Raw genomic sequence first — 286,546 nt, 5'->3', positions numbered from 1 at the left:
TGTCGAACCCCTTATGTACTTTCTGCATTCTGTTATTGCCTTGAAGCTGCCTAGGAAACATGTGGCTTCAGTTTAAATAGTGGGGCATAACTTAAAAGTGCTGTGTTAGGGGCTGTCAACCAATCATATATTGTAACCAGAGGTGGAGCATAATTAATATCAGCCTTTGAGTGATTATTTGGAAACGGCTGTGGGATGGGATGGGACAGAGAAAAGGCCTCTGCTTACAATATATCTTAGTGCTGAACCACAGCTCTTTCTTGATGGAAGCCCAGGTACACACATCTATGGTTGAGACAGTACATTAGTTACTTGTTGATAAGCTTGCCAGTGACGAGTCAGGAGAGGACCTGGTGGGGGCCACTTCTCTGGCAGTGTGACAATTAAGTTATGTGAGGGAACAGTGCATGCAAGGGCAATGGCATTGGCTGGATTTTATTGAATGGTATTGAAATGGATAACAAAAAATGAAGGCAGCCAGTAAGGTGTGAACGTGGCTGTGCTAGGCTGACGATTCTCCAAAATATGGCTGTTCTTCCTCTCCATAGCCTGTGAATGCTACCTTATCTGTAAAAATGGGTCTTTTCAGATATAATTAAGGGCATTGAGAAGATCTGGTGAGCTCTCTCTCTGTCACCATAGATACATAGAAAGAGGCAGAGAGAGAGGTGGGGTGGAGGAGAGGACGAGAGGGGGTAGTGACAGGCCTGGCAGAAATGAAGATGTTCTAAAGAGACACCTGTGTCTCTCAACCTGACCACCAGACTGTTGAAACAACAGACCCCGAAGAAATTGGAATTCCTCCGGGAATCTATGCTTCTAACCTCTTGTCAGTCCATCTGGGGTTTCGTTTCAGGCCTAGAGGAGAAACAGTGAAGACACAGGTAGAGATTGAAAGTGCTACCAGTCTCTGCTCTCAGACTGTCCCCAGAAGGAGCAGAGCCCTGCTGATATAATGACTTCAGACTTTTAGTCCACAGAACCGCAAGAAAATAAATACCTACTGTGTTTTTTCTTGGGGGTGGTGTGGGGCACAGGGGCTAATGTATTTCTTTTTAAAATTTTTTAGTTTTTTCCTTTTATTGAAAATGGATTGGGGGGGGCTGGGCAATGGTGTGTAGTTGGTAAAAATCTTTTCCCAGTCTGTCCACTGCTGCTTTGTCCAAATGACGGTGTCCTTTGCCTTACAGAAGCTTTTCAGTTTCATGAGGGCTCATTTACTAATTGTTGATCTCAGTACCTGTGCGAATGGTGTATCTGGTTTTATGTTGAGGTCTCTGATCCATTTGGAGTTGAGTTTTGTGCAGGGTGATGAGTATGGATCTATTTGGAGTTTTCTACATGCTGATATCTAGTTAGGGGCCAGCACTGTTTTATTGAAGATGCTGTCTTTTTTCTATTGTTTATTTCTGGCTTCTTTATAAAAATGAGGCATCCACAGATGTGTAGATTTATGTCTGGGTCTTCAGTTGGATTCCATTGATCAACCATTGATTGTCTTTGTGCCAATACTATATCATTTTTATTACTATAGCACTATGCTCTAACTTGAAGTTGGGATGGTGATACTTCCAGCAGTTCTTATTATTACTCAGGATTGTTTTAGCTATCCTGTTGTGTGTGTGTGTGTGTGTGTGTGTGTGTGTGTTTTCATAGGAAGTTGAAAATTGTCCTTTCAAGATCTGTGAAGAATTGTGTTGGAAGGTTGATGGGGATTGCATTAAATCTGTAGAGTGTTTTTGGTAGGATGACCATTTTTGCTATGTCAGTCCTACCTGTCTGTGAGCATGGGAGATCTCTCCATCTTCTGATGTCTTCTTTAGTTTCTTGCTTCAAATCTGTCTTAGTTACGGTTTCTACTGCTGTGAAGAGACACCATGACCACGGCAACTCTTATAAAGGAAAACAGTTAATTGTGGTGGCTGGCTTACAGTTCAGAGGTTCAGTCCATTATTGTCATGGCGGGAAGCAAGGCAGCATGCAGGCAGACATGGTGCTAGAAAAGGAATTGCTACATGCTGATATGCAGGCAACAGGAAGTAGACTGTCTCACTGAGTGTGGCTTGAGCATATATGAGACCTCAAAGCCTGCCTTCACAGTGACACACTTCCTCCAACAAGTCTATACCTACTCCAACAAAGTCACATCTTCTAATAGTGCCACTCCCTTTGGGGTCCATTCTTTCAAACCACCACAAATACCTTAAAGTTTTTTGTTTTTTTGAGACAGGGTTTCTCTGTGTCACTCTAGCTGTTCTGGAAATCACTCTGTAGACCAGGCTAGCTTCAAACTCACAGAGATCTGCCTGCCTCTGTTTCCTGAGTGCTGGGATTAAAGACATATGCCACCTTCACCCAGCTTCAATGCCTTAAAGTTTTTATCATATAAATCTTTTACATGCTTGGTTAGAGTTACTCCAAGATATTTTTACATTATTTGTGGCTATTGTGAAAGGTGTTGTTTCCCTGATTTCTTTCTCAGTCCATTTGTCATTTATATATAGGAGGGCTACTGAATTTTTTTTTAAAGTTAATTTTGTATCCAGCTACTTTGCTGAAAGTGTTTATCAACTGTAGGAGTTTCCCGGTGGAATTTTTTGGGTTACTTATGTATACTACCAAATCATATGCAAATAAAGATACTTTGATTTCTTGCCTTTCAAGAGATCCTCTTGATCTCCTTCAGTGTCTTACTGCTCTAGCTAAGACACCAAGTACTATATTGAATAGGTATGGAGAGAATGGACAGCCTTGTCTTGTGCCTGATTTTAGTGGAATTGCTTTGAATTTCTCTCTTAAGTTGAGGTTAGCTGTGGGCTTGCTGTGAACTGCCTTTATTATGTTTAGGTATGACCCTTTCTATCTCTAATCTCCTCAGGATTTTTATCATGAAGGGGTGTTGGATTTTGTCAAATGTCTTTTCTGCATCTAATGAGATGAGCATGTGGTTTTTGTCATTCAGTTTGTTTATAAGATGGATTACATTTATCAATTTACATATGTTGAACCATCCCTCCATCAGTGGGATGAAGCCTACTTGATCATCGTGGAGGATCTCTGATGTGTTCTTGGATTCAGTTTGCAAGTATTTTATTGAGAATTTTTGCCTCTATGTTCATAAGGGAAATTGGTCTGTAATTCTCTTTCTTTGTTGGTCCTTTATATGGCTTGGGTATTAGTACAATTTGAGTATCAGAAAACAAATTGGGCAATGTTCCTTCTGTTTCTACTTTGTGGAATAATTTGAGAAGTATTGGCATTAACTCTTCTTTGAATGTCTGGTAGAATTCTGCCATAAAACCATCTGGCTCTGAGCTTTTGTTTTTTTTTTTTTAATTTTTGGTTGGTAGAATTTTAATTACTTCTTCAATTTCACTAGGGATTATAAAGTCTGTTTAAATTGCTTATCTAATCTTGATTTAACTTTGGTAAGTGGTACCTACTGAGAAAAATCATCCATTTCTTTTAGATTTTCTGATTTGGTGGAGTACAGGTTTTTAAAGTATGTCCTTATGATTGTCTCCATTTCCTCAGTGTCTGTTACTATGTTTTCCCCTTTCATGTCTAATTTGTTAATTTGCATATTCTCTCTCTGCCCTTAGTGAATTTGGATAAGGGTTTGTCAATCCATGGATTTTCTCAAAGAACCAACTTTTTATTTCATTGATTCACTGTATTATTTCTTTGTTTCTATTTTATTGATTTCAGCTCTGAGTTTGATTATTTCTTGCCATTTACTCCTTTCGGGTGTGATTTTTTTCTTTTTGTTCTAGAACTTTCAGGTGTGCTGTTGTTACTAGTATGAGAGCTCTCCAATGGTTTTTTTTTTTGGTTTTTTTTTTTTTTTTTTTTTTTTTTTTTTTTTTTTTTGGTTTTTCGAGACAGGGTTTCTCTGTGTAGCTTTGCGCCTTTCCTGGAACTCACTTGGTAGTCCAGGCTGGCTCCAATTGTTTTTTTAATCTAGGTGCTTAGTGCTGTGAACTTGACTCTTAGAATGGCCTTCATTGTGTCACAGAAGTTTGGGTATGTTGTGTGTTCATTTCCATTCAATTCTAGAAAGTCCTTCATTTCTTCCTAAATTTTGGTCTTGATCCTTTTTTCGTTCTAGAGAGTTGTTCAGTTTCCATGAATCTGTAAGCTTTCTGTTGTTTCTGTTGTTGTTCAAATCCAGCTTTAATCTGTGGTGGTCAGATAGCATACAGGGTGTTGTTTTAATTTTCTTATAATTCTTGAGACTTGCTTTGTGTCCAAGTATGTGGTCAGTTCTGGAGAAAGTTCCATAGGTGCTAAGAAGAAGGGATATTTTTCTGTGCTTAGATGAAATGTTCTGTAACTATCTATTAGATCCATTTTTTGTTTAGTTTTTGCCTGCATGGCCCGTCAATTGGCAAGAGCGGGGTACTGAAGTCTCCCGCTATCAGTGTGTGAGGGTCAATATGTGATTTAAGCTACAGTGTTACTTTTATGAACTTGGGTGCCCTTGTGTTTGATGCATAAATGTTAGGAATTTGCAATATCCTCCTGGTGGAGTTTTCCTTTGAGTATGTAGTCTGCTTTCCTATCTCTTCTGATTAGCTTTGGTTTGACGTCTATTGTCAGATATTACAACAAAATGCCCAGTGTCTTAAGCCTCAAGTTCATAGTTGAGTGTTGCAACAGACATGGAAGCGAAGGCAACACATTTATAGTTTCTTTGATTTATGTGACTTATTTATATCAAAGTATAATTAATATGTCAAAAACTTACATTTTTAAATGTCTGTAATTAAGGATATTTAGCATGGTCATATTGTATAGACATCTCTACTATCAAATTCTGGAATATATTTATTACTCCAAAAGAACCCATACACCTGTCAGTAGTCATTCCCATTTTCTCATACCCTGCTCACAAACTTTGATTAATCTGCTGTATATCTCTGTGGCTTCACATGTTCTGACTTTTTCTATCTATGGAATTATATAGTGTATGGTATTTCCATCTAGTTAAACTTTAATCTAGCATAATGTTTTCAAGACTCATCCATGTTGTAATATGAATCAGTTTTATTCATTAAAATAAATTTATTTAAGCACATTGGTGTGAAAGTATCAGATCCCCTGGAACTGGAGTTACAGACAGTTGTGAGCTGCCATGTGGGTGCTGGGAATTGAACTCAAGTCCTTCGGATGAACAGCCAGAGCTTTTAACCCCTGAGCCATCTCTCTAGCCCTCTCATTACTCTTTTTGAGACAGAATTTTTCTACATAGCCTTGGCTATCCTGGAACTAACTATGTAGACCAGATTAACCTTCAATTCACAGAAATCTGCCTGCTTCAGCCTTCAGAGTGCTGGGATTAAAGGTGTGTGCCACCAATCTCAGCAAATCAGTATTTCATTACTTTGAATAGTCCAGTAATATTCCATTTATGGACAAACCATAATATCTTGTTTATACACCAGAGATTGGCGTTTGAGTATAATTTCTTTTTTTAAATAATTGTGGGGTTGAGGATTTAGCTCAGTGGTAGAGTGCTTGCCTAGCAAGCACAAGGCCCTAGATTGGGTCCTCAGCTCTGAAAAAAAAAAAGACAAAACAATAATTAGTTGTTAGAGCTGGGGAGATGGCTTCGGTAGTACCCTGTTTGCCACACAAACACGAGTGTCTGAATTTGATTCCTGGAATGCATTTGAAAAAGCTAGGCATGCTGGTGCACTTAGAATCCCAGAGATAGACAAATCTTTGGGGCCGGCCAGCCAGCTAGCCTAGGCTAACTGGCGAGCCCCAGATCAGTGAGAGACCCTATCTTAAAAAAAAAAAGGTGGACAGCACTAGAGCAGTGACTCTAAGATTGATGTACGCTTCCATATGCATACGCACACTTGTGCACACTACCCTGCACACGCACGTGTCCTTGTACAAATGCACTCTCCACCACATACACACAAAAATAAATGAAATCTTTTGAAAATAGAAGCATAAAAACATGAAGAAGATACATGTTAATGGAGTCCCAGGGATGTTTTATTAGGAACACAACCTGTGTAACATTTAAGTCAATTTGAATAGGACTGGAGATATAGTTCAATGGCAGAGTACAACAGAAAATTAACAAAGACACATGTCCATATAAAAATTAAAGTCTAGAATCAGCAAATGAGATAGAACACACAGCATTTGTCCCTTGGGGTCTGGTTTACCTCACTTAATATGATTTTTTTTCCAGAGCTACCCATTTTTTCTGCAAATTTCATGATTTCACTCTTCTACATAGATGCATAAAATTCTCTTGTATGTACGCACCACATTTTCTTTATCCATTAATCTACTGATGGATATCTAGGCCGGGTCTATTCCTTGCTATTGTGAATAGATCAGCAATAAATAAGTCTCTCTGTTGTAGGATTTGGAGTCCTTTGGGTAAATGACAGGAGTTAGTTACATAACTGGGTCATATGGTTCTACTTTCAGCTTTTTGAGGATCTTCCATGTTGACTTCCGTAATGACTACCCCAGTTCACACTCGTAGTAGCAATGAGTAGGGGTTCCTCTTTCCCCACATCGTCAGCTATTATCATTTGTTTTTGTTTTTTTTTTTTTTTTGACAAGGGCCCTTCTGAATGGGAAGAGATGAAATCTAAAAGAAGTTTTAGTTTGTATTTCCCTAATGACTAAAGATATCGAACGCTTAAAAAAATATACTTGTTTCAGCCGGGCGGTGGTGGCACACGCCTTTAATCCCAGCACTCGGGAGGCAGAGGCAGGCGGATCTCTGTGAGTTCGAGGCCAGCCTGGGCTACCAAGTGAGTTCCAGGAAAGGCCAAAGCTACACAGAGAAATCCTGTCTCGAAAAACAAACAAACAAATAAACAAAAAAAATATACTTGTTTCTTTTTAAAGAATTATCCGTTTGGGCTAGAGGAACGGCTCAGTGATTAGGGGCACTTGTTGTTCTTGTAGAGTACCTGAGCTTGACACCTAGCACCCATGTGGTGGCTCACACCCATCTGTAACTCCAGTTCTAAGAGATCTGATGTCTCTTCAGGCCTCTGTGGGCACCGGGCATGCATATGGCACACACACACATACACGCAGGCAAAATACTAATTGTTGCCTCGAGAAGCCTTTTTAGTATTCAGTTTTTGCAGTTCTTTATATAGTCTAGATATCTCTGAAATAGAGTTGGAACATTTTTTCTCTCATTTAGTAAGTTGTCTATTTGCTCTGCCTTTTGATTTAATGTAGTCCTACTTGTCACTGCTGGAAGTTTCTTTCTGTGCTGTTGGAGTTCTTTCCCAAAAGTTCTTACCTATGTCTACAGCTTGAAACGTTTTCCTCTAGTAGTTTCAGTGTTACAGTGACAGATATGGATCCAATTTCATTCTTCTGTATGTGGATATTTAATTTTTCCAGCACCCTCTGTCTCGTAGGCTGATTTTTTTTTTTCAAACCCAGTGCATTTTTTGAAACCTTTGTATAAAATCAGATGACCTTAGCTGTGTGGGTTTATCTCTGGGTCCTCTTTTCTGTTTCATTGGTCTGCACGTTCGTTTTCATGTCCACTGTATTGTCTTTGTCAGTATGGCTCCGTAGTATGATTTAAGGTTAAGTGTTGTGATACCTCCAGCAATGTTCTTTCTGCTGAGAGTCGCCATGACTGTCTGTGGTCTTCTGTGTTTCCATATGAATTTTAGCATTATTCTGTGAAGAAGATTACTGGAATTTCAATGGTGACTTATTGAATCTATAGATTATTTTTGGTAACATAGCCATTTTCATAATATTAATTAATTAATACTAAGAGAATAGGAAGTGTTTCCATAGTCTAGTTCTTTCTTTGGTTTCTTTAAATTTTCCACATAGAGAGGTCTTTACCTTCTTGTTTTAGATTATTCCCAAGTATTTTTGAAGCTGTTGCAAATGGGATATTTTTCCTAATTTCTTTCTCAGCAAGCTCATTATCAGTATACAGGAAACTCCTGGTTTTTGCATGCAGATTTTGTAACCTGCACTTTTACTGAAATTGTTTATGAAACCAAAAAGTTTTCTGATGGAATCTATAAATATAAAATTTTATCATCCATAAGTAGGGATAATTTACTTCTTCTTTTATTATTTGTATCCCCTGTCCCCATCTTACTATTGGAGTTAAGACTACAAGAATTCTATTATATAAGTCCAGGGAAGTTAGCACCCATGTATAGTTCCAGATTTTAGAGACATTTAGTTCCTAGACATTTAGCTCCACTCCCTGTAATATTTGTTATAGATTTGTTATGTATTGTAGCAATGCAATATTATGAAAAATATTTTATATGAGAGATCTCGGAACACTGAGTCCTAAACAGGATGTCTCCATCAAATCCCTTTTCTCAGGGCTCATGGAATTATGCAGAAGTGGAGATGTAAAGATTATAAAAACCACAGGGGATGGATGATACCAAGGAAGCAGTGTCTTCCAGACACAGCATGACTGAATCTCACGTCAGCTCACAGAGACTGTGACAGCATTCACAGTGCAGAGATCTAAACCAGATGTGTTCCCTCTGCTGAGATGAGGAAGTGGACGTGAGCTCCCATCTCTACCCAAGAAGCTATCTCCAATTGATAACCACTAGCAAAGGAAAAATTAATTTCTCCAAGAAGTCTCAATGGTCATACAAACTACAGAACAGCAGGCCCCATGCCCAACAGTAGATGGCCAACACAAAACAAACTCAAAGGTATTTTTGGAGATTTTTTTTTTTTGTGGTTTGGATTTTGAGTTTTTGTAGGTTTTCTGTGTGTGTCTGCACTTCTATGTGTTTCTTGGGCTCTTTCTTAGCTTCTTTTTTCTTGTATAATATTAACGGGACCAGCCTTAACATTATACATCCCAGGGGCTCAGGAGAGAGAGCTACTAACGGCGAGGACTATTTTCAGGAAATAGAATCTCAGCACACTGAGCTCTATAGTCCACTTGCTTTAATTCCTCTGGCATAACATCCTATATATACAGCTTCAGTTCTGTTCTGGTGCCTAGCTCCTTTCTTGCCTGATTTCTCTCTGTTTATCTACTGTTCCCTCTTAAGTTCTATCTTAATTCTCTCGTCTTAATTCTGCCTCATCTAGGTCCTTTTCACCTTGTTCTTACCCAGCTAGGACTTTCCCATCTGACTCTCCCTCATCTTCCATCTTGTTCTTCTAGTACTCTCTTCTAGCCCCTCAATCTAGTTCTTCCCCATCTCAGTTTGTTCTTCTCAAGTTCTTACCCATCTAGTTCTTCCATTCTCTTTTCTCTTCTCTGTCCTCCGTTCTCCACATTCTACCTAAGTCTCCCCAGAATCCAGTTATATCAAGTCCTTGGTCCAGCAAGGTCACCAGGCTTGAATTCTACAGGGTCATAAAGGCAGGTGAGAATTTTTCCCTCCCGGCAGTGAGCACCAGGCTTTCTTTAACAATCCAAAATGGGAGTGGTAAATGAGAAAGTCAATTGAGTGCTAATGACCGGTTAGCATATCACTGTTAGTCCTTGAAAGTGGCTAAGGGAGATATCTGATTCCAGAGAAAGCCTTTCCTGAGGCTGTTCTCCAAATACCTGGAATGTGTGTGTCCAGAGAGTGATCAGTCCACAGTTAGCCCTTCTTAGGGAAAAGTCATTTGGGAAAACTATGAAGGCACACATGATTTTCATAACAGAAGACAGCTGATATATAATAAGCCAAATAACACCGAAAACTCCTTGGAATTTGGCTTTCTCTGGAGGAATTCCCTGATCCCTCCAGGTAGTGACTTTACCATAACCAGCTGAGTTCTTATGATATATTCCTGCGGCCTGCAGCACTTTTTTTCTCTTCTTGATTATTTGTTTGTTCATTTTTTAAATCCTTATTTGTCTTTTTCTCTGCCTGTTCATTTTCTTAAGAGGGAAAGAAAGGGTGAAGTTGGAAAGGTTGCGAGGTGGGGAGGATCTTGGAGGAGATGAGGGAGGAGAAACAGTGATCAGAATACATTGTATGAAAAAACTTTGTTTTCATTTAAAAAATAAGAGGAGAAGAAAATATCTCTTAAATTCTGAAACTTTGAACTTTTTCTCTTAAAGACTGAAACTTTTGCAGGATTCCACAGCCAGAGTTAATAATACTCTCTGGGGTCACTTAAGACTTAAGACTGCTACCCTACTGTGTACTCAGCCTGTTTGTTTAACGTGCTCTTCAGAGAACAATGTAACAAACAACCTTACCTGCTTTGGACTTTCCAAGTATTCAGCTTTCACAACCCAAGTTAATGCACAACTGTAATCTTCTTATTAATCCCCCCTGTCCCTGACCCAGAGTAGGGTATGGCTGTTTGTATGTGTATTATGATAATCCTTTGCTGAAAAGAAAAAAAAAATTGAGCTCGAAAACAACCTTATAAAATGACTATCTACCTACATGATGAAAGTAGCATTCAGATATTGCTTGATAGTATTTATTTGCTTGTTATTTGGGTCATTTAGGGTCACTGGGAGTCAGTGACTTAATCCCCTGTTAAACTCTGTTAAAGATTTCTGTAAAGTATCCCTTATCCCTTCCCCATGTGATGCTTTTGGTGCCGATCGATAAAAGAAGGAGCAAAGTCCTTTTGGGATAGAGACACATGGAAAGACAGACAAAGGGACAGACAGATTCACAGGACAGCTTTCCAGCAGGCATAGGTACAGACTCACACAACAGACAGGCGGGAATGACAGAGGACATAGGGAGAGCCAAGTAGAGAATTTAAATCTGGGCTTATTCTTGGTTACATAACACCAGAGGGAAGCGCTTTGATTTATTTTCTTAGTTTGACACCAACGCAACCGGAGATTGAGTTCATTATTGATGCTCTCAAACCGACCAACCGCAGTGGATAGCTTTATTACATTGATACACATGTCTTCTGCTGCTAATTTCTTCGGGGCTTTTATCCTGAAGGGATGTTGGATTTGCAAGTGTCTTTTCTGCATATACCAGCATGGCCATGTACTCTGTGTCTTCAACTCTATTTATATTGCGCGTTTACATTTATTGATTTGTGTGTGTTTAAACAACCGGGCATTCCTGGGTGACACCAATGTGGTTGTGAAGTATGATATTTTTAATCTGTTCTTGGATTGATTTTTGTAGAGGATTTTTGTGTTGTGTTTTATACAGTTTTGGTATTAGGGTAAACCTGGTTTCAGAGAATATGTTTGGTAGCATACCTTGCCTCTATGTTTTAGGGAACAGTTTGTGAGGGATTAGTGCTAAGTTTTATTTAAACATTTAATAGAATGCAGCAGTAGATCTGTCAAGTCCTAGATTTTTCTTTATGGAGAAACTTTTTTTTTTTTTTTAGAAGAAATAAGGAATTTTTTTTAATTATTTTTATTTTGCAATACAATTCAGTTCTACATATCAGCCACGGATTCCCTTGTTCTCCCCCCTCCTGCCCCCCTCACCTTCCCCCCAGCCCAGCCCCCATTCCCACCTCCTCCAGGGCAAAGCCTCCCCCGAAGAGATCAACCTGGTAGACTCAGTCCAGGTAGGTCCAGTCCCCTCCTCCCAGGCCGAGCCAAGCGATCCTGCATAGGCCCCAGGTTTCAAACAGCCAACTCATGCAATGAGCACAGGACCCGGTCCCACTGCCTGGATGCCTCCCAAACAGATCAGGCCAATCAACTGTCTCACCCATTCAGAGGGCCTGATCCAGTTGGTGAACCCTCAGCCATTGGTTCATAGTTCATGTGTTTCCATTCGTTTGGCTATTTGTCCCTGTGCTTTATCCAACCTTGGTCTCAACAATTCTCGTTCATATAAACCCTCCTCATTCTTGCTAATTGGACTCCCAGAGCTCCACCCGGGGCCTAGCCATGGATCTCTGCATCCAGATCCTTCAGTAGTTGGATGAGGTTTCTAGCACGACAATTAGGGTGTTTGGTCATCCCATCACCAGAGTAGGTCAGTTCGGGCTGTATCTGGACCATTGCCAACAGTCTGTTGTGGGGGTATCTTTGTGGATTTCTGTGGGCCTCTCCAGCACTTTGCTTCTTCCTATTCTCATGTGGTCTTCATTTACCATGGAAAACTTTTAATTACTGCTTTAATAGCATTGCTTGTTAGGGGTCTGTTTCAGTGGTTTGTATCTTCTGGATTTAATTTTGGTGGATTTTGTGAGTTTAGACATTTACCCATTTTCCTAGATTTTCTATGTCTTGGAACATAAATTTTCATAGTATTCCATAATTCTCCCCCCTCCTGTCCCCCTCACCTTCCCCCCAGCCAGCCCCCATTCCCACCTCCTCCAGGGCAAAGCCTCCCCCAAAGACTGAGATCAACTTGGTAGACTCAGTCCAGGCAGGTCCAGACACCTCCTCCCAGGCCGAGCCAAGCGACCTTGCATAGGCCCCAGGTTTCAAACAGCCAACTCATGCAATAAGCACAGGACCCGGTCCCACTGCCTGGATGCCTCCCAAACAGTTCAAGCCAATCAACTGTCTCACCCATTCAGAGGGCCTGATCCAGTTGGTGACCCCTCAGCCATTGGTTCATAGTTCATGTGTTTCCATTCGTTTGGCTATTTGTCCCTATGCTTTATCCAACCTTGGTCTCAATAATTCTCGCTCATATAAACCCTCCTCTTTCTCGCTAATTGGACTCCCAGAGCTCCACCTGGGGGCTAGCCATGGATCTCTGCATCCAGATCCCTCAGTCATTGGATGGGGTTTCTAGCACGACAATTAGGGTGTTTGGCCATCCCCTCACCAGAGTAGGTCAGTTCGGGCTGTCTCTTGACCATTGCCAGCAGTAGGAAGTAGTCTTGAACGCGTTGACATAGGAGATCACTTCCTAAATATAACACCAGTAGCACAGACACTGAGAGAAACAATCAATCAATGGGACCTCTTGAAACTGAGAAGCTTTTGTAGAGCAAAGGATACAGTCAACAAGGCAAAGCGACAGCCTACAGAATGGGAACAGGTCTTCACCAACCCCACATCTGACAGAGGACTGATATCCAGAATATATAAGGAACTCAAGAAATTAGACATCAAAATGCCCAACAGTCCAATTAAGAAATGGGCTATAGAACTAAACAGAGAATTCTCAACAGAGGAAACTCAAATGGCTGAAAGACATTTAAGGAATTGCTCAACATCCCTAATCATCAGGGAAATGCAAATCAAAACAACTCTGAGATACCACCTTACGCCTGTCAGAATGGCTAAGATCAAAAACACTGAAGACATCTTATGCTGGAGAGGATGTGGGGCTAGGGGAACTCTCCTCCACTGCTGGTGGGAATGCAACCTTGTACAACCACTTTGGAAATCAATATGGCGCTTTCTTAGAAAATTGGGAATCCATCTCCCCCAAGATCCAGCTATACTACTCTTGGGCATATACCCAAGGAATGCTCAATCATACCACAAGGGCACTTGTTCAGCTATGTTCATATCAGCATTGTTTGTAATAGCCAGAACATGGAAACAACCTAGATGCCCTTCAACTGAAGAATGGATAAACAAAATGTGGTACATATACACAATGGAATACTACTCAGCAGAGAAAAACAATGACATCATGGGGTTTGCAAGCAAATGGATGGGTCTAGAAAAAATCATCCTGAGTGAGGTAACCCAGACTCAGAAAGGCAAACATGGTATATACTCACTCATAGGAAGATACTAGATGTGGATGACTGGACTGCTACTCACATCACCAGGGAGGCTACCTGGAAAACAGGACCCCAAGAAAGACACGGGGATCACCCAATGACTGAGAAATGGAAGAGATCTACATGAACAGCCTGGACATGAGTGGGGGTAATGAAGGGCGAGGGTTGAGGGAAAGAGAGCTTGGGGGAGTGGGAGATCCCAGCTGGATCAAGAACAGAGAGGGAGAACAAGGAATAGGAGACCATGGTAAATGAAGACCACATGAGAATAGGAAGAAGCAAAGTGCTAGAGAGGCCCACAGAAATCCACAAAGATATCCCCATGACTTTTCTTTTCTTAAGACAGGGTCTTGGGTCTGGAGAGATGGCTCAGCAGTTAAGAGCTCTTTCTGCTTTTCTAGAGGACCCAGGTTCTGGTCCCAGCACCCACATGTTGGCTCACAACCACCTGTAACTCTACTTCCAGGGGATCTGACACTCTCTTCTGGCCTTGCAGGCACCAGGCACACATGTAGTATACAGATATATATGCAGGCAAAACACCCATACACATAAAAATAAAATTAAAAAATAAAAATAATATTTAGTGTCTCACTGTAGAGCCCTGGCTGGCCTGAAACTTGCTATGTAAACTAGGCAGTCCTTGAGCTCAGAGATCCGCTTGACTCTGCTTCCTGAGTGCTGTGATTAAAAGTCATTCTGACTGAGTATTCACTGCTATAAAATTTTCCTCTTAGAAGGTGGATGTGGTGGCATACGCCTTTAATCCCTGCACTTGAGAGGCAGAGGAAGGTGAATTTCTGTGAATTCCAGGACCCCAGGACTACATAGAGAGACCCTGTCTCAAAACAAAAAACAAAACCTGCCTTGTCTATATCCTTGAGATCCTTGCAGATTGTGTACCATTTTTATTTGATTCTAGAAGTTTAAAATTTCCCTCTTTGGTTTCTCATTATTCATTCAGAAATACACTGTGAAGTCTCCAAATGTTGATGTGGGAAGCATTTATCTAACTATTCCTTTATCAATAAAACCCAGGAGTATTGGGGTAAAAACCTGATTGATTAGAAAAAGTAGCAGAGAAGCGACCTGTGACCTTCTCCTCTCTCTCTCTCTCTTTCCTCCAAAAAGGCCGAGAATCTTTCTAAGTCCTTCCCTACTACTTCCTGTGTCTCTCTATATGTCCTCAGTCCTCCAAAACCTCTATGTCTAATTTTGGTCAGCTAGTAGCTAGCTAGCTTCACCCTCTGATTCAAAGTAAACTTTATTGTCAGTTTCTGGAGTGTCAGAGAATGATCAAAATATCCCACAACAGATGTGGTTTTTAAGGTTCCTCTTGTGGTGGATTTATAGTTTTATTCCATTGTAGTCTGATGAGATGCAAAATCTTACTTCGAGATATTTTGTGTTCCCTAAGTTTTACATTGTGGCCTATAGCACGATGGACTTTAAGGCTCTTTATATTTTGAGAAGAATATGTATTCCTTATCTTTTGAATGGAATATTCTGTAGATACCTGTTAATTCCAGTTGATCTATGATATAATTTAGGTAGAAAGTTTCTTTGGTAATTTTTCGTTTGGAAGTCCTATGTAGATTATGTGCACAGGGTACTAAAGTGTCTAATCACTATTTTATCAAGCTTTTTGTGACTGTTTATTCTTCTTTGTGTTTGTTTTATGAAATTAGGAACTTCAATGATTTGATGCATAAATATTTACAGTTGTTATATCTTCATAGAAAATTCTTTATTTCTCTGATGAATGAACAAGCTCACCACAACATTTTCCTCTTGTAGAACAATTTAAATAACAAGGAATACATATTTTAGATTTGGCAGGTCATAAGAGTAAGAAGGCAATTATCTTTTAATGAATAAGAAGTGAGTAAATAAAAAATAAATATTTTTACTTGATGTTTGGTATTGACAGATCAGTAGTATAAACCTCCTATATGAAGGATAGCAGAGTGTGATATTTTTTAAAAAAATGCTCAACATGTCAGTGATATTTAGGTTAAAGATATTTAGAATATTGTTTCCTTTTTGCTTAAAGGAATATGATACAATCATCAACAAGCTGTTATCATGACTCATTTTAAACTGGGGTAGAGTGACTTTTTGGTCTATGGCACAGCACATGCACACACACAGAATATTTATCAAACAAGCCTGGTGATAGTGCACTTTTATAGCCTCCAGTGCACACTGCTGAGCTAGCAGTCCCTCACAGTTATTTAGAAAAATATCTACCCTTGTCTTATGGATGTCAAAATGTTACATTTTTAAAAAGGCACACATTCATACTGTGACATTCATTATCAGGAAAACATTCTTCCAAATAAACTACAAAAAGATAGAATAAAACTAAAAAATTATGTGATTCAGGCCAGTGAGAAGGCTAAGAAGGTAAAGTGTTTGGGAGGCAAGCATGGAAGCTGGAGGCAGAGAAGAGACCCTACAAAGTTGTCCCCTGACCTCCACATGTGCTCTGTGGCATGCGTGCCCTTCCCCAAAAATAAGAAATAAAAAACACTTGAAAATATGTGGGTTGTTGGTTTCACAAAGGTCTTTGAAAATACAGAGAAACCCTAGGTAAAAGGAAAAACTACTTCCTATCACAAGTTTAATTACCGCAGCTTTTGTGTAGCAACACTCACTTAGAGGATGCGATGCTGAATACTTCAGTATCCTTAGGAAGGGAAGATCTTCCAGTTCATGTTTTACCCACATATGTCTGCTTTATTTAGGAGTGTTGTTGATGTCCAATCGCCCTTAAGTCGATTTCTTGAACAATGAAGGAGTCTATTTGCATCTTTGAGAGGAATATCATTATCAACGTCCGTATCTAAATACGTCCCTCAGCTTTTCGGAGAAAGTGAAGTATCCACATTGATTCTGTAACAGAGCAGCTACTCTTGCCTGAACTGTAGGAACCATGGCTGACTGAACAGGAAAAGGCTGTGGAGGTGACGAAGCAGTTGAAGCATCTCAGGTTGCAACTTGGCATTTGCTGTCTTTAAACATTGCTCTAGTGTTGCGGTGAATATATTACAGGTGGTACTGAGTAAGCTTCACTCTTGTGTTTCACACTGGGAGATGAACGATTCTCACCATGGAGAACAAATTCCTGGACAATATGAACCCATTGTATTAGAAGAACACAGTTGAGGCAAAATTTAAACATATTGGTTTTTAGAGATCCATTGATTCCCCTACCCCTTTCAAACATGCTTTGGAGAGCCCCAGAGAACCCGCCACTTCTTTCTGTTGCATTTACCATCTTGATGCAGAAATACTTCCTCACTGGCATGATTCAATGATTCAGTCTGCTCTTGTGCTCATTCACTCTGTTACTTGGACTCAGATTTCACAAACATCCATTTTCATACTTTTTTTTTTTTGCAAACAAGCTTAATTTTATGAATCATATCAGGAAAGGATCCCATTTTCTAAAATAAACCAGGGAGGCTGTCAACATATGAGGTAATTGATCTGCTTGTACAGAACCCCCTCCATGCTTCAGAATCCAGCGGCATTCATCTTCCTTCCTCAAGTAATAGCCATGTTGATGGAGAGGATGTAGGGGCTGAGCAGCCCCTTGCCACCCAAAGACACCCTCTACTCATACGTGCCACCAAACAGGGTGGCCTTTAGAGGCCTGATTGGCGGTCAGCATATGGAGCACCATTATATCATTGTGATGAGTTGTTCCCTTCATTAAAATGTAATGTCTCTATATATTCTAGTTTTTCTTTGAAGCATCCCTTATCAAATATGGGAATCATTGTATCAGCTTATTTACACCTTCTCTTGCTAGGCTGGTTTCCATCCTACCCTCTCAGTTTGGGGATGTGTTTGACAGTGACGTATATTTCTTGGGGAAAAAACCCAGAGAGTTGGATCTTGTTTTTAAAGCCAATTAATCTGTCTTTCACCCAAGATTACACTGTTTCCTATAGTTTCCCGGGGTTGGTTGGAGTATTGATCTTTCTTTTTCCTCCTCTGCTTTTATTAGTTGATGATTCACTGTGTTAGACATGATTAATTCCTTCCTGACTCTCTTCTGTTTCCCTCATGAAAAGTTTTTTTTTTTTTTTTCCTGTGTTCTCGGGAATGAAAGTTTCTTGTTCCACTGTGTACAGTATCACCTTAATTGGTACTTGTCTTGAAACGGTACTATTTCTCCTAATTTTTTTTTTATACAGGCTCTCACTGTGTATCCTTGTCTGACCTGGAGCTTGCTCTGCAGACCAGACTGGACTCAAACTCGTAGAGATCTGTTTCTGCCTCCAAAGTGCTGGGGAAAAGGCATGGCCCTACTATGCCTAGCAGGAATGTTCTTATTTCTCAATTAATTTTGAGAGATAACTTTTCCGGATATAGAAATCTTGTTGAAAGTTTGTTGAAATGTCTCAATCATGCTTCCTTAGCTCTCTCTCTCTCTCTCTCTCTCTCTCTCTCTCTCTCTCTCTCTCTCTCTCTCTCTCTCTTCGAGACGGTTTCTCTGTGTAGTTTTGGTGCCTGTCCTGGATCTCGCTCTGTAGTCCAGGCTGGCCTCGAACTCACAGAGATCTGCCTGGCTCTGCCTCCCGAGTGCTGGGATTAAAGGCATGCGCTACCGCCGCCCGGCACTTCCCTAGCTCTTAGGGCTGCTGGTAAAGACCTGATGCCATTCTGAGTCATTGTTTGGATTTTTTTTATCTGTTTGTTTTTGATATTTGATGCTGTATTATGGAGTGGTTCTCTGGTCATGTCTCCTGGGTTCTAAAATGCCTCTGTGTTTGGATGTCCATTTTTTTTTTTTTCTAGGATTGGGGATTTTCTGCTATAATTTCACCAAATAAATTGTCTATGTCTTCAGACTTGGTTCCACATCCTTCTTCTATGCCAGGGATTCACAGGTTTGGTCTCTTGAGTGTATCTCAGAGTTTTTGGTTATGTTCATTCATTCTATATTCTGAATGTGTTACTGTCTCATCCTTGTCCGCCATCCTTGACATTCGTTCTTCTGCTTGGTCTTGATTGTTGATCATGCTTTCCACTTTGAGTGTGTGTGTGTGTGTGTGTGCATATGTGTGTGTGTGCATGTGTGTGAACGTGTGTGAGTGTGTATGTGTGTGTGTGGTATGTGAGTATGTGTGTGAGTATGTGCAAGTGTGTGTGAGTGTGCCTGTGTGTGTATGGTGTGTGTGTGGTATGTGTGTATGATGTATGAGTGTGTGTGTATGTGTGTGTGTGGCATGTGTGTACATATGTGTGTGTATGTGCATATGTGTGTGTATGTGCATATGTGTGTGTATGTGCATGTGTGTGTGTAAATGTGTGTGAGAGTGTGTGTGTATGTGTGTGCATGTGTGTGTATATGCATGTGTATGTGGTATGTGAGTGTGTGTGGTGTGTGTGGTATGTGTGTGTGAGTATGTGCAAGTGTGTGAGTGTGCATGTGTGTGTGCATGTGTGTGTGCATGTGTGTGTGGTGTGTGTGTATGATGTATGAGTGTGTGTGTGTGTGTGCATGTGTGTGTGTGGTATGTGTGCGGTGTGTGAGTGTGTGTGTGGTATGTGAGTGTGTGTGTGTGTTTTAAATTTCTAGAATTTCCGTTTGATTCTTTTTCCGAGTCTTCATTTCCCTCCTGAACTTCTCCTCTGTTTCGGAGCCTCTCTAACTTGCTGATTGTTTTTCTGCTTTGATGACTTTCTTGTCTAGTCCTGAATTGATTTTCTTACCTCACTCACCTTCTTGCTTGAATCATCTACATGGTCACCGATCTTTTTTGACAAGTAGAACTCTCATTTCTTTTTCCAGCACTTCAGCTGTCTCACCCTTGGTCTCATTATCCAGTAGTTGCGGATGTGTGGAGGTGTCATAGTGGCTTGTATCGTAGTTTTGGCATCTCGTTGTTGTGTTTTGCTGTTGAAATCTATTGAAATCGATGTGTCTTTTTCTGTTTGTTTGTTTTAGCTAGCACGCATCCTTCAGGTCAATTATTTTCACTTGGTGCTGTGTTTCCTGCTGCCATTTAGATGGGAGCTGCTGCAGTTTCTTCTAATGATTTTCTGGCAGTCTTGTGTTCCGATGAGACACTTTTACACTTACTTGTGTCCCCAGTAAAGTTTCAGAGAGTGGTACTTCAGTATTGGTTGGGGGAAATGTAGTTTATATAGTTTTAGAGGTAAGAGTATCAATTTTTGAGTAGTGTAATGAGGAGGAATGGTAAAGGGGTGTAAGGGGGTCAAGTACAAATGAGAGCTGAAGGCGTATGGGTTAGCGGCATGAGGAATAATAGAGAGACTTTTTTCCCCCAAGACAGGGTTTCTCTGTGTAGCTTTGCGCCTTTCCTGGAACTCACTTGGTAGCCCAGGCTGGCCTCGAACTCACAGAGATCCTCCTGGCTCTGCCTCCTGAACGCTGGGATTAAAGGCATGCACCACCACCACCTGGCCAAGAGACTTTTTTTTTTTTTTTTTTTTTTTTTTTTGAGACAAGGACTCACCATGTAACCTTGACTGTGGCCTGGAACTCACTTTGAGTTCTAGGATGACCTTCAACTAAGACATCTACTTGCCTCTGCCTCCTGAGCACTGGGATTAAAGGCGTTTACTACGACCCCTGGCCAAAAAGATTTTTGTAGATAGAAAAGTGTAGAAAAGGAGAAAATTGGCCCGGTGGTGGTAGTGCACACCTTTAATCCCATCATTCGGGAGGCAGAGCCAGGCGGATCTCTGTGAGTTCTGAGTTCTAGGCCAGCCTGGGCTACAGAGTGAGTTCCAGGAAAGGCGCAAAGCTACACAGAGAAACCCTGTCTCAAAAAGCAAAAAGAAAAGAAAAAAAAAGAGAAAACAAAAAAAAAAAGAAAAGAAGAAAATTGTTGTAAGTGAACAAAAAGAATAGACAGTCAAAACAATATTTTTCAGCTAGCTGGATACAAGTTAAAACATAGTATTTTAACAAAGTACAAAATTACAAGTAAGAATCAAAAGCATTAAACAACAAAAGTTTTAAAAATTAAACAATGACTTGAAATAGATGGTATGATGCTCCCCCCATGAGTGTTTTTTCCTCAGTTGAGGTAACATGGTTTCTCCCTGTCCTTAGATGTCATCTGTATCAGTCTCAACAGATGGGACTGCTGGTCTCAGAAATGCAAGTCAAGCCAGTGTGCTCTTCCAGATGACAAAGATTTCTATTATTGACATACACTTTCCGCTAGAACCTACCTCACTTGTCCCTGTCCTGGCGGGGGATCGGGATTCATTTTCTCTCCTTTTGTCTCAGCGTCAGGCTTCCTGGCTATCCTCTTGTTTCTCACTCCCATGCTTATCCTGCTGTTGTCCGTACTCCATGCACACCCAGTCCAGCCTCTGCTTGCTTTTCAACAACCTGAGTTTTCTCCCTTTGGCTCTGGTAACAGTTTGAGGTGGTTACAGCCAATGCTGGTTGATGGGTCAAGGAGTAGGTAGGAGCCCTTTCCAGCTACTCAGGATACTCAGTACATAGTTGGTATCCCTAGTTGTCCTACTGTGCAAAGCATTCCAGAACTTCTTGTTCCTGTCTGTGACTTAGTACTCTTTGAACAGTTCGTTCCCATCCTTGCTTCCTTCCTTCTTTCTCTCCTCAGCCTCTGATGACCTCTTTTCACTGTCAACTTACATTGTATTTGTCTCTCTGTTACCAAGAAAACGCCTAAACAAACCCTGTAGCTTTATTGGCTCCAGGTGATTTAAAGTTCACTAATTTTGGAGATCACATAGCTGAGCAGCGTATTATTAATTTCCCACTAGCTTTACTGTAGGTAACCCCTCTACTCTGTGTGTTATAACACACACAATTGCCTGGGTTACCTTCAGGGACCTGATGACTATTTTTGCAGAAAGCAGTGACTCTTCCCTTGGGCCCAACTGATGTCTGATAGGATGACTGGAATGGCTAGGAGGCATCTGTGTTTTGATTTTGTGACTGTCCCCTTCAGGGCCTAAATCTTTGAGCTAAAGACTCTTGGCAGTCATATGAGTATGACCGAGACACCGGAAGGGAGAGACGAAAGGAAAATAGGTCTCACCTAAGTTCCAGGACTATCTGTCTGTTTTCCATCCTTCGCTCATCTCCCTCCTCTACATCCTCTTCTCTGTCTGTATCTCTTCTGTTCCTTGGAGCTGAGACACTGATTTGTGAGCAGAGGCTCCTTCCTTCCTTGGCCGCTGTGGAAAGCTTTCATCCACCTACCATCTCTTGAGTCATCAATCTTCTCAAGTGGCAGCAGAATCCGAGCCTTTCTCAATTATATTTTGACAACTGGCTCCTTTTGCTCAACTTAACGATCTTCAGTTCCACTCATGCTGTCACAGTGGCAGACTTTTCAATGACTGGATGATTTTCTGTGATAGCATATTTTCTTTACCCATCTATCAGATGATGAAAACTTAAATCATTTCCACTTTTAGGACTTCTGTGCATAGTGCTACACTAAACAGGAGTGCAGAGGACTTCGATGTGTTTTTATTTTATTTTATTTTACAATATAATTTAGTTCTACATATCAGCCACAGATTCCCTTGTTCTTCCCCCTCCCGCCTTGATGTGTTTTTGACATATTGATTTTACTTTCTTTGGGTATCTACCCAGCAGTTAGGGTACTGTATCATATAGTAGTTGGATTTTTAACTTTTTAAGAAGCTGCCCATTCTGTTTTCTGGAATGGATTTTTTACTAATGTAAAGTAAACAGAGTGCAAGAATCCTCTTTTGTCCATATTTTACCTGTGTTTGCTGTTTCTGGTGCTTTTGATAGTAGCTGCTCTTTCTAAACGGTACCTCCCTGTGGTTTTTGCTTTCATTTCCTTGGAAATTCATGATATTGAGCATTTTAAGTATATTTATGGGCAGTTGTGTATCCAAGGACATAACAGCTTGAAATCAAACTGCACAGGATAACATTTCTATTTTCGTCTTGTGTTACCCAGAACTTAATTTGAATCATCTCTTTTCAATATGTTGAATAAGTTCCATTTTGAATCTGGTGGAAACTTTAGAATGCCCATTGATTTCTACAGATGGTTAAGTGGGGGCATGAAGAAGCTCTCCATTGCCAATCACTGTATTCCTATATCCTGTATGGCTGAAGGTAGTCCTTGTTCTGAAACTGCCACTCATTCATTGTCCCTATATTCACGTGGTCCCAGTCTTGGAGTTCAACTCATTTCTTTTTTCCCCTGCATGATTTCTAACTTTATTTGTGCATGATAAAACATGAATTCAAACTGGGTTATATAAAATAGATATTTCATCATCTCAAGAAGTGGTCCTCATGTTTTGGGTGTTTAGGAACTCTTTCCTTGTTCTTTTTGAGACAGAATCTCACTATGTAGCCAGGTCAGTTTTTAACTCACTACCTAACCTAGGCTAGGCTTGAACTTGTGATCCTCCTGCCTCAGTTTCCTGAGGCACTGAGATCACAAGCACCTACCATTATACCAGGCTCATCTTTATTTCCTTAAAAATTATTGAAAATTTATACCCCCAAACTCCTTTGTGTATATGGGTAATATGTATCTACAATAATTATATTAAAAATTAAAATTAATTTTTGTTTATTAGTTCAATTAACTTTGGCAGTAGCAATCCCATTATATGTTAAAATAAATGACACATTTTGTGAAGTGTTGCTGTACTTAAGAAGACAAACTAAAAATCAGCCAGGAAACTGGCATTGTTTTTCAGCTAGATTCTCATTTCCATTCTCCTGCATTTAACCTTTTGTAATATGTGGATTTGGTTTAATTAAGAAGAAAATTTGGCTTCACAGGGATACAAACTCAAATGAGCAAGGTGTGTTTTAATAGCCCTTTCCAGTCATTGTGGATTTCGTTCTTTCAAATGACACAAAAACACTCAACAAGTGGTAGTTCCTTAAATGCAATTATAGCACGTATTCTAACACTACACAAATGATCTTTTTATTCCTTGCATCTTAGTTTCTTTTCCTGTTGGTGACAAAATATTCTGGCCAAAGCTGGCTTTCCTCTGCTTAATAAATTAGTTTATCTTTAGATTCTACGCCACTCAAATTCTCAGGACATGGGTAGGAGGGGCTCAGATTCTTTGCTGAAGAGTCATACAAATGATCCACAGCCCAGTTCCTGATAGAGTCTTTGTTCTCTTTTGAATCTTTATGAGCTGGGTCTCCTCTGATTGTATTTCTCTTAACATTCTTGTCCTCTAAGTCCCCACCAGAATGGTCTAGTAAGCTCTGTTCCCAGCATGCTAGGGCTTTTCTAGCCCAAAGTTACAGACTCTTCTACATTCCAGCTGCAGAACCATCCTGAAGGCCTAAGAACCACATGGTCAGATTTGTCACAATAGAGCTGTCACTTCTCAGTGTCATTTAAAAAGAAGATTTATTTATCTCCTAGTATATGTGCCTGTGCATGTGAGTGTGTGCATGCTCACACTCACTTATGTGTGCACCTGGGGGAGGTGTGGTCAGAAGAAAGTCCCTGCTTCCTCAGTGCTGGAATTACATGTGTGTGTGACACCATGCCTGTTTGTTTTGTCTTTTACTTGGGTTCTGAACATTGGACCTTTGAGACAGAGTTTCTCTGTGTAGCCCTGGCTATCCTAGAAAGTGCTTCATAAACTAGTCTGGCCTCGAACTCAGAGATCCACCTGCCTCTTCCTCCCAAGTGCTGGAATTAAAGTCACACGCCACCATGCCCAGCAGCAAGATTAAATATTCTTAAGCCAAGCATGGTGGCTCATTCCTGTAAGCCCAGCATCAGGGAGGTGGTAGCAGCAGGATCATTTTAAGTTCGAGGCCAGCCTGTGTTGTGGAGTAAGACCCTGTCTTAAAAAAGCAAAGAAAAACAAAGTGAATTTTTTGCTGCTTCATTAAGGGCATTTAGTGAACTCTCCACAATTACACTGTAGTGAAGAACACAATGACTACTAGTGCATTTAGTGAACTCTCCACAATTACACTGTAGTGAAGAACACAATGACTACTAGTGCATTTTGGTACCACTTTCTCAATATGTGCTTGGTCACAAGCAGTTTTACTCATTACCACTTTGTACTGTCAACAGAAATGAATCCCTCCACATGATATCATACTAATACTGGGAAATTAATTTCTTCTCCCATGGGTCTCCTGGAAGCATCTCTCAGATCCCCAGTGGTCCATGGCTTATGCTTTAATGCTTTTAGGGCAGGGCATCTTTGTCTCTACAGGCAAAATTCTTCAGGGCCTGAGTCCTCAGGGGGGGCTCAGAGAGCGGAAGTAGGTGGCTGCAGACATCACAGTTTGTCAAGGAAGCTAGCCATGGACAAAAAAGCTTTGAATTGTTTAATTACAAGCTATCTGTGTATCATCAGACTGTTAACTTATTTATACCATTTGGTTCATATGCTTTATGAGTTACAGCGATGAGCACGCCAATGGAAATTTAAACATTTTATAGTTGCTGTGAGATTATTGGGATAAAAGGCCATCCTTCAGCCTGAAAAACAAAACTGTTTAGGTTCTAGAGAGCTCTAGATTAGTCAAGGACAAACGTCACTTACGAGAATAGAAGCCAGGCAGAAATCAATTCTAATGTCTCACACTGAGAGAGTACATTTTCACATCCCAAATTTAATTATCGTTATGCTGGAAGCTAACAGGAAAGTGCCATCAATCTGAACACTCTTTCCACGAGTTACTGTTGAAATTGGGTGGCACTCATCGACAAGCAACTTCACAGAACACAAGAGACTCTCTAGTTTTTAAGCACACATTTCAGGTTAGGCCACTTACAATCTAAGCAACGTGATGAAGAAGCTGCTTAGGGTGGAGAGTTACACTAAAAAAGTTTCCAGACTGGCCATGGGAATGTACAAGAGGAGACTTCCACCGTGCCTTTCTGGAAACAAAAGGACCTGCTTTATTCACTAGTAGACAGTGAGGGAAGAAAAAAAAAAAGAAAACAACAACAACAACAACAAAAAACCCCACCAGAAATTGTAGATACGGCTCTTTCAAGAGAATCAAGCTATGCCTCAATATGCAGAATGAATGGACTATCTGATCAAATCTCTGTCAGACAAAGATGTAAAACCTCATTTTCAGGAGTGACCTAATGCATCTTTCCAAGTGTCTCCCCAAAATCTGAACATTGAGGACCAAATTTTATTGTAGGAAAAAGTAAAAATCACAAGTGTGTATCCTACTGTGATGTCAGAACGAACCAAAAGCTTAGTGGTAATTAAGAATCACAGTCGTACACACAAAAGAATGGAAATGTAGCATGGAGTTGTGTGTACATCCACAAGGCTCATCACTGTATACTTATCTCCATCTCCTAGACTAATTTCCCCCCTTTCTCCTGTATTTTTACCCTTTGCATTCCTCCCAGGCATTATATTCCTTTCCTCTTACTTATTCAACAAAGGGTTTCTGGGCATTGCTCATGGGTCAGCCTTCTGCTAAGCACTAAGGACCCAACCACAAACAAGGCACATGGCTCCAGTTGACACTTGCCCTAACCTAGCTCAGGAGACAGCAATTAAACAAATATTTGCAAACCAACAGTTACAGTCATGATAAGTCTTAAAATGAGGGGGTGGGGAATGGAAGTAGCTACCTGATTTGCTCTAGTCTTTGGGATGGGGAACCTAAATGTTGACAGGTTTTCAAGGCAGACAGCCCAGGTTCTCAGGCTAATGAGTTGTGGAAGCCCAAGGGACCAGGGGGCATAGAAGGCCACACAAGGGTGGTTAGCTATTCAGCTTCATCTGGAACTGAGGGCCTTCTGGCACCTAGGACTTTTTTCTTTTAAATATAATATATTTATCAATTCTTTGAGAGTTTCATACAATGTATTTTGATCTTATTCAACCCCCACTACTCCCCAACTCCTCACAGATTCTCCTCTTCCTCCCTAGATGGAACCTGGGATGTCTAGATATTAATAGTTGGGAGGTCCTGGCTAAGCTATGTAAGTTAACCTGGTAGCCCCATCCCAGGAAATTTCCTATTCAATGAGAAGATCTATATTCCTATGGACTTGAACCTGTAGTGATACGGAATTTCTCCTCCTTGCCATCTAAAGGGGCTAGTTGCAAAATCTATGCATTTGGCTCTAGCAGGTGAGGCACAAGGACAGGTCTCTGTCACAACAGCACTGGAAATTTCTGATGGCCCAAAACCTTGTAAGTTGGGTTTTTTTTTTTTTTTTTTTCAATTACAGCAGAAGCTATGGTTAAGTGACTCTTCTATTCACATCTCTAGCTGGAAAGTAGCGATGATGCAGGTCTGGTTTCCTTGGCAACAGACTCTGAGAGAAAGATTCTGTGGCAGATGATTTATTAGGACTTGCTTTTAGGAGCGAGGAAAGCAGAATTAGAGGAGAGGAGTAGAATGGTGATGTAGCCTCGTCCTGGAGACGAAAACTCAGCTGAACCTGCAGCCATGGAGACGCAGGCGAGCTGGGTCCATTAGTCACTGCATCCAGGCTACCCAAGAGGAAAGAGGCATAACCTTTTAGCTGTGGACATTTTCATGAAGCTGAGACAATTAGTACCTTTGCCCTTGGTATCCTTGGAGGATTGATTCTAGGCTGCTCCGAGGATACAAAACTCTGTGATGCTCAAGTCCCTTATAAATTTACATACAAATCTATACAGCCCTCCTGCATATTTTCTTTTATTTTTTTATTTGCAGCAATGTCCCATGTAGCCTGAACTGGACTCGAACTTGCTATATTGTTGAGGGTCGTGTTGAATTCCTGGTCTTTCACCTACCAGGTGTTGATGGAATCAGGGATGTGTGCCACCATGCCTGGATCTCCTGTGTATTTAATCTCCAGATTGCTTATAATACTTAATATAATGTAAATTCTATGCAAATAGTTTGTATATTGTGTTTGTTTAGGCAAGGAAGATAGTATTTACATATTCAGTATGGACCTATGTTTTTCCCTCAAATACTTTTAATTCATAATTGATTGAACCCATGGATGTATAATATGGATATGAAGGGCCAGCTGTATTTAGTCCTGGTGAGGGGAGGAGGTGGTTCTGGATAGCACACAGTCTAGCACACTAGGCCATCAGGTTTCAACTCAATGTTTTCCATTATACCATGTGTTAGCACTCATCAAGTATTGCCTGTAGACATCTGCAAGCTTTTAATTTAGCATGTAATTGAAAATTTTTTTCCTGGCTCCAGAAAGATGCTGATCAATAATATAAATTCCCAGAGCTGTTAATAATGAATGAGTCTGTGGATGCAGATGGTGTGTAATCACTGGGTAGTACTTGCATCGAAAGGACGTTGATTATCTCAGGTGGAAGTTGATTTTCAAAATGTAAACTGTGATGTGTCCACGAGCATAGAATCAAGCATTCCTAGAAGGCTAGTGTTGGCCAAGACAACACAAGAAAAGACTTCTTTGCTAGTTGAGTAAGAACGTCACAAATTTCCAAGATTTTTTAACGCGATGTTCCTAAGAGTTGAGTTATATTCAATAACATAGTTTAAGCAATAGCCTCACATCTAAATTTCATTATATAAAATTAGTCTTTTTAGGACTGAGTCATTGCAAACAAAAGATGAATAACTGCTTTTTGGCTTGTAAATTTTGAGTGGTGAAATTACAGGGTGGCAGCCTTCAAACCAGGCTGCACACTAGACGGGCCTGAGGAACATAAGGACATTCTTAAGTTAGAATCTTGATGAGGGGCCTAGAGTTTGTATTTTAGCCAAACTCCCAAAATAGTCTGTGCAGCTAGCCAAGCCTGGGCTTAGTGTCCTCCTTCACTGGCAGAGAGAACAGCTTCAGTTCTGGGCCCGCATTTTGTTGTAGTTGGCTTTAAAATTTTTATTGTGGGAAAATATATAACATCCCACAAAAGCGAACACATTAACCAATGTAAGTGCATGGCTCTGTGGCATTAAGCAGTTTGAACTGGTGCCACCATCCCTCTTTGGGACTTTTTCGTCTTCCTCAATGGGCTTCCCTCTTTATTAAACAACTCCACAGACCCTCCTTCCTCTCATATCCACCATTCTGTTTTCTGTCTAAGTTGGCTCTTCTAGGTTCCTTGTGTAGGTGGAGTCACCCAATATGTGTTCTTCTGTGATTGGCTCACACAGCTTAGTCTAATGTCCTCAAGGTTCAGCCGTGCCGTGGCACACGTCAGAATTCTCTTCCTCCTTGGAGGCTGTTCTATTGCATGCCTGTGGCAGGTTGTAAATGGACGGTGGACTCATTTTTTCCTTTCATGAGAATGGACATATACACCTCAGTCCCTGCTTCCAGAAGCAGAGCTGATTGCTCATAGAGTATCAATTTTTGATGTTTTGAGAAAACAAGTATTTTTTCACAGCAGCCGCATCATTCTACCTGCTGGCGATGCAGAGGGCTTTGACTTCTCCATATCCTCACCAGTGCCTCCTCTCTCCCTCCCTCTTCTTCTCCCTTCTTCTCATATCTGTTTTGACATAAACTCACCATATGGCTCAGGCGGGACTCAAACTTGTGAACCTATTGTCTCAGCTTCCTGGGTGCTGACCTGGCATTTTCTTTTCATACTCATCCTAATATGCGTGAAATGGTAAACCAGAATGTTCTGGTTGGCATTTTCCAAATGACCAGAGACACTGAGCACCTTTGCGTATGCTTTTGACCACTTGTTTATCCGTGTGAGTTTATATGTTTAAGCCATTTGCCCATTACCTTCGTTACTGTTACTATGAGAAGACACCATGACCAAGGTAACTTACAGAAGAAAGAGTTTATTTGGGCCTTAGTTTTAGAGGGGTGGAGTCCATGACAACAGAGCAAAGGCATGGTAGCAGGAACAGCTGAGAGCTCACATCTTGATCCACAAGCATGAGGCAGAGAGGGAGACACTGGGAATAGCATGGGCTTTTGAAATTTCAAAACCTATCTCCAGTGACATACCTCCTCCAACAAGGACACACCTCCTAATCCTTCCCAAACAGTTCCACCCACCAGGGACCAAGTATTCAAATATTTGAGCCTATAGGGGGACATTTTCATTCAAAGCACCACACCATTTAAGAAATTCTGTTGTTTGTTTCCTTTTTGGAGTCATAAGAATTCTCTATGTCCTGGATAGCAATCTCTTTTCAGAGGTATAATTTCCATTTTTTTCTCCATGCCATTAGTTGCCTTTCCACTCTATTAGTAATGTCCTATGAGATGCAAATGTTTTAAGTTCATCTCAATATTCTTCTATTGTTGCTTATATTTTTCAAGTCATACCCAAGAAGTGACTTCAGAATTTGATGTCATAAAACTTGGGGATTTATGTCTAAGATTACTATTGTTTTAGCTCTTACATTTAGGTCTGTGATTTACTTTGAAATATCTATCTATCTATCTATCTATCTATCTATCTATCTATCTATCTATTTATCTATCTATCTACATTTTTTTTGAGACAAGGTCTCTCTATGTAGTCTTCAGAGTCCTGGAACTTGCCATGTAGACCAGGCTGGCCTTGAACTCACAGAGATCCATCTGATTCTGATTCCTAAGTGCTGGGATTAAAGGTATGCACCACTATGCCTCAGTCTCTCTTTTTTTCTCCCTCTCTCTGCCTCCCTCCCTCCATCCCTCCTTCCCTCTTCTCTTTCTTTTTTCCCTTCCTTTCTCTTCCTCCTTCCTTTCTCCCTCTTCTCTCTTCCCGATCCTTCTGTTTCTTTCTCTATCCCTGGCCCCAATCTCTATTCATTCATTTACTTATTTGTCTATCTATTTATTTATTTTTAGATACAGAGCCTCCTTATATATCCTTGAATGACATCAAACTTTGGTTCTCCTGACTCAGCCTCACAAGTAAGTGGGATTTCAGGCACCCATCATTGTACCTGGCACTTTAAATCTTTCTGTCTTTAAAGATATTTAGCACCATGCATATCAACATAGTCTGGAGATTCACAGAGCAGGCAGAAACTGTAAGCGTTATAAAAGTTCAGCCAGCAGCTGTGCCCAGGAGAAGGATGTCTAAGCAGATAGACAGCAAGGCAGTGCATTCCAGGCAGAAGCATCAGAACCTATACATTTTCCAAATAGTAATAATACAATCTAATGAAAGAATTGCAATTGTGAGGATTTCAAGTGTATGTCCAGTTGAAAGTGCAAAAATCGGGGGGAGGGGGCACTGAATGGATCATCTGGTGTCTTTTAAATCACACCATATAGAGAGGTGACTATTAAATTTGCATTTCTGAACAATTGGTTTCAAACATGACCAAGCATTGTCTCAGTGGAAGTCAGGAGTTCTTCTTCCTTCAGGGAACTCATCTAGTGGGTTGCTTGTGTTGTAGTTTATGGCGCTGAGGTCAGCCAACCAATTGGCATTGGAATGGAGCACGTCACATTCAGGTCTCCCCTTCTCGCCACTCAGCTTTCCCCCACTTCCACCCTTTTCTTCATCCTCTTTTTCTCCACTTGCTTCCACATCTGTTGGAACTATTTTCAGAATTCATTGTTCGAGCCAAGTCATTTTGACATAACAGACTCACGTGACTGGTTGAATTAATCGCGGGTTAGAATCTGTCATTATGGTACCAGGTTGAAGCTATCATAACGGAAATGTGTCTTTTTGAAGTAATTCTCCTCCCCTCTCAGCTTAACATCTCATTTACATTTTAAATGAGGGCTCCCTGAAGCTGTCTTTTTGACATTGTTCACAATTCTGGTTTAATTCACAATCTTCTTTGCTGAGCTGAATGGAATTGGACTGTTTCCTCTGTTTTTGAAGAGATATAGAATGGTGAGATAGGATTCAGAATTGGAGTAAGCTTTGGCAGGATGGGCCTGTTTTACAGTAAATGAGGCGATTATAATCATCGTGTGGACTCACATGCTGTTCAGATCATGACTGGCCCATAGGTTCTCAGAGGAGCCACATGTGATACAACCTAGACATTGAACTATCTCAGAGCACAGTCCTTTGGTAACATCTTAGAAATATAATATGATATGTTGTTGGTTGTTTTTTTTTTTTTCTCTTTTCTCTTTGGGAAACCCACCACCCAGATCCCAAATAAGTCACGTGGAGGCTTATTATTACTTATAAATGCCCAGCCTTAGCTTGGCTTGTTTCTAGCCAGCTTTTTTTTTAAACTTAAATTATTCCATCTATCTTTAACTCTGGGCTTCTTACTTTTCTTCTGTGTATCTTACTTTTACTCTTACTCTGGTTGGCTGTGTGGCTGTGTGGCTGGCCCCTTCTTTTCTTGCTCCTTGATCTCTCTTGCTTCCTGATCCCTCTTTTGTAGCTAGAGTTTTCCTGCCTGGCCCATGGTCAGGGCAAATCTCTCTCACCCGCCAGTCCCACAGCCACTCAGACCCAACTAAGTAAACACAGAGACTTATATTGGTTACAAACTGTATGGCCGTGGCAGGCTTCTTGCTAACTGTTCTTACAGCTTAAATTAATCCATTTCTATTAATCTATACCTTGCCACATGGCTCGTGGCTTACCGGCATCTTCACATGCGGCTTATCATGGTGGCGGCTGGCAGTGTCTCTGACTCAGCCTTCCACTTCCCAGCTTTATTCTCCTCCTTGTCCCACCTAAACTTCCTGCCTAGCCAATGGCCAATCAGTGTTTTATTTATTGACTAATTAGCAACACATTTGCCATACAGAACATCCCACAGCACTTCCCTTTTTTTTTTTCAAAAAGGAAGGTTTTAACCTTAACAAAGTAAAATTACATATAATTTGGGAATTTGGGCGTAGCTTCTCTTACTACTTCCTGCTGGAGGGGTCGCTGTATCTTATGGGGATACAAAGAAAATTTTAGAATTATGGAATAGTCCATGAGGGTGTATCATCTGAGCCAGTTGCCTTCAAACCACTCTGGATGTTGGGTCATCTGGGCCATGGTGTCATCGGAGACCTTTCAGGGGGTCTTGGCTGGTCAAACCTGATGTATCTTAATCTGGAACAAATCCATAGCCTCTGGCTTTCTGTGGAAACAAAAGAGACTCTTTCCCAAAGCAACATATCCTTATATCCAAATTTTGAAGTCAAGGTATCTTTAAAATATACATTTTGGCATAACTCAACAGCTTTTGTAATCAAATGTTTTTCTTCAGTTACAAATATCAAAGAGAACATAATCCAGATTCTCTGTGTGGTAGCCATCTTTACGTGGCTTATTTTTTTTTATATTAGTTTGAGCCTATTGCTTTAAACTGCAGCCTTCTAAGCCTGAAACAGTGCTGGCGCTATGGCTGCTGGCTCCACCCACTTCAGCTTCCCAACATGGCGGTGGTACATTTTCTGCCAGCTCTGGGAGCCATCAACTCTCAGAAATAGTGGGTCTATGCTTCTATCAAAGCAGCGTGTAGCCCAGAAACCTCTTTTTTTGTTTTGTGCTAGCAAAGGCTAAATCCACCACACAGCTTAATGTGCCACTTGCAGAGGCCTCCTTTTGTTTCTTCTCTCTGGCCACCTGCCCTGCCTATCCTTTCTCCTGTCTTGCTATTGGCCATTCAGCTCTTTATTAGACCATCAGATATTTTAGTCAGGCAAAGTATCACAGCTTCACAGAGCTAAACAAATGCAACATAAAAGGTTGCAAACATCTTTGCATTATTAAGCAAATGTTCCACAGCATAAACAAATGTAACATATCTTAAAGTAATATTCTACAACAATGATGTGCTCGGTAGTATTTGTATTTTCAATCATTTGTGTGAGTATGTATGGGTGTACATGTGGGTTCATGTGTGGAGGTCAGAGGACAACATTGGGTGGGTGTTCTTGCCTTCCATATTGTTTAGAGACAGAGTCTCCTTGGGTGAGCAAGGCTACCTGGCCTGCAAGCTTCCATGGGTTCTCCTGTATCTGCCTCTCTTCTTACTGTAGGGACACCAGGGTTATAGATGCATGCTACACTATCCAGCCTTGTGTGGGTTCTGGGGATTTGAACTCAGGTCCTCATGCTTGAGCTGCAGGCTCTTTGCCCACTGAGCCATCTCCCCAGCCTTGTTCAACTTCAAATGTCTAGCAAGTCTTTATTAAATATAGAACTGGGGGCTGGAGAGATGGCTCAGTGGTTAAGAGCACTGGCTACTCTTCCAGAGGAGCCAGGTTCAATTCCCAGCACCCACATGGCAGCTCACAACTGTCTGTAACTCTATTTCCAGAGGATCTGACACCCTCTTCTGGCCTCCTTGGACATGGCTCAAATGTAGTGCACAGACATGCATGTAGGCAAAACACCCATCCCATACACATAAAATAAAAATAATTTTAAAAAATTAAATAAATATAGAACTGATGTGAAGGAGTTTTTCTTACCAATATCCTTTATATATCAACCATTGGTGTATACAGCATGACTTAAGAGATCCAGCAAGGCCCATCTGTCACTCAGCTTTTGCTGTTCCAGGTTGGCACAGGATCTGAAATCCTCATGACAACTATCCCAGAACGTCCTTCTCTAGAAAGGACAAGGACATTTAATTAGTGCTTCTTCCAGGTACCCACTGTTGTTTATCTGCCCGATAAATGGTTTACTCTGGAAGCTACTGTCATCTTGCCATCCACGCTTCCTTACACATAACACATCGTGGCTGGCTCTGTGGGCGGAGATTGACAAGCCTTGAAGCAGGATTTAGCGGATCTCTGCACAGGTACTCTATGCAGATAAGGACTGGAGGTACTCATAGTATCGGTTCCCGTATGGAGCTCAGCCATCTCCAGACTCTCCATCAGCTCTCAATATGGTAGATCCGTGAATGACAAAATGCTTTGATGTACCGCCACCTCGGCTTCCGTGGAGTCCGGCTCTCCCAGATAGTGTCTGTCTCCACAGAAATTCTAACTAGACTCAAGTTAGAATTACAAGGGTGTCAGCCGGTATAAAGAAGCTCTCTGGGAGAGGGACACTTAGTCCTAGGCTGGAACCTTAGTGTTAGGCCATGAGAGGCACACTCTACTATTTCTGACGACCTCTTCTGGAACACAGGGTGTGGCTAGAAATTATGGTAATAGCTCGACAGTTGTCTTCTCTCAGGATGAAAGTAGAAGGAAATACAATGGCTGTCACAGTGAGCAGGGCTTGTGGTCACCCCGGGGGCACTTGACATGGTGTCATCCTACTGCCCTGGGCTGCCTGGCTGGAGCTCCTGTGTAGATAGCGCCGTTTGAAATGGTCCTACCACTGCCGATGTGTGTGCATGTTGTGTTTCCTGTTACCTAGGCTGCCGAAACTTCCTTCCCTGATTGGGTAGGTCCTAGAGAGTCCGAATCCTTTCTAGCACCTACCAGCTGCCACTCAGCAGGGCAAGAGGGCAAACGCTGTTGCTCTGACTTTGGGTCCCTGCAACAAAAAGTACTGGTCAGATTTAAAGTGAGTTCATGATGAAGGCCACGCTCAGCCTATAAGGCTTGTTATCAAGGTGGAAGGGGGTAACTTTGACTAGAGAGCTCTCAGGTAGACATGGGGTCAGTACAAGGCTTGGCAGAATAGTAGAGGAGCTATTTTTCATTTATTATTATTATTATTATTATTATTATTATTATTATTATTATTATTACTATAAGTGTGTGTGTGTGTGTGTGTGTGTGTAGAGCCCATGCCGTACTGAATGTCTGGAGGTCAATGGAGAACTTTCCAGAGTTGGTTTTCTCCTTCCACTGTGAGATTCTGGGATCAAACTTAGGCTGTCTGTTTTAGTGCCCCTAACCACTGAGCTATCTCATCAGTCTGAAATCTGCTTTTATTATACTGTAGAGTAGAAAAAAAAAGATTTTTTTTACTAGGGCGCAAATAAATGCAGAAGTGGTCAGTCAGCCGTTGAAAAGTCTAGCTACCATCTTAAAAGCATAATTTTCCCAAGTCCTTTTGTAGACCTCATCTAACCCGATTGTCCGCTGGAAAGCCACAAATCCATAAAGTGTGTGCCCCAGCAGCTGGGACTGCCTAGCACTCAATTTGTTCCTCACTGGGACTCATTAATACCATCCCCAAAGGGAACTTGACTCTTTAAAATCGGGAACTGAAGAAAAATAGTTTTCTTACCAATTTTTGAAATTTATCAGAAGGGTAATATTCAAGGGAAGGGAGACCGAATCTGTCACTAGCTTTCTGTGGTTAGTCTCTGCTAGCCCCTACTCTTTATTGCTGACAATGGCTAATGTCAGCTTTGGGAGACCCCAGAGGAGCAGAGTCATAAGGATAAATCTCTCTGTGTCTATGTATGTATATATGTATGTATGTATGTATGCATGTATCCTTGTGTATATATGTATGTATGTGTAACACAAATCTTAAAAGGTCTTACTAATAAAAAAAAAAAAACAAAACAAAACAACCAGAGCCAGATATTGGAGTGAAAGCTGAAAGATCAGAGAAGCAGAGCAAGCCAGCCACAAGTTCTTACCTCTACGAAATTCTTAGCCTCAAGAGAGAGACTTCCTGTTTACTCATGTCTTACATACCTTTCTGTGCCCTGCCATCTTACTTTCTTCCTAGTGCTGATATTAAAGGCGTGTGCCACCATGCTTGACCTCTATGTTTAATATAGTGGCTGGCTTTGTCCTCTGATCCCCAGTCAAGCTTTATTTGTTAGAGCACAAATAAAATATCACCATATGTATGTGTGTGTGTATGTGTATGTATGTATCATATCTATATCTGTCTATATCTAATTATGTGAGGTAAGTCCTTAGCAGAGCCTGGCACATATCATAGTATATTAGCTACTTTCAGGACTACTACTATTGGTCTTCTAGTTAATAAATCTTTTTCCTTCTCGGCAGTTGGAAACATTCAGGAAATGCTGGGCCAAAGGAAGAGACCTCAGATTGTCATGTGTCAAGTAGATGCACAGGGCTCCCAGGTGCCCCTGATGCTGTTCGGTGGTAGGGCAAAGTGTCAGGTGGCTGTGTGTTCACATGAGAGACCTCTGCAGCTCCCTTGCTGCTTCTTCAGCACCAGAATCCCTTGCAGTGAGCCCTGCCACAGTGAGTCCACAGTTCACAGTGCAGCCTCTGCCATGGCTGCCACTGGAACGCACTGATCTTAGAATCAGTGTCTTTGTTTGCCGTTTCTGTTGAGATGGCAAAGCGTGACTCATCACCAGCATCCTGAGCCTTCCACATGGTGGACTGAAGTTCTCTTATATTTTCTATTTTCAATGTATCCTCAACTGGATGGTTACAAGATTTAAAAATATATTTTATTAGAAAATTTGCATACAATATATTTTGATCATATTCTTTCCCCTCTCCCAACTCCTCCCAGATCCTCACCTCTCTACCCACCTTCATGTTCTCTCTCTCCCTCTCTCTCTCCCTCTCTCTCTCTCTCTCTCTCTCTCTCTCTCTCTCTCTCTCTCTCTGTCTCTCTCAGAAAAAAAACTTAAAAACAAACACAAACGTCAAAACAAACAATCAGTAAGAAAAAAAAGAAGTAACAAAACAAAAAGCATTCACACAAAAACGCGGAGCTGTTTTGTGTTGGCCGTCTCCTCCCTGGCTCCGGGCCTACCCTGGAGTGTGGTTGGTATACCCAGTGACATTCCATTGGGGGAAAAAAAAACTGATGTTTTTCTCGACAGGTACCAGTTGCAAACAGCTTCTTGGTTAGAGGTGGGGCTTTGTGTCCACTCGCCCGTCTCTGTGCTGGGATTTTGTCTGGGTTGAGCCTGCACAGGACTTATGCACCTCCCACAGTCTCTGTGAGTTCAGAGTGCATCAGTCCTGTTGGGTCTGGAAGATCCAAACGGTTTCCCTGGAGTCAGGCATAACCTCTGGTCTTACAATCTTTCTGCCTGCTTTTCTGAATAGATTCAGGACTTTTGTTTGTTTGTTTGTACATAACACCTCATGCATTCTGGTCAAGTGCTCTACTGTTGAACTACATCTCCCAGTGGTCTATATAACTTTTATTCTCAAAGAACCAGAAACATGAGACTTTAGATTTGGATGAGAAGATTTGTGTGTGTGTGTGTGTGTGTGTGTGTGTGTGTGTGTGTGTGTGCGTGCGTGAGAGAGAGAGAGAGAGAGAGAGAGAGAGAGAGAGAGAGAGAGAGAGAGAGACATCATGAGGGGCCACACTCCCTATCAATACCCAAACACATGACTCTTCCTGGAAATAGAAAAGTGCTGGGGGCATTTTATGGGATGCTATCTCTTCCATCCTTGTGTGAATTAGACCTCTCTGCGTTATCCTTGGGAATACCCTGGCTACATTTATAGCTTGCTTACAACTGAGGTGGGAAAGATGATAGGGAATGGAATCTAACAGTTCTGTTGAATTTGAACAGGAAGGAAGTGATGCATTGTGACAGATGACAGCATGCTGGAGACTGAGGGAAGCATGCTGGAGACTGGGGGAAGCCCGTGGGGACATTGCTCACAAAATCGGATTCATCAGATAAAATGCAAAAGAGTGAAACAGAGAAATTATGCTTAAGTTTTAGGACTACGGGAACATCTCTGTGCACTAGCAGTAGATCAAAACCTGAGGGAGAGGCTGGAGAGACGGCTCAGAGGGTATGTCACTTGCGACGTAAGCATGAAGGCTTGAGTTTGTATCCCTGGAGCCTACATTTGAGCCAGACACGGTAGTGTACGCCTGCAATCCCAGCGCATCTCTGGGAGATGGGAGGGAGAGAAAGGAGAATCCTGGGAAGTTTGTGGGAAAGCTAGCTTGGCGTATGCTGCTGCAAACAACAAAAGACGTCGTCTCAAACAAGGCAGATGTTGAGGACCGACACCTGAGTTGTCCTTTGACCTCCATATGTGTACCTCAGTGCACGCATACACACACACACACACACACACACACACTCTTGGGATAGAATTGTTCTCACTGAAAGCTTGTAATTGTAAACTGGCTTCTCTGAGTGCCATGCTGAGCAGTTCTTCACATTCAACTCCCCATTGAGACATTTAGAGCTCTCTTCAAGAATTATGCAGTGAGAGAGTAATTCCCCCCCCCCCCCCAACAATGGGACTTCATTCATTAATAGGATTCATTCATTCATTATTCATTAATAAGATAGTGGCAACATTGATATAGATGCCCAGGAATGATGAGGTAGCACCGTGGACTAAACCAGGTGTTTGTTCTGTATCTGAAATCTGAAGTTCCGAAGCCCACTGTTGTTATGCCCTTTTCTGTTTCTTCTGTCGTGTTTTAGGCATATAGCCGTCTGAAGCTTTGGGTCTTAGTTTCTGTATCTGGTCCCAAAGAGGAAAACAACATCCCACAGGGGAAGTGGAGTGCGTTCTTGTAACAGCTTCTCCCTGGGGTCCTGAACATGGGAACCCCTAGGTACCCCCTTGCCCTACTGACTTTTATTTTTTAAAGAAAGCTGTTTTAAAATGGTTTGCATTTCAAAATTGTAATGGGTAGCTGTTCCAGCTTGGACCTTGAAGCACCGCCCCAATGAGGCAGCCAATAACTGTCACACCTACCTAGCACCTGCCCGTGGGGCGTGGCTGGGAGAGGAGCCCTTAAGACCTGAGATCTGGACATTCCAGTCCTCTTGGTTTCTTGTGATTCTGGATGCTGGATGGCAGACCCAGTCAGAGTTCTCCAGAGAACCCCGCTGAACTGCCCCTCACCTCTCCCAGATCCTGTAACCAACCCCTTTACTGGCTGTAAGTTACCCCAAAACAAACTTCCTTTTAACTATGTGGAGTTGCCCTGTTAAATCCCCACATTACAAGATGGCTTAAATTTGATTTCCATCTCTTTTGATGTTATCTAACAAGTTCCTATTGGATCCCAGAGGCCTCGTGACTGATGGTGAAGAGTCTGGGCTGGGAGCCTCTAGGTTCTTGGCCTCTTAAAGGATTGAAATAAGGTTCTCACAAATTTATGCAAGTAGCAAGGTAACTTTATCCAAAGGAAAGTGTTAGTACAGGTCAGAAATACATTGTCAAGAATGAAAGCAGGCCACAGGAAGACGCTTAAGGGTCCAGATAACTGTCTGGGGCTTGCTTTTATGCAGCTTAAGAGAAGGAGGGATTTGGTTACCAAGGGGTATAGTATTAGTGGTTCCCTGTTTTGATTGGCAGATTAAGTTATCTAATGATTTCTGTACTGCTCATGTTCCTTTCCATAATGCAACTCATTTTAATCCTATGCATAGGCATAAGATGGTAAATAGGGGATTCCCTCTAAAAGTTCATGTTGAAGATACAGTTTGCCTAACTGCACGTGCACACAAAACTAGTGTAGGCTAGACGAGATCATTGTCCGAAGTTTTATGATGTACTAAAATGTATTAGGAATACGTTTGAGTGGAAAGTGTCCAAGTTTGATGATCATTAATGGGAGGAGAAACTTATTCCATTGTTCAGAGAGGGATGCAGCTAGATGCAGGTAGGGATTCTAGGTTACTAACAGGCTGCTAAGTGCATTGTTCAGAGAGGGATGTGTGTGTGTGTGTGTGTGTGTGTGTGTGTGTGTGTGTGTGCATAATATGTGCAGGTTAAGGTCTTGTAGTGGTATTTGCTCTGCCTAGAACCTTGGGCTGTAGGGCCCAAGGTGGTACTTCCTGCCATTGTATGTGATCTCTTAAAAAAAGAGGGAGAAGGGTCCTCTCAATATAGTTACTGACTTTCAATATGCAGAGAGGGTTGTGTTACATATTGAAACTGCTGAATTTATTTCTGATAATAGAGAATTATTTTCACTATTTATACAATTACAGGAAATCATCAGAAATAGGGAACATCCTATATATATAAAACACACATCAGATCCCATACAGGTCTGCCAGGTCCTCTAGCACAAGGTAATGATGAGATTGACCATTTATTAATAGGTAATATGCTAGAAGCCTCAGAATTTCATAAGAAATATCATGTAAATAGCAAAGGTTTGAAAAAGGACTTTTTCATCACTTGGCAACAAGGCAAGGAAATTGTAAAAAAAAAAAATCCTACTTGCTCCTTCTATAACTAAACTCAATTACCTGCAGGAAGTAATTCTAAAGGTATACAAAGAAATGAAATTTGACAGATGGATGTGTTTCATTTTGCAGAATTTGGAAGATTAAAATATGTACACCATACCATTGACGCCTACTCAGGATTTCAATGGGCAACTGCTATGAGTTCTGGAAAGGCTGACTCTGTGATTACACACCTATTAGAACTTATGGCCATCATGGGAATACATGTACAAATTAAGACTGACAATGCTTCAGCATATGTCTCAAATGAAATGAGACAGTTTTTTTGCTTATTACAGTATAAAGCATGTTACAGGTATACCACACAATCCCACAGGCCAAGCAGTCACAGAAAGATCCAATCAAACTTTAAAGGATTTGCTAAATAAACAGAAACGGGTAACAATGACTCTTAGAAATAGATTACATAATGCTTTATTAACCTTGAATTTTTCTCAATGCTGATGAGAAAGGAACAAGAGACATTGGACAAGAGAAAAAAACTCCTGAGCTAAACCAACCAGTTTACTTCAAAGATGTGTTGACCTCAGAATGGAAACCAGAAACATCTTACATTGGGGAAAGGGTTTTGCTTTTGTTTGTACAGGAGAGGAAAAGGTATGGATACCAACAAAATTAATAAAAATTCACTTTGAACAGGAGAAACCTCTTGATGAGGAGAAGTAATAGCTCATCCACCAAATGTGACATTTCTACAAGTTGTAAGAAAAACTCAACAAACAAAGGTCGGGGAAGGGTTCTGTTTTTTGTCTTTACAGGATAATAGAAATACCCATCTTCAGGAAATCACCTGGATGTCTACAGCAGAAGAACCTATTGGACCAATATACTCTACAAGGTAATATCTCACTGCCTAACATCAATATCTCTTTAACTCTAGAATAGTTGTGGTCCTGATTCAATTATAAATGAAGCTGGCTTCGGAGTTGGAATGTGGCTCTCTCCTTCTCTAAACCCAAGCATATTGCTAAAAGAAAAATTAAGAGATTCTATCTCATTATTGGAAGAGCCAATTGGTGTGAGACAGAAGAAAATCAATAATCTAGGGACCATTTTTGTCAAGATTCTAATTTTTTCCATGCTTGTCCTTGCTGTCTGGGACTCTCTTCTTGATCCAGCATAAATCCAAACTTTCCATTTTGATATTAATAATGTTCAAGTTTTCCACAGTGAGAAATAAGTCTTTCCAATAGCAATCTCTGGAGTCTCTAGATGGAAGATGGGGCCCCACAACAATGACTCCACTTGATCCAGAAAGATACATTGTACCTAAGAACGTTACTCAACGATCAGCTTTGGACTGAAAATTCTTCAGGACAGTTCTTAGATGGTCCATCATACTACAACTCTAGCCAAAATCTCAGACAGTCTTATCCACTACTCTGAGACTGGCTGCAGACTCTACAGCTAGCCCTATTGAGACCTAACTATCTAAGCTTTCTTATAGGACCTCACAGAGATACCATTGCCCCTTAAACAGCAGGAAGCAATTCTAAGAAAACAACACCCCCTCTCCCAAAGGTTTTGTTTTTCTCAGGGCTATGGATGGATGGATATAGGGTTGGGAGTAAAACAATAAAATTTAGACTCAGTATTCTCCTTTAGAAAGGAAAAAGGGGAATGGATAGGTATAGTATATTAAGGTAGACTATTTTACCTACTAGTAAGCTGATTTAGCAAACTATCAGTCTTGGATAATTTACACTGATATGGATTCTTGTATATTGATACAAATGTAAACTATTCTTATATTCTTATTTAAGATAATTTATATATTGATACAAATATAAAACCGTATTTGTTGTATTATACACATATTCCTATTCCTGTGTGAAATATTTGATACAAATGTAATATTATATTTATCATACTGTATGTATGTTCTACCTCTGTTTAGGATATTTTGCATAGTGATACATATTAAGGATATTGTTGTTATATTGTATGTTGCATTATACATTTATACCTCTGTTTAAGATATTTTATGTATTGTCATAATTTTGAGGTCATTGTCCTTATACAGTACATCTGCTTATACACTGTTTACCTTGTTATTGTGAAGCCTTAGTCCTTAGGTTATCTAGGTAGATAAGACTTACAGAATTATAGTCACCCATGCTTGTTATTTCTATAGTTATGTTAGTTAGATTCTCCAGATTTACAGAAACATATGTCAGATGGATAAGTAATCTTCAAATACTTCATAGTCCTAGAGAATATAGCATTTAAATGTTTTGATAACTTAGAATTCTGTTGGCATGAGACATGATTACTTCTGGTAGCACTGATGTAATCTGGAGAGAATGTTGGGCTTCTAAGACATTTCCATGTGGAAGTTTGTCTTCTTGGCACAAAATAGCCTGCTAGGAAAAGAACTGCCCTTGCCTCAACTGCTGACAGTATGAACACTGTCCTTTCCAGACAAGCAGGACACAAGGAAAAGCGACTACCGAACCTTGCCAAGACAAGGAAAGATGTTCTTTTAAAATTCTTGCTTCTAAAAATGTTCTGTTAGATATTCTAGGCCTGTAGCCAAATTGGATGCCCCAATGATGTTGAGAAACTTTAGGTGACTGTCTAGGCTTCCAGCTGTCTCTGTCTATTCTCTCAAGATTTTCAGAAATTGCTTGCTTGCATTTTTCATTTTCTCAGATATTATTATGTTCCTTCTCAGGTCTTTGGTGGAGTTGAAGACTAGATATTTTTTTTTTTGTTTGGTTTTTTTTTTTCGAGACAGGGTTTCTCTGTGTAGCTTTGTGCCTTTCCTGGGACTCACTTGGTAGTCCAGGCTGGCCTCGAACTCACAGAGATCCGCCTGGCTCTGCCTCCCGAGTGCTGGGATTAAAGGCGTGCGCCACCACCGCCCGGCTAGATATTTATAATTATAGTTTTTCTTAGTCATGATAAAAGGTAAATTAGATATGAAAATTTAGACTCACAAAATAGAATAGATGATAGAATATTTTCTTTAATTTTGCCAAATACAAATAAACTAGATATTATAACTGTAATTCTTGCTTGATAACTGTTTTGTTATATGTAATTTTACTATGTTAAAGTTAAAACCTTCCTTTTTGGATAGACAGAAAAGGGGAAGTACTGTGGGATGTCTTTCTGTATGCTGCCAATATGTGTGGTTCCCATTGGATAATCAATAATGCTGCATTGGCCTATGGCAGGGCAGGATGGAGCCAGGTGGGAAAATCCAAAAGAGATGATGAGAGAAGAAGGGTGGAGTTGAGAAGATGCCAGCCTGCCACCCACGGAGCAACAAGGTGCCAGCAGACTGGTAATGCCGTAGCCACATGAGATTAATAGAAATGGGTTAATTTTAGGTGAAAGAGCTGTCACAGGCCTCTGAGTGATTATTTTATAAGCGGCTGCAGGACCTCAGGGCCAAGCGGGACACAGGAAAACGTCCAGCTACAAGGTCTCAGACTACCAAATGCATTATTAGAGGGTATGTAGATCCCAAACCAAGAGAAGTCCCACATTGCTAAGGTGTTTCATATGCTTGTCCTCCTCAGCCTTGATTGTGAGCAGTAGGCTCGCTGAGTGGCTCCCATGTAAGCAGGCACCTCCCTTTCTGGGGATCACTGACCTCCCCTGGCTTCAGATCTGTCCCCACAGGCACAACACTAGAGAAGTCAATTCCTAAGCCTGACTTCACTGCTGCGGTGTGTTCCTGGGCTGCCTGGTTCGGAAGAACCCAGGCATGTGGTGTTGGTAGTATGTACTTCTTAAGCAGTTTTTTTTTTTTTTTTTTTTTTTTTTGTTGTTGTTGTTGTTTTTTTGAGACAGGGTTTCTCCGTGTAGTTTTGGTGCCTGTCCTGGAACTCACTCTTTAGCTCAGGCTGGCCTCAAACTCACAGAGATCCGCCTGGCTCTGCCTCCCGAGTGCTGGGATTAAAGGCAAGTGCCACCGCTGCCTGGCTTAAGCAGTTTCTTACCTCCTTGTGAAGAGTGTAAGGACAGGAGGTTTTGGTCTTTTAATGGGAATCCTTGAATCCCCTTGTGCCTGTATGCAGATGCTGAGAAAGCTCCCAGGCTGCAGGACAAAGGGTGACAGAAGAAGAAGAAGAAGAAGAAGAAGAAGAAGAAGAAGAAGAAGAAGAAGAAGAAGAAGAAGAAGAAGAAGTTGGAAACAGGGATAACAGACCCCTGCTAGCAGCAAGAGACCTCCCTGGAACTCAGCACAAAAGATGGGCAAGACCTCTTACTTCTATCACTCCCATGCCTGGGGCAGGAGGATCTTGAGTTCAAGGCTAGCCTGAACTACATATTACCCAAGGCTGGGAATGTAGCTCAGGGGTAGATCACTTGCCTTGTATATCCAAGGCTCTAGGTTTTACATCCACCTCTCAAAAAACAAGCCAGCAGGCAAGTGAGGAAACCAAGCTTTGATGCAGTGAAAACTGAGGAAGGGTGGCCATTGGTTATAGAATTCAGTTGGTGAAATTATTATTATTATTATTGTTGTTGTTGTTGTTTTTGTTTTTTCGAGACAGGGTTTCTCCATGTACTTTTGGTGCCTGTCCTGGATCTCACTCTTTGGACCAGGCTGGCCTTGAACTCACAGAGATCCACCTGGCTCTGCCTCCCAAGTGCTGGGATTAAAGGCGTGCGCCACCACCGCCCGGCTGGTGAAATTATTGTGGAAGGTGTTCCACACTTGGTAGCTCTACATGAGACCGAGAGTCTTAAACATGTGGGGCAGATTCTGTAGCAGCCAAAGCAAGGCAAAGATAAGGGAGCCAGTTGTGAAAATAACCATTTCCAAGATTTAGGAGAGCCTCACCCGAGGAAACCAGTTCCGACAGACATGTGAGGTACACGGGCCGTGTGCTACTATTTATCCCGATGAATTCTCATTGCTGCCCCCCCCCCCACAACAGCCTCAATATTTGTAGCTGTTGGCAAGTTTCCACAAATATGAAGGGTAAGCCAAATTAGGCAAAACTACATGAAATAAACTGCCTCTTCTCCTTAGTTTCCTCCTCCTCTATGATTAGTACCCTCCTTGGCTGAGTAAATTGTTGCTATGGCAGATAATTAGAGTTAATATAGCCAACCATCAGAGTTTAAGTCAATATATGTTATGTATTTGGATTTCAAAGGCAATCCTTAATGACTTTAAAATAGATGTTCGCGTTCTAGTTAGTAATAAATGAACAATTTAAAAACGATGTCTGGAAATTACCTTTCTTAACTCAAATGAGAGGGAGTTCTAGTACAGCAGCTACTATTTTTAGGCTTGAAAATGGTCTTGAGGGAAATTTACTCTAAAGCTATATGAACTATCGAAAAAGCATCAGAGCTCTCTAGAATGCAGGCGAATCAGCATGACAATTAGCCGTAGAAAAGCAAGCCTGGCCTGTTTTTGCAATTGGAAATGAAGTAAGGGAAATGTTTTACTTTACAGAATGAAAGCTGAGATGTAAAAATCTCCTGGGCATTCCAAGATTTCCTCTTACATGAACATCCATATGTCTGATACTTCTGCATTGTGCAGCAAGAAGTAAGCAGAAAATCAGCTTCTTGGGCCCTCCGTTGCTATAGCAACCTCCAGGCCAACATAGTGCAAGTTGTGTGCTGCCTTTTAATTAAGATGTGGAGGGACAGTCCTCACAGATTCCCTTCGGCTTTGCCATTTGTTAACTGTGATTTTCAAGGGCCTTATTGGCATTGCTTCTTTCCTGGTGGTTGGGTGGCCAGCCAGCATCCGCCTCCCGTTTTCAGCAGGACCTAGTTGGCACTTGGACCACCGTAACCCCCATCTAGCTAGACCTGGATGGGAAGACAGATGCATCTTTCCAAATACAGAATACAAGTCTCTCTCTCTCTCTCTCTCTCTCTCTCTCTCTCTCTCTCTCTCTCTCTCTCTCTCTCTCTGTGTGTGTGTGTGTGTGTGTGAAAAGAGCCAGAATTCAGTCTCCTACATCCCTGACAAAGGTGTAAATTTGAGAATATCTGTTCAAAGCTATACTTACTTTCTAAACAATGGTTTATTATAGATCCATTTCCTAGTCTCTCTAAGATGAGGCATCAATCTTAAAAAGTTTGTCCAATCTAATAAGTGTGAAATAATATCATTCTATGGTTTCCAACAGTATTTCTTTAATTATGATTAAGTCATAATTAAATGGATTTGGACTTCTGATTTTCCTGCACACACACACACACACACACACACATTTCATATGTCAAATTCTATTTGGGGGTGGGGATGGGCATATCTCTAAGAACTTCATATAAATTAGGAAAATCAGCCTTTGCTCATATATGCTGTGAGTACTTCCCCTAGGTTACTGTTTACTTGTTGTATTTTTGTGTCTTACAATCTTTTATGAGAATGCTTAACGTTTTCTTTTTGTAATTACTCAGATATATCGGTGGCTTTTCTTCAGGTACAGATGCTTGCAATGGGACAGAGTATATGTGACGTCAGTCAGGTTTGGAGACAGTGGAGGACCGTGGACTCAGCTGGTGGTAATGTGGGGGCAAGGCAGGGAAGGAGCTAGAAAAGTTAGGAGGCTGTTTAAGAAAGCTGGGTGGTTGAGTCTCTTGGGAAGTAGAAGGGTCCTGGAATCAATCTTGGTGAGTTCCAATCCCAGGAGTGATCCTTACAAATGACTTGGAGGAAGAGAGGCAGTGTGATGGTTAGCATTGTCAGCTTGATATCATCTAGATCACCTAGGAGACAGGCTTGTAGGCCCGCCGACGATGAGTTGTCTAGACAAGGTTAATTGAAGTGGGAAGATCTACCTCAATTGTGAATGATACCATTCAATGGGCAGAGGTATAAAAAGGAGCAATGGAGCTGATCCCCAACAGTACTCTCTCTTTCTGTTTCCTGACTGCAGATGCAATGTGAGCAGCCCCTTGAAGCTCCTGCTGCCATGATCCCCAACCCCCACAGGGGACTGTACCCCCACATTGTGAGCCCGAAGGATCCCTTTCTCCGTCAAGTTGTTTGTGCAGGATGTTTTCATGGCAACAAGAGAAATAACTAGGGCGGACAGCTCCTTGAGCTCCTGCGATACAGCGTCTTTTTGTAAACCCAGGGCCGCAGTAATGGAAGCAATAATCCCACGCGGTGACCGTGGGGCAGAGAGCTGCAATAGACACCAGAGACCAGACAGTCACACTTACTTATTAAAAAAAAGCGGGAGATAACCCTTAGTTCCAGAGAAGAGCCAGTCTACAGAAAGGACATGGAATGTTACTAGCAAAGACTAGCTAAAACACAGTAGTTATTAATCTTTGTTGTTGTGCCATGCCAGGGGCTTTAAAATTTTTTTTATCTCATCTGAGATTTTAGGGACCCTTGTCTTTTCAGTAGACCTCCACCTATTGCTAAAATATTGTTTATGGTTTGGCCCTACTTTGTTGGGCTGACTTAAGTCTGTCCTTCCATATTTTGGATCATTCTTATTCCCTGCTAAGCTAATAATATTTGGTGTTATTAATAGGCATTGATAGCTTCATGTTATCCCTCCAAGATGACATTCACATTTTAACAAGAGTTCTCAAGGCCTTGATTCAAAGGAGTGAGTAATGGTGGCTATTTTGGGTTTCCTGGCAGAGAGAGCTAGGCCTTGGGCAGGGAGAGATTTCCCAAACACTAAATTTACACCAAGCCAGCAGCTGTCCACCCCGCTTACTCAGGGTATGATGTGGGAGTTATATTGGTGATAAGGGAGTAATTTAAATCAATTAACTAATAATTTTGTCACCAGGAACTATATTAGGCAGAGTGGGAAAGACTATGAAGATTAATAATCTTTGTTTCAAGGAATCTATAATGGAATTGAAGAAATTAAGACATGATAAATGAAAAGACAGTCTCATTTGCTGCCAACAGGATAGACCTGAGAATATTGCCTACCTGTCAGCATCTTGTGTGAGGCTCCCAGGGCTAGGTGGAAGCTGGAGGGAGATTACTCAGAACGATGCTCTTATGCATCACCAGAAAGTCCAAACAAGAGCAGATGATCAGACATGGAGCAGGCTCTGTGTCAGAACACAGTCAAGGACAACAGTGCATGGTTAGGCAGCAGATGTAGAGTCCATGTAAAGAATTGAGGGTCTGCATGAGGAATCAAGAGTCCCAGAGCCTGGAGCCATGATGGAGTGCAGGACAGGTCTGGGTGGGGATGGTGTGACCTGGTAGAGGAGCCTTTTACATGAATTCTTGTGTGGCATTGTCTTTATGAGATTTGGAGAGCTTCTTAAAGGGAACCAGCTGTGATGAATGAACATCTGTACTACCCACAACCTCATTTGTAAAGGAAGGAAGGACGTGGTGCCTCATTGCTCAAGTATTGCCAAGTTCTAGATGTCTTAAAGAAAATTGTGTGTTTGTGTGCACTTGTGTGTCCAAATGCACAGTCTGTGCATCTGTGTAAAGGACAGAGGTCAACAAGCTCTGGTGTTACTATTCCTCAGGAACTCCATCCACCTTGTTTTGATGCAGGGTCTCTTATTAATCTGTCCTTGACCAAGTTGGATAGGCTTGCTGGCCATCAAGCCCCAGGAACACTCCTGTCTCTACTTCTCCAAGCCTGGCATTATAGGCACAAAGCACCACATTCAGTTTTTTAAATATGGGTTCTGGGGTTTGAACTCAAGGTTCTTATGCTTTTGTGACAAGCCGTTTCCCAGCTGAGCCGTCTCTGCTCTCCACTTGTCTTTGCCTCAATTATGTAAGGCTGGAGAGTAAGGATGTGATACACAATATCCGCATGAGCCCTATAGGGCCTTGGCTTATGGTTTGGTTTCCCAAACCATCATCCAGCAGGGCTCTTTCATTCACTTGCTGTGAAATCTTTTGCTGGTCTTATATTGCCAGTTGAATCTGTTCAGAAAAATGGAAATTCGTTCTTTCCCTAAAGCTGAAGTAGTCTTATTTCTATAAAGCAGAAGAAAGAAGAAAACTCATTTAGCACAATTCACTGATTTTTAAATATAGTTGTTTTGATCTTTGGTTTATTTATTTGTTTATTTGTTTTTGAGACAGGGACTTACTACATAGCATTGATTCTCCTGAAACTCACTCTGTAGAGCAGGCTGGCCTCAAATTCACAGAGATCCACCTGCCTCTGCCTCTAGAGTGCTGGGATTAAAGGCCTGCACCAGCACACCCGGCCTGATCTTTGGTGTTTTGGATCTTATGCCTCTTTTTGTTCAATTTCAAGATGAGATCTCAAGGTGTTTATCCATAGACCCTTACAGCTCTGAGAGAATCAGCATCCTTGAGCTAACGGTGTCTTCTGGATCCTTAGAGATCTCAATGATCACCTGATTGACGTCAGGCTTGACGGCCTTTAAGGCTCCTGCCTGCTGTGATATGTGTTCCTTTCCTCTGGCTTAGTCAAACCCGGGAACTTTTCTTGTGTGACTGAGCTCGAGCCCAATCCTGTGGAAACTTCTTGAAGAAAGATTCACTTCCCACTTGGCTCTGATCTAAGAAGTGTACCCCTGAAGTATCTGGACCCTTGACCAGCACTTTCTCTTTGAACCCCCATTAGGCTTTCAATTCTAATGGACTCTTCTCCGGGCCACTTGTCCCAAATCATGCTCATGGCTTTGTTGGCTTTCAGTGGACTTTGTCTCTGGTGGGTTCTGGGCTGCCAACCAGGGAAAGATGGCATCTCAGATGCTCAACATAGAGTAACAAAAGCCTTTCGATCACAGAGGCCCTTGATTTATCCATTAAACTCTTGTAGCTTCTTCACCCATTCAGTGACTGTATGTTGAGAATCTCCCACTGGGATCTTGGCTAGAGGGTGGCATAATGGTGAATAGGCAGAAGCTCCCCAGCCCCTGTAGCTTCTAGACTAACGGAAGGCATGTGTAATAAAGAGATCAGCGAACAAGAAGTCGATGTGCTGTGGGTGAAAGACGTTTCCAGAAATTTCATGTGTTGGAAACTTGGTCTCTAAGTTCACGTGTATGATACTTGGAGGTGGGACCCTCGGGTGGTGATTGAGCTTAGATCAGTCATAACTGCTACTTCGCATGATGGTACTGAATGGTTTTCTGAGAAGAGACAGATATATTCCCTGTTTCTTACATGTGCCTCCCTGGAACTCGGCCAGAAAGATGGTCCTCCACTACAAAGTGCTGGAGCCTGGGAGGGCGGGCAGAGGCTCAAATCTCCACCATCCTGCCTGATCATCATCCTTGGAGTTTAGCGATTCTTTTTATGGAGTTAGAGTCTGTATCAGGCTTCCAGTGTAGTGGTCCTGCCCCAAATTTCCCCCTTCACATATTTTTTTTTTTGGTTTTTACTGTGTCTAGTAAGTTTTGGTATATTATATATTTTCACTCACTTCTAAGTATTATTTTAAAAATATTCCCCTTGTGATTTCGATTTCTCCTTGGATGAATAAGTTAAGTGTTTTTTTTTTTTCATTTCTATAAATTGATGAATTTTCCATTTCTTTGGGTTCCTGGTTTCTAACTTTATCTCAGTGTGGTAGGAGACGATACTAAGTATGATTTTTGTCTTTTAAAAAATCTGTTGAGAATCTGTGTCCTCATATATGGTCTATCTTGGGCAATACCTCATATTAGGATTCTGTTTTAGCTCTAGATGTCTGTTAGATGTAGTTAATGAATTGTGTTGTTCATCTCCTTGTCTATTTCCTCACTTATCTTCTGTCTGGCTAGTCTGTTCATTACCGAGCGTAGGCTCCTGCAGTCTCCCGCTGATACTATGTGGCTATCTCTCCCTTCCATCCTGTCACCGCCTCGACTTTATTATGGTGTGATCAACAAATGAAGATTGTATATACTTACGGTGTACAACAGGATATTCACACACACACACACACAAGCGCCTTTTCTTTATCCGTTTATCTGTTAAGCGACACCGGAGTTGTTTCCATATCTTGGTTATTGTGAATGATGAATGCTGCCGTGAACAGAGCTGTGCAGATAACTTCTGAGGTGTGGCTTTCATTTCCTTTGGATTTATACCCAGGAATGGGATTGCTAGAGCACATGCTCCTTGTGTTGCGTTTTTCCGTGGAGTCATCACGCTGTTTTCCATAAGCTATACTAATTTACCTTTTTATCAACTGCAGGCAAGGGTTCTATTCTCTCCACATCCTCATCACCACTATTTTTGCTGTCATTTTTATAACAGCCATTTTCCCAGGTGTGAGATGATATCTGTGGTTTAATACAGTTTCCCCGATGATTTATGGTGCTGAATACTATTTTTCATATACCTGCTGGCAATTTGTGTGTCTTCTTTTGATATGTCTCTTGCCCATTTTCAAATAGGGGCATTTGTTTTCTTGGTACGGAGTTGAATTCCTTGCATATTTTGGATATTAATACCTACCTTATCAGGTACATGGTTTGTAAAGATTTTCTCACATTCTATGTGTTGTCTCTATATTTCATTGATTGTATCATGTACTATGCAGGAGCTTTTAAATGAAAATGTAATTGTCTATTTTTTATTTTGTTTCATGTCATTCTAGTGTCCTACCCAAGCAAAATCACTGTGTAGACCAAGATCAGAAATCCTCCCCCAGGAGCCCTTACATGATGTTGGTAGGAATGTAAATTAGCCCAGCAACTATGGAAATCAGGATGGCGCTTTCTTAAGGAATTAAAAATAGAGTTTCCATATGGTTAAGCTATTACACTACTCTTGGGTGTATACCTGGAGAACTCAAGTCAGGATGTAAGGTAGGGCCCTGCTGTCCTACTAAGCTTTCCTTGTCAACTTGACACAGCCTGGAGTCCTCTGAGATGAAAGCCTCCACTGAGGAATCCCCGAGGTTCAATGGGCCCGTGGGTGTGACTGGGCGGGTTGTCTTGATCATTGATTGATGCAGGAGGGCCCGGCCCACTGTGAGCCACCCATCCTCAGCAGGTGGTCCAGAACAGCATAAGGAAGCAAGCTAGGCATGGACCTGGGAGTGAGTCAGCAAGTAGCATTCCTCCACTTAAGTGCCTACTTAAGTTCCGTCCGTGACTCCCCTCAGTGACGGACTGGGACTTGGAAATGGGAGCCAAATAAATCCTTTCCCTCCCCTAAGTTGCTTCTTGTCCATGTTTTACCACAGCATCAGAGCGGAAGTGAGAACACCTGCGCACACATTTATCGTGGCACTGTTCTTAGTTGAAGAACGATGGACTCAGCCTCGGTGCCCATTAACGGCTGAATAAAGAAATGCGGTGCATGTACACAATGGAGTTTTATTAGGCCACACAGGAGAATGAAATGATGTTATTTTCAGGAAAATAGGTGCAGCTGGAGATCATTGTATTAAATGAAATAAGCCCATTTAGGAAGAAAAATGCCATGCTTTCATACATGGCCTCTAAAAAAGAAAAGCTATGAAAGGAGAGAGGCTATTTGGGAAGATGGTTAGACTAAGGATAGAGAGGAGTTGGGGCAGGAGTGGCGGAATAACGGCGACATAAACTTGATAAAAGTATATTATATACGCGTATGAAAATATGATGAAATCTGCTATTTTGTATAATTAATATATGCTAATAAAAAGCTCCTATCTGAAAAGCACAAGCAATTTCGCATTTTTTTTTTCCAAATAGCTTTTCTGTTTCACATTTTACATTTGAGGCTTTAATGCATTTTCGATTGATTTTCGTACCTGGTGTAAGATCATTTCATTCTTCTGACACAGACACCCTGTTTTTTCCTCACATCACTGTTGAAGATCCTGTATGGGATGGTTGGTTTCAGTGCCAGCTTACCACACATTATGTCACTGGAGTAGGGAGCCTCACCTGAGACCCACTCCAAATGTGAGTGGTGCTTTCTTGTAGCAGCCCAGATGGAAAAGGACTTGCGGGGCTGGAGAGATGATTCAGCAGTTAAAAAATGTTGAATATTCATCCAGAGAACCCAGGTTCAGTTTCCAGCACCCACATGGCTTCTCACAATTGTTTGTAACTCCAGTTCCAGGGGATCTGGCCTCTGTGGGCCATGCATGCACTTAGTGCATAGAAATACATGTAGGCAAAACACCCATGCACAGAAAAAGAACAATCTTTTAAAAAGGGCACAGTAGAAGGAAGACTATTCACTCTGTTGACCTTCCCTCTTGCTTGTCCTGTCTTGTTTTGGCCTCTTGAGTTGATTTCTCCTGTACTGTTACTGCTGATCCCTCCACTGACATCAGAACCAGCATTTCCAGGCTTCCACTACTGACCCAGGATCAGTGACTCTCCAGGAACTTTCCAGGTTTCTGGGGCCAGACTGGAACTGCTGACATACTTAGCCTTGTGGACCCAGAAACTACCTGATTGTCAGTCTCACAGTGTGAGACAGCCACTGTGGGACCAGCAACAACTACCAGGTTCTCAGCGTCTTAGGTGTGAGTCAACTTGTGGCTATTTTAGTGGTAAGCTGGTATAGTAAACAGTATATATATATAAAATATATAGTAAACAGTATATTATATATATTATATATAATAAACTATATATATATATATATATATATAAAATTCTATCTATTCTGTTCCTCTAGAGAACTCTGATTAATAAACTACCCTTTTCTAATTGTTTATTCTTGGCACTTTGATCAAAGATTCTCTGACTATAAATGCACAGATTTATTTTTGTGTTCTCTATTCTTGTGCATGTCTGGGGTTGGTTTGTTTAGCTAACACCATGCAGTTTTAATTACTAGCTTGTGGTATATTTTGAAATTATGTAGTAAATTTCTAGGTTTTTTTTTTCTCTCTCTCCTTCCCTCATTTCTTTTTCTGTCTGTCTGTCTGTCTTTCTTTTGTGCTGGGGATTGGACCAAGGGCCTCCTGAATGCCAGACAAGTGTTCTACCCTGAGCGGCAGCCTCATCTGGCTGTTTACTTTTACTCAAGTTGCCTAGGATACTCAGGGTCTGTTTTGGTTCCAAATCAATTTTAAGATTGTTTTTTATTATTTTGGCAAAAACTATAATTGGAACTTAACACCCTAAGAGTATAGCAGTCAAATTTGAACTTATTCCAGCTTGACACCAACGTTATAAAAAAACTCTGCTTCTTTGTGTCTCAGTCCCCACATCTTTCAGTTGTTACTATGATAAAATTGTATATTTGCATACTGTATTACAAATCTTAAGCTAACACTTGTTACTATGATAAAATTGTTTACTTGCATACTGTATTACAATTCTTAAGTTAATACTTGAAAAATATACTCCTCAAATTAGAAAGAAAATAAAAACATAAATTTAAATAGAACTTAGACTAATAATTTTTTGATGTACTAATCTCAAACCACGTGGAAAACATCAGCAAAGGAACTATAAAATATTGTTGTAAACGTTCTGCTTTTATAATTGCCTGTGCATTTATTTACCCCACTGTCATTTATATTCTTTTAATTTGTATGAATTCAGGCGACCACCTGGTGTCTTTTCCTTTCATCTTGTAGGACTTCTTTTAGTGTTTCTTTCAGGGCTGGCCTACAATGGTAATAGGTTCCTTTAGCCCTAGTTTATCTGAGGATGTCTTTCTTTTCCTGCGTGTATGTATAGATGCGTGTCTAGGTGGTGTATGCATGTGTGTGCACACAAGAGCACATTGGATGTTAAAGGTCGACATTGGGTACCTTCTTCGTTCCTCTCCACTCGATTTCTTCAGTTTTAATTATGTTTTTATTTATTAATTTTGTATACATGTGTGTTTGTGTGGGGGGAGGGGCGCGTATACCGGCACACAGGTGGAGGTTGGAGGACGTCTTGCAGTGTTCAGTTCCTTCTTTCCACCATGTGATTTCCCTGGGGTTGAACTCAGGTTATCTACCGTGGCAGCAGGAACTTTTATTCATGGAACCATCTCACTGGCTCTCCACTTTATTTTTTGAGACAGACCATCTCTCTGAATTTGGAGCTAATAGATTCAACTAGACTAGGTGGCCAACAAGGCCCGGGGATCATCATGTCTCTGTTTCCTGACAGTGGCATTTCAGACATACATCTCCACCTCTGGCTTTTTATGTGGGTGCTGTGGATCCACACCCAGGCTCGCTTGTTGACGCAGCACACTTTTACCAACTGAACCATCTATCTCCTTAGCTCACACTGTTTTCGTTTATAAAGGATAGATCATCAACTATAAGATTCCTGTTCAAAGTGTTTTCGTTTCATAATTTTTTGCATTTCTGATACATCAGGTCCTTGCCTTCTGGCCTCCAAGTTAATTTTTTTTTTAAATAATTTAAAATTTTATTTATTTATTTATTAAATTACACTCATGATATTCATTAATTATACTCATGATATTAATCACATTTGTGGTATTCATAGATTACATTCTCAGTATTCATTCAATTATATATATATATAATTATATATATATATATATATAATTTTAAATGTCGAATGTCATTTATTGAAGGAGGGAGGAGGTCTTAAATACAGGCTTACAGCACAGTGGGAGAAACCCGGAGGGCAGAAGTTTGCTACTGATGTTTTACAATCTTGCATCTAAGCTGTTAACGCCCATTATTCAAGATACACAGACAAGGAACTTCCCTTAAGCATTCAGGAGGGTGGAACCTGGCAGGGAATTAGCATAGGGAGGATATCAAGGTAAGGTCCACAAGCAAGGCAACAGTTACTCAAAACAGGGGCCAGGGACCTACAGGTCCCCCTTTTATTAAAAAATGAGCTTCTGCAAAGTGCTAGAGAGGCCCACAGAAATCCACAAAGATACCCCCACAATAGACTGCTGGCAATGGTCGAGAGACAGCCCGAACTGACCTACTCTAGTGATGGGATGGCCAAACACCCTAATTGTCATGCTAGAAACCCCATCCAATGACTGAGGGAACTGGATGTAGAGATCCACGGCTAGGCCCCGGGTGGAGCTCTGGGAGTCTAATTAGCGAGAATGAGGAGGGTTTATATGAGCAAGAATTGTTGAGATCAAGGTTGGATAAAGCACAGGGACAAATAGCCAAACAAATGGAAACACATGAACTATGAACCAATGGCTGAGGGGTCACCAACTGGATCAGGTCCTCTGAATGGGTGAGAGAGTCGATTGGCTTGATCTGTTTGGGAGGCATCCAGGCAGTGGGACTGGGTCCTGTGCTCATTGCATGAGTTGGCTGTTTGAAACCTGGGGCTTATACAGGGTCCCTTGGCTCGGCCTGGGAGGAGGGGACTGGACCTGCCTGGACTGAGTCTACCAGGTTGATCTCAGTCTTCGGGGGAGGCTTTGCCCTGGAGGAGGTGGGAATAGGGGGTGGGCTGGGGGGACAGTGGGGGGGGGGCGGGAGGGGGGAGAACAAGGGAATCCGTGGTTGATATGTAGAACTGAATTGTATTGTAAAATAAAATTAAATTAAATTAAAAAAAAGAAAAGAAAACAAAACAAAAAAAATGAGCTTCTGACTTGGGTTGCGTGGGATGTCAGCAGGTCACCTTACCCATCATGGAGACGCCTGCCCAGACCACACAGGTGCTCTGTCTTAAGTTGGTGAGCACTCCCCAGGCATTACCCGTCTCTGAATACTCATTATCATACAGGCTCAATCGTGTGTGTGTGTGTGTGTGTGTGTGTGTGTGTGTGTGTGTGTGTGTGAGCTGCAGAGTTAACTGCTGCCAAAGATCTCAAAAAAAAAATTTTATTGATACTTTGGGAATTTTTACATCACACACCCCAGTCCCACTCATTTCCCAGTCCGTCTATGTCTACCCTCCATCCTTGTAGCTTCTCCCACAAAAGAAAATATAAAAAATAGAAATAAAAATGTAAAAAAAAAAATCACTTCACTCCTCCAGTTTTCCTGACTCTCCTTCACATACTTGTTCATTACAGTAGCCTTGGGAGCTGTGGTGTGTCACACAGTACACCCTTTTGCCCAAACAGCTTTATCTGCAAGTATTCATTGCAATGTGTCATTGGTTTGGTTTGAGGCCTCTGGCTTCTGGTACACCATCAATACTGGACCCTCACCGAAACTCCTCTCTGGATATCCTGTTGTTGCCCAGAGTCACGGAGATCCTTTGGCTATGGTTCCTCAGGACCAGTTCCTTCACGTGCTCCAGGAGCTCATAGATGGGGTAGATGTTGGAGTGGGCCAATTCAAAACATTGGATGAGGGCCTGGGTGGTAGCTGAGTTGGTCAGCCCTGGCCTCTGCCAGGATCCCCCGCTCTCATCAGGTGAGGGGCAGAGCAAAGCTCTATGTAGGCTGTTGGGACAAGCTTTCCCGTGAGAGGCGGGCAGAAGTTATTTTTTTATTTTAATTTTTAAAAATTTGTAAGTTTATCGTGTGTGTGTGTGTGTGTGTGTGTGTGTGTGTGTGTGTGTGCAAACCCCATGGTGTGCATTTGGAGGTCACAGTACAACTTGTGGGAGTTAGTTCTCTCCTACCATCACCCAGGTCGTCAGGTCTGGGAGCAAATGTGCTTACTTCCTGAGCCCCACACAGGCCCTCCAGAAGTTCCTCTGAGAACTATAAAATTACTGTATCTTTTTGAGCATCATTTGTATGAGATGAGTTATTTCCCGTTTGTGACTTTCAGAATTCCTTTTGTTTTTGGCTTTCAACAGGTCATTTGGAATGCTTCTCCACCAGTGTCCTTTTGAGTTCATCCCACAGAGTTAGATGCATGTCTGCGTGTGTCCCCTCCCATCTGACAAGTTTGACTGTTATTTGACTATTTTTTCAGATCTATTACCTCCCTTCTGTCTCTTTCCCTAGTGTGACTCATACGATGTGTATATGGCTACTTTAATTGTGACCCAGGTCCCTTAGGCTCTGGTCAACTTTCTTATTTCTTTCTCTTTGTAGTCTCAAGAATTCCTGGCTGATGAAATCTGTGTTTGATTCTCTCTAGTGATTTTTTTTTTTCATTACAGTGGTTTTCACTTTTAGACTTTCTTTTTGGCTTAGGGTTAGGTTTCCTATGTACTGATATTTCTACAGGTTTCCTATGTACTGATATTTCTACAGGTTTCCTATGTACTGATATTTCTACAGGTTTCCTATGTACTGATATTTCTACAGGTTTCCTATGTACTGATATTTCTACAGGTTTCCTATGTACTGATATTTCTACTTCGTGCACCCATTGTTTCCCTGACTTTCTCCCATTTCCTTTAGTTTTCTGGGTGTCTTAAATTTTTTTGTTGCTATTGCTTGCCTTGTTGTATTTGGAGACGACTACGTATCTCATGCTGGCCTGGAACTTGTTGTGTGTCCTAGGCTGGCATTGAACTCATGAGCCTCCTGCCTCTGCATGGAGTGCTTTGATTATAGCCATGTGCCAACATACCTAGCCAAATACGCTGTTCAGAAATCCTTGTCTAGTATATCTGCCTTTATGTCTCTTTCAGGGACAGTCTCTGTTCTTTAACTTTTTCTCTTTGCATGGGCCCTGCCTTCCTGTTTCTTTGTGCATTTTCAAGAGTATGTGGTGGCACATGGTGGCCCTAGAATTCAGATTCTTCTCCAGCGTCTTCTGTTTCTTACTTTTGTATTTGTTTGTTATAGGCTATGACCGTGCCAGTTCTCAGGCTAAGTTTGAACAAAGTTGTCCTCTGTCTTCTCAGAGTCTGGCCTTTCTCTGAGTACGTGCAGTGGTTTTAAAATTTTGTCTGTGTGTGTACAGCCACTTTTGAATAGTCTCATCGAAAAATGTCTGGTACTCAGCGGATAAATGACAAAATTAAAATGCGTGTGTGTGTGTGTGTGTGTGTGTGTGTGTGTGTGTGTGTGTGTATGTGGAGAGGGGGGGGGCAGGGCAGAATATGCATACTCAAGAACTCACCTCAAGCCGAGTGGTGGCAGTGGTGGCGCACGCCTTTAATCCCAGCACTCGGGAGGCAGAGGCAGTTGGATCTCTGTGAGTTCGAGGCCAGCCTGGTCTACAGAGTGAGTTCCAGGACAGGCTCCAAAGCTACACAGAGAAACTCTGTTTCAAAAAACTGAAAAACAAACAAACAACAACAAAAAGAACTCACCCCAGTTATGGGAGAAGAGCCTACCACTGTGGAAGGGGAGGGAGGAGCAACAGCAGCAAGCTGCCTCTCTCTCTTTGCAGCTCCGTGATCAGAAGCCTGGATCGGCAGTTCAGCCCCATGGGTTGATGTGGACAGGTCTTACGTAGGATAGAAGGGCTGTCTGTGCAGGGACTCACACTGTTTGATTGTTGTTCAGGCTCACTGCCTGGGAGTAGCCTGCCTTGGTCCTATCTGTGACTCATGGGACCGAGGTGGGTAGACATGTTGAACCCAAGCTGTAGGCAGTGGGCAGGGGAGCTGAGCTCAAAGAATTCTAAGGCAGGCTTTTGGGGCAGCTGAAGGGAGCTGGAGACAGCCTGGCCAGGCGGTGTTTAAAGGAGTCATGGTTGCTATGGTCTCACATTCTTTCATGGGCAGTGAGAAGATTTGGCTAGGCTGGCTTTGTGGCATTTTAAAGGTAGAATTAGACAGTGCCACCCCTTGGTGATTCTCCTGGAAACCTGAGTGAACAACCAGCTTCCCATGCTTGCCTCCATAACTTTCGCTGAATTTGGACCCCAACGTCAAGATTTTCCCCATCAGGGTAGCTGTCAAAATGGTAAGAGGGTCTCTTGTCAGGCCGCCTGCCAGGTCCCATTTATCTAGACTGCTGAACTACCTTCATAGCTCTGATCAGAAGTCCTGAGGTATTCCTGAGAGTGGAAACTTGGTCAACTTCCAGGAGAAGCAATACTCAAGAAAGGCCGTTGCCTTGATCCTGGCTGTCCCCATGCAACCATATTTAGCAATGAGATCCTGGGAGTCGGCTGGTTATCTCTGGGTGACACAGCTGTAGTGCGGCCTCCTTGATTCGGCATGTGTGCCTAGAGATGAACCACCTGTCTCTATATCTATATTTTCTTCCCGAAGAGCTGAGTGATTGCCTATAACAGCTGCGGATATTTCTGTTTTATTTTTAAAGGCCCTAAGCAACCAAGTGAAAAGTGAAGCCGATTATGTCATTGAGTCCTTTAATATGTATGAAGAAGGAAGCAGAAAACTGAATTAGCCATACCAAACACACAAGACTTACATTAACCGCTGGATTTTACTGGGGGAGATCCGTGAACAAGGAGGCACAAATGTTTGCCTTTCGGTGGGAAGAGGATTTTAATTTTCTTTATGTTAATTCAGGTAAATCATCTTTACGCGGAGGCTCTTTAAATCCTGCAGATAACGGAATTTATTGTCATAGAATGGTAAAAAACGTGTGAAAGCCATGCTTGCTACCTACAAATCTGGAAAACAATCCGGGTTGGATTCCAGCTTCTCTCACACATTTGTTCATTCTTAACGGTTTCAGGCCGCTTCCTTTCTTTCTCTGAATTCCATAGATGTCCAGTGTTAGTGGAAAAAGTTCAGTGTCTCCTCGGATTTTATTTGTAGCATCAAAGCATTAAGTTAAGCATCTAGACAGCCAGAGCCAGATTTCTGGCTCCTGTGTCAGATGCCACAGGGTCTTTGGCTAGCGCCTGCCATTGAAGACTGGTTAGGTCAGCGTGAGAAGGTAGGCTCATTTAATATTGTGTTTGAAGTAGCAGGTCTTTGGATTCCGAATACTACATTTTGGTGGTGGTGATGGTGATGGGGTGATGTGTTAGTAAGAGGAATTTCCAATATTTACATGAAAATTCATAAGACCATACCAAAAATTGTCACAAAATTTGGGATTTCTCTCTTCTCTCTCTCTCTCTCTCTCTCTCTCTCTCTCTCTCTCTCTCTCTCTCTCTCTCTTCTCATTTCACTTCTTATTTTAAGGAGAATCTAGTTTATCTCAGTTATATTTTTTATCATTCGTTGTGAAAATGACACGTAACATTGTTTTAAATTTTTGAAAATAGTGGGGCCAGGGAGGTGGCTCAGAAAACAGCACCTGTCACCAAAGCTGATGGCTTGCGTTCAATCTCTGGGATCCACATGCAAGGAGAAAACTGACTCTCAAAAGCTGTCCTCTGAACTCACCCCAACACACACAAAACACGTACATGAATAAAAAAAATAAGAAACCTTTGAAAATGTGGAGAAACTAAGAGAAATACTGCACTCAAGGGCAGTGTTTTTAAACAATATTTTTATAATTCATTGAGAATTTCATACAGCATATTTTGATATTACTCCCCCAAACTCCTGTCGGATCCACCGCCAACTCCTCCTCCCTTTCCCACCCAATTTCACATTCTCTCTCTTTCTAACCTATTGGGTCCAGTCTGTGTTGGGTGTGGGACCTGCCCTGGAGTGTGGTTGCTATACTAGAGGGCACATCATTAAAGAAAACTGACCCTCCGCCTCCTAGCAGCTATCAAAGGCCAATAGCTTCTCAGCTAGGGGTGAGACTTCATGCTTACCTCCCCAGCTCCATGCTGGGATTTTGTTTGGCTTGAGCTTACACGGGTCTTGTGAATGTTTTCCTAATCACTGTGAGTTCGTATGTGCACCTGCCTTGTCATATCCAGAAAACCTCGGTTCTCTTGGCGTCATCCACCACCTCGGACTCTTGTAATCTTTCTGTTCCCCATTTTCTTGAAGATTCCCGAGCCTTGAGGGGAAGGGTATGATATGGATGTTCTGTTTAGCAATGAACAGTCTGATATCTCTTATTACCTGCACACTGACCAGTTGTGGGTTTCTGTGTTAATTTCCGTCTACTGAAATAGAAGCTTCTTAGATGAGGAGTGAGTGGTATACTCACTGATCTATGGGTATAATACAAAGATATCAGGAGTCATTTTACTGATAGATCTATTTAGCAGATTAAAGCTTGTAGGTTCTCCCTTAGGATCTATGACATATCTTGTCACAAGTTTTTGCCTCATTAATAGGGCCACATATGGGTTCCATCTCAATGAGTGGACCTTAAATCCGAGCACAAAGTGGCTGGTTACTCGCATAACATTGGTACCACTAATGCACCAGGGGACAGATTTTGCCAGGTAGGTCATTGCTGTAGCTTGAAGAGTTCACAGGTTGGTGAGACTGATGATTACTACTGAATCTTCCAAGTCAGTCCCACTGGATTTCTTCATGCTTGTGACTCAAGTATGTGGTGTCTTCAGCAATAGGGTCTTACCATCTAGTTCTAGAGGGTTTCCAGGAACACTGGCAGTAGCCTATAATGTTTGGGGGAATATGGGACCTCATTGGCCACCAAGTCAAAAAAAGCTAACCAATTCCTGGTATTGAGAGTTTTATTGCTAGTGTGTGGTATCTAGTTGAGCATTACTCCCCCCCCATTATGAGGTAATTTCATTTAAACTCTTTTGACATATTTATATGTTTTTAGGAAGATTCTACAATAGCAGATTTCCTCACTGATTTTCCAAAAAGCCTGTAGTGTTAATTATCCCTTTTCATATTCCCTCCTCAGCCTCCCTTCCAACTTCCACCCCACTTCATCCTTCCTATTCCATTATCTCCCCCATCTCTACAACTCTATATTCTGTCTACCCTTTCTTGAAAATCCCATCCTTCTAGGACTGCCTTCACCATGTCTCACAAATTTTGCTATGCTTTTCTTTTTTCTTTTCTTTTTTTTTTTCCTGACACAGGGTTTCTCTGTGTAGTCCTGGCTGTCCTGGAATTCACTGTGTAGACAGGCTGGCCTTGAACTCACAAAGATCTGCCTGCCTCTGCCTCTTGAGTGCTGGGATTGAAGGTGTGCGCCACCATCACATGGTGGTGGTTGTATTTTATTTTCATTCGGTTCTAGGAATTTAAAAGTTTCTTTCTTGATTTATCTCGTGACCCAGTTTTTATTCAGTAGTGTGCTGTTTAGTTTCCTTAAGTTTGTGTACTTTCTGGTATTTCTGTTGCTGCTATTCAGCTTTATTTTTTCTTGGCGGTGTGTAGGATGCAGGGTGTTATTTCAATTTTCCTATATTTATTGAGACTTTCTTTGTGCCCTAATATGTGGTCAAGTTTGGAGAAAGTTCCATGGGCTGATGAGAAGAAAGTGTTCTCTTTAGCATTTGGGTGGAATGTTCTGTGGATGTCTGCTGGATTCATTTGATTTATGATGTCATTTAACTCAAAAGTGTCTCTGTTTAGATTTTGTGTGGATGACCTGTTAATTGGTGAGAATAGGATACTGAAGTCACCAACTATCACTATGTTGTAGTCAGTCTGTGATAATAGTATTTCTTTTATAAAATTGGGAAGGGAAAAATTTTAAATCTTTCTCTCAGTGTGGCCTGGAACATGCTCTGAAGCCCAGGCTGGCCTTAAATTCATGATCTTCCTGCATCTAATTCCTACCCACATCAGGGAGCTCAAAACTGTCTGTGACTCCAGCTCTGATAGATCTCATGTCTTTGTCTGGCCTCGAAGGGTACCAGCATACACAGGACATTCACACACACACACACACACACACACACACACACACACACACACACACACACAAATAAAAAAAAATAAGTCTCTTGGAGAATAAATAAAGGACTGATTCTACCAGAAAGTCTCAACTTGGCAATAATCACAATAATAACTGTGAATGGCTGCCGAAGCCAGCAGTGAGGGAGCGGAACTTTATGTTGAATCAAGTTACAATTCTGTATAATGTTTATTGATTGCAGAAGGGGAAAATCATGGCTGAAGATTTAGGAATCTTACTGTCTTGACGACAAGGGACTTTTGCAGATGTGAGATGCTTCCCCTATCCCTGCTCCGTGGTTTCAAATGTTAAGGCCGATATTGCCACCCACTGCACTAAGGAGAAAAACGAGATTTCATGCTCTTGGGCTGAGGTTTTCAGAGGAGAATGGGCAGGACCCCAGCCGGTCTGGAAATGGCTGAGAGAGCAAGGGGATGGGCTTTGACTCTTTGCTTGTTTCTGAGACAGGCTTGACTGGTTTGGAACTTTTTTGTACATCACACTGGCCCCAAATTGACAATTCTCCCGAGTGTGTGTGTGGGGGGGGGGGTTGTAGGAGTTTGCCACCAGGCTTGGTCAGGCTTCAGCATTTATTGCACTTAATGGGATGGGACTTAGATGAAGGTTCCAACTGTGGGCCAGGCCTCGTGTAGCTTGGACTTCCCACCAGCACTCAAGAAAAGAACATCCAGTTTTCTTATTAGCTTGCCCAAATGTGTGGCAGAGGAGGACGAAAAAGGAGCAGGGATTGAGAGCTCTCAGGTGTTAGCAGTCACATAACAAGACAAAACGAAACAAAGGGCTAAGAGCGGCCACCATGAGCTGTCATGTTCCATCCCACAGCGGTAACGAGAAGAACACAACATCTGTGAGAGTCCAGCAGAAAGTACATTACCTGGGTCTGATGATGAGAGTCATCAAACAAATCCGCCGTGTAGGCAAGAGCTGTTTAACTCAGCAGGCCCGAGGCTGTCTTTACAAAGGCTGCTGCCAAGGCTGGCTCTTGGGTAGCAGCTGGGAAGTTGGTTACAGGAAAGCTCTTGCCATAATAACCGACAGGAGCCCCTTAGCCTTGCTGTGCTCAGACAATGTCTCCAAGGAATGTCGCCTACGCTGAATACCTGCTTTCTTTTCAGGAGGCTGGAATTTTGGCACTCATTAGACAAAGTGCCTCGCCACCTCCAGTGAAAACCTTACCATGGGCATGGAGCCTTTAGTAAGCTTTCCTGGCAGGCAGCATTTCACAGATATTCTTACAACTCTGAGCTGGGGCAGTTAGGCATGTCCGGTGGGACTCCACAAGAGAGGGCTCTTGGGAACACTCACCTGAGACTCCCTGGGGTTTTCCCATCATGCTCTGCCCTTTCCCTGATTTTGCTTTATCTTCCCTGGCTGTGATGAGCTTAGCCACGAATATGACTGTCCATGGAACCAGAAGAATCCTCCCAGCAAACCATCAAATGTAAGGATGGCGTTGGGGACTCTGACACCCCACCGTGAAGCACATTCTCTAAACCTGATTGTCCCATAGTCTTCAAAGGTTAAGGACGTGAAAGTCAGAGAATCTAACAACTGGGGGACAATGTGTAATTTTGAACTGGATGGGTCCTTCACTTTTGAAAAGGCTTTTATGGGGCAATTGACCAACCTTGAATGTAGCCTCAGATGATGGATTTAAAGGCGTTCTTTATTTCTTGCAACTTTTTGATAGGAGATCATATATATATTCTCTTCTGGGATTAAAGACAGGGGCTCCCATATGCTAGGCAAGTGCTCTACCTCTGAGCTGTATTCTCAGACAAAAACACACTGTTTTAATTGATTGCATAATCACTACTTCATAGTAATCTGTCATAGCTTCCTTAGCCCACTGCTCTCGACCCTGCTGCACACGAGAATCCCTTGGGTAGTGTTAAATACCGTACATGTCCAGGCTCTACTTCCCATGAGGCTTGTTTTCTGTTCTTCATAGATTTTGACATGAAGCTAAAAAGGAGAGCCATTAGGCTAAGAAAACAATGGCAGTAACCAATCCCCCCCCCCCCAGTGTTAGCTTATTTAGAAATCTTCGTGTGCAAATCTTTTTCCCCTCATTTTACAACTAAGCTCTAATGTGATTTTTTTTAAAGGACCCAAATGGAATTTTACAAATTGTTTTCAAAAGCAAGTTGTCCAGTATCTATTTTCCTGTATATCCAGGCAACATTCAAGTCCTTAAAACATCTTTATTAAGAGCCACGGAACACGTGGTGACATGTAGATGAATAGAAATGGGCTGAATTCATTTATAAGAGCTACTAGCAAGAAGCTTGAGCCATAGGCCATGGCCATGAATTTTATAATTGAAAAAAAAAAAAAAGGAGGATGAGCAAAAGACATTGCTTTGCTTTAATTAGTATTTGAAAAAAATCTCATTGGAGAGTGAAGGAATTCCGTGTTGGGAAATAATCTCTGGGCTGATGGCCTTAAAAATAATTGCACCACCACACATAAGATGAGCACTTGTGGTTTGCCTTCAAGTTTTGGTCACTTTCTCTGGGAGAGAGAACTTTTTCTTGGGGAGATGTTGCTGCCATAGGAAAATTAAAGGCTTGCTCTATACCCGGACGGAGTCCCTAGGCCAGGGGTGGAAGGAAATACTGTAAGTAGTGGAGAAGGGGCTGAGAGTTCTGTAAGGTGGCTGGAGGTTTCGGGCAGGGAGGGGATTGATTTTGTTCTTAGTCATAGGACTAACCGCCCTCTTTCAAGGACTGCATCAGAGCCAACAACAGACACTAGAGTTATTTGTCTCCTTTGTCACCAGGACATTTGGAAAATCAGATATGACTAAATGAAAACCGGTTCGAACAATCGGTCTGCGTAAGAAGCGTAGTGTGAGTTGACAAAGACAGATATGAGTAAGCACATTGTACTGTCTATTATTGAGAAAATATTCCCGGCTAACTCCAGCCATGATTGCTTTGATATTCAAAGTGTTTATAGTACTCAAGAACTCTTGTCACAAAATGTTATTACAGAGACACTATAAAAAAACATATCCAAAGATGATAAGAGATGACACATAGATCTGAGAAATCTAAACCTTTGAAAACTTATTAGCCCCACCAGGGTTAGTGGAAAGTTTCCACCACACGGGGGCGCTCCCATCTCACTTCAGCTGTTACCCCACCCACGAAGAGGTTGCCCTCTGATGGTAGATGGGTCAAGTCTAAGAATACAGCTTGGGCCTGGAACTTTCTCTGTGCTAAAGGAAAGATTGACCATGGTTCTTGGAACACATTTCTTTTTAGTTTATGTGTTGTGGGTTTCTCTCACTGATTGGCTTTTTAGAAATAAGCATCAAACCTCTTCTCTATCTGGAAGGAGCCTTCTACCAAAGCCCAGCAACGGGGTGACTGTGGACCAGGCAAATCCCCCAGATAATGACCCAGAACTGTGTGTTATGCGTTAGGAATTAATTCCAAGCGCAAAGGTTCTCTCAAAACAAATGATGCTTCCCTTAGATGCTTGTGGACCAGAGATGCTGCATCTATGGATAAGAGGACAACCTCCAGTTTTGTCTTCCTTTTTTTATCTCCCTTCCTCTCAACCTGTAAAGAGATGAAAGACTGCCATGGATTTTGGAGCACTGTAAGTGTTTGATTAGTCAGGGCTGTGAAATTTATCACCAAGCAGATGGAGAGGGCTAATAAACCCATCTCTTTTCTTTCCCTCTATCCTTCCCTCCCTCCCTCCGTCCGTCCCTCCCTCCCTCCCTCCCTCCCTCTCTCCCTCTTGTTTACTTATTCTTTTCATTTTGGATGTGGTCTCATCTAAGATATATAGTGACATTTGTTTTCCCTATTGACTATTAATCTTTATATGAGTGATTCTCGTATTTTCCTCCTGTAAGCTACCATCTGCTGCTTGGTGATCATCACCCTATTACTCTGGGTACCTTAGATGTTGAGTAGAGTAGTTTTGGGAATGGTTGGAGACAGATTGTCTAGGAACAAATTTTGCTTTATTGCTGGTTGGGCAATACTAGACAAGTTACTTAACCCGTATCGCCTAGGTCTCCTTATCTAGTGATGGATGTTAATATCTATCTCCTGGAGTGGTTTTAAGGATTACATTTAGGGAATGCATTTAAGGCACCCAAATACCATAAGGCCTTTACTAAGCACTTTATCAATGATAATTACTTTATTTCATTTCCCACTTATGACTCACTTTTCCTAGTCCCTATAGTTAATTACCGTTATGATTTCACAATATCATTTTAGTGTTGTTTGTGTGTGTGACTGACAATCGCATAGTGTATTATTCCTGGTTTGGAGCTAGCTACCTTCTTACTTTGCCTTGGTGTCGTAAGACTTGTCTATGCTGACACACATACATCTACTAAAGTATGTACCTTTTAACTGTCAACACAATATATTGCTGTGCAGACATAACATTTCCTTAACTGTCTCCGCATTGATAGACAATTGAAATGCTGCTAATTTCGTCCATTGTACACTGTGCTGCACAGCAGTTTGCTATATACATCTTTTCATGTGTATGTGCTAGTTTTTTCTTGAGTAGAAATCCATGTGAATGAACGGCTGGCTTTTAGGGAATGGACAATTACCTGGACCAGTTTATACCTCAAAGTATAACAAAACCTTTCTCCAAACCTTAAAAGCAAAATGAAGCACTTGCATGACAAACTCTTGGTGCCGATCTGACGGAGACACACAGTGTGACACTGTGGGTTTAATTTGCATTTCCCTGCCTTCTAGTATAGTACAGGCTATCTTTTCCTATCTCTCAGTCACTTCCATTTTCCCTTCTGGGACTGTCTGTTCGCAATCTATGTTTGCACTTTCGTTACATCACTTATCTCGTCTTACGAATCTGCAGAGTCTGTTGCCTACACACTCTCTTCCAATGGATTTTGCTCTGCCCTTTCGGCTCTATTTCTGGAGTCTTCTGTCATACAGGCTTAAATGTTTATGATGCCGTGTTTATCAGTCTTTTTTCCTGCTTTTTGTTTGTGTTTTTCATTTCGCTTTTACCATCTAAGAAAAATCTTTTCACTTCATGGTAATTTTCTTATGAATTCTCTTCTATCCCTTCCTTCGTCCTTCCTAGCTCCCCTCCAGCCCCCAGGGCAGATATTTTCAAGACCTCAGTATGTATCTTCTTGGAAAGTACAAAGGTTTGCGCCAGCACCAGAATGCTGTAGATTAGCTTTAAAATAGATTTTTTTCCCCCTCTTGAGATCAAGTGGATCAGAACATAACGGGAAGCATGACACCAGTTAGAGAAACAGTGTAAGCCTACATATTGTGGAGGAGGACTGAGGCTGCACTAGGGGCAGGTGAAATTTAGGGGGAAAGTGAAATCTACCTGAGGGAGACGTGGGAATGGATTACAAAATTGGAGTTAGGTTGCGCATCTTCGGAACACGGTCAGGAAAGCGATGCTTTCTGTTGGTATGCAAGACAGTTAGAAACGATGTGGGGGGTGACATGTTGCCTTTTCCTGCACCACTCAAGACTTGAGAAGCATCACCCACAGTTCCTCTAGTTCAGAATGTGTTGATGGGTGGATTCTCAGGCTGGAACAAATGTGGAGGCAGAAGGGAAGTCGAACATAGGAAGCCTGGTTGTTGTGAGCGGAAAATCTGCGAAGTTTGAAAGGGCAGGGTTCTTAGCATAAATGACATCATTGGGCTTCAAAAGAAAACTGGAGAGAGAGAGGAGTGGGGCGGGGTGAGGGAGGGCAGGAAGTTGGACTGATGGGAAACAAGACCAGGAATTTTAGATGCTTGGAGACACCTTTTAGAAATTGATCAGAGTCTGAATTCTGAACTGGGTATGAAGCTCGGTTTGGCATCTGGGCACTTCAAATATGGACACAAACAAAAGCAAATGAAGAGATTTTAAATATGCAGAATGACCACAAACAGAAACAAAAACTCTGGAGAGAGCCCGGGAGACTAGTGAGCTGCTCACTGTTAATCTCTGCATCAGGCAAGAAGAGGCCTCTGTCCGTAGCAGTGGTGGGTTTCAGTGAAGTTTGTATTTTAGCTCCATCGTCAATCTCTTGGTTATGCTTCTCCTGGGTTTCAGGCAGTGGGGTGGCTAGCATGAAGCCCGAAGGATTGGCTGCCACCCCAATGAAGCTTCCTCCCCTCCCTCCTTCCCTCTCTTCTTACTGGGAATGTCTCCACATTAGCGTCACATACTAAGTGTGCAATGAGCATCCTTCATCTCTTGGCCACCAGGCCTGCGCCTTTAGCTAGCTTATTTCTGTCTTATGAAGCAGGGCTGTCCTGAAGCAAACCTGCCAGGCCTTTTAACTTCTGGATCCCTGACTTAGCAGTAGCAACACTTCTTTTTCTTCTTTCCAGACATCTCCGTGAAGGAAGAACATTGCAAACATGTCTTCCATCTTTTCCTCCCTACTCCAAACGTAGAGGACAAAGCTGTTAGGAGATGGGGACTGGCGGTGGTGGGTTGAGATAAACATCTTCATGGGCCAGAACATGGAAACAGGTAGCAGTGAGTGAGGACGGCAGTACAGGCCTTCCGGGTGGGAGGTCCAGAAATAGGCAGTGCTACGAGTGTGATTCCTACAAGGCCGTGAAAAAAACCAAAGTGTCAATTCACTTTCAAATTATGTTTCCAGTCTTTAGAGGGATAAAGAGTAAGAAGTGGTTGCACGGATCTTGGCAATAAAAGTGATTGGTTTCTAGCTTTAAAAAAAAAAATCAAGAGAGGGCTGGGGGGATGGCTCAGGTGATAAAGCACATACTGTGCGTACATGAGGGCCTGAGTTGCATCCCCAGCACCTCGGTAAAAAACTGGGCAGTGGTCTACATTTGCTATCCCAGCATGGGGAACACAGACAGGAGGACTCTGGAACTTGCCGCCCAGACAACCCAGCTGAGTTGATGAGCCCTAGGTATCCAGAGAGAGAAAGAGAGAGAGAGAGAGAGAGAGAGAGAGAGAGAGAGAGAGAGAGAGAGAGACTCTGCCTCAAAATACCAAGGTGGACAGCTCCTGAGGAATTACAGCCAAGGTTGGCTGCTGGCTTCTACATGTACACACAGGAAATTTAACAACAACAAAAAAACATTACCAGAGCATTCAGACTTTTGTATATGCTTCATTTATTCATTCAATAAATTCTAATTCTGATCTTGAGTGTTCCAAACCCCGTTCTAGGTATGTGGGCTAGACCAGTGGACAACACAGATTCTCAAGACTCGTGAACTTGCCGGAGGAGACAGCAATTAATAAAAAGAAATAGTGAAATCATGTCGTGTTTCTCAAAGGGATAGGTGTGGAGGAAGGAAGAAAATGAACGGGGGTAAAAAGTAACAAGTTGTGGAATGAGGCTCAGTAAGAGAATGTTCATCAAAACATTCTAAAGAACCCACATCTGATAAACCCTCAGGCTCAATTTAAATTACTACATGGATATTTAAAGGAAAACATTTCATTTAAGAATGAATTTCGTGTTTTCATTCACCATGCAGGCTGTGCTTAAATTGCCTGACTAATGTGGTTTTTAATGTTTTCTGGCTCTTCAGTTGAGGAGGGAAGTTCACTGGAATCATTCCTGACTTCATGAAAGTATGTATGTTGCTTACTAATGCACACTTGTGCTTCTTAGCTCTTTAGACTTGTTAGAGCTGTTTAGATAAGATAAAGCTTGTTGGGGAAATCACAAGGCAGTGTGATTTCCTAAAAAATGCCTAGCAAAGCTGAACTTCACCCAGGCTAGGACTCCAAGGAGCCATGTGGGAGCAACCAGGGGGTGGCCTTAGAACATGGGATTTAGAAACGGACAATGCAAGCAGGGGGTGCAGAGGGGAGGAAGGGAGGAAGAGAGTGAAGGAGACCACTGTGACCAGCTCCTCTGGTCTTGGGTTTTGGTAAGAGAAGAACTTCCATGACTTTTTGCCTTAGTCTGGATGCCTATATTTATATCCTATAAAAAATAACTTACGGCCGGGCGGTGGTGGCGCACGCCTTTAATCCCAGCACTTGGGAGGCAGAGGCAGGCAGATCTCTGTGAGTTCGAGGCCAGCCTGGACTACCAAGTGAGTTCCAGGAAAGGCGCAAAGCTACACAGAGAAACCCTGTTTTGAAAAGCCAAAAACAACAACAACAACAAAACAAAACAAAACAAAAAAAAAACTTACTAGCCAGGTGTGGTGATGAAAGCCTTTGAATCCAGGAGTCAGAGGTAGGCAATCTCTGTGAGTTTTAGGCTAGCCTGATCTATGTAGCAAGTTCCAGGTCAGCCAGGGCTACATAGTGAACATATGCCTCCCAAAATAACACAAAACAACTCGTAACGGTTTCTCTTGCAACTAGACTGTGAGAATTTTAAAAAGAGCGTATTCTAATCTGTGGTGGGACTAGGAGACTCTGACAAGGGGCTGGACGATTCTGTCCCCTGAAGGTGCTTACTCTCCTGCTAGAGTTTGGTCAACATAATACCTTAAGGGTGAGGGAGACAGGGGAACACACGCACTTCTGGGATATGTGTCAAGGGTTGGGCATTCTGTGGCATCTTTGAGTCACAGATGTTTTCCCATCAATTTCTATTTTGTCTGAAACTGCCATTCATTTAGATTCCAATATTTTCTTGACAAAGTTCATGTTAAAACAGGCCTGTAGGTAAGGACCCACCTACAGGCTAATTTAGAGAACAAAGTATAGAATCTACTGAGTTCAGGATCCTGAGCAGGGAGTGAATAGAGAGGGAAAAAATCCCTAAGCAAATCCTAAAGAGCATCCCAGGAGAATGGCCCTCTTCAGGGGCTATAGTGAAACCTTTATGACCCATAGGGGAATGTAGATAACTACACAAAGGGAACATATAGGCCAATTTCCCTAACATTAAACGTTTATAGACAATATTGTCTTCATCTGTTTTTCTTGCTTCTGTAACAAACTGCCATAGACTGGGTAACTTGTAAACAACAGAAATTTATTTGGCTTGCAATACTGGAGGCCGGGGAGTCCAAGATTGAAGGGCTGCATTACCCAAGAGCTTTGTGGCCACATCGTAGAATGCAGAAGGCATTGCATAGTGAGAGTAAGAAGACGCGAAAGAAAGAGTGAGGGGAGGTCAAGAGTGACAAGGAGAGAGTCCATAGTGCTGTCCCTGAGGTAACAGATGTACTTCTGTGATAACAGCACCAGTCCATTCTTGAGGATGGGGTGCTTAGGACCTAATTAGCTCTTAACGACCCCACGTCTCAATACTCTCATGGTAACAATTATACTTCAACATTTTGTTAAGCCATAGAAAACAACAAAAATATTGGTGACCATTCATGGACTTATTTTCTCTCCTTTCCTCCCTGCCTCCTTCCCTTCCTGATCTCTCTCTCTCTCTCTCTCTCTCTCTCTCTCTCTCTCTCTCTCTCTCTCTCTCTCTGTGTGTGTGTGTCTCTCTCTTTCTTCTCCCCCTCTCTCTCTTTCTCTTCCTCCCCTTCTCTTTCAATATAGGACCTCACTATGTAGCTCAGGCTAATCTCAAACACAGACATTCTGGCCTCAGTCTCCCAAGTGCTAGGATTATAGGCAGGCACAACATTACCTGGTTTTCATTTTGTTTACCTAGGTTTAAAAATAAATCTGCTAGCCCAGAGGTAGTGGCATGTACCTCTTTAATCCCAGCACTTGGGAGGCAGAGGTGGAAGTATCTCTGAGTTTGAGATTCGTCCGGTCTACAGAGTGAATTCTAGGACAGCCAGGGTTATACAGAGAAACCTGTCTCAAAAACAAAAAACAAACAAACAAAAAAACCAAAAAACCCACAAAAAATCCAATCAATAAGTAAATAAAAAAATCTACTATAGTAGTAAAGACATACTAGACCTTAGAGGCCCAGGAAGGGCTGTTGTATATGCCTTTCCAGCTTGCAACAGAAGGCACCCAAATCTTCATTAAGATGGCTTTAGCTCAGCTGCTTGCTGTGTTGCTGGAACCAAGTCTACAATCTGTTTACTGCTTGGAAGCTGATACTTGGAAGTCACAGTTGGTAAGAAGGAAAAAGGGTCTATTCAAGAATTGTCCTTGATATATATATATATATATATATATATATATATGCATGTGTGTCTAAAATTGTCCCCCAGCCAATGACGGTCTTGAAGGTGTCAGGTATGGGTAGAAGAGGCAGGATCCAGGACAGTAGACAGGGAGGTTGTGTGTTGTGCAGGGTCCCTATCACCCAGGGCCTGTGTTCTCTCTTTTCTTTTGTCAGAAAATTCTTGAGATAACATCAGCTTTCATCTCCTTGGCCAGTTTCTATAACTCTTTATATAAATGCATTGTTTTCCTGAAAGTTAAACATCATTCCACTTTTAAAGAGCAAGGTTGGCAAGTCCTTCACCCATACTTTGATGTTAACTATAGATCATCAGATGTCCCAGGCTTTGAAAAACAAACAAACAAATAAACAAATAATAAATAAATAGATAAGATAACTTTTCAGGGGGATCTTGGGACCAGCATTTCTCTAGTTTTGTAAACAAACTCTGGTGGAAGAGGAAATATTACAAGTATTTCATCTTCAAAAAACTGTGTCATTTTCACAGGATGAATTAAAAAGATGAATAAAATCACATCTTATAAAAGAGAGAAAATATTTCTTCCGTTTTAATCTCTTTTCTTACTCCTGGCTGCTGAGCATTTCAGGCTCCATGGAAGCCTTCCTTGCTTATGTGTTAATGCCAGTCTCAATATAGCTGTTTTCTGTTGCTTGTGGTGTGCTCTGACGTGTACAACTTTACATCAGAAAGCTCCCTTGCTGCTAAGTAGCCATGTGTGCTGCTTAGGGGGTTTTTGTTTTGTTGTTTTTCAGCTTGGTCCAAGTTAGAGCCATTTGGGAAAAGGGAACCTTAACTGAGAATGCCTCCATCAGACTGGCCTATAGATAAATTTGTGGGACATTTTCTTGGTGAATGACTGATATGGGAGGGTCCAGATAATTGTGGCTGGTGCCACCCCCAGATAATTGTGGATGGTGCCACCCCTGGGCAAATAGAACAAGCCAGTAAGTGACATTTTCCCATGGTCTCTGTCTGCTTCAGTTGTAGATTCCAGGTTCCTGCCTTGAGTTCCTGCCCTGACTTTATGATGGACTGTAAACTGTAAGCTGAAATATACCCATTCTTCTCCAAGTTTCTTTTTGTCATGGTGTTAAATCACAGCAGCTGAGAGCAGACTGAGACACCATGCTAACAACTGACAGGATCCATGACATCAGGGTGCCATTTTTCATATGTGACAGATCTAATCATTATAAGAGTAATTATGGACATCGGGGAAGGACAAGGAGCAAGACACATAGAGAGGACACCTCCAAGTGAGTGTTCTCTGAATAAAACACAGCTTGAAGAGTCCATCTCTCTCTCTCTGCTCATTGATGCTTGTGGTGACAGGCAATAAGAACACTGGTATTCTGGTTAACATTCCCCCCCTCCCGGCCCCGCCACAATATTAGAGTATAACAAATAACCTCTCAGTCAGTCATGGTGAATTTCTTTAGAATTTAGCACATCAGGCAAAAGGAACTTAAAACAAAACAAAGGTTAGTTTTGCAAGAAACAATTTGCAAAGTAGGGCTACTCTAAAACACAGTGGTATAAGACACAACAGCATTGCCATTATTGCCCTTCTACCGCACAGTCCATGCCCGGAAATCTTGTCTTTTCTTCTTTCTCCAGCCACCACCCTTCTCTCTTCAAGACAGTGTCTCCTTATACAGAATTCTCTATGTAGATCAGGGTGGCCTCAAAATCACTGAGACTCAGTTGCCTCTTCCTCCTGAGTGCTGGGATTACAAACATGAGCCCCCATGCCCAAATTCTTGAGTATTTCTGGGACAGTTTATGCTTCACACAAAGAAAATTTACGTATCAGAGGATCACTGGGGGATGTAGGTGTTGGAAACCTGAGAGTGATTAGGGAATGGGGATGATCAATTCTCTTTTTAGACTGAAATGTTAATGGGTTTGCCAGCCTTTGGCCTGATAGAGGACTAGGAGTCAGCGAAGCATGAGCGGACCAGCCATCAGTCAGAGGATGCCCATTGCTGAGGAATGATAGATGTCATCGTGTGCTTTCAGAAACACAATTTTTCCTTTGGAGTTTGTGGAACGGCACAGTAGCAAGTCAATAAATTGCTGAAGTACATATCCATAACTACTTTAAAATTACTTTAAAAAATTCAGAGCAAAAGGTTCTATGCATGTTTTGGTGTACATTTTCTTATTCCTCTTATTACTCCTTTGATTTGGTAAGATGAAAGGCAGATGGAAAGAAAGATGGATTGGGGACAGGCCTTTCTGGGGACCTGGAGTAGATACCTTACTTTCATCTTCTCTCCTTTGTCCTTTGGGAGGAAAACTCTTTTCCTTTGTCCTTGTGTCTTCTGAGGTGGGACTTTGCAAATTCAACTGACATGAGGCAGATGAGCAGCGGGGGAAAGGTTTACTCATGTGCTTACAGAGGTAACAAAAGAAGTAATTGACAGGTGGTTGAAAGAGGAGATTCAAATGTGTAACCCAGAGAAGGAAAGGGTGAGGGGAGAAATTGCTGCTATGCACTGAGAAGAAGTGGTACATTTCTTTATAGAAAGACAAATGGATTTTTTAAGAACAGTAAGTGGAAGATAAGAAGGTTTCTGATGATTGCTTGTAAAGGTTCTTCATGGCCATGAAGCTATCCCAGAGAGGAAATTGATGTAGCCCCCTTTCCCAGAAACTGCTGCTTTTGGTCAGATAGTCTGAGAGCCCATTTCTGCATCTGTTGAACCACTTCAACTAAAAGCAATTCTTACATCAATTCTGGGGTTCTGAGTGGGTTCCCAAATCCTTTCAAATCTATGCCCAATCTTTAGTGACAACTGCATTTCCTTATATTTTAGAATGTTTTAAAATCTCTTCATATAAGAACAATTTAATTATAATTACATAAAAGCCAACCCCAGAAGCTGTGTGAGAGAAAATTTATTGACTCAAAAAGTAGATATCTCCACATTCTCTTTATCTACCAGCTTCTCTTCCTTTTCATTGGTTCCTTTTTTATATAAGTTATCCTCTCTTGGTAGGAGGATGGACAGGGAGCTCCTTTCTCATTTGTTCTAGAAAATATGCAGAATTAGCCTCAACCTGTTTAGTTTAATGATAGGCCCACCTCTGGGCTGATCATGGCTGATAGGGATATTCCTATTAGCTAATCTGTTACTCCATTCCTGAACCAAGTTGTAGGCTCAACGCCTTTGAACCTCATGCATTTAAAGTAGGTTAAAGATGGTTCCAGAAGAATAATTTGCTTACCAGAAGGTCAAAATTGATTTTAGCATCACAAAGCAAGATTCTTCATATAATTTTAAAAAACTTTGGTATACGGTAATGCTAAGATTTATGGTAAAGTTAGCACTTCTCGGATATTGGAGCTACAACGTAATTTAGTGCCAAGCTGTGAAAGAATATAGTTGACAATATCAAAACACTCTTGAGAGAGAACAATAGACACACCCCCAGAAGATAAAGACATTAAATGGAAGGGGAATAGGTTCTGGAGAGTGAATACAGAGTGTGGGGGTGATAGTTAATACTACTGCATTGGGCACTTGAAATTTTTTATAAATCTGAAATGACCTCACTACCAAAAACAAAAAATACCAAAAGACCATGAATGATTGTTATGCTAATCAACTTGATTACAATAATCATTTCATAATATAAGCATGATCAAAACATCATATGCAATCTAAATATATATAATTTGTATTTGTTAACTATGCCCCAATAACGCTGGAAAAACAGAAGTATATTCCAGGAATATTATCCTGCAAACCCTGCAAACCCAAACGAATGAGGCTATGTTTACAGCCATATGTATCATCTCCCCTGGTAACAGTCCTTCTAATTATTACTTGGCATTAAATGGGTTAACTGATTGAAGGGAGGAACTGATCTGAGCAGAAATTGTGAAATATATTGTGATGTGGGCAGGGGTACACTTCCTATAGGCTTTATCAAAGTTGAGTCCTGGAGTGGGGTGTTGTGAGATCAATAAGGTTTTATGGGCCTCTGCATGTCAAGCTGCGTGTGTTATCCTTGCAACCTCAGGGAGCTCATTATGGAAGGTCTCAGGAGAAGTCACATAATTAACAAGACCTTTCTGAACTTAGCAAACTGGCTCTCGATGTATTTGTGTTCGTTGTCATGATCTGTCACTCGGATAAGGTGATGGTGTTCCACTTAGCTTTCTGAGTATGGAAGGTAATTGAAGAGATGAATTGATTCCTGTAACCACCCAGGACCCTTTGCCACGCTTCTCTATCATTGATTAAGTGTTTTACTGGGCACACTCCCTCCCCTGGTTCGAGAAATAACTTTAATTAATGAAAAATAAGACTAGTTCTCTGCACAAAATCGGATCTAATTTCAGCTGAGATGACTCATATTTTTATCCTTAGTATTTATTAATGACTGTTTTCATCTGGCATACAGTGATTCAGTGTGACTTAAACATAAAGAGCTAGTCTAAATAATAGCACATAAATCTATTTAATGCACATCTGACTCCAGTTGCAGTCATTATAACTTATTCATTTATTTCTGATTGTCATCATATTTCTAAGCAAGTGCTTAATGACCATGCGTGGTCCTGGGAACTGTAGATACAAAGATGATTAAGACATGGTCTTTGCTCACTGTGATAAGTCTTATAAGAAGATTTGTATATGCAGCCGGAATGTCTGCAACAAGCTTGTGGCTGTTAGATAAGATAATTTCAACCATTTGTATGTATAGATTAACAGCCTGTCTCACCTTATTTCAACCTTCCCTTTCTTCCGCATCTCCAAGTATGAGTCTTTTTCTGCACTTATAATTTATGTCAACAGCCACTCTCTGCCTCCCTTCTGTTTTGCTGCCTTCTCTCATCCATCACCAGAACTATCTCTTGACTTGTCTGTGTTGATGGTACTGAATGTCTCCATTGCTCACCTTAGGTTTGTGTATCCAAGGGCACGAACCTCTACCTGCCTTTGGGGCTCACTTCATTCTGTGGCTTGCTGGTATCTTCTTTGCCTTACTCTTTCGCGGGATGGGAACATAGGATGGGAATGAGATAAGGGAAGAAAGAGGATGTCTGCCCGTAGAATTGCTGAGGTCCATGGTAATGTTACTGTTATTCTTTTCCCTACCAGTCTTTATTTTCCATAGTCTTCTCTTTTTACCCTCTGACACAGAGTCATGTAGTTGGGTTAGGATGGTTAAAGTTGAGTCTCACTTGAACTCAGAACCAGTGCTGGCGTTTACTGAATGTTAATGAAGCCTTGACTGTGGTTCACTATAGCGGGCTTCCTTCTAGAATCTGGCCTATGAGAGGACATAGTCACATTCCCTCAATGAGACAGAATCTCTACAAATGTGTCTGTTTATCTATCAAAACCTATATGTATATCTGCTTTTTATTTATCTATGTAATCTCTCTCCTCTCCATATACATGTATGTATGTATATCTAATCTATCTATCATCTATCTATCTATCTATCTATCTATCTATCTATCTATCTATCTATCTATCTATCTATCTATCTATCTATATTATATATACTGGTACCAGTGTACGGCTCAGTCTAGGTCCAAAAGTCCCAGCACTCCAGAGGCTGCTGGCTTGAGTTGTTTTTAGGTCTGGTGGGCCCCCGAATTCTAATGTCAGAGGACATTAGACATACCCATGAAGACAGGGTGTTGCGGGTCTCTTTTCCTCTTTGTGTCTTCCTGGCTGCATCGAGGGGAGCAGCTTTCCCCCACTGCGCCTTTCCATTGGGATTTTGCTGTCTTGCTACAGCCCTGAAAACAATGAATCCTGCCAGCCATGGACTGAACTCTCTGCCATGGTGGCCAAAATGAATCTTCATTCCTTCAGGTTCCTTTTCTGTCGGTGACAGTGATGGGAAGCTAGCTAACACATACACTAAGGGACACAGTGCACTCATGCTAATTAATTTGCTCTCCCAGGTTCTACTTCCTGAAGTTTCTAAGACCTCCTAGCACATCCTTGGGAACCCAACCTTTAGTTCCTGGATGTTTGGGGAAGACACTATTCATATGTAGACTATACGGACACACATATTGAGGGTTGTGAAATGATAGAGTCCATCTTTGAGAGCAGTCACTGCAGCTCCCACCAGATTCCCAGTCGCTGTGGTGGGATCTTGGGACAGATGGGCCCTTCCACCATCTTCATCTTGGCTCAGGCCTCTCCTGTTGACACTGCCTCTATCTAGTCCCTCTAGCTGGGCATCTGCATTTTATACTGTGGGGCTCCGGCTATCCAAATGGAATGTTTCAAGAGGGAGGAACCAGAACCAGCCAGTTATTTTGAAGTTTGGAATCCGGACTGTGTCATTTTGTCTACATTTGATTGGAAATCCAATATTATTAAAGCTCAAAGCTTGTGAGCCCCGAAGGCCCTATAACAAGCAAACTCACTTAATAGGTCAATTGAAGGCACAGTAATAATAATAAAAGCAGAGGAAGGAGATTGATTCAGTATGGCCACATTGGAAAAGAACAAATAAAGAGGGCCGGTGATCCCTGTGCCCATCTTCAGAGGTCTGACATGAAGTTTAGGTGTAAGAAACAAGGACAAGTGTAGTTGAAATTTTCCTGTGTCCTGCCTGGTCCGCAGCCACTCAGACCCAAGCAAACACAGAAGCTTATATTAATTAAAACTGCTCGGCCATTACCTCAGGCCTACTACCAACTAGCTCTTACTCAGCACATTTTTGTTAATCTATATATTGCCACGTGTTCCGTGGCTTTACCTGTGTGCCATTACATGCTGCTCCCTGGACGGCAGGCTGGTGTCTCCTCTGCGAAGCAGGAATCTGAAGGACCATGTCACCTTGCAAAGTTCAGTGGTCACCTTCCTATGGGTCATGCATGTCCAGTCAATATAACATTTTATCAGCAGTCCAGGCAAGAACAGCCTCTTGCCCAAATGACTATTTTTGCCAAGAAGAAGATAAACTCCATATGGAGTGTTTTTGATGCCCATCTTTCTCTCTGAAGTAAATCAGTGCTGCCAGGAGCAGACATGTCTCACTGTCCAGAAAGTCTAAGTTTTAAAAACATTTTAAATGCCATATTCTGTATATTTTTGAAGTGTTTGAAGATTACCTACCTAACTAAATTATATCTATTTATATCTAGAAAATTTAACATGACTATAAGTTTGACTACCATAGAAGACTAATTATTAATCTGTATTTCTTAATTATCCATTATAATTTAAATGAGCTCTACAAACATAATACCTTAAACAAGAGTAGAAATACACATACAGTATAACAAAATTAAATTTGTATCAATAAACTAAAATCTATACCAATGTAAAACATTTTAAACAAGTTGCTCTTTAAAAGTAGGTTCAACAATCCACCCTTTTATCCTATCATATCTACACCCTATATTTCCATATCAGACAAGAGATATGCATAACCAAATACTCCTGGTCAGAGTGTGGTCCCACCCACCATCTATCTATCACTGATAAAGCATGGCTACTAGTTCTGCCTCCTTGTCTGTCCTGTAAGTTGTCAGCACATGTGAAATCTCATTCTGGGGCACAAGCATCCTTTCTGATTTGTGTCTGGGCCCCAACCCTTTCCTTCCCAACATGAGACTCCCAGGTGTAGGGCCCTGGCCCCCCCAGTTTGGGTTGCCGTTGCCTTGCTTGCTGACCTTGACCAGATGTCCTCCCTATGCTGATTCCCTGCTGGTTTCCACCCTCCTGAACGCTTAAGGGAAGTTCCTTGTTTGTGTATCCTGCATATTGGGCATAAACAGCTTAGATGCAAGAATGTAGAACATCTACAGCAAACTTCTGCCCTCCGGGGATCCTCCATTGTGCTGTAAGCCTGTATTTAAGGCCTCCTCCCTCCTTCAATAAACGGCATTCGGCATTCTGCTGGGGCAAATGACCCGCTGTCTCTTGTCTCTGTTTTTTAATCCAAAGCCCCTCACTCGGACGTGGTGAATGGGTGGTGGTAGCGCGGGCGTTGACAGCGCGGGCGTTACTCTAATTCCTCGTGGCTCATTGTCTCAATGGTCTGATAACCAAGGGGAGGGGCATAAGAATCTCTCTTGAAACTACCTTCTCTGATGAGCTCCCATTGGGAAGGTTATCAGGATAGCAGGGGGCCATGCAAGGACATGATGCCATGAAGCATGTTGTTTGGGAGCCATCATTGAAGATTAGTTATTATTTAGGATTATTTGGAGACAGCGAGGATAGGATAGTAATCCCTAAATGTCCCTCAATATGGAAATACCTACATAGGCAATTCTGCTCCTGTCATCCCAGTGTTTATGGAGACTGTTTTTAAGTGTGTGTGGGGGGTAGATATTTGACAACCTGAGCATGTGTGTAGTCATCGTCTTCAGACAGATAATTCAGAGAATGTTTTTTTGCTAGGTGCAGTGATGTGGGAAATATGGGAAATCTAGGAAACACTAGATTCCTTATCTCTCTCGTGGAGGGTTATAGTCTGGTTGTGTGACTTGGTACAAGTTCCATCTTCTCTGGCTTTTAGTTTCCCATCCGTAAGAACTCTTTCTTAGTTAAAATCCTAGGACGCTATTTTATTCACATTATTTTATTCTTGGTAGTTTTTAAGACTGAACTGAAATGATGCCTCTTCAAGCAGTAGTTTGATATGAATGTTACTGGACCAGTGGTTGCTGGGCAGCTTTTCTTCATCATTGTTCATTTGTCTCTTCCCTTTCTCTCCTCTCTTCTCCTTATCAATTAATTAATTAATTTTTAGGGAAGTGTCTTGCTTTGTAGTCCAAGTGTGCTCAGAACTCACTATGCAGCCCAAGCTGTCCTCAAACTTACAGTAGTTCTCTTGCTTCAGTTTACTGAGTGTTGGGATTATCGGACTAAACCACCATTAAAAAAAAAAATCCTGGCGTGCTTGTTCATTCAACTGGAGAGTAAAGTGAGATTTTCCGGATTGTCCACACGACATTTTTGTGGTCCAGGTTTAAAAGTGATGTTTATTTTTTTTCCCACCTGCATTTTATTGGTTAGAACTCAGCCATGTGTCCTCTCATACTGGAAATGTGGTTTAGCTACGTGACTGCACGAAAAGGGGTGTTGGATATCCTTGAGTAATTAGCCCTTTTATCACAATGTCTTCTCTTCTGTGTATCATATTTTGCTGCCTTTGCTGTCTATGTATCTGTGTGCCCGTTCTGGTTTTTTTTTTTTTGTAATGTTTACTTTATTTACTTATATATCATCCTGGTTTTCATTTTAAGTCTGAAATGTGTGAGTGGAAAGAACAGAGACAAGTGTCGGGATGACCTTGAAGGAGTCTCCTGACACGTCACAGAACCTTGGTGTGTGTGGTAAAGTGGTTCAGGGTGATGACGGCCTCAGAGTAGAAGAGAGGAGGCCTCTGGGTAGATACTTTTTCTCACGTACTCCATGCTTTACTAGAAAAGATCAAATCTTAGTTTAAAACTCATTAGCACCAGATAAAATGCTGTTTGATAGTAACGTCTTCTTTTTCTTTCTCAGCATATTTAAACACAAAGTGATCTGCAGATTATGGTCTGAAGGGGAGAAGAAATAAATAGTCTACCATGTGGATGCTTTTTGCAGCTTGAAAATCCTTGTTTTCCCTTCTAACCAGGCCGTCATTAGAAGATACTACTTCAACTGGAGCTCACTCAGGGTGATGCCGGACAGCCTAGGGCTTCCTAGTGCTCACGTTGTCAGACCGAGGAAGCTGAAGAAAGGCATTGCAGAAAAAAGACAAAGCTCATTTCCAGCGAGGAAACAGCAGCCATATTACCAGGTTGTGTTGACTTATGGCAGAAAGACTGTCTCCCTGACCGTGTGCAGGGGCCGTGCTGCATTAGACTGAACTCTGCCGTCTGCTGCTGGTTGCTAAATGAATTTTAGTAAAACACGCGAGGATGAAAAGGACCAGGAGACACCAGAGTTTAATAAAACTTTGTGTCTATCAGACAGTGTCTTGTTTCTGGAAAAGCTTTGGGTTTAATAATTGGCTTAACTGTGAATTATTGTGACGAAGAAGACAGCCACTGTCTATCACACAGGAAAAATGTCAAAGTTGAACTGCGGATCTTAAGTCCAACTGTGATCGCAGCCTTAGATTATGAAATGGAGTTGAAAGGGAGTCTTTTCAAGCTTACAATGAGGCTGTTTTAGTCCAAAGGATGTTTTCTGCCAAAGATTTCTCCCAACATGGTAATTTGATAGTCTCTAATTTAGTCTTACTTAATCTTTCACTTAAAAAGTTTTACCAAGATTAGCTACCAAGTTGAAGTCTGAATTAAAGGCTACAGAATTTTAGTTGTTATCATGAAATCAATATATTCCCATTGTGTAAAGCTGTATAGTGCTGGAAAAATAGGAAAGCAAATGAGGGAAGTATCCAGTATTACTATGGATAGACCATTTTGGAGTTTGCCTTTCTTAATATAGATACAAATTTTTAATCAAAGTTAAACCGTTCTAGCTATACTTAATATACATTATGTATTTTGGTTTTTGTTTTCTGTTAAAAACATTTTTATTACGGCACAACAAAGCCTTGAACTTCATTTCCAAGAGTCCAAAACTTACATTTTAAATCTCACTACAAATTCCATAGACACGATTTTAAATAATATTTTATGACTTTAAAAATGAAGCACCGTTTCTATAGAGAATTCAGAAACTACAGGAAAATAAAGGAAAGAGATAACAGTAACCTATGACCTCATTATTTAGTTGCCATTTAATGATCTTTTTGAATGTGGATAAGTGTAAATTTTAATGAGTGAATTTGTAACTCATATGCCAATTTGTATTCAGTTTCTATCAGCTAATAATGTAATGGTAGAACCTTTCTATGCTGTATAAAAACTCTTTGTAAACTGGGCTGGAGAGAAAGCTCGTTGGTCAAGAGCACTAATTGCTTTCCCAGAGGACATGGGTTCAATTCCCAGAACCCAGATAATAGGTCACAGACATCTGTAACTCCAGTTTTAGAGTACACCCTCGTCTGACTCTATGGGTACTACATACACATGGTGAACAGACATACATGCAGGCAAAACACCTACACATGTAAGAAACAACCTTTAAAAAGGCTCCTTGAACTTTAAAAAAAAAAAAAACCTTTGTAAAATTTTATCATGTGATAATTTACCCAATCAATGTTCAGTTGTGTAAAGTATTACCATACTTGGACTGATGGATGGATATATATATATATACCTAAGAGTCCAAAGACATGAAAATATGTTCACATTCCAGAATACTGGCACTTGTTTGCCCTTTTTTTCCTTTCCTTTTTTTTTTTTTCTACACCAGGAATAAACGCATACTTGTTTCACACTGTTGGCTTGTATTTTGTTATACAGATTTTTTAAAAAAAGCCAATACAAATCAATGTCAAGTTGTTCTGATCAAACTGATTTGGAAAAGTCAGTTCAGTCTCCTGGCAACTTTAGTTACTTGAATCCTATGACCTCTGACCCCTGTGTTCAGAGGCGGCTGCACTCTCTTGTCTATCTTTCAACAAATATTTTTGTCTATGACAATCCTCTACTAGAACCTAGGAAAATAAATATAAATGATTATGTCTCCTGAATTTGGGGCAGAGTTTTACTAACAGGCATATCAATGTTGTATGCATAGGCATCTGGTTGTGTTACATTGTTGAGTTCCCTGGCCTTTGGTGATGAGAACCTAAACTGATGAATTATTGGGCTAGCTCTCTCTAGCCAGCCGAAGATTCTTAGTCAAAACCACACCACTTTTATGCAGTCATTTCAAGGAGACCTAAAAAATGAGGCTATCAATAGATATGTTAACTCAGAAGTAGGAGAATCTCCCAGGGTCCTACCTCTAGCCAAAGAACTAGAGGCAACTAATGACTGCTCAGAGAGGGAGAACTAACCTCTCCCAGGGATGAGGTGGTTACCCAATACAGAGCTGTCAGCCCTGAAACCGTATATACACACAGATAACAAAAACAGACCCAGCAGGTTGTATTTATATATTTGTGCACATATATGTAACAATAATAATTAAAGAAAATAAGACTACCAATTTGAGAGTGGGGGGCATGGGAGGTGTTGGAGGAGAGCACACGGGAGGGGCTCAAAGGAGAGAAGGGGAAGTGATGTAATTACAGTTTAATTAAAATTGTCTACAAAATAACAGTAAAAAAAAGAGGACATAAAGCTGGTTGTGAGATGTGGTGGGGGAACTGAGGGAGATTAGAGAGGTCTTGGTGGAAGGATATGATCAATATACAGTGTACAAATGTCTGAAACTTTCAGCAGATAAAAGCATCATTAAAAACAACCCAACACACATCCAAGTATTCAAGCCGTGAGAACAGTAGATAGAGCTCCAAGACTTCACCTCCATTTCTAAAGAAGGGCAGAACACTTGTCAGTTGTATTCAAGATAGTTGTATCATGTTTTGTTGAGCTGTGGTTTTCCTTTGGAGATCAGTATGACTCAAAGATGTTTGTGTGTGTACCAAGTTGACAAGAGGCAGGCTTGTGATAGTTAATTTTATGAGTCAACTTGATTAGGCCATGAGTTGACTTGCCTAGATATTTTTGCCCAAGCATTATTATGGATGTATCTATGATGACATTTCTGGATGAGACTAACTTGAATATGTAGATTAAGTCAAGTAAAATACCCTCCCCCTACCTTATGACCTCACTATTCAGTCTATGGCTGCCATCTCCTGTGAATAAAGACTTGTGTCTACTTGTTTGCCTGAACTGGCACAATGGTCTTTCAAGTGTTCAAATTTGATTAAAACGTTGGCTTTTCTTGGTCTTGGGGATGCTGCTTTTCAGCTAGTACTGATGCCATTGGCTCTTCTGGCTCTCAGTTGTTCCTTTGGACTGGAGCCACACGTTGGCTCTCCTGGTCTGCAGTTTACTGACTACAGATCACCTTTATAAGCACGTGAGACAACGCCTTAGCATCGGTTCTGTTTCTCTGAGGAGCTCTGACTCTACTATAGTTCTTTCTTGAGTAATGAAAACTGCCAAAGCAGTGGGAGCCTAGATTAGAGGCCAGCCAGGCTGACACAGTGGGACCCAGCCAAGCTGACACAGTGGGACCCAGGCAGGCTGACACAGTGAGACCCAGCCAGGCTGACACAGTGGGACCCAGCCAAGCTGACACAGTGGGACCCAGGCAGGCTGACACAGTGAGACCCAGCCAAGCTGACACAGTGGGACCCAGCCAGGCTGACACAGTGGGACCCAGCCAGGCTAACACAGTGAGACCCAGCCAGGCTAACACAGTGGGACCCAGCCAGGCTAACACAATGAGACCCAGTTTTAAAAAACAATCCAAACCAACCAACCAAACTCAACAGTAACAAAACTGTCAGGAAACCACCTTTTATAAAACAAATGAGTTAGAGCTTAGGTTTTGTGTATGTGTGTGTGTGTGTGTGTGTGTGTGTGTGTGTGTATGTGTGTATGAGTGCAGGCAAGTGTGTGTGCATGCTTGTTGAGGTCAGATGATAACCATGGGTACTGTTCCTCAGGTGCTGTCCATTTTTGTTTTTCAGAGTTTTGTACAATGCATATAGATTATATTTACTCCCCTACCCCAACTTCTCTCAGATTTACCCCCTCCCCCACCCACCTAACTTGTATACTCTTACTTTTTTTTCCTTAAAAAAAAAATCAAGTCTAGTTTGTCTGCCTAAGTACTCTTGGATGTGTGGCTTTCTGGTCAGCCTACCTGGGACCAATCCCTTAAGGAAATGACTCTCCCTTTCCAGCAGTTATCAATGGCCAATAGTTCCTCAGTTAGGAATGGGACTTCATGTCCACCTTCCTCCTCCATGCTGGGATTTGATTTGGTTCGAGCTCGTTCACACAGGTCTTGTACATGATTTCACAACAGTTGTGAGTTCATAAGTACAACTGCTTTGCTGGATCGGGAAGACACTGCTTCCTTGTGGTTATCCGCTGCTTCTGACTTCTGATCTCTATCCCCTCATTGTCTTTGAACTCACGTAGACTAGGCTGCTGAGCCCAGAGACCCAGCTATCTCTGTCTCTCCAATGCTGGGATTACAGGCAATCTGTACCACTCCACACGAGACTTTTTTTTTTTTTCTGAAAATATGGCTTCTAGGAATGGAATCCAGATTCTCACGCTTGCAGGCTAGCCTTTTACCAACTGAGCCGTTTCTCCAGCCCAAGTAATACGAGTAATGTAAATTTTATAGAAAAACATACAATTGGTCATTTCTGAATCCATGATGAGAGTTTTGAATTTTGTCTCTCATCGATAAAACCCTTTAATGATTAGTTTAATTGGAGATAAAGTATGATTTAATGATACTCAAGAGTTAAAAAAAAATCTGTCTAAATTACGTTATCCACAGGTAGCTTAGGGACAAGTAACTTAAATTTCTGGGACCCGCTTTTCCTATCTGCAATTCATGGCGACATCGAAAGAAATGTCTGGGTGCTTTCGGTTAAAATGGTTGGCCGTGTTTTTCAGAATCTCCTGAGTTGAGGAGGAAGAGGTGCATTGCATCCTTCAGAGGACCCAATAAACAGCTCCCCAGTTCTGCAACCACATTCTGTGCAAGACCAGAGGCAGATGGTGGCCCAAAACACCACCCTATTATGGTTGGAGATTATGCTTCATCGGGTCTCAGTGGGGAGCTCAATGCGGGAGGAGAAAGGAAGACACGAAGCGGAGAGGAACACTGATGTGAGCATGCTCAGTTTCGACTTCTTCAATTTAGTCACCAGATAAATCATCTCTGTACCCCAGAAGTGTGAAAAACACAGGGACAGAGAAAATCCTGATGTAGAGTGTAATAGATTTTTCCCCCTTGGATAGAAACGCTAGGGATGGAAGAATCGTTTCTGCTAACAAGTTATTAGAGTACAGGGAAGAAACGGGGAGGTTTAAATGGGCAGCTGTAGGCTGGACTCAGATACACTGTAAATGAAAATCAATAGAGAGTTCTGGAGGGACTTGAAAAACAGCAAGGTGAAAATAGTTTAAAGAAAATCATAACCCAGCAATCAGTAAATTAAAAAAGGTGATGTGGAGAAAATTGATGAATTTAAAAAGGTAATATGTAACAAAGGCTTCATTAGACACTGTTTTAAAGGACATTTTGTTTTCTTAAATGTAAAGTTACATTGATGAAATTAAAAGTAATTATCTTTCAGGCATCAGTTATTTAGGACAAAGGTACAAATTATTAAATCTTATTTATGTGTCTTACGCTTTAATCAAATGCTTGTCTGCCAGCAACCTTTTTCAAAGAGCTCTCGTGTAGGAAATAAAGGAGTTTAATTAGATAACAATTCTGTGACAAACCTGTGGAGCGTTTTCCTACACCATCCGCTATCACTTATTCCCATCTCCATCATTTCTGAGACCCATAAGATAGATCTGAAATGACTTCAACCTGTATATGGTTTTATAACTTTTGCACTTATTCCTCCTTTTACTATAATGTACTTTTATCATACTTCGCCCTCTACAGTACATTTTTAATTAAAATGTATTTGCATCATTTACCCCTTCCCTCCCTCCAGCCTTCCCCGTGTTTTCCCCTCATTCTCAAACTGATGGCCTCTTTTTCTTTAGTTATTATTGTTACATCATACACATGTGTACAAGGATATAAAATATAACCCGCTGTGTCCACTTCTGTTGTTCACGTGTGTATGGTTTCAGCCGTCACGAGGCTCCCTCAGCAGCTGATGCAGTCATTTCTGGTACTATGGAGGCTATACTGCAAGAGGAGCTTTTCAGGTTAGATCCCCGTCAAATCATCTACGCCCTGTGTCCTGACTGTGATGTCATCAGCAATGGGGAACTTACCTTCAATTTCTGAGAGTCAACCAAGGACAATGGCAATAGCTTGTATTGTTTCGGGAGTCATTTGGATTACCCTGAACAACAACTTGAAAGGAGATTTCTCATGCCTCTACTGGGGTTTTTATTAACGTCCGGTTCTTGTGGAGGAGCACTGTCCACCCAAGTAGCCTAACTTCATTTAATATAACACACACACACACACACACCTCCATGTATTGTACATAATTTTAGGTAAATATAAAACAAGATGATCCCTTGAGGCCTTACCAAGCAACCTTGGTGTTTTTGGGCCCTCCTCTCTCCTTCTGTATTGATTTCCATTCCCCATCCCCAGTTGGGCCCTCTTCTCTGTTTTACCCTGCCTATCACCTATATTGAAGGATATTTTGACAATAATAATAAAGGAAATTTAGGGAACAGAGCTTCGCTGTGCTGTTCTCTAGGCTAGAGGTCTACAGTAGGAAGTGGAAGTTGTGCCGGTACAGGTTTTGGTTCAATTTAAGCAGGAACTCAGGCTTAGAGCTGCTGAAATGTGTGTTGGGCACAGGCAACTTTCTCATAAGCGAAAGTTGGTTCATTGATCTTGCCTTATTTCACCTGAAATATGATCAGGTCCCTTTGGAATATGTTACTTTTATACTTTTTTTTTTTTTTTTTTTTTTTTTCGAGACAGGGTTTCTCTGTGTAGCTTTGCGCCTTTTCCTGGAACTCACTTGGTAGCCCAGGATGGCCTCGAACTCACAGAGATCTGCCTGGCTCTGCCTCCCGAGTGCTGGGATTAAAGGCGTGCGCCACCACCGCCCAGTGGAATATGTTACTTTTAACATATACCTTTCCACGACATATGGCTAGAAACAATGAAGTCAGGAGACATTTTCATCTGGCCCTAAGCACAAAAGTGGCCAACACCCTCGGTAGACAGGCCTGATCCTAGACCAAACGGGCCGGTGGCCAGATGTGCAGGAGAAAGCCAATCTTCTTCTCAACACTTCCTTTCTCAGAAACCAGGTTCCCTTGCTGCTTGCTCTGGCAGTGTTGGTCCAGGCTTGCCGTCCTCCGGCCCCACTCACCACTGCCTCCCAACACCATCACAGCTCCTGTCCACCTTTTCAGTCGCCTAGTGTGGCTTTCTCTATGAACAATAAGCCCCCCAGGCCGTGTCAGGTGGGCCTGTTTCCCACTGTCAGCCCAAGGAAGTGATTAATTAGATCCAAGTAGCAATAAAACAGGGAACAGCATTTAAAATAAAGCAGAAACTTAAAGAAAGCACTTGTGTTAGAAATAACAGGACCCTGAATTGCATTTGGAAATCTAAATAACTTTTGCAAGGAAATGGGGCCAGGGCAGGTAAATCACGAAAAGGATGAATTAAGTGAACAGTAAGTCCAGGCACAAAACATTCACTAGAACATTGTTGATAATAGAAAAGGGAGTGGCCAAGGCGTGGATTCCAAGGAGGCTGGTGAGTCAGGTGGTTAAGAGTCAGAGCTGAAGCGGAGAATGATATACTAGAGAAGGCATGCATTGCAGAGTGACCTCAGGGCAAACCTCATCGTCGTCTAGGGCTTCTAAACGCTATTGCCACTTTTCAGTAGAATTTGATACGGGGTTGGTGGAGTATTACTTCCTGCTCACCTCTTCTTCTTGATTGAACGTAGCAGTAATTGACAGAAACCAACAAATCGGGTGAACCTTGCTGTTATGCCAAAGGGACCTTCTCTGCTCTTTTATCTCATAAGGACCATGTACGTCAACAGGGGCAGAACCACGTCATATGGCTAGACATGCAGAACTTCGCCTTGTGGGCTGGCCCTTCCACTCACAAGTGTTGCTCCATCTCTGGGAAACGTTCTAGAAAAAGGAATGGAGTGCATGTTGTTAGCTCTCAACAAATTATATAACCCATGACCCATTTGAAGGCACAGATTATGAAAGAGAGCACAGTTTTCTTCCAGGACAATATCAAATATTAGAGGTATGCCAGGCCAGCTCTTCCCCTTTAATAATGTATATTGCCCTAATAAACATTTTATTAAATACAGCAACCGTCAACTCTGCAGCGAGGCAGAGTTTCCATACCACTGCTTTTTAAAGCCCTCTTATTGCTGTGGTGAGGTATGACCTCTGACCCTTTGATTCTGCATTGCTGGCTCCTGCTGCCGCCCGGCACTGCCTTCCGGCTCCTCTTGGCAGCTCTTGACTTTTGCTAAAATGCATTTCCTGTAAACCCTTCAGTCAAGCAAATCATCACAAAATGGACTGCCAATTCCCACAAGAGCGATGGTATAATTGAAGGTTGCCTCTTGACTTTGAACATGAAATATATGAAATAAATAAAAGATTGACTACTAGTATTTCTTTTTAAAAGGCAGTGAAATTAGGTTCCATAAAAAGGAAATGAGTATCTCTGTGTGTGTGAATTATACAAGGGTTCAACTACCCCATAAACCTTATCGAAAACTCAGAAAAATTCTAGTACTAGTGTATCATATATGTGACCCATCTAAAGTGGAATTCTTTGAATTTGCTGAAATTACCCTCTGTCACATGTAAGACAGACCTGTGTATATTTAATGTAAAATGAAGATTCAGTTAACTACTGGGGACTGGAGCATTGGCTCAGTAGTTTAGAGCTCTTATCGCTCTTGTAGAGGACCCAGGTTCAATTCCCAGCACCAACTTGGCAGCTGACAACCATCTGTAACTATGGTCCTAGGGGAATTGGCACACTCTTCTGTCTCCTGAGGGCATACGTGTGGCATTCTGTGTATATACATGCAAACAAAACACTCAGACACATAAAATAATAAAATAATTTTTAAAAGATATGGCTTATGTGACTTTAATCAATTTTTTTTTTTTTGGTGCTGGGGATTGAACCCATACTCTAGGTAAGCATTCTACCGCTGAACCACACCCAACCCTCAAATGCGTAGCTTTAAAATTTTTTTTTATTTTAGATTTTAAAGCATTCATGTGTGCTCATGTGCACCTGTGTGAATGAGTACCCATGCATTAATGCAGGGGCCTGAGGCAGCCAGAGGCCTTGAAGTCCCCAGGAGTTGGAGTTATAGGTGGTTGTGAGCTGCTGGATCTGAGTGCTGAGATTAATTCCAGTCTTCTGCAAGAGCTGTATGTGGTCTCGACTACAGAGCCAATCTTTCCAGCCTTCCGTGACTTCTAATAAAGCAGACAAGAATCGACTTGCAAAAGTGTACAATGTGCAAGGCTCTACTAAACTTATTCTGCTTCTTTACTTTGGAAAAATCCTTGTTTTATTTCTGGATCATTTCAGTTAATATGAAATCACTACTGATACTATTCTAAATACATTAATAATAAATTTTTTTTTGGTGTTTGTTTGAGGGAGTGCCTCATGTAACCAGGCTGGATTTGAACTCACTCACTAGGTAGCCAAGGCTGGTTTTGAATGCTTTATGTTCCTGCTTCTACATTTTTTTGCACGCTGAGAATAGAGGCTAATTAAAAAATTTAAAAATCAGTAAAACAAGTTTAGTGAGTACTTTCTGGCCATTTTGGACTCCAAAGAACTTGGTGAAGAATGTTTTTACTACCTTCAATTTTCAAAACTCGCACAGGCCCAGTTAGTGTCTTTCCTGGCGGGGTGGTTCAGTGAGAGGCCGACCTGGAGATGGGGCTTGAGAAACAAGAGCTGTTAGGAAATGGCCCTCGGATCAGTGCCTGGGGAGGGCGGGGAAGGTAGGAGGCAGAAGGAGAAGGCTACCTGTCTCTACACACTGCACGAAGAGTCGTGGGGTGACAGGCTTCTCAGAACTGTATTGCACGGGAAAGCTGGACTGCCGGATGGAAACGTAGGAACTTTTAGCTAAACTGAGTCTGAGATTCCAATACATCTTTGATTGTAGTTGTTTACTTGTTGGTGTGTGAGTGTGCACGTGCCACATGTGGAGGTCAGACATGTGGAGGTCAGAGAACATTTTTCTGGGCTTGGTTTTCTCCCCGAACTGTGGGATCTAAAGGACCAAGCTTGGCAAAGCACCTTGCCAGCCCTGATCCAGATTTGGAAAGGGTCGTGTTTACAACCCAAGCAATGATTATTCATTGTGTATCAGGGACTTGGTTATCGGGGACGGAGGCTTTCTGTACTTTTATTTGCTGGTCTGTTGGGCCCGCTGTGCCTGGCCGGGACATTCTTGTTTCTGTAGTTGTTCAACAGCTTCATGCTAGGAATGGCAATGGTCCTGGGCACCGTGACTCTGCACTCTAAAGCACCCCCTGTGAAATCTGAGGGCCGATACGGTCTGCTGGCAGCAGGCCCGTAGCTGGGTGACAAATCCTTTCTCCTTTCTTATTTTGAATGACTTTCCTTGTAACAATCGTCAACACTAAAGACAGCATTGAATTAACCTAAGTATTATAATGAAAGGGAAGATTTTTCTTCTTAGCACCCGACCCTGAGCTATCAAACACTGGACCCAGAAACAAACACATAGGAACGCTCTGCTATCAGAGACAGTGTCTGCGAGTTAGGAAGGTCTACAGGGGTCCTGTGTCCCAGTTTGCCTAAGGCATTCATAGTTCTGACAATTGTCGCATTTGTCTCATCCCCAAAGCGTCTTGGTTTAGAAATAATTGATGTGGTCTCCCGAGTGGGAGTCTTGTGAGGCTCACTATGAAGCAGACATCATCCTTAACTTCTGCACACTGGCAAACAACACTGCTGGCCTTCACATCTCGAGAGAAGGATACGCCTTTTTTTTTTTTTTTTTTAAAATAGTTCCAGTTTTAAAGCTTAAAAATGGCAGATTTTTTTTAAAAGTCACAAATAAAGATGTTTATTGCCCACACTGAGCCAGGCAAATAGGATGAGCAATGGCTGCATTTTAGGAGAAGAAAGATCATGAGATACAGACATGGGCTTGGGGTGCTATTTCCTAAAGTGTTTTCAAAAATGAAGGGGTATCTGGCGAAGGAAGATACCCGAGAGGGGCCTGCTACATACATACCAATTTACCACCAGGAATGGTCCTGCTTGCTGTTACGATTCACCCCAAAATACTCTCTGAAATTTCAGATGCTAATCCTCACTAACACAGTTCAGGTTTTGAACGGTTATCGTCACCTTACTAACACGGGTCACGAGTTCGAAGGCTTTGAAGTGAACACCCTTCTCTCATTCTCCATTGTACAGATGGTTTGGTTGTTCTCAGCAGGTCGTTTACAATGCTTTCTCTTGGACAGCATCCAGCTCTTTGCTAGGGCCTGTATACCAAGGTGCGGTGCAATTTTGATGGTCTTAAAATTTGGTTTCCAACATTGTTTTGTTGGCATTTTAAGATGAAATTCTCTCATTTCAGGATTAGTCAATATAGACTCTATTATCTGTTTCCCATGCCAAAGTTCGAAGTATGTGTTGTATGTGTATGGGATTGTGTATGTAAATGATTGTGTGTGTGTGTATGCGTCTGTGTGTGTGTGTGTGTGTGTGTGTGTGTGTGTGTGTGTGTATTATTGCCAGCTGTCCTTTGGATATTAATCTATGTGTGCAGTGATGTTTTGAGGTGGGACCTGTGTCTGTTTATATATAAACAGCTTAGGTTACTTTTTTCAAAATGTACTTTTGACATTAAAATTCTTATCATAGTTTCTGGCCACGTAACCCTCCCTGACTCATAAAAACTCATTTACACTTTATCCCAGTTCACCCAAACATTTAGTGCATGGGAATAGAGTGTTTTCTGCAAGAAAGGACATTTCATCACAGATTCTTTTTGATAATTTATCAAAATAACAAAGGAGAAGTCTGAGGAGCAGGAAGTTTCTGGGCAGTCCTGGGATTTATCTCCTCTTTCTGGAAAAGTGGTTATTTGTTTCTGCTGTTCAATTCCTGTCTCCAAGACACGTCCATATTCATGACATGAATAAGCAACTCCCGCGACGATGCAGAGAAATAATACAGCAGGTCAGCACCGGCCTGTACAACTCAGGGTGCTAAGTGTCAGGGACTATGCAGGAGCATGCCCTGTGCTCTGGTGCTGGCCTGTCTTTTTGTCTCAGAACAAGAGAATAAAAGCATTTAATGAATTCTGCCGAGGATTTGAGCTTTCATAATTATTTTCTTAGAAACCTAAACATCTTAATATGCCAAAAGCTAATGTCGCCGGGATGGGTGAATAAATGTTGCAAATTATAATTAATCATGTTAAGCAAAACATAATAGGTGCTTATATTGGTTAATTTAAAATTCAGAAAAAAAGATAAAATTCACGGGTAAGTACAGATCTTGTAGGGTGGACTCTGTTGTAAGAAACATCTGGGCCACAATTAGTTTTTTGTTCCATAATTCTACAAATAATTACATATAATGACTGGATTTCAAAAATCCTTAATATGAAATTAGGAACACAATTTAGAACAGAAGTTTGTGAATAAATGAATGAGTGGCTTTAAACAGACAAAAAAATGAAATTTACGGGCTGACGAGACTCAGCAGGGTAAGGCAGTGGCCATACAGCCTGACGGCCCAAGTTGGAGCCCCAGAATAAGTGGAGGGAGAGAAGCAACTTCAGAAAGTCTTCATCTGACTTCCACACGTGTGCCTCAGCACAAGCGCTCACCCCGGCATGCACACACAAGCACAACAGTAACGACAAAATCTTAAAAATAAAATGCCAACTGTATTTCTAGCTAAGTACACAATTTTAAATGCTATTGTTCTTTTGAGAACACTGTCTTGGGTGCTTAATTTTCAGGCTGTGGTCAAAGTGACTATACAAGATCAACGTTTTTTTAACTCTAATTTTTTTTTTTTTTTTTTTTTTTTTTTTGGTTTTTCAAGACAGGGTTTCTCTGTGTAGCTTTGCGCCTTTCCTGGAACTCGCTTTGGAGACCAGGCTGGCCTCGAACTCACAGAAATCCGCCTGGCTCTGCCTCCCAAGTGCTGGGATTTCAACTCTAATTTTAAACACAATTAATTGCTAATATAGAATGAGTAGAGAGAGCCGAAACTTGTCTTTCTTTCTTCCTTTCTTCCTCCCTCCCTCTCTCTCTTTCTTTCTTTCTTTCTTTCTTTCTTTCTTTCTTTCTTTCTTTCTTTCTTTCTTTCTTTCCTTCCTTCCTTCCTTCCTTCCTTCCTTCCTTCCTTCCTTCCCTCCTTCCTTCTTCCTTCTTTAAAGTATTTAAGCCATTGCTAGGATGCCACTTGGCAGACTGATAATGTTTGAGACTCATTGTGATGTGGTTGAGAACTAACGTTTCTGAGTCAGGCAACTGTGAGCTCCCACTCAGCCTGCCCCCTTAGAACTTAGACAGTTATGAAACCTCTCCAAGCCTCCATTCCTTTACTAGGAAAAGTGGGGGTTGTAATAGTCAGCTTTCCACCACTGTATTGATGGATTCGAGACGGACTACTTTCTAGAGAAAGATGTTTCTTGTGTCATAGTTTCAGGGGTTAACAATCTCAGCAGAGTGATGTCATTCTGGTAAGCACACTCCAGGTTATATTACATCAGGACAGATGTAATGGCATCAAGGTGAGAGAATACATGGTAGAGAGTACAGAGGGCCAGACTTATAACAGTCCTCTCTCAATAACTGTCCAGGATCCCATGAGAACTGCTGGGCCTGGCAAGGGCTTTTTGAAACATCCAACAAGGCCACACCTCCTAATCCTTCCCAAACAGTTCCACTAACTGGGGACCACATATGAGCCTATGGGGGCCATTCTCATTCAAACCACCACAAACTGTGATGTAGAAGTGTAAGCCAAATAAACCCTTTCCTCCCCAAGTTTCTTTTGGTCATGGTGTTTTATCACAGCCACAGAGACCCCAACTAAGACCCCAAACTTCCCTCTCACCAAGCAACATCTCTTCAAGGCCTCATCACCTCTTACCATGGCTACACTGGGGACCAAGATGCCAACTTTGGAAGAACAAGCTCACATCCAAACCACAGCAATCCTTTTTCTTCCTGCTATTCTTACTACTATTGTTATTTACATTATTTCCTGGGACTGGGGAGATGGCTCAACAGTAAGGAACACTGAGTGCTCTTCCAGAGGACCTGGGTTCAATTCCCAGCACCAACATGGCAGCTCACAACTGTCTTTTTAACTCCTATTACAGGGGATCACATACACTGTCTGGCCTCCGAAGGTAGCAGATATGCAAGCAGTGCACATACATACATACATATATACATACATACATACGGGCAAGACACCCATCCACATTAAATAAATAAATATTAAAAGATAGTTTCCTACATTGTTCTTAGCTTCTTATCAAATTTAGTAGCGCCATAAACAGAATTTAAGGTGTTTTAATTTTTTAAATGATTTGTTTTCTAAGATTTATTTATTTATTGCATACAATGTTTTGTCTGCATGTAAGCCTGCAGGTCAGAAGAGGGCACCAGATCTCATTACAGATGGTTCTGAGCCACCATGTGGCTGCTGGGAATTGAACTCAGGACCTCTGAAAGAGCAACCAGTGCTTTTAACCTCTGAGCCATCTCTCCAGCCCAAGAGTTTTAATCTTTAACCATATATGGTGGCACACACACTTGTAATCTCAGCCTTGGGAGGAGGCTGAAAGAAGAGGATCGTGGAATTGAGTCCAGACTGAGATACATAGCAGGACTCTGTTCTTTTCTTTCTTTCTTTTTTTTTTTTTTTTCGAGACAGGGTTTCTCTGTGTAGCTTTGCGCCTTTCCTGGAACTCACTTGGTAGCCCAGGCTGGGCTCGAACTCACAGAGATCCGCCTGCCTATGCCTCCCAAGTGCTGGGATTAAAGGCATGCACCACCACCACCCGGCAGGACTCTGTTCTTAATAGATAAGTTGAGGTTACTTAGTTTGGAAGATATATTAAGAACATTATGAGAAACTCACTGGATGCAAAACTTGTCCCTTGGACATATGTGAGACATGAATAATAAATAAAAGAAATAAGAAATGGAACAGAATCCAGTGGTTATCAGGGGAGGGAGGTAGAGGAAGGATTGGGGAGATTTAAGTCCCAAGGTACAGTGTTGCTTTAGGTAGGACGAATAAGTCTAGAGATCTTGTGTAAGGCATGGACTATAGTTAGAATAGTAGGGCATCCTGGAAAATTACTAAGGGTTGATGTAGCAGTAATGCTCACGCTACCACCACCCATTCACCATGTCAGAGGGAGGGGCTGTGGATCAAAAAACAGAGACTAGAGACAGCGGGTCATTTGCCTCAGCAGAACGCTGAATGCTGTTTATTGAAGGAGGGAGGAAACTTTAAATACAGGCTTACAGCACAATGGGGGAACCCCCAGAGGGCAGATGTTTGTGACAGATGTTCTACATTCTTGCATCTAAGCTGTTTATGCCCAATATGCAGGATACACAAACAAGGAACCTCCCTTAAGCATTCAGGAGGGTGGCAACAGGCAGGGGATTAGCATAGGGAGGACATCAAGGTCAAGGTCAGCAAGCAAGGCAGCAGCTACCCAAAATGGGGGCCAGGGCCCTACAGGTTGATATTCTTATTACACACAAAAATACGATTCATGCCGGGCGGTGGTGGCGGACACCTTTAATCCCAGCACTCGGGAGGCAGAAGCAGGTGGATCTCTGTGAGTTCAAGGCCATCCTGCTCTACAGAGCGAGATCCAGGAAAGGTACAAAGCTACACAGAGAAACCCTGTCTCGAAAAACCAAAAAAAAAAAAAAAAAAAAAAAAAAAAAACGATTCATTATGTGAGATGATGTGTAGGTTGAGTTGCTTGACTGTGGTGATGTTTGGAAACAGGCTACGAAGGCCGGGAAATTAAGAGGATGTGTGGAGAGATGGGGGCTCTTCACCTTGAAGTCTGCCTGAGGTCTCTATCAGCTGGGAGCCAAGAATTACAGATCAATTAACAGAACTTGCTGTGACAGTTGCCTCTGTAGAGACTGTATTATTTTTGTGTAAAAGTATTTGCAAAATTAGAATGTTAAAATAGCAGTGAACCATGTTGAGGCCTGAGAGTACATGTGTTGGTTATTTGTGGCGCTCTTACCCTGCAAGGAAATGTCACCAAACACGACAAAATCCACTAACAAGAGTTTTATTAAGATAAGGTAAAGAGACAGAGGTACATAGGCCTGTGGAAAGACACGTGAGTAAAGATGGAGCTGGGAATCATGGCGCCAGCTTATAAAGGCTGGGCCCTGCCTGCGCACAGAGGCCCATGTGGCTATTCCACAGATGCATGTAGATCACATGGTTGCGCTGCGTGCTTTACGCAACCATGCAAAGCCACAGTGTCCTGGTCACTCAAGACATATTGACCCGGAAATGGCTAGGCGGAAGTGACTAGGTCTGCTGGGCATGGGCAACCATGCCCAACCGTGGGGGCGTGTTGTGAATCCATATCAATATGACCTCTAATATAACCTTACTCCTTCTCCAGTTAGTTCTGGAAATTTGACAAGGAAGACTATTAACTTTTGTTTGTGATAAAAACACTTTAACTTTCGCTGTATTCCTCCCTCCCTCCCTTCCTTTCTTTGCTGAGACAGAGTTTCTCTGTGTAGCCCTGACTGTCCTAGAACTTAACTCTGTAGACCAGGCTGGCCTTGAATTCAGAGACACCTGCCTCTGCCTCCCGACTGCTGGGATTAAAGGCATGCGCCACCACCACCTGGTTCCTCCTCTGTACCATTTCTGTCCTAGGGTTTCACCTTACCTATCTAAACAACCTGTCTCATTTAACGTCCTTGGCAACTGTTTGAAGTATGACTTCAGAAGCCGCACCTCACAACTTCAGAACACACACACACACACACATACACACACACACACACACACACACGTATTTTTTACCAGATATATGTACATAAATATTATATATATATATATATACATATATAAATATATTAAAGACACTTAAGTGAGAATTTCTCCTTAGAAGTTCACGTCACACATGGTTGTGGGAGCAGATGAAATCCTGAGTGAATGTATATTGTTGACATGAGCATGGCCATGTCAAGGACCCCAATGTCTCAGACTCTTGGGAATGGCAAAGTCTTCTTTGGGTCAGGCTCTGGGAAATGGCAAAGCCCTCCTCTGGTCTATGTGCAGATGTTGACAGTGAGTGAAAAACAAAAGCTTCCTCCTCCCAGATGATTACAGTCTGAGACTGCTCCCTGAGACTTCCTACTGAGATTAACTAAACCCACCTGGTCCATTAGTGATACATAATAAACATGGTGAGATTCTGAGCTGCTGGTGTATCTTCATCAGAGCACACAGCCCACATGATTCCAGCTTTTCTGGGTATGTGTCTGTCATTTTTTTCATTCCCTTGTAGCTCCAGTTGGGTCAGTCCCTAAAGCCTGGCAGTTTTTGGTGCATGGGTGTGTGTCTGATCCTTTCCTTGACAGTCTCCTTTTCTATTAACCCATGTGCTTAAATCTATGTTAAAATGTGTTTCTAATGAACTTCAACTGCTTCATACCGACTGTTTCTGAAATTCTTTTCTACAACAAAATCGAGAATCCCAGCTTCATCCCAGCATTGGTCTCCAAAAGGGGCGCCCAAGGTTGCCCCAGGTTACAGCATGAAACTGTCGCTGCCTGGCACATGGCTGTTGCTGATAATTTTGCTAGGTGTATCAAAACGTTATGTTATACAATTTTTAATAAAAAGCTTTTTAGGTGAGTAAATGTGCAACCAGATAGAGGATCACTTCCGGCTCACACCTGCAAGCCCTGGTATTCCCTCACCCAAGGTGGAACTTCTAAAATGAGCAATAGTAATGGCCTTCTTAAGTTGTATGGTTGAGCACCACATAGAATAGCACAGATGAAAACACCCCTCATTGTGTAAATGCCCAATAATTAGTAAAGCTGCACTTTATTGTTTATTATTTTACTTTATTCATCTCTCAAACATTACATTAGTGAAGTCGCATTATTAAAGGTTTTTCCAGCAATTGTTATTGTGTACAAGGAAGGATTATAATTAGCATGTTAATTTTGTGGCTAGAATTCAAACATTTTCAGAGAAAATTCAGTTTCTGTCTCTGAAAACAGTTGGACTCCCCTGCCCCCAATCCTTGCCATCAGTCAGTTCCTGACTGCAGAAATTCCTCTGTGGGCAAAACCTAGTGAGGGTCGGAGCTTCGTTTGACAACCCAGTGGCTATTGCTAATCAACACATTCTTCCAAGTCTGCAGAACACATGTCACCGCTAATCATTTTGACATACTTGTTTAGTCCTTTGTGCCATTGATTATAAACACACTAAACTGTGGGACAAATAAGGCTAGTGTTTGCCAAGTGAGAGAAAAATGAACAATTTTTTTTTCAATTTTTCCTTGTTTTGTCTGAAATTTCCAGTGCAACTGTGTTTAGTATAACAACCTTTCCAAACTTAATTTTTTAGTATAAGAACCTTTAAAACCTTATTTCTTTTTTCCAGGGAGTATCATCTGTCAGGTATGTCGCACTCCACAGTTCCACAGGTCTGTCTGTCTAACTGTCCCCAGTGTCCCTTTGCTATGGAATTCTTTTTCCTTTTCCTAGTACTGGTAGGAGTCAATTACGTCATAACTTCTGAAACTGTGGCATCCTTTAGAATAAATACGAGTAGACTTTAAATTTTTTAAATTAATAAATTAACTGATCAATTAGCTTTGGAAATAGGTTCTTATGTATGTAGGCTGGCCTTAAACTTGCTAAATGGCTTAGAATGACCTTGAACTTTGATCCTCCAGCCTGCTGGCGTTACAGGTGTGTACCCCCACTCCTGGCTTTACGCTGAGGAGTGAGGCCAGAGGCTAAGTTACACCCCAGCCCTTCAACAGTGGTCCTACACGGACCTGCAGACGTATGTTCTGTAAGTGTGCATGCTTTGAGTCACGTCATGGGCTGCTCTGTGCCTGGAGCACAGACTCACTGCCCTTCATGTGCTCTCCAGGACTGCGTGTGAGGAGCCAAGGCAGATCACCGATGGTGACAGGCTCTCAGAAAGGCTGTCACGGCACGTGTCACCCTGTCTTCTGACTTGTCATGGCTGTAATGTTCATTCAAGCCTCTTTGCTCCCCCAGAAAATACAGTGTGGCACAATAAAGGGAAGTTTGGGGTATTTTCAACATCTGTATTGTTTTGGTGAATAGACTCTGACACTTGTCCCACTATTTAAGTTCCAGGAATTAGCTCCAAAAAGGAGGAGTCCCTTTTCCTTCGGAGCCCTTTCCTGTACTGAGCATCTTTGAGGAAATTAGTGACTGCTTACTGATAATTACTGATTCAAAGCAAGCAACTGAAGAACAAGGATGATTAGATATACATATACACAGACACATTATATGAATATGTACATATATATTACATACACATGTGCATGTGTGTGTGTGTGTGTGTGTGTGTGTGTGTGTGTGTGTGTGTGCATATTCCACAGCACCTGAGTGGATGTCAGAGGACATCCCTCGGGATTTCATTCTCTTCTTCCACCATGTGAGCTCAGGTGTCAGCCTTGGCAGCAAGCACATTAGCCCGCTGAGCCACATCACAAGTCCCAGATTCTTCGGAAATTAGAGCCTTGAATATTGTTGTTCACGGCCTCCTCACTTTTCTACTCACAAGCCACAGGACACAATACAATTGATAACTTTTAACTTTAATATATACAGCTATGGAATACATGCACACATATTTTGTCGTTAAAAATGATGGGCTGGTAAGTTAGAGCCTGCAGCCTAGATTTTTATTACACTAAGATTATTTTTATTACATTTATTTATTTATTTGAGACAGGGTCTTACGTGCAGTTTTTGCTGGTCTGGAACTTGTGATATAGTTCAGGCTGGCCTCAATCTCACCTGTCTCTGCTTCTCAATTTCAGGGAATAAAGGCATGTACCAGCATTCATCACACTCAGTTCACACGAACACACACACACACACACACACACACACACACACACACAGGGAAAGAAAGTGCAGTGTGCATGCTTGTGAGGTATACTTGTGGAGATCACGATCCATGCACAACTTGCGGGTGCCATTTCTTGACTTCAAGCATTCCCAGGGATTGAACTCAGATTGTCAAGTTTGGCAACAGGCACCTTTACCTGCCAAGACTTCTCACTGGTGCTGGTTTTTCCATTGTTAAACTGTTGTTAAGAATAAAATATGTGGCAGAGACCGCATACCCCCAGAGGCCACGACATTGACTATCTGAGACTTTACAGAAAACATGTGCTGGTCCCTGAGCCATATGGAAAATATAAATAACAGAACTCACTCGTTTTGCACTTTTATTGAGAAATGAATTGTGTCCTTCCCTTCCCAGTCAGGTCTTCCGATGGTAGACTCCGTGTTCACAGTCACCACAACGAGCCACGGTGCAATCTCCCATGTCAAAGCTGGGATGTAATCAGCCACCACCGTCAGCCACCGCCGGCTCAGTGATGCCAGCTACTCCCCAGCTGTGGGGCAGCCCCGTCTGCTCTTCTTTGTGCTTTTACTGTCACCTGGTCCTTTTCTAGGCACCAGCTTCCAATTTGCAAATCCCTTTCTTGACCCTGATATTTTGGTCAAATGACTGCACCGCTCTAATTGTTCTCATGAGCCTGTTCTGTCTCCCTCCCCTCCTTTCTCTCCTCCCTTTGCCCTCTGGGGGCCTCTCCGGTGACCCTTTGGGGTCACACGCCTTCCAAATCTAATATTTCTGTGCCTGACGTTTTGCTGTCCTTGTGTCATTTTAATCGCCTCAGTGGCTTTGGGATCAGCAAGCAGACTATGGCACGAGGAGGCCTCCCTCAGGTGGCTTTCCTGTCAGGCCGGCTGAACCATTTCTGTAAGCGCCCGATCGCCTGCTCTGGATGCCGCTCGAAGACACCCTTCCCTGCATTCACCGGCATCCATAATCCACGGTATGATTTTCCTTCATGGGTCCTCACGACCGTCACTTCCCATGTCTGCCCTTCTCACCAGATCACGTCAGTGGTCCAAGGAGGACCCCAGCAGCCAGTGCACACCTTTGTTACTAGAGCCAGGCTGATCTCAACCTTCTGGTTTTTAATTTTCTTTACTCCAGCCAAGCTTGCTGAATCTCTCCTGTTGCTGCCCCAATACAGTTGTGTTTTGACATCCTCACGTGCCGTGTCAGATGTGTGTGTGTGTGTGTGTGTGTGTGTGTGTGTGTGTGTGTGTGTGATGCTGGACTGGAACCCTCAGGGCCTCTCACATACTAGGTCAGCGCTACAACCCTAGCCCCTGTCTTGGGTATGTTTTCATAGGGAAAAGCTGATTTGCATATGCAGAGCAAGGCACTCTAGAGGAAGTGAGAAAGGCACTAACCCCATACACCCACAAGGGTAAAAATGGACTATGTAGAAGTAAACTCTTTTACAAGAAAACCTCTTCAACTACCTAATGGGAATAATGGTAAATATAGTGAATTGGCCAACTAAAGAACGTATAGTTCTGTTAACCTTCATTTAAATAGAAGTTAAAGAACAAATCTCGATAAATAAACGTTCCTAGGTGGATTGCTCACCTCTTGTGTCACTTGCTGGTATGCTGTCTTGCCTCCAACAACATCTGTAAACATTCCACTTCTATATATAAATGCTGTTTTTCCTTACACAGCGTAAGTCAGTGTCCTTCTCTGTAAACATCTATACTCCTCCTTAGGAACCACATGGTACCCCATCCTGCACCCCCTATGCGTAGCATCGTGGGTTATAACTGGTGGTGATCAGTCAGCTCCCCTCAGCTGGTAGATGTACTTCAGAGGGCAGACTGAGAGCCTGTCACTCATCTGTGAGAAATGACTTGAAATAACCTGTGCGGGAACAGCTTTCTCCTTCATTTCCTTCCTTCTCCATTCAAAGTCCTTGTCGATCTCTTTCTGGATTCCATTCTCCCAAACCCGTTTCCAGGATGCATATTATACCAAATATAAGTTGGGACAACCTAGCCAGCATGCCCTTGTCTTGAATAAGACCTTTGCAGGAATACTGACCTCAGGAGCAGAGAGACCTACAAGCTGGTGCCAGCTAATCTACACCACCTCTGAGCTTCCTCATTGACCATGTATTATCCAAGAGATTTCCCTGGGTCTTAACTAGCACGTTAGGACAATGTGAATGAGAAGAAAATTGTTGCTACCTGCTTACGGTGTGTGTGTGTGTGTGTGTGTGTGTGTGTGTGTGCGCGTGTGTAGTGTTAAATTACAAATTGATGTGCCCCAATAATACTTCTGCTCAAATTTGAAAGAAAGGTTAAAATTAATACCCGACACCCCCAACAGCTCTGCAGTCTGAGGTCTGTGTCCATTCTTGTCTCTCTTCAGAAGTCCTCGTGGTGAAGTTGGGATGGAGAAGGTGACAAAGACTTTCGACAGGGTGATGGTGACGTGAGCTTAGCTTCTTTCCTTTTAACCACAGACTTCTTGAAACCCCTAGACTCCCTCCAAGTAGATATTCTTACCTCTATTTTAAATACAGACAATGGAGTAAGACGCCATGGTTATTACTCAAACCATCTCGGGAGACTGAATAAATTAATGCTGCTATCACTGGAGTCTGGTGGTAGAAATGTGTCTCAAATTCTAATTTGGAACCACCAGAATTAGTAGTGGCTGCTAGCCCACCCAAGCCAGGGAATTGACAGAAGTAAGGAAAATATCCCTTTTCTCTGCACAGGATAGGACTGGATCTCAAAAATAGAACCGTGTTCTCAGAAATGCCTGCCCACCCCCAAGGTTGTTGACAAATGATAGATTTCCCAAGATAGCTGCCTCGATTGGTTTTTTACTCTGTGTATTCCTTCGATTCCAGAACACGGCCCGTCACACCGTCTGAACTTAGCTTTCCTCAGAGCCCCACAGGCACAAGCAGGGAGGACCCACGACCCTGCAAGGGGATCCCAGTGGCTCCGTGCCCACACGCCAGCCTGCGGATGCACCACAGAGCTTCCCACTGTCATCCCACTCGCTATGAGGAGCACAGCTATTTTTACCTCCCCGGCTGCAGCCCTTTATATTTATTTGGAGGAAGGAAATAAATAAAGATTTTTAGAAGGAAAATGCGTGGTCTTAGTTTTCCCTGCGCTGGTGAGGGTTGGTATAGGAGTGGGTGCTGAGGATGGGTCGCTTTCCTTGCCAAGTTGTTGCCAGATCAGGCCTGCCCTAGGCCTGGGAACCCCTGCACTTTTCTCTGCGGGCTCATCCTTGACAGCAGGCTTCTTTCTCCCCTACCCCCATCTTTGGAGGTGCCACCATCTCTTTTGATGTGCTTTCGGGATGCTGCATCACTCTGCACCCTCCTCTCCCCACACCTCCCCGGGGCTCCACAGTAGAGCATGCGCAGTGCGGTCCATGCGGGCCACAGCATCAGCATCTGCAAGAGCATCAGCATCCGCACCCGAAACCCTGCCCGGGCGCGCTCCCGGAGGGTGGGGTGCAGTACCGCGCCGCGCGTCCCCGCGTCTCGCGCCCGCGCCCCGCGCGTGCCCGCGCCCCCGCTCGCTCCCGCGCGCCTCCTCAGCATCCTCAGGCCCGGCAGCAACCCCCGCAGTCACTGGAGCGGCCGCGCCCGCCACTGGGAGGGTGCAGCCGCCGGGGAGGCTCCAAGTTGGCCGAGCAGAAGGGACCCCCCTCCGCGGGCCGCTCCCCGAAAGGCGGAAAGAGGCCGAGGAGGGCGCGCCGCCGTCCCCGAGCCCCCCAGACCCTGACCCCTGCCCGCGGCCGCAGCATGCGCGCCCAGCCGGCGTGACCGGCTCCGCCCGCAGCCGCCCCGCAGCCCAGCCCGGCGCTCTCGCGGGTCACTCGGACCGGCGCCCGGGAGCGATGAGCCATGAAGCCGCCCGGCAGCAGCTCCCGGCGGCTGCCCCTGGCGGGCTGCAGCCTGACCGGCGCCTCCCGCGGCCCCTGTAGCTGCCCCGCCGGCCCGGTGCTGGCCCGCGCGCCGCCCTGCCGCCTGCTCCTCGTCCTTCTCCTGCTGCCTGCGCTCGCCGCCTCGTCCCGGCCCCGAGCCCGGGGGGCCGCTGCGCCCAGCGGTGGGTATGGCCGGTGCCCTTTGCGTTGCCTTCCCCGCGGGGCCCTGGGGAGGAGAGAGAAGGACACGCAGGTGCGTGTACCCTGGACGTGTGGGTCCCCAGCCTGGCCTTTGAGCGCCTCCCGGTCGACCTCTCCACCCTTCTCAGTCCCAAGCCCAGGTTCATGCTAGTTCACTTTTGGAAGTCCGTGTCTGTTGCATTCACGAAAGACCCATTCCAGTGACTGTGGGTTCCACCCAGAGGTATTTCGTGGCTCCTGAGTCCTTTAGCGCTCTCTATGTAACTTCCAGGGGCAGGGAGGTGCAGTGAGCGAGCAAGTTGCTTCTTGCTTTGGGGGAACCTTCATATGAATGCGGGGAGCATGCGATAAGAGTGGCAAATGCTTGTTTCCTCAAATTCTCCACCAGGTTTAGTCCCTGTTGTTGGAATTAAGGTGAGGGAGGCATACTTTGGGGACCAGAGAGTGAAAGTCTCCAAGACACACTTTGCGCATGACCTTTGGCTGTGTTTTCCCAAAATGCTTGTCATAATGAGCAATCAGAATAATACAATGTTGAGCACACTGGTGATTGGAAGTCACTGAAAGCAGAAAGCTGGCCTTGGCAGTAGAAGAAAAAGAATTTGGAAAGCCGCCAGCATCTATAGCCCTTTATGGCAAAACAGTTTTTGCCCCTCATCTCAAAGTTAAAAAGAACAGGGAATCATATATATATATATATATATACATATATATGTATGTATTGTTGAAAGAATCACTTTACATTCAGGGCCCGTGAATTCAGCCCCCAAGTTATTTCAGGAGTGTTCTTAGGTCCCAGATGGGATGCTACTAAGCTTGGTAATAGTTGAGCCGCTCTGTCCTCCGAAACGGGAGGGGTTGAGGGTCAGGACCCTTGAGCATGCCCAGTTGCTGACTCTCCTTCCCTAAGCCTGTTCTGTCCCTGCCCCCTCATAGTTCGGACTAGATAGAAAAGGTATACATGACTATAGTACATGATTGTATAAGCTTCCCTGACTGCTAACCTATCCAGGCCATCCCGCAGTTCCCATCACTTGTTTTTCCTGTGTCTCCCCTTCCTACCCCCTTATAAACGGGACACTGTTAACGGAATTCATGGAAAGATGCACTTCAGAATTTCCACGTTTCCTGGATGTATATGTGTATGTTTGTGTATGTTTGTGCTTCCTGCTCCCCCCAGCTCCGCACTGGAATGAAACTGCAGAAAAAGCCCTGGGAATCCTGGCCGAGGAAGCCAAGACATCGCAACAGAATAGCAGCAGTAATGTCAGCGACAGCAGTGCCGTGCAGAAGGAAATCACGCTGCCTTCAAGACTGGTGTATTACATCAACCAGGACTCAGAAAGCCCCTATCATGTTCTTGACACAAAGGCCAGACACCAAGAGAAACACAACAAGGTAGGCAGGAGGAGGCTGAGTGTGCCCAAGTAGCTGCCATTAAGAGTTCTCCTTCGATTTGACTTTCTGCCAGAATCTGATTTCACAAATTTTAGTGTAGCATTTTATTAAGAAAGCAATTAATATGATGATAGAAGAGAAACTAGAGGAAATGAACCCGGGATCGACCAGGACAGGGTTTACCGTTGGTTTCTTTGACTCAACGGAAACTGAGTAATTTCAGATGTCCTGTGAGAAACTCTGTCCCCAGTGTCTCTCAGGTGCTGTTGGCACTAAACAACTTCTTTCTGGGAGCCTTTATGTAAGGATGCAGGAACCTACCTTCCAAGAGATAAAAGCTCCTGGCAGTCTGTACCCAGAAGGCCTCGCTGACAGGCAGTGTGGCTTTCTGTGTAGAACTTGCATCTGAGTTTACTTTATTTCTTTAATTGGGCATTGGGCGGGGTAGGGCCACTGCTATGGTATGTTCAGTCAGTAAACAATTCGGCTTTTCAATAGATGATGGAGAACAGGAAAGAATGACTTGCATAAGATAGACACCCGTTTGGGTTGACACCATCCTTGAGGACACCACATCAGCGGTGAACATTTGCTTTACTTTCAGGTTAGTTTAGAAAATGGCATGGAGCTTGAAAAAGAGACTCAAATGAAGACAGAAGTGTATGATGTCCCAAGAGTTTAAGGGATCCCTTCTCCTGCATCTCATTGCTTGAAGTAATGATATTTGGGATCCGAAGTAGGTCTCCATAGTGAAATAGCGGGAACCTCTGTTCTTTTTTAGGTGCAGAAAACAGACCCCTTAGGTTATGTATTTCCTTCTGAATTGTTCCTGTTCACTTGGCAAGAGCAGGAGATAGTTAAGCATGTAGAATTTAAGCAAGGTGTCTGTGGTTTGCAATCAATGTGCATAGTTTTTTGAAACAGAGGTAAGTACGATGTCTTTCCCCATTTCATAAATGGGAGGATAGGGATACAAGGTCTTTGGTGGCTCTTCTAAAGGTTGTAAAGCAGCTATTAGGTTTGAACTGTTAATTTTTTTTTTTTTTTTTTTTTTTTTTTTGCCTGCATGAGGGTGTTAGATCCCCTGGAACTGGAATTACAGACAGTTGTGCGCTGCCATGTGGGTGCTGGGAATTGAACCCGGGTCCTCTGGAAGAGCAGTCAGTGCTCTTAACCACTGGGCCATCTCTCCAGCCCCTGAACTGTTAATTGTTACTATTTTTAGGACAAGTGAGGTCCATGAGACAAAGCTTTCTTCATACTGAATAACCTTGTTAACCCTGTTTGTGTGATTTTGAAGGGGCTGTTGGCCACCATGGCTGCGATGATGAACTTCTCCTCTGCCAAGCCTTCCCCTCAGAAGGCTTTCTGAAATTTAGTGGATCAACTAACACTTCATGTCTTATGGAGAGAAGGAGTGGATATTGTCTTTAGGAAGAGACATCCAAGGCCCCCTTGATAGCAAGCATTGAGGACTGAATAGCATCCCTTATGAATGATCCCTGTGCCAAGTGGGGGATGGTCTGTGCTCTGTGGTGACAGTTCTTAAACTCAAGGGCCTTTGTACAGGGCACTGGAGGAAGGCCAAAGCTGCCTCAAAGCCTGCTTTAGAGAATGTCTAAGCCCTCCTCAGCTGAGATCTGAAAGAAATTGCAGTGGAATTTCTTTTTAACTCAGGTGTTGGACTCTGTGACGAATGCTTGTCCTATGGTCTATGTTCTGCTTGTGGGTGTGATTTCACATCCCATGTCTGACTTTCTGGTGGTAATATCTGTTGACCTTTTACCTGTCACTTATGCAGAGGGACAGAACGTTCCTGTGGCGCACTGGCTTGATGTCAGAGGTACTAAGCTTCTTGACACCCTCCCCTCTCCCTCCCAACAGCCGGACTTCTTTTCTACTTTTGAAAAGAATGTTTAGGCAGGGATGATATTTGAAAGCCTTTTTTTTTTCTTATTAGTTTAATTCAGTAAATATCTGTTGCACATTTCTCATATGCGAAGCTGTATGGTAAGGGTTCACAGATAAGAGATAAGGTTTGCAAAGACGAAAAATATTTGTTCTTTAGAAGAGACAGACATGACATAAGCAAGATTCTGAGATGTGCCTGGGTCAGATTTTAATAGTGCCGATCTGATTTGGTGGCGCCCTGAAATTTCCTTTTGTGGTCTATGGTTTCCTCTTCCTTTGCGTCTTTAAGCCTTTTTTTTGGGCTGGTTGATAAGAAGTATTGTTAGGGTCTGAGAATCCAGGAATAATCCATCACAAAAGACCGGGTTGGAGCAAGCCAGAAATTTATTTAGAAAAAAAAACTGGTATCAGGGAGGCGGCAGGGTTCGGGCACCAAACCAGGTCTGAGGCAGGAGCAGCAGCCAGTTGGGTCCCCGCTTGGGCAGCAGCCAGTTTTAAAGGGGGAAACTGCAAAGAGACAGCCCCAGAGTCCCATCCAATCATAATGTAATACTGGGGACTTTCCTCAGTGACACACTTTCAGCCCGTCTGGAGTTCTGTGGTTTGGTGGTTCGGATCAGCTTTGGGCCAACGAACCAGAAGGGGGTGGGACGCTTGTGTTTACACCTGTGTGATGGGTTAGGGGGGGCTGCATCCTAGCCTCAGGAAATTGTGGGTAGCAGCTCAGGGCAGAATGACAGACCGGGACAAAATGGAGTTTCTGCTGCTAAGTAGGATCACACAGTATTGCATGCTTTCCATTGGATCTTATGATGACTTGTTAAATATCAATGATAAGAGAGACACACTTGTCAGCCTACCTGCTTTCCAAAAGTTACAGTGAGAAAGCATAGAACTCCATCCTTAATGCTTTTTTAAAAAAATAATTTTTGATATTAGTATCTGTGAACTTGGACCTTTCCTCCACTCTGGTTCTGTTGCATTGAAGCACATTTTAGTGAGTGCTTAGAAATGCTGAGTCACTGTGCCTCTCTCCTGAATCCCTGTGATGGGGGTAGAATTGGGATGGGACTTTCCCGAATCTAGGTTGCAAGGCCAAGCTCCACATTTATGTCTGAGGAAGTTTCATAATCTTGCATGTGGATGCGTCCTTCATAATTTAACAGCTGTGTAAGTTAAAATGCTTATTAACTCTTTCACAATTGGGGAGTTTGAACGCTGGTTGTGTAGTACACCTCTGTATATGGTATTGGTTTTGAAAACTTTAGCTTTCTTATTTTGGCAAGGAATGCTTAGGAATTGTGCAGGTTAGTTTTGTTTTTTTGGTCTATCAATTTGACACAAACTAAGAGCATTTGGAAAGAGGAAATCTCAGTTGAGAAAATGCCTCCATCAGACTGCCTGTCAGCAACTCTGGTGGATATTCTCTTGATTAATAATTAGTGTGGGAGGTCCCAGCTTACAGTGAAGAGTGTTGCCCCTGAGCAGATGGTCCTGGATTGTATAAGAAAGCAGGCTGAGCAAGCCAGTAAGTAATGTTCCTCCATGGTCTCTACTTCAGTTCCTGCCTCCAGGTTCCTGCCTTGAGTGCCTGCGATGACTTCTCTCAGTGGTGGTCAGTGATCTGGAATGTGTACGCCAAATAAACCCTTTCCTCCCCAAGTTGCTTTGCTCGTGGCGTTTTATCACAGCAGGAGAAAGCCAAGTAGAACAGGAATCATTTCAATTTCTACATAGTTGAAATGTTATAGAAACCGTTGTCCAAACGGGTCCATTTTTTGAGAGAAGCGAGCACACTTATAACTGTGCCAGGATACGAGGCATAAATTGAGGCAGTCCACAGCAAGGAGTGAATAGGCCCCTCAGACCTAAACAGTTAAGTTGTGTTTTGACCTTGAGTGCTTTCCTAAATTAAGATTTCTTTATAGACAGTCTTGTTGTCTGATAGTTTATCATAACAATCTCTTTACTACTTAAGAAGTCAGTTTAGTAGGATATAGCAGTATGAGGGCCTGCTAATGGAAAATTTTAATTTTGTGTGATACTGGAAAATACACACCTGGTGTCCATCCCATTTTCTGTCACATAGGTCCAGACCTCTTGAAGTCAGCAAGTGATGGAGGCTCTTTCGTGGATTAATGCTGCAATGATTGGAGGCCAGGGCCCTTAGGAAGTTTTAGGGTGTGTGGGGGGGTCTAGTCACCAGAAAGATGAAGGTGAAAGCCGGGGTCAGCGGCGCATGCCTTTAATCCCAGCACTCGGGAGGCAGAGCCAGGCGGATCTCTGTGAGTTCGAGGCCAGCCTGGTCTACAGAGTGAGATACAGGACAGGCACCAAAACTACACAGAGAAACCCTGTCTCAAAAAAAGAAAACAAAAAAAAGATGAAAGCTTGATTGAAGGGTTGGGCTTCCTCGCCCATCAGGAAAGGGGCTTAACATTTAGTTGATCATCAGTGTCCGGTGACGTGATCATCCATACTTACGGAATAAAGCTTCTCTAGAGATCCAAAGGAGCAGATTCTGGAAGCTTTCGGATAGATAACTGAACATGTGGAGGTTCCTAGAGGGGGGGGGGTACCTGGACAGGGCCTGGAAGTTCAACATGTTTCTCCCACACCTTGTCTTATGCATCCCTTCCACCGGGCTGCACGTCTGTCTCTGTCTAGAATGTCCTTCATAGCAACTAGTAAATGTTTCCCCTGCGTTCAGTGAGCTACTCGGAGCAAGTTAATCGGCTCTGAGCAGGCAGTGAGGAGACACCTGATTCCTAGCCTGCTCCCATGGGCACAGGCTCTAGCTGGGGACTTGTGACTGACGTCTGGAGTCTTGTGGGACTCAGCCTTCCACCTGTGAGATCTGACACTATCTCCAGACGGAGAGTGCCGGAACCAAATTGAATGAGAGGACACCTGGCTTGTTCGTCATCGCGAGGAATCTGCGAATTGCTTGGTGTGTGGGGAAGAAGCCCCAGACCACTCAAGTCAACAGCGTGGTGTGAGAGGAAGATGGAGGATGAGCTTTACATTTTCTTGTGTCTCTTTGTTATCAAGACTTGCCAGGCTTTAGGAGTCCAGATGGAATTATAAGATCATCACACATAACAATGCGTTATCCATGCAGTATGCTAATAAAATGGGCGATAGGTTTGGATAGCAGGAGAAATGATTTAGACTCATTCGTTCTTTATTCAGTCACTCCTTTTTGAGATGATTCTGTGAAGTCTGTTCCTAAGAACTCGATGAAAATTTGTCTAAATTGAGCCTCTAAGATCGAGATTCGGATTGGGAAGGAGTGAAAGGGGCGGAGCTTAGAGCCAGGGGAAGGTGACCCAGGTGTCTTCGGAGTCACACAAACAAATGACCTCTCACCACGGCTGCGTGACTCTAAGATAAACATGGGGCTCCTCACTCCCCACAATTCCAGGCTGAGGAGAGAAAAGAGACAGGTTAGTGAATTCAGTTTCTTCTTTTCTGGTGCTGGGGGTTGAACCCAGAGTATCATACGTGCTAAACGTACAGGCTGCCCGAGCTGCATCTCTGCTGTAAGTGAATTTGGATCATAGTAATTAGGCTTTTGAGTTTACTTCAGTTTTTTTAACTTAATATTTTTATTGATTATTTGAAAATTTCACATAATGCACCCCATCACCCTTACTTCCTGATTATCAGTTCCTGATTTTCTAGATGCCAAAAGCTCCATTTTTCTTGGTATGCGACAACAGAAAGCAATATGGGACAAGGAAGTCCCAAGCATTTCTCTTGCAAGATGTACTTATACATTCTTAGAAGTCAGGAATATATGTCTTTATGATCCTTGTCTATTGAGAGGAAGTCTCACTATTGTGGGACATGGGAAAAAGAAATCCCTTTTGGAGGTTTCTTTCACAAGCCCAAGTTCTAGCTAAAGATCTGTTTGTAAAGTTTTCTTCAGTGGAAACATCCCTGCTTCTTCATCATCAAACTTTGTGGGTTTGATTGATAGGTCTGAATGTTGCAGACCCCTCCTTCTGTTCATCATCAAACTTTGCGAGTTTGATTGATAGGTCTGAATGTTGCAGAGCCTTCCTCTGTTTTGGTGGAACAACCACCTGTAAGGTTATACTATAATATAGACTTTGATATTGACCTCAACAAACCTCCTCAGTTTCCCAGGAGATTCTAGGCAGTCATTGCAAACTTGTGACATATAGAATTCTGTTTACAGTTGTGTTATTTGCGGGACTTGGAGTACTATATCTGTTGAGTAAATCTTTGATTAAACATCTGTATATAAGAAAATATATAGAAAGAATGTAGTGATTGCCATAACATTTCATGCTATAAGCATACTGAACTTAAAAAAAACAGCCTCCAGATTCTTTTAGGTATTTTTGGTACTAGGCTAGATCATCAGGAGAGGTAATTTTAGTCTTGAGTTTTGGCATTGTGTAAGTTGCTAAACATATGTTTATACTGTTTAAGCTAGCAAAAATACCTCTACAGTGGCCCCTCCTCCATTCACAGTTTTTCTTTTAGGCATTTCAGTTACCTGTCAGTTGTGGGAAGGAGGAGGATGAGTGCAGTACAATAAGATATTTGAGAGACTGGGGATGGGGGTGGGGTTAGTGAGAAAAAGGTCCTACTTAATTCTCTAGAAATCTAGTGACCAAGGTTTATATTTATAGATTCAGGAGATGAGATTCATCATTGGTGTCTTCAAAAAGGACTAATAGCTAGATAGCTGCAGACAGAGCCAGGGTTTGAATCCATGTTTTTCCAGGGACCTGAGCCCTTAACAGAGAGAGACAGTTAGGAGAAGTGGGAGGTTGTAAGGACTGGAGACAGATACAGAGCTTTGATTTATTCCATGTCCCATGGTGAGTCATGAGAGGAGGGCTCAAGAAGTGAGCATGGTATTGGACACCATCCTGTGGCTCACAGAGAGCTCACCTTCCAACAGGAGGGGACAGACTAGGACGCTAACAACACTGGCCCATTCATTTTGAGCACAGACAGGTGCTTGGAGAAAATAAAATAACACAACATGGTAGAGAACGGTGGGCAGAGTGGTCTCCTTTGAAGGGCAGAGTGGGCGTGACAAATCCACCGATTGTTAAGAAGTAACTCCTCTCTAGATAACGTGGGCATATGCGTTAGATAAGGATAGGCACTGGAGAAAAAGACCGAGAACAACACTTAGTGCCCACTCTTTCTCCTGGTGGAGTGTCAGAACCGAGCCGCCGTGATGTGTAGTTCATGTCTGTGCCATTACGGGCGGTTGGAACAGAAGGTGGTAGACATGCAGAGGAGGGAGTAACCTTTGCTCAAGGAAGTCAGAGAGAAGAAAGAACTGGGCTGGGTCCCAGTCCTACTCCATAGACTGCCGTTGGAACATGTTCTACACGAATTTGAGTTGGAAATGCTCTTCTCAGACTCATACTTCAGTGGTTTGTGATGGCGGAGTTCTGGAGAGATATTTAGGATAGGAGGAGTTATGATGGTAGGGACCCATGATGGCATTAATGATTTTCTGTAAAGAGTAATCAAGATGCATGCTACGACATTTGGTCTGTCATGTGATGCCCTCAGCCTTGCCAGGATGCAGCAAAGAGGCCTTCTGCACATGCCAGTGCCATGATCTGGGGCTTTGCAGGCTCCGGAATCACGAGCTAAATGCACCTGTGTTCTAAGTCATTTAGTCTGTAGTATTCAGTTACAGCAACAGACAACAGACTGAGGCATCCTCCTGCCTCGACTGTAGCCTTCTTTATGGCTTCTGCCTTCCTCGTGTCTTTGGACATTTGGATTTGGATCCTCGTCTCTGATTCTTTTCTTCTGTTAAGTCTAGACCATTTTTGTTTGTCCGCCGCCCCACCCTTCCACCCCCAGGATCAATTCGAGCGGCTCACAGCTGAGCCATGCTGTTGAAAGCGCAGCTTCAGTGTGTGGCCCTGAATAATGCTTTCTGCTCAGGGCCTGACTCGTTCTTGTCGACTATACGACAGCTGGTATCATTCTTCTTCACTTCTTTTCAGGGTTAGTGGCTCGCTGCCCTCTTTTCAGCCAGTCAGAAGACAATCCAGGACCCTTTGTCTGGTGCCATTGCCCAGGTCTGGTGGCTTCAGTCTGTATGAAATCGTTCAGGCAAGAAGAGAGCTGTTCTCACCATCCCTATTTTTCTCCCTGGGACTATTCTCTCTCTGAGCATGGAAGAGTGAACTTGGGGAGTAATCTTTGACTCTTCTCTCCTTCATTTCCTGCCTATAAATAGTCACTTATCAAGTGTTGGTGCTGAGCCCCGAATCCACCCCCCCTCTCTGCATTGTGTTCTTTTCAGTGTCTCTCGTCGTCTCATTGTCTGTCAATCCATCAGACCCGCTGCTGACAGATTAATCTTACTGGAACATTTATTCCGTCACGTGACTCCCTTTATCCACATTCAACAAGCATAATTTCAGCTTGATAAGTTTTCCTTGGGCAGAGCACAGGACAGACTTTCCCTGCTTTCCTCTTAGTCCACAGAGCCACTGTCCACAGAGCCCCTGTCCACAGAGTCTCTGTCCACAGAGTGAGTCCCTGTCCACAGAGTCCCTGTCCACAGAGCCCCTGTCCACAGAGTCCCTGTCCACAGAGTCCCTGTCCACAGAGCCCCTGTCCACAGAGCCCCTGTCCACAGAGTCCCTGTCCACAGAGCCCCTGTTCACAGAGCCAGTCCACAGAGTCCCTGTTCTCTTTCCCTTCTAGTATTCTTCTGGGTCTGTTAGTCTGAAGGTCAATCCGCATGTGGGGGAAGACTGTGTTTATGATTTCATTCGTATCCATCCAAACTATGGGGCTACTTTCAGAAAACGCTTGTCCCCCTGGAAAGACTCCTAATCTGTTAGTAATGTGGCCTGAGCCTTTGAAGTCCAAAGTCCGTTAAATTCCTGGTGATCTCGTCAAATCCATCTTTAAGACTTGAATAATTAGTTGTTCCTAAGGTTTGATTTTTCAGAATAAATGCTTTTCCTTTCCAGAAAGTTCATAAATTGCGCAGTACGTAATCATAAAATTTTGTTCACGCAAAGTACTCCGTTCTCAGTCAACACAGGTACCCTTCAGGAACCTTAGCACAGTTTCCTCAGTCAAAGCTCACTGAGTGTCTGGGCTTTGCAGTGTTCCCGGGGAGTCTTGTGTTTAGAATTTATGTACATTTAGTACAACTTTAATTGAGTTTAATGCTAGAAATTCTATTATAAAAAGGATAGATCTACTTATATTTTATTTGGAGTAATGATCCTGAGAAACAGTCTTTCCCATTCATGGCCGGACAGATAGAAGTCTCCCTCCTGGGAACCCACTCTGGTGCAGCTGTGAGTCAGTCCAGTTCCTCAAAGCTCTCTTGATCACCTGCTTTGTCTAAAGCTGGGACAGAAGCACGTTTCCTCACCTGGAAAATTACAGATTAGTTAACCGATTAGTTAATCCACTTTGAATTTTTCTGTGAAACTCGCTTGTTAACAAGATCCATCTAAATGTTTTCTTTTCTTTTTTCCTTTTTTTTTTTTTTTTGAGACAGGGTTTCTCTGTGTAGTTTTTGGTGCCTGTCCTGGATCTCGAACTCACAGAGATCTGCCTGGCTCTGCCTCCCAAGTACTGGGATTAAAGGCATGCGCTACCGCCGCCCAGCTTGACACTAATGTTTTCTAATGGTACCAAGTTCCACCTTAACAACACTCAAGAGTTTTCTAAAGGTTTGAGATAAGAAGGATGGGCGCACAAGCCCCTCCCCCTACATGATAGACACTAATTACTGAACAGATACGTTTAAGCAGGCTGCTAAACCCAAGTATGAACAGGCCAGTGGCTGTATCGCTCTCGGGCTAATATCTATCATTACACAGGTGGGGACATTCATCTCTTGCTTATCTCCGCAGCAGTGCTCTGTCAGGGGATCCGTCTTGTTAAGCTTTAAATCCTAGGTGATTAGTGGTACCGAGGTGACCACATGCTTCTGGACTTCTTCTGCCCAGTGGGATTAAAGATACATTAAGGAGTAGTCTGACCCAAGCATGGACGGCAGCTGATACACAAAAACACAAAATAAAGCAAAGCAAAAACAAAAACAAAACAACAATAGCAACAAAAACAAAGTGAGACGAAACGAAGGGAAAAATCGAACCCCTCCAGGAGGACTGGAGGTGCGGTTCAGCCGTAGGGGCTTGCGTAGTATTTGCAAGGCTCTGGGCCAGATCTCTTGCACCCCTAGAGAGAGAAACAGAGCAACAGCAGAGGCGTTGACTTTGATATTTGGAGTGCCCGCTGAATCCCAGGCTCTCTCTGGAGCTTGCTTCCTGTCCAGTGTGGACGTTTAAAAAACTGCTTTGGGTAAGTTGCAGTCTGGCTCACGGAGTTGGGTGTCTTGTGGCGTCTTTTGCCACCAGGCCTGCTAATACATCTAAAAACGGCGCTGCCGATGGGCTCCACTAACGCTGCCAATCAACGCATGCGCAGACAAGTCTTTCCCCCACGTGTCTCCCCGCTCTTTACATTGTCAGTGAAGTAGAACACGTTAGATTAACTTGCAGCGCACCTCTCCAATGCCTTGTGACCACAAGTATAACCCGCAGCTTTTGGACTGAACTTGAACACTTTTAGAGAGGTGCCCTCATACCTGTAACCACACACAGTCCTCATGGCGAAAACACCGAGATGGTTCTTATTTCTATGTTCTGGCTGTGGAATCTTGGTCTCCAGACTTCCGGTCCTTTGCTCTTTCACCCTTCCATGGGCAGGGCAGAGAGAGCTTGCCTTCTCTTTTAGATTAAAACGTTTAAAAAAATTATTTATCTAAAAATTTTTTTCAAAATACTTATTTACTTATTTTTAAATTACTATGTTTGTGTGTGCGCGCCAGCGCGCGCTCCTGCGTATGAGTGCATGTGAGTGCAGTATCCACAGAGACCAAAAGAGGGAGTCCTTCCCGCTAGAGCCGGACTGAACTCAGGAGCAGTACATGCTCCTAACCACTGAGCCATCTCTCTGGCCTGACACTCGTCATCTTGACCAAAAGTCCTGTGAGTCAGGTGTACCTGCATACATTCCCTTACACACTGTCTTCAGCATTTCCCTGCATTCAGTAGCTTTTTGGGTCTTTTAATTTTCCCTTTCCCTCTCCCTCCCTCTTTTCTTCCCTCTCTTCCTCCTTCCTTTCTTTCTTGTTTTTTTAATTTTAATTTTTTTTTTTTGGAGACAGGGTTTCTCTGTGTAGTTTTGGAGCCTGTCTTGGAACTCGCTCTGTAGACCAGGCTGGCCTCAAACTCATAGAGATCCGCCTGCCTCTGCCTCCCGAGTGCTGGGATTAAAGGCGTGCGCCACCGCTGCCTGGCTTGTTTTTTAATTTTTGAGACAGGTCTATACTATGCAACCCAGGCTAGCCTTGAACTCACAACATAGCTCAAGCTATGCTTAATTCCTCAGCCTCCTGAACACTGGGATTGCAGGTGTTTCCCACCATGCCCGGCACCTTCCTTAATAGTCTTTCATTTTATTTTACTTTTTCTATCATATTTTCCTTCCTTACGTTAAAAAAAAAAAAAGGAGATGGAGTTGTTTGGTGTTTCCAAACTATGTCAGACATTTGACTCATTTTAGAAGTAACTTCTTTTTTTGGAAAGTATTCTTGTATGCTTTATAGGAGCTCACAGCTTAAAGAAGTGGGCGTCCGAAATAAGCTTATTTAACAAGAACTGGTAAAGCTGGTAAAGCCACCCTTTATTTTTTTTTAGGAGGAAGAAAAAAGACAGAACTCCCAATTTAGCTCTTTTGTCAGCACGTGGAATGTCGCATAACCAGTGATTCGATACAAAGATGATATTTCAACCCAAAGCAAGGGAATGGCCATTTAATAACCTGATACAGCCATTTATTTGTGGGACAAATACGATTTAAAAAAAAAAAATTGGCCATTGTTGTGGTTTGAATATGAAATGCCCCCCACAGGCTCGTGTGTTAAAAGGCTCCATCCCCAGCTGGTGTTGCTATTTTAGGAGATGATGGACACATTAGGAGGTGGGGCCTGGCTGCGGGAAGTAGATCTTTGGGGCTGTGTTTCACCCTGCTGTTTCCTGGGTACCATGAAGTGAGCAGTGCTTGCCACATGCCCCTGCTGAGCCGGCGGAAACCTCTGAAAGCCTGAGCCGAAGGGGCTTCGCTCCTTCGGTCCGTTTGTCATAGCCCACAGCCGGGTGGAGAGGGCTGCCTTGAATATCAGGACGTTTTCTCGGTCCCCTCCTGCTACCTTTCCTTGCTGCTGTCGAGTGGTGAAGAAGAATGGTTCCGGGTTCTCAGAGTCTCGGTTTGAGCTGCAGATGAGTTTGGTCCATGTCAGGTGGAAGAGGGCCTAAGGACCGAGCCAGGCCGCACAGGCTTATCTCAGCTCTCGGGAGGCTGGTGGTGGGACTCTGAGAAGGAGTGACTATGGGAGCATGCGCATGATGCATGATGAATTAATCAGCCGTGGCCCTTGCTATGCCGAGCTGACAGTCGGAGGAGCTTTCCTAAACCTGGAATTTGGAAATCGGGCATCTTAGTGAGTTGTAAGGCAAACCTTTCTCTCCCCGCCTTTACTTTTGTTCTTGGTAGTGCAGGAATGAAACCCAAGGTGAATGCCAGGCCAGTGCTCTGCTATGGAGCTGTGCCCACAGCCTCAGGGGCACCTTTTTTCTCCTTCCAGAGTAGTGGTAAAGCCCACCCCCCACCAATGCTTGTCCTCTAGATAACATAAACCTTAAGATAATTTCCCCAAGAACTGTCCCAGTTCGATGGCCATTCACCTTTCTTCCCTCTCCCAATTCTCCCAATGGAGCCAAACCCAAGAAAAACGTAGATTTGCCTTTGAAAGTTCTCTGGAAATGAAATATAGCAAGGATGAGACCGTGACAAATAGAATGTGTCTACATCTTCCACCTAGAAAGAACCCAAACAGGACAAACATATCAGATAGACAGTTTGCTTTTGTTTTCACAGGGGGATGGAACTGAAGAGGCCGTGGCCAGGAGGTAAAAATCTGTGTGCATGCTTGCCAGAAGAGCTGGCACACTGATTCTCCACCGCTTCTAAATGATGGCTTTGTAGTGAGTTCTCACTAATTACTTTGCTAATTGCTGTAGGCTGTCCTGTGTGACATAGTGGCCTTTCATCTCCACAGAGTGTTCAGAAAACAGTTAGCAGTGTTCATCCCTGGTGAGCTGCGTGAACACTGTCACTTGCTCCCTTCAGATGAGACATTCAGACGATGACATTTTGTTGTTTTTAGTTTTGTGATGGTGTGTAAAATTGTCTTCAGAAATGGTTAATCATTATTCCTATCCCTTATAGTTAATACCTATTTCCTTCATTTTACTTATTCTTTTATTTGGGTGGCATTCATCCACCCAATTAAATTTGGCATTCATCCAACCACCCAAATTTAGTTGGGTGGATGAATACTGAAGCATTGAATATTGTTGCTCAAATAGTGTATTTATAAACTATCCCACCCCTTCACACAGTTTTCATAATTACCTCTAAACGTGCTATTCTTTTACAAAATAAATTATGTATAACTAAAAATTCTAAAAGTCTGTCTATGTGAGATCCTAAGTTTGTCTTTTCATTTTAGTTTTCCAAAGTTGAGGATTTCTCTGGGATGTTTTTACACCCTAATATGTTAGACGTTTATGAGCTAACCTGACTCACTGTTATAAAACACTCGCTCCCCATGTAATGTCTGAGAACCTCAGACCTTTACTAGAAGGCTGGTTTTGAAGATTTACCCTGCAACTGTTCATCTGTTGTTTCCACTTTGATGTGTAATAGACAACCCGGGCTCATTAGGCTCAAAATTAACTCTTAATTTCAACATCTCCTCTCTCAGCCTGGCCCTCCCACGTCCTTCCCATGCTTTTCCAGGCAGTTGCTTAGGTTAAGACCACCTCCCACTCTTTCTCCTAAAGCATCACGTCAGCTCATCAACTCTCATTGCTGTTCAGCAGCTCGCCATGTCTCCACGGCTGCCCAGCTGGTCATGTCTCCCACCCTGGCACCCTGGCGTCCCTATACCCAAAGAGTCTGGAATGTTTGGAAGGAGTCTGGTGGAAGATCCACCTTGGCTCCCCTCGCCAGCTCCTCCCCGAACCTACCCCTTCAGAGCCCACCAAACACAGCTCCTCCCCCAGAGAGGCTGAAGACCACTCCCACAGGGGGATATATGAGCAGCATCCCAGAAAACAGACTAGTGGTTCTTCCAGTCTTGTTCCCTTCTCCTCTCTGCGGGGCTGGGGGAATCGCCCAGGAGCGCTTCACCTATTAAACCTGGGCTTTTCCTAATTTGTTCTGATTTGGTTTGTTACCAGGGTAGAGAGGCCTTCAGGAGGCCTAAGACTTTTCAGTTTCCATGGTCTTGGTGGCTCTTTTTCTGTCCTTGTCCACGTCCCACTCTCATCATTTCTGCACGTATCAGGCAAAACGATGCTGCTAAGTTCCCGTTTGGATTATGTCACCTCGGCTCCACAACCTCCAGGAGGCTCCCCTCTTCTCAAGAGTGACTTCCGCTCCTCCAGTCGTAATGATGTGGTCACTGAAGAAAATTCAGCAGTTACTATTGTAGTTGGGTAGACAGAAGTGCTCTTTATGTTTACATCCTTGGACATACAGCTTAGAAACATGATTAAGGCTTAAATACCAGTTTCACCAGTGATTTGAAATATAATAAGCTATACTTATAGATTCACTTCCCCAGAGAAATTAATTCAGTTTCATTTAATTCTGTTTAAAAATAAAAAATGCGTACCAAAATACCCTGCTTATGTACTTTGATTAATTCACATTTTAATAAAAAGTTTTTGTTTTCCTATCTTGAAATTTTAGACCTTGGAATTAAAATTGGTTTTTGAATGGTAACAACAGAAAACATGGGCATCATCTGAATGTATTTGCTGATGTTGGGACACATTAAAGGGCATCTTTTCTGCCCAGAATGCTTCTGTGGATCAGTGACTTGTCCAAACTATTTTCCCATTACAGGAGAAGTTGATGCTTCTGGATTCAGCCCAGGGAAAGGCTGTTTCTGTGGCACAGTGAGGATCATGATTGTTATTTCCACAGAAAGAGACTCTTTCCTACTTCTCGGTATCTAGGGCCAAAATGGGAAGCTCAACAGCAATGACAGGGTCTTCACTGAAGTTTGGAGGTAGGGCTCTTATGGAGACACACCATTCTGCAAACTTTGGGCTTCCTGAGCAGAGAAGAGAGGACAAACCTGTATAATTTTTTGGCGGCAGTGGCCCCATTTTACAGTCTCACTGGTACTGTATAAGGGTTTCACATCCTTGCTGGCACTTTCTGTCTTCAGATTTTTAATATTGACCATCCTAATAGGTGTCAAGTGGTAAGTCCTCGGGGCTTTGACTTTATTTCCTCAGTGTTACTAAGGTTGAGTACTTTTTGATATAATCATTGATTGTGTGTGTGTGTGTATGTATGTGTGTGTGTGTGTGTGTGTGTGTGTATTCTCTGGAGAAGTTGCTTATTCAATCTTCTTCCCTTTCTGTTTGTTTTCTGTTGTTGACATGTAGAAATTCTTCACATATTCTGATCATCAATCCTCAATCTCTTGACTTGCAAATCTTTTCTCCCGTCCTATGTGGACTCTATCATCACGATGACATTCCCTTCCCCATCATTGGGGACTGATCTAAGGCATGATAGGCAAGGGTTCTACCGTCTCTCTTTATACTTTTTATTTTGAGACAAGATTTTTATCAAGTTGTTCAGTTCCCCCTTGAACTCCCTTTGTATCCCAGGTTGGCCCTGAACTTGGAACCTTCCCACCTTAGCATCTTGAATAGCTAGAATTATGGGCCTGTGCTACTAGGCTGATAGTGCTGTTTGATGTGCAAAAAGTTTTTCATTTTTATGATGTCTCATTTAGTTTTTCTTTTGATGCCCATGCTTTTAGTGTAGTGTTCAAGAAATCATCACCAACTCCTGTGTTATGAGGCTTTCCCCTCCATGTTTTTTTTTCCTGCTCTCATGTTTTCTTCTGAGTGTTTTTATTTAGGGCTTAAGTTTAGGTTTTTAATGACCGTTTATTTAAATTATCTACCTTTTGTAAGATCAGGTTCCAACTGTTGTTTTTTTGCATGTGGATATCCAGTTTTCTCAGTACCATGTGTTGAAAAGACCATCTTTTCTGCTTGCTCTAAACTGTTGTGGTATCCATGTTGAAGATCAGCCAACTCCATTTGCATGAGTCTTTATACTCTCCTCTGTTGGTCTTCATGTTTTTCTCTGTGCCAGCACCATACCATATCATAGCTTTGCAGGAAGCTTTGAAGTCAGCAAGTGCCAGAGCTCTCTCCCCTGGGTTGACTGAGCTCAGGGGCCTCATGTGTGATAAGCACATGCTCTACCATGAAGCTATGCCTGCAGCTTCTGTTCTTCAGATAGGTTTGATTGTGGTCCTTTGAGATTCCATTATGAACTTTAGGATGGATTTTCCTACTTCTGGCCTTGGGTCACTCTATCGATCACGTAGAGTAGTATTTGCACTTTTTTCTTTTGAGTTTTAAATCCATGAACCCTGATGGTTCTCCGTATAGTTGTGGCTTTAGATTTCTTTCATCTAGTTTTGTGGTTTTAGAGACACATCTTTTGCATATTTAATAAGTTTATTCATCATCATTTTATTGTGAATGGGGTTGTTTGCAGAAGTTAATTTTCAGATTGTTTATTGCTGGCATGTGGGAATCAGACACTATTTTTGTGGTGCTGGGGGGGTCTTCCCAGGGTCTCACATACCCTAGGTAAGTGCACTACCCCTGAGCTACATACTCAGCCCTTCAAATTGAATCTTAAGCGTGATTTTTATACTCTGCAAATTTTCTGAATTCAGCTATTATGCTTTGATTTCTTTTTGTAGACTGTAGGGTTTTCTGTATATGAAATCATGCCATGTATGGGCAGATGATTTTCTGTCCGCCTTTCCAATTTGGAAGCCTTTATTTCTTTTTTTGCTTAATTACTTTGGCTGAAACTTCTGTTACAGTTGTGAACAGAAGTGGCAAAGACAGGTAGCTTCATTTTCTTTCTGAGCGTAGTCTTTCCTGTTCAGTATCATGCTAGCTATGAGTTTTGATATAGACAGAACCTTTGTTATTTCAATAATAATAATAATAATAACAATAATAAAGATAATTTCCCTCTATTAATTTTTGCACACTTTTTTTTTTAAAAGGAAACCAGACTATGGGGAGAATGATTGATTAGTAGGTTGCCAATTTGGGGTAAGTTATTTATTGGTATTTAAAATTTGTCATTTTAAACCTAAGAAGATTGGGTTAGATTTTGGGATCTTTTAATGTGATTTGGATCTACCTGGGAGGTTGTGTGGGATCCAGTGTCATAACAATTGTTATGTGTCATTTAATTTTGACGTTGGATAGTTCATTTGATACAATATTCATGACTGTAAGGCTCTGTGAAATGTCCTCCAAAAAGAGATATGTGCTGTCAAGTGAAGGGTCTGCTGTTATTTCCAGGGTTGGCTCTGTTTGTGGTGAATCTGCCTTCTGAAACTTGGGTATTAGACAAAGAATAGGAATATTAAATTGTGGATGTTTATCTGAAAGTGAAAAAAGGTAGGATGGGAGGATGGCTCATTTCAGTAAAGTGTCTGCTGCCCAAGCTTGAGGACTTGAGTTTGGATCTGTAATAATCCATGTCAAGAAAAAGCTGGTTATGGCGGCTCATCTCTGTAACTCTGTATTTGGGACATGGAGATGGGTAGATCCCAAGTGCTCACTGGCCAGCTAGCCTAGGTGAATTAATGAGTCCCAGGTTCAGTGAGAGACCTCGTTTCAAAAAATTAGGTGGGAAACATTGAGCAGGATAGTTGATGCCTTTAACCTCCACACACGTTCACAGCTCAAGTGTACCTAAGCAGAGACTCACACGAACATGTTGTACCAAAGAGGGTGAGTAGGGGTAGTGACTGGCTTCAGGAATGAGTCGTGTAAAGTGATCCAAAGAGAAAAGAGCTTTTGAAAAGTAAAGCAGAGGAGTGGCTAAGGAGTGACTTTCAAGAGAAAGGCTGCTTAGCTGGATCACGTTGCACCCCTGACTTACCATGAAGGCCTTAGCAAGACAGTTTCTGGTAGAAGAATTCCAAAGAGCAATGTTGGGACTCCAGGGCAAAGGAATGTTATAAGAGGTGAAAAACCCATGGCAGATATATGTGAAGATGCCCATTTCCATGTGTGATGTTGGCATAAATATGTTGTATGAAGTTCATAGTTACTCTTACATTTCCCAACATAGTCTTAAGAATTCAGAGTTCACAGTGGCACAAAATGCATAGCAAATCTCTTCCCTAGTGCTCTTCAGAGGCTGTTGAGTTTCTGTTTTTAGTTCTTATAACATTTAATAATTTACCTCTGTCCTATTTTTAGAGACCCATCAACCGAAGATATTATCTTTTCTCTGCTGAGAGGAAAGGTGAATGTGTTTCACTATAGCATGTTGCTTCCCTAACTCCTGACTTTTACTTCTGACGTATTTTTGTCCTCCCCCTTTTTGTGATTTTAGCAGGCATTATACACTTAAAATGATCTTGAAGGGTTTTGGTTTTAGAATTATGTGTCCAGTTTTTGGCCTCTGGAGAGAGAGATGAACTTGGAGACCCAGGAAGAGCAGCTGGAGCAAATTACACCTCTTATGATGGGTTGCCAGGAGTGCGTGCTCAGCGTGTAAGGCCTTGGGAGGTTGATGGTGAAGGACAGAGAGACGTTTTGTGGAGGAAAAAGTATTGCGTATTTCCTGCTGTGTTATTTGCTCAAGGTAAGAAAGGACCAGAGGACAATGGTCTTGCTAAGATTTCTTTCTCGTTATGTTAGGAAGATACGGAAATGTTTTAAAGGGGGAAGAAGGTAACATTACCTGAGTCATGTTTTAAAGAGACAATCTGGCCATCCTATTCAGGATGGATTGCCGTAGGGATGTAGGGAGACCATTTGGAGCATTCCCACAGCTGTCCAGGGCAGAGGCAGTGTGGTCTTAGCTGTGGTGATAGCAGAAGCATGGCAGATAAATAGGTAGATTTGGTATATATTTGGAGGTGAAGCTTCTAGCTTTCCAGAGACTGTGCTGGGACAGGAGACGGGGCTGTGATACGTAGAAGAATCCTCTCTTCCCCGAAACTGTCCACATCTGCGTCTCCAGGATCTGTAATTATGGCTCCTTCCATAACAAAAGAGATTTGGTGGATATAATTAAATAAAGGATTGTGGATGGGATTGGAATGCACACTGGCTCATCTGGGTGACCGCACGTGAGCACCGAGAACCACATGAGTCAGAGTGAGAGAAGAAGTTGTGAAAGTGGATGCAGATGCATGCTGGGGGACCCATGAGCCTGAGAGTGTGGAGGTTCTTGGGATTGTAGACCACAAGGAACTAGGTTCTTCTGGGGCTCTACAGGTGGAAGGAATCAGGCTGACCAACACCTTCACTTCAGTCTCTAGACTTTGATTTGGACTTTTGACCTCCAGAAGTATCAGATAACAATTTGTGTTGTTTGTAGCTGTAGTATTTATAGACATTCAACATAGCAGGCCTAAGAAACGAACCCAGAAGCCTAGAATGCCTGGTGGATCTTTTTCTAGGGAGCCTGTGGAGGAAGTTTAGAAGCAAGTGGAAAGAGTACTTTACTTTGCTGCAGAGGATGCCTGGTCATCTCTGTGAGTGAGTGACTTTGGTGTCAGGGACAGGGCGAAGTGGGGTGGGGATGTGGGAGCCATCATCAGGCAAATGACATTTAGAAACCAGGGAGTTTCATCCACTGAGAGGATATTACCTCAATTGTGGAGAGACAGCTTAGTAACCTCCAAACGCAGGCTCCATTATGGCTCTGTTCCCTCTCATTTCTAGCTGTTTAAATTACAGTTGTTTTCTTTGAGTCACCAAATGACATTTCAAAAGATAATAAGAAGCTGTCACTTCGGCAGGAAAGAAAGTAATTTTAAGCATCCTTTAAAAAAGATTGAAATTTTGGACCATGTACATAGTTACATTATTGCTTTCTTTATTATTTTTTGAATGATGTGTGAGCTCCTTTGACAGATTTAAGCCCGTGCTTTAATTTTGAGGGATCTCTACTGGTGTAAAAATTTAAAACTCCTGCTTCTCAGGTGGCTTACTCTACCAAGGGGAAGAACCAAACTTCGTCCTTTTGTTTGCCATTTACTTCCTGTTTTATCTGAAGGGCTTTGTTGATGGTTGCAAATGTGCTTTGAAGATAAGGTTAAACGAATTTGTGTAAAGGCAGCGTGTCTAGAAGAATCTAAATCCACATAGCTGCTGCATATACAAAGCAGGGATTTTTAAACTAAGGGTCGTTTCGGCTCCTCTAGACAAGTTGGCAATGCCAAGAGATATTTGGTAGTTGATCCAAGCTGAGGGTCAGAGGCTGCGGTGATCTGTGGGTAGAGGGGTGCTGCCCACAACGTGTTGTGTAGGCAGCCTCCCCATCCCCAGTCAAAGAAATGCTGAGCTCAAGGTGCCAGGAGTGCTGAGGGAGAGAGACCCTGCCAGAGACGGTGTAAGCCTGTAAGCTGGGAAACAGAGAGCTGTCAATCAGTACTGCTTTCTATAGGATATTATTTGCATACTGAGTCAGCAAATGTCATCTTCGGCCACCTTCACATAAGTCCCAGAACTTTCTTATAGATTCTGTAAATTTTTGCCTTTGTAGGGAACTGGATAATTTAGTGCTCATTGAAATAGAGGGCAGAAATAATATGCTATTAAGTCTTCATTGAAACGCCATCTCTTTTTTTTTGCATAAGAAGTATTACATTTACTATAAGCTATATTTTAGAAAATTAATATTCTCTAAGTAGTTTTTATTTTGGGCTATTTATCATATATTGATAGCATTGTGTCCTCTCTAATCATTACTAACTAAATGTTACCCTAATGTAGTTATTTGCTTATGTCAGGTAATAAAAACCACTTGAAATGACTATAAATAAAATAATAAAAATTGAAAAATTACCTAATTTCTTTCCTATTTATTGGCACTATTAAATATCTTGAATCACTGTGGTTTAAAAAGAAATGTTCACACACACACACAAAATCTCCTTGCCCTTTCATTTGTTGGCTCAAGTAGCAGTGTGTGTGTGTGTGTTTTGTGTGTGTTTGTGTGCATGTGTATGTGTGTGAGAGACGAGAGAGAGAGACAGAGTTAGAGAGAGAGAGACAGACAGACAGAGGGAGGGAGGCAGGAAGGGAGAGAAAGGAAAAGGAGAGATAGAAGGAAGGAGAGATAGAGAGAAGTTGGGAGGGAGACAGACAGACACACAGACACATGTAGATCAGAGGACAACTTTTCGTTTTCTCCTTTCACTGTGGCTTTAAAGACTGAACCCAGACTTTCCCACCCAGCAATCTCGCCAGCCTCACAGTGCAAACCTTGGTTACTGTATTAGTAAGAGACCTTGAGAAAATGACAATATTTAGCAGGATGTGAGATATATCTTGATTCCCCTAATTTAAGAACAAGTCCTTGAGATGGATGCTATACACGGTAAAATAAAATCAGTAAGAATGACTTTCAGAATTCCCAAGGGCCGTGACAACGCATGTCTAACAGCAATGACACATTTGAAATATTAAGAGTAATGATAACATAACTTCCAAAATAGGGAGGTGAACTTTCAAAAACGCAAAGGTAAACATTGTATTGCTCCTTAAGAATGCTTGACGTCCACAGCCACAAAATGACCCCTGTTACTTGGAAGAGAGCTAACATATACTGACCATTGAGGAGGATGCTTTTGTACTTAAGATTTTATTTTATTTTTTTTTTTTGGGGGGGGGAATTTTACAGTATACACCATCTCTTGGGATACAAAATGGCACTTAACCATTATGCTCGAAAATGTTGGTTTTTAAACCTCCTGTGCTGACTTTTGTAGTTTTCCATTTAACTTAGCCATTTACTAAACCCTGGTTCCTTCACAGAGTGTGTTTTCTGCTGAACTGACGTCCTCCCTCAGATCTTTTATTTTCTTTAGAGATTTATTTTATGTGTATGAGCGTTTTGCTTGCATGTGTACCATCTGTACACCACATGCATGCCTGGTGTCTGCAGAAGAGGGCATTGGGTCCCCTGGAAATGGGGTTATAGAGGGGCTATGAGCTGCCATGTGGGTGCTGGGGACCTGAGTCCTCTGCGAGAGCAGCCAGTGCTCTTAATTCCTGATCCGTCTCTCCAGCCACCCCAAGTTATTTTTTTAATTATAACCTTTTGAGAATATAATATAATTACATAGTTTCCCCCTTCCTTTCCCAGTCTCCACCCTCCCCATGTACTCACACCTCCTGCCTTTCTCCCTTTCAAATTCATAGGCCTTTAAAAAATTATTGTTATATATTTGTGTGTGTTTGAGTATTATGAAATATATAAGTACTTCCTGCTTAGTCCATATAATGAAACTTGTGTGTATGTGTTTTTAGGACTGATCACTTGGTATTGGATAACTAATTAGTGTGCTCTTCACTGCCCCCTAAGGTCTTTTACTGGAATTGTTTTGTATCTCCAAGGTTCGTTGATTTGCTCATTAATTCATATGCTGGATCAATGACTTCTTTGTTCATTACTTCTCAATTTTCTCAGTCCCGTAGCAAACATTCACTAAAGGTTTACCTCTCATTAACATCAAGGACAGGGGCCTTGCACCTGCTTCGCCACTAGACCATCTTATGCACGTGACAGATATAGAGAGGCCAGAACAAGGTCCTGTGGTCCCACCATGACCTTGTCAACTTCCCTAACAAAGGGAGTTTCTTGTTCCCTTTGATGACTCAGGCCAAATGCTGTCGAGCTTTATGTTTCCTTTGTGTCTTTCATAAAATCTGTGAGCAGTGTCCGTTGACGGCTACCAGAACCCGATGACTTCTCGTCAACCCCGCTGCCCACCCAGGTCGAACTCCCACCTGGAGTTTCGCAGCAACCTCCCTTTGAACCCTTAGCTTCCTTCCTTGTCACCCGACTTCTTTAACCCATTGCTGACATCGTCCCCTTGAGTGAACTGTTAAAACTGGAGAGCCGATTGTGACTTAGTGACTTCCCGTTTCATTCGGAGCACAAGGCAAGAGCGTCAACCTTGCGTACAGGCTCCTGCACAACTGACCTCACTGCTTCTCTGACTTCATTGCGTAAGCTGCTCGCCATCACTTGTTCCCCAGCACCCGGACTGAGCTTTCTGCGATTCTCTGACAGCCAACATGGCCTTCCACAACCAGCTGTTTCTTCTGTCTGGAATTCTCGTTGGCTAGGTGTGCATGTAAGGGAAACTTTAAAATAAAACGACTTTAAGCCTCTTTGACAAGAAACAGGCCCCAGTGTTATTTAAGAAGTCTAGGGCTGGAGAGATGGCTCAGAGGTTAAGAGCACTGGCTGCTTTTCCAGAGGTCCTGAGTTCAATTCCCAACAACCACATGGTGGCTCAAACCATCTATGATGAGATCTGGTGTCCTTTTCTGTCGTGCAGGCATACATGCAGGCAGGACACTGTATATATGATAAATATTTTTTTTTTTAATTTTAAGAAGCAGTCTACAGACATTGCAGCTTTGTAAAAATGGGGAAGCCCATCTTTGGTGCATCTTCTAGTTTGAAATTGCCCTTGCCATCCAAAGGGGCAGGAAGAATCCCATCAGTGATTGTAGTCAAGGCCAGAATTCAAAGCAAAGGACAAGAGCAGCTACAGCTGAACCCCAGGAAGTCCAGAGAGCTCCATAATCTATGTGAGTTCCTATAGAAAAAAAGAGAGGCTGTACCTCAGTGTTAGGCAGCTTGTGAAGTGCATCTTGTAGAAAGTCGTCAAGGAAAGTCAAGGTCTCTTAGGAACAATGTTGTTAAATAGTTGCTCATTTAGGGAGAACTTGGAATGTCTCCTAAGCAGAGCCTGGGAAATCCATGCACATAGAAACAAGAGGCTGTGATGTGGAGATCTGGCCAGAGTCACTGGGAAGAATGGTTGTAGATGATTGTGAGCTACCATGTGGGTTCTGAGAATTGAACCCAGGTCCTCCGGAAGAGCAACCAGTGCTTTTAACCACTGAGCCATCTCTCCAGCCCGACTGGGAAGAATGATGTGGGCGCCATCAGCAAGGTGTTTCAAGAAAAAGCATCTTCCCTAACTTGTAGTGTAGACCCATGTGCTTAGCCCCCCCTAGTTACTTGTCTTTATTGTTTCTTCCTGAGGGAGAACTGGAAATAATGAATATTCGGATCTATCCTGTATCATTTATGGTTTACTAGACGTAACAATGCTCAGGTGAAGTGTGTAATTACTGGTCCCCAATTCTCATTTTCTTCTCAGATTAACTCTTAACTAAACCTTATATGGCCATCCTAAGTTAAAGAACCGTCTCTCCCAGAGAGAGATTGAAATCGAAAGAAGTCCACTGAGTTGTAGCCAACATTCCAAGGAGCAGAGCCGCAGACTGGGTTGTTTTGGGGCGCTGTCTTCAGGGTAGTTTTGAGGCTAGTTTTCAGGATAGTACTGCTGTTACATAAGCAGTTCTGGGGGGATAAAATGGTAATGAGCCACAGACAATAAGCACGAAGCTTGATTTATTTTCTTTCCAAAGCTTGTATCTCATTCTCCCTCTCCTCCCTTTGTCCCCTTCCCCCCATTACTTCACCCCCCCCCCCCCCCCCCGCTTCCGTCTCCTCCCTCATTCTTCTCCTTCAGGGCTGGCGATTAAACCTAGGGCCTCATGCGCTCTGGGCAAATGCTCCATCATTGAGCAATGCCCCCATCCTCTCTATTCTTTTTTTTTTTTTTCCATTGAAATTATTTAGTGGGCGTTTAGTAATTCTGACTAGAGAGACAGAATATGCTCTTACTTTAGGACAAAAGAGTTGGAGAGAAAGAGACCCTATTTGGAGTTGTGCGGTTCGGTGAGGTAGGAATTTATGAGGAGAAAGAAGAAGGTGAGTCACACCTCAGCTACTAGATTAATGCATCAAATTAAATGTTACCATTCAGGAAGGCAGCAGAAAGGAACCGCTTCCATGGCAACTGTTGTCATAGCTGGATTCTTACTCGTCTTTCACGAACTACATGAAAGCCAAGGGATACAGCTGTTGTGACACTGGTACTGCTTTACTCCTCTCTGAATAAAATTGCTCGGGAGACTCGGGATTTTGCGTGTTTTGTTAGCGTCGGAAGTTAAATATACGGAAGAGAGTAATTATCAAAGGTTAGGGTTGGGAAAATATTTAATGTAAATGTCCAAAGAAGCCTTGTCAGGGATGTATTCACAGAGCCCTACAGGGCATCTAGATAATCACCAGGAGAACGTTTCCTTAGTCCCTTTCTCTCTTCTCATAATATTAAATATGGCTTCTTTTCTTTAGAGTCTGCAAAGAGAATTTCAGCGCGCATGAGTCCCAGCTTATTTTGTTGGAATGACTATATGGGACATCACCGCCTGCTGCTCCTCCTCTTTCTCTTTTGTTCACCTCTTTTCTGTATCAGACTTTAAGGGTACCTTGGGTTGAAGGACAATGAGAAAAGGAAGTAGCTGGAACTGGAGTCTCTTTGTAGACGGCTAATTTGAAATGGAGTTCTTGCAGGAGATTTGCCAGAGGTCTCATGGATCTGTAGGCCCCCCGCTTTCCTTTCTCTTTGTCATCAGATTCAGTAATTGAATACTGGATAGGTCTCTTTCAGACTCCACGTTCCTTCTTTCTTGGTGAGGTTGGCACGGAGAACGAAGTCAGACAGTGACCAGCTTCTTTGATTGGGAGATGCTGATCTGTGCCCTGTGAGCTGCGTGTGCTTGGCTGATGTATCGGTCTCATTTCAGTAAAATCCTCCAAAGGACATGGCTTCGGCTTCCTAGTTTCTGCTAAAGATAGATTGGTTAGCAAAACACATTAGCATTTTGGGGGTTTATACATTTATCACATTTACTGGTGTCACGGAATGCTTTATGATGCATTGTCAAGTTTGATTCTCACCGCCATCTAAACTGCAGTTAAACACCCCGGGATGGAAGACAGTCTGTGTTTTTGCTTTAAACGCGTGTTCTGATGCATGTATTCATTAGCCGACATTAGAAATATTTGGTGATTTCATCCTATTAAGTCCTTGAGCTATCTGAATTCTACTAATCTTTACATGCTGAGACTCCTTCATAAGCTATTATCATGCATTTCCAGTCTCCAAAATTCCCCCTCTTCAAATTCTAATATACTTGTCCCTACCCCAAACTTGACAATTAATCATGCTTATATGTCCCATGATGATACGTATTTTTGTTATTATTTAATTGGTGCGTTAGATTTTTTGTACTCGCTTGTTTTTCATTTCATGTCCCAGACAGATGGTCAGCCTTTCACATGTGAATCTCAATTTTTCTATAACCTTGTGTCTTCCACGGTAGCTCGTACAAGGTAGGTTTTCTATTCGAGTTTGTTAGTGGGTTAACTCCTAATACTGTGTATTAGAACACCGTAGAAGAACACATGAATATATTCTCTTCCACGGACTACCTATTTAAATGTAACTTGGCAGGAATTGTTTAGCAAATTACCTTAATTTGCAAAACTGCCTTCATGAAACGTTTGCAGCTGTTTCCCTTCGTAGGAAAATGATTCATATTGTTTCAAAGACACAGCACTTGAACAAGGTCAAAGCATAATCTATAGTGGTAGTGAGTAATAAAAATACAACATTTTCAAATTTTGCAGAGTATAAATCCACATTGGAATTCACTAGAAGGTAACCAGATATACTGGGAGGGAATTTTGAGGTGAGCTGACGTTTCCACCCTTCCTAAAATGTTAATATATTCTTACTTTTTCTCTCCTTCCTCAGTCTACGTTGCTCTTTTCTGAATTATTAAGCCGTTTCAATGTGATCAACATTTTTCTAGTAAGTTTCTGTTACATTATGATCTAATATAATCCTCGTCCACATCCTTGTGGTAAGCTGTTGTTATTTATATTTTAATGGCTAGAAACTATTGAGGCTTGAAGATTTAAGGACTTCTGACATGGACTTGGCACCTCTCACCGAGCTGAAGCTAATACCTTGCACTCCTTTGATGTACGACCTTGGACAAGAATGTCACTTAACCTTCTATTCCTTAAAAAAATTTTTTTCCTTATATGAAAAGTAGTAAGAACATCTGCTCTACCAACTTCTTGGGCATTCTGGGTAGATCTGATGGTGCTCTGGGATGATTAAAACATGAGACGGGAAAACAAAACAAAACAAAAACAAAAACAAAAACAAAAACAAAACATGAGAAGGGGATGAATATGTCACTTCAATTTATTTTATTTTTAAATTGTGTCTGTATATGTGTGTTGAGTGTGTGCTTGTGAATGTGAGTGCAATGTCAGCTCCTGGAGTTGGAGTTACAAGGGTGTGAGCTGTCTGATGAAGTGCTGGGAACTGAGCTCAACGCCTTTCTAAGAACAGCCAGTGCTCCCAGCTGCAAGGTCGTCTCTCCAGTCACGTTCAATGAATTATTACTTGAATGAGTGGCTCCATAAGTAACAGAACACATTCAAGGGAAAGCTGCTTCCGGATTGTCCTCTGCTTCCCAAGCCACAGTGGAGCAGAGCGTCTACACGTAACTAAGGAGGCGTGGTGATTGACGTCACAGACTTTCTGTTCTGCACCTTTCTCAGTTTTTACTGGATGCTGAAATTGGGTCTTGTAAATGGGAAAGTATAGACTTTCTATTTCCCAGGTTTAGTTCTAGTGATAGGTTGAGATAGCTCAATTCCCACAAAAGGCAGTGAATACCGTGTGAAACATGGTTTCATTACAATGTGCGTATGTTCAAATGACCACTTTAAAAAAAAAATTATAGGTGGAGCTATATTTCTCCTCATTTTCATGTCTATTAACTTGAATATGTCTCAGGAACAGCTCACTGTGCCTCTTCAGCGTATGCAGTGGACCTGACACAAGCTGCCTGTGTTATATCAATGGCGTTGTATGATGATAAAGCACACAGTGGCATCTGGCCTATGGTGGGATGGGCTTCTAAAGTTGCTTAATATGGGTAGCATTAGGTGCTGTCTATGAGAGAGAGAGAGAGAGAGAGAGAGAGAGAGAGAGAGAGAGAGAGAGAGAGAGAGACCAGAAGAATAAAAGGGTACTGTTAAGACTTGCGAATTGTCTCTAGCGAAGGAGGGTTGTGTGGATAATTGCGGTTAGCTGTTTTTGTTTATGGAGCTCCTGCAATTTCCCTGGGCCAGATTCTTAGTCACAAGAAAAGTACCCAAGTGCAGAGACAGCAGCTGTTTCCAGTCCTTCAGGGTGGTAATTCTGAGCCCAGCGATGCACTCCTTCTTCTGAAATGATGCTTCCTGCCTATAAAACTCTGTGTCCTTCCTCAGTGCCATTACGGAGAGTGTCCTTATAAAAACCAGGCTGTTTAACAGACATCCTGAAGGAGCAAAGAGCTGACCTGCTGTGTGTACCATTGCATTATGAAGAGCAGTGGGAAGGTAAACAGAATGTAAGAAAAAATACAGTGTTTAAAATGGATACAACTCTATTAAGTGAATTTACAGGATTTTTTTTTTTTTTTTTTTGGGATAGTATGAGCAAGGAGATCAATATGTGGAAGAAACATATTTTTTATAGAAAAAATGTGCTAACTACCTGCCTAGAAATGAAATAAATTAAACTGTTAAAACACCTCTGTTGATAAATATAATGAACCATATTTTTTTTTCCTCCTGTGGAAAACAGGCACATGGTTGCTGTTGTGGATGCTTCTACTGGCTCTCCTGGAGAGTAACTGATTTGGAGATTTGGAGAGGGATGGTGATGATGATGTGATGGTGTGAACTAGACACTGCTGAGTGAATGCAAGGAATGAGCATTTGGAGGAAAGGTGGCCGTCTCGGGTACACGTGCACACTTGCCATCATAAGTCACTGAGCACGTCACACAAAAACCCTCCCTTGGTGGCCCTCCATTGACATTTACCCCGCAGGTTATTTGCCTACAGGGCACACATATTTTTTAAAAATGAGAACAGGGTTCTTTGGTTCCCACATTCATTTTCCGGACCCTATTTTTGTAAATACATCTTTGTTCCCCTCATAGGTGGATTCTTAGTTTACCTTTGGAAATTTTATTCAGGGAGCACTTATGTCAGGGAAGTCGGTCCACAGTTGCTGTCCTGAGGCCACTCGGAATGTGAATCAGCCTTAATAGTGGTGGCTGCTTAGACACTGTGTCTGGGGTTCCCTGGGACTGTGCCTTCTAGCTGCAACTATCTTGATCTATAAGGTACCTTCACAGGAGCCGTGCAGTGGACTTTCTGGAAGGGCAAAAGGCAAACCCAGTGTTATTTGCTAAGCCTTGTGTTGTTGGATTCTGCAGCACTGAAGCTTGTCGTGTTGACTTGGGATAAACTTAGCAAAAAATCAAGTTGTGTAAGTCCGAGCGGTTGCACAAAACGGGTTTGCCGTGTTTACCACCAGGCTACCCGATTTTCCAACAAGATCCTCCTGGTGTTTATATTTGCCTCATTGCTTATTTGCTAGAACATAAGCTCTCCCTGGGTTGCTATCAGGTTCTTAAGAGTTTGCAAAGAAGCTTCAGGCGGTTACGGATCAGCTTGGTTAAGCCAGGTTGCCACAAGTGGGCATTTCTCTGCTATGTAGTATTTTTATGAGGAAAATATGCTTAAGTACTTATATTCTCAGGAAACAAGTTTTTAGGATTTTTTTTTAAGTTTAAAGATTTTGGAAACCATTGCTGAAAAATCTTCTCTTGTTTAGGCATCTGTGTAACTGTCTTCAAGCAAAAATTGACGGTGCAAGACATAAAATGAGTTCATGTAAAGACGACGCAGTTTGTGCTGGCTAGCCACTATAAATCAGAGTCTGCACTTGACAGCATGGGTGCTTCCTCTTTTTATGTTCAGATGCAGGAACCTCGGACATGTGTGATGATCTTGCTCTGTGTGGTTTGGACTTTGGGATGAACGCCGATGGCGTTAGGGTAGCAGGAACCACTTATTGCTTTGCATTTAAGATTGAGTATGTGTTAATTGCCTTTAAAATTATATTTACTGATTTTATGGAGTAACTGGCCGTTGCGATTGACTGAAGTAAAAAGCATAGTTTTATTGATGGTGTTTTTTATGGCTGCGGCAAGATAATAGCCTTGACAATAAATGTTTGGTGAATTATTTGAAGGTTTGGATGGTTTTGAGGAAGGGTCATTAATCTACAGTCATTTGCAAGCTGCCTGTGACATGTGTCATGGTGTTTACTGTCCTTGGAGGGAAACAGAAGGAAGCAAACACTCCACCAGACCCGGGAAGGGAGGGCGGGTAAAGTGTTCCTGCAGCTCTGGGGACCGAAGTTCATTCCTCCAGTGTGTGCGAAGGAAGGTGATTAGGATGCCTTTGAAGGATGGGAGCATTTGGTAAATAATAATGGCCGAGAGGGCTGAGAGGAGCCTGGAGTGGCAGTGGAGGGAGCTGGGAATACACAGTCTTTAGAGGGGATGTCTCGTGTGTTTAAGTTGGTCTGTGTTACCAGGCAAAGAGCAGTTCATCTGCTGTTTGGTACTCTCTGTGCCTGAGGAATGAGTCTAAGTTGGTGTGGTTGTTGCATAGATCCTTGTCTTTTTTTTTTTTTAATCTTGATAGGATAACAAAGTAAGGCCTTACGTTGGATAACACTTTGACAGTTCTTCACCGATTTGGTAATTTACATTATTCCGGGCGCTTCTTTGGCCTATGCTAATCTTTTAACACCTGCTAAATATGATTCTGGCTTAGATGGGATTACTGTTGGGTTTTGAATCAAGGCATTATTTGTAAATGTGTGACTCCTAAAGGGGGTTGTAAATGTGCTCTTCCCAGGGGAGCGGCTCCACTCCAAATGCTTTCAGAAGTCAGCAGGCTGTGCCTTCTCATTTTATTCTCACATTCTGCTGACACATCACATAGAGAAAGTTCCTCTTCCCACGGAAAGGCAGAATGCTGATGTGATTTCCCATTTAGGTGTGCAGCAAACCTCATCTGGGACACAGAATAGTCCAGAGTCAAGTCTTCATTAGAGTTCTGCTCCAGCAGGACATGCTGTTGAGTCTTGCCTCAATGGGTTTGTTTTGGAGGATTCTTTATTAGCTCTTTGCTGCTCACATATATAGGCCTTCCAACAGAACCAAGATGGCATACCTAGTCCTTTAAAGAAGTTCGATGAATACCTCAAGATGCATAAAAAAAAGTCTACATGAAAATGCTGGTCCTGTAAATATCTCCTAAGGTTCCTTCTGTCTTTTTGCATTTAGGCTGTCCATCTGGCCCAGGCGAGCTTCCAGATCGAAGCCTTTGGCTCCAAGTTCATTCTCGACCTCATACTGAACAAGTAAGTATACAGCAAATCCTCTCAGGATGCATCCGCAGTAAAGCTTCATTTTTAAGATTCATCAAAACAATGTCTGGGCTGAAGCAACTGGTATTTTCTAGTGATTATGTGGCAAATAATGCTTGAGGAAGAGTGGGAGGTCTGAATAGTAACTGTGTCTTTATTTCCTTTTCCTGAAGGAAGACATTTTACTTGTTACATGTCCCAAATGGAGAACTTACATATTGGGATTTTAATAACTTTTATTGAGTTGTTGATAATTTGGTACTTTCGTACATATATAAAGAACATTCTGATTACTACAACCTCACCTTTTATAGTTTCCTTCCCACCTCAAATACCCACTCATTTCCCCTTTAAGTTTCCTCTCCACATTCATATCTTAGTTTCTTTTTCTGAGACCCACTGAGTTTAACCAGAATTGTCTGTGTGTCTGTGGGGTTTGAAACTATCCACTGGAATCTGGTGGGCTTATCAGTTGGTATATAACCAAAGACAATTACTACCCATCCTCCAGAATCCATCGATAACCAGTAGTTCAGGAAGGAGGAGTAGGGCCCTGTGAGCCCCTCCCTGATTCATGATTGACTGTTGATGGGCCCAGTCTTGTCATATTATGATTTTAAATGGAATAAATATTTGAAGTAATGCTAGTTAATTAAATGCTAACTGTAGTAATCAGTATATAAGAAGCATAATAAACTACTGACTGAAGCATAATTAGACTTCAGTCTAGAAATTTCTTCCATTTTACTTTTTATAATGCAACACACGACTTCTGTAGGAAGAAGACAGTAAACAATGACTCAGAAGAATCTATTTTGAGAAGGTTCTTTGCTTCAGGATTTGCACTAATGTAGATTCTTTGAAACTTTGTACTGATGAAAATTCACCCCATTGTCTCTGTGTCTGTGTTTATATTGATATTTAAATGCTTTTTCCCAAGTCGGAGCACTTTGCACTGGTGTTCTTGTGCAAAGCGTGTGCAACAGCTCTTGCCTTATCCAGGACTGAGGAGTTCACCTCGAACTGGGACCGAGCCTTTGATGAAGGTGGCTTCCCATATGGTATGACTCTCTTCAGAAATGCCGGACAGGATGTTCATCTCTCATCAGTAGTTGAAACAGGACTACATTTTATAAGAATCTATTATTTAATGCTACCAGACACTGTAATGCAGGTGACCGCAGCCAACCTCGGAGGAATTGCAGAAGGCTATTACATTTCTTGTATGCCAGATTTTGTCAGCTCTGCAGAAAAAAAAAGGTGCCGAGTAAGCTTGGATGCTCCTTACTCAAGTGTTCTTGCAGCTTTAGGTCAGAATGAGTCAGCAGAACTCAGAATTCCTGCGTTAAAGATATTGCAGGTTTTCTCCTTTGGTTGAGTTCCAGTTCGCCATGCTCTGTCAGCGCTGTGCCTGCATAAAAGATTGTCTTGCCAAGTCTTAGGCTATGTTGGATGTCAGGATGTGGCTAATTTTAGTTTGTCTCAGCCCTCTACTTCGTTGACGCTGCCTGAGGGGGAGGTTGCAATCAGCACTGCGGTGTACTTTGGAGGGCAGCTACGCTTACCACCACACCACCAGTGCCGCACCAACTGCCGTGTGTTCTGAGCATTAAAACATTGTGACCACAGCAGAACCTTCCAGTCAAAGAAGCGATGTCTGAGAAAGGGTCATGTGGGATATCCCAGAGTCCTTAGAGTCATAGAGGCAGACCAGGAAATATGTATGCCTAATATTTAACATGCATAGTGTGGATATCCTAGCTTGAGGAATTGAGTGTAGTTGGGGTTGGTTGCTAGAGATATAAGTAACTTTAGAAGAGTGTGAAGTAAACGTGTGTTAACAGTGGAGTGCTGTGGTAGTATGACCAAACCCGAAAGGTTTACTCCTCTGTGAGTGCCAGTAAGCAGAGTCAGTGAAGGAAGGCTTGTTACCTGCAGCCAGTAAGGGCAGCCCTGGCCATAGGAGGACTTCTTCAAAAGCAGTGTCTCTCTGCACACAGAAGGCCAAGGATTTCCTTCTGAAGACACATGCATATTCATATTGGAAAGAGTTGTCAACACATGTAGACTCTTGAGCATTCCTGAGCATGTTCAGTAGGAGATCCTGTGGATAAATGTCTTCATAAATCACACGTTCAAAAATGGTGGGTGGGAGCATCCAGAAACTATAACTTCGAATACACAGGATTCAGTATTGGAAGACAGAGTTTACTCTGGTCAACCGGAGGATCAGTCACCGATTTTGCTTTGTTTAAACTGGCGTCTTATCTGATCACAGTAACAAAATACTAAAAAGATGTCATTTGCCATTTAAAGGGACAGCATCTTACTTGGCACGCACATAAAAGTTCCAGTTTTGCAGCTAACAGTCACACCAAGGAGAGGCAGCCCTGTAGGCCAGAGGAATGTGAAAATACATCTTAGAAGGGGTAATATTGGACACCTACATTGTAAGACAGGCATTAACAACAAGGAGAGTATTGGGAAATGAGAAGAAGAGGGAGATAGAGAAGATGGAGAACTGTATCCAGTCATTGAAAGGTCCCAGATTTGGGGCTTCAAAGGAGACAGAGAGAGGGATTGTCTTTCTGGGTAAGAGATTTGTTAGAGGAAGCATTAACACCATAAACTAACAGGTGGGTGTGGTGTGGTTCTGAAGAGAGTTAAGACCCGCAAGGCTAAGCAGGGTCCCTTCGTATAGGTGTCTGAGAATGTGGGCATGCTACCAAGTTGGTGATTAGCTCGTAGTGGGTGCTTGCAATCAGGTTGTTGCTGATTCTCAGGCAGCAGGAGAATTGGGAAAAGTTAAGTCCTTTAGTTAGTGTGTGTTTATCATACAGGATGTGTCCCCCTAACCCCCGATTGCTAAATGTGTTTAGTAGAAGTCCTTTGGGGAAGTGAGGACTATAGACACACAGACAGCATGACAGGGCGCCCGTCATCTCTTTTCCAGCAGATGAAAGGGTACAGAGGGAAAGGGTAGCAGCACCTAGGCCCAACTGAACACATCTGTACTAGTGTATGCTGAGAAGGCAAGGGCCGTGCAGTGTTGTGTGTGAAGGGAGTGTTGGCTTTTTGTTGATATGTTCATGAGCGACAGGGGTGAGACAGAGGGAGATAATTCTGAAGATCTAAGCCCAGGACAGCTCAGCTTGCTGGGGTCTGGAACCCAGGTCCAGATGCTCATGTCATGGACAAATTAGTACTGAGGGTATGAGGTTGAGGACAGTAAGGGGCTTATTCAATGACTGAAGAGTGGACAAGAGGGAACTTTGCTCACAAATTAGTCTTTGAATTTCAAGGAGTTGAAGAGTTACAGATGTCCTATACTGAGAGAGACTAAGTTCTGTAAAGAGTAATGGTGGGGGGAGAGACAAAATAACAAAAGGGGTCGGGGATTTAACTCAGTGCAAGAGCAAGACCCTGGGTCCTCAGCTCCAGGGGGGAAAAAAAGAAAGAAAAAAGAAAGAGTAATGCACCTGACAACAGGTGAGGGACCTTCAGGAGCTCAGAGCACCTCTTTTCACTCCTTCCAAAGTCTGATGTTTACTGATGTGGAGCTGAAGGAAGAGGAGAAAGATTAGCTGACTAGATCAAGTTAAAATGTTAGCATTCTAACAAATCATTTCTCATTGGTCAGCTTGTCTGTTTGCAGAGCTGAGTATCAGATCCAAAGGTTAAGACAGAAGCAGGAGCAGGAGCAGCAGGAGGAAGAGGAACAGGAGGAGGAGCAGGAAGAGTGGGAGGAGCAGGAGGAGGAAGAGGAGTAGTAGGAGGAGGAGGAACAGGAGGAGTCGGAGGGGCAGGAGGAAGAGGAGGAGGAGTAGCAGGAGGAGGAGGAGCAGGAGGAGAAGGAAAAATAACCAACGAACCAACCAACCAACCAACAACAACTAACAAATGTCACACAGTATGAAGAGAAAGATGCCGAGTCCTTTCATCACTTTCAGTCACCCAAGAGGCGTATGTGAAGAATCAGCAGCCTTAAAGTTCCTTAAAGAGCAACCCAGGGAACCATTACGATCATAGCCCACATAACAGAGATGTTACCCACGGCAGATCTGGTGCAGATTAATAATGTGTCACCCAGCTGTCTGACATTCAAAACCAGTGTCTCCATGCTGACTAAAAGCAAGTGAAGCTTGAGTGTTTAATTTTTTTTTTCCTTGATAAGAAACTCATGGACAATCCTGTATTTGTGCTCAAGTGCTTAGGAGCCGTTCTCAAGGCTGTAAAAAGTCAGGGATCATAAACAGAAGTCTAGTTCTCAGGTAGTCCTAAGAAGCATGGGGGAAGGGATATAGTTCTAAGACATCTTAGCTGGTAAAAATCACTAGAACTGGTTTGAAGGGGATGGACAAAGCAGGAAAAAAAAGCGCCCATAGAAGTGTCGTGATTAGACAGTTTGTGTCTAGAGGGTAGTTGGATAAAACTGCAGTGGAGGAATGGGAGCTTTTGGGAGTCACCTTGCGAGTCACTTCCGTATAAACATTAGTGACAAATGTGTCTTTAAAGGAAGGAAGAGTGGTAGAATAAAGAGAGCTGGGAGGGAGGCAGGGGGTGGGGAGAGGAACCGGTGAAGGAGACAAGTGACTGGGGAGTTAGGAGGAGAACCCGCGGAACGACGATGTTGACGGTTTCAGAACTGAAGGATGTGATTCACATCATTATGTGCCTGGGAGGTTAAGAAGCAGTAAGCATCCTGTGGATTTTCCAGCTGATTTGTCACTGGAGGTCGGAAGAGAGCAGTTTTAGGGAAGCTTGGGTTGTTGTGGGGAGGTAGTTACAGAGCTAGGGGTGAAGGAGAGAACCGAACTTGGAGACAACCCCTGGAGGACTGGGTGGGAGAAGAGTCAGAAGAAGGGATCAGTGTTTCTGTGATGATGGACTGAGAGATGGAGCTGATGAGTGAGGGGTTAATGACAGAGGAGGGATTAATGACAAAGGACAGTCTACGGAGCAGATACTTAGGTACCATTCTCCATTGCATTGAAAGCATACTGTGATTCATATGGCATGCTCTCTACTGCCCCATAGCAGCTCACCAGTCACTAATTTAGAAAATAACAGGACTTACAGGTCATTGCAGTTTTGGATGCATATATTTCCAAGCCACACCATTGGCTCCAAGTTCCCCAGCATGCTTTCCTGTTTATTTAAAGGCACATACCTGCAATCTCAGCACTTGGGTAGCAGAGGCAGGAGGATCACCTTCATGTTCAAAACCAGTCTTGTAAGCTTTAGGCTAGCTAGGGCTCCATAGAAAGACGCTGTGATAAATAATGAAATGAATGCTTGCACACGACTGACCTATACACAGGACAGAGAAAGAACAGTTCTCTCTGCGTACCAATGTTCGAACATTCTAGGTTGTTAACTAGGCCGGGACATTATTCCGAGGAGAGTCTTAACAGTGCTTGGGGGAGAGCCCTGCTCCGATGAAAACCGTAGGAACTCAACCGTAGGTGGCTGTGACCTAAAACGTCCCCCGGGGAGCTGCAGGTGTGGAACCTGGAGAGCAAGAAGGTTGCCCTATTAGTAACCACGTGAGCTGAGAGAAAGCGACTCAGGTTGGATTAGGTGGGCAATGCTAAAAGCTGTAGTGGGCCAGCAGGCATGGGAGAGGAAAGACAGTGTGAGGTTCAGAGTAGCGCACAAGCCCCATGGCAGCACTCTGCTGTGCACAGAGCATCGCTTTGACTGTTTGTCATGTGCCTCTTTTCCTGGGGTGCTGTGTGGGTTCACCATGAGAAGATGTTCAGGGGAATGGTACATGGTGACAACGTGAGGATTCAGATGACTTCAGAGGTCTCAGGGTCTCTGCATGGATGGGGATGGCTCCAGTAAAGAGTTAAGGAAGTAAAAAGGACAGGATTTTTTTTTTAAAGTGTTACTATGCTGTATCCAGGAAGGTAGTTTTGGATTTGCATGAGATCTGCAGTTGAATTTTCTGGGACTCAGGGGTGTTCAAGATGAGTATCTAGAAATCGCAGATTTACAGAAACATATGCACACAGCAGTTTGCTCATTAAAAGCAGTTCATGCTGTACTCTTGAAAGAAGAAAACAACCACGCTAAAATAGTTTCAGTTAGGTTAAATAAAGAACCCGACTTTCATGCTGACTGACACGGTTAATTCATTCTCCAGTTAGTCAACACACTGAGCATCTAGTTTGTGTAAGATGCTGTGCTGAGCAACATGGGGAATTCAAAGTGAGAGCTTTTCTCCCTCCCCAAGAGCTCACAGCTTAAAAAAAAAAAAAAGAAGATCCAAGATGGAGAAATGAAAATTAATATGTACACAGATGATATTGAAATGTGATGGAGCAGGGAAGGACACACAATTGATTATCCAATACCAAATAGTCAGCCCGGAAAGCACACATACAAGTAACAGTATTCAGATTGAGCAGGTTGTATTTATGTATTTAGGAACAAACATACACACACACACACACACACACACACACACACACACACACACACACAATAACAGTTTAAGGAAAAGAGGCCACAAATTTGAAAGAGAGCAAGGGAGTGGGTATATGGGAGGTTTGGAGGAAGAAAAGGAAAATGATGTAGTTATATTATCTCAAAAAGTAATATATATATGTATATATATATGTACTAAAAACAATCTCAATTAAAAACAAAACCATGATGGAGAGTAACCATGACCTTGGTGATGAGAGAAGGGTCTCTGGGTGAGTGAGACTGTACTGAGTCCTAGAGGGTGCCGCTGTAGAGCATGGATCCCTGCTCCTGGAGCCTGAGATGAGGACTCCAGGAACTCATGGATAACGGAAAAGTGAGGCTGGGAAGAGCAGCCTCTACTAAAGCGAGGAAGCTTGCTTTCTCTGTCAACCGAAGGTCTTGCCGTGGAGGAATTCTGGGGCCCTGCACGCTCAGATCCCGCCTGGCAGTTACCTAACGGAGAGGCGAAGGAGTTCGATTTTGTTCGCCAACTGCCCAGGCAGTTGCTGGCTGGGGGCTGCTTCTGCAGGGAGAGAGATGCTCTAGCTACATTCCTCCCGGGTAGGGTAAACAGGCTGAGCCCATTTCTCAGGTGTTTCGTCCGCTGCTGTGGATTGTGTGGTGAATGTTCAAGACTTTCGGCAGGGCACATTAGGCTCCTCCCAAAACTTTTCAGATTTTCAAAGGATGCCTTCCACACAATAACTCCTGGGGTTTGGGGCAGGAGTACTAAGGCTGGTGAGTCCCCTCCTCAGCACGAAACAGCTGACCAGGGCCACTTACGTTCAGGGTCTTTCTTCATTCTAAAGAGGGGTTTCAGCTTTGTTCTGATTAACTTATTTTTCAGCTAAGCAGATTTTGAGGCTTGCACTTCTATTTTGGTTTAGAAGAAGGAGCACGTGAAGAAGAAACAGGCCTCCTACTTCATTTTGCTTTTGTGAGTGAATAGGACCAGAAACAACGAGTGTGGACTAGGGATGGTAGTGAGCAGACGGACTGGTACCCAGCCACAGGCTGTCGTGTTGTCCAGGTCTTGAATTATGGACTGACTGACTCCTGTTCTAAGATGGCCGCTTTGTGTCCGTGGCCCGGCCTTTCTCTTCTCTCAGCATGCTAGTGTCACTGCTGACTTCCTCTCACACATTTGAGAGAGCTCAGGAAGTTTGGAATCTAGACTTTTCACCTCAGCCCTGCTGCTGAGGTCACCTGTGGACACACTCTCAGGGCTTTAGTCTGAAGAAGTTGGAGTAGCTGATGTTCATAGCGTACGGACTCCGTTTCAGGATTCTGTGTCTTTAGATGTTGCCACTTAGGGCAAATGCGTTCTTTCCTAAGTTCAAGGGGTCTGCAGAAGGAGACTTCTGTGTTTTACCAACCATGGTTAGACCGTCACCTACGCCCTTTACCCATACTGTGTTTAAACTCCTTTAATAACGCTTATAAGAGATATATTCGTCTCCTCTGCTACTGGCCATTCTGAGACCTGGTGAGACTCAGTTGCAGTTTGGAATTCCAGCCTGGCTGTCTGATAGAGCCTCTTCTGTGACTATTCAGTGATTACATCAATTTCCTAGTGAGCTGGGCATGGTTCTCATGATGTCATATGTTCATGTTGACCGAGGAGAAAAGAACAAAACAATCTTGATCAGTTTTTAACAATCTAAGGAGCATGCATAAGACTCTAGTTGCTTTTTTTTTTTGTTTTTTTTTTTTGTTTTTTTGTTTTTTTGTTTTTTTGTTTTTTTGTTTTTTTGTTTTCCGAGACAGGGTTTCTCTGTGTAGTTTTGGTGCCTGTCCTGGAGCTCGCTCTATAGACCAGGCTGGCCTCGAACTCACAAAGACCTTCCTGCCTCTGCCTCCCGAGCGTCACTGCCGCCCACCTCTAGCTGCTTTTAAAACAGCTCTGTGCATTGAGCATGGCCACCTGTCCCCAACCGACTTCTCTTTCTCCTCTACAAATTAAAGTGCAGAATCTTGGTGAACTTCTGTGCCTCACCATGTAGCTGAGGTTGGAGTAAGGTCTTTTAAAAGGTAATTAGTTAAAACGCAGTCTTCTGGGGAGCCCAAAATTCAGTGTGACTGGTTTCCTCATAAGAACAAGAAATCTGAGAGGTTGTGAATGTACGTAGAGAAACCACGTGAAGATCAGGAGGCAGTGACATCCGTAAGTCAAGGAGAGGCCCCCAAAATTTAACCAGCCCTGATGACGTCTTGTTTTTGGGTTCCCTAGACTGAGGAGATAATTTTTTTTTTTTGTTCATTTGTATAAGGTACTGTTTTGGTACTTTGCTTATGGTTCCTCAACCTACAGACCCAGTGTTCTGATCCACTTCAGCTAGAGATGCAGCGTTCGAGGTGTTGTTAGTAAGGGAATCTGTTTGTCTCTTACAGCTGATTATCCAACTGGCATTCCCAAGTGCCGCTTTGAGACTGTGCTCTCTTCTGCATTTAGATATTTTAGGAAGACTGGAACTTACTATTTTGGTAAATTAGGAAAAAAAGGTTTCTGTAATAATGAGGAATCTTAAGAAGCAGTTTCCAAGGGTATAAATCCTGATTGTATGGTGTCACATGTAATACAGTATAGATGGATTGCATGTACACAGCCTGGAATAGCTATGGAGAGCTTCCTCCTGTAGGGGAAGCGGTCGCTAAGGGGTTTTTACCTCTTCAGACATTCTCCTCTGTTTGGTTCTGAGCTCTTTGATTCTAGGAGTCCAGACAGCTCTGATTTTTGCCATGTTTTCTCTGACCAGATAAGAAGTTAGCCGGTCTCACCCTGGACATTTCCGTCTGGAGAGCTCAGCCCATGTTGGATGCTTTAGGCGTTATGTGCTTCTGAGATGAGTCATCTTTGTTTGGTGGACCAGGTCCAGACACTGTGGAAAAATTTAAAATAAGGAGAGTACTCCCCAAATATTAGCAGACTCTAGTTCTAGTTATTTACAGTGTTTATCCCATCCACTAAAAAGGGTCTGAGAACAGCTTTCACAATTAAATACATTGATAACAGCAACATTAGCATAAAATCACAAGCCTTGTGACACACGCTTTTAATCCCTGCACTCAGGAGATGCTATGGCTGGCCGATCTCCGTGAGTTTGGGGCCAGCCTGGTCTATATAGAGAGATCCAGGCTGGCCAGAGTTACATGATGAGAGAACCTGTCTCCAAAAAAACAAAACAAAAACACAATCCAAACATAGGTATTTCTCTCCCCACCCTCCTTCCTGCCTCTGATCCTGAGGCTTGAACCAGGGCTTTGTGCCTGTAAGTCACGTGCTATTCCTCCCATCTGTGTATTGACTCTTGATTTCCACAGACCGACAAGATGGACAGATGGAACTAGTGAATGTTTGCCTTCTGCTTATCTTAAGAAGCCCTCTGTCCCACTTTTTGCTGTCCGTTGACAACAATCATGAGTGAATCAGCAAGGCCAGGAAAACCAGGAGGCCACAGGGGCTAGCTTTAGGGTTTTCAGATTCCAAGAGGTGGTAAGATTGTGAATGGCCCTGAACATGGAATCCGGAAGCTAAAGTAGAGAGAAAACGTGACAGATAAGAATTGATATCAGAATCAGAAGAATCTAATTGTTAGTGGCATCTCTGCGCACTCCTTATTCAATACAGGATATAACATATAAACCCAGGGAACCAGAAACTAGTTCTAAATTGCTAGATAAAAGGAGGCCCCATACAGGCAACTAACCTGATGGGAAACATGCCAAATAAAGTAGAACTTTATCCGTTCTTCAGAGCGCTTACTGGTTTCATACCTAAAAATTCTAGCAGACGTTGGTCATGATAAAACAGTGAAAAGCACAGAGGGGTCCGCATGATTAGGCATTGGGGATGAGTTAATTGCAGTAGTTACTGAAGCTTGGTCTTAATTTTCTGACGATTGAGAAAGGCAATATCCTGGGTTGTATAATTTTCAATATCCGATAAGAGTTCATCTGTCTGCTGCAGATAGAAGTGTTTTCCTGCCAAGGAGGAACTTAGCCCTATGGCCTAGTACATACAGTAAGACATTTATCAGCATTCTGGTTAATATGAATAATCATCATTTTGCAAAGAAACAGCAATAGTACTTAAATGGGCTTCTCCTTCTGACCTTCTATATGAACCAAGTACCTGAAGTTCTTTCTAACCTCAGTAAAATGACCAATAAATTTCCACTGATGGAAGGGAGCCTTTCATAAACCATCCCAAGCACTGTATTTCATGATGTTTATTGCATGTTTGCTAAGTGCCAGACAGTGTTAAGATCACGAGAGAGGGATCTTCTGTCCAAAAAGCTTACTGGATGGTGGAGGAGAAAGATAAGTCCACAGGCACTTAATGAAAGTCCTAGAAGTGCTATAGTAAAGAATACAAGGTGCTTTTACTCACACAGGAAGGTTATGAGTTAGATTAAGGGTAGGAGTGGGTATGGACCTAGATGTTCATGGAAGTCGGTTTCAAATTACATTTGAAGGTTATTTTTAAGAGTCGTCCAGGTAAAGATTTGGAAGTGGAGACCTGGAACCCTGGAGTAAGAGAAAATGGAGGTCAAGGAGATAAGCAAGCCTCCACAGAGACTGCTAGTGACAGCTGGTAGCAGAACCCAGGACTTGCCATCATCAAAGCCCCCAAGAGTTGAGATGTTACTTAAGGTCACATATGAAGCTAGTGCAAAATAGCCCAGAACAATAGAAATTTATTCCTGTGGTTCTGGGGGGTGGGGAAGCCCAAGACCAAGGTGCAAGAAGATTTGAGTCTGATAAAAAGACGTTTGCTTCAGGATGTTACTGGGCCCACTCGGGGCAGAAGGACAAGGAGTGTCCTCACACCTGGGGAGGAGATGGAGGTTGAGGCAGCTCTCTGAAGCTTGTCTTGTCGTGCGAGCAGAGCTCCTATGGCCCTGTCGTGGCTCCAGAGCCCAACTCTTCCTGTTATCACTTGAAGGTTCCAGTTTGAGTTTTGGAAGGACACGTGCCAGATGTGTTTGACAAGCCCTACAGATGTGAACCTTAGAGAAACAAAACCCTATAGAACTTGCCTTTTCACACCGCTTCTTTTTATTTTTCTTTTTTTATAACTCCCATTCCATGCATAAATCTAGCCCTAAACAGAGATTAATTAAACTTTCCCCCCGATTCTGGATGGATTTATATAAAGTCACAGCTTGATAATCAGAAAAAATGACTCATTAAGAACCTTGGTGGTGGTTTTGTTGCCAATAAAGATTGCGTTACTTTTAGAGCCATTTCTTTTGGTGACTCACAGACCATATTCACCACGGAAAGTCATTTCTCTGCTCTTTTCAAATTAATTATAAATTAGAAGGCCCGATATTAGAATCCTAACTACGGCTTGTTATGATTTGTTCATTAAAATGCACTTTTCGGAAATGTCACTTCTAATTCATCTCCCCTCGTGACGTTCATGTACTTTAGTGTTCAGACTGTTTTAAAAGAAAACAACTCACAGAAGCTTAATTCTTTTTTCAGCAAAAACCTTCAAGTTTAGTTTAAATAATTAAAATCCTATTTTTCCTTTTTATAGGAATACCTTTCAAATCAGAGGCTAAAAATTCCTAACATACCATGCAGTATACATTTTATTTCTTCCTCGTTTGTCTTTTGATCAAGCTAGTCCAGACATACAATAAATCAGAGTATCCCAAGTGACTAGAAGATTCTTCTTTTTTTGTTTGTTTGAGACAGGATTTTTCTGTGTCGCCGTAGCTGATCTTGGCTGCCCAGGAACTTGCTCTGTAGACAAGGCTGGCCTTGAACTCACAGAGATCCACCTGCCTCTGCCTCCCAAATGCTGGGATCAAAGGCGTGCGCCACCACCACCCTGCTTATGACTAGAAGATTCTTACACCACAAGGACAAACTAGATCTCTGACAAATCCCTGAGAATTCTGATTTTTAACACCCCTTCCAGTTTTATTGAGATGTAATTAACAAAGCTATACTTTTTAAATACATACAGTGTGTTGTTTTGATATCTATATATATTGTGAGGGAATTACTATACTCAATCTGACAGACATACTAATTGCTCCATCACTGGAATAATGATCTTTTCCTGTTCCCTTTCCTCCTCCTCTCCCTTTTCTGTTCCCTTTCCTCCTTCTCCTCTTTCTTCTCTCACCTCCTCCCCCACCTCTTCTTTTCTCCTTGCACTCTTTTTTTTAATGTGATGAAAATGTGCAAAAATCTACTGTCTTCACAAACTCAAGTACACAGCACATTGTCATGTTGTTGCATATGACTTATTCAGCCACTGTACTTTGTTATATTCCTAGACATTCTTCCTTCATCTTGGTTAACTGACCTTCCTTCCTTCCTTCCTTCCTTCCTTCCTTCCTTCCTTCCTTCCTTCCTTCCTTCCTTCCTTCTTCTCTTCTCACCAAAGAGGGATTTCATAGAAATTTAATAGTATTGGGGGCTCCTGCCTATTGATACTGTTTTTCCACCATGCCGACCCAACTTGCTTTTAGGAACATGCTCCACTCTTTAAAAACATTCAGACAGTGGTTCAGGGGGTCCTCCTTTGTGTTTCCTACCCACCTCCCTTCTGCCCACTTTCTATACAGTGTTTGTCTATACAGCGTTTGACTATACGGCAAGAATAAGGCTAAGTTCTAAGGAGCACCCCCCCTCCCGGTGTAGGATCGGATCAGGGAAAGGAGGGGCTTGTTATTGAGGTTTTAGGGTGAGTAACTCCAGGATGACTAAGTCGCGCAGTACTTTTGGATGTGAGGCAGGAAAATAACTCTTTCTGAACACCCATGCATTTCCCTGGATGAGTCACCAACCTGCAGTGTTTACTAGCTGTACAAACGATGGACCGTTAATCTATTTTGCATCTTTTCTTCTAACTAATGTCTCTCACTGACGCCTCTTCGGCAGTGTTTTACGGGCTGCAGGAAGAAGTTCTGATATTTTAGTGAGAATTAGAAACGCACTCATGCCTCATTAGCTTTGTTCCTGTGACGTCATTAATGTAGTCTTTAATGTGACATTTAGAGACAACAGCTTTTTCAGGAGTAAATAATCTCTCCACCCCTTCATCTAGCTTAGCACTCCAGGATTCCATGCGTGCTTTTGAGTTAGTTAACTGTGGAAGAAGAGCAAGCCACGTTAGATAATGCTTTTCATAAAGGCAGTTTGAGGCAAGATTTGCAGATCTTTGGATTCAAGGCAGGAACCTGTTTTGCACGCAGCACTGTGATCAAAATCCTCATATAACACGTCCCCTGTTTTGGATGTGTATCCCTCCTCCACCTCCTCAAGGAGAAGATGGCGCATCCGTACAGCGGAAGAAAGCATGGTCTAGCTTGTCTCTTGAGACTTGGATTTTTATTCACAGCAGATGTCCTACCTGGTGATTCTCTAAGTTTAAACCGGTCTATACAGTTTCCTTTTTAGTGGCCTTGTTTCTGAGTGAAAGAAGGCTGTCAGACAAGCTGTTAGCCCTTGTTGGAGTTGGCCGAATGTGCGACTTTGACACCTCTGCTTTGAAAGTGGAGGGGTTTATAAAGACTCACGGGCTGAGGAAAAGAGCCTTCATTAAGACAGACCAGTGGAAATAATAGTGCGCTCATCTGTGCACTTCCTGTCTTTAAGGATAACTTGTACTTTTCAATAGATTTCATTTAGTTATGACAAGCTGGGATTGAACTCTTAATGGCCTCACAGGTTGGCTCCCCATGTGGGGTAGCTCCTTCTTGTCCTTGCTGAGAAATCTGCTGGTGAATTAAGGACACCCTGGGTCAGACAGGACATTCTTGGACCAGGCCAACTGCAGCAGGCCTTGTTTCATATCTATCTATCTCCATCCCTTGTTACTGGCTTTTTGTACCTAAAAGCCACTCTTGGACACTGAATGCTAGTCTACTTTAGCCACTTACCAGTTCCTTTTGGAAAATGGTCTCCGAGATTGCTATTGTCCCCAAGAAAATAGCCAAAATCTCGTTCATATATGTTCAGCCAGAGTACAAAAAGAGTCAAGGGCCTTTTCCAAGAAGAGAAGAAAGTTTCAGAAAGAAATTTTCTAATCCACGAGAAGTCCACATTTCGAGCATGTAAGTACCTATTTATAGTCCTTCACTGCTGTGCCCGGTACAGTCGCGCAGCAGGGCACTTTTGTAGTGTACGAAAGGGCATTTTAAAGTCCTTAAGAACTTTCTGTAGGGTGAAGAAAGCCATCTCAAGATGAATCCTGCCGGCGTTGCTATCTCAGTGTTTTACAGATAAGAACAACTGAGTGCACTCTGTATTAAAGGACCATTCAGACATATGTACAGCTGAATGTAGTGTACAGGGCATCACACTAAGGTGAAAGAAGGTGTATTAACGTTCTGCTTAGGGTTAAGGCATGATAACTGAAATACTGCTTTAATTTCTTCTTCAGACAGAATATTAGGCTTGGTGCTAAAAATTAATCTGCACCTGATCTGATTGTATTGGGAAGAAAAAAAGAAATGGTCAAAATGTAGTGACTTTTCCTTTGTCTTTAGAAATGACGGCTCTGCATAGAAGCCATTAGTGTGAAATACCGTACTTTCTTCTATTTATTATTTACTAATTATCCTTAACACATCTAACATGCATCTGATTCAAAGCAAGTGACCCCTTGATGACTTTGAAACTTCACAAATAGAACTGCAAGACTTAACACGTAACTATAGTTACTTTCTTCTGTGTTAACCGTCAGCCAACAGAAATGGCTGTCTAGTTAGGTGCTTAAAGAATTTTCTAGGCTGGCGAGATGGCTCAGCATGTAAAGGTACTTGCTGTGCAAGCCTGGTGACCTGGTGTTGATCGCTAGAACCCACATAAAGGTAGGAGGAGAAAATCATCTCCATAAAGCTGTCTTGAGACCTTCATACCCATGCCATGACAAGCACTAACCTACCGCCCCCCACTAAATAGACCCGTTTTCTTCTTGTTCTGTAATTTTAACATACTGTTGATTGAATTTTAGTATATGATACTAATATTGGTGGTAAAAATAAGTGCTTTTTTCATTGACTTGGAAGAACAAGGAAATCTAACACTTACAAGAAGCATGTTTTGGAGATAATAGCTTACGCCACTCTGGATTTCCAATGACGATCAGGTTCAGAAGCCTGTAGTCATTGTTTTCATTCATAGCACCCAATGTCATTGGTTGGAGCAAGGCCCCAGTAGTTTCTTTCTTTAGTGTTTTTTTTTCTTATCTATTTTCTTCTTTTTCCTACCATATTTCTGAATGTATTTGACACAATCTTTTATTTGTGCACTTTCTTCTAAAACACAAATTACAGTTTCCTAGGCCTTTCCCATAAAGGATGTTCTCTATAGAGCTCTACTCAACATGGTATTTAAAGATCCATGTCTGTAACTGTGTTTATCTCTCCATTATATCGAACTGTGGCAGTGGATCTGATGGAGCGCATCCAATACCCATTCATTCTTCCCAGGGAGAGAAATCTCGAGTCCCTTCGCCTCTGTGCATCCATAAGCCACATCCTAATGTGTTTGCATGAGTCAGTGTAAGTGTAGCCTGTGGGCCTGTGTGAGAACCCCTCTCGTGTGCTCAGACCTGCTGTAGTAGTGTGTGGGTTTATCCTCCAGACAACCTCCTCTTGTCTACCCTTGACCAGAGCACAAGGCTCCATAGAGCATTCAAATCCCGATCTAGTTGAGAACTCTATTGATTATTTTTAGCAGATATACTTTCAGGAAGAGAAGATCAAGCCTTATGAGAAACACCATCTTTAGTATAAATTAGTTCTCAAGGGACTGTGTTAATTTGTTCAGGCCACTGTGATCCTCATGGGAATGGAGTTTTACTCTTTCCGCGCACTGTGTTGTCCAATGTTACCATAATGTTAGCTTGAATAATTAGTGTAAAGGACTGGATTCATACACTTGTTATGCTCTGGTTGGTCATCAGACTGCGTGTTCTTCCACAGGCTGGGTCTAGTCTTGGTTTATTGGTATAAAGGTGTTTAGCCAGTCACTTTTTTTTGTTCAGTTTTGTTATTCATAGAAACACTTAATTGAATATATTGTCATAGTCTATTTTAAAAAAATCTTAGTGAAATGATCACAGTTTCACTTATACATTGTATAGGCTGTGACTATGTAAATTCTGACCTATATTCTTCCTGTCACCTAAAACTTACAAAGAACCGTTTGTAAGCACTTGTACTGTGAAGCCTCCTTTGCACAGGATTGCTGTGGAATGAGTTGCTCTTCATTAAGCAGTGTTTCCAAATAACAGTATTTAGGCCTTAATTTGTTGAACTTTGAATTTTTTAAAAGATTTATTTACTTTATTATTTCATGTGTATGAGTGTTTTGTCTGCCCGTTTGTCTTTATACCATATGTGTGCCCATGGAGGTCAGAAAAGGGTGTCACATTCCTTGGGATTGGAGTTACAGGTGGTTGTGAGCTGCCATGTGGTGCTGGGAATAGAACCTGGGTCCTCTGTAAGAACAGCGAGTGCTTTTAACCACTGAGACAACTTTCCAGCCCCTAAATATTAAAAAAGAATCCTATAAAATCTGTTAATTAGTTTCTATGTCTTGGCTGGACTAGAGCACCTGTGACTCTTCCCCCTTCTGACTGCACGGTTACCGAATTGCCTGTTTTATCAGCAATGGCATGAGTTTATGGCTGTTTCTGTCCCCAGCTATCATTCATGTCCTCAGTCAGTCTGCCATTTCAGCCTGACTTTTAATAATTTGTCCCCCCTTGGTGTGTTAGTGCTAGAGTAAGAACTAACCAAAATTGTCAACATTTTATATGAGTCAAGAGTTAGTAACGTTAACTCAAGACTTGATGTCTCTTTGGTTCGAATGTTAAGAGATCTCTCCACCTTTAGAGGCTGGAGAGATGGTTAGCCGTTAAGAGCTCTCCCAGATGACCATGGTTCAGTTCCCAGCACCTAACATGGTGCTTCACAACTGGCTATAACTTCAGTTCCAAGGGATATGACACTCTTTGGGAGCACCAGGCACACATGTGGTCCCCCCCCCCCCCCGACATAGGCAAAACACTCACACGTATAAAATAAAATGAAATAATTCTTAATAAAAAGGGAGATGCTCCACCATTAATAGAATCTCTGAAGCTTGATCCTCCACGCTGTGTGTTGTGGATACTGGTCATGTTCCAGGATGCTTCAGAGTACCAGGAATCTAAGGCTGCCAACACAAAGGGGTTTCGTTGGCTTCAGAAATGTAGCTATTGATCTGACAAGCCATTTGTAGCATCATGGAACTCATATTGATTCTATCACTTATAGATGGTTCTAGCTTAAATGATGAAGTGACTCAGCAAAGGCTCATGTATGGAAGGTTTGGTTCCCAGGTGACCATGGCATTGTGGGAAGTGAGACAATCACAAGGGCACCAGTTACGGAACAGTGCAGGGAAAGGGCTGGTTGGAGGAAGTTGTCTTTGAAGAATTCCCCTCCCCTCCCCTCCCCTCCCCTCCCCTCCCCTCCCCTCCCCTCCTCTCCTCTCTTTCTCTCTCCCCTCCCCTCTCTTCCCCCGTCCCTCCCCCTTCCTTATCCACTCCTATGTCCTTCTCTTCTTTCCCTCACCTCTGCTTTTTGCCTCTCTCCCTTCTTCTCTGCCTCTCTCTCTTTCTCTCTCCTCTCTGCTTCATTTCTTTTCCCTCTCTGCCCCTCTCCCTTTTTCTTTCTCCCCTTCCCCCTCTGCATCTCACCTCACCCCTCCCCATCCTGGCTGCCGCGAGGTGGACAGCTTTCTTTCTCCACATCCTTCTGCCACTCGGTTCTGCTTCACCGGGGACCCAGAGCCGTTGAGGCAGCCAACTGTGGACTAAAATCTCTATAACCTTGAGTCAGAATGTAGAGCTTTCTTCCTTCAAGCTGTTGATCTTGGGTATTTCATCACAGTGGCAGAAAAGCTACCTGATACACCGATGGAGACTCTGAAACTTAGTAATGGACACCCTAAGATCTGCTGAGGCCTGTAGTCGAGGACTCCGGAATTCCAGCCTACAGCTTCTCTGACCCTTCTCTTGTTATATGGAGAGTAGTGCTAGCATGACCCTTCTGTATGTTAGTTACAAATTATACACATGGAATTAATGAGCTGTGTACTGTGTCTAAATACGTCAGAATGTTTAGATAGTAGAGATTAAATAGAAAGAAGACTAGGTGTATAAGAATTCTGAGGAGGAATCTGAGACTGAGAATTTAAGATGGAAGCTAAATGCCAGAGCTCATTCCCATAAGATCTCCTTTCATGACTGGTGGAGGCAGGTGGCTTGCAGGATGAGGAGGGACTATCAGGAGTTGGGGAGATGCCTCAGTGAGTAACGTGACTGTCATACAAGTTTGAGGGCCCGAGTTCAGTACCCATGTTAAAAGCCGTCCTTTTGTACACATCTGTGACCTTCCGAGTGGAGAAGGATGGAGACAGGCGGATAACCCGAGTCTCTGTCCAGCCAGAGCTGGGACGTGCTGAGTTGAGGGAGAAACCCTGTCTCAAAAGATCAGGTAGAAAGCAATAGAAGACAGCTGATCCTGATCTGTGACCACACACACTCACACAAACACACATATACAAATATGAACACACATACAAACAATACACACCCACACACAGAGAAGCAAGAAGAGACTATCAAAACTACCTCTTAATGAATACACACTAGAGCCTGCAACAGTAAAACCCCAATCTGACTTATACCTCTTGAATTACCAGCAAAAGGATGTAAGTTTCAACCCAGGTAGACTGCGCTGTTGGGAGTTGGAATTCAGATAAAAATATCAGCAATGCCAAGACTCACTGAGCATGTGCAGTGCTCTCTGTAGGGTCCGAGTGTCTTGTATGTCAGTCTTTGGTCCTCACAGTGTCCAAAGATCTAGTTACTATTATTATGCCTGTTTACAAACAGTGGGTCAGAGGCATGGAGGAACTGAGGCCTCACATGGAAGTGTATTTATCTCACAGCTAGGAGATTTGATGAGCCTCGGAGCTCCAGTGTTCTCTCGGCTTTCTGAAGAGGCAGCTCCCTTTAGCTTGGAGTACACAGGATAGGATGTCTGTGGGATGGAGGCGGGCGTTGATTGACTCCCGAGAAGGTCCAGCTTTCCTTTCGTTTTCCTTTACAAAATGCTTCTTACATTTAAGAAGAGTCCTATTTAGAGCCGGAAGTGGTAGCTCATCTGTGTGAGCCCAGCAATCGGGAGGCAGAGGCAGGGGTTCACATTCCAGGTTTGCCTAGGCTACCCAAGAAGACCCTGCCTCACTCCTGTCTCAGACGGAAGAAGAGTTAAGGTTTAGAGTTCTCATATAAGATAGAGTCAGCTCTTTGCTCTTACATTTCCTTATGCCTTTCATACCGTTGGGCTCCACGGAATTTCTTACCAAGACTCTAGACAAACCACTTTCTCTTATCACTACCCTCTCTCTTTAACAAGAGGCAGGCTTCTCCAACAGAGTTATCCCTTGTCACATGTGAGGAAGTTTTGCAGAGTATCTCATTAACCTTCGAGATAGGTTGGGGAAGCGAGTGTGGAGAACACGGCAACAGTAGCGGGTGAAATGAACATGTGATGTTGGCTGGCATCTTGTCACAAACACTGCTGAGTAGCTCGGGTTCTTCTAGTTTGAGAGCACTTCAGTTTCGGAGTCCTCTCCAGGGTTACTCCACCCAGCCACAATACAAGCTCCCGTGCACCCCATCACTCCCCTTCTCTGACCTTTACCATTGGAGGCATTTCCTTAGTTGTAGATTGAAGTTGGCATTTGCACGTGAAAGCCGACACATGACCTTCGGTTAGGTTGTCCCTTGGTGGGCGGCAAATGTGGTCCTGTTATGTGCATGGGACTCACTCTGTGGAGGATAAAGCCTCCTGGGCTCTGTTACCAATTGGAGAACGTTCTCAAGTTCCTTGGTGTTCACTGAAGAACCTGATTCTTAAACAGACGTCAAGTTAGTGTGTCCCTCAGTTTTACCTAAGTAGAGTGAGAAAAATCTTGCTTTCTAGTTAATCATTTCTTTTATTTTGACATTGAAGAGCAGGCATTTGTCAAATTTCATGGTTGTATAAACCCAGAAGAAGTATAAATGAAAAAAAAAAAGGAGCGGAAAGGTTGAGATCATTTAAAAAAAATGTAGAAAGGTGATCAGAGGATCTGAAAGATATTGCGGGATCAGATTGTACCTTATCCTTGCAATAGAAGGAGGCTCACATCTATTTTCAGTTCTCTTGTCTTTCAACATTCACACTCCAAGAAATAAATGAAAGGGTGTTTCCCCCAACTCTAATAATGAGTCTTTAAAGTTTTGCCTGTGGCATTTTGCACAGCAGGATGAAGTCCGAGCCTGGCTGGAGGATTTATGGCATTGTGGTTGGTTTCCCCTGTGGCCTTATTCAAGAGTGCACTCTTTTAAAGAAGAATTCTGTTTGATGGTCCAGGGCTCCGTATTTTCAGGTCATAACTTTATGTTTGTGTTTGGTCTCGTGGATATAAAAGTTGCAAACATGCTTCATAAAACCCATGTTTTACATTTTGTAGGGGTGTTCTGGTTTTCCCTATAGACTTTATTTTTGTCCTTGTCACAGTGAACTGGGATCAGATGGTGAGTCTAGAGCAGAGTGGTAGTCGCACAGCCATGCTGGCCTCCCTTCACGTCTAGATCTGTTCTTGATCAGAGCTAAGGGTATTATGGGTTGGCGAAGGAGAGATAAATATCCCCCGTCTCAGTTTTGTTTTCATTTAATCCTACCAATAGGCTTTTCTTAGTAGCCCTCTGTCCTTTGGATATCATTTAGTAAGTTGAAAGCTAGCATCCATTGAACACCTACTAAGTCCTACATGCTGAAGTAGGCATTTTTATTTGAGTAATAAAGACTTTGTCCTTTTGTCAGCAACAGCGAAGACTTGAAACGAAAGCGCCTCTGTAGCTCCATGGATAAATCCCCTCTCTGAAGTTGCTGATTTCCATTCAGAAGCAAGGTTTCCTTAAAGTGGCAGCTTGGCATAGTAGAGCAATGGCCATCCCGAGTTCCTGGTTCCTCCTCCGTATTGAAGTCATGGACACGATAATTGAATCTTCATACAAAACACAGCTAATGGTGGACTCTTAGTTACCTGGTGTTCATGGTCAGCAGTCCCTGTACTTCTGACACATGGGAGAATGACTGATAAAAACAAATGTATGAAAAAAATATTGTAGTGTTTCTGCAGAAGTAATACTACTACTCATAAAATTTCAAGAGAGATTTCAAATAATGCAGATAAAAAAGCAAAAACCAACTCATGATATTTCTTTTCATAAGTAACCATTATATATCTGTTTACTTTGTTTAGAACAGTACCAAGACCAATGGAAATCTTAGTAAATAATTTTCAAAAGTGGAATTGTTCTATAGTAATTAAATGTAACTGATTATATTGAAAAAAATTAAATGTCGTGACTCCTTAAAACAAAAATAATAGAAATTAAAAGAATCAGTGAAGGATGGCTGTTTCTTCATAACAAAAGCAATTAAATTCCATTAAAGTTATGATAATCATTGTTATAAATCAATTAAAAAAGTAGACATAGATTTTTATAATCAACTGCATTATATGTTTGAAGGAAAATCAATGTACTAATACTTCTTTCACTTAATCCCTATTTGTGAGTTATAATGCTCTTTTTACATCGTCTAACTTTGCAAGATTTGCCTTTTCATCATGAGCCAAAATTTCCACTGTAAATATTAATTCTTAAGATAGTTTCTTAGGATCACTATGAGTCCTTCACTGTATTTTCTACATCCTTCCTTGGCTGTTGGCACCTTGCTCGACTGGAATTAACTGAAAAGTAGACTATTCAAGGTCGAGTTTTGAGTGTTGTCTCATGAATTCATTTCTAAATAAATGCCTATCTGCTGTCTTTGTAATTGAGGGATAATCTGGGGGTGATAGGAAACACTCGAGCCCTTCTTTCTCTGGGGTATTTCAAGAATGACTATTTGTGGACTTAAGAAGTCCAGCCGGGCGGTGGTGGCGCACTCCTTTAATCCCAGCACTCGGGAGGCAGAGCCAGGCGGATCTCTGTGAGTTCGAGGCCAGCCTGGGCTACCAAGTGAGTTCCAAAAAAAGGCACAAAGCTACACAGAGAAACCCTGTCTTGAAAAACAAAACAAAACAAAACAAAAAAGAATTCCAATGAACAAGTCTCAGACAATTGGAGTTCCCTCTTCAGAGAATGTGTCTTTTATAAACTTTTTCATATACATATTCTGGTCATATTCTTTGTCCTCCTCCCTGAGTCCATCCAGACCGACTCTCTATACCCACCTCTTTTCACATTCTTTCTCTCTCTTAAAAGGAAAACTAAAATCAAACAAAATACAAAAAGTATAAAAAAGTGCGCGCACACACACACACACACACACACACACACACACACACTGAAAAGAGAAAACAAACAAACATGGAGTCTGTTTGTGTTGGTCAAATATTCCTGAGCATGCAGCCTGCCCTGGGGTGTGACTAATGTTCCCAGTGGCAGAGAGTATGTCTTTCTACTATAGAATTATCATTATTCTTCATCGATAACTTGATCACACACACACACACATGTGGCTTTAGTGGAGCCTAGGGCAGAGTTCCCTGGGAGCTCTGTGTGGAGAGCCGATGTATCCAGTCCCATGATCCTTCACTTTACAGGTTCTAAGGTGGTATATGTTGGCTCAGCTTCACAATACTCAGCTTCATAGTTTTTGATAGTTTGAGATTAGAGTTATTTTTTTAATGATGACTGTATTTTTCTTGTTCGTCTTTTAGATCCTGTTATTGTTTATGAGGAACTTAGTTGTATAAGGTGTAAAAATTAATTACAGTCGGGGAAAGTCAGAAGAAGGAAAACGTGTTCGATCCATTGGAATGTTTTCTTTTACCGTTATGCGTTGTTGTATGCGTATTATATGGGCAGGTGACTTGGACTCTAGAGTGGAGGAGGGAGTTGGGAGCCATGGAGTGCCAAGCAGGAAGGTAGCCTGGGCTACCCAGCATCAGGTGGAGATGCAGGAGTTTGGGAACTTACAGAGTCGTCTTACTGATACACATGGGAAAGCCTGGGATAGCCACTGGGATCCAGGTGCTTATTTCTTGTGGTCGTGGAATAAAATGCTGGAGCTGTCTTCTTATGTGTATGTAGAAGCTAACAACATTGATTTGTAAGAGACAAGAAAGGACAGTAGTAGTCACTGGAGGGAAAAAGAATGGGTGGGCGGGGCCGGGGGACAAAGGCAAGTTAGAGAACAGGCACAAAAAATCTGGTTCCCCAGGAATCTGCACAGAGAGTGACTATAGCACATAAAAATTTACTATGTGTCTTATAAAGAACCAGTAGAGCAGATTTCAGAGGCCCCTGCCACAAAGAACGATAATTGTTAAAGGAGATGGAAATTCAGGTGACCCCAATTTTGACCACTGCATATTTGAACAAAATTAGCACATTGTCCGTCTTAAAGAGTGTAATTATATGTCTATGAAAAAACCATAAAATTTAGAGTTACTTTTCAGTTTCCCAAACAATCCGCTTTTTAAAGGTGAGCCAAGTGAAATTTCTTTCTAGTTAAGAGTTATAGAAATGATGAGGCGTGAGGCGCGGAAAAGGGGGGGGGGCGATGCCTCCTTATGCTGTTTTCACTCATCCTTTCTGATTATGGATTGCTGTTTTGAGTGGGTGTTTAAATTATTAGCCATTTCAGAAATGTCTCTGGGTTTAGATATTATTAATCACCAGAAAGGCTGTTAAGGGTCATTACATGGCCTTAGGATTTTAAAAAATTATGCATATAAGTAGAGCAATTTAAAATTCTGATCTGACCCTCTGATTAGGCATTTAAAAACACTCTTAGGATGAAGCCTCTTCAGCATTATTGGATGTTCTACATACTCACACTGTAACATATTGTGTGATGGAAAAGTGAGAATCCACCCTGTGTAAAAGGCTGCACACACACGGCACCGTGTAAGTAAAGCCCCTCCGTGAGGTGTGTCTCGGCCTCGTTTTTCCCTAGACTCCCTGAGTGTTAACAGCCAGGCATTTCACCTTCTTCTCTCAGCCCTCCTAATGCTGCAACCCTTTAAAACAGTTCTTTATGTTGTGGCGACCCCCAACCATAAAATTCTTTCATTGCTACTTCATAACTGTAATTCTGCTACTGTTATGAGTTGTAATGCAAAGGCCTGATATGCTGGATAGCTGATAGGCGACCCCCAAAGGGGTCACGACCCATAGGTGCTGCTCTCTATAAACATGTATGTCAATACAGTGAGTGACATGGAAGGGATCGAGGGATGACACTTGTTATTATGAATTCAGAAGCATGTTTTTAAATGTTTAGCATAATGACTGAGATCAGTATTTTTTAGGCATATTAATTTTGGTGTTTAAAAATAAGATGTCTTTTACCCCCAGTAATGTCAAATGTAAGTTCATAGATTCTTCCAATGAAAGCAAAGGACAATAATATCACATGCCTTAAATATTGTTTTAATTATATGTGTATAGGTGTTTTGCCTGCATGTATGTCTATGCACCATGTACATGTCTGGTACCTGCAAAGGCCAGAAGAGGGCATTGGATCCCTTGGAACTGGAGTTATAGATGAGTGTGAGCTCTTGTGGGTGCTGGGAACCTGATCTAGGTCCTTTAGAAGAACAGCCTGTGCTCTTAACCAGTGAGCCAGCTCTCTATCCATGAAAAGCAAAATTTTGACTGTCACGTCTTTTTGAGGTCTTTGAGGACTATTTCATGTATTTATAACATTGCTGACTGACTTTGGAGTTAGGTAAACCTTGATTTTTCTGTTCCTTTAACTCTCCTAGCATAGGAGTTAACTGTCTGGATGATACACTAATGTAGTTCAGATCTTGTCAGTCCTGTTGTGTGGTGGCGTTTCTGAATGTCTCTCTTATGTGCTTTGCTATCCTGCTATGACTTCTTTTCTCTCTTCAAACAGAAATGGATTCTGTTTGAAGAGGGAAAGGAAGTTATTGTTTTTGTTTATTTAATGATGCAAAGATGTGTTGCATTCTTTTATGTTGCATTTGTTTAACTCTGTGAAGCTATGTTTCTTTGCCTGTCTAAAACACCTGATTGGTCTCATAAAGAGCTGAATGGTCAATAGGTAGGCAGGAGATAGGGATAGTGAGGCTGCCAGGCAGAGAGAATAAATAGAAGGAGAAATCTAGGCTCAAGAGAAAATCGAGAAGAAGGGGGAGGAGCGAGAAAAGGAGAAGGAGTGGAGGATGCCAAGGGCCAGCCTCGAAGCCACACTACTGGCCACGGAGTAAGAAGGAAAGAAAGGAATATAGAATAGAGAAAGGTAAAAGCCCAAAGGCAAAAGGTAAATGGGATAATTTAAGTTAAGAAAAGGTGGCTAGAAATAAGCCAAGCTAAGGGCAAGCATTCATAAGTAAGAATAAGTCTCCCAATAAACATTTGGGAGCTGGGTGGTGGGCCCTTGAAGAGTTATGAAAGAGCATCGGTCCCATCATGAGAGCACCACCCTTATGACCTTCTCTAAGGGCACCGTGGTAGATGCACTGGCCATGAGATGGTGGGCTGGGGAAACCTATGTGCTTTTCTCTTGGGCACTATTTGGCATGTTCTCCAGCTTCTGTGGCATTTCAAGCCTTGACTATTGTCTGGGTCCAGAATTTTGAGTCTACTAGATTCTGATTTTTCTCCCCAAAGTAACCCATGCTACTTTCTGCTCTGTCACGAGTTGTCCTTTCCATGTGGCCTCCTTGGATGTGAATCAGGTAATTTAGACCCCATCTCTTTTTCGGTCTAACCTTTTATGGACCTAGAACTTGTATGAATACTTAGTAAGTTCATTACTGTGGATCATATACAGTTAATGCTAGAATTTCTACCAGGGCACTAAAAACATCTGCTTTAAGATTAAACTATAAATAGATCCCCTGGAAGACCCAAATAGAAGAGTTTCTTCTTCTTCTGTTTTTTTCTATGTCAGTCTCTCTGGGATTTGTCAGTTTCTGGAATCTTACAGAGGTTTTGCTTTTGATCCAAATATTGAGAGTCACTTTGTGAATGTAAGATTGTTGGCCTGGACTGAAATTTTAAGAGTATGCATTGAAAGTTGTCCGGCTGTAGGAAAAAGCCCATTTACTGAGATTGTTTTCAAACTCTGACCTCTAGATATGCTGGAAATTTTTAAGCCACTAATGATTTCACTCTGTTGCTGGAAGGCCACATATACATCGATATAGGAGTGTGTTTACCTCTAAAGTATTGATCTTAAGATACATTTTTAGAATGCCATGCACAAACAGTGCTCTAAATAGCTTTTAAAAGATAAAAATCCAGTTTTAATAGTATGCCAAATGTCTAGACTCTATAATTAGACTGGAGTAGATTAAATTACCGACCTCTAATCACTATTTTATGCACGTCTCTCAGAGTGACATTAATTGCTCTCCAATTTGCTAATTATAAGATAGTTGCAGGACGGGCACTGATTTCTCCCTGCTGTCCCTGGTTTTAGCATTTTTATGATAAAGCATGTTAATGTGACCGTGAGGTTTTAGATTTATTTTAGTCACAGAGAAGTAATGGTTTTGTAGACCACTTGGACTGGTTAACACAAATGTAGCTTTGGCAGCTCTTGATCTAAGCCTTCAGATTAGTTCCCGTGTAAAAGGTCGTTGTGTTAATTATTAATCGGACCTGTAGAAAGGGTATCAGATAATATCTTGAAAATGGAGGCGTTCTCTTTTGGTTGAGGTATGTAGAAATATGTGGAGTTAGGGAACGTGTAAGCAGTTTTCTGTAATGTGTAGGTAATGTGAATGGAACTGTGTTCCAGCGCTTCAATGGAAAAGATTGGCCTACAGGCATCTCAGTGTTTCCACAGCCGATTATCCGACCGAGAGTGTGCCGACTAGATAGACTGTGTGCTGTGTGTTAGCCTCCTTGGCTTTTAGGGCGTGTGTTAGCTCCTCCCATGTCACTGACAGAAATGACTTAAAAGAGCGAGGATTAGGTTTGGTTCCCGATTTCAAAAGGTGTCATTCTGACGGGGTGAGGAAAGCATAATGAAGCAGCCCAGTTCATGGTGGTAGGAGTGTGTGGCAAAGGGTCTTAACATCCTGGGGAAACAGGAAGCAGCATACAACAGCTCCCCTTAGGGGCCTACTTCTCCCAGCAGGACCCTACCTTCTATAGATTCCACAGTCTCCCAGAGGAGCACCAGCAGCTGGCAAGCTCTTTCAGATTCAGACCATAAAGGCAGGATGCTATAACAATCATACAGTAACTGGTTGAGAGTTGGAGGTTTGTTTGAGCATCAGGTAATCCAGGGTGCTTGTTTTTTTGTAAGGGACAAAGTAGCTCATCAGTGTGAGCGACTTCTGCCAGACCTCAGGGACCATTCAGCTCTGGGGTGTGTTTAGTTAGGGCTTTCTTCTGGGACCAAGGCTAAACCGGAAACCCAAAGATCCCCAGCTAGCCAGCTAAGAAATGACACTAAGTTTCCAAGTGCTCACCAGGGGGAGAGGATTCTTCCTAAAGAAGCTATACAAGAATGGCCGTGTTTCTAGCAAATTCCTTGATTTTCTTCTGCAGCCTGTTGCCTTGCTAATATTTTGAAATGACCCATCTGGGAGAATGAAAATTGTCCTTAGAGAAATCAGCAGTGCTCTAGGTATATCCTACATTTTTAAAAAGCGGTTCAAGGCCAGTGAACGCTTTTTGGATGCTATGGCTGAGCTCAGAGGTAAGAATTGCCTGAAGGTCATTTTCCTGAGTGATAGTTAAAAACTGCGTGTTGTTTGCATGGTGGTAACTCTGTCTCGTTTCCTCCGTTGTGTTATTTGTCACAGTGGTTTGCTGTTACTGGAAAAAGTGTCTTTCCGATTGCACTGTTGTGACAGTTCCTTCCTCACATTTAGGAAGGGCTTCGGCTAGACTGTCCACATGTCTCTGGTGAACATATGGGGGGATTCCATGGTTGGGCGGAATGCTGTTTTCTGCAAAGCACATTGGCTTCAAACTCTCTCTTCCTGTGTGGGGCTGTGCAAATTCATTCTTAGTCCGTGTGTCTTGAGAATCGGTCTGCGGACATTTCATTCTCAGTTCAGCTGTGTAAGCTCAGGTTGCTGCACCCAGCAGAAACCCAGGGCCAGGTTCCCTGGGTAGGAAGAAAGTACCTATAAGACAACCATGGGTGTTCTACAAAAACCTCACTTCTTCACTGTTGAAACAATACACAGCCGGAAAGTAGAGGCTGGAGAGATGGCTCAGACTGTACAGTGCTTGCTCTGTCAGCGCTGGGTGAAGGCCAGGGGTGGGAATGGGCCTGTAATCCCAGTGCTGCGGAGGTGAGAACAAGTGGGGCCCTTGGGCTTGCTGGCCAGCCAATCTAACCAATCAGAGAGCTCCTGGTGTGGTGACAGATCCTGTCTCAAAAAATAAGGTAGGGAGCAACTGAGGAAGACACTCAGTGTTGACTCTACATGTCAGTACACACACACACACACACACACACACACACACTACACATACACACACATGCACACACATACACCACTATACACCTACAAAGTATAATTGGCCTTTGCCTAATAGTTTTTTTTTCCCAGTACACAGATATGTATGTATATATATTTGCAATAAAAGTTAAATAAGTGGAACTATTTTGTCAAAATTCATCTTCCATTTTTCCTAATTGTTGAATTCTCTTCTTCCCTCTGCCTCATCGGGTCTTCAACAATTAATCGAATGAGTGAAGGAGAGCTGCAGCTCCCGGCTCTCGCACGTGGCTAGAACACTTCCTAGCCTGTGACTTGTTTCTTGCAGCTCTGTCCTGCTGCTAACATTAATTACTTCGCTGATGGCTCTAATTGACCCAGTAAAGGAGCCTCTCCAGGTTCAGCCTGCCCCTGGTCCTAAAGACCTCGGATTCTCTTTGGACACAGGATGTAACACTTGCATTCAGCGTTTGTACTTAGCTTTCCAAATCCAAATTCTCATTCTCATTCATTCCTTTGAAAGGTCCAAGCCTTTGCTTCAAACCTGCCTTCTTAACCACCCCAACCCCTCCTACATGCTCAGGAGTGGTTTTTTGTTTGTTTGTTTGTTTTTGGTGTGTGTGTGTGTGTGTGTGCTTTGTTTTTTTTTCAAGAGAGACAAAGAATATGACGTTGGGTAGGTAGGTGGGGATCTGGGAGGAGTTGGGGGAGAGGAAAGAATATGACCAAATACATTATATGAAAAATTTAAAAACTAAATTAAAAATTTTATTTGCTCATGTTTAAGCTACATGTATACAAAATAACATTTTTGCAAGGTGTTTTGTTTTTACCTTGGAGTTTTAATAAGCTTAACATAATTAAATTGAGATATATATGCTTTCCAATAAAATAGAATGCATCATATTTGTTGGCCTAAAATATAAAGCTTTTGCTATGGTGTCTCATTAGATGGGTAGTCTCTGCCAGGTGTGGTAGTGCACACCTTTAATTTCAGCGCCCAGGAGGCAGAAACAGAGAGGTCTCTGTGAGTTCCTCTGTGAGGGATACATAGTAGAACTGGTCTCAAAAGAGGAAAAAGAAAGAAAGGTCGCCTGTCATCATTGAAGAAAATTGAGGTTAGCAAAGAAAGAAAGGAAAATGATGGGGATTTCTGCAGGAAGTAAGAGCTGGTGATGACAGTGTGGATGGAGTACGTCTTTTTGGAAGCTTTTCTACCTATGAATAGACGTACATAAATATCCTGAAGAGGCACATCATTTTCATACTGGTTCTTTTCCTTGATTTTTCTCCAAGTGTGATCACTTCTCCAAATAAGTGTGTAACACAAGTTGCTAAATGGTCTTATTAATAAAAAAAAAACAAAAAACAAAAAACAAAAAACAAAAAAAAAACAGATATTGGGGTGAAAGCTGAAAAATCAGAGAAACAGAACAAGCCAGTTACATTCTTATCTGTATGAAATACTCAGCCTCAAAAGCGTGAGTTTCTGTTTTCTCACGCCTTATATACGTTTCTTTGCCCAGACATCACTTTCTGAGATTAAAGGCCTGTGTATTTCCCAGTACTGGGATTAAAAGTGTGTGCCATCATGCCTGGCTCTGTTTCCAGTGTGGCCTTGAACTCACAGAGATCCAGATGGATCTCTGCCTCCCGAGTGATAGGATTAAGGGTGTATGCCACCACTGTCTGGCCTCTATGTCTAATCTATTGGCTGGTTCTGTCCTTCGATCCCTGGGCAAGTTTATTAGGGTCTACAATATATCACTATATAAGTGTAAAATAGCACACAATAAGCCCCCTCATATCTGTGTGTGTGATTGTGAGTATGTGTGAGTATAGGTGTGAGTGTGGATATGTGAATCTAAGTATGAGTGTGGATGAGAGTGGAGATAAATGTAAATGTATGTGGAAAAATGTGAATATTTGTGAGTGTAGGTGTGAGTGTGCATGTATATGTGAGTGTGCGTGTGAGTGTGGATGTGAGTGACTTGTGTGACTGTATGTGAGTGTGAGTGGGGATGTGTGACTGTAGATGTATGTGAGTGTGTGTGTGTGTGACTGTAGATGTATGTGAGTGTGTGTGTGTGTGTGTGTGTGTGTGTATGTATGTATGTATGAGTATATGTATGTGTGTGTGAGAGAGAGCATATTGCTTTTTCCTTGTTTCCTTTCCTCATCCAATCATTTTAGGCAGAGCTCCTGGATTAAAGGGTGAACACATTGCAGGCTTTTGGTACCCTTTGCCAAATTGGCCTCTGGAGTGTCAGTTTTCCTACAACCTTGCCAGCACTCACTACTATCATTCATTTTTTATTTTCTAAATGGGCAGCGTAAATGTCCTCTTACGTTATTTTAATTTTCAAGTCTTTTATTGCTGTTGCAATTGTGCATTGTGTATGATTGATCACCCTTAGCATTTCTTGTTGGGTTTTTTCATCAGTTGCTCCTTGAATATTCGACTTTGTGGGTGCCTTTTGTCCACTCTTCTTTGGAAATGTTCTTGGTTTTTAGAAGACCCTTACATTAAGGGCAGTAAATCTTTGTTTTTCATGTAGTTTGCAAGTATTATTTTTAAATTAGTTTGTTTTCACTTGGGAGGCAGAAGCAGGTGGATCTTTGTGAGTTCGAGGCCAGCCTGGTCTACAGAGCGAGATCCAGGAAAGGTGCAAAGCTACACAGAGAAAGAGAAACCCTGTCTCGGAAAAACAAAAACAAAAACAAACAACAACAACAACAAAATTAGTTTGTTTTGAAATTTTGGTTGTTTTTTAACAAATTATCTCTATTTTTATTTTTATGGTTTTGTCTATGCTTTTGGGTTTAAGGTCATATATTCAAAGACCTTCCCTCAGTGTTCACCTGGATATGTGTAGTCAGCTTATGGCTTTACTTTAAAATGCACACAACCTTAATACGTAGAGCCTTGGTTTGGCCTAAAGTGTGGTTTAAGGTCTGTTTCCCCCCAAAATGTAGTCATGTGACTGGAATATGAGGATTTTTTTTCCTTTTCCTGACTTGTTCCCTATCTTATGGTCTTCTGATGATTTTCAGTTTTCCACTCTTTGTAGATTTCCATGTTGTTCTCACCACTGGGAGGATTTTCATGTAAACTGGAGACTTGTCTGGATGTTCTGCTCTGTCTTTGGGTTGAAGATCAGGCCAGTGTTCATCTTAGTTCCCATAATACTGGTAGAAAGTCCTGCTTTTCCTTATTTGATTTGAAAAATGATGCACATTTTTCTTCAAGATGAACCTGGATCTCGCTCTGTAGACCAGGCTGGCCTCGCCCGTCTCTGCCTCCCGAGTGCTGGGATTAAAGATGTGCACCACCACCACCACCGCTTATGTTTTTTTTTTTTTTTTGTTAAACTAAGAATTTGCTGTTAATTTCATGTGTATTTACACTTGTTTATTCTTAGGGTACTTAAGCATTAACATATGTATGTGGGTGTTACGTATATGTAAAGTTTATTATTATTCTGGAAACTCTCACCCCATATTATCTCTAGATTGTTTTTGCTGGTTTACATAGAAATGTGTGCTTCATATTTATCTTGTAACCAGCCATTTTACTATTTCTGATAGTTTTTTTTTTTTAGTTTTTTAATTTATGTGCATTGGTGTTTTGCCTACATGCATGTCTGTGTGAGGGTGTCAGGTCCCCTGGCACTAGAGTTACAGACAGTTGTCAGCTGCCATGTGGTTGCTGGGAATTGAACCCAGGTCCTCTGGAAGAGCAGCCAGTGCTCGTAACCACTGAGCCATCTCTCCAGCCCTATTTCTGATAGTTTTTTCCATTGGCTTCTTTTTGCTCTTTCGGTCGTTTCCCTCATGCCTGGGAAGACTGGAATATGGCATGAATGAAGTACAGATGCTTTTTTGTGTGTTTGTTTGTTTTTTAATTTAATAAGCTGAAAATAAAAGACGAGGGAGTCCTCTCCCTAGGACTGATAAGGCCTGGACTTGGAGTAGCTGTTTCTTCTGGATGGAATGCCGCCCATCAGGCTGGTAACGGATCCTGGCTGACACCCACGGACACACTGGTAGCCACACAGTGGTTCAACTGCGTCACGTGACCTGACGCTGCCTCCTCAGAGAGGAGTTGGGTCCTGCTGGTTGATCAAGCCCTCTGAGTGTGGATTCTCACCCTTTCCACCGTACACCTAAAGCCTGTATCATGTTTTTCATCTAACTCCTCCTCTTTTTCCTCTACACTCTGAGGTCACAGCCCTGTCTTTCTCGTTCTTCTTATGCTAGGGTTTCTAAACTGGGTTGTGGCACATGGGCTCGTCACTGGAGACATAAGGAGTACCTGCCCTGTGAAATTTCTGATATAACCTCCCATGTCATTGAGGAAGTCATCAAATCCCTCTTGTAACCCTCCGGTGGCTTAAACCCTCACGCCTTCTAATTCCACCCGGCTCTTGCTAGGATTGCTCTCTGCCTGCGGCTCTGTGCCTGTGAGCTATGCCCACACTGCGCAGCCTTTACCCAGCATGCCATCTTTGTCTAACTGAAAACAAAGCCTCTATTCAACCTGTAATTATCCTCACCCACCTCGTGTATCGTTGCTATACTCTTAAATCCCAGCCTCTCCATGTCTCTATCTTTTAATCCAGTTTAAACTCTTATTTTATTGTTTATACTCAAAGGAGTACTTTTTGGCCCAGACTTGAGGAAAATAGCAATTAACAAACCATTTTACTTTTAAGTCTATTGTTTTTCAAAAAACAAAACAAAACAAAACAAAACAAAAAACCAAAAGCAGTATAAGGGCAGAAACATAATTGTAGCTAACAAGCTTATGCTTGTATGAATGTATTAGCCTAAATTCCTGTAATTGTCTTCATTACTACTTAAGGAAGTAATCGTTTGATGAATTAAAAATATCATAAGTGGGAGACATCTCGGTGGGTAAAGTTCTTGCCTTATAAGCACGAGGACCTGACTTCAGTCCCTAGCGTCTTCCTACGAAAAGCTCCAAGTGGAGGTGTGTGCTGGAGGAGGTGGCGACAGGAAGGTTCCTGGGGCTTACTGGCTAGTTAGCCTGGCTGCGTTAGTGAGCCTCAGACTCCAAAGATAGACCTTGTCTCAAAAAATAAGGTGGATAGCTCCTGAGGAATGAATGAGGTTGACCACTTCACACACACACACACACACACACACACACATACACCCATATATATATATTTATATACATATATACACACACACACACACACATATATTTATATATATATGTATACACATGTGTATATATAAGTTGTGAGGAAAAGAGAGAAGCTTCTGTTGGACAGAGGGAGCAGGCACAGTGTGTAGAAGCTCTTGTAAAATTGTTATTTTGATTGGTGACCAGCATTAGCTGTCACAAACTAATTAGTTAAATGAACTAATAGCCCCGAGAGCTGGTGTGAGTGATGTGAAAGAGACTTCTTAGAGGAATCTGTCAGGAGTCATTTGGATGAACATGAAAACATGTCTACGATGGATACTGTCTTTTTGTTCCTGTGACAACCCACCACGACCAAGGCAACTTAGAAAGAAAGCATGTAACTGGGATTACGGTGTCGAAGGGTTAGGGTTCGGGCATGATGGCGGAGCAAAGTTACAGCAACAGAAACAGCTGAGAGTTTACGTCTTGGGCTGCAAGTGAGAGAGAGAGAGAGAGAGAGAGAGAGAGAGAGAGAGAGAGAGAGAGAGAGAGAGAGAGAGAGCGCGAGAGAGAGCTAGAGCGCTAGAGCTCACAGGGAATGAGTGTGTGCGTGTATCTTTTGAGCCTATGGGGGACATGCGAACCACCACAGACAGTTATTTTATTTCTGTGTTGTAGAAGTTGTCCTTTGGTGCACACGGGGCATCCTAGATGCAGAGGAGATTCTCAGTTAATTGCTGACAGGCTCTGATCACCCATTCCCAAGCCTCCTATGGAGTCACTTTAGATACAGCAGGTATTGTTCTGAAATATATGCAGAATCATAGAGCCTTCCTCTTCTTCGGTCACAGTAGTTTGCTGTTTCCTTACAAGTAAACCTACTGTTAAGAATGACTTCTAAAAGGTCAGTCTGTCTGAGCGGGAAGGGACCTGAAGATTCGTCTGCTGTAGCCTTTCATTTTATGGAAGAGGAAACAGAGACCTATATTTAGGACATATAAGTGGCTCGGAGATGAGTTCATACTTCCTAGATGGAGTAAGTGTCCCATAAATGTGAGCTGTCACTCCTGTCATGACTTTTGGTGGCAGATCTGGACAGACACCTGAAGGGACTCTGGCCAGCTTGAACATGGCGAGCATGGCAAGCCTGGTCTGGCAGGCCTTGCCCTTCTCCCCTGTTCCCTCTGCCTTGCTACAAACCATTAGATTATAGTCCTAAAGCTAGCCACCAAGGTCTACTCCCTTATCTGGCCACTTCCTCCTCTGGAGACTGACTACCAAAGTCCAGCAATCAAAAGCCCCCTTTGGCTCACCTAATTAACATGCCCAATTAAAATGAAACACCTCATCCTAACCTGGGGTTTCCAGTTTTACCTTCATACATCGCCATTTGCTTATGAGCCATGCTTGTTTCCCTCTATCCAGATGCAGTCCTTTGTCCTCTGGGACAAATGTCCCTCCCCCTGTCCATTGTCCCTCCCCCTTCTCTTTTGTCCCTTATCTCCTTTACCACTGTACCCTAGCCCACCCTAACCCAGACCTCCCCTTTCTCTCTTCAGAATGACACCTGCAAGGTCATTGGCTGCTGTTTTTCTGCCCAAGTCAGAAAGCAGCCGCTTGAACTTTTCTTCTTCTTAGTAAAGGATCTCTCTGTGAAAACAGGTGTTTGGGTGTGGTTTGTGCCTAATCTGGGGTCCAGGAGGAAGCTCCTGCTGTTCTGGGGTCTCCTTCAACACCCAGGTGTCCTAATCCAGCACTCGAGTGGGTATGGAGCTCCTTGCACGACCCTTGTTTCTGGGAACCTGACTAGAGTGATAAAGGACAGACACACAGGTGAATGGAAAGGTTGGAACCCGGCGTGGCACGCTTCCTGTGGTGGCGGGGTACTAGCTCCTCAACAACCTGGAATCCCGCCATGCTTGTTATGCACAGCACAGAGGCAAGGAGTGAGTTAGTCTCGGTAGGAATGCTCTATTAGGGGAGCAGTCTCAGGCTGTGAACATCCTGGAGGAGGAAGCTGCTAGACACTTTCTGTATACGTGGTCAGCATCTCCAAGCAGACCAGAGGAAGGCTTTGCCCATTCCCATGGGTCTGTGGCATTGGTCCTTATCAACAATACACATGTGCTCACGTCTTCCTCCGCTCCCCATGACAAAGTGCCTATTTCCTACTTTAATAGGGGAGAATGCATTTTAAAAACCTGAGTTACAGTAACACTTTAGTGATAGTCACGGTGCCCAACGCCGAGCACCCGGTGCTGACTTCTAGGCTCAGTTCTGCATATTTGTGGTTTAACTTAATCAGTTTAGTCTTCACAGTGCCCCGTGACTTTCATATTTTTGACAATCTCATTTTACACAAGTTACTGAAACCTGCCTGTGACGACACCGCCATCCATGGACTCTGCTAGGTCTAAACCCCGCCCTGACGTCCAAGCTTGTGTTCTTAATGTTTTAAATTAAAATGTATTTTTATTGTGTTTTGGGGTGTGATGTAGAGTGTGTGTGTGTGTGTGTGTGCTCATGCAGGTGCCTGTGTGCCAGGGCACACATATGGAGGTCAGAGGACAACTTTCGGCAGTCAGATCTCTCCATCCATTGTGGGAATCTGGGGATCGAACTTGGGTTGTTAGGTTTGTGTGGCAAGTGTTTTTATCCATTGGGCCATCTTGATGGCCCTATGCCTTTTTAAATAGATTTAAAAATTCAAAACAATACTATTTCATAGTGCATTAGAATTGCATGAGATCCAAATATCGTTCTCCACAAAGAAAGCATTATTGGGACACAGCCACACTCATTTGTCTATATATTGTTGATAGGATGGCAGAATTGATTGTTGCCGCAGGGACCACACAGCTGGCCGAGCTGCAGTGTTTACTATCTGGCCTTTATGGGGAATGCTTGCTGGTTCATTTCTGTATTCCTCCCTAATGACCCACACTTAAAAAAAATTCCATTAGAGCATAATCGCGTGTGTTTAATAGGGCTTGTCTTTTACATGCAGCTTAGTTGGGTAGTTTTGATGGACAGGTCCACCAGGTGCTGAATCTAAAGGTTTCCCTTAAATGGCCTGTGTTTTGTCTTTCTCGGTAGACTGAAGGATTTCTTTGTTTTTCTGTTTTGCTGGATGTTGTTTTGAGACCTGACCACGGCCTGCTTTGCCCCGACGGCAGGCCTGAGGTTTCCATGCTCCTCTCAGCCATGAATTGAGCTGTTTGTAAAGCTCTAGCATGTGGATGCAGAAATCACTCTGTCTTCTTTCCTTTGCAGTGGTTTGCTGTCTTCTGACTACGTCGAGATTCACTATGAAAATGGGAAACCGATGTACTCCAAGGTATAGTACAGTGGCCAGACCTCCTGCAGCATAAAGTATATCCATCAGAGAACTGATCAACACACACTGCACTGTTCTGAGGTCTGTCAATAAGACCACCCAGCCTCCTATGCAAGGGAACTGATTTACTGAGGAAGAATTCACAAGAACTTAAAATGCCGAGGCAACATTAGATTCTGTAGACTCAGGACCATAAGGAAATTTTACTTTTTCGATTTTACATTCATTTCCTTATTGAATGATCAGATGAGCATCACTGTTCCATACCAGCACCGTAAATACCATTAAGGTATCCCTTTTCTAAAGTACTTGGGACCGGAAGTCTTTTGGCTTTAATTTAAAAAAAAAAATGCGTATGCAAAATAGTGTTTGGAGATGGGTTCTAGTTTAAACACAAAATTCATTTATGCTTCACCTTCTCCGGAGACACACAGCTAAGGCAATTTTGTACCTTTTTGATAATTTTGTTTATGAAACAGTTTTGTGGTATGGAATTTTCCACGACCGCTGCAAAGCTGGCGCTCGGGGGAGACTTTTGATTAGGGATGCTTAGCCAGGCTTTCACGGCCATGGAATCAGAATTAAAAGACTGTGTGAACTCTTACAGGGACGGTTTAGTGCCAGCGACTGATGGCCAAGGGCGGAAGACAGGTGGGAAAGTGAGATCGAGGAAGCTGATCTTTTTCTCCCCTCTTTTGAGGCTGTGTAACCCAGGTTGGCCTCAAACTCGAGGTTCACTTACCTTAGTCTCCCGAATGCTGAGATTATAGGCCCACACTCTCATACCCAGCTTTATTTCATTATTTTATTTAATTTTTCTTGCCGGGGGGACCAAACTCAGGGCCTTGGGCATGCTAGGCAACGCTCTACCTCTGAGCCTTTCATAGCCCCAGCCCGTCCCCACTTAACCAACACAACAGGTCTGTGAGGTGGGTGTTCTTATTCCTGTGGTAAACTGAAAGACACAGGCAGAGAGAAGGCAACAAACCCTCTCAGGACCACCACAGGCTGTAACCTGTAGGTAACGGGGCACCTGGAATTCTTCAGGTGGAGGTGATCTTTTCTTCTGACCATGAAGGACCAATAAAGAGCAAATGGAGTTGAACGAAAGCAGGAAAGAGATTACCGGGTAGTATGCACTAACCGGGTAGTGTGCGCTTTACAGTGATTTCCACGAGTCAGGCAGAAAACCCATGAAATTGGGTACAGAGAAGAAATCATGACTTGTAGTGGCTGTCCCGGTGCCACCGAGGCTCAGTAGTGCCCATGTAAACCACAGGAATTGGGGAGCAAGCAAGAAGCAAGCAATAATGGGTCAGGGGTGGGAGGGTGGGACATAGAATTTGTATTTTGCAGATGGGTAATCAATGCCAGCGTAGTGGCAGCACCTTTCATGGGCAGACCCGCGGAGCTGTGAGGCAGGGAGACCTGGGATTTCCAGGCCGTGTCCTCTCAGCACACACTTATGGGTGGCCGTAATTAGAAACACTGCCCATGGCCATGGCGCGTCTCAGGTCTTAGGTCTGTCTAATTAGCACTGGGCACATTTGCAATGTCCTTTGGCCTTTGAGCTGTTTCCACAGACCAGGGACTTCCATGTGTGTGGCTCTTACACTGTCAGCTCTGCCCTCCAGCTGCATCTGGGAGTTTCGAATGCCCCCCGAGACTAGGGCCGTGGCAGGGGACCAGCAGGGCCCACTGAAGCGCGGGAATGGGGCTTGCTGGCCTTTGTGCAAAGCCCTGCTGCTGGCAGCTGCCCCAGTCCTCTGCTCCAGTCCGTGCTGACTCATGAACCTGGAGGAGATCGCACAAGGACTTTTCAGACTCAGCAAATGGGACACCTTTGCAGCCTCAGTAACCTGACTCAAACTTCTCTCAAGAAGCTCATGCTTTTTTTTTTTTTTTTAGAAGTACAATAGCTAATTGGCATATATAGAGTTCATTTGAGGTACTGCAAATGAGGCCTTTTTATTAATAAGATATTCCAAACCTCCCGTGGTTGTAACATATTTAAAGCAAAAGCTACATCAACTCTGGCAAAAGAAGCTATGTCCACTGTGGTTTGACTTTGTGTCCACCCCTTTTCTTTCATTTATGACCCGTTTCCTTTAACAGCTCATTTACCCAAATTTGCTTGTCCATAGATAATGAATTAATGGTAACACCCTAATGGTGCTATACTGGTTTTTACAAGTACACACACACACACACACACACACACACACACACACACACATCCTTAAGTCCCAAGAAGAAGCCACACACATTCTGTGCAGGATTTGCAAAATGTAATGATAACAATGCATGAAACCTATATTTTTATTAGATCATTATTTTAAAAAACTGCATAATGTTCTTCTAACTTATTTGTTATTATTTATTTAAAAATACTAAGCCATAGACGTTTAGTTTGCTTCTAGCCTTCCCTCATGATCGTCCAAAGGAAAAACTTCCCGGGTGCAGGCTGAACACACTGTAATTGCTGAAGGAGTCATTTTAAGAATAAGACTCTCTGGATCAAAGAGTTGTACTTTATGACTTTTGGTCATAATGACAATTTTTACTTCTGAAATTATACATAATTTTGCCTAAGTTCACGTTCCAGTTATACAGATACTCTTAAAAGCATTTTGAAAGTGAACTTTATGAAGATTGGCTTCTGTGATATTTAAGAACGCTTTTGAGAAGCATACCAGAAAGGGAAGTTGATGTGTAGGAGTGACAGGGTGTCTGCTCATTATGTAAGCTCCTCTGTGGGCTGGAGAGATGGCTCAGTGGTTAAGAGTTTGTACTGCTCTTGCAGAGGACCCGAGTTTGATTCCCAGCACCTGGGTTGGATGTCTCACTACTGCTTTGTGACTTTAACTCCAGGGAATCCAAATGTCCTTTTCTGGATTCTACATTCCCATGCATGTTTCCCACCCTGTGGTGATATATTGTGTCTCCCAATATATTGTGCACCCTAATAAACTTATCTGGGGATCAGAGGACAGAGCCAGCAACTAGATTAGACATAGAGGCCAGACAGTGGTGGCACACACCCTTAATCCTGTCACTCGGGAGGCAAAGATCGGTCTGGATCTCTGTGAGTTCAAGGCCACACTGGAAACAGAACCAGGCAGTGGTGGCACACACCTTTAATACCAGAACTTAAGATCTCACGTTTTTTTGCTTGGGAAGCACACACCCCTTTAGTCCCAGGAAGTGATGACAGGAAGCAGAAAGGTATATAAGTCATGAGGACCAGGAACTTAGAGGCTTTTAGCAGCAGTTCAACTGAGACCCTCAGGGGTGAGGATTCAGAGGCTTTCAGTCTGAGGAAACAGGATTGGTTGAGGAGTTGGCGAGGTGAGGTTGGATATGGCTTGTCCTATTCTTCTGAACCCCAGATAAGCTTTATTGGGGTGCATAAATAAAATATCACCACCCCATCCCACTCCCCATATATACCTAATTAAAAGTATCAAATATACCTTACTGTTTAGACAAAGGAAGGTATAAACACAAACATTCCTCTCACCCATTGTGGACTGTTATTTGACTAGAGAAGCCTGGAATCATAAATAGCCTATGAGGGCCTTGAGGTAAAATATCGATGTGGATACTTACAATATTTTGGGACTTGGTATGAAAATCCTGATGCATGGGTACCCAGAGTGCACTGTTACAGCTTTCTATCTCCCTGTACCAAACGGTCCCTCATTCCCATTCCTAGATGAGGTTAATGTCCCTTACTTCTCCTGAGTAAAAGTGGGCTGAATAGAGAAGTAAATATAGGAACCAAACACACACACACACACACACACACACACACACACACACACACACTACACACACATAAAAAAATCGTAAAGTTCATGATCTAGGTGCCAGGTAGATGCTTGCTAGTGCACATGGAGCAGCTTCTTTTGTGTGCCCAGCCAAGCAGATTTTATTACAATTCCTTCCACTACTCCTTGCATGGAGTGCAATACAATATACAATAAAGCAACTTTGTTGATTTCATTTTACTCATTTAAAAGACAACTTATTTATGTTTTCTTTGGTTTAAACAGGTTTATTGGGGCATAATTTATATACTGTAAATTACACAATTAAATTGTTTTTACTATATTTGCAAAATTATGCATCCATTAACATAATCTAATTTTAAAACATTTTTCATCACCCCACAAAGAAATGTCTTATCTATTAGCAGCCATTCCCTAGCGGCTCTCCTTCCCATCATAGGTAACCGCTAATCTACTTTTCTGTCTCTATAAATTGCCTATTTGGAACATAAATGGAATCCTATAATATGCGGTCCTTTGTGAGTGGTTTCTTTTTTCCCTGCTTTATTGAAGTATAATTGAAAAATGCAAATTGTGTATTTAAGGTGTGCAACTTGGATTTTATACATAAGAATATTATATAGCTGGGTTGTGCCAAATGTCATGCTTTGACATGTGTACACTGGGGGAATGATCAGCATATTGACACTGATGAACACATCCTGTACTTCCTGTAGTTATTTTTGTTAGTGAGAACATTTAAAATCTACCTCAGAGCAGATTTTAAGGATATATTGTAGTTTCTGTAGTCACTGTGTGGCACTTTCTGTCTCCACAGTCTATTCCACTCACACAGTTGAAGCTTTGTATGCTTTGACCGACATCTCTTCATTTGTCCAATGGGATTTCCCCTCTGTCAACCACTGTTCTACCCTCTGACTCCATGAGCTGACTCTCTCTCATGCTACCTCTGAGGGTCAGAGCAGCATTTCTCTTTCTCTGCTGGAGTATTCCACTTAGCGCAGTGCCCCACCAGGTTGCGTAGAGGCAGGATTTCCCTCCCTCTAAGGCTGGGTGATATTCCATTGTGGACACATTCCTCCGTTCATGCATCCATCAGTTTCTCCAGCTTGGCAATGGGAATGATGCTGAGATGAACACACAGTACAGCTGTCTCTTTGAGACTTAGAGTTCCTTTCTGTTTTTTGATGAATCTTCATTCTTGAACTGGCCATGCCAATCTGTAGTTCTACCTATAGTCTACAAATGTTTCTTTTTCCCCACACCATATATTCCTTGCCTTTTTTTAAAAATAGCCATTCTAGTAAGTGTGAGTTATAGCTCACTGTAGTTTAATTTTGCATTTCTCTGATGATCTTAGATGTGTTTCCAAGTGAGTTAAAACGTATGTCCATGGGACCATGAAGATGGCATGGTGGGGCAAGGGCACTTGTCTACAAATGTAGAGAGTGTTTATCCTCAATGCTCATGTAAAAAGCCAGGCATGTCTATGTGTGGTCACAACTCCAACATTGGAGAATGGAGTCAGGCATATCCTGAGAGCTCCTTGGCCGGTCAGCCTAGCTAAATCAGCAGACTTCTGGTTCAGTGAGAGACCCTGTCTCAAGGCGATAGGTGGAGAGCCGTAGAAGAAGGCATCTGATGTCCTACTGTGGTTTCCACATACGTGTGTAGAGGCTCCCACACACTTCATGCTCTCTCTCTCTCTCTCTCTCTCTCTCTCTCTCTCTCTCTCTCTCTCACACACACACACACACACACACACACACACACAGAGAGAGAGAGAGAGAGAGAGAGAGAGAGAGAGAGAGAGAGAGAGAGAGTGTGCCAGGCAAAAACATGTCTACATAGAAACAAGGGCATAGATGTTCACAGCAGCATTATTATTTATTTATTTGTTTATCTGTCTATCTGTCTGTCTATCTATCTATCTATCTATCTATCTATCTATCTATCTATCTATCTATCTATTTGTTTTTCAAGATAGGGTTTCTCTTGTATAGTTTTGGTACCTGTCCTGGATCTTGCTCTATAGACCAGGCTGGCCTCAAACTCACAGAGATCTGCCTGGCTCTGCCTCCTGAGTGCTGGGATTAAAGGCCTGTGCCACTGCCACCAGGCACTCACAGCAGCATTATTTATAGCAGTCCAGAAATGCAAGCAACTACAGTGGTCATCAGTGGATGAATGGATAAAGAAAACATGCTGTATTCACACACACTTAGTACAAGATTCCTGTGTTAAATTTGAATTTAGACAGTGGTTAAATATGTGCTTCAGGTTCATCCATGTTGTTGCAAATGGTGACATCCCCATTAAAAGACTGAATACTGCCGGGCGGTGGTGGCGCACGCCTTTAATCCCAGCACTCGGGAGGCAGAGCCAGGCGGATCTCTGTGAGTTCGAGGCCAGCCTGGTCTACAGAGCGAGATCCAGGACAGGCACCAAAACTACACAGAGAAACCCTGTCTCGAAAAACCAAAAGAAAAAAAAAAAAGACTGACTACTCTTCCATTGCATTGATATGCAACAAAATAATGTGGACACAGAAGAAAAAGACTCCATTAGTGGTAGTTTGTGAGTTCCAAAGATGTCAAAACATTAAAAAGAATAGAACGTGGCTTCTAGGGTCAGGGGTCAGGCATTAGGGCTGAAAACGGAGAGATGTAGGTCAAAATGACCAATTATGTAGGACATAAGTGTAGAATCTAGTGTGCAGTATGAGGACTGTTGTCAATGACACTGTTACATGATGGAAATTTGCTGGGAGAGTGGACTTTCAATGCTTTTTCCCAGGTACTCACAAGAGCAACTATGTGGGGGTGAAAAGACACGCCAATGTGCTTGACCAACAATCATTTCATTATACATAGCAAAGCATCATGTTCTATACCGCACAGACACAGACACAGACACACAGACACACAGACACACACACACACACACACACACACACACACACACACCATTTGGGATATATGTATATGTACACACACATATATATGTGTATATATATGTGTATATGTATGTGTATATATGTGTGTGCATATATTCAACAGAAATGTTAGTTCAATTCTTTTTCTGACCTAGTTTCTGTTTTAGGTAGAGCACACGCACCAGGGAGCCAGAGACATATCCCTGCCCTGTGGGGAGAAGGCTTCATACTTGTTCTTTTCCTTATCACATTATGAGCTTGGTTTTCCTGAAGCTCACTCTGTCTGGGAGGGCTTTGGCAGCAGGATGGAAGGGAAGCCATCTGGATGAGTGGGTCCTTGATAGACATGACTTCTGGGTGGAGGTGGAATCGGTGTAGAGCAGAAGGGTTTGGAGAGTGAATGTCCCGAGCACCCTGACTATAGTCATCCCTCGCTATCATGGGGGGATTTGTTCCAGGATTCCAGAGAGGACATTCCAGACCATGGATACTCAAGTTCCCTATATAAAATTTGGCTGGATTTGCATACCCCACACATCCTCTTGGATCATTTAAGTCATCTCTAGCTTATAATACCCAGTGTAATATGAATGCATGCCCATAGCTGACTGTTTAGACTCTAAACAGTGGTTCTCAACATTTGTGGGTGTGTGGGTGTGTGCCAAATGACTCTTTCACAGGGATTGCTTATCAGATATTTACATTATCATTCATAACAAAATTACAGTTCTGAAGTAGCAATAAAAGTAACTTTATGGTTAGGGGGTCACCACAACATAAGGAACTGTATTCAAGGGTCAGAGTCTTAGAAGGCTGAGAACCACCGGTTCAGAGAATAATGACAAGGAAGGTGGTTTGGATGTGTTCAGCGTAGATACCGTTGTTTTTGCTAAGTGTCTTCATCATGCTGTGGGTTGAATCTGCGGATGCTGACCCTGTGAGTACTGCAGGCCAAGTGTTCCTGATAGGAGAGGGGCGGCCACTGCCACCAGCTATTAGAGCTGAGCTGGGGTACCTGCACTGGGCAGGGCAATCTCAGTCCTGTGTTTTCTTCTCTGGTTTCTTTCTTTACCCCCTTCCTTCTCCATGTTCCTTTTTCTTTTTCCCATTATCTCTTCCTTTATTATCATTTAATGAATTTTCTCAGACTATTGTTCTCCGTCTATTTCCTACCTCTCAGCCACATTTGGAATGAAAAGTTCTCATTTTTTATGTTTTCTTCCTAACCAGAAAGTTTGGATTTCTACTCTTACAGTAAATTTAAATGGGTCTTTTATAACTTGTATATTCACTACAATATTTTTGTAGTCTTTGAATTAGTAGCTAGCTTAAAAGTTGCTTACTATTAGGTAAATAATAAACAATTTAAGTAATAACAAGGAAAGACTATCCATGCTAGAACATTTATTTTAGGTATAAAACTAAAGTCATTAAACTTTCCATTTTAAAGGTAAGCTTACTGTTGTTGATCATTCAAAATATTGCCCCTTTTGGCAATATTCTGAAAACATTCTAGAATATGAAAGGAACATGGGATTAAAAATCTCTCTATGAAATTCAGCCAGTAGACATTATTGGTTTCTTACATAGCTATTTTAAGTTTGAACAATATAATTAATATGAAATATTAAAGTTATATGGCATTGGCAGAGCTGAGGTGGGCCAACACTTTTGTCAAGGTACTATTGGAAGACTTCTATTCCCTGTTGAATTTAATGAAGGTAAATTATTAAACTGGTGTTGGAGTTTCAGGTTCCCCAATTCTCTGAATGTAGTTTTTCATTTTCTAATTCTGCAGCAAATCCAGGCACATGTAGTCAGTTGTAGACATAGACCACTCACTTTTGAAACAGGCTGGTATACTTAGTAGGTAAATTTGTAAAACAAAAACAAAAACAAAAACCTATACCTAAAATAATTGCTTGAGGGTAGCGTCTTCATTTGAGTATGTCTCACGTCTAACTCTCTTAGTCTGCACAGTTCTTTGAGATGGGCTGTGTCACTTGTTTGGGAATGTTTACAGGACCTTCGGTAGCCAAGTGGAAGACCTCAGTTCTCAGACACTGTGAATGTCTAGGTTTCCCTGAGTTTCTTGGGCTGAGAAGCTCATAAGCACTGACAGATTGAATGTTGCTGAAGTGGTTGAGATAATTAAACAGACACAAAGGTTGGAAAATTTTAAAAAATTAATTGTTGGCTTGCTTCCTTTGGTTTCACCCAAAAAACCTTAAATCCAAGAGGGTTATTCCCACCAATCTGCTGTCCATCTCCTGCACCTTCACAGGCACACCCCCCCACACACACTTCCAGTTCTTTTTCTCTATCTTCTGTCCTTGTGGGTTTATGTGGCTTTTTATGTCACTGTTATTTGAGTGGGTTACTGGGAGAGTAGAGGTGTTTCTTTTTATTAAAGTGAGTAGAATTAAATAATGCCTGTTAAGTAAAAAATAAGTCATAGAATAGACTTATTTTTTTTTTCACTTCCAAGTTATTATTGCTTGAATCATTAGGTTGCTTTTCCCACTCATTTCTGATTAGGAAATGTTTTATTTATTTATTAATTAGTTTTTTTTTTTCCGAGACAAGGTTTCTCTGTGTAACTGTCCTGGCTGTCCTGGAACTGCTTTGTAGACCAGGCTGGCCTTGAACTCACAGAGATTAGCTTGCCTCTGCCTCTGGAATGTTAGGATTAAAGGCATGTGCCACCACCACCTGGCAAGGAAATGTTTTAAAAGATGAGAATCACATGGGTTGGGAGTGTAGCTCAGTGATAGGGGGCTTGCTCAGCATTTGCAAGGTCCTAGCTTTAGTCCCTAACAGCACAACACAACACACACACACACACACACACACACACACACACACACACACACACACACAGAAGAACAGGCAGATAAATGAGCCCTCAAGCAAACAAAACTAAAAACAAATAACCACCCCTAAACTAGTGAACAGTAACAAAATAGTGAAGGGTGCACCAGTAGTTTCCAGTGGAATTCTGAGCTTTCTAACCTTCTGCAGAAGTGAGTTACCATGTGAACATGACTTAGCTCTTGGGATCCTTGGCTGTGTGGAATACATGGCTGAGAAAGTCAGCAGTGCACTTCCTAGGAATTTTCATTTCCTCTGACTACTAACAAGCTCTGCTTATCAGAGGATCCATTTTTGTCAGAATCTAATTAACAGATGAACAGTTTTGAATCTGAAAATGTTGACATCAGTGAAGACACACGTTGACTTAGCCCTTTCTGTTGCTTGCATAATCCCAAGTCTGTGCCCACTCTCGGGTCAGCGCTGACTAGCCCTCTTGAGGGGTCTGAGACTTTCTTACCTGGAAGAAGAAATGCGAATCGGAGGTCCTGAAGATGTTGTAAATGGACATTTCCTATCCCAACCACCCGGTCCCAAATAACCGACTCAGAGACTGAATTATAAATGCTTGGCCGATAGCTCAGGCTTGTTAGTAGCTAACTCTTATATTCAAATTATCCCATTTCTATTAATTTGTAGTATTGCCATGTGGCTCGTGGCTCATGGCTTTACCTGTCCTCTAGCATGTCTTGCTTCCTGGTCAATTGGCTGGTGTCTCCGGACTCCACCCTCCTTCTTCCCATCATTCTCGGTTTGACTTTTTTTACCTAACTTTCTGCCCAGCTACTGGCATGTCAGCTTTTTATTAACCAATGAGAGTAATACATATTTATAGTGTAGAAAAAGATTGTTCTGCAGCAAGATGTGGCATCAGCCGGGGTCTTTTCGCTACTTTGGCAAAGCCTTTACTATACACTGCCAGTCTCCTAATCTGCACATAAAGATTGTGGTCACCGTCTGATAGTGATGACTCAAGATGGCAGATTCTCAGCGAAGTCCCCGTGGAGCTGATTGCTGTGTGTCACAGGGAGTGAAATCCCTCACATGTGGCCTTTCTGTCTTGGCCAACTACAGCAGCAACGTGGATCTGCAGATTGCCAAGTGATATTTTTCAACAGCACTTAAAATTTTTTTTTTATAAATTTAACAATACACTCAGAAAATATTCCAATAGTAACACTAAAATGGAAATCACTAAACTACTCATAGTGCTTAATATAACTGTGCACTTAAGATATTAAGGTTGAGCCGGGCGGTGGTGGCGCACGCCTTTAATCCCAGCACTCGGGAGGCAGAGCCAGGCGAATCTCTGTGAGTTCGAGGCCAGCCTGGGCTACCAAGTGAGTTCCAGGAGAGGCGCAAAGCTACACAGAGAAACCCTGTCTCGAAAAACCAAAAATAAATAAATAAATAAGATATTAAGGTTGAATATTGTGTTAACACCAGGGATTGAGTGTTATCTCCAGTCTCACTTAAGGGTCAGAGAACTCAATAACACATGGTCAAGTAGAGTTTCCCAGCTTAATTCAATAGTAACCATTAGAGAGTCAACTTCCACTCATTAGTACAAGTGGGTGGAACTTACATCTAAGAAGAGCTGGCGATATTTTATGGGGAAAATAGGAATATCTTGAAGGAAAATCTGAAAATAGTTATTCTTGAGAAGGCCAAGTAAATATGACTGTTTTCTGTGCACTTCTTACAACCACTTGGCTTAAGATAGCTTTTATTTTTGAGACACAAAGTGCTAAAAAAAACTTTGATATAATTTACAATGACTGTATCTATGTATATATCTGTATAATATATATTATATGTTATATATTTATATGTATATTTTAGAACCATGTTAAGAGTTTGAAATGTAATTGCTATATATTGACCTGGATTCTCAGGTTGCTGAGCTGTGTGAACCCCTTTGTCATCATAGATCGCAGTGTTAAATACACAAATAGAACTTGACAAGCTATATACGAGTCAATATTTATAAGTAACTTTGCTATTTGAGAACAGAGAAGCAACCTACATATAGAGCACTTATAGTATGTGATGTGTCCTATGCCTTCCCGATAACCCCTTCATAAATAAATCCACTAGGACAAAGCCAAGTGGAGATAGCAGTAGGAAATGTCCGTGTAGTTTCAGGAGATGAGCAGCAGGTAGGTCAACAACTACTCTCTTAGTCTTGAATTTTACCTGCTCCGTTAATTTCTTTTGTGAGCAGGCCACAAGCAGCAAGCCAGCTCGTGCTATTAAATCCAGAAAGGCCCAGGAATCGGTGGCATCTGGAACGGTGGCGGTGGGTTGGAACGTGTACTTGGAGAATAACGAACCCCCATCCCCAGTCGCTCCTTACCCACATAGCCAGGTGGCCACCCCGTCTCCAGTCGGCTGAAGTAGCTCAGTTTATGAAAGAACTTGGAGAAGGAATGAGCCAAGAAATAATAAAAGACCGCTTCCCAGACAGAAGCACCTGAGCTGTCTTCAGTTACTAGGTGTCCTGGAGTCCTTCGTGTGATGGAGATGCAACATCCGAACGAAAGCACATCACAAAGACTTCGTGGACATAGAGCTGAATAGGAGTCCCTGAAGTCCTCTTAAAAGAGAAACAGTGCCTAATGCTGGAGTTGTCTCTGCAGCAGCAGCATCAGAAACTAGAAGATGGTGTAGGTCTCTGAAGTGTCAGGAGGAAGTAACATTCAGTTTGCCATTTCTCAGCCAACTTGCGCCTCTACTGTGAAGGCTCACAATGAGAGGTTAATCCTCATGCATGCTTACTAAACTTAGCTGTCGTAAATACTTTCAATGAAGTAGCAGACACTGTGTGCCTCTAAAACGGGGGTGACGGTGGTGACTATAAATGAGGAAGACATGGAATTTAGGGTCCAATGCAGAAGGCAGACAAAGAAAGATTGCACAGCAGTGTCGCAGAGAAGTCCTGAGTGGTACCTCTTAGTGGGACCCAGAAAACAGTAGGCTGGATTGAAGCACGGGGCTGAAGGCCAACCCCAGAGTGTCTCCAGGAACAAATTGAGCGTGCTACACTGACAGATACATTAAGTACAGTACGAGGAGTTTTAGATTACTCTTAGAGGCTAGAGGATGCTAGTTACATATAAAACGAAGATGCAAACAATGAAACAAATGTCCCCTCAAATTAAAAATGTAGACAAATAGAAAATGTAATGAAACTGTAGCACAGCCCTGAAGACATTTCCAGAGTCATAACAGAACAGTAACTAGCAGCTTAACCCACGACAGGCAGTGTATATTGAAACGTATTGGGATGAAAAGGGGTTTCATGAGTCTGTATTAGGGAGATACTTTCTTACTTATTTTTTATTTTAACATTAATTTTATTGATATATAATACAAGTGAGATGACTGTATACTTTTAGTTTATGATTTCTTTTTTCTTTTTTATTATTTAAAACAATTTTTAAATTTAAATATGTTCAATTATATTAATTATATTTTTCCCTCCCTCAAGTCCTTGCAGATCCTCTGCTCCTCCCACTAAATGCTAAGCTCTTTCTCAAAAACCAAACACGCACCAAATACAACAACAAAACCCCCTCAAAACAAGAAGACAGAGTAGGACACCACTCAAAAAGAAAACAGTGACAAACTGTAATCAAATAAAAGCACACGAAAAATTGTGGAGTCCGTTATATGTTGGTCAACTACTCTTGAACAGGAGGCCTGTCCTGGAGTGGTTGATCCACCCAGCATCCCTCCATTGGATAAAATTGGTTTTCCCTCTCTCAGCAAGTATAAATTACAATGTAGTGGTTAACCTTTCCCCTTGTGGCTAGGTATTCATTTATTCATTCATTCATTCATACATTCATTCTTTTTTAAAAACTATAACGAAACAAGATATAATATAAAACAAAACCTATCCCATCGAAGTTGGACAAGACAATCAACAGAAGGAACAGAGCCCAAGAGAAGGCACAAGAATCAGAGATCCATTCCTTCACACACTCACGAATCCCATTAAAAAACACTGCACTGGAAGCCATAACATCAGTGCAGAGGGCCTGGTGCAGACGTGTGCAGACCTGTGCGTGCTGCTTCAGTCTCTGTGAGTTCATATGAGCTTTTCTCATGTTGATTTAAAGGGCCTTGTTTTCTTGGTGTTCCCCCATCCTCCTGGCTCTTAAATTTCTTCCTCCTTCTCTTCCATGGTGTTTCTGAGCTCTGAGGAGAGGGATTTGATGGAAACATCCCCTTTAGGGTGGAGTGTTTCAAGGTCGCTCACTCTTTGCATGATGTCTGGCTCTAGGTCTCTATATTTGTTCCCGTCTGCTGCAAGAGGAAGCTTCTTTGATGATGGCTAAGTCACTGATCTATGAGTACAGCAGAATGTCATTAAGAGTTATTTTATCACTACAATTTTTTTTAGACCAATACTATTTGGTTTTACCCCAGGTCTCTGGACTATCTAGTCTCAGGTTCTTGATCACCCCAGCAGTGTCATGTATGAATTTCCATCTTGTGGAGAGGGTTTTAAATAAAATCAGTTATTGGTTGGTTACTTCCATGTGCTTTGTGCCATTATTGCCCTAGCCTATCTTGGAGATCGTACACCACTGTAAATAAAGGGTTTGTGGTTGGCTTGATATTTATGTTTCTATTTTGATAATGTTGAAAGTACCTTAGGAAGATAATTTTTCAAGTGGGGTGAATCAGATTATAGCAGTATAAAGATTCTATTTTAAATGTGTATAAACACAAGAAGAAACATCTTTAAGAGTGTGGTGTGAAAAGGAGAGAGGAAACTGCTGTGTAACTACATCTGTTTGTAGCTACTATAATGCATGCTTAAGAAATGCAAGTCAACTTTATCACTTACATTGGTTTTATTCCCTATTAAGTCCCTTTCTCCTCTATTAAATACATGAAAATTGTTAGGTTTAATTTGTTATGCCCAACTCTGTTTCTGACTTGGAATAGTAGGAGTTTCTCTGACAGATGCACTCTCATCCTTGATGGCCTTTCTCTACAGAACTATCAGAAGCAGAGTTATCAATGTGTAAGACATGATCAATAAGACATTCTTTGTTTTGTAGGGTGGAGAGCACTGTTACTACCACGGAAGCATCAGAGGTGTCAAAGACTCCCGGGTGGCTCTGTCGACATGCAATGGACTCCAGTATGTCGGAATCTTCTTGGGTCCTCCTGACCTCCAAGCTTGCTCATGTCTGCTCACTCTTTCTGGTTTTTATTTTTCAGATATTTCATCTTAGTGACTTTTCTATGTCAGTAATGTGTTGGGGGTTAGATACGAAGTAGTTCCAGGGAGCTGAAGTCCCCGCTTCTATAACACCTGATTTCGTAGAAAGCTCAGAAATTGAACAAATGATTACATAGATCAGTAATTCCCGTTTTGGTTGATGCTATGGAGATGATCAACTCATAAAGAGAAAAGGGTTATTTTAGCTCAGGCTTTGGAGATTGGAATCCATGATGAGTTGATCTCATGACTTTGAGCCACTGTGAGGAACCACATCATTGAGGACTGAATGTGTGCAGTACAAGACTGCTCAACATATGAGTAGGAGAGAGAGGAGTAAGAAGGAGAATAAAGTCCCACAATACCCTGCAAGGCATTCCTTCCTACTGCCTCTCTGCCTACCCCCTCCTCCCCCCATGACATGAGCTAAAGACTTCTTACAAGGCTCGTGATGGTTACCTCGTGATGATTCCACCACCTCCCAGAGGCACCACTCTGGCATGAAAACAGATCCTTAGCAGTGGATCTGTGGGGGCATTTAAGACCCAAACTCTAGCAGGGAGCTGGCAGAGTGACCCAGTCGAGTTGATGCAGCACCTACAGGTCTATGTCAAAGGTCGTATCAGTAGGATTAGATCTAAGTCTAACTAGGCATCAGCCACAGAAGGATGGGGTGCTAAGAGGAACTCATGCGTTGTCCTGAGGCAGACTCTTGGAAACTGTGCATAAACACATTTTAGATCCAAATCAAGTGGTGCCTTAGATGCAGAAGATTTAGCTTTAGCCATGAAATGAAGAAAGGATCTTAAAGCCCTTTTCAAACTTTCTTTAAAAAAACCCTCATGTCTCCCTAAGTTAAATGTGGTTTCTATGGCATACTAGCTAATAGACATCCACAATTTACAGGTGTAACGATACTTCTACCAGCCTCTCCAGAATCAGAGATGGTTTTAGAATATTCTTAGATGATGAAGTGGTCAGCTTTCTTGTAGGTGATACATAATTTGCATAACAAAAAATTTTGTACTAGTTGCATATGGTTCTGGAATAAATGATTCCCTCACCTCCCCACAAAATGTGAGAAATCTTATCCAGATCACTGTTGTCTTTGGTTTATTTTTAAAAATGATTCATGTTATGTAGAGTTTGTGTGTTCTTTACACTTTTGGAGCTTGTGGGCTGCCACAAGGACTAGTAGAGTCCTTGGAGTACTGAGACCATAGCAGGGTTCCATGCAGCAACTGGGAGCTTACCTGGGACCATACGAAGACATTTGCTCCGAGGCACTCTTTAATGACACTGTTGAGATGCTCACTTACCAGTTCTCCCTGTTGGCCATACTTGCTGACTCTCCTCTTGTCTTGTGTTACAGTGGCATGTTTGAGGACGACACCTTTGTGTATATGATAGAGCCTCTGGAGCTGACTCATGATGAGGTGGGTCTGTGGCGTCAATTTCCTCATGGTGTTTGGCTTTTCCAGTGTTTGAAGACAGAACACATCAAAGAGCGTTTATCCATGTTAAGTGATTCCAGACTCAGAATGGTACATGGCTAGGCCCTCGTGCCCTTGGTGACCGATCAGAGGTATCATACCTAGGTATTCTGAAGCAAGTCCATTCTTTTTGGTCTTTGGAGAGAACAGGGAGGAACTTTGCTTTTGCACTAAATAGTCTGGACTCCATTAGACAAGCTTGCATTTCCAGTGTCTTCTTTAGATAATTGTGTAAGAATATACTTACTTTCTGTTACTAGACATATTTAGTGGGGAAAACTGTGGTCTAAGCAATGACTACATGATACAACACACAGTTTTGAGATGGAGAAGAAGGCAGTGTTTCATCCTGTACAGGCCAGCAGCCATAATCAGAAATCCTGTATTCCTGCCATGCTGTTCATTGGCAGTGTAACCAGCTTTAATGTCTAATGTACAGTCATCAATATTATATTTATGGCTTACTACATTTTACGTTCATGATAAAAATGATGTCCTGAGACTCATAAATGGGGATGCAAAAGATGAGTAAGAGATCACACATGGACTGGGCGGTGGTGGCGCACGCCTTTAATCCCAGCACTCGGGAGGCAGAGCCAGGCGGATCTCTGTGAGTTCGAGGCCAGCCTAGTCTACAGAGCGAGATCCAGGACAGGCACCAAAACTACACAGAGAAACCCTGTCTTGAAAAAACAAACAAACAAACAAAAAAGAGATCACACATGACATTTTGGATGGTGGCACCTACAAAGGGCCATCAAGTTTGTGTGTGTGTGTGTGTGTGTGTGTGTGTGTGTGTGTGTGTGTGTGTCTGTGTGTGAGAGAGAGAGAGAGACAGAGAGAGAGAGAGATCTTGAGTAAAGGCCTTCAGGGAATCGGAACATTCCCAGAAGTGTGAAGTTACCAAGGCCCTGAGATGGGTGCTGCTTGCTGCGTTTGAAAGACTGACTATGTTGGTAAAAGGTGGAAATTGGCAGGAGAAGACATGGTGAGGTCCCAGCAGGGGAGTGAAATCAGGGGAAGGAACTGCTAATGAGAAGAAACTGTGTTTTGAGAGTGATGCTCACATAAGGCACTCATTTGATGGGGAGCAGGAAACTGCTCCGGTGGGGCACAGGGTGTCACTCTGCAGTCCAGGCCTCCGGTCAGCCTCCCGAATGTGCTGTGTTTGCCACCATGTTCAGATTCAACCTTAGAATTTTGTTCTTCTTAGAATGCAGTCATCAGCCGGGTGGTGGTGGCACATACCTTTAATCCCAGCACTTGGGAGGAAGAGCCAGGCAGATCTCTGAGATCTACAGAGCGAGATCCAGGACAGGCACCAAAACTACACAGAGAAACCCTGTCTCGAAAAACGTGTGTGTGTGTGTGTGTGTGTGTGTGTCACTGCGGTGTTTAAAAATTTATCTATCATCTACCTGTCTATCTATCTATCTATCTATCTATCTATCTATCTATCTATCTATCTATCTATCTATTTAGTATGTCTGAGTGTTCTGTGTGTGTATAGTGCTTGAGGAGGTGAGCAGAGGTCATCAGAGCCCTGAGAAGTGGAGTTACAGATGGTTAGAAGTAGCCATGTGGGTGCTGAGACTGAACCTGTGTCCTCTGCAAGGGTAACCAGAGCTCTTACCTGCTGAAAAATCTCTCCAAATCCTGACATCTAGGCTTTGGACAAAAAAAAAAAAGGGGGGGGGCAACATTTGTCTTCGTGTGTGTGTGTGTGTGTGTGTGTGTGTGTGTGTGTATGTGTGTACACACACACACATATGACTATGGCATAGTCTTTCAAATCTGAGACAGAAAAGCCATTAATTGTACAAGCTGATATTTGAATAAGCCTGTATGGAGTTTTGGTGAATAACTTTAAAGTCTTCTAGGCAGTGATGACAGTTTACCCTACCTAGATTAAGATGTTCTGATGAATAAATACTCTCCCTGTTCCATGAACATTCAGATAACCATGCTGCAGCAAAACTATCAGCCCTTCAGCGAAGCACCTGACTTTTGACTTTAACTGCTCTCATACCTCCCTCACCAAAGAAACCCCCAAAAGAAAGCAACAATAAGTCCAAAATAGTTCTCCAAGCTTTTACATTTTTAAGAATGTGAAAATGGGGTAATTTCCAGTGCATCGTAATAGGACAATTTTTGCAGACTGTGTGAATTCATCAATGTGCTGCAGTGTCTGCTGAACTGCTAAAAGGGTTTATATACATGTAAACTCTTATTATCAAAATGTTTAAAGAATCGGCGCTTCATCCTTATAGCTGTAATTAGACTGCTTGGGGCTGATGGTTCTGTGCTTATTATCTTCTGTTCCCTGCCTGCCTCCTACAGCCTCCCTTTTGTTCACAAAATGATTTGTTCTCATTTTCACTGTGGGTGGGGGCAAAGGAGCAGAGCTTGAAACTTGAAATTAGTTGTAAAAATCGTGTTGCGGATCTAGAGGTGAACTTGACTACACTAGGTGTCTTTTCATGTTACCAGAATAGGGAGCTGACTGGAATAGAATTTGGATTTTTGAATGTTCCCATTATTATTATTATTAATCTTAGCATACTTCGCAGTAAGTCCGAAGTACAGCAGGATCGTTCCAGTGAGAATTCACATTCTGTTGCAAATAGAAAGTAAATAGCAATATTCTTAATTATTGTTTTCTGTCAAATGTAATAAGAAGGGCCTTTTTAATAGCTGTTTTTGTTGTTACAAAACTAATGTGTTAGCTGAGTGTGGTGGTGTATGTCTGTAATCCCAGCTACTCAGGAGACTGAAGCCGAAGGAACTTCAGTTCAAGGCCAGTCTGAGAAACTTAGTGAGACCTTGTCTCAAAGTTAAAAAAACAAACAAACAAAAGCAAACACACAAAACAACACCAAACAACAAAACAAAACAAAACTGGTTCGGGGTTGTTTAGTGGCACAGACTTGCTTAGTATTCAGGAGGCTCTGGGTTCAATTATCAGTACTGCAAAAGCGCCCAAGTCTAGTGACATATTAGACAATTTGAAAAGCAGAATGAACACTTAACTAGATCGTAATTATCCACCATACCATCCCCAAAGATAATTTCTCATCACCTTTTAGCAAATATTCTTACAAATTTTCAATTAGACATTTCCATATGTATATTTTAAATAAATTGATTGGATCATTTCGTAGCACACCTTAACCCAATAATGTATTTTTCTGAGTCTTGGTATTTGTATTTGTTAAATAGAAATGGGATGGTTGAACTTGGTTGTCAACTTTGACATACCTAAGAAAAGGGAAGTGCAGCTGAGGAACCTTCTCCATCAGAATGGCCTGTGGGCATGCTGTGGGACATTTTTGTTTGTTTGTTTGTTTGTTTGTTTTCGAGACAGGGTTTCTCTGTGTAGCTTTTGGAGACTGTCCTGGAACTCACTCTGTAACCCAGGCTGGCCTTGAACTCACAGAGATCCGCCTGGCTTTGCCTGGCTGGAACATTTTCTTCATTGATAATTTTTGTAGGATGGCCAAGTGCACTGTGGGCGGTACTACCCCTAGACAGGTGGGGTGAAACAGGTATCCCTGGGCTGTATGCAAAAGGTAGCTGAGCAAGCCAGAGGAAGCAAGCCAATCAGAAGCACTCCTCCATGGGCTCTGCTTCAGTGCCTGCCTGCCTCCAGGTTCTGGTTTCAGCTCCTGCTCTTACTTTCTTCCATGGTAGACTGTAGCCCACAAGCTGGAATAAATCCCTCCCTTCTCAGGTTGGTTTTGGTCAGTGTTTTACCATAGCAACAGAAAGCACACTCGGGCAGGGATAGAATACAGACCACATACGTACGTACGTGCTTCCTGTTGGGGATAAATTGGACAATACACATGTCAGTGCTGGTTGGCAGACACTAAACACTCCGCTTCCGATGCTACTCCCACTTCTAATAATGTAAGGAGTCAGTGTCATTTTTAGGCCAGAGGATATGAGTATTTCCAAGGTTTCTTATGGATATTATTAAAATCTTTCTCAAATTGTGTTACCAGTGACGTGTGAGAACGTTCTGCCTTGCAGCGGTAATTAACTGTGGATGTCATAATTTTTTAAATCATTTACAAGATGGTGGGGAAATTTGCTGTTTCATCTTTTTGAAATTTGCGTTTTAGAAGTTATTAAAGCGCCAACGTTTTCTCATGCTGATGGATGCTCTGTTCCTTTCTTCTGCATTCCCCACTTAGGGCTTTGAAAGAAGCTGAGATTTAAAAGCAACGGACAAAACTGTGCTTTGATCTAAAGTGGGCCAGTGGAAGGGCGCTGTTTTAGTTAAAATTAAAGATTCAACGAGGCATATCCTTTTCCTTCTGATGGCTGACGCCCCCACGTTAGGAAGGGTGTTAGAGAAAGCATTACACTGACCTGGATGCAGAGTGTCTTCATGTCTTACTTTTTTTTTTCATTTCCTACAATTGTTTCTGTTTCAGAGAAGCACAGGCCGGCCACACATAATCCAGAAAACCTTGGCAGGACAATATTCTAAGCAGATGAAGAATCTCAGTAAGTTTTAATTAAAATAGCCGTGATATGCGGTGCGGACTGTGACTTGACAGACCGCTGGGGTCGTGCAGGCTTGTTGGGAAGGGAAATTGGTTTGAGAGCTGGGGTCAGCAGTGTGGGTGAGGAGTGGAGTCCCAGCTGAGCCTTGCGTGGGATGAGACATGGAGAGTGGTTTCAGTGGCGGCAGCGACAAATGAATCTCTGGCGTGAAGCTGGGCTGGGAACCTGAGTGTGGCAAACGTAAATGAATGATTACTTCAGGGCCAGGCAGACTTCCGTGTTTGCTATTCCCTGGCCATTCTGCGTGGCTTCCCCCAGTCACCCTGCCCCGGAGCATCCGTAGCATGCTAATGTGGGCAAAGGCTTCTTTGGATTTCCTGGGGGCATGTGATAGTGTCCCTATATCCTAATGCCCAGGGTCTTTCATAATTTATACAAAACCTTATGCCACATATCATTTTAAATTCTAAAATAAACTGGGCACACGGAGTAGGGTTCTCACGAGATTGTTAAACGGTTGTAGGTCAGACAACCACCATCGTCTAATCAACCTTGGACACCTCACATTTTTCATGAGGAGAAGAAAATAGCTTTTGAACTGTCTTTGTGAGTGTGAAATGTTGAACAATCAATGCACTGTTTCACTGAAGGCTATTTTGGCTTTGCGATGACATTTATTATTAATGGCACTGTGCCTTCGTGTAATATTTGAAGACTATTCTCAGCGGAACGCTGTCGAAACCCATTTGATGTTCATTTTCCTCTTACACAGGCACAGACGGCAGTGACCGGTGGCCTTTGCTACCTGAGTTACAGTGGCTGAGGAGAAGGAAGAGAGCTGTGAATGTGAGTGTGGCCTTGGGCCACGGGGCTTTACCCTTTACCCCTGGGAGTCTGCTCCCGCACTGTCTAAACGTTCCCCTTCAGAGCAGAAACGGCACAAAGAAGCCTCCATCTCTCGAGCATCAATAGCACAATGTTATTGTAGTCTCCTCTCCCGATTAACGATTCAGCCGATTAGAGTGTCCTGCGAACCCTGATGTCCTGCAACCAGGTGTTGTTTTACTTCTATATTAATGTGTTTTTCTTATGAGAATTGGAGTGCATTTTTTTTTCCCTATTGAAAGGCACAGTAGGGCTGGTGAGACAGATAAGTAAGATTGATCACCAGAGTTCCATCCTGGGGACCGACTGGTGGAAGAAGAGGACTGATTCCAGTAGTTAAACTTATGACTTCTGCATGTACTCACCCTCCCCATACAAACAAACAAACAAACAAACAAACAAGCAATAGAGAGAGTCACAACAGCTTTCGAGATCATATGGCTTATACAGTGTCATATAAAACATTTCTGTTAAAAATTTAGGGAGAGTTGGGTTATGAAATATTGGCTAGTCAAGTTTATTTGTATTTCTTCCAAATGAAAATGAAAAACTCTGTTCAACCAAATTTGGAAGCTGGATGAGTTTTTCAGAAGAGAATGACAGAATGTTGTTTCTCTGTTGGTGATAGGACAGCGGCTAAATAAGTCTGGTAACTGTTGTATGTTTTTTGTGCACTGATAACTACATAGGGGGGTTGTAACTAAATATGTTCATAGTCTTTTTGTAGTAGATTAGAAGGCTGCAGTGATTGGGACTGTTTAGTAATTACATGGTGAACGCCATGTAACCAAGAATTAATTCTACAGCTTATAGGTTACATAGTAATTCACTAGATAACTTAATGAGTAATTATAGCACAAATTACACATTTTAGATAATACTTAGTTGAGTGTATTTTTTTGTGTTAAATTAATTCGACCCCCCAGTGATCTACAAGTTAGTTCAAGTTTGAATCATCTTCTTGCATAGTGTATATTGGTATGATGGTGATCACGAATACAATTTTTATGCTCACTTATTTAGAACCCTTTGCTTATTCTTGAAGATGCACTTGGCTTACACAGCTTTTCTTCTACCCCAGTCTACTCCAGACTGTTCTGTTATTGTGTACACAAAGAAAAAGAACCGTCATTATTAACTTTTCAATTATGAAAAGAAATAAATGTGAACGAGGAGTTCAATAGTCTTTATTCCTAAATTGTTACCGTCAGCCTTTTTTCCTGTTAGTAGCTGGAAATCGGCACACTGTTCCTAGACTTCTATTCCATTCAGTTAATTCTTGTTGACCACTCTGATTCCTATTTCAGAGATGCCCAATGTTCTCATGAAATGATGTAAAGTAAATTTCCTTTGACATTTTAAGTAAATATGAATATTTTATCGTCTAATGCCATAAAAAGGGAAATTTACTTATTTTTTTAGCTACTCTGCTGCGCATTTTCCCTAATTTTACATAGTAAAAACCCACACAGAAACAACATGATCTATTTCCCATTTTGGCGAGCAGAGATAGTGAAGTTGTGTTTTCTAAATTCTTGTTTGTTCATCAAGACTTTTTTAAAAATTTTTATTTTATTTGCATGAATGTTTAGGCTCCATACATGTCTATGCATCACATGCATGTAGTAAGTACCAAAGGAGGCCAGAAGACAGTATCAGATCTCTTAGAACTGGAGTTACAGACAGTTGTGAGCTGCCATATTGGGTTCTGGGAATTGAACCCAGGTCCCCTGGAAGAGCAGCCAGTGCTCTTGCCTGCTGAGCCATCTCTCCAGCTTGTTCATCAGCACTTTATAGTCATGTATGAACAATAGCCTCACCAGGCTTCTCTTTGGGTGTTTATAGTATAGGCAAGGAAGAGTCCTGAAGTTCAAGGCTTACCTGTCACTTGGCTGAGAAATAGAGATGCTTTATGTCAGTCACTGTTCTGACCAGGCATTTCTTTTTTCTTTAGCCGTCACGTGGTGTGTTCGAAGAAATGAAGTATTTGGAGCTTATGATCGTTAATGATCACAAGACGGTAAGAATACAGAATCGATGGTGTCTTAGTGGCCGTTTGATTGCCATGAAGCATCACCACGACCAAGGCAACTTACGAAAGGAAGCATTTAATTGAGGCCTTGCTTATAATTTCAGAGGGTGAGTCCATGATCGTCACGGAGGGTAGTGTGACAGGCAGGCATGGTGCTGGAACAGTAGCTGAGAGCTTACATTTGATCAACAAGCAAGAGGTGGGGGCAGGGGGGCTGGCATTGGCTTTTATAACATCAAAGCCGACCTCCAGTGACACATCTCCTCCAAGGAGCCCACACTTCTAATCCTCCCCAAAACGGTTCCACCAACTAGGGACCAATCATTCACATATAAGAGCCTATGGGAGCCGTTCTCATTCAGACCACCACAAATGCCAATAGCTTGTTAAACAAGAAATGCATTTCACTTTAACTATTGTTTGTAGCTTAATAAAGTACAGACAGACACAATCACTTGGTGATTCTGAGCACTGTGTTTCTAGATGAGAAAGAGACAGTAACTAATTTTACACCTCCAAATTTGTCTTTTAAATAGAGATTATAATGGGTAGATTTACCAATATGATATTTTTCACTTGTCCATGTTTAAAATTCTTACTGTCTACTTTTCACATCTGTGTGTTTGGTCATTGATTCATTATTTTAGTCCATTATTTTATGTGTATGTATATACAATATTCCATTATTTTATATATATATACATATATATATTTATATATACACAGAACAAAGGCATGGAAAGTGTGTGTGTGTGTGTGTGTGTGTGTGTGTTCATGAGGCTCTGGGTTCCATCCCTAGCAACGAGCAACCAAATAAACAAACAAATGAAAGATCTATCTAAGGAGACCATTTTAAATGAGTGTTGTTATATTGTACTAAACATTGACTATATAAATAACTTGGTGTTATACCTGTGGAAGTAAAATACGTTGCACTCCAGTAACAACTTAAGAGAAATATGGAGAGAAGCCATCCCTCTCCATTTGAGCCTCTTACAAGCCTTCTCTCCTTAGCCATTTTTGTTGCCAGGATCCGAGCATCTTGTGGCCTGGGCTGCGTGCTCCTGTGCCTAATGCTGCGGTGTACTCAATTTTTAGATACTCTTTTTAAACATCGGCTCATCTCCAGTGTTTAGCTGTTCCCCTGCTGGCTGATTTCAGGCTGGTGAAGTGAGACCATTCACTGAAGCCAGGAAAGGGTGTGACTGAGTGATCCTAGTGAGCCTTTTGTGCCTGGCCTCACCCTTGCCTCGACCTCCAAACTCATTAGGCAAGTGATTATTTTGCTATTGTTATGCAGTTTCGTTTTAAAAGTTGCTCGTTAATTGATTTTAGTTGATTTCATGGAAGTGGAGTTGTATTTTTGAGAGACTTCGTGAAGATGAGAACTTCAAAAAAATACTGAAAAGTCAGTCCTTTCTCAAAAACGTTTTGTAAAATCTTACAAAATACTGGGATAAAAATTTATGCTTCATTAAATCCTTGTTTTGGATTTAATTTAACCAGAGTTAGTGAACTACATGATAAAGTTGTATTTTGTACCAGATTGACCACATGAAATTCTATTCAACAGGGTCTCCTCAGAGAAACCCTTGAAACTGTACATCACAAAAGGATTATTAAATTTTTATTTTAGTCTTTTACTTTAATAGATGTTTAAATTAATTACCAATAATTACTAAGTACTAGTTCAGTTGTGTTGAAAATATTTTTCCCTGTGGATTTTTTTATTTTTGTAGACAGACTTAATTTTCTGCCAGTCTTTAAATAAATTTCTTGAGATATACCAGTAAGAAGGAAAATTTGCTAGAATTGCATATCACTTAAAGTCTTTCCTGGTAAGAAAACCAAATGTTCAGGTGGGGACTTGGTCTAAGAAAGGCTTAAATCTGAGTTTCTGAAGGTTGCTGGTGAGGCGGTCGCCATCTGAGCCACTTTTGCTGATTGAGATTTTTCCCAACTACTTTTCAAACCTGATGGTTGTGGCATGCTGTGAAATAATGTCCTTAGAAGCCTGAGCTTTCCCTAACATCCATTATACAAATCTCGTAAGATATAGATACAACAATTACGATGTATACCCCACTGCTGAACATGCAAAGTGCATGTGAATTCCTCCCAAATGGGTAGCTGAGAACATCAGTTCTTTAAAGGTTTATATTCACTATTATTATTAGTGTGTGTGTGTGTGTGTGTGAGAGAGAGAGAGAGAGACAGACAGACAGACAGACAGAGCGAGAGAGAGCAAGCGAGAGCGAGCTCAGAAGAGTGCCACAGTGACCCCTATTGTACATATAACGCAATAGCTCCTTTCTCAAAAATACTATTTTCTGCAGAGAAAACTTGATTTGCTTATAACACGTATTTTGTGATAAAAATCATCATCTTATTTGGGACATCCTATCTTTTAATTTATTTTGAACATTTATTTATCAGTGTGTATGTGCGTGTATCACGGTGCGCGTGGTTGTAGGCATGCACGGTGTATTTTCCTTCTACCTTTTGCTTCGGCGGCAGGGCTGTGCTCCGGGCTAGCTGGCAGTTCCCGCTCCGCTCTCCGCTTCACCGCGGGGGTGCTGGAATTACAGATGCCTGCCATCAATTCTGGCTCTCTTTTAAAAAAAACGAGGGTTCAGAGGCTTGAAGTGTTCTCAGGCTTGCCAAGCAAGCGCTCTTACCCACTGAGCCATCTCAACCAGCCCACGTCTTTTAATTAAAAAAGAAATCCAAGCTTTTAAATCAACAAAATGTGGGTTTTCATGCATTACAAAAATTTATATTGGATGAAAACTGGGCATGGTATTTCTAATGATAAATTTGAGAGGAATGTATTTTAAAAACGAAAACAAAACAAAACAAAAAAAAACCCAGACCTTGATTTTTGAATGGTGATAACGCCTAAGATCGAACGAAACAAACTGAGAGTTTTTACCATTTAAAGAATTACTACTTTGGACTAATAACACTAAATATTCCCTTGGCTTTGAGACCAGGTTGCATTCTGTCCTATCACCGTCCCAAATGAATATTCATTTTTAAGAGCCTTCATAAGAGTTGAGAGAGAAAAAAAAAAACCATTTGAGGTAATCCTTCCATCAAATGCAGTTTTAAAATATAATTGCTGCAAAAATGCAATAACTAAGTAGAGAGCAGATCACCGCACTCGTGCGCTGCAAGCCAGGGTGAGCCAGGATAAGTGAATACGTCAATTTCCTAGGCCTGGAGATTTGCGCCGGGCTTCAGCGTAATCGGCCCACAGAGAAGCACCATCTCGCTGTGTTTGTACTGTACGAGCCAGCGGGATTTTATAATTCTTACCTTTGGGTTGAAAATAAGGTTCAGCTTTAATTGTTTTCAAAAGGGCACATTTCTTAAGGGGCTCATTTATTCAGGAAGTGAAGGCCAATTTGCCGGTTTAAATGGAAATGGTTTTTCAGTGATCAGAAAACGTGAAGGTAAGTTTTATCATAAATGGAGCTTGCACATTTTTCTTTATTTGCCAAATTAGTTCTCATTCATGCAGGAAATGGAAACGTTTTGCCTACATTTGCATTAAAGCTCCCCTCTCTAATATTGGCTGCCGGAAAAATCGTACCTATCGCATTTTGAACCGGCAGCCCAATTATCAGTGGCTTTCAATTAGAAAGAAAGAAAAAAAAAAAAATCTCAAATTTGTAGAAAGCATCTTGGTACGTAGCTGGCAGAACCTAATTTGTGGGCAATTATAGCTTGATAACAGTCTGCAAACATTTCTTTGAGTTGCTTAAGCTAAAACTAAATATTAAAAACTGCGTGATAAAAAATTGGTTGAAATAATTTTAAAGCACATGCAAAGCAAGTGTTTCACTTCCATTACTGCCGCATTATTACCTATGAACCAATAAGTGCAAATCAGTGATGATGCAAAGATTTTTTTCAATTAAAACCTCATTTGCTTTTCTTTATTTAAAAACCACTGTATTTTTTTTTAATGCACCGAACCAATTACAAATTTTCATCAGTAATCCTGACTTGTTGGGACTATATAATAAACGATAGTTTATAACTCTTTCGTAAGAATTATTAACTGAACAAGTTAATCTCATCTTCCAGCCCAAACTAAGACAAATTTCGTTTTCAGCTCCACGATCCCAGCTAAGTTATTTGAGGATAATAAATCTCACTTCATAGAGCTGTAAGGAATAAATATTTATTGTAGAAGAAAAAAACAGTTTTTCCTGGATCCTAGGTGTCTAGGAAATGGGATTTCAAGTTGAGGAAACTGGTATTATTTTCTCTGTGGGACTGGGAACACAGCAAGTGCGCTGTCTTCGAGCGGTCCCCCAGCCGTAATGTTCTGCCCCTCTTTCCCTCTCCCAGCAACAGTACAGACACCTTTTCTTTCTTTCTTTCTTTTCTTTCTTTCTTTCTTTCTTTCTTTCTTTCTTTCTTTCTTTCTTTCTTTCTTTCTTTCTTTCTTTCTTTCTTTCTTTCCTCCCTCCCTTCCTTCCTCCTTCTCTCTCTCTCTCTCTCTCTCTCTCTCTCTCTCTCTCTCTCTCTCTCTCTCTCTCTCTCTCTCTTCCTTTTTTGAGCAGCTTTCTTTTCTTCTGGTTTCCAAGACAGTAATTCTCTCTCGGCTGTTTATTCTAATGACTGAATAGCTGACCCCTCCGATAATGCATGTACCTACTCCCCATCTCCAACCTCTGAGTTGGCTCAGGGCTCGGTTGCATGCTCTCTTCCTGACTGACAGCTTCCAGTTTCAAGTCTTTAAAACAGGATCATGACTTAAGATCTCTGAGCCCTCCTTGAGAGCTCTAGACTTCTGAGTTCCATACTCAGGGACCTCACTGGGAACTTGGTGTCTTTGCTTTGGTACAGAATAGGCAGCTCACATTTGGTACTGCTAAATCACAGCTCAGAATTCCAGGACTGGTCCCAATATGTCTCTTGAAATTCATGTGTTAGGAACAGTTCCCAAATTCGTGTGGTCATGGTATTCAGAGGTAGGATTATGTGAGGAGAAAAAAATTAAGATTTTTATTATGTATTAAGCATTATTAACCTTTCTGGAAGATACAATAAATTGTATATTAATACACTGATAATTTGTTATTAATAATAAAATTAATAAATATAATTGAAGACAAATTTCAAAGATTTATGTGGTACAAAGGAATCATTAGTTTAAATCATGTTTTCGTTTTCTTTCTTGTGGGTGTGAAAATAACAATAGCCTCATGGAGCAGCTGACTTGAGCTTTCAAATGTTCTCCTCTTCAACGTATCTTGAGTAAAGTGTCCGACTCCTTGATAAAAACACAACCCTTTAGTAGGGACGCAGAGTGCATTGGTAGAACATTTGCTCTACAGAGGTAGACTGTGAAGTCCTGGGCTGTATCTCCTGTACCACAACTCAAACAAAACCTCCTCTAAACCCAAACAAATGCCCAGAGATGTTTTGCTCTATTCTTAAGATAGGACCTTGTTATATTGTACAGGCAGTTCTTAAACTCTTCAACTCAAGGGATCTTCCTACCTCAGTCTCCCAAGTGCTGGGATTATAGGCGTGCATCACTATGTCAGGCCCACATATTGACATACAGAATGATTTTTGCTAAGTTTTAAATAATTGTAAAGAGCCATTATTATTTGGCATACTTCCTTTGACTTTTTGGCTCCTCTCTGGCTTTGAGCATCCTGAATAAAGGTTTACTCTAGAAGTGGCATCCTCAGGAGGAATTTACTAAATGCGAGACAAATACTTCCTGTCATGGACAGTACCTGAAGTGCTACGTGAAAAGAAATGGTCTTGACCTGTGCACAACCTTGAGTTTAAAGTGAGGAAGTTGTCCACTTGAGACCAGGTTTTGGATTAAGCTCTTTGTAAATGGTGAAGATTCATTTTTATGAAAGCAAAAGAACTGAACAGGTAGCTGTTAAGACTGAATTAAAAGTTGACTTCTAGGGACAGAGTTTCCATGCATACTTCTGTAGGCTCTTTCAGGCCCTGGGACATCTTGAGTGTTTTACAGTTTTGCTGCCTGGGTTTGGGTTGTAAGGAAAGAAAAAAAAATACAACACTGTCTCCAAGTGTGGCACAAACCAATTTCTGACCTTTTGATCCACGTTTCTAGAATCTCTCCGAGCTTTCTGCTTATATGCTTAAATGACACTTAGTGTCAATTAGGATTTGACAGTGACTGGTTTTCTTTTCTCCTCCAGTATAAGAAACACCGTTCTTCTCAGGCACATACCAACAACTTCGCAAAGTCTGTGGTCAACCTTGTAGACTCTGTAAGTAGACTGCTTTTCTTGAAACTTCTTTTCATTAATCCAAAAAGCACGGTTTATGTCTCTTTCTCTCTATTCACGGATTATGTTAGCTATTTCTCGGATGAAGCAAAAAATTTATTCACATACGTATCCATACATATTCATATCCTGGTGAAGAAAGTGTTGGATGGTGAGCTTTGTAAAAAAGTATTCCGGGCTTTAGAATTCTCAGAATCCCCAAGACACTTTAGCATTGTTTCTTTCTCTTAAGCTTATTGACTTTCATTAATTATCATTTTAATTCTATGTATCTGTGGGGTGCAGTGTGATAATTCGATACATGTGTATGGTATCTAATGAGCAAATCAAGAGAATCTGGCATTGCCACCTCCTTAAACAGTAAGAAATTTTTATTAACCCACAGTAATTGTATAGTATTGCTTCTGTTATTAGCAGAGTCCATGGGGGATAAAGAGCAACGGGAGAAGAATTTAAGGCTGGAAATTATCCTTCGCAAATGAGACTTTATTAATAACTACTTGAGCTTTTCCTAAATATTTTGCGTAAGTCGAGAAGTCCTAATGGATTGAGGCAGCATGTGTTTAGAGAATTTAGATAGATGAAAATTTCAAGGCAATGTATTTATTATCTTAGTTCTCCCATGGTGGAATGTTTCAGACTGGATTTCTAACATTCTAGGTGATAGAATTGGATGTCATTGCCACATAAGATAATTTGAAACAATGAAATGTCTACTTCCTTCAAAGGGGGGTCTGACCTTAAATATCTTCACTATTGACTTGCTTCCCCCGCGCCCCCTCTCCCCGTCACTTCCTAAGTTCCAAAGAACGACCGTTTAGATTTTCTTCTTCTTTCCTGCCTTAGGTAGTAACCCCACAGAGCTGAATTTCATACATTATGTTCCAATAAATAATTCAATTTGACTCACATAAATTAATTTATGTATTCTTCTGTGAAGTGCTACTTTGTTAGGCTAAATATATTTTTATCTTGTATTTATTGTATGGACCCTCTTAACTGTGAAAAAAATCATTTTTATAAATTGCCAAGCATCTAAATGCTACTCACTCTGAGGATCTGCCTTTTAAACAGCCCCAAACCACCCATCATGTAAATATTCATAACATATTTTGTGCACCTAGCATATGTTATGTGCCTCATAGGCACAGCTGACAAAATTGTAATATGAGTTGATGTGCATAGAATATGTAATATAAAATTAAGGTTGAGCCCCTGAGAGCCAGTTTACATCTGCCTTATTACTTTTCTTTAATTTCAGCTCTTGTCAATCTGCTCAGAGGAAAGCCATAGATGGATATGGAAAAGAGAATCTTAAACACATCTTTTCCCATGCAAAAGCTATTTATTAGGCAGCATCTCTGCGTTAGTCATTTTTGCATGATTGACTAGACTCCTACTTTGCAAAATTTAATTTTTAGTTTGTGTTATATTTATAAAGTTCTGGAGCTGATCGTTCATTGCAAAAAAAATACGTTACACTTAACTTGTCTTTGTGTAAAGCCATTATAAGCGTCAACTTGATGATAATTCCTTCACTTAATGCCTTCTAAGACCCTTCATCTGTTTTCTTAGATAGTTTAAAAGTAAGACAACATGGCAGCTCTCATGGAAGTTGCTTAATTCTGTAAGTTATGTATTTGGCCCAAAGTGGAGAGAACAGAAGAACAGTGGCATGCTGTGTGTGAGTGATGCCGCTCCGCAGTGAGGGTGAGGTTGGCGATGCAGATCTGTCTCCCCCCCACCTCTCTTGGCCTCAGATCCGTGATTCACTCTGAGAGTTATTATGTTGTGTGGCAAGGCGGCTGTACTGTTTGATGAACTGTCCTAAACCTGCAGGTTATATTGCGCTTAGAGTCACTGTGTCAGGCTCTGGCTTGTTGCCTCCTGTGGGGTTTGGAAAGGTTATTTTGCTGAACCCCGTTGTCAGAGCAGGTCCTGGCTTGAGAATCTTGTCATCCCTGCATCCCTCTCATAAGATGCCAGGCAACTGAAGACGATGAGGTGGGGGTGGGGGGTGGGGAGTGGAAGGAATCTTTAGGAGAGTTGAGAACACTGAATTGTGTGATTTTTTTCTTCTTGGTTTTAGCTCTTGGAAAAGAGAAAGGAAAAGAAGATGTTGTATGATTAGCTAATGCCGACCCCATGTTCTCTCACCTCCCCCTTCCTCCTTTCCGCTGACTCACTCACTGATTGTGCATGTTTGACCCAGTGTTTTCCTCCTGCACCTGTCCTGTTCTGTACCCTCAGATTTACAAGGAACAGCTCAACACCAGGGTTGTCCTGGTGGCCGTAGAGACCTGGACCGAGAAGGATCAGATTGACATCACCATCAACCCCGTGCAGATGCTGTATGAGTTCTCCAAGTACCGGCAGCGTATCAAGCAGCATGCGGACGCAGTCCACCTCATCTCGTACGTGCTATTTCCGGCTGTTGCGGCAGCTCTGGCTCGGCATTTGTCTTTATCTCCTTACCATATCAATTAGTTTACAAATCAGGGAGCAGTGACTTCTATAAAGTTGCTGTTGAACCCTTTCTCTGTTCAGAGAGGTAGAATTCCAGGGCTGGGATGCTATGGTTCTCTGGCCAACCAGCTCTACTGTCGGAGCACGCAGGGCTTCTATCCTGAAGGTCAAATCACAGTCCAAGATGCTTCTGGCACGATTGCCTTCATTGCAGGCAACAGGCCTGCCAGGCTGGGAGAAGGGCAAGAGGGAATTCCTTTTGTTTCCTTGAGCCTGTGTGCATCTGTCCCACCCAGTTTGCGAGAGCGTAGTCAGGAGACCACACCTCGCGGTGGGAAGTCTAGAAAATACCTTTTTAGATGAACCGATGAATACGGTTGTGTCTCTGTCATGGAAGGAGGAGGGCTGTGCTTCTCTCCACTCTTCCTCCTTCCTTCTCACGGCAAAGTCGTTTTCACACACGCCTCCGTGGTTCAAGCCAAACAAATACGTCCCTTCCTTACCTTTTACTTCCGTTCTCTCTTCTTTCTCAGCCTTGATCAGTTTGTGACAATTAGCCATAGCTGCTCTCTAGTGGAAAGAGCCGATGTGTTCATAATGGCGTAGACTGAAATCTATTTAAACACAGTTTTTATTTCCAGTTGAGAGTGGTTTTCAGGCTGCAAGGTGTGGGAGAATACCTACGTGTGGGGAACGTTTCTGTGGTGTTTCCTAACAGTACTTTGTTTCTCTAAGGCGTGTGACATTCCATTATAAGAGAAGCAGTCTCAGTTACTTTGGAGGTGTGTGCTCTCGCATCAGAGGGGTTGGTGTAAATGAGGTAAATTTCATGCTTTTTTTTTTTTTTTTTTTTTTTTTTTTTTTGGGATAAGGTTGCTCTGTGTAACAGTCCTGGCTGTCCTGGAACTCACTTTGTAGACCAGGCTGGCCTCAGACTCACAGAGATCCGCCTGACTCTACCTCCCAAGTGCAGGGATTAAAGGCGTGCGCCCCCACCACCCGGTTCATGCTTTTTTTAACTAGAGCTCTGTCCTTACAACTGATGGCTTTCTTTATTAAGACTCAGTGTATAACATTGCGTTTTTCAATGGTGACACTGAGGTGGTAGCATGAGTGACAGATCAGTAAACAGAACAGTTAAGTTCATAATGACAGCTTTGGATATCGCCACAGTAGTTTTGCCAAGTGTAGACATTTCCTGAAAATTGGCCCAAGTAGCTGAGACGCTAAGTTTTTATAAACTTATCAATCTTTTTCCTATGACTTGTTTTAAAAAAGTTTTTAGTGCTTTCCTGCATATACTAAAACTAACTCATTTAAATCAAAAGTTTACAGATTATAGTTTGTCTCTCTATGTACATTTTCATTTTTGCATTTTCTTCTTAAGTTCGGTATGAATTGAAGCAAATGTTTTCATAGAATCATTGTTTGGGCACCTTTATTATGAAAATTCTTAGTTGAAAAAGCACCTCAAAGCTTAGCCAGCTGTATCAGAACCCTGGCCAACAATGGAGAATATACTTTTTACCAGGTGGTCCCTCTTGTTCAGTGGGAAACCTTTCTGGGCGGATTTGCATGATGTGGAGTCTATCCTTAGCTCACACTGAGTTGGCGCACAGCCTGGGTGACTTGTATTTTCTGTTTCCATGTGGAAACTTCCTGCTCTCAGTGCTTCTGGTGGCACCATCTCAAGGGAGAAATGATGATTCAAGAGCATATGCCATCTTTAGCTGTTGTCAAGCTCTACTATGGACGTGAAATGATAGCAATAACAATTAAGGAATAACCACTGTGTCTGTGCACTCTCTCAAATGTTTCCCCACGCACTTTCAACTCTGAAAACCAGTATGGTCTTCCAATGGCAGTGGCACAAGTACTATCTCAGAGCCTGGCTCAAAACCTTGGAATCCAGTGGGAGCCTTCCAGTAGGAAGCCAAGTATGTATACTGACTTCTTAATTGAGCTCACGTATTATTCTGTCTGTGTAACGCATGTCCAGTCATTGAGAATGTTTGATTCCGAAGTCACTATAGTTTAATTATAGTGTTATCTCATTCCTTTAAAAAAAAGTCTTGAGCAGCTTGAGATAATTATTAGGCTATTTAGGAGGGAGACATTTCTCTTTCAAAATCCATAAGCTCATGCCTGGTCTGTTCGTTCTTACATTGAGACTATTAAGACAAGGTGGGGTGGTGGTGATTGATACGCTCCTCAGACTCTTAACCATTTGAGCATAGGCACAACGTGCCAGCTCCAGCTCCAGGGAAAGCTCATCAAAGACACGGTGGCATGGGAAGGAGCTGAGGTCTCAAGCAGACAAGGATCTCATATTTAAGTGTTCATGACCCTTACCCACACAGTCACATCCAGACAGGTGAGCCCCTGCTTTCCCTTCTTGGGAAAGCCTGCCACTGGCCTATTAAGCTTGGGACGGGTAGGAGAGAGACAAAATGGTCCTGGTGCAGAGGTAGGTCCAAGAGGGAGTTCATCCATGACCCCTGACCCATGCAGCAAAGTAAGACAAATGACTGTTGATGTCACTCCGTTTGATCAATGTTTTCATGGAGAAGGAAGGAAAGAATCAACTTATCCAGTGGACCGAGTACTAAGGGACCATCAGAGATTTAGAAGCTCATGGATTTATCTAATTTCTTTTAAAAAATCACGCTAAAGTCCATATCTCATTTCTTTTAAAGCAGGATGAAGTCCAACCTGAATTATAGTCCCCTTTGTGCTAGCATGGTACTCAAATATAATTTTGATACATTTATTTTTGTGGTAGAAGGCACAACATCACAATAGAACCTTGGAGAAAGAGAGCAGCATTGTTCATTTAATGAGAAAATAAGCTGAAGTCCTCGTCCTCTTATTATGATCGTGAGAGCTAGGAGGAAAAAAATCTCTTTTCCCACTGAGACCTTCCCGGAGAAGAAAAGAAAAATGCATTATCTCGCATGCTGTCCTGTGTGTGATTAATATGGAGCACTGTGGGGGAGTGGAACAGCATCTTGTGTCCACAGGCTTGATTCCCTTTATGGGTACGTTAATGACCAAGCACACAGCCATGATGACACCGGCACATTTTGCAAATCTGTATAAACTTGCTTTACTAATATCTTGCTTAGAGCATTTACTTTCTCATGGAAGTGGCTGCTCCACCTTAAAGTTTCAGGACCTGGCCCAGGTAGCTCAGAATCAGGAAGGAGAATCACTAGGTTCAATAATTGAAAATTCTGGAGGCCAGTACGGGGGTCAGCTGAGAGATGTTAATGGCTTGGATGGTATAGCAGCACAGGATGGCTGTTCTCCAAGTCTCTGGCTGATCCCGGCAGTGACTCCAGCAAATTGAATTCCTTTCTTTAACTGCCCTGTGTCTGAAGGACTTTGGTGACATTGTCTTGTATTCTTATAGATCATCCAGGGATGCCGTCTGGGTCAACCCTAGAACCACTCTAGGAAATAGGCAGAGAGGCACTGCTTCCATTTTAGAAGCAGAACCCCACACGCAAAAAAAGAAAGAAAGAAAGAAAGAAAGAAAGAAAGAAAGAAAGAAAGAAAGAAAGAAAGAAAGAAAGAGAAAGAAAGAAAGGAGGGAAAAAAAGCAAAAAAGCTGAGTGGCTTCCTTATTCCCTAGTGGTAGACTAGAATTCAGCTTTTTGTTTCTAGCCCATCACACTTCTAACTGTACACACATTGGGTTTTATGACTCTAATTGACATGTCTGAGGTACAAAAACGAAGAGGGGCCCAAGTTTTTTTCTTAGGACTCAACCTATATACTCCAGGCAGAAGGAACCATTGATTTAAAGGAAGTAGAGGAGCCTTGACACTGTGTGTCTTTGATGTAAAGTGGTATTGAGGAATTTTTGCAGGAGCTGGTGTAAACTGAACCTGTGACTTTGTTTCCCACCCTCCCTTCGCTGCTCGTATTGTTTCATTGGGCTAGAATGTGAATGCATAGAATCCTGGGGCGGCTGCATCATGGAAGAAACAGGGTGAGTTTGTATCACTCTTGCCTTTGATGTATGCCTGTTGTAGAAATTGCTGCATATATAATAATTAGAGGCACAGTCTCTCAGGTACTGGTCTTTTAGGCTAGGCACTTAGAATAAATTCAGTAATTAATTGTCTGGTATTTTAAAACTGACAGTGCTAATTCACTTTATATTTTAATTTTTAATTTAAGGTTGGGGAGAAATGAGAAATGTATTAGCCACTTCTATTTATTAACCCTTACAGGAGTCACATGACTAAAAGCTTCTGCATTTAGGGGAGGCATTAATCTTTTAATATACTTAGAGTAAAAAGCAGATGGTCTATCTGAGGCAGTCAGTGAAAATCAATTCAGTCATCCATTTACATTCTTAGGAACTCATAAATACATGTTTATGGTAATAAATTTATAGTATACTCTTTATAAAGTCAACAGAGCTTTTTTTTTTTTTAATTTGGAGTTATAATGCCTAAACAAGAGAGTTGTCAAGTGGTAGACCATCAACATTAATTCACCCGTCTTTACTTGGTGGGCACTTAGGTAACCAGACCAGCTGTTCCACAGCATCAGTGTACTGAGCCCTGGAACCAGCGCTCTTGGCACAAGACTCCTGCGCTGTGCAGGCCACTGACTAAACCTCCTAAGCGGTAGCCCACTCGCAGTCGGAGGGAGAGGTGTCTCTTACTGTCTTTGTTCAGGCCAGACACCTGCGCGCTCCAGTTTTTTGTCCTACCTTTATTCTGCACTGGTTACCACCTCCTTTCCCAGGGCCCCTGCCTCCTCCCACCAGACCCTGGAGAGGAGAAGGTATGTGCAGTTAGCCGCTCTCCCCACGACTTCGGAACATGCTCCTAGAAATGCAGTCCCGTCTTGAGAGGCTTGCCCTTCCCCAGCCGCGTTACTTGTGCTCCACGGTTGAGTCCTGTATAATAATAACACAGGGTTCGTAGCTGCCATAGAGAACAGTACCACTCATAATGTTGGTTTCATAGGACAATATTATTGTCTTTTAAACTGTCAGTTTCTAAATGAGTTTTGGATTGAGTATTTATAAGATGTAATAGACTATTTGAAGTTAATGTATGTTTTCTCAGACATATATTTGATATACTTCTTATAAGACATCACCGTCAATAAAAGGTGAGTTTTAACTCCACAAGTACCCTCATATATCAGAATACGTAAACTATTGTATTATATCCTAGAACGGCTTCTCCTACTGGGCACTACTGCAGATATTCCCGAGGAAGCATCGTGTATGATTTAGCTTAACCTTGACGTGTGTGTGTGTGTGTGTGTGTGTGTGTGTGTGTGTGTGTGTGTGCTATTCCCTTGTGTGTTGACATAGGGGTCTTAATTTGATTGAATAAATTACAGAGAGGTTCATTTTTTATTCATGCTAAATCATGAATATTGCTCAATAATTGTATTTGAAATGAAGAATAAAGAACCATTGCTCATGGGAGCATGCCTTAATTCTTGTTTGCTGTGGGCATACACACTGATAACATATGCATGTATGATCCAGCACATACTTCAGGGTTTATTCATTTACTTAAAATTTGGATTGTTGAAGCCTGAGTAACATTGTCTTTAATAAATTGACTCTCCTGACTCCCTCTTCAAAAAAAATAAATAAATAAGGTCTAGTAGGCTGATGAGCCCCTTTATTCAGAACAGGACAAAAAAACTGTCTTTATTGAGACATCGTAAATAAAAATAATCGAACTTTAAAACCTATCTTTGATTTCAGGTTTTATAGTAACTCTTTCAAGTTGTATTTTAAGACAGATTTGTGTTTCAAGACAGATTTCAGGAGAGTTGATAGCTAGGGAGTAAACAAGCCCCTGGTTCTGTGATGGTTTTTCCTTTTCTTTCTTTTACATGCTCCACCCCATAAACATAGCCATTTGGGTTCACACATCTTGTCAATATTTGTGTAGATTCATCTACATCCAGAGTGAGCATTCAGTGGTTCTTAATTTTCTTCTCTTATGATTGCTCTTGTTAAATTGTTTGCATCCTTGATTCTTTGTTTCTTAAGGGTATCCCATTCTCGAAAGTTCTCCAAGTGCAGCATTGCAGAATACAGAGACTTCTTACAGAGAGGAGGCGGATCCTGTCTTTTCAACAGGCCAACAAAGGTTAGCAATTTAGAAAGTAAAATTATTTTTTCCAAAGCTTAGAAGTAAGAATGTGCCAAACATCAGAGATTTATCTCAGAAAGCAGGTCTTTTGTCTCACAGTTTAATATATTGTCACAAGCAATCTCCCTTCCTCAGCCTCCCAAATGCTAGAATTACAGGTAGGAACCACTATACCCACCATGGAAAGATGTTCAGTTATAGGAAGTCTCTGCATGCTGAAGACTGAGTGAAAGATCAAATTGTGGATCTGTGTCCAGTGCTTGCTTGCAGACTCCACAAGCCCCCCAAAATGCAAAAATTCCCCCCAATTTTTATGTTAGGGTTTCCACCTTTTTGCTAAGGGATGGGGAATAATAACGAAAAGAACTCTCTTACTTGAATCCATTCTTTGCCAACAATCTCATTTAACCCTGACATTCTTTCTGGATGCTTAATTTCCCTCTCTTCCTGAGAGCCTCATCTACCCTCCAGCCCCAACTCCTTCACTTTCTACAGTGATCTAATCCCAGGAAGGAGGCATTACTGATATCAGCCAAGACACACACACACACACACACACACACACACACACACACACACACACACACACACAAAATGGTTTTGGTCTAACACTTACAGATTCTGTAAGTACCACAGGTAATTCTGCCACATAGTCCCCTTCCCCTGGCAGCCCAGGCAGTCCCTGGCATTTCACAGGAGTATGTATAAACGATATTGCAGCTCTGTAGCCACAAATTAAGAAAAACAAAACAAAAAAACCCTACACATTTCCAGAAGAGGTTTTTAGGAGTTTTCAGAAAACACATTTAACAGAAAATCGCCTAAATTTTGAAAGTCTTCATTCAGTCCTCACGATGTAAATATTTATGTCTTGCTGTGGAAGCATGAAATGGTTTGATTATAGGATGTGCTCCAGTCCCCTTGACGTTGAACATGGCCAGTCATCATTCTTGGCTAAAGTTCACCAAAGACAGAATTCTCAAACTGACAGGCTAAAGCCTTTGCATAAGGCTCGGTGTTTTTATAGGAGCCTTTTTGGAAATGAAGCAGGCCAGCAGCTGAAAAGACCGTATCTGCACTTAGCAGATGGTAGTGGAATCTGAACATGGAAAAAAATTCACTTTTCCTTTAGAATACACCTCATGAGTCAGACAGAGTTCATTTGTATAGAAAATGTTCGCTACTCTACAAATTTAAAAGTGGCAATATCATGGTGACCTTTTCTTTAAAAAAAAAAAAAAAAAAAAGGTGATTAAGGCAAACAACGGGTAGACTAATTTATTCCATACCTGGAGCTGAGGGATACAGCTGGGTCAGGGAATGGAAGCCTGGGATCTGACATCCCTGTAAAAGCTCAGTGAAATAAAAGCTCTGTAAATCCCAGAAAAAGGAATTGAGACTTTTTAAAGTGACTTTGCATCATTAAAATAGGCCGAAGGCCTTTCTTGGCCGTCACCTCCAGGCACAGAAACCAGAAGGCTTCCAGGCCTTTGAAAAGAGTGAGATCTGTGATAAAGTCCTAATGTGGACTGCTGGCAGTTTCGAATCACACAGTGCATGGTTAGTGTTACCTTGCCTTGCAGACGGCAGCTGATTGTAAGCAGGGTGCTTGAGGAAACAGCACTCGCTTGTCTGGGGGCGGTTAAGGTTTCTAGGAGATACACAAAGATCGACCATTGCTTTTCTCAGGTTTCCTACGGCAGGAAGAAAATTATATCCCGGTAACTTGGGAATTTCACACACACACACAAAGTGTTTACATATTCAATTTCAGAAGGATAATTTCTCCTTTTAAACTACAAGTTACAGTGATTAAAAAAGAAGGCCCTGTGGATCGCAGTGGAATAGTTTATATGTATATGTCAAAGAACTATTTTTTTCTCCCTAGTGTTCTTAGTCAGTGAATATATGCATAGACATGTGTTGCTTGTCATTTTCAGTTTATATGCATATTTTTCTGTGCTTTCGAAATCTTCCCAATTGCTGTGATTTCCAGCTGGTTTGAGATGGTGACCCATCTCAGGAAGGGGAAAGAACCAAGAATGAAAAGATGGGAAGTGTTGGTTATTTTTTAGCAGCCTTGGCCCTTTTCTATTATCTCCTGCCTGCCAATCAGAATAGCATGGAGATTAGCATTATTGACTCCCATCCAGCTTGGCAGGAAACTTTTCTTGCTTTTTATAATAGTTCCTTCCTGGAACTAGTAGAACCAGGTCTTTCTTGGGTAGACTCAGTGGAAGGTAACTGTTGCCCACAGTGTGTATGGCTGCTGGGGGCAGGTTCTTCCTCTCTTGTTCACAGCTTTGAGCATTTGTGGTTGGGATGTGGTGTTCCAGCTCCCCACAACACACACCCAGAAGTGGTCATCGTACCCAGAGAAATCCTGTTCCAATAGGAAATAGACACATTTGTCATACGTAATCAACTTCCCCAACAATTGGTCTACCATATTTTCATCCAGAAACAAGTTCATGGCATCACTAGGGGGGAATATTCTAGAAACTTGCCTCTGTTATGACCTCAGCAATGACTGAGAGAATTCTATGTTTTCGTTCACATGTCTATACATTAATTTTTTTTCTTCATGAAACTGAATTGGGTATTAAGAGATTGAGTATTTGTACATAGTTAATTTAACGAAATTCCCAAGTTACTGGATTCATTTTCTTTCTGCTCACAGGTAATTCAAGAAATACAATGGTGGGACTTTGTGCCAGACAATGCACATTTCTTTCCAATGAGTGTGATGGCTTTGAATCTCTGGCAACATTGTTCTAAGCTTGTTGGCGTTTCCTTGGTTGTATATCTCACATTTGGCTTTGACTAAACATATTTATCTTTCTGACAGTTTTGATGTCTTCTTAGCTGCCTTCAGTCAAGTCAGCAGATTAGATATCTATGAGTCTTATTAGTAATACATTTTAGCCCCATTAGAAAACATGGGAAGCGATCCATTTCTCTTGATGGCTTATCTCCATAAAAAGTCATTCTAATGCTTAAGGTCGTCTCCTGGGACCCCACTAAGGAAATCCCCCTTTCTAACATGTTTTTAAGAGTGTTATTAATAAGTGAATAGTATTTCCCCCCTCACACACACACACACTATATATATATATATATATATATATATATATATATATATATATATATATATATATATAATGCCATAGTAAAAAGTTAGGGGTCTAGAAGGATGGCTTAGCAGTTAAGGGAACTTGCTGCTCTTTCAGAAGACTGGAATTTGGGTCTCTGCACAATGCTGCACAGCTCACAACCATTTGTGTCTCCAGCTCCAGGGGACCCAGTGCTCTCTTCTGGCCTCTGTGGCAACCCATGTGCTTGTGTGCATACCTTTACATCACTACACACATATACATAAATAAAAAGAAATGTAAAATAATAATAAATCATAGAAGAATCATATGACAGCGAGTAACATAGCTTTGCAGATGGCCAGGTTGGTGTGTGGATTTTCTGTGATAAATTCAAATGCTGCTCTTTGCATTCTCCAATCTCTTTCAGCTGTTTGAGCCCACAGAGTGTGGAAATGGATATGTAGAGGCCGGGGAGGAATGTGATTGTGGTTTCCATGTGGTAGGTATAAGAGAATGTCTTTACTTTTAGTGCGGTTCACCCTCTGAGTTAACAAGACAAGAGTAGTGAGCAGCCAAGCTATCATTCATCATGGGTCACTGCCTTATTTTTTTTTCTTTTTTTCCTGATCGCTATGATCAATGCTTCATCCTAGCTCAGACACCTAAGAATTAGTCATGTTGTCGTTACAGCCTTGTCTGAAAAGCCTAATGGATTGTTCTAATCAAATCCCTGACCTTTACAAAGTTAATTCAGAGCTCATATTCATCTCAGGCACCTTCTACAGAATGTTTTTCCTATGCTGTGTGTTATTTTTTTTTCCTTTATAAAACTAAACCCGGGTATTAAGAACATGGTAGAGTTATAGAGGCGTTTGTGTTTTGGCGGTGGGGAGGGGGCGGGAGAGGGAAGGTGCCTGCTAATGAATAATCATACTGATAGAACAGTCTGCTGAGAAATGTGGCTGGAGTCTGTCATCATTTAAAGTGATTGATTCCTTCCTAGAATGTTAGTACTGTTTATAGAAGTCTTGTTATCTGATGCATAAGCTACTCATGGAGGGAATGCTGAATGAACGGCTGCATGTTCCTGGTGTGCTCACAGGAGTGTTTTCTCTCTCTAGGAATGCTATGGAGTTTGCTGTAAGAAATGCTCGCTCTCCAACGGGGCGCACTGCAGTGATGGCCCCTGCTGCAACAACACCTCGTGTCTTGTGAGTCCCTTGAAATTTCATCTTTCCTCTCATTCATTCACAAAGGAGCCAACCATCTCCACATGTCTGTTGAACTTTGGAATAAACTTGAGACAAGTTTATGCATGTTAGCCCAGTGATATTGTAGAATCGATAGTTATACCCAACTTCTGTGAGTCATAGCAGGCATCTTCTCTGTTATCCACACTCCCCTACTTCCTCTAGAGGGTGTACCTGTGCATCCTCCAAGATGCTCTATTAACACAGATGGACAGATTAAATCATCGGACAGAGGCGAACAATTTCGGTTGGTCTTTTGAATAATAAGACCTACTTCCAACATTTGTCTTTCAAAACTTACCCTAATTCGTTTTAGACCCACAGTAGAAACACTAGTCCTTATATCTCCCATTTGGCTTTCTGAATCTTTTGTAAAGTCAAGAAAGCCAGATGAGGACGTTCACATATGTTCACAAGTGTGCATGCGTGTGTGTGTGTGTGTGTGTGTGTGTGTGTGTGTGTGAGAGAGAGAGAGAGAGAGAGAGAGAGAGAGAGAGAGAGAGAGAGAGAGAGAGTATGTGTGTGTATAGTCTTCCACTTACAGTGACTGCCAGTTAATTTTGAAAAGTCATTTTAATACTCTTTTTTCTCATATATCAGATTCATGACATTTCTGATAACTATAAAATTATACAACTTTATTACTTTTTTAATAACAGTGGAGGTTCTATATCACGATATGCTAGAAGATTCCAGCCTAGTTTGTGCTTGCTTTACATTACCTACCAAATGATAAATTGCTTGAGGCTAATTGAGACTTCTCATTTACCCATTCTTTGCCAGACAAACAAAATGTTTTATTTATCACAGGTAGTCATGGACACCACTGACGATGATTTATATGAATTCATTGTAATTTGTTGCATGTATTTATCTAAAGCAAGATTAATACACTAATGGACAAATTAGTGACGGTTTGGTATGCATATCAGTCCGCCAGAGAAATCTTGAACGTTTAATGACAGTGTTTCGTTCCTTTGTGTTAAGCTAAACCAGTGTATCTTCTTCACATAATTTTCATCACATTGTTTTCTTAATAGGTGGAGACAGTGGGTTTTGCAGTCTCCACACAGTGTGTCTGTTTGGTGCTCCTCTTCGGTGTCGGATGAGCATCTGAGTCTCATTTCTAACCTTCAGTGATTTTACTAAATTGTAATGATTGCGAGAAAGCACAGGACTGCTGGTGAATGTAAGGGTGGCAGCTTTTTGGAGACTCAGTTCACACCAGCTCCTAATGTTGGGTTTTGGTTTGCAGTTTCAGTCACGAGGGTATGAATGTCGGGATGCTGTCAACAGCTGTGATATCACGGAATACTGCACTGGAGACTCTGGCCAGGTATGGAAAACTGCATCTGAGCTCTATTGTGCAATGCATAGTTTAATTCCTTCGATAAAGACTGAATGTGTGGACCTGTTTTGGTTTTCTTTATTTAGCTTTGTTTTCTAGGTGTTTCTAGCTCTCTACCATACTATTACTTCAGGGAGTTGGGTGTAGTATTTGGGGATTTTCATCTCTCTCATCTCTTTTTTCTAAATTTCCCCTTCATAAATATTTTCAGACGATTTATACTCAACTCATAAACCTTTTTCCTTAGGCCCCCGCATCTTACATGCTGTCTTCAAACATTGTGAACACATTTTTTTTTTTTTTGAAAACAAGTTTCGGAAGGGAGCTGATGTAGGAGACCAGGAGCAAGCAGAGCTTCTAATTTCTTGTCAGCTGCCACTGTACCCTGCGGTCCTGCTTCTCGGCCTCTGTGCTTTGGCACGACTTTGGTCCATTAAAGTGGTTATAACACTGTAATTAATATTGACTTCTTGAATTCCTTTTTGTATAATTTTTGCAGTTTTTTATTTATAACATGTTATTTTATGTCCTTATTTGCCATTCAAATGAACATCTGTTGAGCTGCTTGCCAAGTACTGCTGTAAATGCCAGGATGTCGAAGGGAACGTGATTGTTGAGTCCTTGCTCTAGTGAAACTTAGGTTCTGTTGTGTGTAGCGAGGCAAATAAGTTAAACCTATAGAGATATGTGTATGTATACAATAAGGTGCTGTGTAAAGAAGAATATGGTGGGATATTAGGTTAGAGGAGAGGGTATTGCAGTAGCTGTGGAAGGAGTTAGTTTGTGAACAGCAACTGCAGAGGCATGGCTTCCATGGAAGTAGTATTAAAGGCAGAGCTGGAGTTGAGTACAAAAAGTTTCCAAAGGATGTCAGGGTTCTAGCTGGTGGGACCTGTGTGCCACAGAAAGGATTTGGGATTTCATTTGACCTTCATTTTCTTTCTGATGGGTCTTCAGAAGGCTTTCCTGAGCGTGTGTGTGTGTGTGTGTGTGTGTGTGTGTGTGTGTGTGTGTGTTTTATGATCACATGATGCAAATTTATCAGTTGATTTTTACCCAGTGGTTCCCCATTAGAGTTTGCTAGTTTTCTTTCATATGTCAATATGGAAGTAAAGACCTCTGTGCATTTGCAGGTCTGTTTCTCATGGAGAGCTGTCTCTCTAGATGAAGTTCCCAGGACTGGAGTTACCAGCTGCAAGGTGCAGCGGCTTCCCCTGGGATCACAATGGATACAGTACAGTTTGAAGTCAAACGATCACACTATGAAAATGACAGTGACCAACTTGAGTTCTAGGTATCACTTGATACAAGGGCGATGTGTGTCTTTTAATAGATCCTGGTTCAATTTGTAGCGACAGGTAACTGACACCATGGGTTCCAGTGTGACTCCCCTACAGAGGCAGGCCCTTCCACAGTGGATAGCCTGGCGAAGCACTGGACACTGCTGGCTTCCCATCCACATTACATTTTCTGGCTCAGAGTGTCTAATTATTCTCCACCAGCTTATCAGCGAATCAGTCCAGTAGTGGGAGAGCAGAATGGTTGGCTGTATGGAGTTCTGTTTGCTAGAAGGGACTGTGAGAAGAGAGAAAGGAATACGCCAGTTAGCCTTTAGAAAGGTCTTCATATTGTTACCCATGGCTCTGTTAATGATGTAGCACATGGAAACATGTCCTGTGTGTCTCCTTCTTGCACATCTGCCCCTCATATTTAGATATACAAGCGGATTCCTTTGCATTTTTTTCTCTGTAGTGTAAGGACAGTGCAAGAATTGTGGATTCTGTCTTTCACAAGTCTAACAATCCTGACGTACAATTTGATCGAGTTGTTAGTTTCATAGAATATTACTGTTTTCGTAACTGCAGTATGTGCCCTTGGCTCTCATGTTTAGTCTCCTTAGAAGACTTTCAATCCTTAATTCCTGAATTGCCGTGGAGTTTACTGGAAATGAGGTTTTTAGAATGAGGACATTGGGGCTGGGGAGTGGTTTGGTGGATAAAAGCCTTCCCGTTCAAGCCTGCGGGCCTGCGTTTGGATCCCCAGCATCCCCATGAAAGCACATGTAATGGCACATGCCTGTAATCTCAGCATGGGAGGCGGACACAGGAGAATTCCCGAGCAGCTAATCTAGCTGATTAGTGGGTTCCAGGTCAGGTGAGAGACCCTGTCCCAACACACAGATGTGGAGAGTGATTAGAAGATACCCAGAGTCAACCTCTGATCTCCACAGGCACACATGGAGTTGGGTGTGCACATACGCACCACACACACACACCACATTACACGTGTTCATACACTATACACACACATATACACACACACCACACACACATACACCACACACACACACACACACACACACACCACAATACACATGTGTTCATACACTATACACACACATATACACACACACCACACACACACACACACACACACCACAATACACATGTGTTCATACACTATACACACACACACACATATACACAAAAGTAAAATAAAATAGGGCCTCTTTGCTCAACCTATTTTATTGTCTAAGAAATGCAATTGTTTTTCTTTTTACCTCATGTATCTTTGGTGGAAACCATACCGTTAAATTCATCTTTCAATGGCACATTAGAATAGAATGTTATTTTATTAGTAATTTTAAAAATCAGGCCGGGTGGTGGTGGCGCACGCCTTTAATCCCAGCACTCAGGAGGCAGAGTCAGGCGGATCTCTGTGAGTTCAAAGCCAGCCTGGGCTACCAAGTGAGTTCCAGGAAAAGGCGCAAAGCTACACAGAGAAACCCTGTCTCAAAAAACCAATAAATAAATAAATAAATAAATAAATAAATAAATAAATAAATAAATAAATAAAAATAAAAATCTGATCATCAGAATGAACCCAAAGTAGGTGGTTGATGTAGAAGGACATAAAAGCCATAATATTTTCTTCTATTTTGTAAGGGACAATGGATTTTGAATTTATTGATATTCAGAGTTTTTATGAAATAGAATCTCTGCAACCCATAGCTGTATTATGCCCTTGTCTTTTTGACTTCATGTTTTTAGTTAATTTTTATATTAGCATCTAATGATATCTCTGAACTCCTTTCTTTTAAAACACAAAAAATAAAATATAATGAAATAAAACAAAAATCATCATATCCAAGTTGGACAAGCCAAGCCAACGAAAATATAAAAGAGCCCCAAGAGAAGGCACAAGTATCAGAGACCCATTCCTTCACACACTTGGGAGTCCTGTAACAGTGCTAAACTGAAAGCTATACTATCTACACAGAGGACCTGGTGCAGACCTGTATAGGCCCTGTGCTTGCTCTTTCAGTCTCTGAGTTCAGATGAGCCTTGCTCAGTTGTTTTAGAGGGCCTTGTTCTCCTGATGTCCTTCAGCCCCTGTCTCCCCAGCTCCCTCTGCCTTCTCAGTCTGTTGAGTTCCCTGAGCTCTGAGGGGCGGGATTTGATGGAGACACCTCGTTCAGAGCTGTGTTGAACTTTTTTCTTTTTTGTTGCGCGGTTTATGACGGAACAATCAATACTCAAGGAACTGAAAGAAATCCTCAAACAATACAGTGACATAACAAAGATATTTGAAATAGTCTCTGCAAGCACTAATAATTAGTGGGGGTATTCCACAATTTAAAATAAGCACCATTGAAACCGCTTCAGGTGAATCTTCTGGTATGCCCAGATCACGCAGACCCCCAAAAGATAACCACAGAGACCCAATCCCATATAGGGAATGTTTGGAATGCCAGGGATTTCCCCTTAGATGCAGGCCCTCCCTGGGTGGGTTAGCTCATGGCCTTTTCTGGATTCTGGGTGTTACCTGCCAGTAAGCCTGTTACAGAGGCTGTGTCTGGGCCTCTAAACCTGTCATGGCAGTGTTGTGGTCAAGCTGTTACCTCCCCCACTCCCCTTCCCCCACCCCCCGCCACCGCCCCACTTCCTACATGGCATCCCAGGTGAATCTGGGGTGCAGTGGTGCTCCAGAGCTTTACTCTGAGAGGAGAAGTCTAGATTTACTCCTGTTCTGCACACCCCGGGAGGATGAAAGAAGACTCAGATATTTCCCATTAAATATTTCAGTGATGAGCAACTGCCCTTAATGATTTTTTTTTGTTTGTTTGTTTTTTTGTTTTTGTTTTGTTCAGGCAAGATCCTATTTTGCAGCCCAGGCTGGCCATGATCATTCCATTCCTGCTTGCTGCCTCCAGACTGCTGGGATTCCAAGTGTCTCAGTGACTTTTCTGTTGCTGTGATTGCCATGACAAATCCCTTGACTGAAACAAATTATAGAAGAGCCAAACCGTTTTACCAACTGGGGACCAAGTATTCAAATCCGTGTGCCCATGGGGCCGTTCTCATTCAGATCACCACAGCAGGTGTGCACCGCCACACCTGTCTTAACAACTGGCTTTTCTTAGCCTAAACTACAAGCAGATTGATTAGAAGTCACCTCACTTGTGGCTGTGACAGTTTATAATGAGGGCTATTTTTTTGTGTGTGTGTCAGGAGAGCAGTCTTCCAGTTTTTTTTTTTTTCCTTTCCTTTCCTTCTCAAGACGTCACAAAGGTGACATGCCTGTTCTTGGAATGCCTTTTTTCCCCTCTCCCCATTTCTATTTACTGTGGTTGTACTGGTTTTAGGATAAGTGAATAATTGATGGTCGTTGATTAACGAGATAATGATGGTTTTCTGAGGGAATTCAGAGAGATGGAAGAGGCCACAGGGACCTCTGCTTCTGTAAAGTTTGTGTTAGTGTCAATCAACACATCCCGAAGATAGTCAGCACCAGGCAGAGCGAAAAGTCATGATGGATAAAACCGTCAGGGGCTCCAGCCTTTAGGAAGATGTAGAACTGACTTTCTTTCTTTCTTTTTCTTTCTTTTTTTTTTTTTTTTTTTTTTGCAAAGTGTCCTGGAGTGTTATCATTGCTCCTGGGAAATGCTGCATGAGTCCTCATCCTTCTGTGACGAGCTCAATGCACCGCCCTAGGTGTGCAGCCTAAAAGAACTCTATTTTACCAGTATGGGCGGTCCATTCATTTTCTTAGTCGGCTGGTAGTAATTGAGCGCCCAAGGCAGCCCGGTGTTGCTTTGTGCTGCAGGAAAAGCAACCAGAAAACCCTGCCTGCACGGAGCCTGTGTAATTGTGGGCACGAAAGTGAGCCCACAGGGGAAGTATATGGATTGTCAGTTGGTGGTAGGTGTGGTGGAGAAGGAGCATGTAGGAAATGGGGGACAGAGAATGCCAGCATGGGAGGGAGCGGCCGCCTTAAAGAAGGTGGTTTAGAAAAGTCTCTTTGGGAGGGTGATGGTTGAGCAAGACCCCTAGAGAGAAGATGGCATGAGCCTTGCAGTCGTCAGGCAGTGGGCTGGCAGCATGCCTGGCATATCACAGGCAGTCCCATCAACTATTGAGAGAGCTGGAAATGAGATCAGGGAGATAATGGGGTGTGGATGGGAGAGGCAGACACGTGGAACTTGGACGAGATTCAGAATTTTTAAGCAGGGGACCAACATGATTTGGTGTTTATGTTTTAAGGGATCTCTCTGGGAGCGGTACAGTGAACCGGAGTGTAAGCAGGGAGGCCTGGGTTGGGGAGTATAACACAGGTTCGAATGATGGCAGCCTAGACCTGGGACTAGATGGTAGAAATTGTGGAAAAGAGTTGGTGTTTCGGCCGGGCGGTGGTGGCGCACGCCTTTAATCCCAGCACTCGGGAGGCAGAGCCAGGCGGATCTCTGAGAGTTCGAGGCCAGCCTGGGCTACAAAGTGAGTTCCAGGACAGGCACCAAAAACTACACAGAGAAACCCTGTCTCGAAAAACCAAAAAAAAAAAAAAAAAAAAAGAGTTGATGTTTCCAAGTGCATCTGAGGATTTGCAGTCACACTGGATGGTGTATGTGAGATGAAAAGACAAACGGGGTTGCCGATGAAGAAGGATGGAGGCTCTGGATTGAGGCCTGAGCCATTGTTAGGGTGAAAAGCCATTGGCTGAGAAAATAGGGAACGAGGAAGGACCTCCATGCATCTCCCTACGTTACTTACTCCTTGTCCCATATTCTCTTTCGACATTCTGGCACCTGACATTTCCCTCACTCTCTTAACTGTGTAAAAAGTGTAACTTCACTTATTCTGGATAACTTCTGGGTAAAATGAAGTGCACTTTAAAATGGTGTGATAGATAGTTTTGCTAAAAAAAAAAAAAAAAAAAAAACAAAAAACCTACTTCCCCGTAGATTTTTCTAGTACAAGTCTGTGGTTTGAGAGGTCAGAGATGTCACAGTGGTACAGCACTTACGTTGATTGCATTGTGGTTCAAGACTGTTTCTTCTGCTTCTGCAAAGTGTCCCATAGGCACATGTCACCATGTCACATGCAGATTTGACATTTACAAGGAGCTTGGAAAGGTCTTGCAAATTATTTCTTAATGTGTCCACTCGTACACAGCAAGCTGATTCACCCCTTCACTGCCCATTTTTGTCCCTTCTGCTTGTAGCTTTTTGCCAAGTGAATGTTATTTTTTATTTAGCCCATCTCCTGGTAAACAGAGAAACATAAAAAGAATTAACTGCATGGAATTTATTCATTTTAGTAATGATAGAATTAAATTAAACAACCTATTAATGGAGTTGTGTGTTTTTCTAAATGGTCCTAATTGTGCATTTACTTTCCCTCTCATTTTTATATATTAAATGCATTTTCTGAAAGGTATTTTATATGCTGCACATCAATTAAAAAGATAATATTTTTCAGTGCCCACCAAATCTCCATAAACAAGATGGCTATGCCTGCAATCAAAATCAGGTACGCTGGGCTCTAAGTGAGATTTCAGTGTAATTTAGAAAGGATTAGTGCTATTTCTTCCTTCCTTTTGATAATTGTAACTTTAGAAGGAAATTTACTAAAGTAAATTGCAGTGGGGTGCTGGTTCATATCAGCTTTATTTCATTCCGAATATTACATGTGTTTCATCAGTGACAAACTGTCCAGATTGAAAGAAAAGAAAAAGGAATGCAATGGCACCTGAAACCAGGCCTCTACTTTGCCGAGCTGTGACCACCCTTAAATAATTTTAGCCTGTCTGTTTAGCAAAAAGATGGTCATCTTTTATAAGACTTTTCTCAAGTCAGTATGATAGACCCCCCCCCCCCCCATCCACATATAAGAGAGGCTAAAAGTCATTTTGGTATCATTTGCAGAACGGTACAAATATCTGTTCCCCATGAAAATTCAAGCTCCAATAATTATTTTACATTTAAAGAGCTGTGCTGCTCAGTGTACCCTGAGCTTTTCAATTTTAATGTGGCGGGTCTTAGAGTACTTCTTACATATTTGTGTTTCTTATTGACGGGTCTTAGAGTTCTTACATGTTTGGGTTTCTTATTGGCGGGTCTTAGAGTTCTTCTTACATGTTTGGGTTTCTTATTGGCGGCTCTTACAGTTCTTACATGTTTGGGTTTCTTATTGGCCACTGTGAAAATGCTTGAGAATGGGATGGAGAGAACTTTGTGTAACTCACCCGGAAGGGGACCTTGCAGTCAGAATTTGGGGGAAAGTGGCCCTGGGGACCTGTGACTCAGAACGTACGTGCTCTTTCTCTCAGGGTCGCTGCTACAACGGGGAGTGCAAGACGAGAGACAACCAGTGCCAGTACATCTGGGGAACAAGTAGGTGGCATGTCCTGCCTGCTAGCCGTACCCAGTTTCCTTACAAGCAGGTTGCATGTCCTGCCTGCTAGCTGTACCCAGTTTCCTTACAAGCAGGTTGCATGTCCTGCCTGCTAGCTGTACCCAGTTTCCTTACAAGCAGGTTGCATGTCCTGCCTGCTAGCCGTACCCAGTTTTCTTACAAGCAGGTTGCATGTCCTGCCTGCTAGCTGTACCCAGTTTCCTTACAAGCAGGTTGCATGTCCTGCCTGCTAGCTGTACCCAGTTTCCTTACAAGCAGGTTGCATCTTCCTGCCTGCTAGCAGTACCCAGTTTCCTTACAAGCAGGTTGCATCTTCTTGCCTGCTAGCAGTACCCAGTTTCCTTACAAGCAGGTTGCATTTTCCTGCCTGCTAGCCGTACCCAGTTTCCTTTGCACGGTTCTTCTCTTCCAGTCTGTGACAGAGGTACACAGCAGGGAGTGACATGAAAGAAAAGTCTAGAAAAGGATGAAAATAAAAGAGATGGTATGAAAGCTATGCCCAGGCCTGGAAGTATAACTCAATGGCTAGAATGTACAAGAGGCTTCGGGTTCAATTCCCAGTAAACCTCCAATAATGATGAGGATGATGCAGCAAAAACTGTGGAAAACAGATATCCAAGTGAGATATTGTCATGGAAACCAAAGTGTCTTTCACTGACCTTGGCTGTTATGTATGGGATGTTGCAGCTACCGGCAACCACAGGGCCCAGTGCCATGGTCAAGGTCACAGTCTGACCACTTACGTGATGGCATGATTTACTTTGTATTTTGCTAGTAGGAGAGGAACAGACTTGTTTTTTTTTTTTCAGTTGTCATTCACTGTCTCAGTTAAATTAATGACATGCAGGAATTTCCCTGGGAGCACACAGGTCCATGGTAACAAATCCCCGACATTGCCTAAATGTTAATACACACATCGACTGGCTGACGTTTACAGTGACTCAGAATTTTAGTTCATGAGGGCAACACAGGAATTGCCCTAGTTTGCTTTCTGATTAAAAAAAACAAAAAAACAAAACAAAACAAAACAAAAAAACAAAAAAAAAAACCACTGAGAAAACCAACTTTGGGGGAGGAAACGATTTATTTGGCTTTATACTTCCGTATCATACTCCATCACTGAGGGAAGTTAGCACAGGGCCTCAGGCCGGAACCTGGAGGCAGAAATTGAAGCAGAAAGCATGGAGGGGTGCTGCTTACTGGCTTGTTCCTTAAGACTGGCTCAGCCTGATTTCTTATACAGCCCAGAACCACCTGCCCAGGAGTGGCAGTACCCACAGTGGGCTGGGCCCTCCCACATCAAATATTAATCAAGAAAATGATTGCCCACTTGCTCACAGACCACTTTGATGGAGATAAATTTTCAATTAAACTTCCCTCTTTTGAGGTGACTGTAGTTTGTGTCAAGTTGATTAAAAAACAAAAACAAAAATAAAAAAAAAACTAATCAGGATAGCAAGGCTGAGAAATGAGACTCCCTAGCTGGCTGAGGCTGGGTCTTCCAACATGGAGAAAGAGGTCATATGAGTGATTTCAGTGTTTGACAGGTGTCGTTCATGTGGAAGAGTTACAGTCAGGTAAAGATAATAAGGACATAATGTGCCAGGCATGGTGGCTCATGCCTGCCATCTCAGCACTTGGGAAGTTGAGACAGGAGGATTACTAGTAGTTAAAGGCCAGCTTGGACTGAGTAATGAGTTCCAGGCCAGCTGGGTCGAAAGAGTAAGACTCTGTCTCAAAAAAAAAAAAAAAAAAAAAAAAAAAAAAAAAAAAAAAGCCCTAACAACCTCAGTGGGCTGAGATTTTGAAATTAATCCTGAATATTAACATAAAACAAGATTAAGAAGGCTGGAGAGGTGGATCTGTGGTTAAGAGCACCGATTGCTCTTCCAGAGATCCCGGGTTCCATTCCCAACACTCACAGGATGGCTAACAACTGTCAGTAACTCCATTTCCAGGGGATCTGGTGCCCTCTTCTGGCCTCATTTGACGCTGCATGCACATGGTATACAGGTGTACATCTAGGCACAACACCCATAGATAGACATCACCCCCCCAACACACACACACACACACACACACACACACACACACACACACACACACACACTATAATAAAGCAGGATTAAGAATACATATTTGTTTACTGTGTGGTGGTGGTGTGCTTATTGCTGCCAGTGATTTTTTTTCTCCCTGGTCACCTTCAAACCCACCAGCAAGATCTGCCTAGAGACTTCTCATATTCCAGACAGTGCTGTGCTGGAGCATTTTTGCCCTAGCTTCCAAAAGCAGCTGAATTTTGGAGGTTTTGCTGAGCCGGTCGGTGAACGGCACATCCACAGCTTGGAATCAGCCCTTGCACGTTTCCACCATAGGAATGGGCAATCAAGCGTCCCCCCCCTTTTTTTTTTCCATTTCCGAGAAGCAGCCGATGGACACTTTGTGGCACCCCACTGAGTGTGAGGAGCCCAGAGAAGTAAAGTGTGTTCTCTCCTCTCGTCCGTCCCTGATAGAGGCTTCAGGGTCAGACAAGTTCTGCTACGAGAAGCTGAATACGGAGGGCACCGAGAAGGGTAACTGCGGTAAAGACGGAGACCGATGGATCCAGTGCAGCAAACAGTGAGTGGGCACCCTGGGGCGGAGCCGGGGGGGGGGGGCTCTCCCAGGCTGACACAAGCACAACATGAACAAAAAAAAAAAAAAATAGGAGAGTTGTGGACGCAGTGTATGTATACCTGTGGGAAACTGTCGAAAGATTAATGAAGTAAATTCTGTGAAAAGTAAAAAGAGATCAATGTGAAGAGGAGGGAAAGAAAGGGGGCATAAAATCAGGTGTAGAGCTGTGGACATTCTTGTACATGTGGCTTAGTGTGTATTGTGTCCATATCTCTAGGGCCTATACTTAGCAAAACAATCGCCAGGTCCCAGGGATGCATATTTTCACTGTCATCAGATGACATCACATTGTTTCCTAAAAAATGGCTGTGCTCTGGGAAACCCTCCCATAATACATATTATATGCTATTTTCATCAATACTTGATCTTAACAGGTTTTTTTTTTTTTTTTTTTTTTTTACTTTTATCAGTTCTGATGTGTGTGTGGATTGCTATCTTGGCACGGTTTTAATTTGCATTTTCCGACTTATAAGTGGAATTTAGCTCCTTTCGAAGCAAATTTCCTTTTTTAGTGAAGTGACGCTTCACGTCTTTGCCATCTTCTGGTATGAGTCATTGTTTATTGAACAGCTAGGCTGGAGGTAGAGGTGTCCTCGTGACAGGTGAGTCATTTTAATAATGCCACCGAAGATCCAAACGATTTCTTCACTTCTGCTGTGCGATCTTTATAATGTTGACTTTTAAATTCTTGCACTTGCGAATTCATGGTTGCAAGTGGATGCAAAACCCACACATTCCAAGGTAGACGACCTGTCTTCTTGTTGTCTGGAAGTGTGACCCTTCCAGCCACTGTGATGGGGCTTTTCCTTACATCCATTTCTAGGAGGGCTGTGTCGATCTCAGTTCTAGAGTGCAGAGGAGGGATGCACAGGACAGCAGATGTAGGGAACAGCAGCACTGCTACCGACTGAGAATATTCTAGGCCTTTCTTTCAAGGGTGCTCACTTCATTAGTGAAGCTGTGGTCCCTTAGGCAAGGAGAGTCATAGCTAAGCCAGAATGTCTGAGTGCTTTCATTTTGCAGTAAAGAGAATATTGAGAAATTTTAGGACTGGAGATAAGGGTCAATAGTAGATTGCTTGCTTAATATATGCTAGGTTCTGGGTTTGGTTCCCAGAAACATACCATGTAAAAACTAATGTATGTGTAGTGAGAGTTGTGGTTTTTTGAGCTGGAGTCTTCCTGTCTTCTGCCTTCTGAATCCTGTGCAGTGACGTGTTCTGTGGATTCTTGCTGTGCACCAATCTTACTCGAGCTCCGAGAATTGGTCAACTTCAAGGAGAGATCATCCCGACGTCCTTCTACCACCAAGGCCGAGTCATTGACTGCAGGTAACACACGAAGTCAGGAGACGAGGAGGGGAGTGCAATGATCACAGATTTCAAGCAAGCAAAAATGGAAAACACCAAAGATCTAAGATTTTCCAGTTTCATCTTTTCCTTTCATGTGGAAAACCACTTTTGAAAAGTAGTATATTGGTTTGCAAATTACAGTTGCCCAAAACTGTAGTTGTAGTGAGACCTTTTTTCCAAGTCACAGTCTTAGGAATAGAGTTACGTTGCAAGTGATGTCTCATACCCCCAAAGCTTGAGATTAGAAGTCTTCAGGTCTTAGAATGTTTGCTGGGATCCAAGACTAAGTATGGAATTTATGTTTCATTTATTCCCTACACATACAGAAGACTGAAGGAAACTTTAAAAATTTTGTGTGTCTATTTTATTAACATAGTAACCGTGTCTATTAACAGTTTACTGAAATACCTCCACACAAGGGTACAGCATGAATGAATTACATCCATCCCACACTGCATAGTCTCAAACTCCTACTCTTCATTATTCCACTGTTCAGCCTACTTTTAAAAGTTTATACATGTGTGAGGTGGTGTGTTGTGCCTATCTCTCTCTGTGTGCAACCTAGTTCACATATTTTCTGAAAATGACAAGCTTTCATTCTTCTTTGTGGCTAAGTGATATTCTGTTATGTGTACACCACATCTCCTATATCCATCTCTGCTGATGGGTTGGTTGAGTCTATATCCTGGCTATTGTGGTAACGCTACAGTAGACACGTAGTAGTACTAGCTAGTATTTAAAAGAATCCCCCACACTATTCTCTTGAAGATCGTACTAATTGACACTCCCACTTTTACTGTACAAAGGTTCTTCTTTTCTCTTTGCTCTAGCCAGTATTTGTAATTTTTTTTTTAATGGTGGCTACTTTAAGTAAGTTGAGATGGCATCTCATTGTGGTTTAAATTGCAGTTCCCCGAATCATATTGAACTGTCCTGTATTTATTGGCCATTTATATTTCTTCTTTTGAGCAGCAATTTTTCCCCCAGTACTTTCAGTGTGCCTGCCTTTTAAGTGTGACTATGTTTTAGTTGGACTTTTCCACACATGGCTTCCTGTCAGTACTCATAAGCTTTCAGATTTTGGAACTTTTCGGAGTTCAGTGTTTTGGATGAGGGACACGCAACCTGTACTCATTTTTCCCGAGGTTAAAATTTAGGAGCATTGGAATGTATCACTGTGTGTTTTACTTTTTTTATTCTAAGTCCAATTCAAGCAGTGTTTTATGTTGCATGTGTCTGGCTTACCTAACAAGTACCAAATCACATACAGAAAATAGTTATTAAAATATAGTTTATTAATGTTAACAAAGAATGCTCCCCCCGGCATCCGCCCTTCATTTTCACTATCCTGGAATTCGAAACCACTTTTTTTCTGGGAGTGAATTAATGTTGGAAATTATCTAAGAGTACTTCTGCGCAATTGGATAATGTTGTCTTGGGCAGATAACTGCTATTTTTCCATCTTGTTAAATGGCTCTGAGGTAATTCTAACGAGGCCTTAGGCAGGACGCTCTTCCATAGAATGCATCTGTAGTGTAGTATCTACTGCCTTCTACGTACAGAAACGCTCTTTCAATGTATACATTCTCACATGTCTTTAATAGCCTTGTTAAATTATATGGTTATATTGCAAACTGCCATATTTGTAAAAACATTCAGCAAGATTCCAGCTAGTAATTATATCATTAATTATCATTCAGATTCTAATTGCCCCTAACTTTGAAACATAAGAAGTATACATTAGTAAAGAAGACCTGGACTGGCTTTATCTTTTTAATTGTGATAGTTAACGCCTCTGGGGTGATAATAATAATTTTCAAATACCTTATTTTGCTGTTTTTGCTCACCATTATTTCCCTCGCATACCGCCTTTCCCTCACAATGCCTTGGAGAGCCAAGGACACACTTTCTCCTTCTTTTTTTTTTACACAAACACCTTTCACTTTGTCTTAATATTGGAAACAACAGAAGAGCTAGAATGTTCCCTGCCAAGAATAGTTGCCCCTGATGATGTGTGCTATAATGATAATGAAAGGTAGTTTCTTTCCGGCATTCTTATTAAAGATAGGTGGGAAGGAGAAATGGATGTGAAAACCCCTCGTTAGCTGTAACAGTCTCTTCTGTTTCATGAATGGCGAGTCTTGTTGGTGCTGGCACAGTGTTGTAGGTGCGGTGCTTACGTTTATGTGGCTCCCTCTCTGCTTTCAGTGGTGCTCACGTAGTTTTAGATGATGATACAGATGTGGGCTACGTAGAAGATGGGACTCCATGTGGCCCATCCATGATGTGTTTAGATCGGAAGTGCCTACAGATCCAAGCCCTGAATATGAGCAGCTGCCCACTCGATTCCAAGGGGAAAGTCTGTTCAGGCCATGGGGTAAGTAGAGACATCAGTGTTAACAGCTTTGACTCTTCATTATCTGGGATCCCGAGTTCACAGTGACAAGACAGCCAAATACAGCCATTTCTTACTAAGACTATGTCGTGATTATCACCATCTTCTCAGTACCTTTATCTGCTAAAATAATTATTTATAAATTGGTTTGATTTTGTTATTTCTCATATCATTATTGGTTATTTGTATTGATCACATTCTCCAGATATAACTTGATGTCTATGTTAGTCAATAGTCTGTAGAAAAACAGGGTAAATCTTCTGTCTACCCATCTATCCATGTATCTATCCTCTATCTAAGAAGATTTATTATGAATAATTGGATCGCATAATTATGGAAGCTGCTTGTTGTTTATAAAATAGAGAGCTATGCAAACCACTGGTATGATTCATTCTGAGTCCGCTGACATGAGACTCAGCAGAGCTGATGGTGTATACCTGAGTGCTAGGGCTGGAGAAGATGAGATGGAGTGTCTCAGCTCGATCCCTGAAGGGAGGAAAGAGGTTGAGTTCCCCTTCCTCCTCTTTTTGCGTTCCACTCAGGCTCTGTTGGGAGTGCAATCAGCTCTGCGGAGTTCACTCATTTAGACGTTGCTGTCGTCTGGAAATGCTTTCACAGGCACGTCCAGAAATGATGTGCGATTGGGCACCCCACAGCCCAGTTAACTTGGCACATGAAATTAGCCATCACGACATCTTAAAAGTTGGAAGAAAATTGATAGGCTTCCTAAGGGACTGTAGACTCTGTGCCAGTATTTTTTTAATAGCACAAAACAACATAAGTTGTATTAGTGATTGACTTCCATCTCAGATCACACTGACAGGAGAGTGGATTGCAGATGAGTCACATGCTTGTAAAGATGTTCAGTTACGCTTGGGCTGTTCTCATCCCCCACCCCCACCCCTCACCCCCAGAAAAAGATGCTGTCTGTATTCAAACCTGTGTGTAGCTTTAATTCTGTGACCAAAGTGTTTGAGAATGCTGCCTTTCCTGGAAAACCTAAGTTTAACAACAACAACAATAATAATAATACCCAAGTTATAACAATGATTTAGATTGGACTTAGCAAAATGAAGGCATTTCAAAATTTATAGATTTCAGAAATTAGAAAAATGGGCACAAAGAAACAGAGCAATAATAAAAAAAAAAAAAAGGGAGATTCTGGATGACGGTAAAAGGAACCCAGCGTAGAGACCTAGGCTGAGGATAAGAATAAGGTGGATAGGCTCAGGAAACTTCTCTGGTGGTAATGGTCAGCTGAGCAAGCTCGCAGGGAGGCCGTGTAGCCGGGTGAGTTAGTCACTCTGCTGTTGACACCACAAAATACCCGACATAAACAGTTTCAGAGAGGAGGAAGTGGTTCGGATCACGGTTCGGGGGCCACAGCCCAGCATTATGGGAAAGAGTGGAGGCCCAAAGCGTACTCCTCATATCAGGTCAGGAAGCAAGCACGCGGAACACAGGTGCTTCGCTAGAGTCTACTTTTGTTTTTTTGGTTTTTCGAGACAGGGTTTCTCTGTGTAGCTTTGGAGCCTGTCCCGGAACTCACTCTGTAGCCCAGGCTGGCCTCGAACTCACAGAGATCCGCCTGGCTCTGCCTCCCGAGTGCTGGGATTAAAGGCGTGTGCCACCACCGCCCGGCTGGAGTCTACTTTTTCTTTCAGTCCAGGGTCCCATTCCACGGGATGGTACAGTGACCCACACTCAGGTTGGGCCTTCCCCTAACAGCTAATCCTTCCAGAAACACACTCAAGAGACACCCCCAAAGGTGTGCCTGGCTCATGCCCTAGATGTTTATTATGACATTGAAGTCAGCCATCCTATCTGGTGACTTACAAACCTGAATTCAGAGGCTAGAGAGGGTTGTGGATTTCAGTTCTGGCTGTACTTCTTGATATCTCAGGGACTCAGGGTGGGTGCTTACCCTCTCTCAGCCCTCAGGTGCTGGTGTGAGGAGTAATGAGAAGCTTTCTGTGAAGTTCTTAGCAGAGGAACTTGACACATAATGAGCGTTCGGTGAAATGGCTATGTAAAATGAAATCACCGGGCAGACTTTTTAAGCATTTTAGTTATTGCTCTAAAACTATGAGACGTAAAAGCTCTTTTCTGCTTTCCTTCCCCCCCCTCTCATTTCCACCATTTTTTAAAAAAGCCAAGTTCAGCCTTATTAATCATAATCACGGACCACAGTATCTCAGATTTAAAAGCTTTGGCATTTGATTTTATCATATCTAATGATAAAAGGGTCTCGGCACCTGTCTCTCTAGCTTGCGGAGGGTTTTATTTGATTCACGTAAATGGGAAGTCCGTGCCATTTGCTGCCTGATGGAGGCCTTCAGCCTGCTCCCCGGGAGAGCGTGACTCCATAGATGGCAGGGAGGGTGAGTCAGTGCTTATTGGGCTGGCAGAGTGCCACCGAATGAGTTAGGCATGGCGAGGTCACACAGTGTGCTAGTGACTGTGTCTCCTGGTCCTTTCTCTTGAAGACTGCCCCTGGGGAAGTGTCTTTTGAGACCTGGGTGTGTTAATTTGCTGAATGAAACATGTGTGATTTTCATGGATGTTCCTAGAAACATTGGCTTTGGAAAAAAAAAGAACAACAACTACCTTCTTGGACATTTGTGTATCTAAATATCATGAATAATACATGTTTAAAAAAGTTTTCTTCATCTTAATCATTATTTTCCTATAATTATTAGAAAATATATTCAGTAATTTGACCAATGAATCCAGTCTCCAAAGCCATGGGAAAGTTTAGAAGCCTTCTAAATGACTTTGAAAGATTCCTTTGTGCACCCTGTTGCTTAGGTCACATTTACCATGGACGGTCCACAGTGTGGTATCTCTCTTCTTTTTCCTCCCCAGGTGTGTAGTAATGAAGCCACCTGCATCTGTGATTTCACTTGGGCAGGCACGGACTGCAGCATCCGGGACCCCGTTCGGAACCCCAACCCCCCGAAGGATGAAGGACCCAAGGGTTTGTGTGATTTCAGTTTTAGACCATTGCAGACCGCATTCATCTGCATCCTTCCATGGCAATAGTATCATGCTTCCATGGCTTTGGAAGGAGACACATCAGAGTCTATCTTTTTGCCACGAAGATGCAAAATTTTGTGTGTATCATATTTTCCAAAGCATATTTAAATTACCTCGTAGCCTGGGACTGAATTAAGAAAAGAAAAATCTACTGACTTCCTTTAATCCAGTTTCTTCTCTGTCCTTTAAACCTTATGCTTTCTCCCACTTTCACAAAAGCTAATTATTTTATAAGCCGTTCCATTTTCGAATAGGTACAGTCTTTGGGGCTGACATGAGACTTTTTTTTTTTATCATCCCTGAATATCGCATTCTCTCCAGAGGAAAGTTGTAGTCCTTTATGCCTCCTTCTAACAAATTCTTTTGATTTGGCAAAAGAATCGTTCTTTAGATCGCTTTAATTTTTTCAAAGGAAATGTAAAGAGTCTGCAGCTTTGTTCTAAGCAGCCACTAAGAGAAGAGAGAGATTAGAATTTAGCATATAATGAGTCTGTGGCAGTTCATAGTCACCATGTGATATTGAAGATGAGAATGCTCAGGCCCTGAGGTCAGGTGACATACCCGTTACCCAGGCAACCAGGGGCCAAACTGGGAGCATGCTTACTTCTATTACATTATTTTTTATAGTATTGCCTATGTAAAAAAATGAATATGACAGTCATTTTCTCATTATTCTTCCCCCTCCCTCCTCCCCCATCCGCCCCGATTCTCGGAGATCTTGAAATGCTGTCAGTTACAACAGGCTTCGTGTGGCATCTAAGTCTCTAGTACCCGAGAAAACAAACAACGGCTTGTACCGATTTTGACATTTGACCACGGCGCTGTACCTCAGCTTCTGTTTTGCGGCAGCTGCTAACAGTATTCTATAAATCAGCTGCCATGCCTTCTTTCCCCCTGCAAGCAGGAAAATGCACAGAGCTCTAGCATCGAGTTGATCGTCTTTGTTTTGATGAAAGTTCATTTAAGCTCTGTGAACGTCTGTGTGGTCTGTATGGGAAAACATGACCCTCCACGCAGACAGAGCTCCCTAGACTGCAGTTCCTGAAGAGATGCAGCCTGGTTTGGATATGTGTGAGTTGTTCCATAACAGTGGGTGTGTTAAAACACCCTTCATCCCTTTGTTTGATAGGCCCAGGATATTAAAATTCCATAAGAATAATTATCACACCCGCACAGTCTATTTCTGTTTTGCCTCGGTTCCTAAAAACGAACCTACTCCACTTTTACATTCAGTCTTTTGTTGCTTTAAAACTAGAACAAAACATTCGTGGATCCACCTTCAGAAGCTAGAGAGGTAGGCCCCGACAAGAGAAGGGAGCTTCTGTCTCCAAACCCTCTGCAGGGCGCAGCTGTGGCTTTCAGAGACGCCCTGTGCTCCTTCCTGCCGAGACACTTAGGCGTGTTTATATGCTGATGGAGCTTTTTTAGATCCTGCCCGTGTGTTAGGTGTGATGGGGCTTTATTAACTGTTTCTGTTTGCCATTTCCTCACCCGCTCATTCACCGAGGAAAGTCGGCTTTGGAGCCGTGAAGCAAACAATCACTCTTGAGAGGAGAGTGTTTGCAATTGTCTTTTCTTTAACTTTCTCCCATCTTTACTATAGTTAAGAAACTATCCTCTTTTTTTGGTAAATCAAATCATACATGTTTATTGTAGAAAATAAATATTTGTTTTAGGAAATACAAGGAAGGAATGAAAAAGACAAAAATGATCCATAGCCTCACAGCTCAGGGTAATGAGCATGCGCATTCAGGCTGATCACTTTCTAGTCACATGTTTTCCTTTTTCTCCTCTTCCTGAAGGCAGCAAGTTGTAGGTGCAAGTGATCATAAAATGGTGGAAATCAGTTAAAAAAAAAAAGAATTTCTAACAATTTCAATGAAGCAAAAATGTCATTATTTAACATAAATGAAAACCAGTTATGTGGTAAATAAATGTCCAGGTAAATCAAGCAATTTTAGTACAATGAAATAATAGCTCTATTTGGAGCTGGAGAGATGGCTTAGTGGTTAAGAACACTTGTTGTTCTTACAGAGGACCCAGGTTCAGTTCCTGGCATTCTATGGTAGCTCCAGTTCCAGTGGATCCAGCACCCTCTTCTGACCTCCCTGGGGGTCTGGCATGCATGTGATACACGTACATGTATGCAGGCAAAACACACTCATAAAGTCAAATAAATCTATAAAAATTTAAATAACAGCTCTATCAGCTATTTGTTTCTCTTCATATTCTATATGAATATGGGGCTAATGAATATGCTAATAAAATGAGAAACAGCAGAAACCAGACATTCTGCAGCTTTGTTGTTAATTTTTATAATTTTAGTCTTTCTAATCCCTGTTAAAGGAAAACGAAAGAGAGAAGCTGTGCCCTTGACCTCGGTCTCCACCCACTTAGCAAATTTGTATTGTCTGTCCAGTATTTTAAGGGAGCGTGTACTCTGCACCCAGTGGGTGTTCAGTAAATATTCCACCCCTCCCACTGAGGATATGTAAAAGAAGTGGAATGGCCACATAATCCCAACAGTCAGGAGGTTGAGGCAGGAGGATCATCTCAAGTTTGAAGCTATTCTTCTCTACTGCATAGTAAGTTCCAGGGCAGCCAGGAAACAATAACAACAACAACAACAAAAAGCACAACAACAAAAATGAATGTGTCATTTAGTGCTGATTTTCTGTTTATACATTCTCATTTGTATGAAGTCCATGTATCCGTGCAATATCCCATCCTTTCTCAACGGTCGGTTCCGCATAGGTGCCGAGCTTCCCTCGATAGCTTCATACTGTGTCATCCTTTTCAGCTTCCAGGTGGTGTGGCTACACCACCTTCCCCAGATGCTTGCCATACATAATGAGCAGTGCCCACATGGTCTGGCCAGTCATGTCTACAGATAAAGTCTCCTGGATAGATGTGGCAAGAACATACTAGAATACTATGTATTCCAGGCAGACTTGGGAGGCTGAAGCAGGAGGATCTTAAATTTAAGGCCAGCCTGGGATGCAGAAGCATTCCAGAAACTGTCCCTAAAACCCAAAGAAAACAAAACAAATCTAAAACCTACCTATCTCTGTTTAATTTATTCCTCTGAAATGGAGAAAAATCTAAGAAGTGTAATGAGAATATTGCCTTTTTAATCATGAACTCAGCATAAAAGATAGATAGAACCCAACTGCAGCCCTTTGGATCAAGATCACATTAGAATAGGCAGATTCTGCAGCTCCCTTTCCACTGAGTTGAGAAGGTCAGAAATGGACTTAGTTTGGATAGCTTAAAAATTAATTCCCAGAAGATCGTATAGATCTGGGTAGAGCCTTAACATGAATACTGTGCCGTCATCGGCTTGCTAGGGCTGTCTACAGTGGATCCACAGTACCATGGTTAGGTTATTCCTGCCAGACCCCAAACCACAAATATTGAGAAAGATCTTTAAACCTATGAGGCATGTGGACGAGGATTTCCTTCCTCCCCGCTCCTCCTCTTCTCTCTCCTCTCTTTTCTCTTCTCTCTCAGTAGAACTCAGGGCCTCATGAATGCTTGGCAAGCTCTACCATTGAGCTGTATTTCCAGCCTTCTCGGAAAGGATTTCCACAAAACTCTTCACTCTACTATTGCACGTCATCCACCCCTGTGTTGCCATTGGTTAGATATGTGAAAGCCTTTGGAGTCACTCGTCTGTCAACTTGTTTCTGTTGAGATCTCTGAAAGAAATGATTTCCCTTTATTACGCAAGGGTGGAACGACCTACCGTTCTGTTTAAAAGGATTTCCAGGGGCTGAGGAGATGGCTCTGTGGGAAAAGCGCTGGCCTGGAGACCTGAGTTCTGGTCCAGAACACTTATGGTGAACTCCAGGTTCAATGAGTGACCCTGCCTCAAAAACTAAGGTGGAGGAGTGACTGAGAAAGACCCCTGATGCAAACTGCTGGCCTCTACACACATGTACTCACTCTTTAGGCACACCCATATTTGCATGTACCCATCAACACACACACACACACACACACACACACACACACACACACACACACACACAGAGAGAGAGAGAGAGAGAGAGAGAGAGAGAGAGAGAGAGGGAGAGAGAGAGAGAGAGAGTTTGTTTCTACCTTATGGAAGGAAAGCCATGCCCATTCATTTTCATTAATTTGTATCTGCTTTGCTCAACGCATATCGTGGACTATGACAGATTTTTTTTTCTCACTTGATGGCGATCATGGCATCACTGTGACGAGCGAAAGGAGAAGAGAGCGGGTTACATCCCGTTCACTGACTTGCATAGGCAGGGATAGTATTCCTAGGAAGAGGAAGGTTGGGCCAGACCCTTCAATGAAGACCATAGTCATCAAATTGAGATAGAAAGGACCTTAAAGGCAATTTACCCAGACCCGCTGCCTCACAAATGGGAAAGCTAATTATCACTGTTAACAGATAATTAAATAAAATGTGATCACATGAGCTTAACCTCAGTGCCTCTTCGGCTACTGCCTCTTTTTAAGGCAGAATGCTAAGTCCTTCTGCGAGTTCTTTGTGCATAATAAGGAAAGAGAGCGCCTATAGGCCAGCAGCGATTAAGCTCATTAGAGGGGCCATTACTTGTCAGCAGCGCTTATTATGCCTCTGAAGAAAAGCAGTCCATCATCCGAGTTTAGAATTTTGAAAACAATGACTTCTAAATATAAGAAGCACCAGGTATTATTTATCATAGCTTTTGCAGATAGCCTTTAGGTGACTTTCAAATGACCAACCTTCGATTTAGTAGTTCAGATCATTAAATGATTCTCATATGTGAGTATGAAGTATTGTATATAGTTATATGTCAGGCACTTTCTTATTAACCACAGACTCACCAAAGTTTAAAGATATACCGTATTTTAAAATATTTTAGAAACTATGAGTTTATCTTATATAAATCCAGAAAAGCCTCTGTATTTTTGTCGATAGCGTGAATTGCAGTGGGTTTTTTTTTTTCCGAGACAAGATTTTGCTGTGTAGTTCTGACTGGCATCAACCCCACAGTCTCCCTGCTGCTGGTATTCCAAGGGCATGCCGTTACATTCAGATGAAATAATATCTGTCATGAAATAACTTATTCCATGTCCTTCCAGACATGTCTCCCAGTAGTCTAAAATTGAACTTTTTTTTTATTTCACTGAAAAGAGAAGGAGATCTGATTTTATGTCTAACACATGGAGATTTCCAGCAAGATAAAATATTTTTATAATGTCAACATTATGCTGCAAAATTAAGGGCTTCATTTAGTGTTTGTGTTTAACCTTCAGTTTAGCAATGTAAATCTCTGCAGGAAGGACTATGGTCGACAGGGCCCCAATGATGGCTTTGCTGTCTAAGGCCTTTGAAGTGTCAAGGGGATGAGGCACTTAGCCTCAGTTGGCCCACGGAATCATCGAAGTACAACTCGGCATCTTCTTGCTTTGGAAACTCTAAGAAAGGAACATCCAGTTTCCAAAAGAGCAGCATTCTTTAAACGTGTGAAGTCTGACTTATCTGTGCAGAAATTCTACATGCAAAATAGAGAATCATTTTTTTTTCAAAAAAGAAGAAAGTTTATAGTTTGCTTCTTAATATTACACACTTACTAAAAGTTGTATTTTTTTAAGGACCAGTCAACCTAGAGAACAGGAAGCAGGACTGAAGATAATAAGCCCACAGACAGCACACACACACAAAGGTACCGAGGTAATGAGCGTGATTGACCTGCACACTCTAAAGAAGGACAAGTGTGTCAGACAGCGAGGGGACAAAGTCTAGCTCCCCCAAACCAGGACCGTGTTATCAGTGCCATGGTCAGGGGCACAGGAGAAAATTAAGGCATGTCATTGTGTACACAGCATAGAGCCTAGGAGGAAAAGAGACATTTGTAGATAATGAATGAATATGAATGAGAGAATTAATGAACAGAAGCATAATAAACCAGTGAGTATGGATGTGAAGCTACATCGGGAATTTGCAAAGGCACAAGGAAAAATGTTTCCCGTTTTCTACTGTAGCTGTTCAAAACAGCTACTTTCTCAAATTCGTTCCCTTGTAAAACACTGCCCTCCTGAGGGTCACTGTCAGTCCCTGCCAAGCAGATCTGAAAACAGGTTGATTCTGAATTTAAAGAGATAAAACCCAGGGGCCTGCTACATCTTCCCGTATTGTTCCAGGGTGCCAGGGTGGAGAGCATCAGAAGCACACAAGAGATGAGTTCTGAGAAAACCACTTCTCCAGCTCTTCTCGTTTGCTTTGTATTGAGAGTCCTTGTCTGTCGAGAATCTGAAGATAATTATTCTTTCTCAGTGCTGATTAAGGCTCATCATCTGCCTGCCTGGAATTCAGGCTTGAAGTATCTGCAGGATTTCTTTTCTTTTCTTTTTTTTTTTTTTTGTTCCCTGATAAGATTTCTAATGCTTGCACAGTGGGCCACCTAATTCTCTCCCTTCCGCGCAGAGACGAATTATACCACAACAAACATAGGGGAGTTTGCAAAATTCATCTTTCCTGTGGTAGTTATAATTTCAAAAATTAACACATATTCAGTTAACATCACATTATATGGGAGAGGAAGGAAATGTTTTCCTGTGATTTATTGTAGCTACCCTATCTAAAGGTTGAAGGGGATGTGGGATTGACCGGTATGTTCCGGCTCTGAGAGCCATTACTTAAAATTTAAGCACACCACCCTCCCCCAAAAAGTTATGAACTAACATATTTGTTAATTTAGTATTCTGAAAGCTATGATTTTCTTAAAAAAAAAAAAAGAAATTTTTTGTTTGGAACCCCTTTCTGTCCTAGTGTTTGTATGCATAGTTTGGAAATCTGAGCTGTGGCTGGGTCATTTTGAATGAACACACGTGGTCGTGCCATGGGCCACCGCCTAACTTATCTTTCCCCTCCTCTTAGCTTTCACTAGACTTCCTCTGTTTTCTGTTGTGTTTCCATCTTTTTACTTTTTAAAGGATTTCTCTGGTTGCATTTAGTTAAAAACCCTTAGGTTCTCATTTATATTATCTACCTTATGATAAAATGAAGTAATTGTGAAATTGCTAAACAGGCTTAGAGATCCAAGATTCTCTTCCTTTGGGACAATATCTTTTTTTTTTTTTTTTTTGGTTTTTCGAGACAGGGTTTCTCTGTGTAGCTTTGCGCCTTTCCTGGGACTCACTTGGTAGTCCAGGCTGGCCTCGAACTCACAGAGATCCGCCTGGCTCTGCCTCCCGAGTGCTGGGATTAAAGGCGTGCGCCACCACCGCCCGGCGGGACAATATCTTACTAAAAGGTCCATGGGCACAGGAGGAAGCCTTAAACGATTGTGACTGTGAGTCTCACTTTGCGATTCTGTTCCCCCGTGTTCATAGCATTCAGTCTGTGTAATACACCTGTTGAAGTGAAACTGTTTTCATTGGTAAGGTCATTTGCATTCACTACCTTTCATTTATGTAGAAACAAGAGAAGTGTCTATGAGCCAGCTCCCTTGTACACTTACAGACATAACCAACCCTGAATAATATTCCCTCCTATTTCAACATCTGACTTCATGTCACTCTTGTAGAGAAAACGTTGGGAGTCTACCCGTTCCGGGGTTGTTTCCCAGCACTTGAAAGCCTTGCACAGACGTAATGGCGCATGGGTGTTGAGTGTTTCTGCTCTGCACTAATAACGATGGGTTATTAATAATAATAATAATGGGTGGTCTGTAGCAACCGCTGCAATTTTCAGAGACCCTGACTTCCTCCCGGCACACAGATATATGCTGGAATCTATAGCTGAAGAACTAAACATCCATTTCCTATGACTGAAATCCAAACCTTGCAGTCATTCAAAATATACTTTCCAATAACTTCCCGGGTAAATTGCACAGAATTTTAAAGCTACTCTTTAGAATGTCTTTTAAAAAAATTGAATGATATGTTCTTCATTTAAATGATGTTAAGCATATTTTGCAGTTTGAAAAAATATAAATGATGCATTAATGTCTAGTTTATAATTAAAATATAGATTTGCTGTAATGCAATTAAAATTTTACTTCATACTGCTAGACACTGTAACTCAAATTGGATTACTTATAAGCTTGAAAATATTTATAAGGGATTATGTTTTAAAGTAGGGTGTGTACAGTTTGAAGGTAAAAATTATAATGTCTGTCCATCTCAGTTTCAAACTTTCAAACAAAGATATCCATATTTAGCTAACTTTCAAAGCATTTCCTGGAGAGATTGTTTTGCATGATAGTGAAATCAGTATGTGATTTCTTCTGTTTTAAAAAAAAAAATCTCCATTTTCCCTCCACACAGTGAACATGGCCACAAGCAGGCTCATAGGGGCTGTGGCTGGCACCATACTGGCCCTGGGGGTGATTTTTGGAGGCACAGGGTGGGGAATAGAGTAAGCATCCTCGTGAGTTTCCGGGTGTTTTTCTTTGGTGCTTGGTGTCTGAGGTGATGCTCGAACCCTGTCCCTTCTGTGTTTTGTCTTATTGGGTGTTTCCTGTTGGTGATGTCATCTGTGCTGTGATTTGGCTGTATTTGTGTCTTGTGATTTTCTCGTGCACTGTAGAACCTTCTCCTGTCTGGAACAATGTGGGGCATAAAACAATGTTGGGGTGCTTAGTCACAATTCAGGCAAGAGCCCAAAACTTCCTTTGCCTCCTCACTTGTAAAGAATTTTTAAAGTACAGATCTTAGTTTTTCTTCCTATTAATTGGCAAAATGATTTTATGTGAGAGTTTTCGTAGAAGTATTATAATGAATTTACTTTTACCACTCAAATTAATCTAGATATGCAGTTAGAAATACCAACAACTATCACACTTTATAGGTAGTGAGAATGATAGCCACTGATGATTTCCTATTTATTGGGAATGATATAGAAGGCTTCAACTCAGATTTTCAAAAGAAGACATTAAGGACACTGTTTGCTTTCTTTGTTTCTTTGTTTCCTTCCTTCCTTCCTTCCTTCCTTTCTCTTTCTTTCTTTCTTTCTTTCTTTCTTTCTTTCTTTCTTTCTTTCTTTCTTTCTTTCTTTCTTTCTTTCTTTCTTTCTTTCTTCCCCTTCTTTTCTCTTACCTTTTTTTGTTACAACATTGGTTCACAGTTCAACTTTGAGGTTTTCATAAACATTGGAGCAAGGAACATGAGAAGTGAAAATAGATTAAGTTCGAACCTGCCCAACCGTAGGGAACAGCTGCCGTTCATCTGGTTGGTTTGTCTTTAAACTACCGGTGTCTACCCGAGTGTGTTCTGTGTCGCTTACCCATTCGACTCTCCTGACGCTTGAGTTTAGCTCCCTCTGCGCTTGATCCACACCTTCCAGATGGCCGAGGTTGCTAGGTACGGACTAGCTTCTCAGGAAGCCTGTTCCTTTCCATTACCCAGAGAGTATTTACAGACACACGACAGGAGTCACCCTTCACACACTGTGCACACACACTGGGTTTCCTGTTTACTGGGATTCTGTTAACACTTTATGGTGGCCCCAAAATGAATTATCAGGGTCTCGAGGAGACACCAGCTATCCTTGACTTAGCTCAAAGAACATGTATGTTCGCTGTCAGCACAGCCCCCAGTTTCGCTAGTTGGGGGACACATCTGCTGTCCTTCTGTACTCCACAGTAGCGGTAGGAGTGGAGCAGGTGTGTAGGTTACACGTGAAGCTGTTCTGCTGTAGTTGGAAAGCCTGGCCAGCCTTAGCTCTTAAACAACAAAACAAAACAAAACTTTTTTTTGAGACAGAGTCCCGTCTCAGTCTGTTGCTCATGCTCATCTGGAACTTAACTGTATAGCCCAAGGCTAACCTTGACCTTGCAGCAGTCCTTCAGCCTCAGATTCCTAAGTGCAGGAATTACAGGTGTGAGCACTCACACCCAGCTTAGCTTTATGCCCTTAACTCACTGTCCCGTCAATGTGGTCAGTGAAGCTAGTTAGATGAGGAAAGAGGTGGGAAACCCTGGAAAAGGGCTTGTATTTTTTTTTCCACCTGTGAGAAAACGAAGCATGTAACAGTGCTAAAATGTTTGATGACAAGAACTTGGTCCCACAAGAGGTACCTTGGGACCGTTGGCCAAGTGTTCCCATCCCAGCGCCAAATTCCAGACACACGTGTATGTGAAATTCTCCTGAGAAGAAAGGCAGTTTTCCAAAGACCATCTCAAATGTGTTTTCTATGTGACTTAGTGGCCATAGGTTCAGTGCCCTCAGATATGGCCAACGCGATAAATTCTGGTCATCCTTCAAGTCTTAGCGAATGACAGGATCCAAAAAAAAAAAAAAAAAAAAATCTTTGTTGTAAACAGTCCTGTTCGCAGCATTTGTCCCCATCCATCCTTTCCGGTGTGGCTGATTTGTTACTCTTTATGCTTGTGACAGGTAAGTGTGTAAGTGTACATTTTTCCCCCCTAAAAAGAAGTTCTGCTGTTCTTGTTTCATGAACGTTTTCTCTAGTGTCTTACTGACGTTCTCCTTCAACTTCCATTTGTTTGTAATTGATGATGGGTTTTTGACCGTACAGCACAACATAGTTTTAATACTTCATGGCTTAACTGACAGTGCAGTGTTCCCTCAATCAACAAGGTTTCCGGGGTCAGATTTAACTTCTACCTTTCTACTCCTTAGTTGAGAATCGCACACCAGGAATCACTTCTCACGGATTCTCTATTGAATCTGACTCCAGCCTCTATTTTCTGAGCCCACAAAATGCAAACTGCCTGAAGCGTAGGTGCATAACATGGTCCTAGGAATACTTTAAAAAAAAAATTCTCTTCAGATTTCACCGTGGGGAAGGGGCGGGGCAGTGTGTGGAGTAGCAGGAAGTTTCGTCAGAGCAGTTGGTGGCGTCCACAGACTTTCTGGGAAGGGCCAGGGGTAAATAGTTTTGTCTTCCAAGCTACAAGGGTGTCTGTCCATCACAACCATTCAACATTGCCGTCCAAAGCAGCCATAGTCGGTATATAGGTAAAAAAGCACGGCTTTGCTACAACAAAAATGTCTTGGCCCAAACAGATCCTCAGTACAGATTTGGTCTGTGGGCTCCGGCCTGTTGACCTTTGATTCATAACGCAAGTTTTGAAGTCAGAACGGTCCCCATTTCCTGCCTCACACGTTCCTTTGTGAGGATTCAGTGAGATATGTCAAATGTTCGGTAATGAGTGGAGTTGGTGCTCACTCTGCAGTCTCTAGAAGGCATTTATCATTCTCATTGCAGTTATTTTTATCTTCGATGTGTCTCCAAAGGCCACTGAGATTCATGGTCTATGGACCTTCCGTGGTTTAAGAGCATGTCAAAACCCAGGAATCAGAGAGGACCCCCGTCCTGGACCTACTTACACCTCTAGTACTATGTGGTTTCTGGGCAGAACCATCACCTATACATCTGTGGGGATGTCACCAATGGTGTCCACTTATATGAGAGAAGAAACTCTTCTGTCTGGGAATGAATGTCTGTAATACACTTAAAGGTTTTAGGAAAACCAGCAAAACTGGCTAGTTTGTGACTTATGGGCAGGTATATGTAGCTAGCACTTGAAGGTATTTGGTTATTAGGGGGCACTGCTATGCATATGCATAGTAGATCCTGGAGGATGTGAAATTTCATTCTTAGTTTAAACGTTTAAGCTACTTATAACTTTGTTTTGATCTTTAAAGGCTGAATGAAGGGGGAGAATGGAGCTACTGTAATTTCTGTCGACTTATCAGTGGCAGTCTCTTTACTTCATATTGTCATTCCTTGATGTCTTCTCTGATTTTTAAATATACTGCCGAGTTTCAGATTCCCCAGTGAGAAATGGAAATTTAAAAGATATTCTCTAACGGAATGTAAAGAATTCTTTTTTCTTCTTCCTATTTCCTATAAACTACTCATAGAAATTTTAGGTCTCCTATACCTGCAAGCCCATTTTTGGGGGTTTAACACTGAAGAACCAGGAAGAAATATCCGGGAACGAAGTTGCAAGGCCAGGTGTCTTTATCGGTCGATCTCTTCTGATTAAAATTCTCACTGTTTCCCAGTACAGAACAAAAAGGCATCGAGAATGTGCTGAGTTGGTCAGAGAAGCACGGTCATGGGGTCATTTATCTCCTGTGTTTGGCAGTCAGGTGGAGCCAGTGCTAATGGAGCCTGGTTCCTTATTTGCACAAACCTGTTTGATTTATGATATGAGTGGAGGGGAGGAAGAGAACACATATGCACGGAAGGCCGGTGGGGTTGATTTGCTTCACGTTTTTAGGAAGCTGATCTTAACAGAGCTTAATATCCAAAGAAAAGGTACCAAATAAAGAGTAAATTCAAAGACAACTGATCCAACCAGTCACCGGTGGAGGCATCTGACATGGGATTAAAGCTAAGACAAGAAAGTAATGAAAACATTCAGTGGGGGGGGATCTTGCACAGCAGGGTTTCCCTTCCTGAAGCTGCTCTTTCTGTTGTGGTAATGAAAGTAGTTGGCTCACATGACTTTCTTCCCATGATCCTTTGTCACAGGTCCTAGTGCCACCAATCTCATAATAGGCTCCATCGCTGGTGCCATCCTGGTAGCAGCGATTGTCCTTGGGGGCACAGGCTGGGGATTTAAGTAAGCAACGCCGCATGTCTTTTCTCTCTGTGGCTCGGGCACCTCTCTCTTCTGCTTACATAACCTGGTTTTGAGTTCCTGCTACGAGACTTTGGTGTTAACAGTACAACCACACACACACACACACACACACACACACACACACACACACACACACACAAATATGCTTTTACTCAGAAGTGGGTTAGAAATGAAGGACGTGGAGCTTCAAATGTCGTCTTCAGGCAGGCAGGGAATCACGGGCAATGGAAGGGATTCACTTGAACTTGAAGAAAGAGCAAGTCAGTAGAAGACATTCCAGCTCATGGTAGCAGGCCTCCTGAGTGCTTTCGTGTGCACTTAAGTGACCAAGGAGATATGTTAAGAAATAAATATACATAAATTCCTACTTGTTTCTGCTAAACACTAGTTTATTGTCCATTGGGGTCTTCTACAATCTCAGGCATCACATAACCAATGTTTTTTTTTTTTTTACATGTAACTTTGTAATTTGAAAACTTTCATTATTTACTTACAGACATTTAATATTATTTCTCTAGCCAACTAAATTGGAAAGCAATGGCTTTGTAACATTTACATAGCTGAGTGGCCTGCTGTGCTTTCAAATGACTTTTAATTTGGATTGCATATTGATAGCCAAGATTGCTAAATTAGACCATATTGGAAAATAACAGATAAACCCTATTGTATTTAACCTTTTAAAACCGATTTATGATTTATCTAGTTTGGATATTTTGTACCTCAGATTCATTAGAGAATCACTTTCATACATTTTGGGCTATGGTGACTTGATTTTTTTTTTTTTTTTATAGGTAAGCCGTCCTCTGCCAGATAGTTTCTTTCATAAATTAACTTTCGTCCAGATCTTTTGGAAAGAATTTAAGCAGGAGAGGAAGCCCTGCTGTCAAACCAAAGCCCCCTCATTTTGCTTCTACCCAGCTACTCAAGGGAGGAAGCTTTGCTTAGAACGAACATGTAGTGACCTTCATTAAACCAGTTAAAATCTTATTATTAGAAGCTGATTATGAAAGAAAAGATACCAAGGTGTGAGCTAAATAAATCAACTCTTTCTGCTAATTTGTTACCCTGTTGAGATTTAATGAGTAGGCCCATACCATTTGAGAGGCTTCTACTTGCAAATACATGTCGAATGGTGCCTGTTTTCTGCACGGATGTCTATAAAGTGTCTATAAAGTTCACTAATTTAGTGAAATAGTAATTCTGACATCAGCCTGCTTGCAGAAACACACAAACCGAATAGGTAGCTGATCTTTGGAATTCCTCATTTGAAGGAGATATTGTCCATCCTGGATCACATAAGGAGAATCTCAGAAGCGGTATGTTTCTGTTTGGATTTTCCTCATTGCAGAGGAAAACTTTTCTTAGTGCCCCACTACTGTGAAAAAGTCACCATGTATTATAGAAATTGTGTATTCTATTTATAATACTTTCTTTTAAAAAAAAAAATCACATGTGCCTCCAGAAAAAGAAATTTGGCCCATTCCGTGGCCTGGACCTCCTTACCATTAAGAAACATTCATTTCAAAGGCCCAAGAAACCATCTCCTGTGCGTCATTGCCACGCAAAGCCACACAACGCCACGCAACGCCAGATGTACCGTTTCTTTGTTCGCCATGAGAGCACATTGTTCTGTAGCAGGACCTCAAAACAGCAGCCTGGCTAGTTCTCAGCTTGAACTGCATGTTCTGGGGGAGAAGCTTTCATTACTGTGTCAATTGGTGGGTTAGGCTCTGTGCAGATGATTCCCGTCTAAGAGAGATGTCCAGTCATGAGAAGAGCAGGGCACAAGGTGAGGAGGGGTCAACACAGAGTCAACCAAGCAAGGTTCAAACCTGGCTCCGCTGACTTTGGGTAGGGGCTGTAGAGACGCTTCTGGATGAGCTCAGTTATAAAGCTCCTTCTTATTTCTTGCTGCTGGAATGTTCACTTTCTGGTAAAGTGTAGAAAGGCACAATACTGCACAATACCATGCTGTAAATACTTTCATGCCTTGAGGATAGCAGGCCAAGAATGTTTCTCAAATGTTTAACTTCTCCTTTGTTCAACTTCGGAGCTGGAATTTGGAGATGCTGTTGTACTCCAAGCTGCTAGTTGCCATGCTGTTTGCTTTAGGTCTTCGTAGGGACTGGTGGTTTGTATCAAGCTGTGAACTGTTACTCCTACTTCACAATGGAAAGCTGTCTGTGCTCAGTAATAATGCTCAAGTTTCCCCACCACTTGGACAGTTTTGAAGACGATTAGAGATGATTTGGAAGTACTGAGTTGGAAGCTTTTCAGAGTGTCACTGAGCTCAGTGTAAATAAAAACAGTTTCCTTTGGTAGTGGAAATTGGAAATAGTTGTCAAGAAGATTGTTCTAGATAGCGCTGTTGGAAATCCTTCCTGAAACTGGGGCATTATTCCCAGAAGAGGAAAGAGCAAAGTCGCCTGAAGCCTTTGAGGGTGGGGTAAACTGTGCAATGAAAAGAACAGGTGCAATTGATTGATTGGGAGAGAGCACACTTTCCTAGGGTCACATCCCTTTAGACGTGATTTGCTGAGTAATTTAGAGGTGGAAGAGTGGCACCATCTTCCTTTACCTGAACAGGCAGACAAAGACAAGCAAGAAACACAACTATGCTGGCACCTGCCCTTGTCCTACTGATTCTTCCCTTACAGCACGCTTCTGCACTAGGTGTTGAAAGATAGGCCTTCAGGAGGACATGGACATGTGTACCTTATGTACATAAAGCTATGCACATTGATCAGAATTATTGTGATCTGAAATCAACACAAATTTAGGTTGCTTCTTTTCAGTCAGATAGTCAAGTCTGAAACATTTGGTTAATGTGCACAGGACTTCCACATGCAAAGTTGTAGAATTCCTAAAAAGAGAGAGAAAAAAAGTACCCTTTGTTGGGATGCTTGTTACTGCATCCATGTATTCATATATATTGAGTGATATAAAATGGGCATGTAGTAATGTTGGGTAAATCCATACTCCATGTTCTAGAGGTCTTGAGGGTACTAAGGCATGACTAAGTGAGTAAGTTTCCATGTGTTGAGAATCTTGTGGTTGATTCTGAGGCATTTTGTGGAAAATGAATATAGGCCACGGCACACCAACATGCCCTCCTTCTTCCTGCAGCTGCATTTATTTTTCTTGGCTCCAGTTGTGAGCTGTGGTGGTGGGGATCACTAACCTTTGTCATGGTTGACTCATGGGCCCCTGATACCTAATTCATGCCAAATAATAGTGATACTCAATTAAACTACTGGAGTTACTGGTTTTTACTGGACATTGGAACAAATGAAATAGACGATAGATTATCTTAGGAGCGTCTTCCCCAAAGTTTAGGGAAAATGGAATGTAAACTTTGCATATGCATTAAAAAATTAACAAGGCTGCATTTACTTTGAAGAAAATTATTTATGCAACACCCCTGTCTTAGTTAGGGTTATTGCTGTGATGAAACACCATGACCAAAAAACAACTTGGGGAGGAAAGGGATTATTTGTCTTACACTTCTGTATTACAGTCCATCATTGAAGGAAGCCAGAGTAGGAACTCAAACAGGGCAGGAGCCTGGAGGCAGGAGCTAATACAGAGGCCACGGAGGGGAGCTGCTTACTGGATTGCTCCTCATGGCTTGCTCAGCCTGCTTTCTTATAGAACCCAGGACCACCAGCCAGGGGAGGCCTCACCTACAATGGGGTGGGACCTGGGCCCTCCCCCGTCAAGCATTAAGATTGCCTACAGGCTTGCCTACAGCCCGATCTTATGGAGGCATTTTTCTCAACTGAGGCTCACTCCTCTCTGATGACTGTAGTTTGTGTCAAGTTGACCTAAAACTAGCCAGTACAACTCCCTAAATTTGAATACAAGAATTTAGATGTGAGCTCATGCACACAACATTTGTCAATATTACAAGTGATAGCAATGGGGAAAAAAAGAAGTTCTTGGTGGGACAAGGAGAGGACCTGAAGGTGACAGTCAAGTAGTTCGCTGGGATTGATTCTAGGATGAGTGTGGGCCCTTCCACCGTATTCCGATGTCTTCAGCATTGGAATCTTCTCACTTGCTCCACTATCCCACCTGGTCTCCATAGGTTCCAATGGCAAGGTGGGTTTCCACCATTACCGGCAGAGATTGTATTAAGTTCTTAGGGCAGTTCCTGACAAGATGCTCCTTTTTTAAAGCCTGCAATAGTCACAGGTGGTTCTCTGTCTGGGAAAGCACTTGCGTTAGCACCCTCTCTGAGCTCTAAGCCAGTTTTTGTTAGCCTGGGCTCCATTCTGTTCTATTTCTTCTCCAAAGAAAAGATTGTCACAGTTGGTCCTTTAAAATGACAGGTGAAGGGCTATAGCCAGAAAAGTAACTGAATCTTGGTGGGAAAGGGAAGTATTTTAATTCTCTTAAAGTTAGGAAGTGGAATACATTTTAACCAGAGTCTCTGTGAGCATGGTAACTAAATTGTTGCTTTTCCTTCTAAATTCCGTGTCCTATTCCAGTGCAGAATACAGTGCCACAGTCCCTTGTTGTCCAAGGCACTTTATTCCTCATACATCACCATGATGTCAGGCCAACCAGGAACATGCGTGTGTTTCCTTGACTCAAACCCCTAAGGACATGAGCTCAATCTGAGGGGGCCTAGAGGTTAGGTGTGTGTGTGTGTGTTGGGGAGGGGGTTGGTCTTTGGAGATGGGCATGGGGACTAAGGTCAAGAACGTGACAATAGCTGGATAGAGATGGCTCAGCAGTGAAGAGCACTTGGCGCTCTTGCGAAGGACTGGGTTTGGCTCCAACGTGGTAGCTTGAAACTGTGTAAAGCTCCAGTTCCAGCAGATCTGGTGCTCTCTTCCTGAATCCCCGGGCATTGGGCATGAATGAATGCACTTACATACTTACAGGCAAAACATCTCTACACATAATTCTTTTAAAGGTGATAGCAGTAGGTAACTGTACGTCCTCGTCAGAAGACACATGGTAGCTGCCTAGAGATTTTTAATGTGTGGGTGTGTATGTATATAATTACACGCATTATAGGCAAAAGCTTAGGTTTCCCGTAAGTACAAAAAATTCACACACACACAAAAAAATGCTATCATTGTAATACAAAGGGATTGTATTGATATTTTTACAATGGTCCAGAAGTACCTTTCTGGTTATGATAACAAAGTTGCCTTTGAAACCCAGTGAGTAGAGGACATTCAGACAAAATGGTTTGGGAAGGGAGCCAGCAAGGACCTGGCCACTATAGTTTTCACTTTCACGTTAGAACTGAACAAAAAGAGCCTTAGGTTCATATAGAAAATTCAGGACAGGCGGCGCTCAACATACGGCGGCCCACCGTGGATGCTCTTACCTATGAGGGAACCTCACAGTGGGCTTGCTGGGTTAGGCTTCTCTGCTCTCTGGTTTCCCTCTCCCCGGTACCACAGCTTGCTTTCTCCACTGCTGGAGTAGAAGGGAAATGTCCTCCAGTCTGCTCTCGGTACTGTTCAGTGAAAATATAGGGTCCTATAGGGAACCACTTCTCTGTCTGACCAAAGAACCCAGTACCCTTTAGAATGTTGTTCTATGGGAAGAGCACAAAGCTTCACAAACTTACGTGCAAGAGGAACATACACGTTTGGACACTAGAGTTTCCTGGGTGCCAGGCTGAAGGAGAATTTCAGATCTCTCTTTAAAAACATGCCACCTGGTTGTTGTGACCTTGAATATTCCCTGCCTTTGAATGAAAGAACTTAGAGATGGGTCCTGTGGTCATGTCCTGTTCGGTGCTAGTTGGGTTGTTCTGCTCTTGGTGTTTACATTAGTTGAGCTAGTTTGATATTTCTCCTGAGTTCCAGTGATGCGCAGCTGGCTTGGGTAAGGTCCCTGGTCCTCTAGGGTAATTTCTCAAGGTTAGGCATTGGTGTTTCTCTCCCCCAAGTCTTTAGTAGGAAACACCTCTCTTAAATATCTTCTCAGAGAGCATGGGCCTTGATGGCAGATGCAGGTCTTGAGCCCCACAGCAAGTTCATTTGGTGACAGACACATTATGGAGATGTTGCACGCATTGTTACCTATGCTTCCTGTGCAGTCAGCAAGGCCTGCACTCAAGATCGTTGACTTCACAGAGGACTGGGTGGTAAGAAGAGTCAGTAACTCTAATGCAAAGAGTCTTTCCTGCAGTGAATTAAGTCGTTAAGCCAAAGTACCACATGCCTAAGCTTTCACGAAAAGTGTTTCAGTGGCAGTTGAGGAAGAAAGAAAAGGGAGTTTTTTTTTGTCAAAGATGGCAAGCCTTGATATTTCAGAAGAGAAGCATCCAAGTGGGCCTTCTGGGAAAGATAAGAACTTTGCAGGACACTTTTCTACATACTTTAAGCTTTGGTAGTGTTTCTGTTTTGAAGGACATGTGCCTGAGGAGGAGTCTGTTGTAATATTTGGGTGCTTAGGGCCCGTGAAGGCATCCGGTTGGCCCTGAGTAAGTGGGCAGGGGAATGAGGGAGCGGAGGGCTCCTCAGCCTCTGGTGTTGCATGATGCCTTGGTGGTTGCAGGTTGCAGCGCTGTGCCCACCAGTATGCAGACTAATGCATGAGCCCCCTGCTTGATGCCCCACATGAAGCCAGACCGTGGGGAGGTTAGAGCCGACTCACGTTGTTGCCCTGTGGTGTCTTGCTGGTTTTCCTCTCTCTCTCTCTCTCCAAGCACAGGAGCCACTTTTTAGGAGACTGGACACTGTGAGCAAGGCATTTGAACTTGCTTCTCTCACCAGAGCTAAACTGCTGCGTTGGCTGGGCTAACCCGGGCATGTGTCCATTCTCCTGAGTGTACCACCTCCCTGTGCGCTCTGTCTGCCTCCTTTCCACCATGAAAAGTACTTGTTCCATAGTGGGCTACGACCTCACACACCCAAGGCAGAAAGAACCAGGCACAGCAAGGTTGGGTTTTTGTTTGTTTGTTTTTGTTTTTTGCCACCTTGGTGAGAGCCTGGTGAACTCTGGAGGCTTGGAGGAAACAACTGTGAGTTTTTCATAATTCTCTTGGGAGGAAACACGGAAGAGGCAGGCTATCCCACAGAACGTCTCCTCTAATGAACTAGCAATGGCGCTTGCTTCTAAAATTAGGCCAATTTGTGATTGAAAGTGAACAATTTGAAGTTTCTCTGGAACTTCCCCAAAGAGTGTCATCTTGTGGGGAAGTGTGACGACATTCCAAAACGTTAGCTCTTCTGTGTTTGGGGTCACTTAGAAGACTGCCTCTGTGTGAGCTCGTGACTCCACTCTGGAACTAGCATCATTGTCATTGTGGGTGTTCATCTGTCACCGTCATCTGATTAATACTGTGGCTTTTCTCTCCCTCTCCCTGCATCTTCTTTTTAATGTCCTCTGGAAGAAACGTCAAGAAGAGGAGGTTCGATCCCACTCAGCAGGGCCCCATCTGAATCAGCTGCACTGGAGGGATGCCACCTTGCACTGTTGGGTTCTGGGTATGACATGTTTTCAGCCATGCTGCCGGAACTCCTAAGTCTGGAAACAAGACCATTGGGTGGTAATGACTGCACAGCTCAAATGTGGGAATGGGGAATGGGGTCCAAGACTACTGTCTCTTTTGGACATAACTTCAAGTAAACCCTCCTATCACCTGTCAATAAAGGGGAGGGGTTAAAGACCATGTCATTAAAAAAAAACAACACTTCAAAATCCTTTATTTTTTTCTTTTTAACTGAAGGAGAAAGGAACAGCAGAAAAGTGCAATAAAAGAACACGTAGCAAATGGTTTCCCCCTTAGCCTGCTGACACTTAATATCTTCTAAGTGATTTGGCATGATTTTTTTTCCCTTTACTATCAAAGACAAACTCCAGTGGCATGAAGATCCAATTTTGGAAAGGGTAAAAACTGCATGGCATATATAATAACAAGCTAGCAAGCCGATCTTCAGCAAAACCTACCGTGGAAGTCCTAAGGGGAAGATGAGAGATGAACACGCAGATGCTGCTTGGGCCTGGATAGTGCACCCCCCCCCCCACTCCATCCCCTGGGCTCTCTCTCCCTCGACTCCATGTCCCCACCCACTCCAGCCCAGCCCAGGGCAGCACTCAGCCGGACTGTACTCTTGTTGATGCTCTTTCCCTGTCATGTTCTCTCCTGGACCAAGCATCCTTTGGAAATGGGAGCTGGAACAATGCTATTGTATAGTCCTTTTATAAATGTAAATATGGAAATAAGAGATTTTGACATGCCATTTCCACTTGTCTGTATTGAAATGTTTTTCTTTGCAAAGATTCTCTCTACACAAGTTTTTTGCTTGTTCCACATCCTTTTTTCCCTTTCTTTTCTCTCATTTTCTTTCCTTCTTTTTCTCTGTCCTCTCTTATAACATGTCCAGTGTTTGCTGGGCTTGCTTAACAAGACAGATGTAGCCCCCAGATGAAGGGAGTTTGGGCACAGAACAAAGCTAGTCTGCTTGAAACCAAAAAGAAAAAAAAAAGCGGAGGACATAAAACAACCCATATCAAGAACACAAATTATGTAAATGTGAGTATATATGTACTGACGAGTCTAAACTTTATGATGTCATCCTAAGCACATGTATATAATGTAAGAAAACAGAGGCCCTTCTCAAATTAATCACAAAAGTGCCAAGCTCATGATTTTAGTTTGTGGTCTAGCCAGTTCTCTTTCCCTGTCTTAAATGTGAAAGGAGGAGAAACTTAAAGCCTTAAATAAAAATTAATAATTTGTACATGTTGAAAGCTTGGAGAAAAGTTAAGCTCTCCATTCTGTTCCTATGTATTTTTTTTTTCGGTCAAATTTCCTTTCTGCTTCATCTTTCTGCCTCAGAACCTGCATGACAGAATGCCAGTGTGGTGGGGCAGAGTAGCAGGTAGCCTTCTGGTCATTTCGGCCTGTCATTGGGCATGGTGATTTCGGGAGCTCACTTGGCCCTCAATGTTTTTTTCTGACCCATGGACTCTGGTGGACTGTGATGGGATTCCACTACAGAGGAACCCACACTCTTCATTTTCCTCCGTTAGCTGGGGAGAGAGAGCCTTGGCATTCCCAAACCCTCCGAGTTTCCCTCATCTTTACCCATTTCTTTTTTAACATATTGCCAGGATAGCTTCCACTGAAGTGTTAGGGGGAACCAATTCCTGAAGAAATTCCCTCCCGGCTTTGTTTTAGATGTTCAGACTTGTGCATGATAGCTTCAGGGAACCGCCCTCTAGAACTCAGACCCCAAGAGCCCCGAATGCCCCACCGTCCCTCTTTCAGGAAGACGATGTCCAATTGAACTATGCATTTCTTCCCAGCACTGAGTTCCTTTCTACATTTAGCTCTAAACCCCTTTCCAGCAAGACTCATGCAGTAAGTTTTACAAAATTTTTTTCAAGTAGAAGGGAGGATTTCCTGTAAATGGATGGCTTAGAACTGGAGTCACCCCCCCCCCGCCCCCTTCCTCCAAAGATACCTTTAGTTATTGAAGTTTCACACTCACAGGGCAGACATCGCGATTGCTATATACTACCCCACACCATAACCTAACATCGTAATCCTCGGATGGCTTTCTGAGAAACAGGTGCTATGCAGGTATGCAGTCTTTGGCTTGAACTTGCTCTTTGCTTCTATAGCAACAACAGGGCTACCTATAAGGTGTCTTGGCCTTATCCCTGGTTTTGTAAGACGCAGATTGTGCCCCTTTACTGAATGGCAGTGGCTCAGCTTGGAGGGCGGTTGGAGGAAGCTCGGGTGACTTGGTATCTCTCCCTGTTGTTGCATTGCTTAGGGGTCCACTTCACTATGAGATACCAAGCAGCTGCCAACCACACCGTACTCATTTCGCTGCTAGTTCCAAGACACCGTGGTGACTTTATTTGACACAAAACCACGCCCGTTACAAAACAGATCTCCATTGTTAACTTTTGAGCATTTCACAAACAACATTGTAAATGTGCGATGTTATGTTTTAAATCAGACCACAGTGGTCCCCAAATATTATGTACATATGACAAATGTCAGTATAACTTTTTGTTACACTGACAGTTTCATAGGTATCCAAACCTATGCTCCAGTGTTAAAATATTCATGTGTATATGTAAAATGCACAAGCTTTAAGCTGTGTGTGTATGGACATGAAGGGTAGTGCAATCATACTGTATACAATGGGTTAGAATCATTTTCAGTGGTGTTAGGTTATGTAGTTTCAAACTCTTTGCTACATTCTTCTCTTGCACACGCCAATCATTGGCTTATTTTGTGGTGTGAATACTCCTTCTTATTAATTTGAATTCAAAGCACAAGCCTACCATTGTTTAACGCTACCCAGCAAGAGTGTTAAGTGATGACCACGTTCCCATTTCACTGGCTAGACTTTTGCTGCGATAGTAAATGACACCTGGATGAGGAGGTGTGCGCCAACTTCATTGCTCACCTGGGGTAGTGCATGAGCCCACTGAATTAGAGCTACTCCCCCCAGCTAAGTGAGCCGTACACGTAGGTGCATGTTTGAGCCACGAACTACGTAGAGCTGTGGAGTTTTGCCGAGTGATGTTGCTCTTTTGTTTTTTACTATGCAAAGATGGGAAATGCACAAACTTTTCAAAGATATGTCTGAAGAACTTTACAACGATACTTGAATTCTTTTTTTTAATCATCCCATCCCATTTTAAGATCACTGATGCTTCCATTGTTAATTTTATTTTTCCCCCCTTCAACTTTAATGGTTTGTAATCTTTAAATGCACAACCTGAACATTTGTTTGATAAATAATTCCAATCCTGTTGGCTGCCTGTGAACAGAGATTCCGTCATCCTTATATGCCTCTTTTAGTTGAGTGTGCATTAAAACTTTTATTACTGTAGGATGTTGTAGCTTTGTGCTTTGATTGGTTTTCCTTAACTCTTGTTTCTGTGTTTTCTTGCACCATCGGTTAAGTGGCTATGCGCCTGGTATCCTCTGGGATCTAGTGGTCTCAATCAAAGGCTCACTGAAAATCAAAGCCGTCAATGGAGCAAAATAAAATCTCTGGTTAATGGTAAACATGTTCTGGATCAGGACTCATTTTTTTCGGAGTCATTGGGAGTCCTTTGTCTCATACGGATCAGAAAGCAAAAAGAACGCAGTGAGAATCACACCACTGTTGATTTTCTTTTGTGTTTTTTTAGTGTCTGTCACATGAGTTTAAAGAGTTGATGGCTAGCAGTAACATCCACACTTTGACTTGGTACCAAATTAACAATGAAGGTGTATGTGCACATGTGTATGTGCACAAACACAGTGCATTTGCACACACAGACACAGACACAGACACACCAGGAGGGGGAAGGAGAGAGAGGAGGAAGTGGGGAGAGGAGGTGAAAGGAGGATGAAGAAGGAGGAGGCAGCAGCAACATCATCTGGTTATGTACATTACATCATCAAAAACATTTGAAGTAAGGCACCTTGACAGCTCATATAATATTAGCCACCGATTTACATCCTTCCTGGTGAACATCTTCGATATCTCCCCCCACACCCAGCTGGTGCGCCCCATTGATCTGTGTGATGGATCACAGACACACGTAGATGCTGACTACACTCCTTTACTCGTGAAAGCCTTGCAGCCTTCTTCGCTTCCTACAAGATACTCTGCAGGCTCAATAATGAGCCTGTATGCTGCTGATCTCATGACCTCACCCGTTTGTTTTTTGAGTCTGACCTGACTCTCGTCTTCCCTTAGTCATCTTAAAGTTCCCCTATGCTACCTCAATAATCATCTCAAGATGCTGGGTCCATTATCTGTTGCTCTTTTGTTTCTGTGTAATCTCATGCAATAAAGGAAATGCAGAAATCCTTAAAGAGCACAAATAACATGCTTAAGAAAGTAAGCCTGGTGTCATTTATAGTTGACTTGAAAGGACTGGTCTGAAGTTTTGATATGCTATCCTTTAGGTTACACTGTTTTTGAGGCTGACATTGAAATGAGTCGTTCATTCTCCCTTGATAACTGCCACCACCACCAAAAAGTGACCCGGAAATGGGACTCAGAAAACTCCCTAAATAAGAGCTCAATTAAGTAGATGATCTGTTTGCTTAAGATAAAAATTCCTGAATAACTTAAAATTGAAGGTAGATGTCTTACAGATGAACATGAAAGGGTTGGAGACTTCTTATTACCTATCCATTCACCCAGAAGTCTGTGCTTCATGCTGTGAGTTTGGCAGGTGAAGGAACACAGGAAAATTCTTGCTTTACAGTTGCTCAGTTAGTCACCAAGAGAAAACACTGGAAGTAGAAGTCTCTGAGCCCGAAGTAATAAGTCAATTATTTGAGAGTGTAAATAAGAGCGAAAAGGAAGGGAGTGGTGGTCGGGTAAGAGATATGTGCTGGGGGCTTCCTGACAGAAGTGAGTTTTGATGTATTTTGAAAGATATTTAGACCTCATCACTGATAAAATGAAAATCATACTCAAGTCACAGAAGCAGTTCACACAAAGACCTCTAAAAGGAGCTGGCCCTTTGAGGTAAGTAGACCCCAGTGTCTGATGCATCCAGCTTGAGTTTCCTTTCTTTCCTTCATTCACCTTCCTTCTCACCTTCGAGAAACACTGGTCAGACACGTCTAGTACTGTTCCAGACCCTAAGTTCACAGTGATGAAATCTCAATTTTGTGAGCAACACACACTCTTTAAAAATTAATTAATTCATTCCCAGTAGACAACAGATTACTAGAGAGGAGGAAGGCTTTTTCCTGCTCTTGAGATTAGGATGGTTTCAAAGAGAAGGTGGTATTTGAGCAAAAGGCTGTGCCTGCACCACTGGACCTAATGCCAAAGACCCAGATCTGATTGTCTAATCCAAATTTCTGGGTGTCCTGTTTGTGTCAAGGTTAAGATATCCGTTACAACTTTATAGTTTTGGATATTTTCCCACTAAGGTGTTCATTATGAATCTGTCTTCTCTGCTTGGGATGACCAGTAATGACAAAGAGGACTTCTTCACTTGAACTGTGAACCTTGTAGTATTTTTTCTGACCATAGAGATTCTGGGTAAGCTCAATCAGGAGTGAGAGGATGGAGAAGAATCATAGATGGATAAAGTATCATTTAGTGAGTTTTCACATTAATGAAGGGTCAACATCATTTTCTAAAGGCAGCCGTACTTCCCAGCCAACCAAAATTAGGGTTTGCCTCCCTGTTATGCCTTGAAGGGAAGATTGCTCTTCCTCAACCTTTTCAGAAATGCTTCATCAGGTCTGGCTCCTTGCCTGTAACAAGTCATACAGAGATGGAAGATACAGAGAGGAAGTACCATGGTCCCTTGTTACATGGACTAGCTGTCCTCCTGGCATCTGGGGACATTCCTTTGCCAGCTGATTGCATGTGCACATATGTGCCCTGGTGTGGCTGTAAAGACTTGTCATGACACCAGAGTCCACTCATAGAGGAATATCTGAAGTGTGATCACTGAAAGCCCAATTGGCATGCTAATGCAGTCCTTCAAACATGACAACACAAAACAAAAATCTCTGCATCTTGAGTGATCATCACAAGTGCATCAAGAGTCCTTCAGGGTTCTCTGGTGCCTTAAATAGCTTCTGGCCTTTAGGGGGTAAATGAGCCTGGAGCCCGGCTGCCTTTTCAGTTTCTGGTCTTTGGATGGTGACAGAAAAAAGTGACATGGATTATAGATTTCAGCAGCGAGGCCTCTGTTTCCCCAAGGAACACAGTCTGATAAGATCACTATTACACAGAAGCAGTGAATGATGTGGCCATCTCACATAACAGCTTTACGTGCTTGCTCTATGTAGGTGAAGTGGTTATGATGCAGGGATCACAAAGCATAAGTTCTGCAGGGGAGTTGGTTATCAAACTGACCAGAAGGAGAGCCAAAAGGGATGAGGGTGGTTGAGCTGAGCTGGAGAGCACGCACCTTGTCCTGAAGGAAGCAGCTTCTGCTCAGATCCAGCCGATTGTCACCCAATGGAAAATGGGCCTGCCATTGTCTATTCCACTTATTTTTCTCACAGAGCCACGGCCCAGATTTTTGCATAGCCCATTCCTCTAGTATCAAAGTTCATTCATGTTATAAAATAGTCTATGTGGGTCAAGACAGTACAAATGGAAACAGTCTTCACATAGCCTGCTGGTCCTTAGAAAGCAAGTAAGCTTAAACTAACAGGACACATTAAAATAACATGTGCATGTGTGGCCTCTTGTAGTTAGTTGTCCTATGAGTATGCAAATGTGGCCTTGCTTCCAGTCTGGGTGACGGACTGCCGAGTGAAGAGCCCTGAGTCACCTCTACTATTGGAGAGTGCTGTGGTTGGTTACAATGGTCTGTTATGCAGAGTCCTCCAGTACCTGGCTGGATCCACTTTTATAAGGCCTCTCTTTCTATTGTTGGCTTTCAAGGCCTGTTGGATATAGGGATGAATCTACGGATCTGGGTTAACCCCAGGGTCCTCGTGTTGTTTTCTACATCAGTGAGATAAGGATTATTAACCTAATAGATGCAAAATCTCAAGACACAGCAGGAAAGGACAACTGCTAATAGTTCAAAGCAATTTATTTCCTTATTAATTCCAAAAGCCTACGTGTAGAGACTTTTAGACTTGGAAAACAAAATCTTGAGAAAGTTAGTTTATAATCATACCGTAATCTCTTTAATGTTTCCAACTCGTCTTTGATTTTCTTGTCACCCTCTCTCCCCATCCTATTCTACAAAGATGGACAAAGATTTTCTCAGAGGGGTTGACTTTCCTTCCGTGTGTGTGTGTGTGTGTGTGTGTGTGTGTGTGTGTGTGTGTGTATGCCTGTGTATGTATATGCCTGTGTGTTTGTATGCCTGTGTGTGTGCCTGTGTGTATGTGTGTGTATGTATATGTGTGTGTATGTGTGTGTGTATGCCTGTGTGTGTATATGCCTGTGTGTATGTATGCCAGTGTATGTGTATGTGTGTGTGTGCATGTGTGTGTGTATGTATGTATATACCTGTGTGTGTGTGTGTGTGTGCGTGCTCACTCCTATGTGCATGTCCCACATGCCAGTGGCTCCAGAAAAGGATAGATGAGTATTTTGGGGGCAAGACAGCCTTCCTGTACTCCACCCATAAAGCACATCATCAAGGTGTCACACACCCAGAGTGTCACTTCATCGAACATCATGACGTCACTTCTGATCCTTCCAGAAGTTCTTAGTATACACAGAGAATGTAGGGGCTTAAGTTAGCAGCAGGGCTAGGATGAAGGCCCAGGCATTTCATGCCTCAGAGTCTGTACTCAGATTCCTCTGTGTAGCAGATAAAACTCTACAGATTTCAAGCACATTTCTTGAAACGACTCTTCTAGCAAGTGCCAGGGCTAGAATCATGACGTGGGGCTCTCCATTCTGAGTCCATTCCTGGGCTCAGGAGACTATGGACCGTAGCACATATGACACAAAGAAGTGGACAAGCAGGGCTGCAGGAGCCCTCTGAGACAAAAGACCCCAGCTGGAATCACTTGCGGCGTACCCGGGTGCAGCTGGTACCATTGCCAACCACTAAGACGAGGAGAGAGTACCCAGGTGGAGGGGATCTGTTTTTGAAATACTTCACTCTCCAAATAGGAATTCCAACCTTTTCTGAAAACTGAAGCCAGCAGATGTGCAGCCAGGGTGGCTAGCAAGGCTTTCTCAAGGAAAGGTTGCAGGCATATTCCTAGAGCACTCATTTGAAAAGGAAGGATGTTTTCAGAAAGGAGACAAGAAGAAATGGCACTTTTCGATTGTGTGTGATGAATTAAACAGTTTCCTGTTGCAAAGCTTATGAAGGAAAACTTGTAAGAATACCAATTATCACTAGGAACATCATTGAATTAACACAGTATGCAAATATCTGCCCAGTAAAAGAACTCCAGCTGGACATGGTGAGTCAGAATTAGGCTCAGATTCACCCCTGCAGGGTGTTATAGTTTGGTAGAAAAGTTAAGTGTAGAAAGAATTTCATACATAATGAAAATATTCTACTCAGTGAGGAAAGTACAGATAAATAACCGTGGGCAGTCAACAGAGAAGGATACAGTTTCCTGCTAGAGGAAACCTGGGGAGCCCATTAGTACACTCCCACGAGGAGAGCACATTTCAACTGGATCTGAATGATCGGTGAAACTCTGGACAGGTAGGAGTGGTGATACACTGTTACAGAGTTCAGTATCTCCATATGGATATTCAAGGCTTGTATACATTCAGCTGAAGTAACCATGACCAAGGTACCGGGGACTTAAACACAATAGAAGTTTCCCTTTCTTGTTCAGTAGTCTAGAGGTGGAATGATGCTCCACTGATCTTCCATTTTCTTGCTGTGCAGTCATGAACATCAGTTCCCTTCTCCATGAACTAGCTAGAGGTCCCAGTTCCTTCCACAAATGACCTTCCAGGATGCAGGAGAGAAGGAAAGAGATGTGGAAGGCAGGCCTCTAGCATAGCAACCTGACAGTTATATATGTTACTTTTTTTAACCCTCACATTGCATGTAGTTGCCAAGAAAGCCTGTAAGTGCTAATACTATAAATGAGTAGTAAGGAGCACAGAGAGAGAGGCAGCAATTTGCCTTGGCTCATTTTTGAAGGCTGTAACAAAATACACAAGAACTATAGTGAAGAGGCATTTATTTTCCACATGGATTGGGAGGCTGGGAAGTCAAAGATCAGGTGAGCACATCTGCTCATGCTGCTTCAACTCACAGCAGAAAGTGGAAGGGAAAGAGACATGTGGGACAAAGGTAAGGTGTGAGGGTGGGATGTGCTTTATAACAATCCACTCTGTTGGCAACTAACCCAGTACTGTAAGCCTGGGAACCCACCCTCCAAAGAAGACGTTAATCCATGCCTGAGCATTCACCCTCCATGCCCAAAGAAACCTAAAGAACTAAGCTTCTCAATACATGGACTTTTGAGGGGCCACACTCAAGCTGTGGCACCATCTGCCACGTAACTCCAAGAATTCTGCCCCCAAGAAACTGTAGAGGTGTGGCCAATCAGCTGGCATCACGAAATACTTCTCAGATTTGCTTCTAGGGCTTGCTTGTTTGTTCATCTTCTGGGAGTGTCATGAGAAGATGGGCATTAGTTGCTGGGCCATGTTGATGGCTTTCTCTGCTAACGGGAACTGCCCTCCCCAAAGTGAACTACATAATGATGGATCAAAGTGGACTATCCAGACTCTTCTCTCTCCCACAACTCAGGACAGCTCTGAAAAGCCATCCCAGTTTCAAAAGTCATTTTGAGGGAAAGCTCACTCCCCCTTATAATCCTATTCCCCCCCGCCACACACACACACCTTTTACTGCTATGGGAAAATCCCGGTCTAAAAGGTTTCTGATCTGTAAGCCACTACCCAGAGACTGTTTCTGAAAGGTCTCATGTGGGACAATCACTGAACCATCTCCTTGGAAAGGAAGCAAATAAGAGTGAAACTAGCTTCAGGTGAGGTGTGAGATGTCCTGAGCTGACATATGCAGACTTGATTTGGGGGGCAATTGTGAACAGATCTCTATGGATTAGAGTAATGGAAGCTGTTGAAAATAATCTACAAGATGGACTGTGGAGGAAGAGGCAGGACATGGGCAAACTATTTAGGCTATCACAACCAATGGTAGAGATCTGGGATGAGGAACCACTGACATGGACAACTGACATGGAGTTCTGCTGTTGCAAAACGGAGAGGCAGGGCAGGATCCTTCAGAATCAGCAAGTCGAGCATCTGATTGAGTGAAGCAAGTGTGGAGGAGAGTAAAAGATGAAGGCTGAATTTGATATCCAGGGATTTAAATGACAGCGACAGACTGAGAGAGATCTTGATACAGAAAACAAAGATCGGTTTCATCTGGGGAGTGCTGAGGTTGAGGGGACCTAGGCAAAGATATCTGCAGGCTGCTTTGATGGGGGCATGGTATTCACTAGTGAGATTCAGTTGGAAATACTTGCTTAAGAACTATGCATAGACATTAACATTTGAGTCAGTTCAAAATGCAACTTAAGCCATAAAGACATAAGGCAGTTTCTAAGGCTGGATATCATCAGAAAAGGAAATGGAGAGAGCTGAAGAGAAGAGGCTGAAGTATCTGGGGTAAAGTAAGGAATAATCTACAGCAAGAAGTCATTAATTCCAGGAGGTACTTGCTGTGTCCTGGAAGAAGTGGCTGCTATTGTTCACGAGAACAAAATTTATTCAGAGAGGATGAATTAGATCCTCCTTCTGAATATGCTACAGAATGAATAGTAGGTTTTTATAGAGGACAACACAAAACCAGTCACTAAGGAAAATGGGATATATGAAAAAGAAAAATTTAGAATGAAAGAATTTTGATAATATCGCAGCAGAGCAAGTCCAATTTTAAAAAGAAACATTTACTTCTACTACTATGACTATAATTGAATTTTCTTGAGTCCGAAGCTGAAATGATAGCATTGTGGCTTTCTAAAATGCAATGCAATGACACTCCAGTGCTTATTAGAGCCAGTTTGGATTTATCAGCAGACTAGTTGTTTATCAATAAAATTGCAATAGCTCTTAGCAGAAAAATATTATTCTGGGTCACCATGACACAAAAAGAGAAGAGGACAGAGATGGGACACAAAGAAAGTTGTTATCAAGCTCAAGTCTTCAAATGACAGCCTCAGAACCATTCACAGAAGAGGTGAGATGCTTAAGATATCTCATTGGGCACTTAGTATTTGGAGAGATGTGAATTGAAAATAAGAAATAAAAGGAGAATGTAGAAAGGGATTCACACAAGGTCATGGCTCTGATTGAATGGCTTTGAGTTTTCAGAAAGTTCTATAGCCTTTCCTTTCAATGTTTTGTGGGAAGGCATAAAATAAGCCATATTCAATCTGCCATGATGAGAGATGAAGAAATTATTTTTTTTGTTCATTGAAGTTGGAAAATAAGAGCAAGCCTTGTATTTATATGAGACCATCCACTCAGATGAAAGGAGGAAATATAATCAATTTAGCTCATTTGGGCTTTGTTCTCAGGCTCTATACCGAGTGGACTGCTGCCATATGTAGTAAAAAGCTGGAGGCTTTTTACAGATGAATGAGTTGTGGACAAGCATCCCTGGAAGTTCTTAGGCTTCCTGCGTCTGTAGAATTTCATTTCCCAGAAAGCCAAACAACTGGTACATCAATCAACTGCACATCATTTTTATTAGCAGACTATCACAAACATTTGCAATACATGTTATCTCTCTGGCTGACTTGCCTGCAATAAATTATATTCTTTTCCAGTGCTGGGAAAGAAAAGCAAAGCTTTGTCTGTGCCAGGCAGGTGCTTGACCATTGAGCTACATGTCCAGTCCTCCCTCAGTATGAAGACAGTTTGTCAAATAGCTTTACAATTTGTTTGGTTATGATACACACACACACACACACATACACACACACACACACACACACACATATGCACTTTTTTTTTTTTTTTTTTGGTTTTTCGAGACAGGGTTTCTCTGTGTAGCTTTGCGCCTTTTCCTGGAACTCACTTGGTAGCCCAGGCTGGCCTCGAACTCACAGAGATCCGCCTGGCTCTGCCTCCCGAGTGCTGGGATTAAAGGCGTGCGCTACCACCGCCCGGCCATATGCACTTTTTAATGTATATATATATATATACTTTTATTACAGCCTTTCACTTAAAACAAATACATTTCGTAAAACATGATCATTGTCTGTATTACTCATTTTCTCAATGCTGTAACAAACTACCTGATAAGAAGCAACTTAAAGGTGGGAGAGTTCATTTCAGTTCACAACTTAAGACAGGTTGCAGTCCACCATGGCGGGGTAGGCATATTAACAGGAATGAGAGGTAGCTAGTCATATTGCTTCCTCAGCCAGAAAGGGGATCTCGGGCAGGAGGTAGGGCTAGGCTATCAAGCCTCTAGACCCACCCCCCAGTTCACTTACTTCTTGTGGTGGGGTGTCACTTACAAAAACTTCGCTAATCTTCCAAAACAGCATCACTAACTGGGAACCAAGTGCTTCCCACATGAGGCTGTGACAAACACTTCACATTCAAACCCTGACAGCATCTACAACTGAACTCCTTGCACCAAAAGTGATTGGCAGCTAAAAATATTAGTGAGATTTTGCTTTTGAAAGGAGGGTGCCCCCTTCCCCACCACAGAAAGAATGAAACCCTGGAAATATCCCTGGAAAAACTATCCCAACCCTGCATGACTCTCCCTGCCTCGGGAATCAAGCCCTTCACTATTCAGTGTGCAGGAAGCTGCTGGCTGGAAAGAGCATTAGATGGCCTACTCCTTGTTCTCGGATCATTTTAGAGTCAGAGAAAAGTGGAAAGTCTGGAAAGTTCTGTGTACTGTTTGAACCACAGTTCTTTAGAAAATTTATAAGTGAGTCAGACTTGGAGACGTGATTTTTTTTTTAAAGTGTTCAAGGCTGACAATGTTTGCTTAGCTTGCTTGAAGCCTGGGGTCTACTCTTAGCACTACATAAAACTTGGTGCGGTGCACACCTTTAATCCCAGCCTTCAGGAAGCAGAGGCAGGAGGATCAGAAGTCTAAAGTCATCCTGCTATCAAGCTGGGTTCAAGGTCCGAGTTTCCCAAGGCCCTGTCTCTAATGAGTGAATGAATGGATAAATAAGTCACTAAATAAACACAAAAGTAGATGAAAATGTAAGGTAGCTAGGCCAAGTGGGCATGGGTCTGCTAGCAGATGGACATGGCTTTAACTTTATTTCTGCTCTTCTGATTGGCTCTCCTGGAGTTTTAGGTATGAGATTCTTTTCAATCAAGAAAGTTAAGGAGGAAATTCTATATTCTTCCAACCAGTAGCTTACCCAAACCTGCTGGGCATCAAATGATGAAACGTCTAACACAGACGTGTCTTGGTGAGTGTTTGCCTGGCGTCTTTCTGATCCTGAAATAGATCAATGCAGTGATCTATAAAAGAGTAGAACATTCTACACTCTTCACTTGTGGCATCCAGCTAATAAGGAACAGATATCAAAACAGAAACACAAGAAACATTTTGAAAATCATTTTTTTTTTCTTCTCCTTGCTGGTAATGAAACTAGTGTTTCCAGAGGCAGTCAATTTTTTTAATTGAAATGTTGGATCAGGTTTGTAAGCTAAAAAAAAAACCCAACCAAACAAAACAACAACAACAACAACAAAAACTCAAACACCTCAGATGTAGGAAATAGTAAATTTTCATTGGCATTTAATTGTTATCTCAGCTGATGTAACAACCCTGTCCAGAAGCCTTTTGCATTGTTGTTTAATCAAAACCATGGGTGAATGAAGTTCTGGTAAGTCATTTATGACCCTTAGTTTGAATATGAGACCTGCACATGGGCTGGAGGAACTAGTATTTTATAAATAATATATTATTTATTTATCATATGAATACTTATTATGTGTATAATAAGTAATTTGATTTAGGTTATTGTGACAGTGTTAATTGTCAAGTTAACGGAATCTAGAATCACATGGAAAATGGGTCTTTGGGCATGCCTGTAGGGGATTATTTTGACATGGAAAGACCCATGTTAATGGTAGGTAGTCCAGTTCTCCCAGAGCAGGGAATCCTGGACTGTGTAATATGGATAAAGCAAGCTGACCACTAACATGTGTTTACTATTGCTTTGGCTCCTAATCAGGGATGAATTGTGACCAGCTCCCTCAAGGTCCTGCTCCTGAGAGCTCGCCATTGTGAGAGACTGTAACCTTGAACTGTAAGCCAAAAAAACCCCTTTTCTTTCTTAGGTTGCTTCTGTTGGCATAGAGAAACTAAGAGAGACAGGAAGTGCAGATATATCAGGAGCAGGAGAAATGTACTCTTTTTTAGGAGCTTCCGGCTTTCAGGTGAGGTGGGTCACCTGATGTGTGGCTGAGTTTTTCATGAATGTTTGTGTGGGGGGATGTAGGACAGGGGCTGGGCTGCAGGGGGGCTGGGCTACAGAGAGGCAGATGCTAGAGAGGCCTGTGTTTACCACATACTTTGGGGACGTTTCTGTGGTTTCAGATACGTATGTCTAATGACACTTGAAATCTGGCTGACACAGTCAATTTGATAAGAACAAGGGACTGCGATTGTGTTCAAATGAATCTTGATGCAGTTTCAAAGCGTGGGGATCTAAAAAAAGTTGGAAGGACTGAACTTGGTTTTGCTTTCACAGCCCCATTTTTCTCCTTGATCTCTATCATAATGCTGCCCATGATTTTACGGCCTTCATTTCTCTCTTTGTCCCCTTTTACATGTTCTTATTGATTTTTTACTTAAGTAAAGTTGGCTTCCCCCACAAGAACAAAGACTTTGCCTCTCTTGACTATTGACGCATCCTCTTATGTCTGCGATGGTGAATACCACCGTCTCTCTGCACATGCAGATAAAATATTGAACAAATAAATTACTTTGGTACGGGTGTGTGTCACTCCATTGTGTGGCCCTGTTCTTTGCGTTTTCTTTTTTTAAGCTGAGTTCTCTGCTAGCTTGTGGATTCATCAGTAATTTAAGACTTACCTTGGTGCCCTTTGCTGACACTCAGCAGAGGACATGTTTGGAAGCAGTGAGTGAGTATTTAGTCATATCGGTAGCCTCTGACTTACAAAGGCATGTGGATGGACCACCTTGCTCACTGTCCTAACCACTCCAGAGAAGCAGCCATGGCTTAGATGACTACAGGGAATCCATAGTGACTGCTGTCATCCCATGAGGGGCAGGGGCTTAGGGCACTGTGTGATGCATTTCTGTCCCCACTCCTGTTTTATTAACACTAGTTAGATAGCTACATATTCTAATGGAGGATGTCCTAAATAACAAAATTCTATTTTCAGTGAGTGAGTTTTTCCCTCATCTATTTTATGTGGGGAATAAAGATCACAATCTGAGGACCTTCTGTAAATGGTATTGACTTTTTTCTCCTTCTCTTCCTCCTCCTCTTCATTTATTTATTTGAAATGTAAATGACGGCCTGTGCCTGTAATCCTGAAACTCAGGGGGCCAAGGCAGGAGGATTTCAAGAATAAGAAAAGTTCCACCTTTAGGATCAGGGAAATTGTGATCTAAGAGCTGGATCAGCAACAAAAGAATTGTCCTAACTTAGACTTAAACTTGAGCTTTGTTGGTTGCGTAGTTTCCAATTAGCTCACATTGTCTTGTGAGGTTTGCCTTGTGAACTGGAAACAGTTATTCCCAAGTCCCCAAACAACATGCTTTACCATTTGGAGCTCTTACCCTCCCGACATGCTTATGTTTATTAACGACCATGTGTTATAGTTGTAGCACATGGATGGGAAGTCCAAGCCCATTGATGAAGTTATGAAAATGCTTTTACTTTCTTGATTTAAATTGGATAGGAAAGTCAAGAGAATCACAGAAATGCAGACCCTGGCATCCATCCTTGGGCCACTGGACTAACAGCCGCAGCCACTTGCTTCCTGTCATATAATATTAGAGGAACCAGCCTTAATATTATACATCCCAGGGGCTCAGGAGAGAGAAACTATGAACGGCAAGGATTATTTTTGAAAATAGAATCTCAGCACACAGAGCTCTTAGTCCAGTCATTTATTCTTCCAAATCTTCTTCTTTGTTCTCCCATGCCCTGGGAGTCCCGGTATTTATACACTTACAAGCAGTAATCCCTTAGCAGTGCAAAGCCAGGCTTCCAGGGTCAAACAGAGGGGTGATAAGAATCACATAGAGGGGCAGTAATTGTTAATTATCATTTGCAACCCAAAAGGGAAGTGAATAATGGGGAAATGAATTAACTAAAGGCTAAATTTGGGTAAGTATCTAAGAAGAGGGACCTTATGTGCTCAACTACAGTCTTAAACATGATTGGTAGAAAATGTTAAGAATCTATAAGTTGCTAGAAATGGGAGAAAATAAAACTGCCTTCTTTTTTCCTGTGGCTCCTATCTGTCCAAGCTATCTGCCATTTTTTCTGCAGAGTGGGGGAAAGTATGCTTGATCGCTAGGCAACCTGTGTACAGCTAGATGCCTCTGGTGATAGTTCAAGGGAGATCTGGAACTAGAGGTAAGATTTGGGAAAGGAGGAAGTTAAGCTTAATTGGCACATCCACCAGGCCTTCTCAAACAGGTAGTCAGGATGCTTAAGAGAGTACAGAGGTGTCTCTGATAAGGCACTTTCCTCCGTCTGGGGATGGACCTGGCCGGATGCTGCCAATGACGATAATTACAGGGAGGCTTGAACTGAGGTTCTGGCTGTGCATTGCTGTCAGCGCAGGTTATCTAAATGTTCCTTTAGGAGAGGGGAAATGGTGCCCAATAAATGATGGAAAAGCTACAAGAGCACACAAGAAACTCATAGCAGGAAACAGCTGATAATCAAAAGCCAAATATCACCAAGGCTCCTTGAGCCTCAGCTTGACCTCTGGAAGGCCCTTGGCTTCTTCCAGGTATCAGCTTTGTCATAGTCAGCTGAAATCCTACTTTGTATATTTTTGCAGCTTGCAGCAGCTTCCAGGCTTAAAAAGAGAAACAAACTCTTTCTCTTTAGGCACCATGTTCAGATTTTCTGTGACTTAAGACACTCCTGGCTCACACAGCATGTCACAAAAATTATCTTAAACTAGATGTAGAATGTTTCTTGTGTTTTGACGATTTAACTTAAATCTTTCCATTGGGCATAAAATGTTTTTATTTGGGGAGAAATAACTTCGTGTGTTCATACCTGCCATCTACTTTTAGCATTACAATATTTTAATTACATTCCATTTCAGAAGATATGCCTGTAACCACACCAAAGGAATATCCCCATTCAGAAAAAGTATAATTAAAACTTGAGTACTGAATGAAGAAAAAAAAAAAAAAAAAGCAAAAACAAAAGTGACTGACACTTTGATTCCTTTGCCAAGATACAAGAAAGAAAATTCATCGAAGTTGATCAACTACTCTCACTATTCCAAGCTCAGTTTCAAAACATTGCTGCGATTGGACTCCTGGAACTCATCATTGATTAGACTCCTGGAGCTCTGCCTGAGACCACAGCCCGGTCCCAGGCGGAACTCCAGGAGTCCAATCGACAAGAGAGAGGAGGGATTCTATGAGCAAGAGATATCGAGACCATAATTGGAAAAAGTACAGAGACAGCTAGCCAAACTGGTGGAGACACATAAACGGTGGACCAATAGCTGAGGAGTCCCCATGGTACTGGACTAGGCCCCCTAGATAATCGAGACAGTTGTTTACCTTGAACTGTTTAGGGGACCCCCAGGCAGTAGGAATGGGACCCATCCTGGTGCATGAGCCGGCTTTTTGGAGCCTGGTGCCTGTGGTGGGAGGCTTTGCGCAGCCTTGGTGCAGGGAGGAGGGGCTTGGACCTGCCTCAACTGGGTGTACCAGGCTCTGCTGACTCCCCGTGGAAGACCTTGCCTTGGAGGAGGTGAGAATGGGGGGGTGGGTTGAGAGGGAGGGCTGGGGGTGGGAGGAGGGAGGACAGGGGAATCTGTGGCTGATATGTAAAATGAATAGAAAATCTCTTAATAAAAGAAAGTTGCTGCATGCATAACTGAATTCAATCAACATCATTTAGAAATTATTATCTGTGCTGAGAGGGAGGCTCAGTTGGTAAAGTGCTCACCATACAATCATGCAATTGTGAGGACCTGAGTTCAGTACCAGCTTCCACATAAAAAGCTGGCATGAGACACTGATCTATAATCTCAGTGCTGGAGGGGCAGAGGCAGGTGGATGCCCAAGCTTGCTGGAAAGCCAGTTTAGCTGAATCAGTGAGCTCCGGGATCAATGAGACATTTTGCCTCAAAAAATAAGGTGGAGAGTGATTAAGGGAAATAATGGACATGGACTCCGTGTGTGTGTGTGTGTGTGTGTGTGTGTGTGTGTGTGTGTGTGTGTGTACATAGAGAAACACCTATGCACTCACATTCAGTGACACTCACCCCTACATGCACATATAAAAACATGTATACTCATGAGGGTGTGCATACTCAGGCACACATACCATTATTATCTGGGTGTTTGCCACCAAGACTGACACACAAACAGACATGGTCCCCACTCAAAGGCCTTCACTTTCTGGAAGGAATGGGAAGGTCGGAGAGGGGTGCAGACATACTTGTGTAGCTAGAGGAAGTGGGATAAAACTGCATGGAATCTTGAGTAGAATAGAACAAAGATCCTTAGCCACACAGGAGCTAAGGAAGAGGTCCTCAGCCTAGGAGCCCTGCGCAGGCCGTAAGATGTCTCCTACAGCATCACATAGGTGTGTCCTCATTTGTCTGTTCACAAATGTTTCTTCTGCACAGCAATCTATGCTTATTCTTGGCCCCTGACTTTTTTTGAGGCTATGAATCCTACATGGTATGGAGGTAGAGATTTTGTATTGTGTTTTATTAATTACTCTGGGGAAAAAGAGTCTTATTATTAATGAAACCTTCACCCCTTATCATGTTGCCTTGTTAGGCAAACCAACATTAAAAAACAAAACCACTTAAGGGGTAGATACGCAGGGGCACACCTTTAATCCCAGCACTCAAGAGGCAGAGACAGGTGGATCTCTGTGAGTTCAAGGCCAGTAGTTTCTACATGTAGAGTTCTGGGCCACCTAGAGTTACACAGTAAGACCCTGTCTAAACAACAAAATCACTTAAGTTGTGTTGTCCTTTGAAAATGAGGAGGCCAAAAGACAGGACAAATTCAAAAGTTGATACTTGTAATAACTACTCTTGAGTTGCTGATCTCATTGGAATAAATAAAACCAAGGCTAGACAAAGCTGCCAGAGAGTCCCTGTGGGCTTTGTGAGCTTCTGGAAAGAATGGAGAAAAATTGAAGTTCTCATGGATGCACACAGAAAAGAAACCACTGCAACACCTATTGCCACAGCTGTGGCATCACAGCTCTCATTCATTAACCGTTGAGGCGTCTTGACGTGGTCAGTCAGGAATCTATGAACGAACTATTCCTGTACCCCTGGGTAACTTTCCTCGTTCACACCTTTTGGAACTGATGTCCAGTATCATCTGACTACTGCACAGCAACTTGTCCTTGTGAATTGGATGACACTTAAGGAGTGACTCATCCACTTAACCCAATGGGCCTTCCAGGAAATTGTTCCTGTTTATTGCTATTTTCAAATGGTGGAGAAGCACAAAATAATGAGCGAGAAATAATTTCTGTTTTACTCTCTGATCCCAAGTGTTAAAGAAGCATCCCATTCTTAGAGACTGCCCCATCATTTGCAAACGTAATGTGCTGCTGAGGATGCAAACTGTCCACATAACTGCTCTTGGATTCCATTAAAATTAATCGGAAGTCCCTTTTAATGTCTTTGAAAATTGCTTCAAGTGGCAAAAATCAGAAAATCTACCCATGGGGCACATTCAGCTAATTACAATTTGCTTCTCAACTAGTCATTCTTAGCTGTATGCTCCAACTTCATAAAACTCAAACAACCCTGGGTAACAAGAGCTAGACAAACCAGTTATTCACCTAAGTGCGAATAATTTCAAATGACCCTTCATTTCTTCAATATTTCTTTCTTAAAAATGATCTGTATGAGTATTTTGCTTGCATGTATATCTTACATATCACTTGCGTGTGTGATACCCATAGAAGCCAGAAGAGGGCATCAGAGCCCCCGGGAACTGGAGTTACAGACTGAGCCTCCACGTGAGTGCTGGGAATTGAACCTAAGTCCTCTGGAAGAGCAGTCAGTGTTTTTTAACTGAAGACCCATCTCTCTAGCCCCTCTTCAATATTTTCTAACATTCCAGAGTGGTGTTGTGGTGAACTGAACTCAGATGTATGTTTCTCTGTCTACGGAACCACTGTGTGTTCCCTCCCAGTTGGTATTGGGGAAGAAACAGAGAAATAAGGATAAAGACATCAAGAAGAGGAGAGAGCGACAGGGTGTGTGTCTGTAGGTGCACACCACTTAGTCAGGGCATATAAACTACAGCGAAGAAAGTTAAGTGGAGACAGAGCCGTACTCTAACGTTTACCAGTTAAATAACCCTAGAGAAATTGTAACCTAATAAAACAGGAAAGAAGGAAGATCAAAATGATGTCTTCCTTAGAATTACACAGGGCCACATATATAAAAGGATATTTTGTGATTGGTAAGTGCCAACCACATGTGAGCAGAGAGATTCTACTATGTAAAACTGAAACCATTAGGACAAGACATCAGGAAGATGACAACCTATATGTTCAATGACAATAAAGTTTTTACTTACATGGTTTGATGGCAGTTTCTCCTAAGGTAACTACATGAATTGGGATACCATGTTTATCTAGCAATTATGACTATGACAGTCACATTTGAGATTAAAAAGTCATACTTTTCCCATCTAAAAAAAAACTCTCCAAATTTTCCTGATAAGTTGGGAAATATAAAATATTTATTATAAGCTGGGTGGTGGTTGCTTATGCCTTTAATCTCAGCACTTGAGAGTCAGAGGTAGGCAGATCTCTAAATTTGAGGCCAACCTGGTCTACAGAGTGAGTTCTAGGACAGCCAGGGCTACAAACACAGAGAAGCCTTGTCTAGAAAACAAAAAACAAAAACAAAGAAACACACACACACACACACACACACACACACACACACACACATTTATCGTAATAGAGTATGTAGTAGATAGGATCTTTGTCTAAATAAAAACATTCAAACAATGATTACGTTTTTAAGTACAAATTGTTTAGTTATATTTATGCAAAATGTTTAACTATGAATTCTATTTTAGGGTAGATGTATAAAAGTTTTACTGAAACTCAAAAAGTTCCAGTGTCAAGTAATAACATTGAAAAAAAAAAGTATCTGAGCAGCCACCACTGTGTCTTAAGATTTTTACTTTGAAGAGTCTTTGCTTCCATTGGCAAGACCTGCTTGGGGCCATCTGGTTGGGAGAGCAATGTCTCTGTGTCTTGAAGCAAGGATGGCCGTTCGACTACCTTCACACTTACACGCAAGTAGAAGGCAACGGTGGCAGCCTTTGCATTCACTCCTTCTTAGGCCTTTCTTTCAGTAAAGTCCGAAGTGTCACTCCATCTGTACAACTGGAGTCTAATCTCTCCATCCCTGACCACAAAGGCCCTGATGGCCAACATCTTCTCCACTCTTTTGATACCCTCTTGACTTACTTCAGCGAAGCCCTTAGATTCCCTCATTGCCTCAGTCTTTTTCTCTTTATCCTGCCTCTTCTTATCTAACCCATTTACATCCCCGAGCGCCCTTTATCTTTATTACCATCAGCATCTTCTCCTGAATTTTCAGACTGATTTCATGTCATAATGACCATTCTTCTTTTTTGTTCCAGTCAGTTGAACGCCCCAGGAGAACAAGAAAAACCCCCAGTATTTGTCATATTTTTGCTACATGTAACACCTTCCCAACTGTTTTCTGTGTATGATTTTATTCTATCCTCAGGAAACCATGAATGAGAGTTTTGCCCATTTTGTAAGCAAGAGGATGGTCTCATAGGGGTTAATCACATTTCTTCAGGTGTAGCATCAGTTCAAAGATACCATCAATCATAGACACCTTGTTATTTTTAAAAGTAAAAGGAAATGCTGCAAATCTAATTGCCAGGGTGCTTCAGTTGACAGATACATTCTGATCTCAGGCATGTTAAGTGTACAAAAAAGTTTTTTTTTTTTTTTCTGAGAGTCGGTGAGCTATGACAAGCTTTGAAAGACACACAGATCAAACCCAGGCAACTGGGATCCAGAGAATAATTGCCATAATTATGTTATTTTGCCTCATAAAAACTATTCAGGCATACAAAGTAGCACACTACAAATTCATGGTCTCATACATTATCTGAGTCTTTACTTTTGATTTTTAATCTGTCTTCACTCCCAGCCCTTCTTTCCATTCTTGCCTACAATGGTTACTCCAGAGCTCTCCTATTCTCTCTAGACTCTCTACCTATCACTAGCCTCCTTTACTTTTGACCTTCACTAGGAAAATTGGGACTGTCAGATGTCTCCCTCAGCTGCTTCTTCCCTGTCCTCCATATTACCCATGACACCCATGCCCAGAAGCACCCTTTCTTCTTTCCTGTTTCAGAATGCAAGCTGTCCGCCTTTCTTGTAGGTGTTGGCTCCTCTTTTTTCTCTTACCCTTCTGCTTCTCACTTCTGACATTTTAAAATCACCCTTCCCCGATGCTCAACACTGCTTCTCTATTGGGTTCTCTACCTCAGCTGTGATTATGACCAAGATCCAATCCTTAATCTCTATTCCTGTCATCCTCTCTCTGTGTATCAAAATTCTATAGGGAAAGGCTCAGGTACTGTTATCATTTCCTAGCTTTCCATCCCTGCCTTTGCCCACCACAACTCCACTGACACTGAGATGAAATCACTCTTAGTATTCTCATCAATGACCTTCTATTTTCTTAGATTCAGTGGAAACATCTTCCCTTCATTTTATTCACATCCTTTACTGAATCTGTGTGATTCAGTTGGCTTCTTCCTACTCGGTGAAAATCTCTTTCATCAGCTCCCAAGTGTTTCACACTCTGCCCTGACTCTTCTAAGCTCTTTGTTTCTCAGTTACTTAACCACTGACCTTACCCAAGGTTTTTCCTCAGGCTACCGTTAACCTACTTTCTATAATTTTTGATGGTCTAAACAATTGCCTCTATTTGATGAAATCCAAAATTCAGGCTTCTTAGCCATTTCATATGTTTCTCTGTAGTTGCTATATCTCTGCCTACATAGGATCTCCATTGGATGTCACTCACCCTTAATATGTGCAAGACCCAACCCCATACTTTCCCAAATCTGTTCTTCAAATTTCTCCTCTAAGCCAATGGTAATTCCAAACCTCCAATTATTTAGTCCCCAACTTGGTGTTAACTTTAACCTCTGTCTTTTACTTGCTTTCCCTATAGAGTCCATCAAAACATCTTTTACCTAGAACATTAGTAGTAACAAGAGTCTGATCCCTTTGCTAGGTTCCATAGGATCTCTCTACGTCTGTGTTCACAGGCTATGCTAAAATGTTCACTTTTCTGGTAAGGATGTTTAAAAGGTAGTGGGTTCCTTGATATCCAAAAGCAAGACCACAATCTTATCTCCACACCCACTTGGGGGCAAATAGAAGCAGGTATTATCTACCCAATTGAAAGACAGAAACTGAAGTATACTTGGTTCAGTTGAGAGAAGAAGGGAAAACTCAGAGCCCCACTGGACTTCTTCTTCTTCTTCTTCTTCTTCTTCTTCTTCTTCTTCTTCTTCTTCTTCTTCCTCTCCTCCTCCTCCTCCTCCGCCTCCTTCTCCTCCTCCCCCTCCTTCTTCTTCCTCTTCTGTTTTTCTTTAAGATATATTATTTATTTGTTATTTTTATTTTTATTAAGTTTTTAAAATTCATTTTATATACCAATCACAGATCTCCCTCTCTTCCATCCTCCTGTCCCCCAGCCTTTCCCCTCAACCCACCCCACACCCCATTCCCTCCTCCAAAAAGGTAAGGCCTCCAATGGGGAGTCAACAGCCTGGTACATTTAGTTGAGGCAGGTCCAAGGCCTTGCCCCTGCATCAAGGCTATGTGAGGTGTCCCACCATAGGTAGTAGGCTCTAAAAAGCCAGCTCATGCACCAGGGATGGATCTTGATCCTTCTGCCAGGGGGCCCCTTAAGCAGATCAAGCTACAAAACGCTTATGCAGAGGGAGAAAGAAATCAGAGCTCTTCTTAATATTACCTCCGAAGGAGGCTGGTTATCTGAGGCTTCAATAAACCTCATTGTAAGGCCCCTAAGTAACCATGGATACTGTCAAGTTGGCACAAAAGCATTCAGGTGATAGTACAAGAGTTTTTTAGGATGCTGGAGACTTTTAGGAAAGACATGGGAAGGAAGATCCTTCACCTGAGAGCCCTTATCTGGGAATGTTTTAGTTAAGGTGGGGCCAATGCCCAGCAATGCCCTTGAGAAAGTGGTGGGCTTCATCTTGAGACTAAGGTCTTGATTAGCTGAAAGGAAAACAAAAGGAAATCCATCCAAGCTGCTTTTTCTTTTTGGTGAACGAGGATTCTGGAGAGAAATCAGAGGGGGGAAATAAGGACACCCTCAGTAGCTCAGGCTAAAGACAACAAGGACTCTCTAGCTTGGATCAAGGATGAAGAGTTCATAGCCTCCCGTACTTTGCCTCCATCCACTCCAGGACCTCAGCGGGGGTAGGAGAAATTCACAGGCTGGCTGGAATTGGCCCTTGTTTCTTCTCCCGACCCCAAGACCTCATGCAGTCCTCCCCTCACACCTTTGAAACTCAAGCAAGGCACTATTGAGAAGCCGGGTTGGGGCCTCCAATGTCTCCCAGACAGGAGTCAAGCTGAGCACCAACTTTGCAGCGCTGTGACTCTCCAGGTAGGTAGGTCCTGGGAGCCAAGACACACAAAAGGTGGGCGTGGGCCCTGATTAGGGAGGGGACCTGCAGCCAACCCCCTGGTTCCGAACTCCAAACCTCTGCGGGGGAGGAGCAAGGAGGGTTCTGGAGACTGGAACCGGGACTTGGGGGCGAGAGGCAGTGGCAGTTTGCAGGTCCTTTGACGTAGTCGAGCACTCCCACTGCTTAAGAAGAGGCTCGCTGGCATCCAGGACGCGGAAGCTGGGGACAGTCACCTGCTTTAAGGAGCAGCTTGAGTGCGTCCTCCCTGAGCACTCGAGGGATCGCGGATAGCGCAGGTGAGCGCAGAGCGGCGCCCTACAGACCCACAGCAGAGGCGCGGGAGGACGAGGTGAGTGGGGGCCGAGATCCTGACCCTGAGGCTCCGCCTGGGAGGGTGAAGCAGCGCGAGCAGGTGCCTGGACCAAAACTCGCCAGCACTGGGTTCTCAACGGAGCGCACAAGGGGACTCCTGCGTTAGCGAGCCCACCCCTCTGAAGCTCCTAAACGGAGCCCCTTTCTGAAAAGTCTTTATCAGCTAGGTTATTAGCGCAAGCCCCAGGACACGCCAACTTCAGCACCTCGGATAGCACCTCCTCCTTCTAAAAACTTCACCTGGATAGCAAGGCTGCGACACTTGGACAGAGAAAACCTGTAGGTGCGACTTTGATATTTCAGTTCAGTAAATACAATCTTTTCAAGTAAAGCTAATCTGAGAACGATATAAAACTAAAATTTTTGAGTGATCCGCTGTTTCAAACACGACCCTTCAAGGCTAGGTATGTTCAAAGACAGGTTCTGAAATCTTTCTTTAGCAGTGCCTCCGTAAGTCCCGACGCTGAGCAGAGAAGAGCGAGCCTGTCTACTGGTGTTATAATTACTAATTGTGATGTGGAGGTAAGCAGGGTGTGTGTCCCTCCGATATTTCTTTCTCTATGTTGAATTGCCTAACCACGATACACATTTTGTGTAGTTGGGGAATAATCAGATAAACTTTTAATTTGGAAGAAATTATAATTTCTATCATCTGAAGGGTGTAATTTCTCATTGCACTTGTCTGAAGTGGGAACGGAAGAACCAGTTAGAGGTGACATGTGGCTGTTCGGATGATTTTATTACAATAGACATCGAGAGCTAGAAAATTTGAGGGAGAGACAAACCATTGTCCTTTAAACTCTTGGGATTCATTGCAGGCTGAGAGAAATTGGAAGGCATTATCTTTATTAGAGTCCTATCTGGATTGCATAGCATTTAGACTTGCAACATGTTTATCAGCATTACTTTGTCCTTCAGTTTCAAAATACATTTATCCACACGTTAAGCATCAATGACGGATTTATTTCTTCTATAATGTCTTGTAAGTTTTCAAAGCTTTTAAAAACTAAGAGCTACTATGAACATGAAAGCATATAAGGACAAAAGCTATAAAATTCTTAACTGTATGTAGTGTAGTTTTGTGTTTTTTTTTTTTTTTTTAAAGGCTGGGCTTAAGAGATAAAAAAGTAAAGTCATGTGGCAGAATTTTAGTTTTCATGTAGTATTCTTTTAAGCTGCATTCCAGGGTAAACAGTTTCACTTAGCCATCTCACAAGGAGCACATCTTGGGAATTCTTCTTAGCCTGGCTGTCTTGGTTGTGTACAACCTGGATTGGGAGCAGGTCATCTAGGGAGAATGAGGCTTGTGACATGGGAAGAAGGGGAAGTTTCTTCCTAATTAGTAATGGTGGTGTGTTTCTTCTTGGACCGAGACTCTCAGGGGCAACCTCGTTTCTCTTATGGCATGGAAAAAAGCCTGGACTGATGTATTTCCATGTGTACAGTTGCAGGACCATGGCTGATCCTGGGACCAGAAGAGGGATCCACGGCCCTCTGAGTCTCACCTGCTCCCTGCTCATTGTGGGAATGTGCTGTGTGTCTCCTGTGTTCTGTCACAGTCAGACAGACCT

At 42.3% G+C, this 286,546-nt stretch overlaps 2 protein-coding genes across 2 annotated transcripts in view; one reads left to right on the top strand and one right to left on the bottom strand.

The window, feature by feature from the left end:
• Positions 1–107,730: 107,730 nt before the first annotated feature.
• On the top strand, positions 107,731–263,223 carry Adam23 (ADAM metallopeptidase domain 23). Its single transcript, XM_059278128.1, has 25 exons — positions 107,731–107,932; positions 109,132–109,349; positions 140,617–140,693; positions 178,129–178,192; positions 192,865–192,947; positions 194,401–194,464; positions 198,961–199,033; positions 199,806–199,879; positions 201,873–201,938; positions 208,154–208,225; positions 210,494–210,657; positions 211,445–211,529; positions 212,556–212,646; positions 214,655–214,703; positions 216,747–216,846; positions 220,372–220,443; positions 221,066–221,155; positions 222,450–222,530; positions 229,301–229,351; positions 230,151–230,214; positions 232,750–232,855; positions 234,123–234,242; positions 236,472–236,640; positions 239,524–239,635; positions 259,639–263,223. The coding sequence occupies exons 1-25, from the start codon at positions 107,731–107,733 to the stop codon at positions 259,872–259,874; spliced, it is 2,583 nt and encodes an 860-aa protein (XP_059134111.1). The 3' UTR covers positions 259,875–263,223.
• Positions 263,224–285,146: 21,923 nt separating this feature from the next.
• Dytn (dystrotelin) overlaps positions 285,147–286,546 on the bottom strand; it is a 54,239-nt gene continuing 52,839 nt past the window's right edge. The window contains exons 15-16 of the mRNA XM_059278127.1: positions 286,419–286,487; positions 285,147–285,312 (exon numbers count right to left, since the gene is read on the bottom strand). Of these exons, the coding sequence (XP_059134110.1) occupies positions 285,147–285,312; positions 286,419–286,487 (235 nt within the window). The remainder of the gene's footprint in view (positions 285,313–286,418; positions 286,488–286,546) is intronic.

Source organism: Peromyscus eremicus, chromosome 13 (assembly GCF_949786415.1).
Source record: "Peromyscus eremicus chromosome 13, PerEre_H2_v1, whole genome shotgun sequence".
Taxonomy (NCBI): domain Eukaryota; kingdom Metazoa; phylum Chordata; class Mammalia; order Rodentia; family Cricetidae; genus Peromyscus; species Peromyscus eremicus.
This window is presented reverse-complemented; position numbering and strand designations above follow the sequence as displayed.

What these genes read in the sequence shown, in the direction of transcription:
- Adam23 (XM_059278128.1), top strand. Translation starts at nt 107,731, where the DNA reads ATGAAGCCGCCCGGCAGCAGCTCCCGGCGGCTGCCCCTGGCGGGCTGC. An exon ending in GAAGGAAGAGAGCTGTGAAT is followed by an intron (nt 199,880 to 201,872) that starts GTGAGTGTGGCC and finishes TTTTTTCTTTAG; the next exon opens with CCGTCACGTGGTGTGTTCGA. An exon ending in GCAACAACACCTCGTGTCTT is followed by an intron (nt 221,156 to 222,449) that starts GTGAGTCCCTTG and finishes TTTGGTTTGCAG; the next exon opens with TTTCAGTCACGAGGGTATGA.